Source organism: Phyllobates terribilis, unplaced genomic scaffold (assembly GCF_046119375.1).
Source record: "Phyllobates terribilis strain yellow unplaced genomic scaffold, ASM4611937v1 Scaffold_9__5_contigs__length_417890890, whole genome shotgun sequence".
Classification (NCBI taxonomy): Eukaryota; Metazoa; Chordata; class Amphibia; order Anura; family Dendrobatidae; genus Phyllobates; species Phyllobates terribilis.
In genome coordinates this window covers 217,263,114-217,551,471 of record NW_027362769.1, presented here as the reverse complement: position 1 = coordinate 217,551,471, position 288,358 = coordinate 217,263,114, and positions in this window count along the sequence as shown.

The window sequence follows — 288,358 nt, the reverse complement described above, 5'->3', positions numbered from 1 at the left end:
TGGTCCTCCATACAGTATAATGCACCCTCCATGGTCCTCCACACAATATCATGCACTCCCCATGGTCCTCCATACAATATATTGCACCCCCACATGGTCATCCATACAAAATTCTGCACCCTTAATGGTCCTTCATACATTGTAATGCACTCCCAATAGTCCTCCATACAATATAATGCACTCCCCATGGTCTTCCATACAGTATAATGCACCCCCATTGTCATCCTTAAAGTATAATGCACACCCCCATGGTCCTCCATACAATATAATGCAGCCCCTTCGTCCCCCATACAATAAAATGCACTCCCCATGGTCATCCATACATTATAATGCACCCCCATGGCCCTCCACACAATATAATGCATCCCATGGTCCTCTATACAATATAATGTATCTCCCATGGTCCTCCATACAGTATAATGCACCCCCATGGTCCTCCATAAAATATAATGCATTCCCTATGATCCTCCATACAATATAATGCACCCCCATGGTCCTTCATACAATATAATGCACTCCCCATGGTCCTCCATTCAGTATAATGTACCCCCCATGGTCCTGCATACAATATAATGCACTTCCCATGGTCCTCCATACAATATAATGCACTCCACATGGTCATCCATACAATATAATGCACCCCCATGGTCCTTCATACAATATAATGCACCCCCATGGTCCTCCATACAATATAATGCATCCCCATGTTCCTCCATACAGTATAATGCACCCCCCTTAGTCCTCCATACAATATCATGCACTCCCCATGGTCCTCCATACAGTATAATGCACCCTCCATGGTCCTCCACACAATATCATGCACTCCCCATGGTCCTCCATACAATATATTGCACCCCCACATGGTCATCCATACAAAATTCTGCACCCTTAATGGTCCTCCATACATTGTAATGCACTCCTAATAGTCCTCCATACAATATAATGCACTCCCCATGGTCTTCCATACAGTATAATGCACCCCCATTGTCATCCTTAAAGTATAATGCACACCCCCATGGTCCTCCATAAAATATAATGAACCCCTCATGGTCCTCCATACGCTATAATTCACTTCTCGTGGTCTTCCATACAATATAATGCACTCCATGGTCCTCCATACAATATTATGCACCCCTAATGGTCCTCCATAAAGTATAATGCATCTCCTATGGTCCTCCATACAATATAATGCACCCCCATGGTCCCCCATACAATAAAATGCACTCCCCATGGTCATCCATACATTATAATGCACCCCCCATGGCCCTCCATACAATGTAATGCACCCCATGGTCCTCTATACAATATAATGTATCTCCCATGGTCCTCCATACAGTATAATGCACCCCCATGGTCCTCCATAAAATATAATGCATTCCCCATGATCCTCCATACAATATAATGCACCCCCATGGTCCTTCATACAATATAATGCACTCCCCATTGTCCTCCATTCAGTATAATGTACCCCCCATGGTCCTGCATACAATATAATGCACTTCCCATGGTCCTCAATACAATATAATGCACTCCCCATGGTACTTCATACAGTATAATATACCCCCATGATCCTTCATACAATATAATGTGCTCCCCATGGTCTTCCATACAATATAATGCACTGCCCATGGTTCTCCATACAATATAATGCACTCCCCATGGTCCTCCATAAAGTATAATGCACTCCACATGGTCCTCCATACAGTATTATGCACCCCCCATGGTCCTTCAAACAATATAAAGCACTCCACATGGACCTCCATACAGTATAATGCCCTCCCCATGGTCCTCCATACAATATAATGTACTCCCCATGGTCCTTCATACAGTATAATGCACCCCATGGTCCTCCATACAATATAATGCACTCCCCATGGTCCTCCATAAAGTATAATGCACCCCTCATGGTCCTCCATACCATATAATGCACTTCCCATGGTCCACCATACAATATAATGCACTCCCCATGGTCTTTCATACAATATCATGCTCCCCCATGGTCCGCCATACAATATAATGCACTCCCCAGGTCCTCCATACAATATCATGCACTCCCCATGGTCCTCCATACAATAAATTGCACCCCCATATGATCATCCATACATAATTATGCACCCCTAATGGTCCTCCTTACATTATAATCCACCGCTAATGGTCTGCCATACAATATAATGCACTCCCCAGGTCTTCCATACAATATCATGCACTCCCCATGGTCCTCCATACAATAAATTGCACCCCCACATGGTCATCCATACATAATTCTGCACCCCTAATGGTCCTCCTTACATTATAATGCACCCCTAATGGTCCTCCATACAATATAATGCACTCCCCATGGTCTTCCATACAGTATAATGCACCCCCCATGGTCCTCTATAAAATATAATGAACCCCTCATGGTCCTCCATACACTATAATTTACTTCTCATATTCCTCCATACAATATAATGCACCCCCATGGTCCTCCATACAATATAATGCACCCCCATGGTCCTCCATACAATATAATGCATCTCGCATGGTCCTCCATACAATATAATGAATCCCCCATGGTTCTCTATGCAATATAATGCACTCCCCCATGATCCTCCATACAATGTAATGCACGCCAAATGGTCCTCCATGTATTACAATGCACTCACCATGGTCCTTCATACAGTATATGCACCCCTCATGGTTATCCATAAAGTATAATGCACCCCCCATGGTTCTCCATAAAATTTAATGCACCTGCCATGCTCCTCAATACACTATAATTCACTCTCCATGGTCCTCCATACAATATAATGCACCCCCATGGTCCTCCATACAATATAATGCACCCCCATGGTCCTCCATACAACATAGTGCACCCCCCATGGTCTTCCATAAAATGCAATGCATCCCCCACGATCTTCTATACATTATAATACACCCTCATGGTCCTCCATACGCTTTAATGCAGTCCTCATGGTCCTCCATACACTATAATTCACTCTCCATGGTCCTCCATACAATATAATTCACTCTCCATGGTCCTCCATACAATATAATGCACCCCCATGGTCCTCCATACAATATAATGCACCCCCATGGTCCTCCATACAACATAGTACACCCCCATGGTCTTCCATAAAATGCAATGCATCCCCCACGATTTTCTATACATTATAATACACCCTCATGGTCCTCCATACAATATAATGCAACCCAATATCCCCTAATTCAATATAATGCACCCAATGGTCCTCCATACAATATGATTCACCCCCATGATCCTCCATACAATATTATGCACCCTCCATGGTCCTTTATACAATATAATGCATCCTCATGGTCCTCCATACAATATCATGCACTCTCCATGGTCTCCCATACAGTATAATGCACTCCCCATGGTCCTCCATACATTATAATGCACCCCCATAGTCCTCCATACAATATAACGCACCTGTGGCACCCCAGAGGGCCTGGTTTCCAAAGTGGTATTGCTTCCCTCAAAAGAGGTAATACCATGTCTGGAAGCAAGCGGGAGCCCTTTTGGTCAGGTACAGTATACATGCAACACTTTCCTGGCTCCAGGCCAGCAAGGGGAGTTCCTCCCCTTGGCAACTGGTATCTGGGGGCGGGGTTAGTTTAGTCAGTGTCAAGGAGTTGAGATTAGGACATCGAGGAGAGAGGAGCTAGGGACTGGAGCTGAGGAAGCTCGTCCTAGCTGGACTACAAAGAGAACCAGACACCGGAGTCTGAGGCTGTGGGGATTCCAGACCCAGCAGCAGATACCGCAGGGCAGGAGATTGCAGGTCTCCTGGCCCTATCAGACGCCCGGAGGCTCAGCAGCACAGAGGGACCAGTACCGCCAAGGAGGAGCGAGGAATCCACAAGGCCCGAGTTGCCAGCCATACGGATGAGCACAGCACATTACACTCAGGGACATGGGCTACAACACAGCTACAAGCAGAATAGCCAAAGAGTATAGCAAGAACGGCAGGCCTACAACTCCACCTGACCAGGAGGACTCTATGCTTGCTCCCAGACTGACCAGGCTCTTACCACTAGTCAGTACTCCAGTCCAGGCCTGTTAAAACTGTCATCAGTAAAGACCCTGGGACTGCACTGCACGGACTCTGTGGTTATTTCTGCACCGCGACACCCTGCACAACCACCATCATCCACTCACACTGCCCTGAAGCTACACTCTTCCTGTGGGGAGTTATACCACCCTTGCTGCCAAACCATCAGCTTCAGCGGACTGTTCCGCAGCGGCGGCCTCGTTAGCCGTACTCCACAGGTGGCGTAGTCGGACATTATATATAGCCTATACACCTATACTACCCTTGGATTGACCGCCTGGGTCACGGACCGGGTCACTGCCACTGTGACCACAACCCCCAGCATCTACCGGCCCGGCTCCGGGTACCCCACGGCCCAGGGGGCGCGTCAACTTTGGCGTAGTCGGCAGGATTTCGTGCCCGTTGACACCAGGTACTGTGCGCCTTAAAGAACTGTGTCACATACCATGGTGAAGTTTTCGCACCAAATTACCGCTGTTTCCCTCTATTGTCCGCATTTTTGGGTCACCGCGCGGGAAGAAGAGGGGCGGAACCGCTGGAAGCTCGTGAAGCCCAAGCACCGCCTCACGCACTGACACAGCGCCAGGTCCTGGAAGGAGCCCCAGCGAGCGCTGACATCAGACGCATGCGACGCCAGATCCTAAAAGGAGACCATCGCATGCGGAACTGCGGCCTACGGAGACAAAGTGAAAGAAGGTAGGCCATGGTTCACTAGGGGGGGAGGAAGACGTCCGATATGGAGGGAACTTCAGCCTCAGGCACGGCCGCTGCCGCGGTAATGCCATTCTCCATGCCATATATACCGCGGGCGGCGTGGTTGCTCCAGTACTCAGGAGAGTCACACACCCTGAGTGACTTTAAAGAAAGACTGAGCAGCTTGTTTAAAGTGTACCCCCTGTCCGAGGAGCAGAAAGTGAGCATCCTAATAGGCCAGTTAATTGGAGCAGCCCAGAGAGAAGTGAAGTCCTGGTCAGCCAGAGACAAAGGGACTGTGAAAGAGATACTGGCCCGAGAAACAGGTAGACCCCGACAGTGTGCGAGATGAGAACAGACTGTTAACTGAGCAGTTTATTGAGGGTCTACTGTCCAGTGCTCACCGGACACAACTGCGCATAATGGCTCTACAAAACCCTGATCTGGACTTTGCACAATTTAAAGACAGAGCCATCCGGGTGCTGCGAGAACCAACACCATGTGGCGCTATATCTCACCGGCGCCCAGCTATCACCTACCACCAGGAGGTGGCCCCTTTTTCCCCAGAGCCTGTAGGAGCTGATGCACAGACTCTGGACGATGCCCCGTCTACAGACCTGCACCTTCAAGTCCAAGAGCTGACTAAAAGTGTAGCTGCACTAACCAAAACTGTGCAGTCCTTGCAGGTGTCCCCCAAAGGGAAGATCCAGCTGGCTTCCAGTCCGTAGGACATTCCGTGGCGACGACAGAGGATTCCATCAATCAGAGGGAGGAACAGCGACCACTACGACCAGGACAGACAACCCATCTGCCGCCGCTGTCACAAGACAGGACACTATGCAAGATACTGCAATAATTTAAACGAGCAAAACCTGGGGCAGAGGGCCAACCCCCAGGAGTAAGATCACCAGGCCCACAAAGCTGGCGAGATAAGTACGTGGGAGGATGACCGGTCCTACCTATCGTGGTTGAGGCTTTCCGATGAGCGCGTTGCTGGACACTGGATCCCAGGTGACCATTATGCCATATGTTCTTTATAAACGATACTGGACTGATTCGGACATTACGTGCCGTCCAGATGACCGTCTTAGCATCTATGCCAGCAATGGTCAACCCTTACCTCAGGTGGGGTATAAAGAAGTGACCATAAAGATTGGCAAAGTAGAGTTGCCATCACAAGAAATGATAATTGTTGACATTGATCGCCGAGAAAGTCATCCCATGATAACCTTAGGCACTAATGGCATTGAAAATTGTCTTTCAGAAATTATTGTCTTGTTACAGCTGGTTGCGGAGACCGCCAGTTCCAGTCAGCAGTGGGTTCTGCAGAGAGAGATCAGAGACCTGATGAGAAGACAACAGGTAGAACCGTCTGGTGGGAAAATTGGCAGTGTCAGGATGAGTGACCCATTCCCCATTGCCATGCCCCCAAGAAGTGAAATGTTGGTATGCTGTCGGGCAGCAATCGGTCTCAGGGGTAGAGATTACCAGGCCCTGGTAGAGCCCGTATACTCCGACAGTAGGCACCCCCTCTTGACAGCCAGGGGGGTAGTTGATGTCCGCCATGGGAGAGTGCCAGTCTGCATCCTGACTATTGGGGAAAAAGAGGTCTATTTGCCCCGGTATGCTACCCTTGCCAAATTATTCACCGTCAGTAACAACTCTATAAAGACAGTGGAACCCTTACCTCCATCCAAACCGGTGGAGGATAATGGCTCCAAGGGACAGATGGAGGACTGGTGTCAGAAGCTGCATGTGGGCACTGACTCCACCCCTCAACACCAAAAACATGGAGTATACCGGGTGGTCCAGGAGTACGAGCGGGTCTTCAGCAAACACCCACTAGACTTCGGGCAGGTAAAAGGGGTTCAACATCATATCCCCACGGGAGATTATCCACCCATTAAAGAGCGGTACCGGCCTGTACCCCCAGCTCACTACCAATGTGCCAAAGGGATGTTATGGGAGATGAAGGAGGCTGGGGTGATAAGAGATAGTTGTAGCCCCTGGGCAGCTCCATTAGTTCTCGTAAGGAAAAAGGATGGTGCAATGACAATGTGTGTGGACTACAGGCAAATTAACTGCATTACACATAAGGATTCATACCCATTACCCAGGATTGAAGAGTCCCTAGCTGCACTAAAATCTGCTAATTATTTCTCTACTTTGGATCTCACCAGTGGGTATTGGCAGGTTCCTGTAGCAGAGGCGGATAAAGAAAAAAATGCATTTACAACCCCGATGGGCCTCAGCGAGTTCAACTGCATGCCATTCAGCCTCTGCAACGCCCCAGGAACCTTCCAGCGGTTGATGGAGTGCTGTCTAGGATATAAGAACTTCTAGACAGTCCTGCTGTACCTGGATGACATCCAAGTCCTATGAAGATCACCTGAAGCACCTGGCAGAGGTGTTTGAAGCCCTAGCTGGTTTTGGCCTAATGGTGAAGCCGTCAAAATGCCACCTGTTGAAGCCCAAGGTACAGTACCTTGGACATGTAGTAAGCGCTGAAGGTGTAGCACCAGACCCTGACAAGGTCACAGTAATCAAGGACTGGCCAAGACCCTCCACTATCAAGGAAGTGCAGCAGTTCCTCGGGTTGGTGGGCTACTACCGAAGATTTATCCAAGGCTTCACCAAGATGGCGGTACCCATGCAGGACCTCCTAGTAGGCCAATCCAGTAAAGCCAAAAACCCGAAGCCTCCATTTAAATGGGATAAGCTGGAAGACGAATCCTTCAGCAGGCTGAAGATGGCTCTCACGGGAGATGAGATCCTGGCCTACCCTGACTATGGCCAACCCTTCATACTCCATACAGACGCGAGCAATGTGGGGCTGGGAGCGGTGTTGTCCCAGATACAGCAGGGCAGAGAAAGAGTGATTGCCTATGCCAGCAGGAAGCTCCGGCCCACAGAAAGAAACCCTGATAACTACAGCTCCTTCAAGTTGGAGTTCCTCACCGTAGTCTGGGCCATGACAGAGCGCTTCAAGCATTATCTCGCCTCCTCCAAATTCACCGTCTTCACAGACAACAACCCGCTGACGCACCTGGACACTGCAAAACTTGGTGCCCTGGAACAAAGATGGATGGCCCGACTGTCTAATTATGAGTTCACCATCAAGTACCGGGCTGGGCGCAAGAATGCAAACGCTGATATGCTGTCCAGGATGCCTAACTTGCCAGATGGGGGAGAAGACTCGGAGGAACTGGAGGAGATAGAGATCCCCGCTTTCCACCGTCATGGGGTAACCCAGTGCTCTCACTGTGTAAAGAACAGGTGCTCCACCAACAGAGAGGCCAGGTTCAATCCATTTCCCCACCATGGATGGGCAGAAAAGCAAGATGGTGACCCGGCTGTCCGCCTAGTTAAGGAGTTGCTGACACAAGCTGACTCACACCCTGATCCAGATGCTCCAGAGGAGACCAAACAGTTGTGGAAGGAGAAGGGCAAGTTATTCATCTATGAAGGGAAGCAGTGTCGAAGAGCCATCAACTCCCGGACACATGAACTGGTCTGGCACGTGGTAGTCCCGAGGCGAGATGCGTCAATGGTCTTAGAAGCGTACCACGATGGATCAGGACACTTCGGATGGAAGAAGTTGGAAGTCCTGCTACGTGAGCGATTCTACTGGGCTGGCATGAGGAAAGCAATCGAGAGATGGTGTCGAGAATGTGGACCATGCAACCTGAGACGAAAAGACCGTGACAGCCAGAGGGTTCCCCTGCAGCCCATCATCACCAAACAGCCACTCGAACTGGTAGCCTTCGACCACGTGAAGCTAGCCCCAAGCAGGTCAGGCTATGTCTACGCTCTCACCATTGTAGACCACTACTCCCGGTTCCTGGTAGTAGAGCCAGTAAAGGACCAGACGGCTCAGACAGCAGCCAATGCTTTTCAACAGCACTTCTGTCGCCCGCACGGTTACCCTGACCGTGTGCTTACTGACCAAGGTCCAGCCATCGAAGCGAAAGTGTTCCAGGAATTCTGCAACCTGTACGGCTGCAAGAAAATCAAGACAACGCTGTATCACCTCCAAACCAACGGGTTGTGTGAGAAGATGAATCAGGTGGTGATGGACCTGTTGAAGACGTTGCCCCTGGAAGAACGCAGCCTGTGGCCAGAGAAGTTGCCAGATCTGGTGGATCTATATAATCACATCCCGGTGAACTCCACCAACTGCACACTTACTTACCTGATGAGAGAAAGACCTGGACATGGGAGTCCTAACACCCGAGACCGCCTCACCGGATGCAGGCTGGGATACCAAGCGGCAGCACAAATACCGTAAAGTGCAAGAGAGTGTTGAAAGAAGTTTGTCCCAGGCCAGACAAAAGCAAGAGAAAACTTACAATCAACATGCACCTGCTGTTCCCCTGTCACCTGGAGAGCAAGTCCTTAAGAGGAAGAGGCGACTCCACAAATTGGATGACCAGTGGGAGGTAGAGCCGTACACCATCCTACCCTCGAGTCATGATATCACCAATGTGTGCCTCATTAGTAAGGATGGAGGAGAAACATCAGCAACAGTTTCAAGAGACCACTTGAAGAAATGTCCCGAGCAACTGCAGCACCCTAAAGAAGACAAAAATAGCCCTCAACCCACAGAGGAAGTGGAAGAAATGGTCAAGACGGTACTTGGAGAATTTCCCCGGTCGTGGGCACAAGTGAACAATGCAATTGTTGTGCCAGTCCTTACCTTTCTCCAACCAGCCCCTCAGGAAGTCCCGGAAGAGTTGGAAAAACAGTTGGCCCCGGAGGCAGAAGTTTCCCCATCAGCAGACCAGGAGAATCTACCCTCTGCTAGTAGCGAACCTGTCGTACCCACGGTAAGCCAAAGAATCCGTAGGAAGTTGCCCAACCTACCAGTATCACCTCAAAATACTAGTAGTGCAGTTCACACTGAACCCACCACACCAGGGGTAGACATAAGGGACCAGGGTAGAGCACTGACAGATAGTGCATTACGTAGATCTACCAGAGCTGCAAAAGGTGAGCCCCCTGCTCGTTGGAGAATTTAAAAATGTAAAGTTTAAAGTATAAGAGAACTAAATTGTATGCTGTATATAGTTACCTGTAAAGATATAACAGAGATATTGCTGATTTTGAAATGTTTTATATGAGTGCATTTAACCTGTTTATCCAGTTACCCGAAAAGGGTCCAGAGACTTTTAGGTTATGGACAGTGAATAACCAAGAACTTTCCCTTATAAATAGTTGCACTTGTTAAAGTGCCCCTTATTGAAAGACCCTGAACAAAAACTCGTTGGAGGTGGCCGAAGACGTGGTCCAACACTTGGATCATCTTTCCCTGCAGCCATCCCAGGGCCTCCGTGGAGGGTTTTGAAAGGGTCCCTCAAATTACACCTTGCTCAGTGGAATGGACACCTGGTTGCAGATTATACTGTAACCTATCAAGGACTGTAATGTTTGTAAATATTCTAATGTGCCTGTTATTGTTAATGCTATTGTTACGTTTGAAAAATATGTTCAGTCCCGGAGTACTGAAATTAACTAGAGGGGAATGTGGCACCCCAGAGGGCCTGGTTGCCACAGTGGTATTGCTTCCCTCAAAAGAGGTAATACCATGTCTGGAAGCAAGCAGGGGCCCTTTTGGTCAGGTACACTATACATGCAACACTTTCCTGGCTCCAGGCCAGCAAGGGGAGTTCCTCCCCTTGGCAACTGGTATCTGGGGGCGGGATTAGTTTAGTCAGTGTCAAGTAGTTGATATTAGGACATCGAGGAGAGAGGAGCTAGGGACTGGAGCTGAGGAAGCTCGTCCTAGCTGGACTACACAGAGAACCAGACACCAGAGTTCGAGGCTGTGGGGATTCCAGACCCAGCAGCAGATACCGCAGGGCAGGAGATTGCAGGTCTCCTGGCCCCATCAGACGCCCGGAGGCTCAGCAGCACAGAGGGACCAGTACCACCAAGGAGGAGCGAGGCATCCACAAGGCCCGAGTTGCCAGCCATACGGGTGAGCACAGCACATTAGACTCAGGAACGTGGGCTGCAACACAGCTACAAGCAGAATAGCCAAAGAGTATAGCAAGAACGGCAGGCCTACAACTCCACCTGTCCAGGAGGACTCTATGCTTGCTCCCAGACTGACCAGGCTCTTACTCCAGTCCAGGTCTGTTAAAAGTGTCATCAGTAAAGACCCTGGGACTGCACTGCACGGACTCTGTGGTTATTTCTGCACCGCGACACCCTGCACAACCACCATCATCCACTCACACTGCCCTGAAGCTACACTCTTCCTGTGGGGAGTTATACCACCCTTGCTGCCAAGCCATCAGCTTCAGCGGACTGTTCGACAGCGGCAGGCTCGTTAGCCGCACTCCACAGGTGGCGTATTCTGACATTATATATAGCCTATACACCTATTGTATTACCCTTGGATTGACCGCCTGGGTCACGGACCGGGTCACTGCCACTGTGACTACAACCCCCAGCATCTACCAGCCCGGCTCCGAGTACCCCATGGCCCAGGGGGCGCGTCACACCCTCATGATCTTCCATACTCTATTATGGCCACCAGTTACTGATTAATTAAATACAATAATCATCTTTCCTTGTTCCACCCGATGCTCTGGTCTGCTGAGCCTTTGGAGAAAAGAATTGCACATCTCAGAACAGTGAGCGCCCTGTAATGACGTCATCGCGCCTGCCCTCTGACACGTCAGACGCCGAGGAAGAATGATGGGAGCGGAAGCTTCTGCTGATGCTCCCTCCTCCATCATCATTGCTCTCGCTGACAGCTGGAGCCCCCTTCCGGTTGTCAACAAGAGCAATGATGATGGAGGAGGGAGCGTCAGCAGGCAGTGCGGGTGCTGATAGGCGGAGGGAGACCAAGTGTAGGTGCTGAAACCAGGCCCCACCAGCTCACAGGCACCATAGCAGTGGCGTGGCCTGCCGCCATTGGCGTTAAGCCACTGTCTGCAGTTTATGAGCAGTGGCCGGTCTGTTAGGTATAAGTAAAGCTTCAGAGCCTCAGGATCGGGCCAGCTTTTGTCCCCTCCGCACTTCTCCACTGCTGCACAGGTAAAGCTGCCTGATATAGCAGTATTGGAGAGCGCACAGTTCTAGTCAGTGGCTTCACCATGCCACCCACCCAAAATGTCTTCAGAATCGCACTGCCTACTGAAAATAATGAAGCTGCTAGGTAGAGGAGCGGTGTGCTCCTAAAGATTGATCTAGAGAAAAACCCTATAATTGGCTCTAAACTCCTTTCCAAAAATGATCTAATAGTTTAATCTAATAATCACATTCCAAAGAACATAGAACATGTGATGGATCCCCTCTGCCGGATCCAACCTTGTAGATCGCTTGCCATATATGAGAGCAGAGCACCACCTATGCACTTATATGTGAAGGTACTGGTTTATAATGAACAAACAATGGTGTCAGTAATGAAAAGTAATGGTTAGCAGAGGACGGGGTACAGGTTTATCATAAGGGATATAAATCTTTGGACTCTGCTGGAAGTCTTGGGTTATGTTGAGTAGATGAAGAATAAAATGTGAACTGTGATTTGCCAGGTGCTGATCTGTTGTATTTTGTTGCATTTTTGGTGTAACTTTGACACAGTTTACAACAGAAGAAGTGCAACAATCTCACTGCAATACACATCAAAGCAGCCAAGCAAGACTTGCATGATGGCACCCCAGCATTGTACGGCTGCAGTTGTCACAATACTTCCGATGGTCCATGCGGTTCCATGTGATGTCATGCTGCTCTGTGATGTCACATTGGTCCATAGCTCCAGATTTCACTCTTCTAGGTGTTCCATAAAGTTACTTTCTGATGTCATGCAGCCTTGTGACATCACATAACCAGTGACTTATGCACTCAGCCATCTTGATTCCTTCTGTGGACCTTTGCCGTCTGACGTGTGAAGGTGCACTTTTCTTCAGCTCAGTGATTTTTTGATTGTGATAGTAGCACAACATGAGTGATAGAGTCGGAAAAAAGCAGAAAAAGATCTCCAACAGAGAAGAGACCACTAATTCTACCAAGAAGGATGGTCTCTTATGTCAGGATAGAGATGTCCCTCATAACACCAGAGAGGACGTCAATGGGGAGAGGAATTCTCCCACCTCACATTCTCTCCGAAGACCAAGAGAGAAGTCTGGGTCTCGGGACTCGAGGACCAGAGATGAGGCTCCTTATAAAAAAAGGAGATGCCTTGATGCTGGAGAGCATCAGGCCCTAAACAGCCCTCAAAAAACTCAGGTGGACACCGGAGTTTTAAAGAGAAAGAGAGAAGAAGACCATGTGGAAGTGAAACAATCTATCACTGGAGGTGAAGGAACGAGCCGATCCTGTGTTAATGAGGCCAAAAGACCAAAACCAGACACCAACTTTTGCCCAATAGCAGGTAAGATGAAAAATTAATCATTAATGTTCTAAATGTACAATTTAGGTGCTAAACACTTCTGTTACCAAGATACCTGTATTCAAACCCTAGCAGTATGTCTTCTGCTGCAGGATAAAAGAGATTCTAGTTGAGTTAAAACAATGATCTTTATTGATACATTTTAAAAAACAAAGGAACAGGGTGGGACAAAAAAGCTCCAATGGAGAGAGACAATGGAGTAGCTTGGTTACATCAGATCCATTCTAATAATCAAATTGAAAATACAACTAGATCAATATAGGAGTATGGCACGACAGATAATATATTTCCTAGGGTAACAATGACACAATGCCTATATACAATATCGATACATGTGAAGAAACCTGTCTCCTGAAGCAAGAGAACAAGGCAAGATAACATGCAATATAAGATGGAAAATTAGTGTAATCAGGGGCATAATCCCAACTAATAGATGGATGGATGTAAAACAAACTAACGACATCTTTATCGCCAAGCCTATTGGTGTGCAAAAAAAATCAGATCCCATATGGACCATCTGTATTGCCTCCAATTTTCCCAGATAATTTGCAATTATTAGCAGAGGAAACTGAGCTCGGTTTAGTGAATTTTCTTAACTGCCTGTGTATAAAAACGGATGATGCCATATGGATGACAAATTATCTGTTTTTTTCTGGATAAAAATCAGACTTTTTCTTATTTTCTTATGTGTAATTTTGCCGAGTGATGATTTAATATTTTACCCTTTTTGTCTCACCAGGAGAAGGCTCCATCCAGACAGATGACATCTCACCCACTGTGCCAGACACCCTGTCTGTGGAAAGTTTCACCTACCACAAGGTTCTTGGTCAAGGACACTTTGGAAAGGTTTGTGATTTTTATCTTTCTCCAATTTGTACATTTATTTAATGTCTATAAACTGCTAAACACATAGAAAGGTTAGATGGGTCACTTTCTGGTTAGAAGTGATCACCAACATCATTGATCAGAAATGTAGTCAAGGCTGTCTCCTTTGAAAAACAGCACCACACCTGCCTACAGGTTGTGTCTGGTATTGCAGTCAGGCTACATTAAAGTCAAAGACTCTGCATTACAATTCCACATACAACCTGTAGACAACGATATGATGCGGTTTGGGCAGAAAGTAGCTACAGTATACTTTTGTGATCCAGGACAAACTCTTTTTAACTGGTTAGAGGTTATAACAATTTCCTGAATTTGTAGAGAAACTGACATCAAATATTTAATATCACATGTGAAACGCATCATTACATGGTGTTCAGTGAAACTGATGGACTTTGTGTGTAATGCACTGATGTGCCGGATCCTCCAGAGCTAGAAACGCTCTTTATAGCCACTCTCTTCCCCTGGCTAATACAAATGGGCGGTGGTATACTGTGGGTTGCCCGGGGCAAGGCAAGGATTTTGTGCCCCCTAACCCATGGACCATTAGCATTCCCTGAGTCTCTACCACCAGTCCAGATGTGAAGAGGCCATGGCGGGTACATGATGGTTGGCTTTCTGATACAAATCTTCTCTGCTCTTGCAGATTATTGCACCTCGTACCCCAGATATCTTATTTCTGCTCCTCTTTCAGGTGTTGTTGGCCTCGGAGAAAGTCAGCGGACATCAGCTGGCAATTAAGATTTTAAAGAAGAGGCGGCTATTAAAGGAAAGGAGCACGACAGCGGCAATGAAAGAAAAGCTGTTGCTGCAGATTGCAGAGCGGAGCCCCTTCCTTTGCGCCTCGTACGCCACGTTCCAGACATCGGTAAGAGCTCCCGCTTCTATCATTGACTCCTTTTACCCCTTAGCCCGTTGATATATAATCAGCACAATTCTAGTATAGTATTATATGATGTAGTATAATGTGAAGGACATCACCTGCCTGATATCGGCAAAAGGGGCTTATAGACATGGGCCCCAAATGGGGGTGTCTGGGACGTTTTGAGGGTCTTAAAATGAGCAGCAAATTTTGGGGTGAAATAAAAAAAATGAACCAAGACAGGTCACATCTTCGTGTTCAAGGGAGAATACTTTACATATAATCACTGGAAACTGTCAGCAGGTTTGTCTTCAGAGACAACCCCCACAATTCATTCTTTTATGGATCACTATGAATTATATTTTTGATTTAACGTCGTCTTCTCCGTCTCCCCAGCATTATCTCTTCTATGTGATGGATTACATGTCTGGAGGAGACCTCCATCATCTGATTAAGAAAAAAGGCCCATTTGACATTGAGACCACCAGGTAAGATTGGCCGGGGGTCTATATGGAATATAGGGGGGTGTACAAGGGTTATAGAACTACTGTTGTTTGGCCAGGATGATTGATGACATCCAATATGGCGGTCACTGTCATCCACCCGGCACAAGCTCCGGGAGAGAACAGATCTTCAGATGTGCAGCAATGCGTCCTCCATATCAGTGCGGATGAGGAACGGGGTCGATTGACATGTTTTTCTCTCTTTCCTATCAGGTTGTACATGGCTGAACTTACCTGCGGCCTCCAGTTCCTCCATTCCAGAGGCATTATACACCGGTAATGAATTGCATAATATTCTCTTATAATATCGGTCATTATATACATTATTCCTGGGGTACTGCAGGTGGGAGATTTACCCCTTACACCTGGATACACATACAGATATGCACACTATATATCCAGATACACACCTTTATATACTGCTGTACACATACATGTAGATAAATTCACAATATTTCTATCAGTTTATCCACATTCTGTCTTTCTAATAACTATTTTTTCTTCTCTTCCAGAGACCTGAAGCCATTAAACATCTTCATAGACAGTGACGGCCACGTCAGGATCGGGGACTTCGGCCTCGCGAAAATCAATTTACACGAAGATCAGAAAGTTTCTGGATACGCAGGAACCCGAAGATACATGGCTCCTGAAGTAAGGAACACGTCATTCTATTACATAGTGATTACTGGATTTCCTGTTATTAATACCAGATCATCAGGTTAAGAATTCAGTCGTTCCCCCCTGACCACACATTATACAGGGGCATCAGTGGCCCCCATACACTGGACACATACCACACAGATGACCCCATACACTGGACAATTACCACACAGATGCCCCCATACACTGGACACATACCACACAGATGCCCCCATACACTGGACAATTACCACACAGATGCCCCCATACACTGGACACATACCACACAGATGCCCCCATACACTGGACAATTACCACACAGATGCCCCCATACACTGGACAATTACCACACAGATGCCCCCATACACTGGTAGATCCCACCGGGCTGCAACAGACCCCCCGCTCTCATCCAGAACACTGCACCCCTTCTGGTGTGAGTCTCGCCCCCTTCGGACCCTCATACTGTACAGTACATGGAGGTCTGTTGTCCTCACCTGCGTCCTATGCTGCTTGCTGCTAAGCAACGTCTCATTACTGGTTTGTCGTTTGCCGAGCAACGACTCATCCTAAAGATTCCATGATGAATAAGTTACAGAGACCAGAGTCATGGACAGAGATCACCCCCAACTCACTGACTGTTTCCATCTCTTCCTCCTCTATATACTCACAGGTTTTCCGTAGAGAAACGTTTGACGGAGCCGTAGATTGGTTTTCGCTTGGTGTAATTTTGTGCCAAATGTCATCTGGAAAATATCCATTTTACAACGGGAACGACAGGATGAAACTGAAAATGTCCATTTTGCGGGATGACCCGATCTATCCACAAGACCTCAACCCCGAAATAAAGGACATGATTAACAACGTAAGTATAATATATATATGAAGGCAGGAAGCAGTGGTGCAACGTGGGGGAGTCACAGAGGCGTTACCCCAGGGGCCAAATTCTATGGGGAGTAATATTTTGGGATTAGGACTAAGGTTAGGGTTAGGGGTTTTTTAGTATTAGGGCTAGGATTAGATATGGGCCTAGTAATAGAGGTAGGGTTAGGTTGGAAGGGATTAGGGCTAGGATTAGGGTTAGGGTTACAACTAGGGTATTAACACATAAAAAACAGACAACAAAAATAATAAGTAGGAGAAAAGTATTATAAAATATGTACAATGTTATAAAAACAGACAAAAAAATAATAAAAAGTAGAAAAAAAGGATTATAAAATTTGTAAAAAGTTATTTGTTTATTTGATGTCAGATTTCTGCAAAAAAACTGAAATAAAACTAGAGAGCCAAAGGGCAAACCATAATGGCATCAGTATTTTCTTTAGTTGCAGTACATGTGCCCGGGGCATAGGGGGAGCAATTCTGGACAGGTGGAAGGGACTCAGGAAGTGTTAACGCTCCCCAGGTCAAGAGGTGCAATACTTACCTTCCCCCGAGCGCTGGCAACCCATGCTACACCACTGCCAGGGAGAAGAAATAATGAATGATTGTCAGTCACCCAGGATGATGGACTCTTTTTGTATTTATTCCTCAGCTTCTCTGTAAATCCGCTGACAATCGGCGATCATTTGTGAAAGAGAGATTGAGGACACATCCGTTGTTCGAGACAATTGATTGGTTGGCATTAGAATCTGGAAGAATCTCTCCACCAGTCCACGTGGAGCCGGTAAGTACCTAACACCATGGGGGCTTTTTTGGGAGATGTCTGAGAGTAGACAGTGGTCCATTACAGGGACAAGGATTAGATCCCTTTAAGGTGTTGTTTGACACCCCTACCTCTTTATACTCCTCCCCTTGGTGCCCTATAGCAGTTGCCTGTGCTGCCTCTATGGTTGGGGTATATCCGCAGCATTGCACATTTCCATCATCAAATCTAGATATAACTTTATGGGACGGGCCTCCAGGGTTCTAGACGGAAGTTGTAATTTTAATCCGGATATTAGTAAACTCTGACACCAAACTTTCTTCTTACAGACACCAGTGCAGGATGACGTCATTCCCATTGTGACCATGCTGAACACAAGAAAACCGCGAGGGCCTCCAATAACACCTGAGGAACAGCGGCATTTCATCAACTTCAGCCATGTCAGCTGCAGGTGGAAAAATCTCCAACCAGAGAACCTGAGGAGAACAACATCTAACTCCAGCAGTTCTTCTGGACAAGGAGCTCTGATAGATAATGTAAGTCTCTGGAGTAGGGAGGGGCTTTAGTTTCTTTATCTCTGTCTGAGAAGAAGCTTGCTACAGCAGAAACCTTCTTCCAATTTTTACAATCAAGGCCAATCAAGTTAAAGGGGTTGTCAAGGCTGAAATTGAAAGTCTGCAGTTATTTATGTATGTGATCACAGACTGCCGACGATTAACTGTGCAATGCGCACACTGTCATGGTTGCCCTGTATTCCCTGTGTGGGTGGTCACATTGCCAGATGCATTTTGCAAACTTGCGGTCACAATCCGACTAGACTTATCTAACTTCTCTCAACTCTCTTCAATAGAAACATAGAGTGATTGCAGACTTTTCATTTCATCCTTTTATGATCACTCTTTTAGACAAAGCCACTTTGATTAGCTTTTATTCATAGATGTGAATTTAACTCTTTCTTTTTTCATTGTCTCACAGCATTTATTTTCATCCAGCACGTCATCATCATCATCCGGATCATCAATCATAGTTCTTCTGTGATCATCATCACTGTTCACCTCATGCAGAACATTTTTGTGGAGGTGCGGCACAAACAGCGGAAGACCTAAGTTTGCCAAAATGAAGAGTAGTCCTTCCATCACGCTTCGTAGAGTTTTTCCCCACTGGGGTTTTTTCACTCTACGACCTGCAGAAGAATGACTCTTCATAACTTGAAGCAAATTATCATCTAATGTAGATGATTGATCCTTGCATGAGATATTAAATGCAATACAATATCTGAGAATGTTACTTGCTCCTTTGTTTATGCTTTATAATTTCTTATTGGAAGGAACAGGATCTATTGTAGAAACCATTGGGCTTTAGTAGCAATTGTCGCTCATGTTTTTAATTTCTTATTGGAAGAGTTCTATGAATATTCCTTTAATTTCCGAATTCCTTATTGGAAGGAGTTAACTTTACAAATATCTCTTATTAACAGTTGACTACTTCATCATCATCTCCTATTGTGTGCACTTGGAAATTTCTTTGTACATCTGGCTATGTGCACACTCTGCGTTTTTGATGCGTTTTTGCAGCGTTTTTTCCACAAGGAAATGCACCAAAAAATGTTAGGTAACCCGTCTGCCAGCTAATGCAATGACAATCTTGATGTGCTGTGTACACGATCCAGAATTTTCTGCTCAGGATTGTCATTGCGTTAAAATCCACAGCATGTCCATTCTTTGAAGAGTTTCTGCAGTGTTTCCCACCCATTGAGGTCAACTGAACCGCAGCAAACCAGCAGGTATACACTGTGTGCAGAATCATTAGGCAAATGAGTATTTTGAGCACATGACACTTTTTATACATGTTGTCCTACTCCAAGCTGCATAGGCTTGAGAGCCAACTACCTATTCAGTAAATCTGGTGATGTGCATCTCTGTAATGAGGAGGAGTGTTGGCTAATGACATCAACACCCTATATAAGGTGCGCTTAATTATTAGGCAACTCCCTTTCCTTTGGCAAAATGGGTCAGAAGAGAGATTTTACAGGCTCTGAAAAGTCCAAAATTGTGAGATGTCTTGCAGAGGGACGTAGCAGTCTTGAAATTTCCAAACTTTTGAAGCGTAATCACCGAACAATCAAGCGTTTCATGGCAAATAGCCAATAGGGTTGCAAGAAGCGTGTTGGCCAAAAAAGGCGCAAAATAACTGCCCATGAATTGAGGAAAATCAACCGTGAAGCTGCCAAGATGCCATTCGCCACCAGTTTTGCCATATTTCAGAGCTGCAACGTTACTGGAGTATCTAAAAGCACAAGGTGTGCGATATTCAGGGACATGGCTAAGGTAAGGAAGGCTGAAAAACGACCACCTTTGAACAAGAAACTTAAGATAAAATGTCAAGAATGGGCCAAGAAATATCTTAAGACTGATTTTTCAAAGGTTTTATGGACTGATGAAATGAGAGTGACTCTTGATGGGCCAGATGGATGGGCCAGAGGCTGGATCAGTGAAGGGCAGAGAGCTCCACTCCGACTCAAACGCCAGCAAGATGGAGGTGGGGTACTGGTATGGGCTGGTATCATCAAAGATGAACTTGTGGGACCTTTTCGGGTTGAGGATGGAGTGAAGCTCAACTCCCAGACCTACTGCCAGTTTCTGGAAGACAACTTCTTCAAGCAGTGGTACAGAAAGAAGTCGGTATCGTTCAAGAATAACATGATTTTCATGCAGGACAATGCTCCATCACATGCATCCAACTACTCCACAGCGTGGCTGGTCAGTAAAGGTCTAGAAGAAGAAAAAATAATGACATGGCCCCCTTGTTCACCTGATCTGAACCCCATAGATAACCTGTGGTCCATCTTAAAATGTGAGATCTACAGGGAGGGAAAACAGTACACCTCTCGGAACAGTGTCTGGGAGGCTGTGGTGGCTGCTGCACGCTATGTTGATCAAAAACAGATCAAGCAACTGACAGAATCTATGGATGGAAGGCTGGTGAGTGTCATCATAAAGAAAGGTGGCTATATTGATCACTAATTTTTTTGTTTTTTGTTTTTGCATGTCAGAAATGTTTATTTCTAAATTTTGTGCACTGATACTGGTTTACCTGGTGAAAATAAACAAGTGAGATGGGATTATAATTGGTTTTTATTAAGTTGCCTAATAATTCTGCACAGTAATAGTTACCTGCACAAACAGATATCCTCCTAAGATAGCCAAATCTAAGAAAACCCCACTCCAACTTCCAAAAATATTAAGCTTGGATATTTATGAGTCTTTTGGGTTGATTGAGAACATAGTTGTTGATCAATAATAAAAATAATCCTCTAAAATACAACTTGCCTAATAATTCTGCACACAGTGTAAATATATCTGCGGATTTGCTGCAGATGTTTCCTGCGTATTTGACTGACTCAATTCAAGTCAATGAGTCAAATACACTACAAAAGTGCCGCAAAATTGCTAAAAAGAATGGCACCCGGGCCGGAGAAGAAGACTACTCCTCCCATCATCCGACTGCCACTCCCACTGATAACAGTGAGAGCGGCGCGACTGAGGGGAGAAGTTGTCTCCTCAGCCAAGCCGGTGTCTCTGTGCGGTGTTAAAAAATAAATAAATAAATTAAAATCTACATTAAAATAAAAACACCTTTCATTCTCACCTGTCCGGCGTCCTCCTGATGTCCCGGCAACCCAATCACCCGGCGGTACACTGACGGGAGCGCGCACACTCCTGGCAGTGTTCATCTCTGCGCTGCCGGGACTGAGTTGACCTGAGTTCATCCGCTGAAGAACAGCTGACGAGCTCCAGGACCTCACTTTACGGCAAATGTGCTGTGTGGAAATATTCCCACGCAAAACTGATGCAGTAAATGAGGTCACCAGAGCTGATCAGCTGATCTTCAGCTGATGAACTCAGGTGAACTCAGCCTGCAACACAGAGATGTACACTGACAAGAGTAATCACACTCCTATCAGTGTATAGTGCTGTCTTCTACAGCAGTCACATCAGTGATTAATGTGGCTGCTGTAGAAGTGACCCAGATTACGTCATGATGGTGGACAGGTGAGGGATATGGTTGTTTTTATTTTTATTTTTTACAGGAGACTAGGGATTCAGATATTAGGAGAATAATAAATAAATTATTAAAGCCATGTGTAATTTTATTTCAATAAAAGACTTTATTCTGGCCGTGTCTTTATTGAAAAAGTGTCGTAAACTTAAGTACGGGTTTAGCAATGTAGCCTTCTTATAGACACCTCTTAATTACTAACCTGGGCTTTATGTCAGCCGCCAATGCAAGGGTGACTTAATCCCCAACCTTATTACCCCACTCACCAGTGCGAAGGGCGAGGCTAAGCACCAGGTTTGGCGCATCTTATGGATGCGCTGTTTCTGGGACTGCTGAGAGCTGATATTATTAGCCGTGGATGGGACGAAGTTCCATGGCCCCTTCCCTTGCTATTAATATTAGCCGGCAGCTGTTTGTTTTGCCTTTACTGGTTAGATTTTATAGGAGGACCCTACGTAAAAAAATTTCTGGGGTCCCCCTGTAATCTAGCCAGTAAAGGCTAAGCAAACAGTTATGAGCTGTTATTAATAGCCAGGGAACATTTTTGTCTAATGGCTCCTTCCCCGGCTACTAATATCAGCTCCCAGCGGTCAGCTTTCCCTCTGCTGGTTAAAAAAATGACACGGGAGCCCACAATTTTTTTTTAAATTTTAGGCTATGTGCCCACGATCTGGACGTAGCAGCGCTTTGGATGCAGCATATTTTTGATGCGTCCAAAACGCTGTGTTCTATTGAATTTCCACATTTAATACATTCTAGTGGTCAAATTTCTGTTGCAGAGACTAGCGACTCTGCAAGAGAATTTGAAATGCTGTGGTCCCTTTAGACGCATCGCATGTCAGTGTCCACGGGTGATCCACAGCCTCAGATGCACGCATAGTGGACATGGACTTTCTAGAAATCCCATCCACTATGTTGTAACATCTTAACGCTGCTGGTTTGATTCTGTATAAATGACTCACCCCCTGGGCCGTGGGGCATTCGAAACCGGGCTTCAGTGTGATGATGGGGGTAGTAGTGGCAACCCGGTCCGTGGCTCAGGGTGGTCAGACCAGTGGCAGACTTCTATATGTTTTGCAATGTCCGACTACGCCACCCGTGGATTGCGGTCAGGACTAACTGCCGCTGCAGTGCAGACCGCTGGGGCAGATGTAAATGTGCAGCACTGAATAGTACAACTCCCCACGGGAGGAGTATGGCCCCAGGGCAGTATATAATGGATGATGGAGGGGATGATTCCGACAGCAATAGCCAGGAAACGGAGGCCTCTTAAACAGTTCAGGGTCTTTATTAGAACAGGTGAAACGACCCAAAAACAGGCCCGGCTAGGAGGGGGCCTGGATGTCTGAGAGCAAGTGGGAAGCTGGCCCTGATCAGGGTGAGGGTGTAGGCCTACCGTGCTCTCTGCGCTCTCTCTGGCTATTTCCCTCCTCGTGGTGTAATAGCCCACGTTCCTGAGATCACCGTGTCTTCTCGCCCGTATGGCTGGCGACTTGGGTCCCTTTTTACTCTTGGCCTGTTGTGGCTTCACCGGTCCCTTCTGCTGTGGCGGAACCTTCGGGCTTCTTAGGCCAAAGGACATACAGTCCCCTGCGGACTGGTTATTTGCTGTAGAACTTGGAATCCTAACAGCCTCGGACACCAAATTCCGGTGGATTAGCTTCTCTATCTGCCAGGACAGGCTCACTTCGCCTCTTTCCCCTGGCTCGTGGCTCTCCTACTGCCACACGGCCTCTTAGGCTGCAACACAACTGTCTGTCCCTGCTCTGGGACACCTCTCAATCCAGAGACAGGTTGTCCAGTTCTCTTCTAACCCTGCCCCCAGTTCCAGCTTTTATAGGGGCAGCCTGCTCCCCCTACTGGCCTGGGACAGGAGGTGCTGCATGCTAATGGTACCTGACCAGAGAACCTCCCCCTTGCTCTCAGACACAGCTTTATTATACATTTGTGGCATCCAGGCCAGGGTGACACATTTCCCCCTAGGAAAATTTAGTACTCCAGGACTAAACAAGAAACAAGAATAATATGCATGACCATAAAACATTAGTAGACAAACGACGCACAGGTTGAGTTCTTAAGGTCACAGTGTGATCTGTGACCGGGTGTCCATATCACCAACACAATGGGGAGCCTTAGCCAGGTGGGGGTCTGTCCTAGCCCCAAGTCCTTTACAGTCTTAGTTCATTCCTTGGTTAGGCTCCGAACGCAGTCCATACAAAGTCCCGGTTATTAAAAGTTCATAACCTTTGAGTCCGTGCAGCAACTGTAAGAAACTGAAATACACAATTACTAATCATGCATGTAACTTTGCAAACATTTCAACACTTGGCAACAGGATTATTTACAGTTTTAGTGCACCCTATATTTTCCAGTGAGCGGGTATCTGCCCCTTTGTGCTCCTGGTTGACCTGCGTAACCCACTGTCTGGTGGTGGTCTAACCTGGTTTTCTTCACTACCATTTAGGGTACAGTAACTGGCTAGACTTACAGGCAGGGCAGGCAGCTGTCTGCGGGTCCTTTGGCTTACCGCAGGCATGGCAGGCTCACTGTCAGCAGAGGGTTGATTCTCCTGGGCTGCTGGTACAGGCTCTTCTGCCTCTGGAACTGCTTGTTCGTCTTCACTTTCCCGCTCTGGTGTAGGTTGCTGCTGAGTTGGTTGCAGGAAATGCAGGACGGGTACCACTATGGCACCGTTTATTCGAGTCCAGGACTGAGGGAACTCTCCGAGAACGGTGCTGATCATTTCTTCCTTGTCCTCTGCGGGTTCAAGGTCTCTTTGATCCTCTTCTGCATTCCGGAGTTGCTCGGGGCACCTTTTTAGGTGGTCTCTGGAGACGGAACTAGTGGTTTCTCCTCCATCCTTAGTGACCACGCATACCTTCGGGTTGTCGTGATCAGACTGCAGTACTGTGTAGGGTTCCCTTTCCCACTGGTCGTCCAGCTTGTGTAGCCTTCTCTTTCGCTTCAGGACCTGCTCACCAGGTTCTAGGGGACCAGCAGGGGCGTGTTGGTTGAAGAGTCTCTCTTGCCTTTCTCTTACTTGGGCCAGGCTCTTCTCCACACTCTCCTGTACCTTCTTGTACTGCAGTCGCCTTTCCGTATCCCAGTCCGCATCTGGGGAGGTGTCCTCGGGTGTTAGGACTCCCATCTTCAGGTCTATGGGCAGCTTACCTGGTCTGGCTCGCATCAGGTAAGCCGGGGTGCAGTTTGTAGCATTCACCGGGATATGGTTGTATAAGTCTGTCAGGTTCGGTAGTTTTTCTGGCCACAGGCTGCGATCCTCCAGGGGCAACGTCTTCAGGAGATCAATGACGATATTGTTCATTTTCTCACACATCCCGTTGGTTTGTGGGTGGTAAGGCGTTGTCCGAATCTTCTTACAGCCATAGAGGTTGCAGAACTCTTGGAAGATTTCGGCCTCAAACGCTGGACCCTGGTCTGTCAGGACTTTTTCCGGACACCCGTGTGGGCGGCAGAAGTATTGCTGGAAGGCTCTGGCCGCCGTTTGAGCTGTCAAGTCTTTACAGGGACCACCACTAGAAATCGGGAATAGTGGTCCACGATTGTCAGGGCATAAACGTATCCCGACCGGCTTGGAGCCAATTTGACGTGGTCCAGAGCTACCAGCTCAAGAGGCTGCGTGGTGACGATGGGTCTCAAGGGTGTCTTCTGGCTGGTGCGGTCCTTCCTCCTTAGGTTACAAGGGCCACAGTCTCTGCACCACTTCTCTATAGCCCCTCTCATGCCGACACAAAAGAAGCGTCCTCTTAGCAGGAACTCCAGTTTCTTCCAGCCGAAGTGCCCCGCTCTGTCATGGTAAGCCCCCAGGACCATAGCTGCATCCCACCTTGGGACCACGACTTGCCGGGTCAGCTCATGTGTCCAGTGGTTGACAAGTCTTCTGCACAGCTTTCCTTCATAGAGGAACAGCTTGCTCTTCTCTTTCCATAGCTGCTTGGCTTCCTCTGGAGCATCCGGATCTAAGCGGGCGTCTTCCTGGGTCAGTAGGTCTTTCACCATGCGGATTGCAGGGTCACTATCTTGGGTCTCGGCCCAGCTGTGGTGAGGTAGGGGATTGATAATAACGGTTGTTAAATCTTCCTCCTTCACGCGGTGGGAGTATTGAGCGGCTCCATACCGGTGAAACGCGGGGAGTTCTACCTCCTCCAGCTCTTCTGGGTCTTCGTCACCTTCAGGTACGTGAGGCATTCTCGATAGGGTGTCAGCATTGGCATTGGTTTTGCCGGCCCGGTACTTGATCACGAAGTCATAATTCGAGAGTCGCGCCATCCACCGCTGTTCTAGGGCACCTAGTCTTGCATTGTCCAGGTGTGTCAATGGGTTGTTGTCCGTGTACACGGTGAACTTTGCGGAGGCCAGGTAATGCTTAAACCGTTCTGTGATGGCCCACACCACTGGATTCTAGCTTGAAGGAGCTGTAATTCTCCGGGTTCCTTTCAGTGGGCCTCAGCTTCCGGCTGGCATACGAGATCACCCTTTCTTTGACCTGTTGGTTTTGCGACAGTACGGCTTCCAGCCCCACATTACTGGCGTCTGTGTGGAGAATAAAAGGCTGGCCATAATCGGAGTAGGCCAGGATCTCATCCCCTGTGAGGGCCATCTTCAACTGGCAGAAGGACTCCTCTTCCGGCTTGTCCCACTTGAAGGGTGGCTTTTGGCTTCTGGACTTAGACTGTCCTATCAGGAGGTCCTGCATAGGGGCTGCCATCTTAGTGAACCCGGGGATGAACCTTCGGTAGTAGCCTACCAACCCGAGAAACTGCCTCACTTCTTTGATGTTTGAGGGGCTTGGCCAGCTCTTGATTACTGTGACTTTGTCAGGGTCGGGGGCTACTCCTTCTGCACTTACCACGTGCCCTAGGTACTGGACCTTCGGTTTCAACAAGTGACACTTTGATGGTTTCACCTTCAGGCCATAGCCTGCCAGGGCTTCGAACACCTCTGCCAGGTGTTTTAGATGGTCCTCGTAGGTCTTCGAATAGACGATCACGTCGTCCAGGTAAAGTAGGACCGTCTCGAAGTTTCGGTGCCCTAGACAGCATTCCATCAGCCTCTGGAAGGTCCCTGGTGCGTTGCAGAGCCTGAAGGGCATACAGTTGAACTCGCTCAGTCCCATCGGGGTGGTGAAGGCGGTCTTCTCCTTGTCAGCCTCTGCCACAGGAACCTGCCAGTACCCATAGTAAGGTCCAAAGTAGAAAAGAAGTTAGCTGATTTTAGTGCGGCTAAAGACTCCTCTATTCTAGGCAGCGGATATGCGTGTTTATGGGTGATACGGTTGATTTGTCTATAGTCCACGCACATTCTCATGGTGCCGTCTTTCTTTTTTACCAGAACCAAGGGGGCTGCCCAGGGGCTACAGCTATCTCTAATGACCCCAGCTTCTTTCATTTCTCTTAGCATGCCCTTTGCGTTCTGATAATGTGCAGGGGGTACAGGTCTGTGCCTCTCTTTTATTGGTGGGTGGCTCCCCGTGGGGATGTGGTGTTCTACTCCCTTTACTCGGTCGAAGTCTAGCGGGTGCTTACTAAAGATTCTTTCGTACTCCTGAACCACCCGGTAGACTCCATGTTTTTGGTGCAGGGGAGTGGAGTCAGCACCCACATGGAGTTTCTGGCACCAGTCCTCCTTTTGCTTCTGGGAGCCATTACCCTCCGCCTGTGGAGATGGAGGCAAAGGGTCCACGGTCCTGATAGCTTTGTGTTCGACAGCAAACAGTTTGGCAAGGGTAGCGTACCTAGGTAAGTGTACCTCCCTCTCCCCAATGTTGAGAATGCGGACGGGCACCCTCCCATGACGGATATCAACCACTCCCCGGCCTGTCAAAATGGTGGGCCTGCTGTCTGAGTACACGGGATCTACCATGGCTTGGTAGTCTCTACCTCTCAACCCGATTGCAGTCCGACACCAGATCATCATTTCACTTTTGGGGGCATGGAAATGGGGAATGGGTCACTCATTCTTACGCTACCGATCTCACCACCATACAGTTCTACCTGCTGCCGTCTCATCAGGGCTTTTATCTCTTTGTTGAGGACTCTCTGTTGGCTGGAACTAGCATTCACCACCACCTGTTGTAGAATTACAATTACCTCTGAAAGACAATTTTCAATCACGTTAGTACCCACAGTTATTTTAGGGTGACTTTCACAACGATCAATGTCCACAATAATCACTCCCTGTGCCGGCAGTTCAACTTTACCAATCTTAATGGTCATCTCCTTGAACCCCATCTGCGGCACGGGCAAGCCACTACTGGCGATGATGCTCAAGTTACTGTCTGGATACCGTGTGATATCAGCATCAGTCCAATACTGCTTAAAAAGTACATAAGGGATATTAGTTACTTGCGACCCGGTATCCAGCAAGGCGCTCATGGGGATACCGTCCAGCACCACGGGTAAAACCGGGCGCCCCCCAACGTACTTATTACGCCAATTGTAAGGGCCTGGTGATCTTATGCCTGGGGGTTGGCCCTCTGCCCCAGGTTGGACCCGTTTAAATTACAGTACCTGGAAATGTGTCTGGACTGGTTGCATCGACGGCAAATGGGCTGTCCATCTTCTACGTAGCGGTCTGTGGGCCTCCCTCGGAACGACGGGGTCCTCCTCTGTCGACGCCACGGGACATCCTCCGGACTTGAAGCCAACTCGATGGGTCTTGACGGGTCCACTTGTAACGCCTGGACGGTCCTGGTCAACGCCGCGACGCTCCTGGTCAGCTCCTGGACTTGGTGGTGTAGATCTTTCAACGGGGCTTGGTTCAGGGCCTGTGCATTGGCCCCCACAGAGTCCATAGAGGAGGGCGCTGCCTCCTGGTGATAGGTGAGAGCTGGGGGTTTATAGTGCCACTTGTTGCGGGTTAACGGAGCACCCTTATGGCTCTGTCCTTGAATTGGGCAAAGGTCAGATCAGGGTTCTGAAAGAACATGAGGCGCAGCTGGGTCCTGTGGGCGCTAGACAGCAGACCTTCTATGAACTGTTCTGTTAGTAGCTTATCCGTATCCTGCACGCTGCCAGGGTCAGCTTGTTTGATGGCTCTCAAGGCTTCATGCAAATTTAGGGCATAGTCTCTGATGCTGTTCTGTGCCCGCTGCTTACATCCGTAGAACCGCATTTTAATTTCAGCGGAGGTACGTGTATCAAAGGTACCCCGCAGCCGGGCCAGAATGTCCTTTACAGTTCTTTTCTCCTCAGCGGGCCATGACTTTACCTCCCGCTGGGCTGCGCCAGTTAACTGCCCTGTCAGTATGCTGATCTTCTGTTCCTCTGTCAGGAGGTAAACTTGGAATAAACTGTACAGCCTTTCCTTAAAGTCAGTTAGTGCATGGGGCTCCCCTGAATACTTGGGCAGCCAGGCCGCTCCAGGGATGTAAGGCAGGGAGAATGGCATCACCGCTGCAGCAGCTGCGCTGGTGGAAGTGGGCGCCTCCGTGTCCGACATCTTCCTCCCCCCTAGTTAAGCGTGGCCTACCTTCCAACGATCCTCTTCTGTAGGCCGCGGCTCTGCTGGTGCTGCTCCGGACCAGAACCTTGCGTCGCGTCCTGGTGACGTCAGTGTCGCTCTCTCTCCCTTCCAGGACCTTGCGCAGCGTCAGTGCGTAGGGCGGAGCTTCGGGTCTCGCGCGGTTTGGACGTCCACGCCCCTCTTCTTCCCACGCGGCGCCCTGCAGATGGCGTCCGGTGGCGGGAAAATGGCTGAAGTTGGCGGGAAGCTGCTGAAGATGGCGGGAAACGGCTGAAAATGGCGGGAAACGGCTCCGGATGGCGGGAAACCTCTTTTAAAGGTACGTGTACAGTCTTTTTCAGGCGCGCAATACCCGTTTGTGGGGGGTTGGTCACAATCCTGCCGACTGCACCAAAGCTGACTCACCCCCTGGGCTGTGGGGCACTCGGAATCGGGTTTCAGTGTGAAGATGGGGGTAGTAGTGGCAACCCGGTCTGTGGCTTAGGGTGGTCAGACCAGTGGCAGACTTCTATATGTTTTGCAATGTCAGACTACGCCACCCGTGGATTGCGGTCAGGACTAACCGCCGCTGCAGTGCAGACCGCTGGGGCAGATGTAAATGTGCAGCACTGAATAGTACAACTCCCCACGGGAGGAGTATGGCCCCAGGGCAGTATATAATGGATGATGGAGGGGATGATTCCGACAGCAATAGCCAGGAAACGGAGACCTCTTAAACAGTTCAGGGTCTTTATTAGAACAGGTGAAATGACCCAAAAACAGGCCCGGCTAGGAGGGGGCCTGGATGTCTGAGAACAAGTGGGAAGCTGGCCCTGATCAGGGTGAGGGTGTAGGCCTACCGTGCTCTCTGCGCTCTCTCTGGCTATTTCCCTCCTCGTGGTGTAATAGTCCACATTCCTGAGCTCACCGTGTCTTCTCGCCCGTATGGCTGGCGACTTGGGTCCCTTTTTACTCTTGGCCTGGTGTGGCTTCACCGGTCCCTTCTACTGTGGCGGAACCTCCGGGCTTCTTAGGCCAAAGGACATACAGTCCCCTGCGTTCTGGTTATTGGCTGTAGGAATTGGAATCCTAACAGCCTCGGACACCAAAGTCCGGTGGATTAGCTTCTCTATCTGCCAGGACAGGCTCGCTTCGCCTCTTGCCCCTGGCTCGTGGCTCTCCTACTGCCACATGGCCTCTTAGGCTGCAACACAACTGTCTGTCCCTGCTCTGGGACACCTCTCAATCCAGAGACAGGTTGTCCAGTTCTCTTCTAACCCTGCCCCCAGTTCCAGCTTTTATAGGGGCAACCTGCTCCCCCTACTGGCCTGGGACAGGAGGTGCTGCATGCTAATGGTCCCTGACCAGAGAACCTCCCCCTTGCTCTCAGACACAGCTTTATTATACATTTGTGGTATCCAGGCCAGGGTGACACATAAACATGCGGTTTCAAACCCACAGTGGCTCCTGATCGTGGGCACGTACCCAAACTCACCCGCAGCATGTCAATTTCTGTAGTGGAGACGCCAGTCTCCGCTGCAGACTTTGACCGATGAAAGTGTTATTACATGCTGTGGGTCTGTATGTATTGACAACAAAAGTGCGGCATTAGAACACAGCGTTTTGGACGCAGCTAAAATACTCTGCATCCAAAGCGCTGCTGAGTGCTGATCGTGGGGACGTAGCAGTTAAACAAACAGCTGTGAGCTGTTATTTAAAACCAGGAAACATGTTTGCCTAATGGCACATTCCTAGGCTAAAAATAGCAGCTCTCAGATGCCCCAGAAATTACATGAATGGGAATACTAATGAGATTGTTTTAGCTGACACCTAGTCCTTTTTTTTAGTGATGCCAATGTGTTAATCAGACCCTTTCCTTACTAAACATAATTAAAGTAAAGAGTTAAATAAACACACACAGAGGAAAACACTTTATTTGAAATACAACAGACACATTCTTTAATCATTTAAATTAACCAATATACTCATCCAAAGTCTGACGGTAATCAAAGGGTTAAAGCGATGTCATAGGTTACTTTTTTCAAATATCTTTATTTAGCTTCAAAAGGCATTCATTGATGTACAAATACGCATTAAAAATGCATGAAAAAAACACATCAAAAACACATCAAAATCATGGCAAAACACATTTTTTTTTAGCGTTTTACCTGCCAAGAGATGGAGAAACATTGCAGAAAGATCTGCAATCAAATCCTGAAAGTGCGCACATAGCCTTACTGGAACGTGTGGATTTGATCCAAAATGTTCCATCAATTGTGTATCAAGTACACTAACTACATCTTTGTCTATATATTTCAATGCTGATTTATAGGTTATTTACTTCAGATATTATTCTGCTCTATAATTGATCCACCAGTTTGACCCCATAGATCGGACAATATAATGCACTAAGTGCACAGTTTTTTAAATAAATAAATATTTTGCTCAATAAATTTTTAATACATAATAGATAAATATCTGAACACTTATTAAAGATTAGCCCTATATCAAGTACAGACTGATAATACTATGATCGCTTCTTTATTACCATTCAGGATTTCCCAGCTTCCATATACTATAGGAACAGCTCTCCTTTTCTTCTTAATATAGTGAATGAATAAACATCTAAAATGTTCTTCTATATCTTTATGGGATTCCTCTTCCCAAATGGTAGAATAAAGGAGGGACATACCATAGATATGTAAAGCAGTGATATACCACTTATAATCTAGAAAGCCAGCGTAAGTTGGGAGGGTCTGATGCCAAACGACATTGCCTCCTGCTCCTTTACCTGGTGTCTCAATTTCAACAGTATCTGCAGTCTCAAGATTCAGATACAGTTGAATACAATGGAGGAGCAGAGAGGATACAAATCCCTGCTCCACAATTCACCCTGTGAATGCTGTGAATGTTGTGTTCATATTGTGTTGGGGGGCACTGTGAGGACATCATACTGTGTGGGTGGACACTGCAGACTTCATTCTCTGATAAGGGGCACTGTGTAGGGCATGATACTGAGTTGGGTGCACTGCTGAAAAATTAGACTATAATAGAAGAGAACTGTGGAGGCAGCTTAATATGTTGAGGGGCACTATGGGCACATCATACCGTGTTGAGACCACTGTAGGGGAATCATACTGTGTTGAGACCACTGTAGGGGAATCATACTGTGTTGAGGGTACTAATAGTTAATCATACTGTGTTGGGGCACTGTGGGGGCTTCAGACTATGTTGGGGGCATTGTGAGTGCTTCATAACATTTTGGGGTACTGAGAGGGCATCATACTGGTTTGGGGCATAGTGGTGCCTCATACTGTGCTGGGGACACAGTGCACCATAATGTGTGCATGGGTTGTTCGGTGGGGGCAAATTGTGTGGAGGAACTCACTGTGGACTCATCCTTCTGTGTATAGGAGGGATGACAGGGGTATCTTAATGGGTGAGAAAACTAAAGGGCTTCAGTACGTGCAAAAATAACTAAAATAATTTAAAAAAAACGTTACAAGTTTGATGTACCATGAACAAACGAAAAAAAAAATAATAAAAATAAAATACTTCTAATGATGAGCAAGCACTAAAATGCTCGGGTACTCGTTGCTCGGGTCGAGCAAATTGGAATACCCGGGTGCTCGACCCGAGCAACGAGCCCAATGTAAGTCTATGGGAAACTCGAGCATTTTTCAGGCGGCTCCCCTCGGCGGTCTGCAGAGGGCCTAAAAATTGCCCAAATCGATGGGAACAGTGCTCAAATGACATGGGAACAGCATGGGGAAGACCCCTGGAAGCATTTCTGACCCCCAGGTCACTGCTGTCAACAACGTTGTCAGACTATTACGCCACTTTTACGGACTCACAATAAAACATACAAAAACAAATCCAAAAAGGATTTTCCTGGGAAATATATTAAGAAACATCCTTTCCAGGGTAATGACTTGTATATAAGGCAAAATAAATAACCAAAACCAAAAATACTCCTCCACACCTTGGGCTATGTTCACACGTAGCGTTTTTGATGCATTTTTGCACTTTTGCATTGCTTTCAACAATGACTAAAGCATTCACTGGTAAATGTCATTTTAACTATCTGGCCATGTGGTGTGTGACACATCATCAGACACATGCATACAGTGCTGAAAAGACATGAGAACAGCATGGGGAAGACCTCTGGAAGCATTTCTGACTTCCAGGTCACTGCCTAAAAGTGTACCCATCATAAGTGATCCTTGGCGCATGCGAAGATGCCTGCCACCATGCACCTGTCATTGCAAATTTGCAACAATCACTGTCCACGTCCTTGTCCTACTGCAGCGTTCAGTTGTCCCTACCCCCATTCCTTGGAGTGCTAACGCAAGTATGCAGCCAGCCACCCACCCACCCACAAGCTGCAATACTATACTGACAAATTTTTGACAGCTGCTTGCACTTGAAATGTGGCCTTTTAGGCTCGTGGAGGCGGAAGCTTTCATAACCTCATACCCGCGGCGGCCGGGTGTCCATACTCGGTCCTCAGCCGCCACTGTTTCTCCCGGTGTCGTCTCCGCCTTCCACAAGCACGGGTCCCACAACATTACCTTTGCCCTCCTCAGTGCACTTACTGGGAAGGACTGCCTAACCACAAACACGTGGACAGGTGAATGTGGCCAGGGACGGTATGGAACCAGTACACAGCTTTTTTTGCTGAGAGTTGTATTTAGCTCGGTGAAAGGACTGGCATAGAGGGAAACCGTATCTACCCTGGGTGTCATTTTTCCCAGGAAGTCCTCTAATGCAGCTTGTTGCAGAAGCAATGGCAGCCCGTCCAACATCAACTCGCACTTGTCGGTGGTGCTTTGACACACACACATCTTTCTTTGCGCATTTAATTTCATGAATGCAGAGTTGGACAATGGCCTGATCTGCATTGCGGTTTAAGAAATAACATGCATAAGCATGTCCAATCCACATTAAAAAAACATCCATAGAGTGTCCAGGAACCTTCCCCCACACTTTTCATACCCAGGGCTGCTTCTTGGCAGGATTGGACGGGCCCACCAGAGAACCGGAGATTCCTCCGGTGGGCCCTGGCTTCTCCTTCAGGAGAGTTCATAGTGCCGAGATGGGGCCATGATGATGATAGAGGCCACCATCTGCTTAGTTTTCTGTTACTTGGAATGCAAGCGCAAGTATGCAGCCAGCCACCCACCCACAGGCCGCAACACTAAACTGCCAAATTTCTGGGCAGCTGCTTGCACTTGAAATGTGGCCTTTTAGGCTCATGGAGGAGGAAGCTTTTCCTAACCTCATGCCGGTGGCGGCCGGGTGTCCATACTCGGTCCCCAGCCGCCACTATTTCTCCCGGTTTTGTCTCCGCCTTCCACAAGCATGGGTCCCACAACATAACCCGTGCCCGCCACAGTGCACTTACTGGGAAGGACTGCCTAACCACAAACACGTGGACAGGTGAATGTGGCCAGGGACAGTACAGAGCCAGTCCACAGCTTTTTTTGCTGAGAGCTGTATTTAAGTCGGTGAAAGGACTGGCGTAAAGGAAAAGCGTATCTACCCTGGTTGTCATTTCTCCTAGGAAGTCCTCTAATGCAGCTTTTTGTAGAAGCAATGGCAGCCCATCCAACATCAACTCGCACTTGTCGGTGGTGCTTTGACACACAAACATCTTTCTTTGAGCATTTAATTTCATGAATACAGAGTTGGACAATGGCCTGATCTGCAATGTGGTTTAAGAAATAACATGCATAAGCATGTCCGATCCACATTAAAAAAGCAGCCATAGAGTGTCTGGGAACCTTCCCCCACACTTTTCTTAGCCAGGGCTGCTTCTTGTCAGGGTTAGCGGGCCCAACAGACAACAGGAGACTCCTCCGGAGGGCCCTAGCTTCTCCGCCTACCCACAAATACGTGGACAGGTGAATGTGGCCAGGGACGGTACAGAGCCAGTCCTCAGCATTTTTTTGCTGAGAGTTGTATTTAGTTCTGTGAAAGGACTGGCATAGAGGGAAACCGTATCTACTCCCGCTGTCATTTCTCCGTCACCAGGTTCCGACCATTGTCACACACGACCATGCCTGGCTGTATGTTCAGGGTGAGAGCCACAGATCAGGCTGCTGTGTTACAGCTTTCAACAACTCTGCAGCGCTGGGCGATTTGTCAATTAAGCATTAAGCATGTTATCTTCAGCACAGCCTGTTGCCGCTTGGCCAAGGCAGTGCGGCAGTGCTGTCAGTTTGTGACTGATGTGATCATTTCGGAGATGGAGGAGGAGGTGCAGGAGCTGAACAATGTGATTACATTGAGATTAAATTGGTGACGCTGTTTTTATACTTAAAAAAGATCCTATTGTTTTGTTTTTTTACGTTATTGTTTAAGACAAATGCATTCACCAGGAAATGTAATTTTAACATTTTACAACCTTATCTGGCAATGTGGTGTGTGACACATCATCAGACACATCCTGTTTTATTTATGATGGAGGGACTCTGAAAGTCATAAAGCCTATTTTTATAGGGACATCAGACAGCTCTTACTATTCTTAAAAGGCCAGCAGTTAGAGAGACATCAGTCGGCTATGCTTTGTTGTTCCCATTATTAACAAGTGGGTCTCCTATACTGTTACTGCGTATCCAGTGACTGCAAGGGCTGCCAAAAATTTGGGCACAGCCCAATACCCCTTTGAAGAAACATAAAGGAGGGTCACAGTAAAAAAAATGTGCCCATTATAAAGGAGTGGGTCTCCTCTAGTGGTAATGCCCATGCTGTGACTGCAAGAGCTGTCAAAATTTGGGAAAAACCCCACTAAGAATTTAAAGACACAGAACAGGGCACAGTAACGAGTACGACATGTTCCCATTAGAAAAGAGAGGGCCTGCTATACAGTTATAGGGTACGCAGTGAGTCCAACGTCTGACCAATTTTAGGAAAAACCCCAGCAAGAATTTAAAGACACATAGAGCAGGGCCACAGTAAAAGGTACGACATGTTCCCATTAGAAAGGAGAGGGTCTGCTATACAGTTATAGGGTATGCAGTGAGTCCAATGGCTAACCAATTTTAGGAAAACCCCCACTAAGAAATTAAAGACACATAGAGCAGGGCCACAGAACGACAAATTCCCATTAGAAAGGAAAGACTCTGCTATACAGTTATAGGGTATGCAGTGAGTCCAACGGTTGACCAATTTTAGGAAAAACACCAGTAAGAAATTAAAAACACATAGAGCAGGGCCACAGTAACAGCAAATTCCCATTAGAATGGAGAGAGTCTGCTATACAGTTATAGGGTATGCAGTGAGTCCAACGGTTGACCAAATTTAGGAATAACCCCACTAAGAATTTAAAGACACACAGAGCAGAGCCACAGTAACAAGTACGACATGTTTCCATTAGAAAGGAGAGGGTCAGCTATACAGTTATTGGGTATGCAGTCAGTCCAACGGCTGACCAATTTTTTTTTAAAAAATCCCACTAAGAATTTAAAGACACACAGAGCAGGGCCACAGTAATAAGTACGACATGTTCCCATTAGAAAGGAGAGGGTCTGCTATACAGTTATAGGGTATGCAGTGAGTCCAACGGCTGACCAATTTTAGGAAAAACCCCACTAAAAATTTAAAGACACACAGAGCAGGGCCACAGTAACAAGGTATGACATGTTCCCATTAGAAAGGAGATGGTCTGCTATACAGTTATAGGGTATGCAGTGAGTCCAACGGCTGACCAATTTTAGGAAAAACCCCAGTAAAAAATTAAAGACGCTTAGAGCAGGGCCACAGTAACAGCAAATTCCAATTAGAATGGAGAGAGTCTGCTATACAGTTATAGGGTATGCAGTGAGTCCAACGGCTGACCAAATTTAGGAAAAACCCCACTAAGAAATTAAAGACACATAGAGCAGGGCCACAGTAACGACAAATTCCATTTAGAAAGGAGAGAGTCAGGTATACAGTTATAGGGTATGCAGTGAGTTCAACGGCTGACCAATTTTAGGAAAAACCCCACTAAGAATTTAATGACACATAGAGCAGGGCCACAGTAACAAGGTACGACATGTTGCCATTAGAAAGGAGAGAGTCTGCTATACAGTTGTAGGGTATGCAGTGAGTCCAACGGCTGACCAATTTTAGGAAAAACCCCACTATCAATTTAAAGAGACATAGAGCAGGGCCGCAGTAATGACAAATTCCCATTAGAAAGGAGAGAGTCTCCCATAGTGTTGGCCTATGCAGTGAATGCAAGGGCTGCCAAAAATTTGGAGGCACTTCAATGCCCCTTGGAAGAGACGTGGAGGAGGGCCTCATAAAATAATGTTCCCATTAGAAAGGAGCGGGCCTCCTATACTTGTAATGCCCATGCACTAAGTGTATGTGATGCGCCCCCAGGGCCGTGGGGTACTCGGCAGCCGGGCCTCTGGTTGCTGGGGGATATCACGGTGACTGGCCCGGTCCGTGACCCAGGGCGGTCAGTGCAAAACGGGGGTACTTTTATATGGGGTTTTTGGGATTGTTCGTGACGCCACCAGTGGAATGCGGCTAAGGGTATGCCGCCGCTGCGGAGCAGTCATCTGGAGCTGGAGCTACGGCAGCAGGGATGGTGTGGCTCTCCACAGGTAGAGCTAGCTCCAGGGCAGTGTAGGAAGATGGTGGTTGCGCTGGGCGTTGTACTGCAGAGAGGGAATGATGGCACAGATAAAGAATGGACAGAGGCAGTGCGGTGCAGTCATCCGAGTCTTTACTCACAGTTTTTTTTATGATAGTTCCACTGGTGCACTGTACGGGTGCCAGCCTCCCACGTCGCGCTGCATTCACCAGATAGGGGTTCAGCACTTCCTCAGGTTGATTAGGAGTACCGGACAGAACCCCACTTTCTCGTGTTCCTAACTAGACCGTCTTCATGTTGGGTCTTTCTCCCTCCTGCCCTGCGCTGCCCACTCTCAATCCCGCTCGGGTGCTCTGAAGTCCCTCCTGTGTGTCGGAGTTCCCGGACCTGCTTGACCCTATAGGGGATTAGAATGCGGCTTCGGCAACTAATTATATGTAGCACCCCGAGGGTTCGGCCGCTACAGGGGTATTGCACCTTTGCCAGAGGTGTGATATTCCACTCCCGGGTAAGGATGGAGTATGGACCAGGGCTCAGTTAGCTGCATGCATCACACACACCCCATTTCCGGGGGATAGCTCAACGGTGCTCCCATTTATACAGTAATGCAGGCACGACAGACCATGTTCCTGGCTGGAGTTGGGAGGGGGGAGGAAAACCCAGTGATGTAGGAGCAGAAGGGTACGGTTTCTGAGCATAGGTAGGAGCTCATTGGGTGCTGGTCACCTGAGCTCACACTCAGAGGGGAGGCATAAAAGGTGGGCACCATCTTAGGTCAGAGAGAGAAGTCAGTTCAGAGTGAGAGGAGAAGACAGGGAGCTCAAAGGCAGGCCTAGGGTGAAGGCCGGAGCCTGGGAGGAGAAGGAGAAGTAGACCTGGAGAAGAGGCCGAGGGAAGGAGGAGAAGAAGGAACAGGAAAGGAGGAGGAGTGACAGAGAAACAGAAGGGCTCAGAAACAAGAAGGCAGAAGGGACCCTAAGGACCCAGGGAATTACGGATGACGGGTCAGGCAAGAAAAGGGTACCGGATCCCAAATTGGTGGAGGAAAATTATCCCTCAGCCAAGAACCGGAGGTCGTGATCACAGAAAACTGTTTTAAAAAGCTGGATTTCTAGCGCTGTAATATGGAAAGGACCTGGCTGTATTCTGCAGTGCCAACAAGCAAATGGCGCAGAAAAACTGTGTTCTCTGGATTGTTTTCTAAGCAAATAATGAGGATTAAGATCCAAAAAAAAGTATTCCTGGCCCCTGAGACCTGGGCCTTTGTATAGAAATATCTAACAGCAGCAGAAGGCAGTATTGGAATGGAGCCTCTTGTGCTATATGCACTGCAGTCTGCTATATACACTGCCTGCCTATATACACTGCCTGCCTGATATCTCTGCAGATGGATTAGTTAGTCCTCAAAAGGACTGTTTGTTAAGATGGATATGTGTAATGTACGGTTTTTCTCCCTACACTACATAATACACAAGCAAATCTCTCGATGACGCAGCAGCACCTCTCCCTACATTGTCTGATTCCGGAGTGACTGTGACGAGCACAGAGGCGCCAGGTCTGATATAGACCTGATGACGCTGGACGGCCAGCCAATCACTGTAATGCCACAACCAACATGGCTATGGCATTACAGTGAGTGGCTGGCAATCCCTGCATGTTGATTGGCACTCTAAAGAGCGCCAAACATACAGGGAGGGGACCCGAGCTCCCACCGAGCAACCCCGGAAATACTCGGTGAAGCCGAGCATCTCGAGCAGTGAGATGCTCGGGAGAGCACCAAGCAGTAGCGAGCATGCTCGCTCATCACTAAATACGTCATTATTTGTTTTGTTCTTTTTAGATTGTATCCCCTTAAGAAATAGTGTCGCTATGCTAAAGATTCGGGCAGTGCACATGCCCCAGACTTCTGGCCGGTTCCTCGGATCTCCATGTGGGCGCCATTTGAACTGATCATCAATATGACACTGATAGAGTTGGTTACTGTGGTAGATCCAGGAGCCACCACTCTCTATTCTTTATGCCGCATGCTGCTCTGATCCTAAGGTCTACAAGATGGCAGCGTCCCGGCACAGGCATCTCATGACATCACTGCACTGTGCCGCCGGTACTGGCTGCTCTGTGTGCAGGAAAAAAAACTTTCTCATATTAGGTGAGTATAAACTATTATTAGACCGTTTACCAGAGTCGGCTCTCCAGGAAACAGTGAATCTGTGAACAAAGAAAACAGCACACTCCAAACTGGCCAGATTTGAAATTAATTGAGATCTATCAATCTGGAAAAGGTTATAAAGCCATTTCTAAAGCTTTTGGACTCCAGCGAACCACAGTGAGAGCCATTATCCACAAATGGTGAAAACATGGTACAGTGGTGAACCTTCTTAGGAGTGGTCGACCAACTAAAATGACCCCAAAAGCGCAGCGACGACTCATCCAAGAGGTCACAAAAGACCCGATAGGCTGCAGTTTCTCTCAGGCACACGATAGATTCAATTGCTGACCAGACACATCTGACAAGAGTCTTTTCAATAGTTTAACAGTGGAATTTAATCTGAAGCATGGCCAGTGCAATTCAGGGATATTACAGCAACAATCTTCATTGCAGTACAGTCTGAGTTTCTTGAGAAACCGGCTCCAGTAACAATACAGTAGTTTATTCACAAGGCACAGTATTACAGTGTCTTCTGTAGCATAATTCAGCATAGATTATATCTCTTAGCAGCACACTTCTATGCATACACAACCACAGGCTTTTCCTTCACAAGGACACAATAGTGCACAACATTCTTTATCCTGTATGGCGATGGAGGGGGGGAGGGTTTGATGAGGGAGATGGTCCCTGTGACACAATTCCTTGCATTCCTTATCTTCCTGCCCAATAATACTCTGCACTGTTAGTTCAGGGAGTTTATCTGACCTGCGTTTAGCTTCTCTCCTGATTTGAATCCTGTTCGGTTGCCTTCTGTCAGATCCAGATGACACACCACCTTTTTCTTCGGCTTCAGCCAGACTACAATAACAAGTTTCCCATAATCCCCCTGGGGCTCTACTAAAAGCCCCTCTAGTTGCTGGATGCTTCTGAAGCACAAAACTTCCTGACTCCTGTGCTTGTGTTATTTGTAACAGTTGCTGGATGCTTTTCAAGCATTGACCCCATATAATGCTCCATACAGAATAATAGGCCTTACATAATGTTCCATATAGAATAATGGGCCTTATATAATGTAACATACAGAAAAATGGACCCCATATAATGCTCCATACAGAATAATGGACCCCATATATTGCTCCATACAGAACAATGAGCCTCATATAATGTTCCATACAGAATAATGGGCCCCATATAATGCTCCATACAGAAGAATGGGCTTCATATAATGCTTCATACAGAATAATAAACCCCATGTATTGCTCCATACAGAATAATGGGCCTCATATAATGTTCCATACAGAATAATGGGCCTCATATAATGCTCCATACAGAATAATGGACCCCATATAATGCTCCATACTGTGTAATGGACCCCATATAATACTCCATACAGGATAATGGACCCCATATAATGCTTCATACAGAATAATGGGCCTCATATAATGCTCTATACAGAATAATGGACCCCATATAATGATTCATACAGAATAATGAACCCCATATAATGCTCCAGACAGAATAATGGACCCCATATAATGCTTCATACAGAAAAATGGACCCCATATTGTTATGATCTGCAACATGTACTAAGGAAATATAAGGGAAAACTGTCCCTACAGTAAAGCTAAGCTGAATCCCTACGATGTTGCGGGCTGCCTGTTCCTAGTGAACAGACCCACCTTAGTCCTCGGCTAGTCTGAACGAAGACCTATAGCATAAGGGGAGGGGTCCCTAAAAGAACTAAGGACTGGGACAAAAATGGGACACCTCCTAAACAGAGAAGTTGTTGCAGAACACAAAAAGACAAACAGACAAAAAAAGTACTAGAGGTCCCAGAAGGACCAAACAAACTGACAGAGAAAGGCACAGAAGAACCTGGCTAGAGAAACAGTCAAATACTGAAGTCCAGCACAGCCAAAAGGGCGGAGCTGGAATATAAAGGCAGATGGTCACGTGACCGCAAAACACAAGATGGAAAAAACAAACAGGAGGGTTCTAACAGTACCCCCTCATTTTATGAGGATCCTCCGGATCCTAAAGGCCCAGGCCTATCCGGAAAACTCTTGTGGAAAGCTTTAACAAGCCTAGGAGCAGAGACATCATCCGTCCTTACCCAGGAGTTGTCTTCGGGACCGAAACCCTTCCAGGAGACAAGATACTGTAATCTCCCTCTATACCATCTAGAATTCAAGATACGAGAAATTTCATATTCGCCGTCTTCCACCACAGGAGGAACTGAGACAGTGGCATCCCTATCTGATGCATCAGCCTTTTTCAACAAGGAAACATGAAACACAGGATTAATCTTCCAGGAAGTAGGGACATCCAACCTAACAGCAGACGGGTTAACAACCTGAAGCACTTTAAATGGACCCACAAACTTAGGACCCAGTTTTTTAGAGGGAATCCTCAACCGCAGGTACTTTGAGGACAACCAAACCATGTCACCCACAGTTTCCTGTCAAAATACTTCTTGGACTTCTTGTTAGCCTCTTGAAGGCTGCAACGTACATTAGTCCAAATTCTCTCCACTTCAAATCACGAGAAAAAAATCTCCTCCTCCGGCACGGCCAACCCCAATTTGGAGACCGAACTAAAATACGGATGTCTCCCAGTACAACAAAAAAAAGGAGAACACCCAGCAGAGGTGGATGTATGATTGTTAAGAGCAAATTCTGCGAGAGGCAAAAACTCAGACCACACCTCTTGATTGTCCGCCACAAAACAACGCAAAAACTGTTCAACATCCTGGTTCTTTCTTTCAGTCTGCCCATTAGACTCAGGATGATACTCACACGAAAATAACGAATGGACTCCCAACCTGTCACAAAAAGCACACCAAAAGCAAGCCACAAACTGAGGTCCTCTATCAGAAACAATATCCGTGGGAACGCCATGGAGCTTGACAATCTCCTTAACCTTCGTCAGGCTGCATAATTTTACAATGTTAACAGGCTGCAGAGATACAATTGTACCTTCATATATACCTCTACTGTGGGAAGACTTTCTCCTTTACTTGGTTTCAGAAACTAAAGTTCATTCAGCTACAAATGTTATGCTGATATCTATTGGCCAGTGTTGTTACTGCTCACTTATGTTGCTGTCAAATAAGTTGATTCAAACTGGGAGTGGCTTCTACTTCTCTTCCTGCCTCCCTCCTCTCAGCACACACATTTCTAGGCTTTTGAAGTCTTCAATTTCTTGGATACGAAGGTAGGAAAGTCTCACAGCATCTAACAGCCAGTTATACCTTCATTCGCCTTATGTGGTGACAGAACAGTCAGAAATTGTCTTTGAGCCTGGACTTGGCTTACATATATTTTGTATGAAACTTATCACTATAGGTATGATTTTTATACGAAAAATGGATAATAATTAGTTTCTACATATTGTTTTACGATGTTTTACTTATATTCAGCACAAAATAAAGATGGTGGCTCTGTTACAATTTTCCTATTGGTCGAAAAAACAGTCGAAGATGGAATGAAAATTCTGAAACCGTATACGGTTTACATAATATATAAATGACATTTATAAATAATTATCACTAGAAATAATTTACTTTTTTATCTGCACTTTAGAATCGAGTTTCATTCTACTTGCCACGTGTTACTGAACTAAATTATGAAGCCAAAATTCATCTACCAAGTCATCATGAGTGATAGTGATGCTGGATCTAGTTTCCGCCATAATCCAAGAAAACGTGTTTGCAGGTTAGTATAATTTTGTGAAAAGTCAATAATGTAGTATTGTGTAGTATTTCGAAAAATTATTTATTTTTCATTTTTTCATATTTACAGATTTACGTCTGGCGAAATAATGCGAATGCTAGAAGAATCTGATTCTGAGCATGAGGAAGAACCATATGTTGCATCTGATGATGAAAACTATGTACCACAAGTGGATGTTACTGAAGAAGATTCAGACATTGAACAAGAAATGGTTATAGAGCAGGAAAAAGAATACGACTCAGACGAAAGTGTTGAGGATGAGTCTGTGCCTCAAAGTGCAGGCGAAATTTGGACTGCTAAGGATAAAACTCAATGGTGTAGTGATCCACTGCCAAATGCACAAACAAAATCTCGTAATGTCCTACGACAAAGAGGTGGCCCTGCAGCAATCAGCAACCTGTATACAGCAAAAGAGCTATTCAAGTCAATCATGACTCCCGAGATGTGTGACATCATATTACGAGAAACGAATCGAAAGGCCAAGAGAGTTTGTGATGCTTACAACAACGAACTGGTACAACGTTTTCCTGATTCTTCTGAACGGCCACCACAAAAAACATTCAAGCAATTTATTGAAACTGAACTCCATGCATTTTTGGGCATACTGATTGCTGCTGGTGTGCACAGAGACAACAAAGAGAATCTGGAGGAAATGTGGAATGTTGCTGCTCTGCCTCTTATACGTGCAGCCATGTCTCGTGACCGTTTCAAGATGATACTCAGATTTATCAGATTTGACAACGAAAATACATGTGCAGAACGTGTGCAAACAGATAAAGCTGCACCAATACGGGACATCTGGACAATGCTGAACAGAAATCTGGAGAGAGCCTACAAGCCATATAATTGTATCACCGTCGACGAGCAATTATTTCCATTTAGAGGCCATACTAAATTTACCAGTATATACCTTCAAAACCAGCTAAATATGGCATAAAGATTTTCTGGGCTTGTGACTCGTCAAACGCCTACCCATTACAAGGTCAGCTCTACACTGCGAAACCAACTGATGGTCCTCGGCAAGTAAACATTGGTGAACGAACAGTATTGGACCTAGTGAGCTCGTATAAAGGCTCTGGAAGAAATGTCACCACTAGTGTTGAGCGATACCTTCCGATATCAGGAAATATCGTATCGGATTGGATCGGGCCGATACCCAAAAAGTATCGGATATCGCCGATTCCGATACCGGAAACCAATGCAAGTCAATGGGACACAAATATCGGAATGAAAATAAACCCTTTCTTTCCTTGTAGGTTAATTCTACATGAAGTAAAACAACTAAGAATAATGTAGAATGACATGAAAAGCCGGCAATTCATCAGCAGCATTCACCGGTACCCGACAATTTACAACAGAAAGAATAGAGCTTCACACATAGATTAGATAGATAGAACCATGTCAGTCACATATATATGAAGTACAGTGACAGTGTTGCTTACTGTACTTGTCATTTAGTGTAAAGGATTTATTTAAAAAAATATTAGTGTTTTCGTGCACCGTCTCTTTAAAAAAGCCGGCTGGCAATTCAGCATCTGTACCCGACAATTTAGAATAGAAAGAATAGAGAATCATACATAGATTAGATAGATAGAAACATGTCAGTCACATATATATGAAGTACAGTGACAGTGTTGCTTACTGTACTTGTCATTTAGTGTAAAGGATTTATTTAAAAAAATATTAGTGTTTTCGTGCACCGTCTCTTTAAAAAAGCCGGCCGGCAATTCAGCAGCGGTACCCGACAATTTATAACAGACAGAATAGAGCTTCACACATAGATTAGATAGATAGAAACATGTCAGTCACATATCTATGAAGTACAGTGACAGTGTTGCTTACTGTACTTGTCATTTAGTGTAAAGGATTTATTTTAAAAAATATTAGTGTTTTAATGCACCGTCTCTTTAAAAAAGCCGGCCGGCAATTCAGCATCTGTACCCGACAATTTAGAATAGAAAGAATAGAGAATCATACATAGATTAGATAGATAGAAACATGTCAGTCACATATATATGAAGTACAGTGACAGTGTTGATTACTGTACTTGTCATTTAGTGTTAAAATAAAGGATTTATTTAAAAAAAAATTGGCGTGGGGTTCCCCTTAATTTTAGGCTCTAGCGGAGGTTAAGCAGACAGCTGGGGCAAATGTTTGAAGCCTGGGAAGGGGGTAATACCCACGGAGCTTCCCAGGCTACTAATATCAGCCCCCAGCTGAATACCTAGCCTTTACTAGCTATTAAAATGGGGGAACCCCCCCCAAAAAATAACATGGGGTCCCCCCTAATTTAATAGCTAGCAAAGGCTAGGCAGACAGCTGGGGGCTGATTTTAATAGCCCAGGAAGGGAGCCATGAATATTGGCCCCCTCCCAGGCTAGAAACACCAGCCGTCAGCCGCCCCAGAAATGGCGCATCCATAGGATGCGCCAATTATGGCACTTAGCCTCGCTCTTCCCACTGCCCTGTAGCGGTGGCAGTGGGGTAATAGGGCTGGGGTTGATGTCAGCTTATAATGCCAGCTGACATCAAGCCCAGGTTAGTAATGGAGAGGCGTCTATAAGACACCCCCATTACTAACCCCATAGTCAAAGTTAAAAAAAAAAACACAAACACCCAGAATAAAGTCCTTTAATTGAAATAAAGACACAATTCTTTATTGTTCTAAATTAAACCATACTTACCATCACGCCCATTCCAGCTGAAGCCAACGATCCCCTGCAATAAAAGAAAAATAATAAAGCAACATCATCCTTACCTTTCGATGGTTCCCAGGACAGCTCCAGCTCTGCTACATCGAGATGACAGGCTGGACCGCAGCAGAACGCTGCCATCCAGCCTGTCATCCCGCAGACACTGAGAAGTGCAGGCATGCTTGCGCTCCTCAGTGTCTCTCTGTGACGTCATCCAGATGAGCCGAGTTCATGTCCAATGAACTCAGCTCACCTCATGCACGTCACTGACAGCGTGGGAAAATTCTCACGCTGAAGTGCTGAGTGCAGGAGAATTTTCCCACGCTGTCAGTGACATGCATGAGGTGAGCTGAGTTCATTGGACATGACCTCGGCTCATCTGGATGCCGTCACAGCGAGACACTGAGGAGCACAAGCATGCCTGCGCTTCTCAGTGTCTGCGGGATGACAGGCTGGATGGCAGCGTTCTCCTGCGGTCCAGCCTGTCATCTCGATGTAGCAGAGCTGAAGCTGTCGTGGGTGCCATGGAAAGGTAAGGATGAGGTTGCTTTATTATTTTACTTTTATTGCAGGAGATCGTTGGCTTCAGCTGGAATGGGCGTGATGGTAAGTATGGTTTAATTTAGAACAATAAAGAATTGTGTGTTTATTTCAATTAAAGGACTTTATTCTGGGTGTTTGTGTTTTTTTAAATACTTTAATAGAAATTCATGGTGGTCATGTCTAATATTGGCGTGACCCCATGAATTTCGGGCTTAGGGCCAGCTGATAATGCCAAGCTGGCCTTAACCCCTTTATTACCCAGTGAGCCACCGCACCAGGGCCCTGGATGAGTTGGGTACAGCGCCAGAAGATGGCGCTTCTATGAACGCGCCATTTTCTGGGGCGGCTGCGGACTGCAATTTGCAGCGGGGGTGGCCCAGAAAGCTTGGGTCTCCCTGCGCTGCGGATTCCAGCCCCCAGCTGCCTAGTTGTACCTGGCTGGACACAAAAATAGGGCGAAGCCCCCCGCATTTTTTTTTTAAATTATTTCATGAAATTCATGGAATAATTAAGAAAAAAAGGGCTTCCCTATATTGTTGTGTCCAACCAGGTACAAAGAGGCAGCTGGTGGTTGGGGGCAGCCCATTCCTGCCTGCTGTACCTGGCTGGACACAAATATAGTGCGAAGCCCCACGTCAATTTTTTTTAAATTATTTCATGAAATATTTTTTTTAAAAAAGGGCTTCCCTATATTGTTGTGTCTGGCCAGGTACAAATAGGCAGCTGGTGGTTGGGGGCAGCCTGTTCCTGCCTGCTGTACCTGGCTGGACACAAATATAGGGCGAAGCCCCACATCAATTTTTTTTTAAATAAATCCTTTATTTTAACACTAAATGACATTTGAGGAGTTAATAAAGATGCAGTCCCTAAATTATTATTTATTTTTTAATTAATTTTTCCCAAAACTTTTGACGTGGGCTTCGCCATATTTTTGTATGCCAGCCAGGTACAGCATCCAGCTTCTATGAACGCGCCATTTTCCGGGGTGGCTGCGGACTGCAATTTGCAGCGGGTGGGGCCCAGAAAGCTTGGGCCTCCCTACGCTGCAGATTCCAGCCCCCAGCTGCCTAGTTGTACCTGGCTGGACACAAAAATAGAGAGAAGCTTCACGTATTTTTTTTTTTAAATTATTTCATGAAATTCATGAAATAATTAAGAAAAAAAGGGCTTCCCTATATTGTTGTGTCCAACCAGGTACAAATGGGCAGCTGGTGGTTGGGGGCAGCCCGTTCCTGCCTGCTGTACCTGACTGGACACAAATATAGTGCGAAGCCCCACGTCAATTTTTTTTTAACTATTTCATGAAATAATTTAAAAAAAAAGGGCTTCCCTATATTGTTGTGTCCGGCCAGGTACAAATAGGCAGCTGGTGGTTGGGGGCAGCCCGTTCCTGCCTGCTGTACCTGACTGGACACAAATATAGGGCGAAGCCCCACATAATTTTTTTTTAATTATTTCATGAATTTCCTGAAATAATTAAAAAAAAATTGACGTGGGGCTTCACACTATATTTGTGTCCAGCCAGGTACAGCAGGCAGGAACGGGCTGCCCCCAACCACCAGCTGCCTATTTGTACCTGGCCAGACACAACAATATAGGGAAGCCCTTTTTTTCTTAATTATTCCATGAATTTCATGAAATAATTAAAAAAAAAAAAACGTGGAGCTTCTCCCTATTTTTGTGTCCAGCCAGGTACAACTAGGCAGCTGGGGGATGGAATCTGCAGCGCAGGGAGGCCCAAGCTTTCTGCCCCCCCCCCCGCTGAAAATTGCAGTCCGCGGCCGCCCCGGAAAATGGCGCGTTCATAGAAGCTGGATGCTGTACCTGGCTGGCATACAAAAATATGGCGAAGCCCACGTCAAAAGTTTTGGGAAAAATTAATTAAAAAATAAATAATAATTTAGGGACTGCATCTTTATTAACTCCTCAAATGTCATTTAGTGTTAAAATAAAGGATTTAATTAAAAAAAAAATGGCGTGGGATCCCCCATAATTTTAGTCTCTAGCGGAGGTTAAGCAGATGGCTGGGGCAGATGTTTGAAGCCTGGGAAGGGGGTAAAACCCACGGAGCTTCCCAGACTACTAATATCAGCCCCCAGCTGAATACCTAGCCTTTACTAGCTATTAAAATGGGGGACCACCCCCAAAAAAAATGGCGTGGGATCCCCCATAATTTTAGTCTCTAGCGGAGGTTAAGCAGACGGCTGGGGCAGATGTTTGAAGCCTGGGAAGGGGGTAAAACCCACGGAGCTTCCCAGACTACTAATATCAGCCCCCAGCTGAATACCTAGCCTTTACTAGCTATTAAAATGGGGGACCCCCCCAAAAAAAATGACGTGGGGTCCCCCCTATTTTAATAGCTAGCAAAGGCTAGGCAGACAGCTGGGGGCTGATATTAATAGCTCAGGAAGGGTGCCATGAATATTGGCCCCCTCCCAGGCTAGAAACACCAGCCGTCAGCCGCCCCAGAAATGGCACATCCATAGGATGCGCCAATTCTGGCACTTAGCCTCGCTCTTCCACGCTGCCCTGGTGCGGTGGCAGGGGGTAATAGTGGTGGGGTTCATGTCAGCGCCAGCTGCCATGAAGCCCAGGTTAGTAATGATGGCCGTCTATATGACACCCCCATTACTAACCTACAAAGTGTTAAAAAGAAAAAACACACTACACCCAGAAAAAAATAATTTATTTGAAATAAAACACACCATTTTATTTAATTCTTAGTTTACTAAAAAAAAATAGTTACCTGTCCACGTTCCTGCGCTGATCTCCCATGCACAGCTGTCACATCTGGAGAAGGTGACAGCTGTGCATGGCTGCTGTAAGCTCACGCTGCCGGGAACACGTCCGCTCCCGGCAGCGGGAGCCACTGACTGAGGTCACCGGAGTGCATTCAGGCAGCGCAGCTCCGGAGACCTCCTTTACGGCAGTGCTGTACCTTGGGAATTTCTCACGATACAGCAGTGCCGTAAAGGAGCTAACCGGAGCAGCGCTGCCTGAACTCCGGTGAACCCTTACGGCCCCGTCATTCTAGCGGCAGCAGCGGTTCAGAGCGGTCACATTCTATGTGGCTGCTCTAAACTGGAGATCATCGTGGGACACTCGTGGACTACTACGGAGGGGTAAGGATAAGGTTGTGGTTTATTATTTTATATTTTATTACAGGAGATCGATGGCTTCGGGGAATTAGGTGTCTAGGTGAGTATAGGTGTAGTTTTTTATTTTTTACTTTATTTTAGGTGGCGATCGGCGGGGACAGGTAATGTATGAACTAATTTCTTTTAGGTAACCACTGGCCACCAATGACATGTATCTAACATTTATTGGGGACACAGTAGGGCAATTTATATAGCAGGATCAGGCTGATGGGAACTACTGCTCCCATCGAGCTGATCCTGCTGGCACGAGTGGACGGGGGACAGACATAGGCTGATGGGAGTAGTAGTGTCACATCGGCCTATGTCTGCCTGCACGCACACACACCCCGCACACACACCTCGCACACACACCCCGCACACACACCCCGCACACACACTAATCATGACGGGTCTGGGAGGTGAGGCTGACCTGTGCGGCCGTGGGAAAGTTCATGTGAGTTCATGCAGTCAAGCATGAACTCACATGAACCCTCTGAGGGCACCGCGGCTACTTCAAATGAACAGCTGATCAGCATCACCTGATACCTCAGCTGATCATTTGAAATAACCGGCGGGAAAGCGCAGCACAGAACGGGAAAGCCGGCGGTGAAGTCTTTTCACTGCCGGCTTCCCCGCCCGGGTCCTTCGCTCCTTGGTGCTGCGCTCCCCGCCCGGTCCTAATTTACGATTGGGATTGGAGGTGGCGAGGGGAGCGGAGGATCGGGGTGGGAGGCTGCGGGGAAGCAGTATGGGGCTGTGCGATTGTTTAAAAGCCAGCGGCTTTTTACCGCCCGCCGGCTTTTAAACAATCAGGAGAATTCTCCCACGCTTGGATGGCATTCTGATGACAGGCTGGATCTCAGCTGAGCGCTGCCACCCAGCTTGTCATCCTTCACAGACACTGCAGAGCGCAGGCATTATGGGAACTTCCGATTCCGGTATTCGATATTATAAAAGTATCGGAATTAAGTATCGGAATTCCGATACAGTGAATATCGGCCGATACCCGATATTTCAGTATCGGAATGCTCAACACTAGTCACCACTGATAACTTCTTTACAACCATGGAACTAACTAAGGTATTGAACTCCTGGAACATGACACTAGTTGGTACAGTGAGAAAAAACAAAAGGTTCCTACCTAGCAACATGCAGCCTGCCAAAGAAAGGCCTGTAAACTCGACAAATTTTGCCTGCAATCATGATGCAACAGTCTGTTCATATGTACCAAAGAAGAACAAATCAGTCGTGCTTCTATCATCTATGCACATGACGGGAGAAGTTGAAGAGACACTAGCAGCCAAGCCAGAGATAATAAAATACTACAACAAAACAAAAGACGGAGTTGATGTTATGGATAAAATGTTGGGAGAGTACACTGTGAAACGACGAACATTACGTTGGCCTCTGGCATTTTTCTACAATATAATTGACGTCACTGGGTTAGCATCCTACATCATCTACAGAGAACACAATTCAAGCTTCAGGACAAAGGATCAGCGAAGAAAGTTCCTGAAAGATCTCGCAAATCAGATGTGTATGCCTGCAATTGAAGATCGTAGTACAAACCGAATGATGATGAGAAACCATTTTCTTCGAGGTGCAGTAGAAATGGTGCTTGGACGATGCATTCTGGTAGCATCTCAAGCAGCAGCTGGCCCTCAAATACCTCATGGTAGTCGTGGACCCTCCCCTGTTGTTGGTAGTTGCTATGTCTGCCGAGACCTAAGGCGAAGACAACGTAAGACTAGAAAGTCTTGTGTGGTTTGTGTGAAACCCATTTGCGATGAACACTCGGTAGCAAAGACAACATGCATTACTTGCGAAGAAAATCAATAAAAAAAGTTTCTTACATTTTCTTTTATAATGTAAATGAACAGTTTTTTTACTTGTTTATAATAATAAAATAGCATTATTATTAAAAAAAATATTATTCTTTTTTCCTTGCATTATCTTCATTCAAAATATATGAGGGTACATTTGTACCTATGCAGCTTGTTATGGATGCAAAAATATCTCGACCCCTTATCTCGGATGGGGGTGGAGATATTTTATTGAAATTTGGCCAATATATTCTGGACCAAAACTGCAGAGATGTCACGAAATTTCAGCCCTCTACGGCTTTTCGAAAAAAAAGTTATTGCAATTTTAAAACGGAATAGTTACAATTGTACCTACTCAGCCAGACGAAGGTTAACAAACGCCTTAGCGAGTGTCTTGGCGAAGGGCAACTTAATGAATGGAACCAAATACACAGCTTACTAAAACAGTCCACGACGACCCAGATGACAGTAAAACCCTCGGACACAGGAAGATCAGTAATAAAATCCATTGTGAGATGCATCCGAGGCGCACTAGGAACCTCCAGAGGTCAAAGCAACCCCGCAGCAGGAGTATGTGAAGCCTTTGATCTAGCACACACAGTACATTGACGCACCCACTTGATGACTTCCTTCTGCCATCCAGGCCACCAAAAACTGCTACTGATAAGTCTCTTAGTCTCCGAAATTCCTGGATGACCTGCCAACCGAGACTCATGACACACCACAAACAAATCTCTCCTAAAGGCTCTAGGCATGAACAACCTCCCATGGGGAGTGTTAGATGGAGCATCATCTTGAGCTTCCAGAATCCCATTCTCCAAAACGGAGTCCAATGCCGCCACCACAACTCCTTTCTTGGTACCAGGGATATAGGTAACAGAAAAATTAAACCGAGAAAAAAAAAGAGCCCACCTAGCTTGACGGCCATTCAAGCGCTTGGCAGCATCCAGATAGATCAAATTCTTATGATCTGTGAAAACCTGAATAGGAAATCTAGCGCCTTGCAAAAAATGACGCCAATGTTCAAACGCGTGTTTAATAGCCAGCAACTCCCGATTTCCAACATCATAATTCAGTTCGGTTTCCGAAATTTTTTTCGAAAAGAAGGCACTTGGATGTACTCCATCCTTGTTCTCCTGAGACAAAACTGCTCCGACCCCCACCGATGAAGCATCGACCTCGACCAAAAAAGGCTTGGTCTCATCAGGCTGCATAAGGATAGGGGCAGAACTGAACCTCTCTTTGAGATACTCAAACGCTTCAATGGCCTCAGTAGTCCACTGGACCGTATTCGCGCCTTTCATAGTGAGATCGGTCAGAGGCTTAACAAATACAGAAAAATTCTTAATGAATTTCCTTTAATAATTGGCAAAACCCAAAAATCTTTGTATATATTTCAAACCAATAGGTCTAGGCCATTCCTGCACAGCCTGAATCTTCACGGGGTCCATCTCAAAGGCCACGCTGGAGACAATGTAGCCCAAAAAACGAATTTTCTGCACAGCGAACTCACATTTCTCCAGCTTAGCAAAGAGTGAATTATCACTCAATAACTGCAAAACTTCACGTACACTCTGCCAATGGGACTCTAGATCTGGTGAATAAATCAAAATGTCATCCAAATACACAACCACATTCTTACCAATCAAAGGTCTCAGGATGTCATTAATAAGGTTCTGAAAAAATGCAGGTGCATTGGTAAGACCAAAAAGCATCACCAGATTCTCAAAATGACCTACTGGAGTATTAAAAGCAGTTTTCCATTCATCACCCTCCTTCACTCGTAACAAATTGTATGCCCCCCGGAGATCAATTTTAGAGAACCACTTGGCCACCACCAACTGGTTAAACAAGTCAGGAATTAACGGCAATGGGTAGGAATTGCGTACGGTAATCTTATTAATTTCACGAAAATCCAGACATAGACGTAAACCCCCGTCCTTTCTTTTAACAAAGAAAAATCCAACTGCCACAGGCGACTTACAAGTCCAAAATTTCTTGGTGAACTCCATTGATAGTGAGGGGAAATGCAGCAACCTTGTGAGTAATACATTTCAAGGGAGTGTTATCAATTGCAATCACAGAAATAGGTGATGACAAAGGTTTGGATTTCAATTTAAGGTTTTCCAAAAACCTTTTATCAATCACATTAAGTGATGAACCACAATCCCCAAATACCTGAAATTCAATCAAATTTTCCTGCAAAGTAGTCCTCCCAGAAAGAAATACTCCTGCAGAGCGTAAACAAGCTATACGAGTGTAACTGACCTTTTTTTTCTTCTTTATTTAAACAAAGCTCACAATACTTAATCAATACTTAATCAAATGGTCAGCTTTACCACAATAAAGACACAATCCCTTAGCAAACCTCTGGTCTCTTTCCTGAGAGGGGAGCGACTTCGCCCCAACCTCCATCGGTTCTCCAACGTCAGAGCAGATTTTCTGTGGCCTAGGACCTGGCATTACAGGAGTGTTTACCTCATTCTGCCTGAACCTCAGTCTCCTGTCCACACAAACAGCTAATTGCATGGCATCCTGCAGAGTCTTAGGTGCAGGGAAAGCAATTAGCAGATCCTTAACCCTGTCACTCAGACCAGCGAGAAATAGACATTTCAGAGCAGGATCATTCCATTTAACTTCTGAGGCCCATCTTCTGAAGTGTGTGCAATAAATTTTCAACATCACCTGACCCCTGATTCAAACGCCTGAGTTCTGCCTCAGCAGATGAGATTCGATCAGGATCATCATATAATAGCCCCATTGCAGAAATAAGTTCTTCTACAGACCTTAAACATGGATAATTATGTTGGAGATAAAGGCCCACCCCTGTGGTTCTTTGCGCAAAAGTGACATAATAAAATCAATGCACTGTGATTCATTCCCAAAGGACCTTGGTCTCAAACGAAAATATAACAAACAAGCATTTTTAATAGTGTTGAGCGAGCATGCTCGACACTGCTCGGTACTCGCCCGAGCATCTCACTACTCGGGATGTTCGGCAAGCATCAAGCATTTTTGGGTTACTCGGGCAGGAGCTCTGGTCTCCGCCCTGCATGTTTGGCGCTCTTTACAGAGCCAATGAACATGCAGGGATTGCCTGCCAGTCATTGTAATGCCGCAGCCATGTTGGTTGTGGGCATTACAGTGATTGGCTGGCCGCACAGCGTCACCTCGAGTATTTAAAACCGGGAGCCGCCATCTTGGACACAGTCGCTCCGGATCAGACAGTGTAGGGAGAGTGCTGCTGAGCTAGGGAGAGATTTATACTGTGAAATAGGTAGTGTAGGGTCTCTAAAGCCTGCAAAATCAAACAAACAGTCCTTCTCAGGACTAAAATCCATCCCAGATATCAGGCAGGCAGGCTGTATAGGAGACACAGTGGTCATACCAACAAACACTGCATTACAGTCCTGTATGCTGCTGCTGCTCAAATTGCTAGACTTAGCCCCAGGTCTCAGGGACCAGGAAAAATCCTTTTTTTTCATCTAAATCCTCTTTTTTTTTCCTCAGTCAGACTGTACAAATACCCGTCTTATTGACCTTTTGGTATCCCCCCCCCAAAAAAAAAAAAAAAATTGAGTGTGTCTGTTAGTGTTCAGACACAAATATATCTGTTTAAAAGATTCTGGTGTAGGCCAGAGAAATAGAACTGTGGTTTTCCTCTTCCACGGTTCAAATCTGTGTGTTATCCACCTTTTTGCCTTTTTTACATATAAAAAAACAGTTTGAGTGTCTCGCTGACTGTTCAGACACAAATATATCTGTTTAAAAGATTCTGGTGTAGGCCAGAGAAATAGAACTGTGGTTTTCCTCTTCCATGGTTCAAATCTGGGTGTAATCCACCTTTTTGCCTTTTTACATAAAAAAAAACAGTTTGAGTGTCTCGCTGACTGTTCAGACACAAATATATCTGTTTAAAAGATTCTGGTGTAGGCCAGGGAACTAGAACTGTGGTTTTCCTCTTCCACAGTTCAAATCTGGGTGTAATCCACCTTTTTGCCTTTTTTACATAAAAAAAACAGTTTGAGTGTCTCGCTGACTGTTCAGACACAAATATATCTGTTTAAAAGATTCTGGTGTAGGCCAGAGAACTAGAACTGTGGTTTTCCTCTTCCATGGTTCAAATCTGGGTGTAATACACATTTTTGCCTTTTTTACATAAAAAAAAAACAGTTTGAGTGTCTCGCTGACTGTTCAGACACAAATATATCTGTTTAAAAGATTCTGGTGTAGGCCAGAGAACTAGAACTGTGGTTTTCCTCTTCCACGGTTCTAATCTCCTTTTTATTACCCTTTTGCCATTGATAGTGCAAGTATAAGCTATTTTACTTCATTTACAATGGGCAAGGCGCGTGGCAAGGGACGTGGAACTGGATGTTGTGGTCATGGTGCGTGCAGAGGATGGGGCCGTGGCCAAGGTGAAAATGTGCCCCAACCAACAGCCACATCTTCTCGCTCCCAGTTCTTGACCTAATTACTAGGGAAGCACACAACAACACCACTATTGCGAACTGATCAGTGTGAACAGGTTATTAATTGTATAGCAGATAATACTTCCAGTCACCTGGACACCACCACCTCCGGTTTGTCTTCCACACGGTCAAGTTTTAGTAGCCGTGAGTCTCGATCGCATACTCCTCCTCACCCTGATGCTCCTTCCTCCCACCATGCCAAGTGTAGTCAGACAGCAACTGATCCCACGGTTGGACACTCTGAAGAGCTGTTCACTGGTCCATTTCCATATTTGGGCCGCTCGCCTGCTCCGCTTGAAGTGGTGGAAGAGGAGATCCCATGTAGCAATGGCCAAAGATTTGAACAGCCACGGCCACAGGAAGCGACCCCGGCTATTTGCCACAAGAGGTGGATGATGATGAGACACATTTGCCACGAAGTGAGGAGGAGGACTGTGGTGCGGAAGTGGAAGAGGTGGTGGATGATCTAGTAACTGACCCAATGTGGCAGGAGGACACACAGTGCGAGGCCAGCAGCACACAAGGGGAGGGAGGCAGAGTACCCCAACAGGCAGGAGGAAGCAGTGTGGTGGCCGCAGACAGAAGGTGGGCAACCATTCCCCGTAACACCAACACGAGGGACGTTGCGAGTACAACCGGTAGGTCTTCCAGAGTCTGGAATTTTTTTAAAGACTCTGCTGATAACCCCAAAAAGGCCATTTGTACCACCTGCCAGGCCAGCAACAGCAGGGGTGACAAAACTACAAGCCTGACCACCACCAGCATGATCAGGCACATGTCAGCAAAGCACACTGTTAGAACTCTCCTGTTAGGTTTTCTTTAGTTTGTTGGTCACATGACCATTTTTGCCTATTTAATCCGGCTCCGCCCTCCTGGCCTTGCTGGACTTCATTGTATTTACTACTCTTGAGCTAGCTTGGTGCTCTGTTGCCGTTCTCTGTTAGTGTTGCTAGGTCTTCTGACCTCTATGCTTTTTGTTGTGTGTTTGTCTTTGACTGCTACTATTTCTGTTAGGAGGTGTCCAACTTATCCCAGTCCCTAGTTCTTGTAGGGATCCCTCCCTCACATCTATAGGTCTTCGTACAGACTAGCCGAGGACTTTAGCGGGTCTGATCGCAGGATCAGGTTCCCCGTTACATCGTAGGGATCTAGTTTAGTTCTATTGTAGGGACAGATCTCCTTTCTTTCCTTAGTCCCTGTAGCAGATCATAACAGTAAGTCCAGCCCTAAAAGAAAAAAAAAAAATTTTCTCTAAGGAAAGACCTCCAGTTTTCCATCATGGTCTCGGTTCAAGATTTGGCTCAACGCTTGCAGGGACTCTCTCTGGAGGTGGCCAAGCTCCAACAACACGTGGGTAGCTGTTCTGGAGCACATTTTGTGGAACCAAAGGTACGTCTGCCTGATTTATTTTTTGGCGAACAACAAGATTTTTTTTCTTTTAAAAATGCTTGCTTATTGTATTTTCGTTTGAGACCCGGATCCTCTGGTGATGAATCACAGCGCATAGGGTTCATAATGTCACTATTGCGCAAAGATCCTCAGGGATGGGCCTTCTCTCTCCAACCTAGTGATCCGTGCTTTAGATCAGTGGATAGTTTTTTTTCTGCTTTGGGTTTGTTATTCGATGATCCTGATCGTGTCTCATCTGCTGAGTCTGAATTGAGACATCTGAGGCAGGGATCAGGTAATGTGGAAAAATATTGTTCTCACTTCCGTCGGTGGTCTGCCCAGGTGGGGTGGAACGATTCAGCTTTGAAAAGCTTGTTTCTTGCAGGGCTAGGTGAAAGGGTTAAGGATTTACTGATTGCCTATCCCACACCTGGAAACTTGCAGGAGGCAATGCAATTAGCTATACGGGTGGACAGGAGACTGCGTGCAAGGGTTAATGAGAGCAAATCCTCTGCTATGTCAGCTCCGAGTCCTGAGAGGGTCTGTGCTGACAATGGAGAGCCGATGGAGATTGGGGCGATGGCACCCCGCTCTCAGGAAAAAGACCGCAGGCTTTCTGAAGGCTTGTGCTTCTATTGCGGAAATTCTGGTCATTTTATTAAGAACTGTGTGCTTCGTATGAAGAAAGAAAAAAAAAATGGTCAGTCATGCACGTATAGCCTGTTTAAATTCTAAGGGAGTATTCCTATCTGCCACTACTGCTGCTCAGGATGAATTAATTGAATTTCGGGTATTTGTGGATTGTGGTTCTACTCTGAATGTGATTGATGGGGGATTCTTGGAAAAACTTAGATTAGAACCTAAAACTTTGTCATCCCCTATTGCTGTGGTTTCTGTTGATGGCTCTCCCTTGAAGAGTGTTACTCATAAGGTCTGTGAATTTCCCCTCACTATTAATGGTATTCATCAAGAGAATTTGGATTTGGTGGTATTGGATAATTTGCCTTCTCCAGTAATATTGGGGTTACCCTGGTTAAAATTGCACAATCCTGTACTGGATTGGTCTACCAATGAAATTAAGTCCTGGAGCCCTAAGTGTTATGACAAGTGTTGTAACGGGCGCATTGCTGCTGTGGATAAAGGGGAATTACCTGTACCTATTCAGGATTTTTGGAGAGTTTTTTCTGAGGAGGAGTCACAAATTTTGCCTCCCCATAGAGACTATGATTGTACCATTGAATTTGTCCCTGGAGCGACTCTTCCTAAAAGTCATTTATTTAATCTTACTATTCCTGAGAGAAAGGCTTTGGAGGAATACATACAGATAAGCTTGGCCGTGGGTCACATTAGGCCTTCCAAGTCTCCTGTGGCTGTTGGATTTTTTTTTGTAAAAAAAAAGATGGCGGTTTACATCCTTGTCTGGACTTTCGTGAGATTAATAAAATTACTGTACGCAATCCTTACCCACTGCCATTGATTCCTGATTTATTTAACCAGTTAGTGGGGATCAAGTGGTTCTCTAAAATTGATCTCCGGGGGGCATACAATTTGTTGCGCATGAAGGAGGGTGATGAATGGAAGACTGCTTTTAACACTCCTGTGGGTCATTTTGAGAATCTGGTGATGCCTTTTGGTCTTACCAATGCTCCAGCATTTTTTCAGAATCTTATTAATGACATCCTTAGACCTTTAATCGGCAAAAATGTGGTTGTGTATTTGGATGACATTCTGATTTATTCGCCTGATCTGGAGTCTCATTGGCGGAGCGTACGTGAGGTATTACAGTTATTAATGGACAATTCGCTTTTTGCTAAGCTGGAGAAATGTGAGTTCGCTGTACAGAGAATTAGTTTTTTGGGCTACATTATCTCCAGTGAAGGTTTTGAGATGGACCCGGTTAAAGTTCAAGCTGTGCAGGAATGGCCTAGGCCTATTGGTTTGAAATCGATACAGAGGTTTTTGGGTTTCGCCAATTATTACAGAAAATTCATAAAAAAATTTTCTATTATTGTCAAACCGCTGACCAATCTCACCAGGAAAGGTGCTAATGCGGTTCAGTGGACTTCTGAGGCCATTGAAGCTTTTGTGTTTCTGAAGGAGAGGTTCACCTCTGCTCCCATCCTTATGCAGCCTGATGTGACTAAGCCGTTTTTGGTTGAGGTTGATGCTTCTTCGGTGGGGGTCGGTGCGGTGTTGTCTCAGGAAAACAAGGATGGAGTACATCCCTGTGCCTTTTTTTCATGAAAATTTTCTGAGACTGAACTTAATTACGATATTGGTAATCGGGAATTGCTGGCGATTAAACTCGCATTTGAACACTGGCGTCACCTCTTGGAAGGTGCTGAATTTCCCATTCAGGTTTTCACTGATCATAAAAATCTGATCTATCTCAATGCTGCCAAGCGCTTGAATGCCCGTCAGGCTAGGTGGGCACTTTTTTTCTCGCGGTTTAATTTTTCCGTTACTTACATCCCGGGTACCCAGAATGTTAAAGCGGATGCTTTGTCTCGCAGCTTTTCTCCCATGGTCGGTGTTGAGGAGGAAGAGGAGAGCATTTTACAAGAAGGTGTTGTGATTGCTGCTTTGGACTCCGTTTTGGAGGATGAGATTCTTAAAGCTCAGGAGAATGCCCCATCTAACACTCCCCATGGGAGGTTGTTTGTGCCTAGGACCTTTAGGAGAGATTTGTTTGTTGAGTGTCATGAGTCTCGGTTGGCAGGTCATCCAGGAATTTCTGAGACCAAGAGACTTGTGGGTCGCAGTTTTTGGTGGCCTGGATGGCAGAAGGAAGTTATTAAGTGGGTGCGCAAATGTACTGTGTGTGCTAGATCCAAGTCTTCGCATGCTCCTGCGGCGGGGTTGCTTTGCCCTCTGGAGGTTCCTAGTGCACCTTGGACACATCTGGCTATGGACTTTATTACTGACCTTCCCCCCTCTGAAGGTTTCACGGTCATCTGGGTGGTCGTGGACCGTTTTAGCAAGATGTGTCACTTGGTTCCCTTCATCAAACTGCCTTGCGCTAAGACACTCGCTAAGGCCTTTGTCAAGGAAATTGTCAGACTACATGGTGTTCCTACTGACATTGTTTCTGATAGGGGACCTCAGTTCGTGGCTCGTTTTTGGCGTGCCTTTTGTGACAGGTTGGGAGTTCATTTGTCGTTTTCATCCGGATATCATCCTGAGTCTAATGGCCAGACAGAAAGGAAGAACCAGGATGTTGAGCAGTTCTTGCGTTGTTTTGTGGCAGACAATCAAGAGGGGTGGTCTGAGTTTCTGCCACTTGCTGAATTTGCTCTTAACAACCACACATCCTCTTCTGCTGGGTGTTCGCCTTTTTTTTGTTGTTCTGGGAGACATCCGTCTTTTGGGTCATTCTCCAAATTGGTTTCGGCTGTGCCTGAGGAGGAGAGTTTTTCCGGTGATTTGGAGAGAGTTTGGACGGATGTGCGTGGTAATCTTCAGGAGGCTAACAAAAAATCTAAGAGGTACTTTGATAGGAAACGGCAAGAGGTTTTGTTTGCTGTTGGTGACATGGTTTGGTTGTCCTCTAAGAATCTGCGATTGAGGATTCCTTCTAAAAAATTGGGTCCCAAGTTCATAGGGCCCTTTAAGGTGCTTCAGATAGTTAACCAATCTGCTGTTAGGTTGGAGGTTCCTACGTCCTGGAAGATTAACCCGGTGTTTCATGTTTCTCTGTTGAAAAAAGCTGTGGTGTCGGATGGTGACGCCTCTGCCACTGTTCCTCCGGTGGTGGAGGACGGGGAATATGAAATTTCCCGCATCCTAAATTCTAGACGTTATAGAGGGAGTTTGCAGTATCTCGTCGCTTGGAAGGGTTTCGGACCTGAGGATAACTCATGGGTGAGGGCGGATGATGTTTCTGCTTCCAGACTTGTCAGAGCGTTTCACAGGAGGTTTCCTGGTAAGCCTGAGCCTAGGGGATCCGGAGGATCCTCTTAGAAGAGGGGGTACTGTTAGAACTTTCCTGTTAGTTTTTTTTTTAGTTTGCTGGTCACATGACCATTTTTGCCTATTTAATCCGGCTCCGCCCTCCTGGCCTTGCTGGACTTCATTGTATTTACTACTCTTGAGCTAGCTTGGTGCTCTGTTGCCGTTCTCTGTTAGTGTTGCTAGGTCTTCTGACCGCTATGCTTTTTGTTGTGTGTTTGTCTTTGACTGCTACTATTTCTGTTAGGAGGTGTCCAACTTATCCCAGTCCCTAGTTCTTGTAGGGATCCCTCCCTCACATCTATAGGTCTTCGTACAGACTAGCCGAGGACTTTAGCAGGTCTGATCGCAGGATCAGGTTCCCCGTTACATCGTAGGGATCTAGTTTAGTTCTATTGTAGGGACAGATCTCCTTTCTTTCCTTAGTCCCTGTAGCAGATCATAACACACACGACTTTGTGGGGTGAACCCCAGGGTCCGTGACCAGTGTCAGCGGGTGTCACCACTGCTTCTTCCGCTGTTGTGCGTGTAAGAGAATCCCCTGTTGTGCGTGCAAGGCAATTCCCTGGCCATACTGCATGCAAAGATGCCCCCTCCTCTCAGTCTTCACTTGTTATGGCAGTTTCTAAAGAAACAGCATCAACGTCCATGTCCACGTCCCACCGTAGCGTTCAATTGTTCATATCTCAGACCTTTCAACGAAAGCGCAAATTTGCAGCCAACGCCCCACAGGCCACAGTCCTAAATTCGCACATTTCATGACTGCTTGCGTTGGAAATGCTGCCTTTTAGGCTGGTGGAGACGGAATCCTTCCGCAACCTTATGGCAGTGGCCATCCATCGGTACTCGGTCCCCAGCCGACACTATTTTGCCTGGTGTGCCATCCCCGCACTACACAAACATGTGTCCCAAAACATCTGCCGTACCCTCAACAACGCAATTACTGGGAGAGTCCACCTGAAAACGGACATGTGGACAAGTGCTTGTGGCCAGGGACGGTACATCTCCCTGACGGCACACTGGGTAAACATAGAGGAAGCCGGGACCCAGTCGGACCTTGGGACGGAACACATCCTCCCCACACCGAGGATTGCGGGCCCTATGTAATTCAGAGTTTCCCCCACAGTGTACAGCTCCTGCGCATCATCCTCCTCCTCCTCATGTTCAGCATCCATCTCAGATAACACCACATCAGTTACAAGCTGGAAGCACTGCAGTACTGCCTCAGCCAAGCGGCAACAGGCTGTGCTGAAACTCATAAGCTTAGGTGATAAACCTCACACTGCTTGTGAGTTGTGGACAGCTGTGAAAGAGCAGGCAGATCTGTGGCTGAGACCGCTGAACCTACATCCAGGCATGGTCATGTGTGACAATGGCCGTAACCTGGTGGCAGCTCTGAGGCGAGGCGAGGTCACACACGTACCATGCCTGGCTCATGCGCTTAACCTTGTGGTTAAGCGGTTTCTTAAATCATACCCCGAGTTGCCAGATCTGCTCGTCAAAGTACGCCGCCTGTCAGCTCATTTTCAGAAGTCGGCTACAGTCCTTGCTGTGTTGCAGCAGCATTTGCAGCTTCCTGCACACTGACAGGTGTGTGATGTCCCAACACGTTGGAGCTCTACCCTCCACATGTTGCAAAGGATTTGTGAGCAGAAGAGAGCAGTTGTGGAGACTCCACACATAAGACCTCAGAAGTGGACCTGGATTTCTGACATATGTACTTTGAAGAGTCCACCAAGATGGTGAGTGGCGATGACTCCATGTCTCTTCCAAGGGGCATTAAAATCATCTTGCTAAGCTACTGTGACCTCCACATCTCTTCCAAGGGTCATTGATATTGTCTTTTTATTCCACTGGGACCTCCACCACTCTTCCAAGGGGCATTGATATTGTCTTTTTATTCCACTGGGACCTCCACCACTCTTCCAAGGGGCATTGATGTTGTATTTTTATTCCACTGCGACCTCCACCACTCTTCCAAGGGGCATTGATATTGTCATTTTATTCCACTGTAACCTCCACCACTCTTCCAAGGGGCATTGATATTGTCTTTTTATTTGACTGCTGCACCAATAGAGATAAGGCAAACAAACAACCACACAGCCCAGGTTGAAAATTGCCAAAGCTTTAATAATAACACACAAAAGCAAATATACACAGCAATAATAAAATCAAAGACACACCTCAGATGGAAAAAGTGGAGTGCCTGGACTAAAGAGTAAAAAGGAAGACATTATAATCTAACATAGAGCTCCCACAGGTAATATGTAAGTATAATATAAAACCAAGGGCATAAAATACAAAAGGCAGCAAAAAATAATAATCACATGGAAAATAATAAAGGTACCCAACAGATATTTCATATATATATATAGCTATATTAATATCACAAATGACAGTACACTTATTGTTAATAAGATCAGAATATAAATATATGCAGTGACTCTGCCTCAAAGATACATACACAGATATATAAATATATATGAACCACTAGATAGCCTCAACAAATACCTTATCCTAATATAGCTGCATATATAAATGACTAGTGTCAATAAAAGTAGCCCAAAAATGGTTTACAAGATAGTCATAATTACTCAAATAGCATAGATCAACAGTCCAGGCACCCACCACGCACCCGACGCGTGTTTCGCGTAGGAAATGCTTCGTCCAGGGGTGATGATATGCTGGAGTGAATAAGTATATAAAGGATCCTGGCCAATATTATGCAAATTGATAATTATCCACAGCTGTGCATGAGCACTTAGCCTGACCTCTACAGGGGAGAATATAAAAAAGACAGGCACCCAAAAGGATTACCACCAAGAAATAGAGAAAAAAGAAAATGGAAGAAAGAAAAAAGAAAAGTGTACCAATGAACCAACAATGTGCAAGTGAAAAATATAGAAAAAGATAAAGTGAAAAAAGACCAGAGACAAAAGCAAATATATTTAAATTTTTAATAGAAAACGAACACATTGCATACCATGTAAAAGAAAAGATACACCACGTGTGTGAATAGAATAGTGCAAAAATATATTGTTTAAACACAATAAGGTGATAAAATGTGTAAGATTATATGAGAAAATATATATCAACAAAATATATATATATACAATATATATTAATGATAAAGTGTGATGTGCATAGTATAAAAAATATCTCATAATAATGTATATCAAATACTGTATATGGTGACATGTGCATAAACTACATACGTGATATATGTATGCGAGTAACACTAAGTGTAAAAACTTCATCAAAGGATATGATGAAAAAGTATCATGTGCATAGAATAAAAAATAAAATAAAAAAGAAGAAAAATAAGTATCAGAAAATATGTATATACCAGATATATCTATACCAAATATGTATATACGGGATATATATCTGCCATAATAAAGTGACGAGTGCACCGACAAAAAAAAAAAAAAAAAGGAATCCTCGCAGAAGACCAAGACCAATCCAGGACCAACTCAACAAAAATATAATCAGTAGCACATATAAACAAACCAACAAGACAGTTAAAAAACACAATATATTATATTAAAACCAGCACGATTAGGACTCAGATCAAAAGGCGGACAAGAAGTAGAATCCAAAAAATGTAACAAACACATATATATGTGTATGTATACCCACATATGTATAGATACTTGCAGATATGGAGGGCGACAGGATAATTTAGAGAAAGGGCACAAAGCTATTGTGGTCATTTAGTCCAAGGGGTGATATGGTCTTTAACTTATAAATCCACTTTGTTTCTTTTTGAGCCAATAATTTATTCCAGTTACCCCCTCTCGAACTCAAGAAAACCCAGTCAATACCCCTAAAGACCAGCCCAGTAGAGTCACAATTATGGGTCACTTTGAAATGACGTGGGATTGGTTTCAACAAAGATAAATCATCCACTTGACCAGCCCCTTCAATATACAAAACATGTTCACGAATTCGCCTCCTGAATTCACGTGTCGTCATGCCTATATATATAAGACCGCACGGACATGTGGCATGATAGATAACTGCCTTAGTAGTGCAATTGATATTATAGGTGATTCTGTATCTAGCGCCCTTAGAATCAAGGAAATATTCCGCTGTGTCCACATTCTTGCAGGCAACACATTTGTTACATGGTGAACATCCCCATTTTGGACCTTTTGAGCCAAAGATAAATTCTGTTCCAGGTCCCTTATGATAGCTATGGACCAAATGGTCACGTAAATTCTTAGCTCTTCTGTATGTAATAGATGGCTTTGTGTTGATACATTGGGAGATGGTTTTGTCCAATGATAGGACACCCCAATGTTTCTGCATGATTGCATATACATCATCGCTGTGGGAGTTATAATCAAAGACACAGCGTACCCTTGAGTCCGAAGGAACAGAACGTGGTTTATTCTTTAAAAGATCAATTCTCTCACTGTGGCGAGCTCTTGTATAGGCTTTGAAAATGGACTTCTTTCCATATCCCCGGTCTTTAAACCGACTGTGTAGATCCTCTGCCTGTTTTTCAAAAAGAGGAATGCTAGAACATATCCTTCTGGCTCTAAGGAATTGTCCAACCGGTATGTTATTGATCAAATGTTTCGGATGCTGTGATGAAGCATGGAGGAGAGTGTTGGCAGAAGTACTCTTCCGGAACAGGTCAGTCTCGATATATTCATGACAGTCCACCTGTATGAGAATATCAAGAAATTCAATACACTCTCTACTGCTTTTATAAGTCAACTTGACATTCAAATTGTTGTTGTTAAGATCTCTAAAGAATGAACATAATTCATCTTGTGAACCCTGCCAGATAAAGAGTACATCGTCGATGTAACGCCACCATGAGATCACTCGATCCGCAAAAACCGAGGGACAAGACTGAAAAATGTTGCGCTCCCACAGCCCCAGGAACAGATTAGCATATGAGGGCGCACAAGACGCCCCCATTGCTATGCCCTGGAGCTGCAGGTAAAACACATCCCGGAACATAAAATAATTGTGTGTTAACACAAACTTCAATGAAGCAAGAAGGAACATGCACATACAGTATCACTGTCAAGCCCACTGGAACTCAAGAAAAACCGCACGGCATCAATGCCAACACTGTGTCGAATCGATGTGTACAGTGACTCAACGTCACATGTAACCAACCACATGTTGGACTCAAGTTCTTGGCCTTCTGCGAGGATTCCTTTTTTTTTTTTTTTGTCGGTGCACTCGTCACTTTATTATGGCAGATATATATCCCGTATATACATATTTGGTATAGATATATCTGGTATATACATATTTTCTGATACTTATTTTTCTTCTTTTTTATTTTATTTTTTATTCTATGCACATGATACTTTTTCATCATATCCTTTGATGAAGTTTTTACACTTAGTGTTACTCGCATACATATATCACGTATGTAGTTTATGCACATGTCACCATATATTTGATATACATTATTATGAGATATTTTTTACACTATGTACATCACACTTTATCATTAATATATATTGTATATATATATATATTTTGTTGATATATATTTTCTCATATAATCTTACACATTTTATCACCTTATTGTGTTTAAACAATATATTTTGCACTATTCTATTCACACACGTGGTGTATCTTTTCTTTTACATGGTATGCAATGTGTTTGTTTTCTAATAAAAATGTAAATATATTTGCTTTTTTCTCTGGTCTTTTTTTACTTTATCTTTTTCTATATTTTTCACTTGCACATTGTTGGTTCATTGGTACACTTTTCTTTTTTCTTTCTTCCATTTTCTTTTTTCTCTATTTCTTGGTGGTAATCCTTTTGGGTGCCTGTCTTTTTTATATTCTCCCCTGTATGCTCCGGAGATTTGGCTTCAGTTTGAATGGCAGCCATCGCGCATGCGCTCTGCAGTTATACTAAATCACGTGATTTGGTTCCGATCATGTGACCGCTCGCGATCACGTGACGGGAAGTACTTTCTCTTCATTATGTCCTTCCGGCAAATCCACAACATGATAGATGGCGCGGCGGTGGCGTCTCCATGCAGGAGTAAGATAACACACAGGTACCCATGGTAACACCCAGCAGAGGTCAGGCTAAGTGCTCATGCACATCTGTGGATAATTATCAATTTGCATAATATTGGCCAGGATCCTTTATATACTTATTCACTCCAGCATATCATCACCCCTGGACGAAGCATTTCCTACGCGAAACACGCGTCGGGTGCGTGGTGGGTGCCTGGACTGTTGATCTATGCTATTTGGGTAATTATGACTATCTTGTAAATCATTTTTGGGCTACTTTTATTGACACTAGTCATTTATATATGCAGCTATATTAGGATAAGGTATTTGTTGAGGCTATCTAGTGGTTCATATATATTTATATATCTGTGTATGTATCTTTGAGGCAGAGTCACTGCATATATTTATATTCTGATCTTATTAACAATATGTGTACTGTCATTTGTGATATTAATATATCTATATATATATGAAATATCTGTTGGGTACCTTTATTATTTTCCATGTGATTATTATTTTTTGCTGCCTTTTGTATTTTATGCCCTTGGTTTTATATTATACTTACATATTACATGTGGGAGCTCTACGTTAGATTATAATGTCTTCCTTTTTACTATTTAGTCCAGGCACTCCACTTTTTCCATCTGAGGTGTGTCTTTGATTTTATTATTGTTGTGTGTATTTGCTTGTATGGGTTATTATTAAAGCTTTGGCAATTTTCAACCTGGGCTGTGTGGTTGTTTGTTTGCCTTATCTCTATTGGTGCAGCTTACTGATTTTTAGTCTATATGACTTATTGGTGTTTATTTTTTTATTTGACTGGGAACTCCACCACTCTTCCAAGGGGCATTGGTATTGTCTTTTTATTCCACTGGAACCTCCACGTCTCTTCCAAGGGGCATTAAAACCGTCTTGTTAAGCTACTGTGACCTTCACGTCTTTTCCAAGGGGCATTAAAACGGTCTTGTTAAACCACTCTGAACTCCACGTCTCTTCCAAGGGGCATAAAAATCGTCTTGTTAAGCTGCTGTGACCTCCACGTCTCTTCCAAGGGTCATTGATATTGTCTTTTTATTCCACTGTAACCTCCACCACTCTTCCAAGGGGCATTGATATTGTCTTTTTATTCGACTGGGACCTCCACCACTCTTCCAAGGGGCATTGATATCGTCTTTTTATTCCACTGGGACCTCCATGTCTCTTCCAAGGGGCATTAAAACCATCTTGGTAAACCACTCTGAACTTCACGTCTCCTCCAAGGAGCATTAAAACCGTCTTTTTAAGCTACTGTGACCTCCACGTCTCCTCCAAGAGGCATCAAAGCCATCTTGTTAAGCTGCTGTGACCTCCACGTCTCTTCCAAGGGGCATTAAAACCATCTTGTTAAACCACTCTGAACTCCACAGCTCTTCCAAGGGGCATTGAAATGTTGTTTTTAGTTACCTCTAACCTCCACGACCTTTCCAACGGGCATTGCATTTCCTCCTAATTTTAGTCAGCTTTTGCTTTTCAATGCATAGGCGAACATTAAGGGAGTCCCACTCCCCAATAATGGGTAGAGGGTTTTTAGTACGCTGTAATCCACGTCTGTTTCAAGGGGCATTTCAAGGGGCATCCTACAGTAAAACTAAGCTGAATCCCCACGATGTAGCAGGCTGCCTGTTCCTAGCGCACAGACCCGCCTTAGTCCTCGTCTAGTCTGAACGAAGACCTATAACATAAGGGGAGGGGTCCCTAAAAGAACTAAGGACTGGGACAAAAATGGGACACCTCCTAATCAGAGAAGTTGTTGCAGAATACAAAAAGACAAACAGACAAAAAAAGTACTAGAGGTCCCAGAAGGACCAAACTAACTGACAGAGAAAGGCACAGAAGCACCTGGCTAGAGAAACAGTCAAACACTGAAGTCCAGCACAGCCAAAAGGGCAGAGCTGGAATATAAAGGCAGATGGTTGCGTGACCGCAAAACACAAGATGGAAAAAACAAACAGGAGAGTTCTGACACATATATTGCTCCATACAGTATAATGGATCCCATATAGTGCTCCATACAGAATAATGGACCCCATATAATAATCCATACAGAATAATAGACCCCATATAATGCTCCATACAGAACAATGGGCCTCATATAATGTTCAATACAGAATAATGGGCCCCATATAATGCTCCATACAGAATAATGGGCCTCACATAATGCTCCATACAGAATAATGGGCCTCATATAATGCTACATATAGAATAATGAACCCCATATAATGCTCGATACTCTATAATGAGGCCCATATAATGCTCCATACAGAATAATGAACCGCATATAATGCTCCATACAGAATAATGGACCCCATATAATGCTTCATACAGAATAATGGACCCCATATAATGCTCCATAAAGAAAAATGGACCCCATATAATGCTCCATACAGCATAATGGACCCCATATAATGCTGCAGACAGAATAATTTGTCTCATATAATGCTCCATACAGAATAATGGACCCCATATAATGCTTCACACAGAATAATGTACCCGATATAATGCTTCATACGGAAAAATGGACGCCATGTACTTCTCCATACAGTATAATGGACCCCATATAATGCCCCATACAAAATAATGGACCCCAAATAATGCTCCATACAGAATAATTGGCCCCATATAATGCTCCATACAGAATAATAGACCCTATATAATGCTTCATACAGAATAATGGGCCCCATATAATGCTCCATACAAAATAATGGACCCCATATAATGCTCCATGCAGAATAATTGGCCCCATATAATGCTTCATAGAGAATAATGGAACCCATATAATGCTCCGTACAGAATAATGGCCCCATATAATGCTCCAAACAGAATAATGGGCCCCAAATAATGCTCCATACAGAATAATGGGCCTCATATAATTATAATACTACATACAGAATAATGGACCCCATATAATGCTCCATACATAATAATGGGACCAGGGCTCAGGGCCCAGACACTTGCCTGGGTGTCCTGGGTGCTGATGACGGCCCTGCCCCCCATGGTCCTATATACAATATAATACACTTGCCATGGTCCTCCATATAGTATAATGCATCCCATGGTACTCCAAAAAGTATAATGCACCCCTAAAGTCCTCCATACAATATAATGCACCCCATCATCCTCCATACAATGTAAAGCACCCCTAATATTCCTCTATACAATATAATGCATCCTGCATGGTCCTCCATACATTATAATGCATCCCCCATGGTTCTATATACAATATAATGCACTTCCTATGGTCCTTCATACAATATATTGCAACCCCCATTGTCATCCATACAATATAATGCACCACTAATGGTCCTCCATAAAATATAATGCACCCTTAATGGTCCTAATCGTCCTCCATATAATATAATGCACTTCCTTTGGTCCTTCATATAGTATAATGCAACCCCCATGGTCTTCCATGAAGTATAATGCACCCCCATTGTCCTCCAAAAAATATAATGTACCCCCATGGTCCTAAATACACTATAATTCACTCCCCATGGTCTTCCATACAATAAAATGCACCCCATGGTCCTCAAAACAATATAATGCACTCTCATGGTCCTCCATACACTTTAATACACTCGTCATGGTCCTCCACACAATATAATGCATCTCTAATGGTTCTCCATGCAATATAATGCACTCCCCATGGACCTTCATAAAGTATAATGCACCCCCCATAGTAATCAATAAAGTATAATGCACCCCCATGGTCCTCCATAAAATATAATGCACCCTCCATGGTCCTTCATAAACTATAATTCACTCTCCATGGTTATCTATACAATATAATGAACCCCTAATGGTCCTCCATACAATATAATGCATCCCCCACGGTTCTCCATACAATATCATGCACCCCTAATGGTCCTCCATACAATATAATGCACCCCTAATGGTGCTAATGGTCCTCCATACAATATAATGCACTCCCCATGGTACTCCACACAGTATAATGTACCCCCCATGGTCATCCATAAAGTATAATGCACCCCCCATGGTCCTCCATAAAATACAAGGAACCCCCCATGGTCCTCCATACAATATAATGCATTCTCATGGTCCTCCATACAATATAATGCGCCCCCATGGTCCTCCATACAGTATAATGCACCCCCATGGTCTTCCATACAATATAATGCACTCCCCATGGTCGTACATACAGTATAATGCACCCCCCATAGTCCTCCATACAATATAATGCACTCCCCATGGTCCTCCATATAGTATAATGCCCTCCCCATGGTCCTCCATACAATATAAGGCAACCCCATGGTCCTCCATACAGTATAATGCACCCCCATGGTCCTCCATACAATATAATTCACTTCCCATGGTCCTCTATACAATATAATGCACTCCCAATGGTCCTCCATACAGTATAATGTACTCCCCACGGTCCTTCATAGAATATAATGCACACCCATGGTCCTCCATACAATATAATGCACTACCCATGGTCCTACATACAGTATAATACACCCCCCATAGTCCTCCATACAATATAATGCACTCCCCATGGTCCTCCGTACAATATAATACACACCGCATGTTCCTCCATACAGTATAATGCACTCCCCATCATCCTCCATACCGTATAATGCACCCTCCGTGGTCCTCCATACAATATCATGCACTCCACATCGTCCTCCATACAATATATTGCACCCCCACATGGTCATCCATACAATATAATGCACCTCTAATAGTCCTCCATGGAATATAATGCACTCTCCATTGTCCTCCATACAGTATAATGCACCCCCATGGCTCTCCATTCAATATAATGCACTTTCCAAGGTCCTCAATACAATATAATGCACTCCCCATGGCCTTCATACAGAATAAAGTGGTCCTTCATACAATATAATGCACTCCCCATGGTCCTCCATAAAATATAATGCACTCCCCATGGTCCTCGATACAATATAATGCACACCCCATGGTCCTCCATACAGTATAATGCACTTCACATGGTCCTCCATGCAGTAAATTGCACCCATCATGGTCCTCAATACAATATAAAGCACTCACCATGGTCTTCCATACAGTATAATGCCCTCCCCAGGGTCCTCCATACAATATAATGTACTCCCGATAGTCCTCCATACAGTATCATGCACCCCCATGGTCCTTCATACTATATAATGCAATCCCCATGGTCCTCCATACAGCTTAATGCACCCCCCATAGTCCTCCATACAATGTAATGCACTTCCCATAGTCCCCCATACAGTATAATGCACTCCCCATGATCCTTCATATAGTTTAATGCACCCCCCATGGTCCTCCATACAATATAATGCACCCCCATGGCCCCCCATACAATAAAATGCGCTCCCCAGGTCCCCCATACAATATCATGCACTCCCCATGGTCCTCCATACAATATATTGCACCCCCACATGGTCATCCATTCAAAATTCTGCACCCCTAATGGTCTTCCTTACATTACAATGCACTCCTAATAGTCCGCCATACAATATAATGCACCCCCATGGTCATCCATACAGTATAATGCACCCCCAATGGCCATCCATACAATATAATGCACCCCATGGTCCTCCATACAGTGTAATGCTCCCCCCATGGTCCTCCATACAATATTTTGCAACCACATATGGTCATCCATACAATATTCTGAACCCCTAATGGTCCTCTGTACATTATAATACACCCCCATGGTCCTCCATACAATATAATGCACCCCTAATGGTCCTCCATACAGTATAATGCATCTCCCATGGTCCTCCATAAAATATAATGCATCGCCCATGGTCCTCTATACAATATAATGCACCCCATGGTCCTCCATAAATTAAAATGCACCCCTATGGTCCTCCATATAATATAATGCACCCCCATGGTCCCCCATACGATAAAATTCACTTCCCATGGTCATACATACAGTACAATGCACCCCCCATGACCCTCCATACAATATAATGCAACCCATGGTCCTTCATACAATATAATGTATCTCCCATGGTCCTCCTTACAATATAATGCTTCCCGATAGTCATTCATACAGTATAATTCACCCCCATGGTCCTCCATAAAATATAATGCATTCTCCATGATCCTCCATACAATATAATGAACTCCCCTTGGTCCTCCTTACAGTATAATGTAACCCCCATGGTCCTCCATACAATATAATGCACTTCCCATGGTCCCCAAAACAATATAGTGCACTACCCATGGTCCTTCATACATTATAATGTACCCCCATGGTCCATCATGCAATATAATGCACCCCCATGGTCCCCCATACAATATAATGCACTCCCCTTGGTCCTCCATACAGTATAATGCACCCCACCATGGTCCTCCTTACAATATAATGCGCTCCCCATGGTCCTCCATACAATATAATGCACTCCCCAAGGTCCTCCATACAATATAATGCACTCCCCATGGTACTCCATACAGTATAATGCACCAGCATGGTCCTCCAAACAATATAATGCACTCCCCATGGTCCTCCATACAGTATAATGCCCTCCCCTTGATCCTCCATACAATGTAATGTACTCCCAATGGTCCTCCTTAGAGTATAATGCACTCATCATGGTCCTCCAGACAATATAATGCACCCATAATGGTCATCCATACAATATAATGCACCCCCATGGTCCTACATACAGTATAATGCATCCCTAATGGTCCTCCATACAATATAATGCATCCCGCATGGTAATCCATACATTATAATGAATCCCTCATGATTCTCTATACAATATAATGCACCCCTAATTGTCATTCATGCAATATAATGCATTCCCCATGGTCTTCCATGCAATATAATGCACTCCTCATGGTCCTCCATACCGTATAGTGCACTCCCCATGGTCCTCCATACAGTATAGTGCACTCCACATGGTCCTCCATTGAGTATAATGCACCCCCCATGGTCCTCCATACAATATAATGCACTCCCCATGGTCCTCCATACAGTATAATGCACTCCCCATGGTCGTCCATACAGTATAATGCACTCCCCATTGTCCTCCATACAATTTAATGCACCCCTAATGGTCCTCAATACAATATAATGCATCTCGCATGGTCCTCCATGCAATATAATGAATCCCCTATGGTTCTCTTTTCAATATAATGCACTCCACCATGGGACTCCATACAATATAATGCATGCCAAATGGTCCTCCGTGTAATATAATGCATTCACCATGGTCCTTCATACAGTATATGCACCCCTCATGGTCATCCATAAAGTACAATGCACCCCCCATGGTTCTCCATAAAATGTAATGCACCCCCCATGGTCCTCCATGCACTATAATTCACTCCCCATGGCCTTCCATACACTATAATTCTCTACCCATGGTCCTCCATACAATATAATGCACCCCATGGTCCTCCATACAACATAGTGCACCCCCCATGGTCTTCCATAAAATGCAATGCATCCACCATGATCTTCTATACATTGTAATACACCCTCATGGTCCTCCATACGTTTTAATGCACTCCCCATGGTCCTCCATACAATATAATGCAACCCAATATCCCCTAATACAATATAATGCACCCCATGGTCCTCCATACAATATGATACACCCCATGATCCTCCATACAATATTATGCACCCTCCTTGGTCCTTTATACAATATAATGCACCCCCATGGTCCTCCATACAATATCTTGCACTCTCTATGGTCCCCCATACAGTATAATGCACTCCCCATGGTCCTCCATACATTATAATGCACCCCCATGGTCCTCCATACAATATAACGCACCCCCATGATCTTCTATACTCTATTATGGCCACCAGTTACTGATTTAAAAAATTAAATACAATAATCATCTCTCCTTGTTCCACCCGATGCTCCGGTCTGCTGAGCCTTTGGTGGAAAGAACTGCACATCTCAGAACAGGGGCGCCTTGAAATGACGTCATCGCGCCTGCGCTCTGACACGTCCGACGCCGAGGAAGAATGATGGGAGCGGAAGCTTCTGCTGACGCTACCTCCTCCATCATCATTGCTCGCGCTGACAGCTGGAGCCCCCCTCCGGTTGTCAGCAAGAGCAATGATGATGGAGGAGGGAGCGTCAGCAGGTAGTGCGGGTGCTGACAGGCGGAGGGAGGCCCAGTGTAGGTGCTGAAACCAGGCCCCACCAGCTCACGGGCACCATAGTAGTGGCATGGCCTGCCACCATTTGCGTTAAGCCACTGTCTGCAGTTTATGAGCAGTGGCCGGTCTGTTAGGATCGGGCCAGCTTTTGTCCCCTCCGCACTTCTCCACTGCTGCAGTGGTAAAGCTGCCTGATATAGCAGTATTGGAGAGCGCACAGTTCTGGTCAGTGGCTTGACCATGCCACCCACTCAAAATGTCTTCAGAATCGCACTGCCCACTGAAAATAATGAAGCTGCTAGGTAGAGGAGCAGTGTGCTTGTGAGACGCTCGAAAGCCCTACCCTGGGAGATGGGGGACTCGGAGCCGGGTCCTATGTTGTCGATGGGGTGCAGCCGTGGCCCGGACCCGTTCCATGCCCAGGGCCGTCACATTAAAAAGGGATGGTACGGGCTTATCCGGGTTGAGTGGCTGATCTCAACTACGCCACCTGTGGCACCTGGTGAAGGCCACCAGCGCTGCTGCAGTCCGCTGAGGCAGGATGTTATGGCAGCCGTCGTTGTTACTACTCCCCACAGGCGGAGCAGGGCCTCAGGGCAGAGAGGCAGGATGGAAGGGGTTGTAGTATAGGAGTTCTGGTGCTGCGTAGTGCGGTGCAATGCAAAATAAAGAGTCCGGAGGCCATAGGGGTTAACTTCCAGGGTTTTTACTCACGGTGGAGATTGCAGTTGAAAGGCTTCTCCCTGCTCCTCGCGGAGTTCTGCGGTTACCAGAGACGGGGGGGGGGGGGTCCGACAAACTCCGATTAAGTCCAGTGTTCAATCAGGAGCCCCGCACCAGAGTGTTCCTAGACTTCAGATCGGGTACTTTCCTGTCTGTGTGTGTGTAGATAGGCCGGGTCTCCCTCTGAACTTCACTCAGAAAAAGGGTACGGGTGGCAGCTACACTCCTGAGCTCCGGGCCTTCTTGGTCATGGTCCTTGACCGGGCTGAGACATACATCATCTGCAACCTGCCCCTCGACCCACGGCCAGGGTACGAGGGCCGTGTCTCCCTCCGCTGCAGGTCCACACAGGATCCACGTTCAGCATGGGAGATCACAATACAAGAGACCCAGAACCAAAATGGCTTTGTATTAAATATGAAATTTAAAGTGTCACTAAAATGTGAGTCCTCCACCCTCACCCACTAGTTGGTTCCCCTATCTCTTGGCTCCCCAGTCTCCCAATTTCCAGTAGGGGCAGCACCTAGTGCCTATTAGCCCCCTCTGGTGGGAGAAGTGTGGTGTTGGATGTGAAGGAAGGGTCCTGACCATCGCACTGTTCTTACCTCAGAGGATGAACACAACACCCCATTAAAGAGGTGCAGCATCCCTGTGGCGGTCAAACCCTCAGGGACGCCACATTCCCCCCTGGTGAAACACAGCACGTCCGCGGGCTGCAAAAGAGCAATACCTGGTACAGTTTTTTTTTTTTTTCAAACAACAGTAAACAATTTTCACTTTATGGGAGGCACTTCTTCTTTAACGTTACAAACAGCATATAATATAAAAGTACAAAAATATAAAAATATAAAAGTACAATAATCATCCAGAGACATTCATGCACAGACAGACGGGTTAAAGTCCAAGGACTAAAAGGCAGTTCAGAAGCACGAGGGACCTGTCCCACACCCCCAACGTAGGCCCTGGGGTGGCTGCAGGGCATGAAGATCCCGAGTTGGACCTCCAGGAGAGCCACTCCAGACATGTTTTTCTTCTGAGGTCTGAGGTATAAGTAGCCGCGGTTTTACATAAAACCAATAAGGAGCACCTAAAGAGATGCAAACTATTTACAGGGTTGGAGTCTGTCTGCTGTAAGTCCGCAGGGACAAATGTCTCTAGAAACCGGGGAGAGCAAATTAAACATAAACATAAACATTTTAACTTTAAACAAGTTTCAACCGCCGGGGCTGCTTAATTCTCGGGCCTCCTCCGGGGAAAAGGCTCATTCCTCCCGACGGAGGCTGACCGATCCTCCAAGGGTGAGCGCGAGGGGGCATCGCTCTCGGACACCTTGAGGACGTCCAGGGCGTACCACCCCCGCAACCCGTGGTGGTGGGTGTATGTGACTATGTCACCCAGGAAGTGGTTCCGGCCAGTGTGTCCCTTTTTCAGCCACGGCTCGACGTCCCGCCGACTGACGAAGACGTCGTGCTCATGCTGGGAACTCCGAATGAATCCCCACCCCGCCTCATGGTGGAAGTGGACAACTTGCCCTTCCACACGGGGGCTTGGACAGGTCGCCTCGTCCTGGCGGGCTCGGGACTTTGCAGCCTTGGCGCGCACCTCGAGGCGCTCGCAGCGGACCTCCCTCTGGCGTTGCTCCCGGCCGAGTTGGAGGATCTGCTGGCGGCACAGCTCGCTCCTCCTGTGCGCTTCAGCCCGGGTCTCCCGGGGGAAGCCCATCAGGTTCCCCCCCTGGTTGTCCCAGACCCACTCCTCAGCCGCCGGCCAGGTGACTGTCGGTGCGGGTAGCGGTGTCATCAGGGGCCGCTGCGGGTCCTCTGCAAGTGCGGACCAGTCCGGGTTGGGGTCGGTGGATTCTGTTTGTTGCGCTCCAGCAGCGTCCATGTCCGCTCCTGAAGGTCGCCAAACTCCAACTGCTCTGGCCGCTCCTTGTTGTTTTTCTTTTTCCTCCTCTTTCGGGGCGGCTCCAGGGCGGTATGCTGACAGGCACGCCTTCGTTCAGCCCATCCATTTTGACCGGCATTACCCCGCGGACAGTCTCTGATGGAAGGGGCGGTCCACACTTTTGGCGCCATGTGGGAACCTGGCCCATGATAGGAGGTGTTAGAAGACCGTCTTTCTGATACACTATGGCGTCTGTTCTTCTTGGGCGGGCGCCATTTTAAGTGTAAACGACAGTCCAAGGTGTAAGGCACACAGTACCCAGCAGCAATGGGTAATTCCTTCCTTTGCTGTGGGCACGGGATCCTGCCGACTACGCCAGTTGTGTGACGCTCTAAAGCCCTACCCTGGGAGATGGGGGACTCTGAGCCAGGTCCTATGTTGTCGATGGGGTGCAGCCATGGCCCAGACCCTCTCCGTGCCCAGGGCCGAAGGGGTTGTAGTATAGGAGTTCTGGTGCTGCGTAGTGCAGTGCAATGCAGAATAAAGAGTCCGGAGGCCATAGGGGTTAACTTCCAGAGTTTTTACTCACGATGGAGATTGCAGTTGAAAGGCTTCTCCCTGCTCCTCGTGGAGTTCTGCGGTCACCAGAGACGGGGGGGTCCGACAACCTCCGATTAAGTCCAGTGTTCAATCAGGACCCCGCACCAGAGTGTTCCTAGACTTCAGACCGGGTACTTTCCTGTCTGTGTGTGTGTAGATAGGCCGGGTCTCCCTCTGAACTTCACTCAGAAAAAGGGTATGGGTGGCAGCTCTGCTCCTTCCGTTACCCAGTGGGATCCTCAGGGCCTACCGGGCTTCCCGGACCAGGACGTAGAGTAGCAAGGTCAGGTGTCAGGGGCCGGTACCCCTCTTGCAGCCGGAATCCCTCTGAATAGATCAGCATAGCGAGGACAGGTGGCGTATACCGCTCCGTCTGCATCACCCTAGGATCCATTTGCGGTGGAGCTACACTCCTGAGCTCCGGGCCTTCTTGGTCATGGTCCTTGACCGGGCTGAGACATACATCATCTGCAACCTGCCCCTCGACCCAAGGCCAGGGTACGAGGACCGTGTCTCCCTCCGCTGCAGGTCTACACAGGATCCACGTTCAGCGTGGGAGATCACAATGCAAGAGACCCAGAACCAAAATGGCTTTGTATTAAATATGAAATTTAAAGTGTCACTAAAATGTGAGTCCTCCACCCTCACCCACTAATTGGTTCCCCTATCTCTTGGTTCCCCAGTCTCCCAATTTCCAGTAGGGGCAGCACCTAGTGCCTATTAGCCCCCTCTGGTGGGTGAAGTGTGGTGTTGAATGTTGAGGAAGGGTCCTGACCATCGCACTGTTCTTACCTCAGAGGAGGAATACCCCCCCCCTATTAAAGAGGTGCAGCATCACTGTGGCGTTCGAACCCTCAGGGGCGCCACATGCTCCTAAAGATTGATCTAGAGAAAAACCCTATAATTGGATCTAAATTCCTTTCCAAAAATGATCTAATAGTTTAATCTAATAATCACATTCCAAATAACATAGAACATGTGATGGATCCCCTCTGCCAGATCCAACCTTGTAGATCGCTTGCCATCTATGAGAGCAGAGCACCACCTATGCACTTATATGTGAAGGTACTGGTTTATAATGAACAAACAATGGTGTCAGTAATGAAAAGTAATGGTTGGCAGAGGACAGGGTACAGGTTTATCATAAGGGATATAAATCTTTGGACTCTGCTGGAAGTCTTGGGTTATGTTGAGTAGATGAAGAATAAAATGTGAACTGTGATTTGCCAGGTGCTGATCTGTTGTATTTTGTTGCATTTTTGGTGTAGCTTTGACACAGTTTACAACAGAAGAAGTGCAACAATCTCACTGCAATACACATCAAAGCAGCCAAGCAAGACTTGCATGATGGCACCCCAGCATTGTACGGCTGCAGTTGTCACAATACTTCCGATGGTCCATGTGGTTCCATGTGATGTCATGCTGCTCTGTGATGTCACGTTGGCCTATGGCTCCAGATTTCACTCTTCTAAGTGTTCCATGAAGTTACTTTCTGATGTCATGCCGCCTTGTGACATCACATAACCTGTGACTTATGCACTCAGCCATCTTGATTCCTTCTGTGGACCTTTGCCGTCTGACGTGTGAAGGTGCACTTTTCTTGAGCTCAGTGAACTTTTGATTGTGATAGTAGCACAACATGAGTGATAGAGTCAGAAAAAAATGGAAAAATATCTCCAACAAAGAGACCACTAATTCTACCAAGAAGGATGGTCTCTTATGTCAGGATAGAGATGTCCCTCATAACACCAGAGAGGACGTCAATGGGGAGAGGAATTCTCCCAACTCACATTCTCTCCGAAGACCAAGAGAGAAGTCTGGGTCTCGGGACTCGAGGACCAGAGATGAGGCTCTTTATAAAAAAAGGAGATGCCTTGATGCTGGAGAGCGTCAGGCCCTAAACAGCCCTCAAAAAACTCAGGTGGACACCGGAGTTTTAAAGAGAAAGAGAGAAGAAGACCATGTGGAAGTGAAACAATCTATCACTGGAGGTGAAGGAACGAGCCAATCCTGTATTAATGAGGCCAAAAGACCAAAACCAGACACAAACTTTTGCCCAATAGCAGGTGAGATGGAAAATTAATCATTAATGTCCCAAATGTACAAATTAGGTGCTAAACATTTCAGTTACCAAGATACCTGTATTCAAACCCTAGCAGTATGTCTTCTGCTGCAGGATAAATGAGATTCTAGTTGAGTTAAAACAATGATCTTTATTGATACATTTTAAAAACAAATCAACAGGGTGGGACAAAAAAACTCCAATGGAGAGAGACAATGGAGTAGCTTGGTTACATCAGATCCATTCTAATAATCAAATTGAAAATACAACTAGATCAATATAGGAGTATGGCATGACAGATAATATATTTCCTAGGGTAACAATGACACAATGCCTATATACAATATCGATACACGTGAAGAAACCTGTCTCCTGAAGCAAGAGAACAAGGCAAGATAACATGCAATATAAGATGGAAGATTAGTGTAATCAGGGGCATAATCCCAACTAATAGATGGATATATGTAAAACAAACTAACGACATCTTTATCGCCAAGCCTATTGGTGTGCAAAAAAATCAGATCCCATATGGACCATCTGTATTGCCTCCAATTTTCCCAGATACTTTGCAATTATTAGCAGAGGAAACTGAGCTCGGTTTAGTGAATTTTCTTAACTGCCTGTGTATATAAACGGATGATGCCATATGGATGACAAATCATCTATTTTTTTCTGGATAAAAATCAGACTTTTTCTTATTGTCTAATGTGTAATTTTGCCGAGTGATGATTTAATATTTTACCCTTTTTGTCTCACCAGGAGAAGGCTCCATCCAGACAGATGACATCTCACCCACTGTGCCAGATACCCTGTCTGTGGAAAGTTTCACCTACCACAAGGTTCTTGGTCAAGGACACTTTGGAAAGGTTTGTGATTTTTATCTTTCTCCAATTTGTACATTTATTTAATGTCTATAAACTGCTAAACACATAGAAAGGTTAGATGGGTCACTTTCTGGTTAGAAGTGATCACCAACATCATTGATCAGAAATATAGTCAAGGCTGTCTCCTTTGAAAAACAGCACCACACCTGCCTACAGGTTGTGTCTGGTATTGCAGTCAGGCTACATTAAAGTCAAAGACTCTGCATTACAATTCCACATACAACCTGTAGACAATGATATGATGCGGTTTGGGAAGAAAGTAGCTACAGTATACTTTTGTGAAACAGGACAAACTCTTTCTAGCTAGTTAGAGGGTATTTTAATGCTTAGACTCTCAACAATTTCCTGAATTTGTAGGGAAACCGACATCAAATATTTAATATCACATGTGAAACGCATCATTACATGGTGTTCAGTGAAACTGATGGACTTTGTGTGTAATGCACGGATGTGCCGGATCCTCCAGAGCTAAAACCGCTCTTTATAGCCACTCTCTTCCCCTGGCTAATACAAATGGGCAGTAGTATACTGTGGGTTGCCCGGGGCAAGGCAAGGATTTTGTGCCCCCTAACCCTTGGACCATTAGCATTCCCTGCGTCCCTTCCACCAGTTCAGATGTGAAGAGGCCATGGCGGGTACATGATGGTTGGCTTTCTGATACAAATCTTCTCTGCTCTTGCAGATTATTGCACCTCGTAACCCAGATATCTTATTTCTGCTCCTCTTTCAGGTGTTGTTGGCCTCGGAGAAAGTCAGCGGACATCAGCTGGCAATTAAGATTTTAAAGAAGAGGCGGCTATTAAAGGAAAGGAGCACGACAGCGGCAATGAAAGAAAAGCTGTTGCTGCAGATTGCAGAGCGGAGCCCCTTCCTTTGCGCCTCGTACGCCACGTTCCAGACATCGGTAAGAGCTCCCGCTTCTATCATTGACTCCTTTTACCCCTTAGCCCGTTGATATATAATCAGCAAAATTCTAGTATAGTATTATATGATGTAGTATAAAGTGAAGGAAATCACCTGCCCGATATCGGCAAAAGGGGCTTATAGACATGGGTCCCAAATGGGGGTTTATGGGACTTTTTGAAGGTCTTAAAATGAGCAGCAAATTTTTGGGTGAAATAAAAAAAAATTAACCATGACAGGTCACATCTTCATGTTCAAGGGTGACTACTTTACATATAATCACTGGAAACTGTCAGCAGGTTTGTCTTCAGAGACAACCCCCACAATTCATTATTTTATGGATCACTATGAATTATATTTTTGATTTAACGTCGTCTTCTCCGTCTCCCCAGGATTATCTCTTCTATGTGATGGATTACATGTCTGGAGGAGACCTCCATCATCTGATTAAGAAAAAAGCCCCATTTGACATTGAGACCACCAGGTAAGATTGGCCGGGGGTCTATAGGGAGAATATAGGGGGGTGTACAAGGGTTATAGAACTACTGTTTTTTGGCCAGGATGATTGATGACATCCAATATGGCGGTCACTGTCATCCACCCGGCACAAGCTCCGGGAGAGAACAGATCTGCAGATGTGCAGCAATGCGTCCTCCATATCAGTGCGGATGAGGAACGGGGTCGATTGACATGTTTTTCTCTCTTTCCTATCAGGTTGTACATGGCTGAACTTACCTGCGGCCTCCAGTTCCTCCATTCCAGAGGCATTATACACCGGTAATGAATTGTATAATATTCTCTTATAATATCGGTCATTATATAGATTATTCCTGGGGTACTGCAGGTGGGAGATTTACCCCTTACATCTGGATACACATACAGATATACACACTATATATCCAGATACACACCTTTATATACTGCTGTACACATACATGTAGATAAATTCACAATATTTCTATCAGTTTATCCACATTCTGTCTTTCTAATAACTATTTTTTCTTCTCTTCCAGAGACCTGAAGCCATTAAACATCTTCATAGACAGTGACGGCCACGTCAGGATCGGGGACTTCGGCCTCGCGAAAATCAATTTACACGAAGATCAGAAAGTTTCTGGATACGCAGGAACCCGGAGATACATGGCTCCTGAAGTAAGGAACACGTCATTCTATTACATAGTGATTACTGGATTTCCTGTTATTAATACCAGATCATCAGGTTAAGAATTCAGTCGTTCCCCCCTGACCACACATTATACAGGGGCATCAGTGGCTCCCATACACTGGACACATACCACACAGATGCCCCCATACACTGGACAATTACCACACAGATGCCCCCATACACTGGACACATACCACACAGATGCCCCCATACACTGGACAATTACCACACAGATGCCCCCATACTCTGGACAATTACCACACAGATGCCCCCATACACTGGACACATACCACACAGATGCCCCCATACACTGGACACATACCACACAGATGCCCCCATACACTGGACACATACCACACAGATGCCCCCATACACTGGTAGCTCCCACCGGGCTGCAACAGACCCCCCGCTCTCATCCAGAACACTGCACCCCTTCTGGTGTGAGTCTCTTCCCCTTCGGACCCCCATACTGTACAATACATGGAGGTCTGTTGTCCTCACCTGCGTCCTGTGCTGCCTCTTGCTAAGCAACGTCTCATTACTGGTTTGTCGTTTGCCGAGCAACGACTCATCCTAAAGATTCCATGATGAATAAGTTACAGAGACCAGAGTCATGGACAGAGATCACCCCCAACTCACTGACTGTTTCCATCTCTTCCTCATCTATATACTCACAGGTTTTCCATAGAGAAAAGTTTGACGGAGCCGCAGATTGGTTTTCGCTTGGTGTAATTTTGTGTCAAATGTCATCTGGAAAATATCCATTTTACAACGGGAACGACAGGATGAGACTGAAAATGTCCATTTTGTGGGATGACCCGATCTATCCACAAGACCTCAACCCCGAAATAAAGGACATGATTAACAACGTAAGTATAATATATATCGGAAGGCAGGAAGCAGTGGTGCAACGTGGGGGAGTCACAGAGGCGTTACCCCAGGGGCCAAATTCTATGGGGAGTAATGTTTTGGGATTAGGACTAAGGTTAGGGTTAGGGGTTTTTAGTAATAGGGCTAGGATTAGATATGGGCCTAGGAATAGAGGTAGGGTTAGGTTGGAAGGGATTAGGGCTAGGATTAGGGTTAGGGTTACAACTAGGGTATTAACACTTAAAAAACAGACAAAAAAAATAATAAGTAGGAGAAAAGTATTATAAAATATGTACAATGTTATAAAAACAGACAAAAAAATAATAAAAAGTAGGAAAAAAGTATTATAAAATTTGTGAAAAGTTATGTGCTTATTTGATGTCAGATTTCCGCAAAAAACTGAAGTAAAACTAGAGAGCCAAAGGGCAAACCATCAGTATTTTCTTTAGTTGCAGTACATGTGGCCGGCGGATAGGGGGAGCAATTCTGGACAGGTGGAAGGGACTCAGGAAGTGTTAACGCTCCCCAGGTCAAGAGGTGCAATACTTACCTTCCCCCGAGCGCTGGCAACCCATGCTACACCACTGCCAGGGAGAAGAAATAATGAATGATTGTCAGTCACCCAGGATGATGGACTCTTTTTGTATTTATTCCTCAGCTTCTCTGTAAATCCGCTGACAATCGGCGATCATTTGTGAAAGAGAGATTGAGGACACATCCGTTGTTCGAGACAATTGATTGGTTGGCATTAGAATCTGGAAGAATCTCTCCACCAGTCCACGTGGAGCCGGTAAGTACCTAACACCATGGGGGCTTTTTTGGGAGATGTCTGAGAGTAGACAGTGGTCCATTACAGGGACAAGGATTAGATCCCTTTAAGGTGTTGTTTGACACCCCTACCACTTTATACTCCTCCCCATGGTGCCCTATAGCAGTTGCCTGTGCTGCCTCTATGGTTGGGGTATATCCGCAGCATTGCACATTTGCATCATCAAATCTAGATATAACTTTCTGGGACGGTCCTCCAGGGTTCTAGACGGAAGTTGCAATTTTACTCCGGATATTAGTAAACTCTGACACCAAACTTTCTTCTTACAGACACCAGTGCAGGATGACGTCATTCCCGTTGTGACCATGCTGAACACAAGAAAACCGCGAGGGCCTCCAATAACACCTGAGGAACAGCGGCATTTCATCAACTTCAGCCATGTCAGCTGCAGGTGGAAAAATCTCCAACCAGAGAACCTGAGGAGAACAACATCTAACTCCAGCAGTTCTTCTGGACAAGGAGCTCTGATAGATAATGTAAGTCTCTGGAGTAGGGAGAGGCTTTAGTTTCTTTATCTCTGTCTGAGAAGAAGCTTGCTACAGCAGAAACCTTCTTCCAATTTTTACAATCAAGGCAAATCAAGTTAAAGGGGTTGTCAAGGCTGAAATTAAAAGTCTGCAGCTAATTATGTATGTGATCACAGACTGCCGACGCATAACTGTGCAATGCGCACACTGTCATGGTTGCCCTGTATTCCCTGTGTGGGTGGTCACGTTGCCAGATGCATTTTGCAAACTTGCGGGGTCACATGCCGACTAGACTTATCTAACTTCTCTCAACTCTCTTCAATAGAAACAGAGTGATTGCAGACTTTTCATTTCATCCTTTTATGATCACTCTTTTAGACAAAGCCTCTTTGATTAGCTTTTATTCATAGATGTGAATTTAACTCTTTCTTTTTTCATTGTCTCACAGCATTTATTTTCATCCAGCACGTCATCATCATCATCCGGACCATCAATCATAGTTCTTCTGTGATCATCATCACTGTTCACCTCATGCAGAACATTTTTGTGGAGGTGCGGCACAAACAGCGGGAGACCTAAGTTTGCCAAAATGAAGAGTAGTCCTTCCATCACGCTTCGTAGAGTTTTTCCCCACTGGGGTTTTTTCACTCTACGACCTGCAGAAGAATGACTCTTCATAACTTGAAGCAAATTATCATCTAATGTAGATGATTGATCCTTGCATGAGACATTAAATGCAATACAATATCTGAGAATGTTACTTGCTCCTTTGTTTATGCTTTCTAATTTCTTATTGAAGGGAACAGGATCTATTGTAGCCACCATTGGGCTTTAGTAGCAATTGTTGGAAGGGTTGCATGAATATTCCTTTAATTTCCGAATTCCTTATTGGAAGGAGTTAACTTTACAAATATCTCTTATTAACAGTTGACTACTTCATCATTATCTCCTATTGTGTGCACTTGGAAATTTCTTTGTACCTCTGGCTATGTGCACACTCTGCGTTTTTTATGCGTTTTTGCAGCGTTTTTTCCACGTGGAAATGCACCAAACATGTTAGGTAACCCATCTGCCAGCTAATGCAATGACAATCTTGATGTGCTGTGGACACGATCCGGAATTTTCTGCTCAGGATTGTCATTGCATTAAAATCCGCAGCATGTCCATTCTTTGAAGAGTTTCTGCAGTGTTTCCCGCCCATTGAGGTCAACTGAACCGCAGCAAACCAGCAGGTATAAATATATCTGCGGATTTGCTGCAGATGTTTCCTGCGTATTTGACTGACTCAATTCAAGTAAATGAGTCAAATACACTACAAAAACGCCGCAAAAACACTAAAAAGAATGGTACCCAGGGCCGGAGAAGAAGACTACTCCTCCCATCATCCGACTGCAGCTCCCACTGGTAACAGTGAGAGCGGCGCGACTGAGGGAAGAAATTGTCTCCTCAGCTGAGCCGGAGTCTGTGTGCGGTGTTAAAAAATAAATAAATAAAAATCTACATTAAAATAAAAACACCTTTCATTCTCACCTGTCCGGCGTACTCCCGATATCCCCGGCAACCCAATCACCCGGCGGCCGGCGGTACACTGACGAGAGCGCGCTCACTCCTAGCAGTGTTCATCTCTGCGCAGCCGGGACTGAGTTCACCTGAGTTCATCCACTGAAGATCAGCTGACGAGCTCCAGGACCTCACTTTACGGCAAATGTGCTGTGTGGAAATATTCCCACGCAAAACTGATGCAGTAAATGAGGTCACCAGAGCTGATCAGCTGATCTTCAGCTGATGAACTCAGGTGAACTCAGCCTGCAACACAGAGATGTACACTGACAAGAGTAATTACACTCCTGTCAGTGTATAGTGCTGTCTTCTACAGCAGTCACATCAGTGATTAATGTGGCTGCTGTAGAAGTGACCCAGATTACGTCATGATGGTGGACAGGTGAGGGATATGGTTGTTTTTTATTTTTATTTTTTACAGGAAACTAGGGACTCAGATATTAGGAGAATAATAAATAAATTATTAAAACCATGTGTAATTTTATTTCAATAAAAGACTTTATTCTGGCCGTGTGTTTATTAAAAAATTGTCGTAAACCTTAGTACGGGTTTAGCAGCGGTGCTGGTCTGAGAGATACAAAAGTATCGTTTTTTTTTAACCATATGCAGAACTTTGGGGCTGTTGATAAGTAGTGGACAACCCCTTTAAGAGATGAAAAGTGTTATCCCAGAATGAAGGACAGAGTTGCGTTTAACTCCAATCCTGATCATTTAACCCTTTATGCGCTGCATGACATCTACGGTACAAGCAAAGGAGGGGGAGCACTTTGTTATGCAATCTGACACGATCACAAGTAGCTGATGCCATCATCACATCACGGATTGCTATGTAGCTATCAAATGCTCTGTATAGAGTCCTGCCTGATAGGTGCACACTGTCATAGTGTGGAGGAAGGAACGGTGGCACTTGGGTCAAAATTGTGAAAAAAACAACATTTCAAAGGAAAAAAAAAATAATAAAAAGAAAATACTTCTAGTGATGAGCGAGCACTAAAATGCTTGGGTACTCGTTGCTCGGGTCGAGCAAATTGGAATACTCGGGTGCTCGACCCGAGCAACGAGCCCAATGTAAGTCTATGGGAAACTCGAGCATTTTTCAGGCGGCTCCCCCCGGCGGTCTGCAGAGGGCCTAAAAATTGCCCAAATCGATGGGAACAGTGCTCAAATGACATGGGAACAGCATCAGAAAGACCCCTGGAAGCATTTTTGACCCCCAGGTCACTGCTGTCAACAACGTTGTCAGAGTATTACGCTACTTTTACGGACTCACAATAAAACATACAAAAACAAATCCAAAAAGGATTTTCCTGGGTAATATATTAAGGAACATCCTTTCCAGGGTAATGACTTGTATATAAGGCAAAATAAATACCCAAAACCAAAAATACTACTCCACACCTTGGGCTATGTTCACATGTAACGTTTTTGATTTGTTTATACACTTTTACATTGCTTTCTAGAAAGACAAATGCATTCACTGGGAAATCTCATTTTAACATTTTACAACCTTATCTGGTCATGTGGTGTGTGATACACCATCAGACACATGTATACAGTGCTGAAAAGACATGGGAACAGCATGGGGAAGACCTCTGGAAGCATTTCTGACTCCCAGGTCACTGCCTAAGAGTGTGCCCATTATAAGTGATCCTTGGCGCATGCGAAAATGCCTCCCGCCATGCACCTGTCGTTGCAGACTTGCAACAATCACCATCCACGTCCTTGTCCCAGTGCAGCGTTCAGTTGTCCCTACCCCATTCCTTGGAATGCAAGCGCAAGTATGCAGCCAGACACCCACCCATCCACAGGCTGCAATACTATACTGCCAAATTTTTGACAGCTGCTTGCTCTTGAAATATGGCCTTTTAGGCTCGTGGAGGCGGAAGCTTTTCATAACCTCATGCCACCGGCGGCCGGGTGTCCATACTCGGTCCCCAGCCGCCACTGTTTCTCCCGGTGTCGTCTCCGCCTTCTACAAGCACGGGTCCCACAACATTACCCGTGCCCTCCCCAGTGCACTTACTGGGAAGGACCGCCTAACCACAAACACGTGGACAGGTGAATGTGCCAGGGACGGTACGGAGCCAGTCCACAGCTTTTTTTGCTGAGAGTTGTATTTAGCTCGGTGAAAGGACTGGCTTAGAGGGAAACCGTATCTACCCTGGGTGTCATTTCTCCCAGGAAGTCCTCTAATGCAGCTTGTTGCAGAAGCAATGGCAGCCTATCCAACATCAAATCACACTTGTCGGTGGCGCTTTGTCACACAAACATCTTTCTTTGCGCATTTAATTTCATGAATACAGAGTTGGACAATGGCCTGATCTGCAATGCGGTTTAAGAAATAACATGCATAAGCATGTCTGATCCACATTAAAAAAGCAGCCATAGAGTGTCCGGGAACCTTCCCCCACGCTTTTCTTATCCAGGGCTGCTTCTCGGCAGGGTTGGCGGGCCCACCAGAAAACAGGAGACTCCTCCGGTGGGCCCTGGCTTCTCCTTCAGGAGAGTTCATAGTGCCAAGGTGAGGCCATGATGATGATAGAGGCCACCATTTGCTTAGTTTTCTGTTACTTGGAATGCAAGCACAAGTATGCAGCCAGCCAGCCACCCACCCATCCACAGGCCGCAACATTAAACTGTCAGATTTCTGGGCAGCTGCTTGCACTTGAAATTTGGCCTTTTAGGCTTGTGGAGGCGGAAGCTTTCCACAATCTTATGGCTAAGTAGATAAACTGGCGTGCACTCTGTCATTAGGCGAGGTGCAGATGCAATGGACTGGTGAGCCCAAGACAATGTACTAGCGTTAATTCATCGCACTCTCTTAGTTGTGATAAAGTGTAATTTATTGATACAGGATAAATCAGATTAATCAGACCAGTGATGTGTGGCGACAATATATTGTCAATATATGGCATCCAAGCCATGCTTTGGTACCTCCACTCAGCATACCCCTGTGCTGACACACCATCCCACCCTTTACTTCATGGTCCGGCCTTCCCTGCTAGCATCCTGCATATTACACGCACGGCGCAGGCGCTGCAGCACACATTTTTTTTCCTTCCCCCTAAGCTGAAGTCCTGGCCCCGCCCCTTCCGGCCAGCGGCAGTGGCCCCGCCCCTTCCGGTTCAATCACTCTGCGGGCTTTAAGAAGGGCGCCTGTCACAGTCCCTGAGCACGGTCTCCCATAAGCAAGGCGCAGCCTGCGCCGCTACTCACCACTACCAGCTCAGCCCTGCCGTCGGCCAGTCACTGACTTCTACTAGTAAGTACACCTTTTTGAAGGATTTACTATACTTCATCTGCACAGTGCAATTTGAGTGACACCTAATGCCACCATCCCCTTCCTCTCTAGAACTACTGAAACAAGCATTACCTGGATCACTAAGAGGTACCCTCTGTCCATTACCTAACCTACAGCAGCAGATCCAGCTCCTACTATACCATAACACCTATATTCTTTCAGTCTATCCCTACAGAGATCTCACTCCTGGTCTTAAGAATAGCCTAAATCCTCGACCCCTACATCAGCCAGCAGCAAGTAAGGTTTTCTGGTGTATCTCTATGTACTCTGTACCATGACTACTTTATATTTTCTTACCTTCAACTTGTATGAGTTTGTTTCTTCCCATTCTCCTCCCCTTTTCCAGTTCCTGGTGCTCTATACGTCCACCTAACAAACTTGGATTTTTTTTCTATGATTTTGTATGATTTACTTAATTATTGTTTAATGTGTTATTTTCCTATGTAATTTCACGATTAATTGTTTATCATTTTCACGTTGTACTCATACAATTATCCTCTCTTTGCAGTAGCGACTGGATTGAATAAGGCCAATTTAGGCCGAAACGTCCCAATATATTGTCGCCACCCATCACTGGTCTGATTAATCTGATTTATGCTGTAACAATAAATTGCACTTTATCACAACTAAGAGAGTGCGATGAATTAACGCTAGTACACAATCTTATGGCAGCGACGACCGGGTATCCATACTCGGTCCCCAGCCGCCATTATTTTTCCCGGTATCGTCTCCGCCTTCCACAAGCACGGGTCCCACAACATTACCCGTGCCCTCCCCAGTGCACTTGTGACGCCTCATGCTCGTAAAAGCCCTTTTAGTTTACCCTGGGTGATGGGGGACTCTGAGTCGGGTCCTGTGATGAAGAGATGGGGTGCAGCTGTGGCCCGGACCCGACCCGTGCTCAGGGCTGTCACATTAAAAGAGATGGTGTGGGCTCATCCGGGTTGAGTGGCTGATTAACGACTACGCCACCTGTGGCACCTGGTGAAGGCCACCTGCTTCGCTGCAGTCCGCTGAGGCATGGTGTTATGGCGGGCAGAGTTCTTACTACTCCCCACAGGCGGAGCAAGGCCTCAGGGCAGAGGGACAGGATGGATGGGGGTAGTAGTAGAGGAGAACGGGCGCCGCGGTGTAGCGTAGAATAAACAGTCCGGAGGCCATAGGGGTGAACTTCCAAGGCTTTACTCACTTTAGAGATGGCAGAAGGAAGGCGACTCCCTGCTCCTCACGGAGTCCTGCGGTCCCCAGGGACGGGGGTCCGACAACCTCCGAGTAAGTCCAGCATTCAGTCGGGACCCTACACCAGAGTGTTCCTGAACTACAGACCGAATCCTTTCCTGTCCGTGTGTGTGCGAATAGGCCGGGTCTCCCTCTGAGCTCCTCTCAGAGCAAGGGCACGGGTAGCAACTCCGCTCCATTCGATACTCGGTGGGATCCTCTGGACCAGGACATAGAGTAGCAAAGTCGTGTGTCGGGGGCCGGTACCCCTTTTGCAGCCGGACTCCCTCTGAATATATAAGCATGGCGAGGACAGATGGCGTACACCGCTCCGTCTGCATCCTGCCTGGGATCCATTTGCTGTGGAGCCACACTCTTAAGCTCCGGGCCTTCTTGATCCTGGTCCTTGGCAGGGTTGAGACATTCCCCGTCTACATCCTGCCTCTCGTCCCAAGGCCGGGGTACGAGGGCTGTGTCTCACGACCCTGCAGGCCCACACAGGATCTGCGCTCCGGGAGGGAGGTCACAGTAGCACACAGTATTTAACAGCACAAAAGACCAAGATCAAAGATGGCTTTTTATTAAATATGAAATTTAAAGTGTAACTAACTTGTAAGTCCTCCACCCTCATCCACCAACTGGTTCCCCTAACTCTTGGTTCCCCAGTCTCCCTGTAACCAGGGGAGCAGCACCTAGTGCATACTAGCCCTCGACTATCACACTGGTCTTACCTCAGAGGAGGAACACTACACTCCATTAGAGAAGTGCAGCATCCCTGTGGCGGTCGAACCCTCAGGGGTGCCACATTCTTACTGGGAAGGACCGCCTACCCACAAACACGTGGACAGGTGAATGTGGCCAGGGACGGTACGGAGCCAGTCCACAGCTTTTTTTTGCTGAGAGTTGTATTTAGCTCGGTGAAAGGACTGGCATAGAGGGAAACCGTATCTACTCCCGCTGTCATTTCTCCGTCACCAGGTTCCGCCCATTGTCACACACGACCATGCCTGGCTGTATGTTCAGCGGTGAGAGCCACAGATCAGGCTGCTGTGTTACAGCTTTCAACAACTCTGCAGCGCTGGGCGATTTGTCAATTAAGCATTAAGCATGTTATCTTCAGCACAAACTGATGCCGCTTGGCCAAGGCAGTGCTGCAGTGCTGTCAACTTGTGACTGATGTGGTCATTTCGGAGATGGAGGAGGAGGTGCAGGAGCTGAACAATGTGATTACACTGAGGTTAAATTGGTTACGCTGTTTTTATACTAAAGAAAGATCCTATTGTTTTGTTTTTTTGCATTATTTTTTAAGACAAATGCATTCACCGGGAAATGTCATTTTAACATTTTACAACCTTATCTGGCAATGTTGTGTGTGACACATCATCAGACACATCCTGTTTTATTTATGATGGAGGGACTCTGAAAGTCATAAAGCCTATTTTTATAGGGACATCAGACGACTCTTACTTTTCTTAAAAGGCCAGCAGTCGGCCCTTGCTATTGTTAGAGAGCCATCAGCCGGATATGATTTCCTGTTCCCATTATTAACAAGTGGGTCTCCTATACTTTTATTGCGTATCCAGTGACTGCAAGGGCTGCCAAAAATTTGGATGCAACCCAATACCCCTTTGAAGAAACAAAGAGGAGGGTCACAGTAAAAAAAAATGTTCCCATTATAAAGAAGTGGGTCTCCTGTAGTGGTAATGCCCATGCTGTGACTGCAAGAGCTGCCAAAATTTTGAAAAAAAACCCACTAAGACTTTAAAGACACATAGAGCAGGGCCACAGTAACCAGGTACGACATGTTCCCATTAGAAAGGAGAGAGTCTGCTATACAGTTATAGGGTATGCAGTGAGTCCAACGGCTGACCAATTTTAGGAAAAACCCCACTATCAATTTAAAGAGACATAGAGCAGGGCCACAGTAACGACAAATTCCCATTAGAAAGGAGAGGGTCTCCCATAGTGTTGGCCTATGCAGTGAATGCAAGGGCTGCCAAAAATTTGGAGGCACTTCAATGCCCCTTGGAAGAGACGTGGAGGAGGGCCTCATAAAAAAATGTTCCCATTAGAAAGGAGCGGGCCTCCTATACTTGTAATGCCCATGCACTAAGTGTCTGGGCTGACAAACATTTACCCCTGGGGGGGTATACATGAGCATACAGTATAAAATTTTTTTTTTACGGGCATCGTTAACACCCTTTAAAAAAATTATGTGGGTGTTGCATCACAGACCACGGTCACCCTGGTGATATGGTGGTGGAGGATGAGGAGAAGGAGGAGGACAAGTGCAAATAGATAAAATCAGGAAGCATATACCCATGTGTGGGTGTGAAAAGGTGCATGGGAGTACACCTCCCAAGAAAAGACACTGGATTTGAGTTTATGTTACGCTGCTATCATTCGGTGGTGTTGAGAAGTCTGGCCCAATCCAGCCCTTGTTCATTTTTATAAGAGTCAGCCTGTCAGCATTTTCAGTTGACAGGCGGATGAGCTTATCAGTTATAATTCCACCAGCATCATTAAAAACCCGCTCTGATAAAACGCTGGCAGCAGGGCAGGCCAGGACCTCCAAGGCATAGAGAGCCAGTTCATTCCACGTATACAGCTTGGATACCCAATAATTATAAGTCACAGCGGAATCACGGAGGACGTTGGTACGGTCGGCAAGGTACTCCCTCAGCATCTTCCCAAACCTTGCACTCCTTGTGAGAGTACCTCGCGCCTCAGGGCCTGTGCGATGGGAGGGTCTGAGAAAACTCTCCCAGAACTTTGACAGTGTTCCCCTGCCTCTGCTGGATTGAAGTTGTGTCTCTCTCGCCTGAACTCCTTGGTTGTCCAACAAAGTGTGCCCTCTGCCGCCAGCGTTTTCAGATTGGAATTTTTTAATAGTTCCGCAACAAGGGCCTTCTGGTACAGCCCCATTTTTGTAGACCTGTCCGCCTCAGGAATAAGAGATATAAAGTTCTCCTTGTAGCGTGGGTCTAGAAGTGTCAACAACCAGTAATGACTGTCACCCAAAATTTTGAGAACGGGAGGGTCATGGGAAAGGCAGCGTAACATAAACTCAGCCATGCGTGCCAGACTACTAACAGGCAAGACTTCCGTGTCCTCACCAAGAGGATGACTGACCATGCTCTCCTCCCCCTCCTCCTCTCTGTCCTCTGGCCATCCACACTGAACAGACGGTGTGATAGCTGTGCAGGTAGTACCGTCTATAGTGCATGAAACTAGCTCCTGTCCTTCCTCCTCCTCTTCCTCATTGTCACCCAATCCACATTGGGATGAGATGAGGCTTGGCTGTGTGTAATCACCCTGTATGGTTCCTTGCTCCATCTCATCGTGCTCCGCCTGCAATGCATCCTCTTTGATTGTGAGCAGAGAGCGTTTCAGAAGACAGAGAAGCGGGATGGTGACGCTAATTATGGCGTCATCGCTGCTCACCATCTTGGTGGAGTCCTCAAAGTTTTGGAGGATGGTACATATGTCTGACTTCCGGCCATTGTCACACACGACCATGCCTGGCTGTAGGTTCAGCGGTGTGAGCCACAGATCTGCCTGCTCTTTCAGACCTGTCCACAACTCTTCAGCATTGTGTGGTTTGTCACCTAAGCATATTAGCTTCAGCACAGCCTGTTGCTGCTTGGCCGAGGCAGTGCTGCAGTGCTTCCAGCTTGTGACTGATGTGGTCATTTCGGAGATGAAGGCTGAAGAGGAGGAGGAAGCTGAGGAGGATGAGTTGCAGGAGCTGTAGACCGCGGGGGCAACCCTGATTGACCTAGGGCCCGCAATCCTTGGCGTCGGGAGGACGTGTTCCGTCCTAAGGTCCGACTGGGTCCCGGCTTCCACTATGTTAACCCAGTGTGCCATCAGCAAGATGTACCGTCCCTGCCCACGAGCACTTGTCCACGTGTCCGTGGTTAGGAGGACTTTCCCGGTAACTGCGTTGTTGAGGGCACGGCTAATATTTTGGGACAAGTGCTTGTGTAATGCGGGGATGGCACACCCGGAGAAATAGTGGCGGCTCGGGACCGACTACCAAGGGACGGCCGCCATCAGGTTGCGGAATGCTTCCGTCTCCACGAGCCTAAAAGGCAACATTTCGAGTGCAAGCAGTAGTGAAATGTGAGAATTTAGGACTGTGGCCTGTGGGGCGTATGGACAACTGAACGCTGCGCTGGGACAAGGACATAGACGTGCTTTCTGATGCTGCTACTTGAAAGTGCGCAACGACAGGTGCAGGGCAGGAGGCATTTTCGGATGCACCATGGACAGGGGATTGGCTTGCATGCACAACAGCGGAAGAAGCAATGGTGCCACCTGCAGACACTGTTCCTGGACCCTGGGGTTCGGCCCAGAAAGTCGGGTGCTTTTCTGCCATGTGCCTGATCATGCTGGTGGTGGTTAGGCTGGTCATTTTGCCACCCCTGCTGATGCTGGCCTGGCAGGTGGTGCAAATGGCCTTTTTGGAGTTATCGGCAGAGTCTTTAAAAAACAACCAGACTCGGGAAGACCTAACAGTTGTACTGGCAACTTCCTTCGTGTTGGTGTTACGGGGAATGGTTGCCTGCCTTCTATCTGTGGCCACCACACTGCTTGTTCCTGCCTGTTGGGGTGCTCTGCCTCCCTCCCCCTGTGTGCTGCTGTCCTTGCTCTGCATGTCCTCCTGCCAGGTTGAGTCAGTGACTAAATCATTCACCACCTCGTCTTCCACTCCCGCACCCTGGTCCTCCTCCTGACTTTCTGGCAATTGTGTCTCATCATCTTCCACCTCTTGTGACACTTTGCCACCGTCGCCTTTGTGTTACCGTGGCTGCTGAAATATTTGGGCATCGCTACACGCGATCTCCTCTTGCCCCGCTTCAAGTGGACCGGGCGAGAGGCCCGAATCTATAAATGGAAAAGTGGACAGCTCTTCAGAGTGTCCAAGTGTTGGATCATTTGTCTCCAGGCACTCGGCATGGTGGGAGGAAGGAGGTTCAGGGTGAGGAATATGCGTTCCAGACTCACGGCTACTGAGACTTGACCGTGTGGAAGATAGGGTGGTGGTGGTGGCTAAGTGACTGGAAGCATTATCTGCTATCCAACCAACAACTTTTGACACTGCTCTGGGTTCAATAGTGGTGTGCTGCGGTCCCCTAGGAATTGGGACAGGAAGCTCAGGCGAGAAGATGTGGGTGTTTGCTGTGGCACAATTTCAGCTTGCCCACGGCCTTGTCCTCGGCCTCTGCATGCACCATCACCATCACGTCCAGTTCCCCAATCCCTTGCCACGTGCCTTGCCCATTTTAAATGGAGGACAGTATCTTCCACGCTCACTATAAATGACTGAGTTTGGAGCGAACTTATATGTGATCCGTGTGATGGAGAAAACAGAGTTTTAAATACCTGCCCTATAGGTAAGTAGATGAACAGCAATCTGGTGAGAATTGCTTCACTGACACACAGTAAGAAATTTATAATGGAGGCCAGAAATGGCAGTATTTTCTGACAACGTATAAGTGATCCGTGTGACGGAGAAAACAGAGTTTTAAATACCTGGCCTGAAGGTAAGTAGTTTGAACAGCAAACTGGTGTGAATTGCTTCACTGACACACTAAAAGAAATATTTAATGGAGGCCAGAAATGGCAGTATTTTCTGACAACGTATATGTGATCCATTTGACGGAGAAAACACAGTTTTAAATAGCTGGATTTCTAGCGCTGTTATATGGAAAGGACCTGGCTGTATTCTGCAGTGCCAACAAGCAAATGGCGCAGAAAAACTGTGTTCTCTGGATTGTTTTTTAAGCAAATAATGAGGATTAAGATCCAAAAAAAGTATTCCTGGCCCCTGTGACCTGGGCCTTTGTTTAGAAATATCTAAAAGCAGCAGAAGGCAGAATTGGAATGGAGCCTCTTGTGCTATATGCACTGCAGTCTGCTATATACACTGCCTGCCTGACTATATTCACTGCCTGCCTGATATCTCTGCAGATGGATTAGTTAGTCCTCAAAAGGACTGTTTGTTATGATGGATATGTGTAATGTATGGTTTTTCTCCCTACACTACCTAATACACAAGCAAATCTCTCGATGACGCAGCAGCACCTCTCTCTACACTGTCTGATTCTGGAGTGACTGTGACGAGCACAGCGGCGCCAGGTCTGATATAGACCTGATGACGCTGTGCAGCCAGCCAATCACTGTAATGCCACAACCAACATGGCTATGGCATTACAGTGAGTGGCAGGCAATCCCTGCATGTTGATTGGCGCTCCAAAGAGTGCCAAACATGCAGGGAGGGGACCCGAGCTCCTGCCAAGAAACCCCGTAAATACTCGGCGAGTGCCGAGCATCTCGAGCAGTGAGATGCTCGGGCGAGCACCGAGCAGTAGCGAGCATGCTCGCTCATCACTAAATACTTCATTATTTGTTTTGTTCTTTTTAGATTGTATCCCCATAAAAAATAGTGTCGCTGTGCTGAAGATTCGGGCAGTGCACATGCCCCAGACTTCTGGCCGGTTCCTCTGATCTCCATGCGTGCGCCATTTGAACTGATCATCAATATGACACTGATAGAGTTGGTTACTGTGGTAGATCCAGGAGCCACCACTCTCCATTCTTTATGCCGCATGCTTCTGTGATCCTATGGTCTACAAGATGGCAGCGTCCCGGCACAGTCATCTCAATGACATCACTGCACTGTGCCGCCTGTACTGGCTGCTCGGTGTGCAGGAAAAAAAAAAACTTTCTCATATTAGGTGAGTATAAACTATTATTAGACCGTGTACTAGAGGCGGCTCCCCAGGATACAGCGAATCTGTGAACAAAGAAAACAGCACACTCCAAACTGGCCAGATTTGAAATTAATTGAGATCTATCAATCTGGAAAAGGTTATAAAGCCATTTCTAAAGCTTTTGGTCTCCAGCGAACCACAGTGAAAGCCATTATCCACAAATGGTGAAAACATGGTACAGTGGAGAACCTTCATAGGACTGGTCGACCAACCAAAATTACCCCAAAAGCGCAGCGACGACTCATCCAAGAGATCACAAAAGACCCCATAGGCTGCAGCTTCTCTCAGGCACACAATAGATTCAATTGCTGACCAGACACATCTGACGAGTCTTTTTCAACAGTTTAACAGTGGAATTTAATCTGAAGCACGGCCAGTGCAATTCAGGGATATTACAGCAACAATCTTCATTGCAGTACTGTCTGAGTTTCTTGAGCAACCGGCTCCAGTAACAATACAGTAGTTTCTTCACAAGGCAGAGTATTACAGTGTCTTCTGTAGCGTAATTCAACATAGATTAGTTCTCTTAGCAGCACACTTCTATGCATACACAACCACAGGCTTTTTCTTCACAAGGACACAATAGTGCATGTAATGCACACGTCCGGGCTGAGTGGCGTGTGCGTGTATATGTAGTGATTCCACTGGACCGTGCCAGAGAGTGAATGCCTGGAGGGGCGTAACTAAGTATCTACCCGATCCGACCAGGGTCGCACGACGGCATACGACGCCAGTGCACCAAGGAGGAAACGAGCAGAGGGACCAGGTACTACTCCAGGACAGACCCCGGACACGGCTGTTGACCCACACAGGGGAATACAGGAACAGGCAGGTTAGGCTGGCACACAGACTGCTGGGTATAGGCAGACACGGCTGGTATGCAGACTGGCGGATGCTGGTAAGCACGACTGGTATGCAGGCAGGGAGGTACTGGCAGGTACGACAGGTTGGAGCACCGAGTGGATAGGACCCAGTACAGACTGGGACTCAGGAACAGAACCGCAGATGCGGTGGACAAACACAGCAGAGTGAGGCCGCCCAGAGCGGCGAGCGAGAGAAGAGCAGGACAAGGCCGCCTGGAGCGGGGAGTGCGAGCAAAGGGTCAGAGCAGAGCGAGACTGCCAGAGCAGCGAGCAAAGGGTCAGAGCAGAGCGAGACTGCCGGAGCAGCGAGCAAAGGGTCAAATCAGAGCGAGACTGCCGGAGCAGTGAGCAAGGCAGAGCAGAGCGGAAACTACAGGAGCGGTGAGCAAGGCAGAGCAGAGCGGAAACCTCAGGAGCGGTGAGCAAGGCAGAGCAGGCAAGAACCGCCGGAGCGGTGAGCAAGGCAGAGCAGAGGGGACAGGGCTCTGTTCACACGGAACAGACTGGAAGGGAGAGGCAGAACCAGGTACACACAAGATACTTGCAATGAAGTAGCGAGTGGACTCTAAACTCACAACCGGGAGTACAGGGACAACGAGTAGGAGTAAGGTACGGGATCAGATTCTGCAGGAAAAGGGAAGGTACGGACATAGAGAAAAACAGGTAACAGGCTAGGAGAGTATTCAGACAAGAACAGACACAGCAGCAAGATACAGGAGCGGTTCTAGGTATTCGGCCCCTAGAAGGCGGAACGAACAGGCTAGGAGCGTGTTCAGACAGGAACAGGCAAGATACAGGAACGGGTCTAGGTATGCGGCCCCTAGAAGGCAGAAAGAACAGGCTAGGAGCGTGTTCACACTGGCCTGGAAATACAGCCTCCAGGACAGGCAGAAGACAACAGGCTAGAAGATAGTTCAGACAGGACACAGTTCAGACATGGGAACTGATACCGCAAGGCAGGAAACATAGACAGGACCTGGCACATCAGTGACTAGAAGCCAACTGACAGAAAGCTAGGAGGGATAGCTAATACTAGAGAAGAGAGAGAGAGGATTCAAAAAGACCTAAATAAACTGGAGCAGTGGGCAGCAACCAACAGAATGGTTTTTAACAGGGAAAAATGCAAAGTACTACATCTGGGCAATAAAAATGAAAAAAGCATATACAGAATGGGAGGAATAGAGCTAAGCAACAGTACATGTGAAAAAGACTTAGGTATACTAATAGTTCATAGACTGAACATGAGTCAACAGTGTGATGCAGCAGCAAAAAAGGCAAATACAATTCTGGGATGTATTAACAGAAGCATACAGTCTAGATCACGTGAAGTCATTATCGGTCTTTACTCCTCTTTGGTCAGACCTCATCTGGAATACTGTGTACAGTTTTGGGCACCACATTTTAAAAAAGACATAGACAAACTGGAGCAAGTTCAGAGAAGAGCGACCAGAATGGTGACTGGTCTGCAAACCATGTCCTATGAGGAACGGTTGCAGGATTTGGGAATGTTTAGCTTGCAAAAAAGAAGACTGAGAGGAGACTTAATAGCTGTCTACAAATATGTCAAGGGCTGTCACATTGTAGAAGGATCATCTTTATTCTCATTTGCACAAGGAAAGACTAGAAGCAATGGGATGAAACTAAATGGGAGGAGACACAGATTAGATATTAGAAAACACTTTTTGACAGTTAGGGTGAATAATGAGTGGAACAGGCTGCCACGAGAGGTGGTGAGTTCCCCTTCAATGGACGTCTTCAAACAGAGGCTGGACAGACATCTGTCTGAGATGATCTAGTGAATCCTGCTTTGAGCAGGGGGTTGGACCAGATGACCCAGGAGGTCCCTTCCAACTCTACCATTCTATGATTCTATGATTCTATGAGAACACAATGCTCAGGCAAGGATTCCAGGAAAGAGCTGGGTTAAATACCAGGTGACAGACAGCAATAGGCTGAGGACACACAAGGGGTGTGCCCGCAGCAGCTACAAGAAGCAGGAAGTGATCAGGCACCGCCCTTAAGCAGAAGAAACAGAGGCAAGCAGACAGCATGGAGGAAAGCCAGAGTGATAGTCTGGACTGGAAATCAAGTGCGCGCTCTTGCACAGTGGGAGATGGACCACTATGCAAGGATGCCGCCAGGTATGTTACAGTGCACAACATTCTTTATCCTGTATGGCGATGGAGGGGGGGAGGGTTTGAAGAGGGAGATGATCCCTGTGACACAATTCATTCCATTCCTTATCTTCCTGCCCGATAATACTCTACACTGTTAGTTCTGGGAGTTTATCTGACCTGTGTTTAGTTTCTCTCCTGATTTGAATCCTGTTTGGTTGCCTTTTGTCAGATCCAGATGAAACACCACCATTTTCTACAGCTTCAGCCAGACTACAATAACAAGTTTATCATAACCCCCCTGGGGCTCTGCTAAAACACTCACTGTTTCCTGTGACTGTGTTAATCCCTCTAGTTGCTGGATGCTTCTGAAGCACAACACTTCCTGTCTCCTGTGCTTGTGTTATTTGTAACAGTTGCTGGATGCTTTTGAAGCAACAGCACTACTTCTGCATGTCACACTTCCACATAGTATAATGCGCCCCCCATAATCCTCTTTATAGTATAATGCACTACCCATGGTCCTCCATCCTTCATATAATATAACACACTCCTCGTGGGCCTCCAAAGAAAATAGTGCACTCCTCATGCTCCTCCATAGATTATAATGCACTCCCTATGATCCACCATAGAATATAATGCACTCCCCATGGTCCTCTATAAAAATAATGGACTCCCCATGGTCTTCCATATAACAAAATGCACTCGCAATAGTCCTTTATATAATATAATGCACCCAGCATGGTCCTCCATATAGTACAAGGCATCCCACAAAAACCGCCACACCATGGTCAGATCACATATTACCACCCCATAGTAACCGAATAATACCACATACAAGGGAGAAATACTGCCATACCATGACCAAACCACATATTACCACCACATAATTATCGAATAATACCACATACCAGGAACAAATACTGCCACACCATCATCAGACCACATATTACCACCATATAGTCATCGAATAATACCATATATAAGGGACAAATACTGCCACACCATGAGCAGATCACATATTACCACCACATAGCAACTAAATAATACCACATACAAGGAACAAACCCCTTATAATGCTCCATAGAGAATAAAGGACCCCATATAATGCTCCAAACAGAATAATGGGAACCATATGTTGCTCCATACAGAACAATGGGCCTCATATAATGTTCCATTCAGAATAAAGGGCCTCATATAATGCTACATACAGAATAATGGACCCCATATAATGCTTCATACAGAATAATAGGCCTTATATAATGCATCATATAGAATAATGGGCCTCATATAATGCTACATACAGAATAATGGACCCCATATAATGCTCCATACAGAATAATGGACCCCATATATTGCTCCATACAGAACAATGGGCCTCATATAATGTTCCATACAGAATAATGGGCCCCATATAATGCTCCATACAGAACAATGGGCCTCATATAATGCTTCATACAGAATAATGGACCCCATGTATTGCTCCATACAGAACAATGGTCCTCATATAATGTTCCATACAGAATAATGGACCTCATATAATGCTCCATACAGAATAATGGGACTCATATGATGCTCCATACAGAATAATGGGCCTCATATAATGCTGCATACAGAATAATGGACCCCATAAAATGCTCCATGCAGAATAATGGGCCTCATATAATGCTCCATACAGAATAATGGACCCCATATAATGCTCCATACTGTATAATGGACCCCATATAATAATCCATACAGAATAATGGACCCCATATAATGCTTCATACAGAATAATGGGTCTCATATAATGCTACATACTGAATAATGGACCCCATATACTGCTTTATACAAAAAAATGGAGCCCATATTGTTATGATCTGCAACATGTACTAAGGAAAGATAAGGCAAAACTGTCCCTACAGTAAAACTAAGCTGAATCCCTACGATGTAGCAGGCTGCCTGTTCCTAGCGCACAGACCCGCCTTAGTCCTCGGCTAGTCTGAAGGAAGACCTATAGCATAAGGGGAGGGGTCCCTAAAAGAACTAAGGACTGGGAAAAAAATGGGACACCTCCTAAACAGAGAAGTTGTTGCAGAACACAAAAAGACAAACAGACAAAAAAAGTACTAGAGAAGACCAAATGAACTGACAGAGAAAGGCACAGAAGCACCTGGCTAGAGAAACAGTCAAATACTGAAGTCCAGCACAGCCAAAAGGGCGGATCTGGAATATAAAGGCAGATGGTCACGTGATCGCAAAACACAAGATGGAAAAAACAAACAGGAGGGTTCTAACAGTACCCCCACTTTTATGAGGATCCTCCGGATCCTCCAGATCCTCCAGGGCCAGGTATATCTGGAAACCTCTTGTGGAAAGCTTTAACAAGCCTAGGAGCAGAGACATCATCCGTCCTTACCCAGGATTTGTCTTCGGGACCGAAACCCTTCCAGGAGACAAGATACTGTAATCTCCCTCTATGCCATCTAGAATTCAAGATACAAGAAATTTCATATTCGCAGTCTTCCACCACAAGAGGAACTGAGACAGTGGCATCCCTATCTGATACATCATCATTTTTCAACAAGGAAACATGAAACACAGGATTAATATTCGAGGAAGTAGGGACATCCAACCTAACAGCAGACGGGTTAACAACCTGAAGCACTTTAAATGGACCCACAAACTTAGGACACAGTTTTTTAGAATGAATCCTCAACCGCAGGTTCTTTGAGGACAACCAAACCATGTAACCGACAGTTTCCTGTCAAAATACTTCTTGGACTTCTTGATAGCCTCTTGAAGGCTGCAACGTACATTAGTCCAAACTCTCTACAAATCACCGGAAAAATTCTCCTCCTCCGGCACTGCCGACCCCAATTTGGAGAACGACCCAAAAGACGGATGTGTCCCAGTACAACCAAAAAAAAGGTGAACACCAAGCAGAGGAGGATGTATGATTGTTAAGAGCAAATTCTGCGAGAGGCAGAAACTCAGACCACACCTCTTGATTGTCCGCCACAAAGCAACGCAAAAACTGTTCAACTTCCTGGTTCTTTCTTTCAGTCTGTCCATTAGACTCAGGATGATACCCAGACGAAAATGACAAATGGACTCCCAACCTGTCACAAAAAGCACGCCAAAAGCGAGCCACAAACTGAGGTCCTCTATCAGAAACAATATCCGTGGGAACGCCATGGAGCATGACAATCTTCTTAACAAACGCCTTAGCGAGTGTCTTGGCGAAGGGCAACTTAATGAATGCAACCAAATGACACATCTTACTAAAACGGTCCACGACCACCCAGATGACAGTAAAACCCTTGGACACAGGAAGATCAGTAATAAAATCCATAGTGAGATGCGTCCAAGGCACACTAGGAACCTCCAGAGGGCAAAGCAACCCCACAGCAGGAGTATGTGAAGCCTTTGACCTAGCACACACAGTACATTGACACACCCACTAGATGACTTCCTTCTACCATCCAGGCCACCAAAAACTGCGACTGATAAGTCTCTTAGTCTCCGAAATTCCTGGATGACCTGCCAACCGAGACTCATGACACTCCACAAACAAATCTCTCCTAAAGTCTCTAGGCATGAACAACCTCCCATGGGGAGTGTTAGAAGGAGCATCATCTTGAGCTTTCAGAATCCCATTCTCCAAAATGGAGTCCAATGCTGCCACCACAGCTCCTTTCTGTAAAATGCTCTCCTCCTCCTCGGCACCGACTGTAAGAGAGCAGCTGCGAGATAAAGCATCGGCTTTAACATTCTTAGTACCAGGGATATAGGTAACAGAAAAATAAAGCTGAGAAAAATAAAGTGCCCACCTAACTTGACGGGCATTGAAACTCTTGGCAGCATCCAGATAGATCAAATTCTTATGATCTGTGAAAACCCGAACAGGAAATCTAGCGCCTTCCAAAAAATGACCTAATGTTCAAACGCGAGTTTAATAGCCAGCAACCCCCGATTTCCAACATCATAATTCAGTTCGGTTTCCGAAAAATTTTTCGAAAAGAAGGCACAAGGATGTACTCCATCCTTGTTCTCCTGAGACAAAACTGCTCCGACCCCCACCGATGAAGCATCGACCTCGACTAAAAAAGGCTTGGTCTCAAGGATAGGGGCAGAACTGAACCTCTGTTTGAGATACTCAAACGCTTCAATGGCCTCAGTAGTCCACTGGACCGTATTCGCACCTTTCTTGGTGAGGTCGGTCAGAGGCATAACAATTACAGAAAAATTCTTGATGAATTTCCTGTAATAATTGACAAAACTCAAAAATCTCTGTATACATTTCAAACCAAAAGGCCTAGGCCATTCCTGCACAGCCTGAACCTTCACCGGGTCCATGTCAAAGCCCTTGCTGGAGAAAATGTAGCCCAAAAAACTAATTTTCAGCACAGCGAACTCACATTTCTCCAGCTTAGAAAAGAGTGAATTATCACTCAATAACTGCAAAACTTCACGTACACTCTGCCAATGGGACTCTAGATCTGGTGAATAAATCAAAATGTCATCCAAATACACAACCTCATTCTTACCAATCAAAGGTCTCAGGATGTCATTAATAAGGTTCTGAAAAAATGCAGGTGCATTGGTAAGACCAAAAGGCATCACCAGATTCTCAAAATGACCTACCGGAGTGTTAAAAGCAGTTTTCCCTTCATCACCCTCCTTCACTCGTAACAAATTGTATGCCCCCCGGAGAGCAATTTTAGAGAACCATTTGGCCCCCACCAACTGGTTAAACAAGTCAGGAATTAACGGCAATGGGTAGGAATTGCGTACGGTAATCTTATTAATTTCACGCAAGTCCAGAAATAGACGTAAACCCCTGTCCTTTTTTTTAACAAAGAAAAATCCAACTGCCACAGGCGACTTACAAGTCCAAAATTTCTTGGTGAACTCCATTGATAGTGAGGGGAAATGCAGCAACCTTGTGAGTAATACATTTCAAGGGAGTGTTATCAATTGCAAACACAGAAATAGGTGATGACAAAGGTTTGGATTTCAATTTAAGGTTTTCCAAAAACCCTTTATCAATCACATTAAGTGTTGAACCACAATCCACAAATACCTGAAATTCAATCAAATTTTCCTGAAAAGTAGTACTCCCAGAAAGAAATTCTCCTGCAGAGCGTAAACAAGCTATACTGGCGTAACTGACCTTTCTTTTTCTTTATTTAAACAATGCTCACATTACTTAATCAAATGGTCAGCTTTACCACAATAAAGACACAATCCCTCAGCGAACCTCCGGTCTCTTTCCTGAGAGGGGAGTGACTTCGCCCCAACCTCCATCTGTTTTCCAACATCAGAGCAGAATTTCTGGGGCCTAGGACCTGGCATTACAGGAGTCTTTACCTCATTCTGCCTGAACCTCAGCCTCCTGTCCACACAAACAGCTAATTGCATGGCATCCTGCAGAGTCTCAGGTGCAGGGAATGCAATTAGCAGATACTTAACCCTGTCACTCAGACCAGCAAGAAATAGACATTTCAGAGCTGGATCATTCCATTTAACTTCTGAGGCCCATCTTCTGAAGTGTGTGCAACAATTTTCAACATCACCTGACCCCTGATTCAAACGCCTGAGTTCTGTCTCAGCAGATGAGATTCGATCACGATCATCATATAATAGCCCCATAGCAGAAAAAAAAATATTTCTACAGACCTTAAACATGGATCATTAGGTTGAAGAGAAAAGGCTCACCCCTGTGGCTCTTTGCGCATAAGTGACATAATAAAACCAATGCGCTGTGATTCATTCACAGAGGACCTTGGTCTCAAATGAAAATATAACAAACAAGCATTTTTAAATGAAAAAAAATCTTGCTGTTTACCATAAAAAACATCAGGCAGTCCTACCTTGGGTTCCACAAAATGCGCTTCAGAACAGCTACTCAAGTGTTGCTGGATTTCGGCCACCTCCAGAGACAATCCCTGCAGGCGTTGAGCCACAGCCTGGACGGAAACCATACTGATCCCCAAATTTCTTTCCATTTAGTTTTTTTTTTGGGCTGGACTTACTGTTATGATCTGCAACATGTACTAAGGAAAGATAAGGGAAAACTGTCCCTACAGTAAAATTAAGCTGAATCCCTACGATGTAGCGGGCTGCCTGTTCCTAGCAAACAGACCCGCCTTAGTCCTCGGCTAGTCTGAACGAAGACCTATAGCATAAGGGGAGGGGTCCCTAAAAGAACTAAGGACTGGGACACAAATGGGACACCTCCTAAACAGAGAAGTTGTTGCACAGCACAAAAAGACAAACAGACAAAAAAAGTACTAGAGGTCCCAGAAGGACCAAATGAACTGACAGAGAAAGGCACAGAAGCAACTGGCTAGAAAAAACAGTCAAACACTAAAGTCCAGCACAGCCAAAAGGGTGGATCTGGAATATAAAGGCAGATGGTCACGTGACCGCAAAACACAAGATGGAAAAACAAACAGTAGGGTTGTAACACATATATATGCTCCATGCAGTATAATGGATCCCATATAATGCTCCATACAGAATAATGGACTCCATATAATGCTCCATACAGAATAACTGGCCCCATATAATGCTCTATAAGGAATAATGGGCCCCATAAAATGCTCCATACAGAACAATGGGCCTCATATAATGTTCCATACAAAATAATTGGCCTCATATAATGCTCCAGAAAGAACAATGGGCCTCACATAATGCTCCATACAGAATAATGGGCCTCATATAATGCTACATATAGAATAATGAACCCCATATAATGCTCGATACACTATAATGAGGCCCATATAATGCTCCATACAGAATAATGGACCCCTTGTAATGCTACATACAGATTAATGGACCCCATATAATGCTTCATACAGAATAATGGACAGCATATAATGCTCCCTACAGTATAATGGATCCCATATAATGCTCCATACAAAATAATGGACACCATATAATGCTTCATACAGAATAATGGACCCCATATAATGCTCCATGCAGAAAAATAGACCACATATAATGCTCCATACAGTATAATAAATCAAATATAATGCTGCAGACAGAATAAATAGCCTCATATAATGCTCCATAAAGAATAATGGACCCCATATAATGCTTGACACAGAATAATGGACCCCATATAATGCTTCATACAGAAAAATGGAACCCATATAATGCTCCATACAATAAAATGGACCCCATATAATGCCCCATACAAAATAATGGACCCCAAATAATGCTCCATACAGAATAATTGGCCCTATATAATGCTCCATTCAGAATAATAGACCCTATATAATGCTTCATACAGAATAATATACCCCATATAATGCTCCATAAAGAATAATGGACCACATATAATGCTCCATACAAAATAATGGACCCCATATAATGCTCCATGCAGAATAATTGGCCCCATATAATGCTTAATAGAGAATAATGGGCCCCATATAATGCTCCATACAGAATAATGGGCCCCATATAATGCTCCATACAGAATAATGGGCCCCATATAATGCTCCATACAGAATAATGGGCCTCATATAATTATAATACTCCATACGGAATAATGGACCCCATATAATGCTCCATACATAATAATGGGCCCAGGGCTCAGGGCCCCGACACTTGCCCGGGTGCCCTGGGTGCTGATGCCGGCCCTGCCCCCCATGGTCCTCCATACAATATAATACACTTGCCATGGTCCTCCATACAGTATAATGCATCCCATGGTCCTTCAAACATTATAATGCACCCCTAAAGTCCTCCATAAATATAATGCTCCCCCATCATCCTCCATACAATGTAAAGCACCCCTAATGGTCCTCCATACAATATAATGCATCCCGCATGGTACTCCATACATTATATTGCATCCCCCATGGTTCTCTATACAATATAATGCACTCCCTATGGTCCTCCGTACAATATATTGCACCCCCCATGGTCATCCATACAATATAATGCACCACTAATGGTCCTCCATACAATATAATGCACCCCTAATGGTCCTAATCATCCTCCATACAATATAATGCACTCCCTATGGTCCTTCATGCAGTATAATACAACCCCCATGGTCATCCATAAAGTATAATGCACCCCCCATTGTCCTCCAAAAAATATAATGTAAGCGCCATGGTCCTCCATACACTATAATTCACTCCCCATGGTCCTCCATACAAAATAATGCACCCCACATGTTCCTCAAAACAATATAATGCACCCCCATGGTCCTCCATACTCTTTAATGCACTCCCCATGGTTCTCCATACAATATAATGCATCTGTAATGGTTCTCCATGCAATATAATGCACTCCCCATGGTCCTTCATACAGTATAATGCATCCCCCAAAGACATCAATAAAGTATAATGCACCCCCATGGTCCTCCATAAAATAAAATGCACCTCCCATGGTCCTTCATACATTATAATTCACTCCCCATGGTCCTCCGTACACTATAATTCACTCCCCATGGTCCTCCATACAATGTAGTGCATCCCGCATGGTTCTCTATACAATATAATGCACCCCTATTGGTCCTCCATACAATATAATGCATCCCCCATGGTTCTCTATACAATATAATGCACTCCCCATGGTCCTCCATACAGTATAATGCAACCCCATGGTCACCAATGAAGCATAATGTACCCCCCATGGTCCTCCATAAAATATAAGGAACCCCCTATGGTCCTCCATACAATATAACACATCCCCATGGTCCTCCATACAGTGTAATGCACCCCATGGTCCTCCATACAATATAATGCACTCCACATGGTCCTCCATACAATATAATGCACCCCTAATTGTCCTCCATACAATATAATGCACCCCTAATGGTCCTCCATACACTATAATGCACTCCCCATGGTCCTTCATACAGTATAATGCACCCCACATGGTCATCCATAAAGTATAAAGCACCCCCCACGGTCATCCATAAAATATAATGAACCCCACATGGTCCTCCATACACTAAAGTTCACTTCTCATGGTCATCCATACAGTATAATGCACCCCCATGGTCCGCCATACAATGTGATGCATCCCCATGGTCCTCCATAGAACATAATGCACCCCCATGGTCTTCTATACAATATAATGCACTCCTAATTGTCATCCATACAGTATAATTCACCCCCTATGGCCTTCCATAAAATATAATGCATCCGCATGGTCCTCCATACAGTATACTGCACTCCCATGGTCCTCCATAAAATATAATGCACTCCCATGGTCCTCCAAACAATATAATGCACCCCATGGTCCTTCATACAATATAATGCACTCCCATGGCCCTCCATACATTATAATGCACTCTCCGTGGTCCTTTATACAGTATAATGCACCCCCCATGGTACTCCATACAATATAATGCACTTCCCATGGTCCTCCATACAATATAATGCACTCCCCATGGTCCTCCATACAGTATAATGTACTCCCCATGGTCCTCCATACAACATAATGCACTCCCCATGGTCCTCCATACAGTATAATGCACCCCCCCCATAGTCCTCCATACAATATAATGCACTCCCCATTGTCCTCCATACAATATAATACACTCCCTATGGTCCTCCATACAGTATAATGCATTCCCCATGGTCCTCTATACAGTATAATGCACTCCACATAATCCTCCATACAAAAGTGAAAAACACAAGAGAAAACTGAGTGTACAGCATATAGAAAAGGGCTTTATTAATAGAAGTATAAGTATAAATACATTATATTACATATATAAAAAATAGATACAGATAGGGAGACGATACAGAACCGCGGAAGTACATAGCAGTTATCCGCAGCTAACCATTGTAGCAGGATAATGTGGAGAAAAGGGGGGAGGGGAAGGGAAAGAGCGACCCTAAATAGTATGTACTAAAACATATCAGATGGCAAGATGGGGGAGGTATATGCACAAGGATACCAATACTTCAAGTAGTGATGGATACATGTCCCTTATTATCCCCCTAATGGGGTCAGAGTAGATGTAGTCCCTAATGTCAGATACACTCACCAGTGAAGTAGCCAAGGGACGCTCAAAGAGGGGGCCAGGGGACAAGGCAGGAGCAGACCGAGATGGGACCTGCGAGCCTCGACGCGCGTTTCGCAAATCCGCTTTATCAAGAGGCGTCACAGTGAGGGCGCCGGCATCTTTTTAAATATCCCCCCAAACAAGGTCACATGTACGCGTGTGTGACCGGAAGAAAATGGCCGCCAACCGGAAGGCGTGAACGGCGCATGCGCGGGGATCGTCAAGCCGTCCCGCCCCCAGAACGCCCGTCATGACGTCGGCGCAAACTCGGAAGTGCTGTGAAGCAGAATCCGGGGTAGCGCCGACACCACGGAGACAGGCGCCTGGGTAGGCAAGGAGGGCGAGTAGCCCCGCGCATGCGCACTGCCAAAGTGGGAGGCCAGATATATATACCACAATACTCATGTACACAAATGTATAATATCCCCCGAATAACATGCGATAAGTATCACATACAACATACATAGGTGCAAGCAACTACGTAAATTGAAATACATCGAAGCAAAAAATGCAAATGTGGAAAGGGGGAGGTAGCTGTGTCCATGATATGACGGCAATCTAGGGGCAGTATCCAGAGATGTCAGTGATCAATCCATTTCCTTATCTCCGGTCGAATCAGCGGTGGGGAGGGTAGCACTGGAAGCCGGCGTAACGATAGATATAAGGTCCACAGAGGAAAGTACTATATATACACATAAAAAGAAAAAAGTTAAGAATGGACAAATAAACAAACACACAGAAAAATAAATAAAAAATAAAAAGTGAAAGGTCAAAAATAATAGTTCAAAACTAATAAAATTTAAAAATAAGCTGAGCCAATAAAGCTCACTGCCATGAGAGAATCAGAACAGGAGGGGCCACAGGAGAGCATGTAAAAAAGGAACATAAGCTGCATAACATCCCAAAAGGGATAATCATATAGGCATGTTGACAGAAATAACTCCTCCATAGCACCAAAAAGGTGGACCATGGTGGCTGTCATTCAAATAGAGGCGCAGGACTAAAACGCACAGAAATGTGTCATAAGAAGGGTGAGAAGCCCAGATTTTCCCTATCTGTATCTATTTTTTATATATGTAATATAATGTATTTATACTTATACTTCTATTAATAAAGCCCTTTTCTATATGCTGTACACTCAGTTTTCTCTTGTGTTTTTCATATTTATCGTGAGTTAGCAATCTTTTGTGTGAATATGGGGTGTGAGTTGTGGCTCTTCCGCGCTCCATCCTCGTGATTCTCATTATGCTGGCCGAAGTGTCTATCATTACTTATCTCTGTGTTCTCACAGTTTTTCATAGGCCAAAGATGGACTTTCGAGCACGGGACGATACCTGGGTCGCCCAACTCAATGATATATCGGGTGACGGTGCAGACCAAGCAGATGGGGGCCTGGGGACACAGCAGGGGCTACAGGACAGCATTGCTAAATTTAAATCACTTCTGAGGCGCAGGACACGCACATGGTGGAACAGGGCCTTCCTAGCCAAATACATTGAGAAGGCCCTGATTCCACGTGGTCTGCGGGTGCAGATCTTTCCCTCTTTTCCCATTGAGGATGCGGTTTTTAAAGATAAATGGGAGGACCTAGCTAATACTTGCGCTTTTGGCTTCCTTAGTCTCTTGAGGGATCTGAATGACTCATCTCTTGACATAATGGAAAAGGAAATTGAGTCGATCCAAACGCAAATTAAAAAAGAACTGGACCCAACTAAATTGAAGCAGCTGAATGATGAGATGGACCTGGAGTGCCAGAGATGGGCGAAGGATATTCACGCCAATAAACTTAAAAAACTACAACGTGATATTCACGATAAACAATCAAAAAGTGTATATAGGTGGCGGATTCCCTTAGATAGATCACGAGTTAGGTCTCATAACGACCGTCTCTCGCGCTCCAGGTCCTCCTCACTAGCCTCGACAGCTTCTACTAGTGAACAGCCGTCCTCTGACAACTTCACCACCCGACGGGTTTCTGAGGCTCAGCAGATTTCGAGGATTAAGACGAGACCCTTTAATAGGAGGAAACCTACCACTCCCTATCAGGTGAGTGGGTCCAGGGGAGGGCTCCGTGTTATCAATTTATCGTCACATATTCTTACCCGGGCACAGATGGAGGTCTTGAGCCTAGGCCTTTCCTTTTCACCTACCAATTCCTTTGATTATTTTACTGCCCTCAAGGACCTCCACTTGTTTTCCCGGAAATTAATCTTACATAAATTACATTCTAGAGCACCCGGTGAGGGATGTTCCCTGACTGTGACAGAGAGGGAGGCCTTACGCAACCTTGAAGATCTTCTATTGGAGCAGGAGGAACCACCTAGTACAGGTACACAATTGCAATCTCGATACCCCAGATCAACGAAGTTCCCTCCTTTGTCCCTAAGTCCGGCAGTTGAGATCTTTGTTCGCTTAGTGGCTGAAGAGTTGAGGTGCCTCCCTACACGGAGACGCTGGGACAACCTCACGTTCCACCAGCGCACTGCACTTCATCAATTACGATCCCTGCCGGACATAGTCATTAAACCGGCAGACAAGGGAGGGAACATCGTTTTATGGCCCTGCTCTTTGTATGAGAAGGAGGCTTTGCGCCAATTAAGAGATACCCATACTTATACCAAGCTGCCATACAATCCCACGGCCTCCTTCTCTGCCACACTTCAGGGTATCCTTGGGCGGGCTTGCAACATGGGTATCATCGACCAACGTACTGTTGAGGCATTAACGGTTCGCTTTCCTAGGACGGCGACCTTTTACCTCTTGCCCAAAATTCACAAGGACGCCCTCAACCCACCGGGACATCCGATCGTGTCAGCAATTGAGGGGCTTTGTGGCCCCATTTGTCAATATATAGACTGCCATCTTCGCCCTCTTGTAAGCACTCTTCCTTCTTACGTCAAAGACACGACGGACGTCCTCACACGGGTTGACGGCGCCCTTGTGACAGATGGTACCCTTATGGTCACGGCCGACGTCGAGAGTCTGTACACATGCATCAGTCATGATCTGGGCCTGTCTGCGGTGCGCCTCTTCCTGGGAGGCTCGGACTTGGACGGATCTTCCAGGGAATTTATCCTTGAGCTCCTCCATTTCGTCCTCAACCACAACTATTTTCTTTTCAATGACACGGTATATCTCCAGAGACGTGGCACGGCCATGGGTGCGGCCTGTGCTCCCTCGTATGCCAATCTCTTCCTGGGCGCATGGGAGAGAGAGATCTTTGGCGACGAGGGAGTGCAGGGCGCGGACCGGGTCGTGTCATGGATTCGATATATAGACGACATTCTGTTTTTCTGGCTGGGGACGGTGGAGGAGCTCGACGATTTTATGTTAAGACTAAATTCTGACACCCATGCAATTAGACTTACCTATACCCATCATTCCACGAGGATTGACTTCCTGGATATCACCCTTGAGGTGGATCCGGATGGTCACATCCAGACAGATGTGTATAGGAAGCCTACTGCAGTAAATTCCCTGATACATGCCTCTTCGTCTCATGACTATTCTACCATCAGAGCCGTTCCAGTTGGACAGTTCCTCAGGATGAGGCGTATTTGTTCAACCAATTCTAGTTTTGAGAAACAGGCGACAGATCTTGCTGACCGCTTTAAACAACGTGGCTACAGCAACCGATGTATTGGCCGTGGCTATAAGAGAGCTCGCAGTACGCCCAGGGACCATCTCATCTATCCCCCCCTGGTGCCTAGACATGGGACTCCTGAGAGGATCCGCTACATATCCACATTCAACCATGAGTGGGGATCGATGCGGCGGATCCTCTCTCGACATTGGAGTATTCTTCACATGGAGCCCTCCCTTCGTGACTGCCTAGGTGATTATCCTCACATGATGCCACGACGATCGAGGACGCTAGGGGACGTTCTGGTTTCCAGCCACTACGTCCCCTCGCGCCCCAACTTCTTTGGATCCCGCGGCCCCACGGTGGGCTCATTCCCTTGTGGCCACTGCGTTGCATGCGCCAATGTCCTACGTTGTACGTCGTTCCCCAACTCTGATGGCTCCCGCCAATTTGACATTCGTCATTACATATCATGTGGCACTACACATGTGGTCTATTTTGTCACATGTGAGTGCCATTTAATCTATATAGGATTAACTAGCAGGGAGCTTAGAATCAGAGTTCGGGAGCACGTCCGGGACATTGGCGCTGCTCGCACCGCCACGGACCCCCGGGAGCTGAAGACATTACCACGGCATTTCAAGGCCGTCCATAACTGTGACCCCCACTCACTAAGAGTACGGGGGATTGATAAGGTATGTCTTGGCTCCCGGGGGGGAATGCCAAACGCCTCCTGGCCCAGAAGGAGGCGAGATGGATCATCACCCTCAACACCTTGGCGCCGCGGGGTCTGAATGAAAATCTGGGCTTCTCACCCTTCTTATGACACATTTCTGCACATTTTAGTCCTGCGCCTCTATTTGAATGACAGCCACCATGGTCCACCTTTTTGGTGCTATGGAGGAGTTATTTCTGTCAACATGCCTATATGATTATCCCTTTTGGGATGTTATGCAGCTTATGTTCCTTTTTTGCATGCTCTCCTGTGGCCCCTCCTGTTCTGATTCTCTCATGGCAGTGAGCTTTATTGGCTCAGCTTATTTTTAAATTTTATTAGTTTTGAACTATTATTTTTGACCTTTCACTTTTTATTTTTTATTTATTTTTCTGTGTGTTTGTTTATTTGTCCATTCTTAACTTTTTTCTTTTTATGTGTATATATAGTACTTTCCTCTGTGGACCTTATATCTATCGTTACGCCGGCTTCCAGTGCTACCCTCCCCACCGCTGATTCGACCGGAGATAAGGAAATGGATTGATCACTGACATCTCTGGATACTGCCCCTAGATTGCCGTCATATCATGGACACAGCTACCTCCCCCTTTCCACATTTGCATTTTTTGCTTCGATGTATTTCAATTTACGTAGTTGCTTGCACCTATGTATGTTGTATGTGATACTTATCGCATGTTATTCGGGGGATATTATACATTTGTGTACATGAGTATTGTGGTATATATATCTGGCCTCCCACTTTGGCAGTGCGCATGCGCGGGGCTACTCGCCCTCCTTGCCTACCCAGGCGCCTGTCTCCGTGGTGTCGGCGCTACCCCGGATTCTGCTTCACAGCACTTCCGGGTTTGCGCCGACGTCATGACGGGCGTTCTGGGGGCGGGACGGCTTGACGATCCCCGCGCATGCGCCGTTCACGCCTTCCAGTTGGCGGCCATTTTCTTCCGGTCACACACACGTACATGTGACCTTGTTTGGGGGGATATTTAAAAAGATGCCGGTGCCCTCACTGTGACGCCTCTTGATAAAGCGGATTTGCGAAACGCGCGTCGAGGCTCGCAGGTCCCATCTCGGTCTGCTCCTGCCTTGTCCCCTGGCCCCCTCTTTGAGCGTCCCTTGGCTACTTCACTGGTGAGTGTATCTGACATTAGGGACTACATCTACTCTGACCCCATTAGGGGGATAATAAGGGACATGTATCCATCACTACTTGAAGTATTGGTATCCTTGTGCATATACCTCCCCCATCTTGCCATCTGATATGTTTTAGTACATACTATTTAGGGTCGCTCTTTCCCTTCCCCTCCCCCCTTTTCTCCACATTATCCTGCTACAATGGTTAGCTGCGGATAACTGCTATGTACTTCCGCGGTTCTGTATCGTCTCCCTATCTGTATCTATTTTTTATATATGTAATATAATGCATTTATACTTATACTTCTATTAATAAAGCCCTTTTCTATATGCTGTACACTCAGTTTTCTCTTGTGTTTTTCATATTTATCGTGAGTTAGCAATCTTTTGTGTGAATATGGGATGTGAGTTGTGGCTCTTCCGCACTCCATCCTCGTGATTCTCATTATGCTGGCCGAAGTGTTTATCATAATCCTCCATACAGTGTAAGGCACCCCCATGGTCCTTCATACAATATAATGCACTCCCCATGGTCCTCTATACAGTATAATGCACTCCCCATTGTCCTCCACACAATATAATGTACTCCCCATGGTCCTCCATACAGTATAATGCACTCCCCATGGTCCTCCATACAATATAATGCACCCCTAATGGTCCTCCATACAATATAATGCACCCGCATGGTACTCCATACAATATAATGCACCACTAATCGTCATCCATACAGTATAATTTACCCCCTATGGCCTTCCACACAATATAATGCATCTAATGGTCCTCCATACAATATAGTGTATCTCCCATGGTCCTCCATACAATATAATGCATCCCCATGGTCTTCCATAATATAATGCACTCCACATGGTCCTCCATACAATATAATGCACCCCTAATGGTCCTACATACAATATAATGCACTCCCATGGCACTCCATAAAATTAAATGCACCCCTAATGGTCCTCCATGTAATATAATGCACTCCCCGTGCTCCTTCATACAGTATATGCACCCCTCATGGTCATCCATAAAGTATAACGCACTCCCCATGGTCCTCCATAAAATTAAATGCACGCCCCATGGTCCTCCATACACTATAATTCACTCCCCATGGTCCTCCATACACTATAATTCACTACCCAGGGTCCTCCATAAAATATAATGCACCCCATGGTCCTCCATACGATATAGTGCACCCCCATGGTCCTCCATAAAATACAATGCATCCCTCATGATCTTCTATACAGTTTACTGCACCCTCATGGACCTCCATACGCTTTAATGCACTCCCCATGGTCCTACATACAATATAATGCACCCCAATGGCACCCCATACAATATAATGCACCCCATGGTCCTCTATACAATATAACGCACCTTCATGGACCTCCATACGATATAATGCACACTCCATGGTCCCTTATACAATATAATGCACCCCTACTGGTCCTCTATTCAATATAATGTATCTCTCATGGTCCTCCATACAGTATAATGCACTCCACATGGTCCTCCAAACAATATATTGCACCCCCATGGTCCTTCATACAGTATAATGAATCCCCATGGTCCTCCATACAATATAATGCTCCCTCCATGATCCTCCATATAATATCATGCACTCCACATGGTCCTCCATACAGTATAATGCGCCTTCCATGATCCTCCATACAATATCATGCTCTCCCCATGGTCCTCCATACAATGTATTGCACCCACATATGGTCATCCATACAAAATTCTGCACCCCTAATGGTCCTCCGTACATTATAATGCAACCCTAATGGTTCTCCATACAATATAATGCATTCCCCAAGGTCTTCCATACAGTATAATGCACCCCCATGGTCATCCATCAAGTATAATGCACCCCCCATGGTCCTCCATAAAATATAATTAACCCCTCATGGTCCTCCATACACTATAATTCACTTCCCATGGTCCTCCATACAATACAATGCACCCCCATGGTCCAACATACAATATAATGCACCCTCATGGTCCTCCATACAATATAATGCAATCTCCATGGTCCTCCATACAGTAATGCACTCCCCATTATCCTCCATGCAATATCATGCACTCCCCTTGGTCCTCCATATAGTATAATGCACCCTCCATGGTCCCCCATACAATATCATGCCCTTCACATGGTCCTCCATACAATATATTGCACCCCCACATGGTCATCCACACAAAATTCTGCACCCCTAATGGTCCGCCATACAATATAATGCACTCCCCATGGTCTTCCATACAGTATAATGCACCCCCATGGTCATCCATAAAGTATAATGCACCCCCCATGGTCCTTCATAAAACATAATGAACCCCTCATGGTCCTCCATACACTATAATTCACTTCTCATGGTCCTCCATACAATATAATGCACCCCCATGGTCCTCCATACAATATAATGCACCCCTGTGGTCCTTCATACAATATAATGCACCCCTAATGGTCCTCCATACAGTATAATGCATCTCCCATGGTCCTCCATACAATATAATGCATCCTCATGGTCCTCTATACAATATAATGTAATCCCCATGGTCCTCCATACAATATAATGCACTCCCCATGGTGCTCCATACAGTATAATGCACTCCCCATGGTCCTCCATAAAATATAATGCATCCCTAATGGTCCTCCTTACAATATAATGCTTCTCGCTTGGTCCTCCATACAATATAATGAATGCCACATGGTTCTCTATACAATATAATGCACTCCTCCATGGTCCTCCATACAATATAATGCAACCCTCATGGTCCTCCATGTAATATAATGGACTCCCCATGGTCCTTCATACAGTATATGCACCCCTCATGGTCATCCATACAGTAAAATGCACCCCCCATGGTCCTCCATAAAATTTAATGAACCCCCCATGGTCCTCCATACACTATAATTCACTCCCCATGGTCCTTCATACACTATAATTCACTCCCCATGGTCCTCCATACAATATAATGCACCCCCATGGTCCTCCATACAATATAGTGCACCCCCCATGGTCCTCCATACAATGCAATGCATCCCCCATGATCATCTATACAGTATAATGCACCATCATGGTCCTCCATACGCTTTAATGCACTCCCCATGGTCCTGCATACAATATAATGTAACCCAATATCCCCTAATACAAAATAATGCACCCCATGGTCCTCCATACAATATGATGCACCCCCATGTTCCTCCATGCAATATTATGCACCCTCCATGATCCTCCATACAATATAAAGCACTCCACATGGTCCTCTATACAGTATAATGCACCCCCATGGTCCTCCATACAATATAATGCACTCCCTATGGTCCTCCATGTAATATAATACACCCCCATGGTCCTCCATACATTATAATGCACCCCCATGGTCCTCCATACAATATAAGGCACCCCCATGATCTTCCATACTCTATTATGACCACCAGTTACTGATTTAAAATAATCAATACAATAATCATCTCTCCTTGTTTCACCCGATGCTCAGGTCAGCTGAGCTTTTGGTGGAAAGAACTGCACATCTCAGAACAGTGGGCGCCCTGTAATGACATCATCGCACCTGCGCTCTGATACGTCAGACGCCGAGGAAGAATGATGGGAGCAGAAGCTTCTGCTGACGCTCCCTCCTCCATCATCATTGCTCGCGCTGACAGCTGGAGCCCCCCTCCGGTTGTCAGCAAGAGCAATGATGATGGAGGATGGAGCGTCAGCAGGCAGTGCGGGTGCTGACAGGCGGAGGGAGACCAAGTGTAGGCGCTGAAACCAGGCCCCACCAGCTCACGGACAGCATAGCAGTTGCATGGCCTGCCGCCATTGGCGTTAAGCCACTGTCTGCAGTTTATGAGTAGTGGCCGGTCTGTTAGGCATAAGTTAAGATTCAGTGCCTCAGGATCGGGCCAGCTGTTGTCCCCTCCGCACTTTTCCACTGCTGCAGAGGTAAAGCTGCCTGATATAGTAGAATTGGAGAGCGCATAGTTCGGGTCAGTGGCTTTACCATGCCACCCACCCAAAATGTCTTCAGAATCGCACTGGCCACTGAAAATAATGAAGCTGCTAGGTAGAGGAGCCGTGTGCTCCTAAAGATTGATTTAGAGAAAAACCCTATAATTGGCAATAAACTCCTTTCCAAAAATGATCTAATAGTTTAATCTAATAATCACATTCCAAAGAACATAGAACAGGTGTTGGATCCCCTCTGCCGGATCCAACCTTGTAGATTGCTTGCCATATATGAGAGCAGAGCTCCACCTATGCACTTATATGTGAAGGTACTGGTTTATAATGAGCAAACAATGGTGTCAGTAATGTACACCATAAGTTAAAGTGAAAAGTAATGGTTGGCAGAGGACGGGGTACAGGTTTATCATAAGGGATATAAATCTTTGGACTCTGCTGGAAGTCTTGGGTTATGTTGAGTAGATGAAGAATAAAATGTGAACTGTGATTTGCCAGGTGCTGATCTTTTGTATTTTGTTACATTTTTGGTGTAGCTTTGACACAATTTACAACAGAAGAAGTGCAACAATCTCACTGCAATACACATCAAAGCAGCCAAGCAAGACTTGCATGATGCCACCCCAGCATTGTACGGCTGCAGTTGTCACAATACTTCCGATGGTCCATGCGGTTCCATGTGATGTCAGGCTGCTCTGTGATGTCACGTTGGTCCATGTCTCCAGATTTCACTCTTCTAAGTGTTCCATGAAGTTACTTTCTGATGTCATGCCGCCTTGTGACATCACATAACCAGTGACTTATGCACTCAGCGATCTTGATTCCTTCTGTGGACCTTTGCCGTCTGACGTGTGAAGGTGCACTTTTCTTGAGCTCATTGAACTTTTGATTGTGATAGTAGCACAACATGAGTGATAGAGTCGGAAAAAAGCAGAAAAAGATCTCCAACAGAGAAGAGACCACTAATTCTACCAAGAAGGATGGTCTCTTATGTCAGGATAGAGATGTCCCTCATAACACCAGAGAGGACGTCAATGAGGAGAGGAATTCTCCCACCTCACATTCTCTCCGAAGACCAAGAGAGAAGTCTGGGTCTCGGGACTCGAGGACCAGAGATGAGGCTCCTTATAAAAAAAGGAGATGCCTTGATGCTGGAGAGCGTCAGGCCCTAAACAGCCCTCAAAAAACTCAAGTGGACACCGGAGTTTTAAAGAGAAAGAGAGAAGACCATGTGGAAGTGAAACAATCTATCACTGGAGGTGAAAGAACGAGCCGATCCTGTGTTAATGAGGCCAAAAGACCAAAACCAGACACCAACTTTTGCCCAATAGCAGGTAAGATGGAAAATTAATCATTAATGTCCTAAATGTACAAATTAGGTGCTATACACTTCTGTTACCAAGATACCTGTATTCAAACCCTAGCAGTATGTCTTCTGCTGCAGGATAAAAGAGATTCTAGTTAAGTTAAAACAATGATCTTTATTGATACATTTTAAAAAACAAAAAAACAAAGGAACAGGGTGGGACAAAAAACCTCCAATGGAGAGAGACAATGGAGTAGCTTGGTTACATCAGATCCATTCTAATAATCAAATTGAAAATACAACTAGATCAATATAGGAGTATGGCACGACAGATAATATATTTCCTAGGGTAACAATGACACAATGCCTATATACAATATCGATACACGTGAAGAAACCTGTCTCCTGAAGCAAGAGAACAAGGCAAGATAACATGCATTATAAGATGGAAAATTAGTGTAATCAGGGGCATAATCCCAACTAATAGATGGATGTAAAACAAACTAACGACATCTTTATCGCCAAGCCTATTGGTGTGCAAAAAAATCAGATCCCATATGGACCATCTGTATTGCCTCCAATTTTCCCAGATACTTTGCAATTATTAGCAGAGGAAACTGAGCTCGGTTTAGTGAATTTTCTTAACTGCCAGTGTATAAAAACGGATGATGCCATATGGATGACAAATCATCTATTTTTTTCTGGATAAAAATCAGACTTTTTCTTATTGTCTTATGTGTAATTTTGCCGAGTGATGATTTAATATTTTACCCTTTTTGTCTCACCAGGAGAAGGCTCCATCCAGACAGATGACATCTCACCCACTGTGCCAGACACCCTGTCTGTGGAAAGTTTCACCTACCACAAGGTTCTTGGTCAAGGACACTTTGGAAAGGTTTGCGATTTTTATCTTTCTTCAATTTGTACATTTATTTAATGTCTATAAACTGCTAAACACATAGAAAGGTTAGATGGGTCACTTTCTGGTTAGAAGTGATCACCAATATCATTGATCAGAAATATAGTCAAGGCTGTCTCCTTTGAAAAACAGCACCACACCTGCCTACAGGTTGTGTCTGGTATTGCAGTCAGGCTACATTAAAGTTAAAGAGGCTGCACTGCAATTCCACATACAACCTGTAGACAACGATATGATGCGGTTTGGGAAGAAAGTAGCTACAGTATAGTTTTGTGATCCATGACAAACTCTTTTTAGCTGGTTAGAGGGTATTTTAATGCTTAGACTCTCAACAATTTCCTGAATTTGTAGGGAAACCGACATCAAATATTTAATATCACATGTGAAACGCAACATTACATGGTGTTCAGTGAAACTGATGGACTTTGTGTGTAATGCACGGATGTGCCGGGTCCTCCAGAGCTAAAACCGCTCTTTTTTGCCATTCTCTTCCCCTGGCTAATACAAATGGGCAGTGGTATACTGTGGGTTGCCCGGGGCAAGGCAAGGATTTTGTGCCCCCTAACCCTTGGACCATTAGCATTCCCTGCGTCCCTTCCACCAGTTCAGATGTGAAGAGGCCATGGCGGGTACATGATGGTTGGCTTTCTGATACAAATCTTCTCTGCTCTTGCAGATTATTGCACCTCGTACCCCAGATATCTTATTTCTGCTCCTCTTTCAGGTGTTGTTGGCCTCGGAGAAAGTCAGCGGACATCAGCTGGCAATTAAGATTTTAAAGAAGAGGCGGCTATTAAAGGAAAGGAGCACGACAGCGGCAATGAAAGAAAAGCTGTTGCTGCAGATTGCAGAGCGGAGCCCCTTCCTTTGCGCCTCGTACGCCACGTTCCAGACATCGGTAAGAGCTCCCGCTTCTATCATTGACTCCTTTTACCCCTTAGCCCGTTGATATATAATCAGCACAATTCTAGTATAGTATTATATGATGTAGTATAATGTGAAGGACATCACCTGCCTGATATCGGCAAAAGGGGCTTATAGACATGGGCCCCAAATGGGGTTTCTGGGATGTTTTGCAGGGTCTTAAAATGAGCAGCAAATTTTGGGGTGAAATAAAAAAAAATGAACCATGACAGGTCACAGCTTCATGTTCAAGGGTGAATACTTTACATATAATCACTGGAAACTGTCAGCAGGTTTGTCTTCAGAGACAACCCCCACAATTCATTCTTTTATTGATCACTATGAATTAGATTTTTGATTTAACGTCGTCTTCTCTGTCTCCCCAGGATTATCTCTTCTATGTGATGGATTACATGTCTGGAGGAGACCTCCATCATCTGATTAAGAAAAAAGCCCCATTTGACATTGAGACCACCAGGTAAGATTGGCCGGGGGTCTATAGGGAGAATATAGGGGGGTGTACAAGGGTTATAGAACTACTGTTGTTTGGCCAGGATGATTGATGACATCCAATATGGCGGTCACTGTCATCCACCCGGCACAAGCTCCGGGAGAGAACAGATCTTCAGATGTGCAGCAATGCGTCCTCCATATCAGTGCGGATGAGGAACGGGGTCGATTGACATGTTTTTCTCTCTTTCCTATCAGGTTGTACATGGCTGAACTTACCTGCGGCCTCCAGTTCCTCCATTCCAGAGGCATTATACACCGGTAATGAATTGTATAATATTCTCTTATAATATCGGTCATTATATAGATTATTCCTGGGGTACTGCAGGTGGGAGATTTACCCCTTACATCTGGATACACATACAGATATACACACTATATATCCAGATACACACCTTTATATACTGCTGTACACATACATGTAGATAAATTCACAATATTTCTATCAGTTTATCCACATTCTGTCTTTCTAAAAACTATTTTTTCTTCTCTTCCAGAGACCTGAAGCCATTAAACATCTTCATAGACAGTGACGGCCACGTCAGGATCGGGGACTTCGGCCTTGCGAAAATCAATTTACACGAAGATCAGAAAGTTTCTGGATACGCAGGAACCCGGAGATACATGGCTCCTGAAGTAAGGAACACGTCATTCTATTACATAGTGATTACTGGATTTCCTGTTATTAATACCAGATCATCAGGTGAAGAATTCAGACGTTCCCCCCGACCACACATTATACAGGGGCATCAGTGGCCCCCATACACTGGACACATACCACACAGATGACCCCAAACACTGGACAATTACCACACAGATGCCCCCATACACTGGACACATACCACACAGATGCCCCCATACACTGGGCAATTACCACACAGATGCCCCCATACACTGGACAATTACCACACAGATGCCCCCATACACTGGACACATACCACACAGATGCCCCCATACACTGGACAATTACCACACAGATGCCCCCATACACTGGTAGATCTTAACGGGCCGCAACAGACCCCCCGCTCTCATCCAGAACACTGCACCCCTTCTGGTGTGAGTCTCGCCCCCTTCGGACCCCCATACTGTACAGTACATGGAGGTCTGTTGTCCTCACCTGCGTCCTATGCTGCTTGCTGTTAAGCAACGTCCCATTACTGGTTTGTCGTTTGCCGAGCAACGACTCATCCTAAAGATTCCATGATGAATAAGTTACAGAGACCAGAGTCATGGACAGAGATCACCCCCAACTCACTGACTGTTTCCATCTCTTCCTCCTCTATATACTCACAGGTTTTCCGTAGAGAAAAGTTTGACGGAGCCGTAGATTGGTTTTCGCTTGGTGTAATTTTGTGCCAAATGTCATCTGGAAAATATCCATTTTACAACGGGAACGACAGGATGAGACTGAAAATGTCCATTTTGTGGGATGACCCGATCTATCCACAAGACCTCAACCCCGAAATAAAGGACATGATTAACAACGTAAGTATAATATATATATGAAGGCAGGAAGCAGTGGTGTAACGTGGGGGAGTCACAGAGGCGTTACCCCAGGGGCCAAATTCTATGGGGAGTAATATTTCTGGATTAGGACTAAGGTTAGGGTTAGGGTTTGTTAGTATTAGGGCTAGGATTAGATATGGGCCTAGGAATAGAGGTAGGGTTAGGTTGGAAGGGATTAGGGCTAGGATTAGGGTTAGGGTTACAACTAGGGTATTAACACATAAAAAACAGACAAAAAAAATAATAAGTAGGAGAAAAGTATTATAAAATATGTACAATGTTATAAAAACAGACAAAAAAATAATAAAAAGTAGGAAAAAAGTATAAAATTTGCAAAAAGTTATTTGCCTATTTGATGTCAGATTTCCGCAAAAAACTGATATAAAACTAGAGAGCCAAAGCGCAAACCATACTGGCATCAGTATTTTCTTTCGTTGCAGTACATGTGTCCGGGGCATAGGGGGAGCAATTCTGGACAGGTGGAAGGGACTCAGGAAGTCTTAACGCTTCCCAGGTCAAGAGGTGCAATACTTACCTTCCCCCGAGCGCCGGCAACCCATGCTACACCACTGCCAGGGAGAAGAAATAATGAATGATTGTCAGTCACCCAGGATGATGGACTCTTTTTGTATTTATTCCTCAGCTTCTCTGTAAATCCGCTGACAATCGGCGATCATTTGTGAAAGAGAGATTGAGGACACATCCGTTGTTCGAGACAATTGATTGGTTGGCATTAGAATCTGGAAGAATCTCTCCACCAGTCCACGTGGAGCCGGTAAGTACCTAACACCACGGGGGCTTTTTTGGGAGATGTCTGAGAGTAGACAGTGGTCCATTACAGGGACAAGGATTAGATCCCTTTAAGGTGTTGTTTGACACCCCTACCTCTTTATACTCCTCCCCATGGCGCCCTATAGCAGTTGCCTGTGCTGCCTCTATGGTTGGGGTATATCCGCAGCATTGCACATTTGCATCATCAAATCTAGATATAACTTTCTGGGACGGGCCTCCAGGCTTCTAGACGGAAGTTGCAATTTTACTACAGATATTAGTAAACTCTGACACCAAACTTTCTTCTTACAGACACCAGTGCAGGATGACGTCATTCCCGTTGTGACCATGCTGAACACAAGAAAACCGCGAGGGCCTCCAATAACACCTGAGGAACAGCGGCATTTCATCAACTTCAGCCATGTCAGCTGCAGGTGGAAAAATCTCCAACCAGAGAACCTGAGGAGAACAACATCTAACTCCAGCAGTTCTTCTGGACAAGGAGCTCTGATAGATAATGTAAGTCTCTGGAGTAGGGAGAGGCTTTAGTTTCTTTATCTCTGTCTGAGAAGAAGCTTGCTACAGCAGAAACCTTCTTCCAATGTTTACAATCAAGGCAAATCAAGTTAAAGGGGTTGTCAAGGCTGAAATTAAAAGTCTGCAGCTATTTATGTATGTGATCACAGACTGCCGACGCATAACTGTGCAATGCGCACACTGTCATGGTTGCCCTGTATTCCCTGTGTGGGTGGTCACGTTGACAGATGCATTTTGCAAACTTGCGGGGTCACATGCCGACTAGACTTATCTAACTTCTCTCAATTCTCTTTAATAGAAACATAGAGTGATTGCAGACTTTTCATTTCATCCTTTTATGATCACTCTTTTAGACAAAGCCACTTTGATTAGCTTTTATTCATAGATGTGAATTTAACTCTTTCTTTTTTCATCGTCTCACAGCATTTATTTTCATCCAGCACGTCATCATCATCATCCGGACCATCAATCATAGTTCTTCTGTGATCATCATCACTGTTCACCTCATGCACAACATTTTTGTGGAGGTGCGGCACAAACAGCGGAAGACCTAAGTTTGCCAAAATGAAGAGCAGTCCTTCCATCACGCTTCGTAGAGTTTTTCCCCACTGGGGTTTTTTCACTCTACGACCTGCAGAAGAATGACTCTTCATAACTTGAAGCAAATTATCATCTAATGTAGATGATTGATCCTTGCATGAGACGTTAAATGCAATACAATATCTGAGAATGTTACTTGCTCCTTTGTTTATGCTTTATAATTTCTTATTGGAAGGAACAGGATCTATTGTAGCCACCATTGGGCTTTAGTAGCAATTGTCGCTCATGTTTTTAATTTCTTATTGGAAGGGTTCTATGAATATTCCTTTAATTTCCGAATTCCTTATTGGAAGGAGTTAACTTTACAAATATCTCTTATTAACAGTTGACTACTTCATCATTATCTCCTATTGTGTGCACTTGGAAATTTCTTTGTACATCTGGCTATGTGCACACTCTGCGTTTTTGATGCGTTTCCACATGGAAATGCACCAAACATGTTAGGTAACCCATCTGCCAGCTAATGCAATGACAATCTTGATGTGCTGTGGACATGATCCGGAATTTTCTGCTCAGGATTGTTATTGCGTTAAAATCCGCAGCATGTCCATTCTTTGAAGAGTTTCTGCAGTGTTTCCCGCCCATTGAGGTCAACTGAACCACAGCAAACCAGCAGGTATAAATATATCGGCGGATTTGCTGCAGATGTTTCCTGCGTATTTGACTGACTCAATTCAAGTCAATGAGTCAAATACACTACAAAAACGCCGCAAAAACACTAAAAAGAATGGTACCCGGACCGGAGAAGAAGACTACTCCTTCCATCATCCGACTGCAGCTCCCACTGGTAACCGTGAGAGCGGCGCGACTGAGGGGAGAAGTTGTCTCCTCAGCTGAGCCGGTGTCTGTGTGCGGTGTTAAAAAATAAATAAATAAATTAAAATATGCATTAAAATTAAAACACTTTTCATTCTCACCTGTCCGGCGTCCTCCCGATGTCCCCGGCAACCCAATCACCTGTGTGGAAATATTCCCACGCAAAACTGATGCAGTAAATGAGGTCACCAGAGCTGATCAGCTAATCTTCAGCTGATGAACTCCGGTGAACTCAGCCTGCAGCACAGCGATGTACACTGACAAGAGTAATTACACTCCTATCAGTGTATAGTGCTGTCTTCTACAGCAGTCACATCAGTGATTAATGTGACTGCTGTAGAAGTGACCCAGATTACATCATGATGGTGGACAGGTGAGGGATATGGTTTTTTTTTTATTTTTATTTTTTACAGGAGACTAGGGATTCAGATATTAGGAGAATAATAAATAAATTATTAAAACCATGTGTCATTTTATTTCAATAAAAGACTTTATTCTTGCCGTGTCTTTATTGAAAAAGTGTCGTAAACCTTAGTATTGGTTTAGTAATGTAGTCTTCTTATAGACACCTCTTAATTACTAACCTGGGCTTCATGTCAGCTGCCAATACAAGGGTGACATAAACCCCAACCTTATTACCCCACTCGCCAGTGGGAAGAGCGAGGTTAAGCACCAGATTTTTTTGACAAACAAGGAAAGGGAGAAGGGGAGGAAAAAAAAAAAATCAGCTCACCCGATCGTTAACAGCTGGAGGCTCTGTGTGAGTTGATCCGATAACGGAATAGCCTTGGTTCCAGGCACTCTTTTAGAACAGGAAAAAGAAATGTAGTCTTCCAGCGGATCTTCGATAAAATTAAGCTTTTATTAGGAACATATAAAAGCAGCCATGTCACAAGGACAATACACGGGATACAAGGACTCAAGACATGATAGTCCCAACGCGTTTCAGCTAAGTATTAGCCTTAATCATGGGATAAAGTCACTGTGGGACATAATGATATATATAGCTATGCATACAAACATGGCTCCACCTAGACACAGATGGTAAATAGTTAGTTAATTACTAGGTAGGAGTTAAATTAAAAGTGACAGACCAGTAGAACAAGATGCAAAATAAAAACACTTTATTTCACTGACACTGCAAAAGAAAAACAGTTCTACAGAGTATATATATATATGAATCATGGAACAGTACAATCTGAAAAAAGTACGAGAGTTACCTTAAATTAATAGAATTGTTTAAGAAATCTGGTATTGATTTTCTACTACAACATTATCGATTCTGATTGAGAATTAGTATGGATAACCTCTCTTTGAAAATAAGATATTTCATAAATTTAGCTATGGGCATATAAATTTCTTTGTTATAATAGTGTCTCATCATCATATTAAATTCTCCCCCAGAGATATTTGGAATTGCGGGATAAAACCCGCTAATAAGAAAAAAAATAAAATAAAAAAATTAAAAATATAAAAAAAAAAACTTTTTTCTTTTTCCTTCTCCAATTTATGTATATTGTAATATTAAGTCTTGTCTGATGTTCAGAACTTGCTTTATTCTAGTAGCTAATCTAAAGATCCAAAAGGATTCTCTATTGAGAATTTTTCTCTTGTATTCTCCTCCTCTAAAAGGTTTATAAACTTTTTCTATGGCTCTAAATTTAAAACCAGACACTTCTCCACCATGTGTATGCTGAAAATGTCTTGATAAAGACGAGCAATTAAAGATTTTTGGGTTGCTAGCATCAGATAGATGCCTCCTAATGCGTTTTTTCAATGGCCCAGTAGTGCAACCAACATACTGTAATTTGCAAAGAAAACATTGTGCAAGGTAGATAACATTATCAGTGTTACAATTCATAAAAGAATTAATATTATAGGTCTGATTAGTAATGTAAGATTGAAAAGATGTGGTTTTCTGGTCATAGCCACAAGAAATGCAACGTGTGTGACCACAGCCATAGAAATCTTTTAGTGTTAGTCAAGTATCGGAGAGAGGATTTTTTTCTGACCAAAAAAAGACTGGGAGACAAAATAATGCCTAAAGTGGCTGCTTTTCGAGATACAAATTGAATATTCGAAGTCTCCAAGATTTTACAGAGTGTCTGATCTTGATTTAAGACTGGTAGATACTTTCTCACAATATTAATAATATCCTGATATTGCGGGCTATATTGGGTGCAGAAAACGATTTTATTATCTGAAGTCTGATTTTTTGCCCTGGTTTTTCTAGTGGGATTTTTTAAAAGATCTGATCTATTAATATCTGCTACAATATTGTCCGCTCTGGATAAGAATTTATTGGGGTAACCTCTCCTTAAAAGTCGTTTTTTGGTAGATTGAACTGCAGTTGTATAAATCTCTTGATTTGAGGAATGTCTCTTCATCCTGATAAATTCTCCCACTGGGATGTTTTTTATTATATGTTTAGGGTGGCAAGATGAAGCTTCTAAAATAGTATTTCCAGCTGTTGCTTTTCTAAAAGGAAGTATTGTGATTTATTTGGTATTGTCATCACCAGATAAAACAATGTCTAAATAATTAATAGTATGTTTTTGAAGGCAAAAAGTAAATTTCAAATTGTCGTCATTCCAATTGAGATAATCCACAAACGATGGAACTTTGGTCTCAGATCTTCTTACGATCTGAGACCCAGAACCTTCACCAGGTCGGCTTCAAAAAACGACGACGCAGAGGGGTAGGAAGCGCAAAAAATCCAAAGAAACCTCCCTACAAACAACGATAAAGGACGGGACATTAAAATGTGAAATCTGGAACTTGTCCAGTTATATTTTGACTCAGAACCAAATGTCTATTTTATCTAAAGGTTTGAGCTTCTCACCTTCTCGGAAATTTGATTTTTTTAAAACAATATTGGATGTCAATAAGTTTGCTCGTAACCTTACTGTTAAAAGTCATTTTTTCTCCATATCTAATAAAGAGGAACATGAACCTGACACCCCCACCTGCTTGGAGGATTGTCAGGACTCATCTTCATCTTTATTTAACAATACAGGTACTAACAATGAATGTGATTTATTTACTGAGTGTTATAATGTCTTACCTCTCAAAGAATTGCAACATTCTATCATTCTCAGGGATCTGGAGAGTGAATCTGTTTTTCCTGATATTTCTCTGAACTCTACTTTTCATCTAAAAAATCCTTTCTTCTATCCTATACAATCTAGACCACAGGTATTAGATTTATTCCAAGATCTAATTGAAAAAGACCTGGCTAAACTAGATCGAGCACCTAATATACAAACCTCTAATATAACTTTTGAGGAAAGAGAGGCTCTTCAGGAATTAGATAAAAATAAAGATCTTTTAGTACGCCAAGCCGATAAAGGCGGCAATATAGTTATTATGAATGCTGGTCTTTATAAAAAACTAAATATTGAGATGTTAAACAATCAGGATATATACAGAAAAGTAGCATATAATCCCACATCTCAGGTACAAAAAGACTTGTTGTCCCTTTTGAATGAAGGTTTACATACGGGTGCTATTACTAAAAAAATATTTGAACATTTATATATAGAGCACCCAGTAGTACCTATTTTCCACTCATTACCGAAAGTGCATAAAAATGTTTTTCCACCTCCTCTTCGACCGATTATTGCGGGCATAGGCTCCTTAGGTGAAAAACTTGGAGCATGGGTGGATCATTACCTTCAGCTGCTCATTCCTAATATCCAAGGTTATATAAGTGATACTAGCACTGTGGTCAATACCTTTGATACGTACACTTGGCTTCCCTCATATAACTGGCTATCATGTGGTGTTGTCGGTCTGTATCCCGCCATACCTCATGAAATAGCGCTGAACTGTCTTAAATATTTTTTGCATAAATATAGTGGATATACTACTTGTATTCAAGACTTTATACTACTCTCTACAGAATTCTTATTAAAAAACAATTTTTTTTCTTTTGATAGGGATTTTTATTTTCAGAAACAAGGAGTTAGTATGGGGGGAAAATTCTCCCCTTCTCTGGCAAATATTGTCATATCGGTATGGGAAGAAAGTTATATTTTCTCTAAGTATAATCCCTTTATAAACGATATAGAATGGTATGCTAGGTACATAGATGATTTACTACTTATCTGGAAGGAGCCCATTTCCAAAGTTCCATCGTTTGTGGATTATCTCAATGGGAATGACGACAATTTGAAATTTACTTTTTGCCTTCAAAAACATACTATTAATTATTTAGACATTGTTTTATCTGGTGATGACAATACCAACAAAATCACAATACTTCCTTTTAGAAAAGCAACAGCTGGAAATACTATTTTGCAAGCTTCATCTTGCCACCCTAAACATATAATAAAAAACATCCCAGTGGGAGAATTTATCAGGATGAAGAGACATTCCTCAAATCAAGAGATTTATACAACTGCAGTTCAATCTACCAAAAAACGACTTTTAAGGAGAGGTTACCCCAATAAATTCTTATCCAGAGCGGACAATATTGTAGCAGATATTAATAGATCAGATCTTTTAAAAAATCCCACTAGAAAAACCAGGGCAAAAAATCAGACTTCAGATAATAAAATCGTTTTCTGCACCCAATATAGCCCGCAATATCAGGATATTATAATATTGTGAGAAAATATCTACCAGTCTTAAATCAAGATCAGACACTCTGTAAAATCTTGGAGACTTCGAATATTCAATTTGTATCTCGAAAAGCAGCCACTTTAGGCACTATTTTGTCTCCCAGTTTTTTTTGTCAGAAAAAAATCCTCTCTCCGATACTTGGCTAACACTAAAAGGTTTCTATGGCTGTGGTCACACACATTGCATTTCTTGTGGCTATGCCCAGAAAAGCACATCTTTTCAATCTTACATTACTAATCAGACCTATAATATTAATTCTTTTATGAATTGTAACACTGATAATGTTATCTACCTTGCAGAATGTTTTCTTTGCAAATTACAGTATGTTGGTTGCACTACTGGGCCATTGAAAAAACGCATTAGGAGGCATCTATCTGATCCTAGCAACCCAAAAATCTTTAATTGCTCGTCTTTATCAAGACATTTTCAGCATACACATGGTGGAGATGTGTCTGGTTTTAAATTTAGAGCCATAGAAAAAGTTTATAAACCTTTTAGAGGAGGAGAATACAAGAGAAAAATTCTCAATAGAGAATCCTTTTGGATCTTTAGATTAGCTACTAGAATAAAGCAAGGTCTGAACATACATCAGACAAGACTTAATATTACAATATACATAAATTGGAGAAGGGAAAAGAAAAAAAAAAAAAAAGAAGGAAAAAAAAAGTTTTTTTTTTATATTTTTAATTTTTTTATTTTATTTTTTTTCTTATTAGCGGGTTTTCTCCCGCAATTCCAAATATCTTTGGGGGAGAATTTAATATGATGATGAAACACTATTATAACAAAGAAATTTATATGCCCATAGCTAAATTTATGAAATATCTTATTTTCAAAGAGAGGTTATCCATACTAATTCTCAATCAGAATTGATAATGTTGTAGTAGAAAATCAATACCAGATTTCTTAAACAATTCTATTCATTTAAGGTAACTCTCGTACATTTTTCAGATTGTACTGTTCCATGATTCATATATATATATATACTCTGTATAACTGTTTTTCTTTTGTAGTGTCAGTGAAATATAGTGGTTTTATTTTGCATCTTGTTCTACTGGCCTGTCACTTTTAATTTAACTCCTATCTAGTAATTAACTAATTATTTACCATCTGTGTCTAGGTGGAGCCATGTTTGTATGCATAGCTATATATATCATTATGTCCCACAGTGACTTTATCCCATGATTAAGGCTAATACTTAGCTGAAACGCGTTGGGACTATCATGTCTTGTGTCCTTGTATCCCGTGTATTGTCCTTGTGACATGGCTGCTTTTATATGTTCCTAATAAAAGCTTAATTTTATCGAAGATCCGCTGGAAGACTACATTTCTTTTTCCTAAGCACCAGATTTGGCGCATCTTATGGATGCGCTGTTTCTGGGACTGCTGAGAGCTGATATTATTAGCCGTGGATGGGACCAGGTTCCATGGCCCCTTCCCTTGCTATTAATATCAGCCCGCAGCTGTTTGTTTTGCCTTTACTGGTTAGATTTTATAGAAGGACCCTACGTAAAAAAAATTTCTGGGGTCCCCCTGTAATCTAGCCAGTAAAGGCTAAGCAAACAGTTATGGGCTGATATTAATAGCCATTGAACATTTTTGTCTAATGGCTCCTTCCCCGGCTACTAATATCAGCTCCCAGCGGTCGGCTTTCCCTCTGCTGGTTATAAAAATGACACGGGAGCCCACAATTTTTTTTTAAATTTTAGGCTATGTGCCCACGATCTGGACATAGCAGCGCTTTGGATGCAGCAAATTTTTGCTGCGTCCAAAACACTGTGTTCTATTGAAGTTCCACATTTAATACATTCTAGTGGTCAAATTTCTGTTGCAGAGACTAGCGACTCTGCAAGAGAATTTGAAATGCTGCGGTCCCTTTAGACGCATCGCATGTCAGTGTCCACGGGTGATCCACAGCCTCAGATGCACGTATAGTGGACATGGACTTTCTAGAAATCCCATCCACTATGTTGCAACATCTTAACGCTGCTGGTTTGATTCTGTATAAACATGCAGTTCAAACCCACAGCGGCTCCTGATCGTGGGCACGTACCCAAACTCACCCGCAGCATGTCAATTTCTGTAGTGGAGACGCCAGTCTCCACTGCAGATTTTGACTGATGAAAGTGTTATTACATGCTGTGGGTCTGTATGTATTGACAACAAAACTGCAGCATTAGAACACAGCGTTTTGGACGCAGCTAAAATACTCTGTATCCAAAGCGCTGCTGAGTGCTGATCGTGGGGACGAAGCAGTTAAACAAACAGCTGTGAGCTTTTATTTAAAACCAGGAAACATGTTTGCCTAATGGCACATTCCTAGGCTAAAAATAGCAGCTCTCAGCTGCCCCAGAAATTACATGAATGGGAATACTAATGAGATTGTTTTAGCTGACACCTAGCCCTTTTGTTTAGTGATGCCAATGTGTCAATCAGACCCTTTCATTACTAAACATAATTAAAGTAAAGAGTTAAATAAACACACACAGAGGAAAACACTTTCTTTGAAATAGAACAGACACATTCTTTAATCATTTAAATTAACCAATATACTCACCCAAAGTCTGAAGGTAATCAAAGGGTTAAAGCGATGTCATATGTTTCTTTTTTAAAATATCTTTATTTAGCTTCAAAAGGCATTCATTGATGTACAAAAAGGCATTAAAAATGCATAAAAAAAACATCAAAAACACATCAAAATCACGGCAAAACACTTTTTTTTTGTAGCGTTTTACCTGCCAAGAGATGCAGAAACACTGCAGAAATATCTGCAATCAAATCCTGAAAGTGCGCACATAGCCTTACTGGAATGTGTGGATTTGATCCAAAATGTTCCATCAATTGTGTATCAAGTACACTAACATCTTTGTCTATATATTTCAATGCTGATTTATAGGTTATTTACTTCAGATATTATTCTGCTCTATAATTGATCCACCAGTTTGACCCCATAGATCGGACAATATAATGCACTAAGTGCACAGTTTTTTTAAATAAATAAATACTTTGCTCAATAAATTTTAAATACATAATCAATAAATATATGAACACTTATTAAAGATTAGCCCTATATCAAGTACAGACCGATAATATTATGATCGCTTCCTTATTACCATTCAGGATTTCCCAGCTTCCATATACTGTAGGAACAGCTCTCCTTTTCTTCTTAATATAGTGAATGAATAAACATCTAAAATGTTCTTCTATATCTTTATGGGATTCCTCTTCCCAAATGGTAGAATAAAGGAGGGACATACCATAGATATGTAAAGCAGTGATATACCACTTATAATCTAGAAAGCCAGTGTAAGTTGGGAGGGTCTGATGCCAAACAACATTGCCTCCTGCCCCTTTACCTGGTGTCTCAATTTCAACAGTATCTGCAGTCTCAAGATTCAGATACAGTTGAATACAATGGAGGAGCAGAGAGGATACAAATCCCTGCTCCACAATTCACCCTGTGAATGCTGTGAATGTTGTGTTCATATTGTGTTGGGGGGCACTGTGAGGACATCATACTGTGTTGGAGGACACTGCAGACTTCATTCTCTGTTAAGGGGCACGGTGTAGGGCATCATATTGAGTTGGGTGCACTGCTGAAAAATTAGACTATAGTAGAAGAGAACTGTGGAGGCAGCTTAATATGTTGAGGGGCACTATGGGCACATCATACTGTGTTGGGACCACTGTAGGGGAATCATACTGTGTTGAGGGTACTAATAGTTAATTATACTGTGTTGGGGCACTGTGGGGGCTTCAGACTATGTTGGGGGCATTGTGAGTGCTTCATAACATTTTGGGGTACTGATAGGGCATCATACTGGTTTGGGGCATAGTGGTGCCTCATACTGTGTTGGGGACACTGTTAGTGCGCCATAATGTGTGCATGGGTTGTTCGGTGGGGGCAAATTGTGTGGAGGAACTCACTGTGGACTCATCCTTCTGTGTATAGGAGGGATGACAGGGGTATCTTAATGGGTGAGAAAACTAAAGGGCTTCAGTAGTGCAAAAATAACTAAAATAATTAAAAAAAAACGTTACAAGTTTGGTGTACCATGAACACCGTGAAATCAAAACTCAAAAATCAATGGCGGAATTGTATTTTTTTCTTTATTTCATCTCACATAGATTTTTTTTCCTGTTTTTCAGTACATTTTATAATAAAATGAATGGTTTATTTCAAAGCAGCAAAATAAATTACCTGTTCTTCCGCTAGAACAAATGCGTTAATGCTGTTGCCAACCATCGATCATGGGACATTTTATATTTAAGGAGACGTTGGGGACACAGATCTGAGAGCGGCGCAGCAGTGCTGGTCTGAGTGATACAAAAGTACAGTTTTTTTTAACCATATGTAGAACTTTGGGGCTGTTGATAAGTAGTGGACAACCCCTTTAAGAGATGAAAAATGTTATCCCAGAATGAAGGACAGAGTTGCGTTTAACTCCGATCCTGGTCATTTAACCCTTTAGGCGCTGCATGACATCTACAGTACAAACAAAGGAGGGGGAGCACTTTGTTATGCAATCTGACACGATCACAAGTAGCTGATGCCATCATCACAGCACGGATTGCTATGTAGCTATCAAATGCTCTGTATAGAGTCCTGCCTGATAGGTGCACACTGTCATAGTGTGGAGGAAGGAACGGTGGCCCCTGGGTCAAAATTGTGAAAAAAAGAACATTTCAAATGAAAAAAAAAATAATAAAATGAAAATACTTCTAGTGATGAGCGAGCACTAAAATGCTCGGGTACTCGTTGCTCGGGTCAAGCAAATTGGAATACTCGGGTGCTCGACCTGAGCAATGAGCCCAATGTAAGTCTATGGGAAACTTGAGCATTTTTCAGGCTGCTCCCCCCGGCGGTCTGCAGAGGGCCTAAAAATTGCCTAAATCGATGGGAATGTGGCACCCCAGGGGTCTGGTTACCACAGTAATATAAATATTACGTCTGAGAGCAAGTGGGAGGTTTCCTGGTCAGAAGCCCTTAAGCAAGCAACACCTCCTGCCCAGTCCTGGGAGGGGAGGAATCTGCCCTTATAAACTGGGTCTGGGGCGTGGTTAGACAATCAGAGCCTGGAGTTAGTTCCAGACACAGGGAAAGTAACAGCAAAGAGCTCTGTAGGAGCAGGAGCTGAAGACCAGGGGCTGGAGCTAAGCAGAGTTCGCCCTGGCAGAAGAATCTAAGAACAGGACAACGGAGTCCGAGGCTGCAAGGATCTTTAAGTCCAGCAGCAGAAACCAGCCGGCAGGGGATTCCAGGTCCTCTGGCCATAGAAGCCCGGAGGCTCAGTCACGAGCAAGGGACCAGCACCGCCATCGAGGAGCGGAGGCTATCAGAAGGCCCCAAGTCACCAGCCATACGGGTGAGCACTACACGGTACACTCAGGGACGTGGGCTACTTCCACTCGCTTACAGTAAGGTAGCCAGGAAGAGTGCAGACAGACGGGGAGGCCTACAACTCCACCTGGCCAGGGGAACTCCTGTTTGCTCACAGACTGACAAGGCCTCTTATGCTAGCCAGTACTCCCAGGAGGGTCTGCCTCATTATCATCAGTAAAGACCCTGAACTGCACTGCAAAGACTCTGAGTCGTTCCTGCTGCGCTCGTGCACCATCACTCCAATCCTCCACATTCACTGCCCTGAGGCTATACTCCTCCCGTGGGGAGTCATCCCATTCTCTGCTGCGCATACAACACCAGCCTCAGCGGTCTGCCTCGCAGCGGCGGTACACCCTGACCGCCATCCACGGGTGGCGTAGTGGGACAATTAACCTAAAACCTATAAAAGACTGCCACTGGTTTGAGCACCCTGAGCCACGGGACCGGGTCGCCGCCACGGAGACTACAACCCCCAGAGACCCGGTTCCGGGTATCCCACACACGTGCACACAGGGCCCAGGGGGCGCGTCAGGAACAGTGCTCAAATGACATAGGAACAGCATGCGGAAGACCCCTGGAAGCATCTCTGACCCCCAGGTCACTGCTGTCAACAACATTGTCAGAGTATTACGCCACCTTTACGGACTCACAATAAAACGTACAAAAACAAAACTAAAATGAATTTTCCTGGGAAATATATTAAGGAACATCCTTTCCAGGGTAATGACTTGTATATAAGGCAAAATAAATAACCAAAACCAAAAATACTCCTCCACACGTTGGGCTATGTTCACACCTAGCGTTTTTGATGCGTTTTTGCACTTTTGCATTGCTTTCAACAAAGACAAATGCATTCACTGGGAAAGGTCATTTTAACATTTTACAACCTTATCTGGCCATGTGGTGTGTGACGCATCATCAGACACATGCATACAGTGCTGAAAAGACATGAGAACAGCATGGGGAAGACCTCTGGAAGCATTTCTGACTCCCAGGTCATTGCCTAAAAGTGTGCCCATCATAAGTGATCCTTGGCGCATGCGAAGATGCCAGCCGCCATGCACCTGTCGTTGCAAACTTGCAACCATCACCGTCCACGTCCTTGTCCCACTGCAGTGTTCAGTTGTCCCTACACCATTCCTTGGAGTGCAAACGCAAGTATGCAGCCAGCCACCCACCCACATGTTGCAATACTATACTGCCTAATTTTTGACAGCTGCTTCCACTTGAAATGTGGCCTTTTAGGCTCGTGGAGGCAGAAGCTTTTCATAACCTCATACCGGCGGCGGCCGGGTGTCCATACTCGGTCCCCAGCCGCCACTGTTTCTCTCGGTCTCGTCTCCGCCTTCTACAAGCACGGGTCCCACAACATTACCTTTGCCCTCCTCAGTGCACTTACTGGGAAGGACTGCCTAACCACAAACACGTGGACAGGTGAATTTGGCCAGGAACGGTACGGAACCAGTCCACAGCTTTTTTTGCAGAGAGTTGTATTTAGCTCGGTGAAAGGACTGGCATAGAGGGAAACCGTATCTACCCTGGGTGTCATTTCTCCCAGGAAGTCCTCTAATGCAGCTTGTTGCAGAAGCAATGGCAGCCCGTCCAACATCAACTCGCACTTGTCGGTGGTGCTTTGACAGACACACATCTTTCTTTGTGCATTTAATTTCATGAATACAGAGGTGGACAATGGCCTGATCTGCATTGCGGTTTAAGAAATAACATGCATAAGCATGTCCAATCCATATTAAAAAAGCAGCCATAGAGTGTCCGAGAACCTTCCCCCACACTTTTCATAGCCAGGGCTACTTCTCGGCAGGGTTGGACGGGCCCACCAGAGAACCGGAAACTCCTCCGGTGGGCCCTGGCTTCCCCTTCAGGAGAGTTCATAGTGCCGAGGAGAGACCATGATGATGATAGAGGCCACCATCTGCTTAGTTTTCTGTTACTTGGAATGCAAGTGCAAGTATGCAGCCAGCCACCCACCCACCCACAGGCCACAACACTAAACAGCCAAATTTCTGAGCAGCTGCTTGCACTTGAAATATGGCCTTTTAGGCTTATGAAGGAGGAAGCTTTTCACAACCTCATGCCGGCGGCGGCCGGGTGTCCATACTCTGTCCCCAGCCGCCACTATTTCTCCCGGTATCGTCTCCGCCTTCCACAAGCATGGGTCCCACAACATAACCCGTGTCTTCCACAGTGCACTTACTGGGAAGGACCGCCTAACCACAAACACGTGAACAGGTGAATGTGGCCAGGGACGGTACAGAGCCAGTCCACAGCTTTTTTGCTGAGAATTGTATTTAGCTCGGTGAAAGGACTGGCATAGAGGAAAACCGTATCTACCCTGGGTGTCATTTCTCCTAGGAAGTCCTCTAATGCAGCTTGTTGTAGAAGCAATGGCAGCCCATCCAACATCAACTCGCACTTGTCGGTGGCGCTTTGACACACACACATCTTTCTTTGCGCATTTAATTTCATTAATACAGAGTTGGACAATGGCCTGATCTGCAATGCGGTTTAAGAAATAACATGCATAAGCATGTCCAATCCACATTAAAAAAGCAGCCATAGAGTGTTTGGGAACTTTCCCCCACACTGCTGCTTCTCGGCAAGGTTGGTGGGCCCAACAGACAACAGGAGACTGCTCCGGTGGGCCCTAGCTTCTCCGTCTACCCACAAATACATGGACAGGTGAATGTGGCCAGGGATGGTACGGAGCCAGTCCACAGCTTTTTTTTGCTGAGAGTTGTATTTCGCTCAGTGAAAGGACTGGCATAGAGGGAAACCGTATCTACTCCCGCTGTCATTTCTCCGTCACCAGGTTCCGCCCATTGTCACACACGACCATGCCTGGCTGTATGTTCAGCGGGGAGAGCCACAGATCAGGCTGCGGTGTTACTGCTTTCAACAACTCTGCAGCGCTGGGCGATTTGTCAATTAAGCATTAAGCATGTTATCTTCAGTACAGCCTGCTGCCGCTTGGCCAAGGCAGTGCTGCAGTGCTGTCAGCTTGTGACTGATGTGGTCATTTCGGAGATGGAGGAGGAAGTGCAGGAGCTGAACAATGTGATTACATTGAGATTAAATTGGTGACGCTGTTTTTTATACTAAAGAAAGATCCTATTGTTTTGTTTTTTTACGTTATTTTTTAAGACAAAGGCATTCACCGGGAAATGTAATTTTAACATTTTACAACCTTATCTGGCAATGTGGTGTGTGACACATCATCAGACACATCCTGTTTTATTTATGATGGAGGGACTCTGAAAGTCATAAAGCCTATTTTTATAGGGACATCAGACAGCTCTTACTATTTATTCTTAAAAGGCCAGCAGTCGGCCCTCGCTATTGTTAGAGGGACATCAGTCGGCTATGCTTTGTTGTTCCAATTCCTATATTGTTATTGCGTATTCAGTGACTGCAAGGGCTGCCAAAAATTTGGACGCAACCCAATACCCCTTTGAAGAAACATAGAGGAGGGTCACAGTAAAAAAAATGTTCCCATTATAAAGTAGTGGGTCTCCTCTATTGGTAATGCCCATGCTGTGACTGCAAGAGCTGTCAAAATTTGGGAAAAACCCCAAGAATTTAAAGACACACAGAGCAGGGCCACAGTAACGAGTACGACATGTTCCCATAAGAAAGGAGAGGGTCTGCTATACAGTTATAGGGTATGCAGTGAGTCCAACCTCTGACCAATTTTAGGAAAAGCCCCAGTAAGAATTTAAAGACACATAGAGCAGGGCCACAGTAACAAGGTACGACACATTCCCATTAGAAAGGAGAGGGTCTGTTATACAGTTATAGGGTATGCAGTGAGTCCAACGCCTGACCAATTTTAGGAAAAGCCCCAGTAAGAATTTAAAGACACATAGAGCAGGGCCACAGTAACAAGGTACGACACATTCCCATTAGAAAGGAGAGGGTCTGCTATACAGTTATAAGGTATATAGTGAGTCCAACGGCTGACCAAATTTAGGAAAAACCCCACTAAGAAATTAAAGACACATAGAGCAGGGCCACAGTAACGACAAATTCCATTTAGAAAGGAGAGAGTCTGCTATACATTTATGGGGTATGCAGTGAGTCCAACGGCTGACTAATTTTAGGAAAAACCCCACTAAGAATTTAATGACACATAGAGCAGGGCCACAGTAACAAGGTACGACATGTTGCCATTAGAAAGGAGAGAGTCTGCTATACAGTTGTAGGGTATGCAGTGAGTCCAACGGCTGAACAATTTTAGGAAAAACCCCACTATCAATTTAAAGAGACACAGAGCAGGGTCACAGTAACAACATATTCCCATTAGAAAGAAGAGAGTCTCCCATAGTGTTGGCCTATGCAGTGAATGCAAGGGTGCCAAAAATTTGGAGGCACTTCAATGCCCCTTGGAAGAGACGTGGAGGAGGGCCTCATAACAAAATGTTCCCATTAGAAAGGAGCGGGCCTCCTATACTTGTAATTCCCATGCACTAAGTGTATGGGCTGACAAACATTTACCCCTGGGGGGTATACATGAACATACTGTATAAAAAAAATTTTTTTTTACGGGCATCATAAAAACCCATTAAAAAAATTATGTGGGTGTTGCATCACGGACCACAGTTACCCTGGTGATATGGTGGTGGAGAATGAGGAGAAGGAGGAGGACAAGTGCAAATAGCCCAAATCAGGAAGCGTATACCCATGTGTGGGTGTGAAAAGGTGCATGGGAATACACCTCCCAAGAAAAGACACTGGATTTGAGTTTATGTTACGCTGCTATCATTCGGTGGTGTTGAGAAGTCTGGCTCAATCCAGCCCATGTTCATTTTTATAAGAGTCAGCCTGTCAGCATTTTCAGTCGACGGGCGGATGCGCTTATCAGTTATAATTCCACCAGCGGCATTAAAAACGCGCTCTGATAAAACGCTGGCAGCAGGGCAGGCCAGGACCTCCAAGGCATAGCGAGCCAGTTCATTCCACGTATCCAGCCTGGATACCCAATAATTATAAGGCACAGCGGAATCACGGAGGACGTTGGTACGGTGGGCAATGTACTCCCTCAGCATCTTCCTAAACTTTGCACTCCTTGTGAGAGTACCCCGCGCCTCAGGGCCTGTGCGATGGGAGGGTCGGAGAAAACTCTCCCAGAACTTTGACAGCGTTCCCCTGCCTCTGCTGGATTGAAGTTGTGTCTCTCTCGCCTGTACTCCTTGGTTGTCCAACTAAGTGTGCCCTCTGCCGCCAGCGTTTTCAGATTGTAATTTTTTTAATAGTTCCGCAACAAGGGCCTTCTGGTACAGCACCATTTTTATAGACCTGTCCGCCTCAGGAATAAGAGATATAAAGTTCTCCTTGTAGCGTGGGTCTAGAAGTGTCACCAACAAGTAATGACTGTCACCCAAAATTTTGAGAACGCGAGGATCATGGGAAAGGCAGCGTAACATAAACTCAGCCATGCTTGCCAGACTACTAACAGGCAAGACTTCCGTGTCCTCACCAAGAGGATGACTGACCATGCTCTCCTTCTCCTCCTCCTCTCTGTCCTCTGCCCATCCACGCTGAACAGACGGTATGACAGCTGTGCAGGTAGTACCGTCTATAGTGCATGAAACTAGCTCCTGTCCTTCCTCCTCCTCTTCCTCATTGTCACCCAATCCACGTTGGGATGAGATGAGGCTTGGCTGTGTGTAATCACCCTGTATGGTTCCTTGCTCCATCTCATCATGCTCCGCCTGCAATGCATCCTCTTTGATTGTGAACAGAGAGCGTTTCAGAAGACAGAGAAGTGGGATGGTGATGCTAATTATGGCGTCATCGCTGTTCACCATCTTGGTGGAGTCCTCAAAGTTTTGGAAGATGGTACATATGTCTGACTTCCATGTCCACTCCTGAGGTTTTATGTGTGGAGTCTGAACTGAATTTCGACGGCCTTGTTGATGCTGGTACTCAACACCTGCCCTCTTCTGCTCACAAATCCTTCCCAACATCTGCAGTGTAGAGATCCAACGCGTGGTGACATCACACACCAGTCTGTGAGCCGGAAGCTGCAAATGCTGCTGAAACACGGCAAGGGCGGCGGAAGTTGTAGCTGACTTTCTAAAATGGGCACACAAGTGGCGTATTTTAACAAGCAGATCCGGCAGCACCGGGTAGGATTTGAGAAACCGCTGAACCACGAGGTTAAGCACATGGGCCAGGCATGGTACGTACGTGAGCTCACCTCGCCTCAGAGCCGCCACAAGGTTCCGGCCATTGTCACACACGACCATGTCTGGCTGTAGGTTCAGCGGTGTGAACCACAGATCTGCCTGCTCTTTCAGACCTGTCCACAACTCTTCAGCATTGTGTGGTTTGTCACCTAAGTATATTAGCTTCAGCACAGCGTGTTGGCACTTGGCCGAGGCAGTGCTGCAGTGCTTCCAGCTTGTCACTGATGTGGTCATTTCGGAGATGAAGACTGAAGAGGAGGAGGAAGCTGAGGAGGAGGAGGCTGAGAAGGATGAGGTGCAGGAACTGTAGACCGCGGGGTCAACCCTGATTGACCTAGGGCCCGCAATCCTTGGCGTCGGGAGGACGTGTTCCGTCCTAAGGTCCGACTGGGTCCTGGCTTCCACTATGTTAACCCAGTGTGCCGTCAGCGAGATGTACCGTCCCTGCCCACAAGCACTTGTCCACGTGTCCGTGGCTAGGAGGACTTTACCCGTAACTGCGTTGTTGAGGGCACGGTTAATGTTTTGGGACACGGGCTTGTGTAATGCAGGGACGGCACACCGGGAGAAATAGTGGCGGCTCGGGACCGAGTACAGAGGGATGGCCGCCGCCATCGGGTTGCGGAATGCTTCCGTCTCCACGAACGTAAAAGGCAGAATTTCAAGCGCAAGCAGTCGTGAAATGTAAAAAATTTAGTAGTGTGGCCTGTGAGGCGTTGGCTGCATATTTGCGCTTGCGTTCCAAGGACTGGGGTATGGACAACTGAACGCTGCGCTGGGACAAGGATGTGGACGTGCTTCCTGATGCTGCTACTTGAGAGTGCGCAACGACAGGTGCAGGGCAGGAGGCATCTTCGCATGCACCATTGACAGGGGATTGGCTTGCATGCACAACAGCTGAAGAAGCAATGGTGCCACCTGCAGACACTGTTCCTGAACCCTGGGTTCGGCCCACAAAGTCGGGTACTTTTCTGCCATGTGCCTGATCATGCTGGTGGTGATCAGGCTGGTCGTTTTGCCACCCCTGCTGATGCTGGCCTGGCAGGTGGACCAAATGGCCATTTTGGGGTTATCGGCAGAGTCTTTAAAAAGCAACCAGACTCGGGAAGACCTAACAGTTGTACTGGCAACTTCCTTCGTGTTGGTGTTACGGGGAACGGTTGCCTGCCTTCTGTCTTCGGCCACCACACTGCTTCTTCCTGCCTGTTGGGGTGCTCTGCCTCCCTCCCCCTATGTGCTGCTGTCCTCGCTCTGCATGTCCTCCTGCCAGGTTGAGTGAGTGACTATATCATCCACCACCTCGTCTTCCACTTCCGCACCCTGGTCCTCCTCCTGACTTTCTGGCAATTGTGTCTCATCATCGTCAAGCTCTTGTGATACTTTGCCACCGTCGCCTTCGTGTGACCGTGGCTGCTCAAATATTTTGGCACTACTACACGCGATCTCCTCATGCCCCGCTTTAAGTGGACTGGGCGAGAGGCCCGAATCTATAAATGGAAAAGTGAACAGCTCTCCAGAGTGTCCAAGTATGGGATCATTTGTCTCCGGGCACTCGGCATGGTGGGAGGAAGAAGGATCAGGGTGAGGAATATGCGGTCCAGACTCACGGCTACTTAGACATGACCGTGTGGAAGACAGGGTGGTGGTGGTGGTGGCTAAGTGACTGGAAGCATTATCCGCTATCCAACCAACAACCTTTTGACACTGCTCTGGGTTCCATAGTGGTGTGCTGCGGTCCCCTAGGAATTGGGACAGGAAGGTCAGGAGAGAAGATGTGGGTGTTTGTTGTGGCACAATTTCAGCTTGCCCATGGCCTTGTCCTCGGCCTCTGCATGCACCATCACCATCACGTCCAGTTCCCCAATCCCTTGCCACGTGCCTTGCCCATTTTAAATGGAGGACAGTATCTTCCACGCTCATTACAAATGACTGAGTTTGGAGCGAACTTATAAGTGATCCATGTGATGGAGAAAACAGAGTTTTAAATACCTGCCCTGTAGGTAAGTAGTTTGAACAGCAAACTGCTGTGAATTGCTTCACTGACACACTGAAAGAAATCTTTAATGGAGCCCAGAAATGGCAGTATTTTCTGACAACGTATATGTGATCTGTGTGACGGAGAAAACAGAGTTTTAAATACCTGGCCTGAAGGTAAGTAGTTTGAACAGCAAACTGCTGTGAATTGCTTCACTGAAACACTGAAAGAAATCCATAATGGAGGCCAGAAATGGCAGTATTTTCTGACAACGTATATGTGATCTGTGTGCCGGAGAAAACAGAGTTTTAAATACCTGGCCTGAAGGTAAGTAGTTTGAACAGCAAACTGGTGTGAATTGCTTCATTGACACACTAAAGGAAATTTTTAATGGAGACCAGAAATGGCAGTATTTTCTGACAACGTATATGTGATCCGTTTGACGGAGAAAACACAGTTTTAAAAAGTTAGATTTCTAGCGCTGTAATATGGAAAGGACCTGGCTGTATTCTGCAGTGCCAACAAGCAAATGGTGCAGAAAAACTGTGTTCTCTGGATTGTTTTCAAAGCAAATAATGAGGATTAAGATCCAAAAAAAGTATTCCTGGCCCCTGTGACCTGGGCCTTTGCTTAGAAATATCTAAAAGCAGCAGAAGGCAGAATTGGAATGGAGCCTCTTGTGCTATATGCACTGCAGTCTGCTATATACACTGCCTGCCTGACTATATACACTGTGTGCCTGATATCTCTGCAGATGGATTAGTTAGTCCTCAAAAGGACTGTTTGTTAAGATGGATATGTGTAATGTACGGTTTTTCTCCCTACACTACCTAATACACAAGCAAATCTCTCGATGACGCAGCAGCACCTCTCCCTACACTGTCTGATTCCGGAGCGACTGTGACGAGCACTGAGGCGCCAGGTCTGATATAGACCTGATGAAGCTGGACGGCCAGCCAATAACTGTAATGCCACAACCAACATGGCTATGGCATTACAGTGAGTGGCAGGCAATCCCTGCATGTTGATTGGCGCTCTAAAGAGCGTCAAACATGCAGGGAGGGGACCCGAGCTCCCACCGAGCAACCCCGGAAATACTCAGCGAAAGCCGAGCATCTCGAGCAGTGAGATGCTCGGGCGAGCACCGAGCAGTAGCAATCATGCTCGCTCATCACTAAAATACTTCATTATTTGTTTTGTTCTTTTTAGATTGTATCCCCTTAAGAAATAGTGTCGCTATGCTGAAGATTCGGGCAGTGCACATGCCCCAGACTTATGGCCGGTTCCTCGGATCTCCATGCGGGCGCCATTTGAGCTGATCATCAATATGACACTGATAGAGTTGGTTACTGTGGTAGATCCAGGAGCCACCACTCTCTATTCTTTATGCCGCATGCTTCTGTGATCCTATGGTCTACAAGATGGCAGCGTCCCGGCACAGGCATCTCAATGACATCACTGCACTGTGCCGCCTGTACTGGCTGCTCGGTGTGCAGGAAAAAAAAAATTTCTCATATTAGGTGAGTATAAACTATTATTAGACCGTGTACCAGAGCCGGCTCCCCAGGATACAGTGAATCTGTGAACAAAGAAAACAGCACACTCCAAACTGGCCAGATTTGAAATTAATTGAGACCTATCAATCTGGAAAAGGTTATAAAGCCATTTCTAAAGCTTTTGTACTCCAGCAAACCACAGTGAGAGCCATTATCCACAAATGGTGAAAACATGGCACAGTGGTGAACCTTCTTAGGAGTGGTCGACCAACCAAAATTACCCCAAAAGCGCAGCAACGACTCATCAAAGAGGTCACAAAAGACCCCATAGGCTGCAGCTTCTCTCAGGCACACGATAGATTCAATTGCTGAACAGGCACATCTGACAAGTGTCTTTTTCAACAGTTTTACAGTGGAATATAATCTGAAGCACGGCCAGTGCAATTCAGGGATATTACAGCAACAATCTTCATTACAGTACAGTCTGAGTTTCTTGAGAAACCGGCTCCAGTAACAATACAGTAGTTTCTTCACAAGGCACAGTATTACAGTCTCTTCTGTAGCATAATTCAACATAGATTAGTTCTCTTAGCAGCACACTTCTATGCATACACAACCACAGACTTTTCCTTCACAAGGACACAATAGTGCACAACATTCTTTATCGTGTACGGCGATGGGGGGGGAGGGTTTGATGAGGGAGATGATCCCTGTGACACAATTCCTTCCATTCCTTATCTTTCTGCCCAATAATTCTCTACACTGTTAGTTCAGGGAGTTTATCTGACCTGTGCTTAGCTTCTCTCCTTATTTGAATCCTGTTCGGTTGCCTTCTGTCAGATCCAGATGACACACCACCTTTTTCTTCGGCTTCAGCCAGACTACAATACCATGTTTCCCATAATCCCCCTGGGGCTCTGTTAAAACACTGCCTGTCTCCTGTGACTGTGTTAACCCCTCTAGTTGCTGGATGCTTCTGAAGCACAACACTTCCTGTCTCCTGTGCTTGTGTTATTTGTAACAGTTGCTGGATGCTTTTGAAGCGTGGACCCCATATAATGCTCCATAAAGAATAATAGGCCTCACATAATGCTCCATATAGAATAATGGGCCTCATATAATGTAACATTCAGAATAATAGACCCCATATAATGCTCCATACAGAATAATGGACCCCATATATTGCTCCATACAGAACAATGGGCCTCATATAATGTTCCATACAGAATAATGGGTCCCATATAATGCTCCATACAGAACAATGGGCCTCATATAATGCTTCATACAGAATAATGGACCCCATATATTGCTCCATACAGAATAATGGGCCTCATATAATGTTCCATACAGAATAATGGGCCTCATATAATGCTCCTTACAGAATAATGGACCCCATATAATGATTTATACAGAATAATGAACCCCACATAATGCTCCATACAGAATAATGGGCCCCATATAATGCTTCATACAGAAAAATGGACCCCATATTGTTATGCTCTGCAACATGTACTAAGGAAAGATAAGGGAAAACTGTCCCTTCAGTAAAACTAAGCTGAATCCCTACGATGCCTGTTCCTAGTGAACAGATCTGCCTTAGTCCTCGGCTAGTCTGATTGAAGACCTATAGCATAAGGGGAGGGGTCCCTTAAAGAACTAAGGACTGGGACAAAAATGGGACACCTCCTAAACAGAGAAGTTGTTGCAGAACACAAAAAGACAAACAGACAAAAAAAGTACTAGAGGTCCCAGAAGGACCAAATGAACTGACAGAGAAAGGCACAGAAGCACCTGGCTAGAGAAACTGTCAAACACTGAAGTCCAGCACAGCCAAAAGGGCGGAGCTGGAATATAAAGAAAGATGGTCACGTGACCGCAAAACACAAGATGGAAAAAACAAACAGGAGGGTTCTTACTGTACCCCCTCTTTTATGAGGATCCTCCAGATCCTGAAGGCCCAGGCCTATCCAGAAACCTGTTGCGGAAAGCTTTAACAAGGCTAGGAGCAGAGACATCATCCGTCCTTACCCAGGAGTTGTCTTTGGGACCGAAACCCTTCCAAGAGACAATATACTGTAATCTCCATCTATACCATCTAGATTTCAAGATACGAGAAATTTCATATTCGCCGTCTTCCACCACAGGAGAAACTGAGACAGTGGCATCCCTTTCTGATACATCAGCCTTTTTCAACAAGGAAACATGAAACACAGGATTAATCTTCCAGGAAGTAGGGACATCCAACCTAACAGCAGATGGGTTAACAACCTGAAGCACTTTAAATGGACCCACAAACTTAGGACCCAGTTTTTTAGAGGGAATCCTCAACCGCAGGTTCTTTGAGGACAACCAAACCATGTCACCCACAGTTTCCTGTCAAAAAACTTCTTGGACTTCTTGTTAGCCTCTTGAAGGTTGCAATGTACATTAGTCCAAACTCTCTCCAAATCACCGGAAGAATTCTCCTCCGGCACCGCCGACCCCAATTTGGAGAGCGAACCAAAAGACGGACGTCTCCCAGTACAACAAAAAAAAGGAGAATACCCACCAGAGGAGGATGTATGATTGTTAAGAGCAAATTCTGCGAGAGGCAGAAACTCAGACCACACCTCTTGATTGTCCGCCACAAAACAACGCAAAAACTGTTCAACATCCTGGTTTTTTCTTTCAGTCTGTCCATTAGACTCAGAAAGATACCCAGACGAAAATGACAAATGGACTCCCAACCTGTCACAAAAAGCACGCCAGAAGCGAGCCACAAACTGAGGTCCTCTATTAGAAACAATATCCGTGGGAACGCCATGGAGCTTGACAATCTCCTTAACAAACGCCTTAGCGATTGTCTTGGCGAAGGGCAACTTAATGAATGGAACCAAATGCACAGCTTACTAAAACGGTCCACGACGACCCAGATGACAGTAAAACCCTCGGACACAGGAAGATCAGTAATAAAATCCATTGTGAGATGTGTCCAAGGCGCACTAGGAACTTCCAGAGGGCAAAGCAACCCCGCAGCAGGAGTATGTGAAGCCTTTGACCTAGCACACACAGTATATTGACACACACACTTGATGACTTCCTTCTGCCATCCAGGCCACCAGAAACTGCGACTGATAAGTCTTTTAGTCTCCGAAATTCCTGGATGACCTGCCAACTGAGACTCATGACACGCCACAAACAAATCTCTTCTAAAGGCTCTAGGCATGAACAACCTCCCATGGGGAGTGTTAGATGAAGCATCATCTTGAGCTTTCAGAATCCCATTCTCCAAAACGGAGTCCAATGCCGCCACCACAACTCCTTTCTGTAAAATGCTCTCCTCCTCCTCGGCACCGACCATAGGAGAGCAACTGCGAGATAAAGCATCGGCTTTAACATTCTTGGTACCAGAAAAATGAAACCGAGAAAAAAAAAGTACCCACCTAGCTTGATGGCCATTCAACCGCTTGCCAGCATCCAGATAGATCAAATTCTTATGATCTGTGAAAACCTGAATAGGAAATCTAGCACCTTCCAAAAAATGACGCCAATGTTCAAGCGCGTGTTTAATAGCCAGCAACTTCCGATTTCCAACATCATAATTCAGTTTGGTTTCTGAAAATTTTTTCGAAAAGAAGGCACATGGATGTACTCCATTCTTGTTCTCCTGAGACAAAACTGCTCCGACCCCCACCGATGAAGCATTGACCTCGACCAAAAAAGGCTCGGTCTCATCAGGCTGCATAAGGATAGGGACAGAACTGAACTTCTCTTTGAGATACTCAAACGCTTCAATGGCTTCAGTAGTCCACTGGAACGAATTCGCACCTTTCATGGTGAGATCGGTCAGAGGCTTATTAATTACAGAAAAATTCTTAATGAATTTTGTGACTTGTTTTTCAGTGACTTTGGATTCAGGGAGTTTGGAAGGGAGGACTTAGGACTGAATTGCTGACTGTATTTCATTCTTTCTTTACTTTACTTTTTACTTAATTAATCCACCTGACCTACTTATCTGATTCCCCCGTCCATACTTGATACTTAACTGATCCCCCGCCGATATCTAATTTATACACTTGTACATCCCTAATTGATCCCCGTCCATACACCTATATATAAATAATTGTGTTTTGTACTTGTATATATATACTGACTGTATCCCCATATTTAGAATGACGTCCATTTTGGCCGGAGCCGTGCAGTGTACATCTTGCGCAATGTATGCATTCCGTGAGCAACCGCTCGAGGATCCATACTGCTGCGAGAGATGTGAGCATATCGTGCACTTGGAAGCCCAAATTCTGGATCTAAGTGCTCAGATAGCGGTACTGAGGAGCATCGACAACATGGAATGGAGTTTGCTGCTCACCGAGCAGACACTCAATGGGTCAATACTGGGGGTGGAGCATAGAGGGGAAGTGCAGGCTGAACAGGCAGGGAGCTGGATAACAGTTAGGAGGCACAGAGGGAAGAAGTATAGGAAGGCTGGTTCAGAACCAGCATTATTGGAGCACGACAGATCCTCTGACCGCCGGGGGAGTGTATGCTCCAGTAATGAGGGGGAGGGGGGAAGTGTAGGGCAGGCAAGACAGGTTCTGGTAGTGGGTGACTCTATTATTAGGGGGACAGACAGGGCAATCTGTCACAAAGACCGGGATCGCTGAACGGTGTGCTGCCTCCCTGGCGCTCGAGTCCGGCACATCGCGGATCGGGTTGACAGGTTACTGGGTGGGGCTGGCGAAGACCCAGCGGTCATGGTCCACATCGGCACCAATGACAAAGTGAGTGGTAGATGGAGGGTCCTTAAAAATGATTTCAGGGACCTAGGTAGGAAGCTTAGGGCAAGGACCTCCAAGGTAGTTTTCTCAGAAAAACTACCAATCCCGCGAGCCACACAGGAGCGCCAACGGGAAGTTAGGGAGGTGAATAAGTGGCTAAAGAGTTGGTGCAAGGCAGAAGGGTTTGGGTTCATGGAGAACTGGGCCGACTTCGCGGTCGGCTACAGGCTCTACCGTAGGGACGGGCTGCACCTCAATGGGGAGGGTGCAGCGGTGCTGGGGAAGAAGATGGCTAATAGGTTGAAGGAGTTTTTAAACTAGAGACGGGGGGGGGGAACCAAGGAAATAGGTGGGATGTGAGGCAAGCAAGGGGGAAGGGGAGAAGTGAATATAATGAGGGTGGAGAGGGGGGTGGGGATAGTACAGTTAGATCGTTAGAGAAGAATAGGATGCTAAATAACCCCAAAGTTTTATCTTGCATGCTGACCAACGCAAGAAGCCTGACCAATAAGGCAGATGAGCTGCAGGCGCTTATATCGGAGGAGAGGTATGACATCGTAGGTATAACAGAGACTTGGCTAGACGATAGCTACGACTGGGCGATAAATTTATTAGATTATAGTTTATTTAGAAGGGACCGGAAACAGGGGAAAGGCGGAGGAGTCTGCTTATATGTAAAGTCATGTCTAAAACCCAGACTAAGGGAAGATATAGGAGAGGGAGAAGAGGGGGTCGAGTCCATGTGGGTAGAGATAGAGGGGGCGAAAAATAATAATAAAATATTACTGGGGGTCTGCTATAAGCCACCAAATATAACAGAGGAGAATGAGAATCTGCTATTAGGACAAATAGACAAAGTAGCAAAACATAATGAAGTGATTGTAATGGGGGATTTCAACTACCCGGATATTGACTGGGAAACAGAAACCTGTAGATCTCAGAAAGGAAAAAGGTTCTTGACAAATATTAAGGATAATTATCTCTCCCAACTAGTGCAGGAACCAACGAGAGGGAAGGCCGTGTTGGACTTAATATTGACTAATAGGCCTGATAGAATAACTGAGGTACAGATAGGGGGACACCTAGGTAATAGCGACCATAATATTATCGACTTCAAAATGCCCTTCAGTAGGGTTATCAATAAGGGAACAACAAAAACATTAAACTTTAGGAGGGCGAAGTTTGATCAGCTGAAAGAAAGCCTTCAATTTATTGACTGGGACAAAGTTCTTAATCAAAGGAATACGAATAGTAAATGGGAAACCTTCAAAAGAATTCTGAATACTCAGTGCGAGAGGTATATACCGTATGGGAATAAAAGGGCCAGAAATAAGAGGAAACCAATATAGTTGAACAAGAACGTAAAAGGGGCGTTAAATAGCAAAAAAGAGGCATTCAAGAGATTAAAACAGGAAAACAGTAAGGAGGCACTAATGTGTTACAAGGAAAAAACGAGAACCTGTAAAAAACAAATAAAAATAGCGAAGGAGGAAACAGAGAGACGTATTGCTAGGGAAAGTAGATCAAATCCCAAACTGTTCTTTACGTATATAAATAGTAAAAGGATTAAATCGGATAATATTGGACCGATAAAAAGTGAGGAAGGCAAAATCATAGAGAAAGATGAGGATAAAGCTAATCTATTAAATAATTTTTTTTCGACAACTTTCACAAAGGAAATCGAACTAACAGGAGAAATGAGAAGTGACAAACTTAATCCTCCACTAAGTATGACAAATCTAACCCAAGCTGGGGTACAGAAACGCCTCAGTAACATTAAAATAAACAAATCACCAGGACCTGATGGCATACACCCACGGGTACTAAGGGAACTAAGTAATGTGATAGACAAACCGTTATATCTTATATTTAAGGACTCTGTTGAGACTGGGTCTGTGCCACTTGACTGGCGACAGGCGAATGTAGTGCCAATATTCAAAAAAGGAACGAAAAGTGACGCCGGAAACTATCAGCCGGTGAGTCTGACGTCCGTTGTGGGCAAAATTTTTGAAAGCTTCATTAAAGAGGCAATTACGGAGCATCTTGATGCTAATAATCTTTTAATCCCGAACCAACATGGATTCATGAGGAATCGCTCCTGCCAAACAAACCTGATTGACTTCTACGAGGAGGTTAGCTCTCGAGTAGATCAGGGGGAACCAGTGGATGTCGTGTATCTCGACTTCTCAAAAGCGTTCGATAGCGTGCCACATAATAGGTTGGTATACAAAATGAGAATGATGGGGCTGGGGGAAAATGTCTGCAAGTGGGTAGCTAACTGGCTAAAGGATAGAAGGCAGAGGGTGGTTATAAATGGAATATACTCAGATTGGGTAAGCGTCCCTAGTGGGGTACCACAGGGGTCTGTACTAGGCCCAATGTTATTTAATATCTTTATTAACGACATAGTCAACGGGATAAATAGTAAAATATCAATATTTGCAGATGACACAAAGTTATGCAAAACAATTAATACAAAAGAGGACAGTGCAGACCTACACAGGGATTTGGATAAGCTGGGTAGGTGGAGCATTAAATGGCAAATGAGGTTTAACGAGGAGAAATGTAAGGTCATACATATGGGAAGGAAAAATGGAAGTCACCAGTACTCACTGAATGGGAAATCATTGGGGAATTCAGAGATGGAGAAGGACTTGGGCATCTTGATTGATAGCAAACTAAATTGGAGTGCCAAAAGTCAGGCCGCTGCTGTAAGGGCAAACAGGGTAATGGGATGTATCAGAAGAGGTATAGCTGCAAAGGATGAGAACATTGTTCTTCCACTGTACAAAGCACTGGTCAGACCACACTTGGAATACTGTGCTCAGTTATGGGCCCCAATATATAGAAAGGATATAAATGAGCTTGAAAAGGTACAAAGGAGGGCAACAAAATTAATAAAGGGAATGGAGGGACTGCAATACCCAGAGAGGTTGGCAAAACTAGAACTATTCAGCCTGGAAAAGAGAAGGTTGAGGGGGGACATAATAAATGTGTGCAAATATGTTAGGGGACAGTATAGAGATCTTGCCCGGGATTTGTTCAAAAGGAGGGATATTACGGTAACAAGAGGGCACTCACTAAGACTGGAAGAGAAAAGGTTTCAGCACCAGCATAGGAAGGGGTTCTTTACGGTAAGAGCAGTGAGAATATGGAATTCACTGAGTGAGGAGACGGTAATGTCGGATTCACTACAACAGTTCAAGCGGGGACTGGATGCATTTCTAGATACCAGGCAGATTTCAGCATATACTTAAAAATAAAATAAAATAGTAGGTTGATACAGGGATTTATTCTGACTGCTGGTTTCAGAGTCGGGAGGGAATTTTTCCTCAGGTGAAGATTGGCCAAATCATTTGGGGTTTTTGCCCTCCTCTGGATCAACTTTAGCAATTACAGAACTAACAGGTCGAACTTGATGGACGCAAGTCTTTATTCGGCTTTACAAACTATGTTACTATGTTACTATGTTACTTTAATAATTGGCAAAACCCAAAAATCTCTGTATATATTTCAAACCAATAGGCCTAGGCCATTCCTGCACAGCCTGAACCTTCACCGGGTCCATCTCAAAGCCCTCGCTGGAGACAATGTAGCCCAAAAACTAATTTTCTGCACAGCGAACTCACTTTTCTCCAGCTTAGCAAAGAGTGAATTATCACTCAATAACTGCAAAACTTAACGTACACTCTGCCAATGGGACTCTAGATCTGGTGAATAAATCAAAATGTCATCCAAATACACAACCACATTCTTACCAATCAAAGGTCTCAGGATGTCATTAATAAGGTTCTGAAAAAATGCAGGTGCATTGTTAAGACCTAAAGGCATCACCAGATTCTCAAAATGACCTACTGGAGTGTTAAAAGCAGATTTCCATTCATCACCCTCCTTTCACTCGTAACAAATTGTATGCCCCCCGGAGATCAATTTTAGAGAACCACTTGGCCCCAACCAACTAGTTAAACAAGTCAGGAATTAACGGCAATGGGTAGGAATTGCGTACGGTAATCTTATTAATTTCACGAAAATCCAGACATAGACGTAAACCCCCGTCCTTTTTTTTAACAAAGAAAAATCCAACTGCCACAGGCGACTTACAAGTCCAAAATTTCTTGGTGAACTCCATTGATAGTGAGGGGAAATGCAGCAACCTTGTGAGTAATACATTTCAAGGGAGTGTTATCAATTGCAATCACAGAAATAGGTGATGACAAAGGTTTGGATTTCAATTTAAGGTTTTCCAAAAACCTTTTATCAATCACATTAAGTGTTGAACCACAATCCACAAATACCTGAAATTCAATCAAATTTTCCTGCAAAGTAGTACTCCCAGAAAGAAATACTCCTGCAGAGCGTAAACAAGCTATACTGGCGTAACTGACCTTTTTTTCTTCTTTATTTAAACGAAGCTCACAATACTTAATCAAATGGTCAGCTTTACCACAATAAAGACACAATCCCTCAGCGAACCCCTGGTCTCTTTCCTGAGAGGGGAGCGACTTCGCCCCAACCTCCATCCGTTCTCCAACGTCAGAGCTGATTTTCTGTGGCCTAGGACCTGGCATTACAGGAGTCTTTACCTCATTCTGCCTGAACCTCAGCCTCCTGTCCACACAAACAGCTAATTGCATGGCATCCTGCAGAGTCTCAGGTGCAGGGAATGCAATTAGCAGATCCTTAACCCTGTCAATCAGACCAGCGAGAAATAGGCATTTCAGAGCTGGATCATTTAACTTCTGAAGCCCATCTTCTGAAGTGTGTGCAATAAATTTTCAACATCACCTGACCCCTGATTCAAACGCCTGAGTTGTGCCTCAGCAGATGAGATTCGATCAAGATCGTCATATAATATCCCCATAGCAGAAATAAATTCGTCTACAGACCTTAAACATGGATCATTAGGTTGGAGAGAAAAGGCCCACCCCTGTGGTTCTTTGCGCAAAAGTGACATAATAAAACCAATGCACTGTGATTCATTCCCAAAGGATCTTTTTCTCAAACGAAAATATAACAAACAAGCTTTTTTAAAGGAAAAAAAATCTTGCTGTTTACCATAAAAAACATCAGGCAGTACTACCTTGGGTTCGACAAAATGCGCTCCAGAACAGCTACTCACGTGTTGCTAAAGCTCGGCCACCTCCACAGACAATCCCTGCAGGCGTTGAGCCAACTCCTGGACGGAAACCATACTGATCCCCGAATTTCTTTTCTTTAGTCTCAAACGAAAATATAACAAACAAGCATTTTTAATAGTGTTGAGTGAGCATGCTCGACACTGCTCGATACTCACCCGAGCATCTCACTACTCGGGATGTTCGGCGAGCACCGAGCATTTTTGGGCTACTCGGGCGGGAGCTTAGGTCTCCGCCCGGCATATTTGGCGCTCTTTACAGAGCCAATGAACATGCAGGGATTGCCAGCCAGTCATTGTAATGCCGCAGCCAAGTTGGTTGTGGGCATTACAGTGTTTGGCTGGCCGCACAGCGTCACCTCGAGTATTTAAAACTGGGCGCCGCCATCTTGGACACAGTCGCTCCCGATCAGACAGTGTAGGGAGAGTGCTGCTGAGCTAGGGAGAGATTTATACTGCGAAATAGGTAGTGTAGGGTCTCTAAAGCCTGCAAAATCAAACAAATAGTCCTTCTCAGGACTAATATCCATCCCAGATATCAGGCAGGCAGGCAGGCTGTATAGGAGACGCAGTGGTTATACCAACAAACACTGCATTACAGTCCTGTGTGTTGCTGCTGTTGTTAGGCTTAGCCCCAGGTCTCAGGGGCCAGGAAAAATCCTTTTTTTTAATCTGAATCCACTTTTTTTTTTCCTCAGTCAGACTGCAGAAATACCTTTTGGTATTTCCCCCCCACAAAAAAATTTAGTGTGTCTGTGAGTGTTCAGACACAAATATATCTGTTTAAAAGATTCTGGTGTAGGCCAGAGAAATAGAACTGTGGTTTTCCACTTCCACGGATCAAATCTGGGTGTAATCCACCTTTTTGCCTTTTTTACATATAAAAAAAACAGTTTCAGTGTCTCGCTGACTGTTCAGACACAAATATATCTGTTTAAAAGATTCTGGTGTAGGCCAGAAAACTAGAACTGTGGTTTTCCTCTTCCACGGTTCAAATCTGGGTGTAATCCACCTTTTTGCCTTTTTTACATAAAAAAAATCAGTTTGAGTGTCTCGCTGACTGTTCAGACACAAATATATCTATTTAAAAGATTCTGATGTAGGCCAGATAACTAGAACTGTGGTTTTCCTCTTCCACGGTACAAATCTGGGTGTAATCCACCTTTTTGCCTTTTTTTTATATAAAAAAAACAGTTTCAGTGTCTTGCAGACTGTTCAGACACAAATATATCTGTTTAAAAGATTCTGGTGTAGGCCAGAGAACTAGAACTGTGGTTCTCCTCTTTCACAGTTCAAATCTGGGTGTAATCCACCTTTTTGCCTTTTTACATAAAAAAAAACTGTTTCAGTGTCGTGGAACTGGACGTTCTGGTGATGGTGCGTGCAGAGGACGGGGCCGTGGCCAAGGTGAAAATGTGCCCCAACCAACAGCCACATCTTCTCGCTCCCAGTTCTTGACCGAATTACTAGGGAAGCACACAACAACACCACTATTGCAAACTGATCAGTGTGAACAGGTTATTAATTGTATAGCAGATAATACTTCTAGTCACCTGGGCACCCCCACCTCCGGTCTGTCTTCCACACGGTCAAGTCTTAGTAGCCGTGAGTCTCGACCGCATACTCCTCCTCACCCTGATGCTCCTTCCTCTCACCATGTCAAGTGTCGTCAGACAGCAACTGATCCCACAGTTGGACACTCTGAAGAGCTGTTCACTGGTCCATTTCCATATTTGGGCCCCTCGCCTGCTCCGCTTGAAGTGGTGGAAGAGGAGATCCCATGTAGCAATGGCAAAATATTTGAACAGCCACAGCCACTGGAAGGCGACGCTGGCAATTTGCCACAAGAGGTGGACGATGACGAGACACAATTGCCACGAAGTGAGGAGGAGGACCGTGGTGCAGAAGTGGAAGAGGAGGAGGTGGTGGATGATCTAGTAACTGACCCAACATGGCAGGAGGACACACAGAGCGAGGCCAGCAGCACACAGGGGGAGGGAGGCAGAGTACCCCAACAGGCAGGAAGAAGCAGTGTGGTGGCCGCAGACAGAAGGCGGGCAACCATTCCTCGTAACACCAACATGAGGGACGGTGCCAGTACAACCAGTAGGTCTTCCAGAGTCTGGAATTTTTTTAAAAACTCTGCTGATAACCCCAAAAAGGCCATTTGTACCACCTGACTGGTCAGCATCAGCAGGGTGACAAAACTACCAGCCTGACCACCACAAGCATGATCAGGCACATGGCAGCAAAGCACACGACTTTGTGGGGCGAACCCCAGGATCCATGACCAGTGTTAGCGGGTCTCACCACTGCTTCTTCCGCTGTTGTGCGTGTAAGAGAATCCCCTGTTGTGCGTGCAAGGCAATTCCCTGTCCATACTGCATGCAAAGATGCCCCTCCTCTCAGCCTTCACTTGTTATGGCAGTTTCTCAAGAAGCAGTATCAGTGTCCACATCCACGTCCCACCGCAGCGTTCAATTGTCCATATCCCAGACCTTTGAACGAAAGCTCAAATTCGCAGCCAATGCCCCACAGGCCACAGTCCTAAATTCGCACATTTCACAACTGCTTGTGTTGGAAATGCTACCTTTTAGGCTGCTGGAGATGGAATCCTTCCGCAACCTTATGGCGGTGGCCGTCCCTCGGTACTCGGTCCCCAGCCGACACTATTTTGCCCGGTGTGCCATCCCCGCACTACACAAGCACGTGTCCCAAAACATTTGCCGTGCCCTCAACAACGCAGTTACTGGGAGAGTCCACCTGAGATTGACACGTGGACAAGTGCTTGTGGCCAGGGACGGTACATCTCCATGTCGGCACACTGGGTAAACATAGTGGAAGCCGGGATCCAGTCGGACCTTGGGACGGAACACATCCTCCCCACACCGAGGATTGCGGGCCCTATGTCAGTCAGAGTTGCCCCCACAGTGTACAGCTCCTGCGCACCTCCTCCTCATGTTCAGCCTCCATCTCAGATATCACCACATCAGTTACAAGCTGGAAGCACTGCAGTACTGCCTCAGCCAAGCGGAAACTCATAAACTTAGGTGATAAACCTCACACTGCTTGTGAGTTGTGGACAGCTGTGAAAGTGCAGGCAGATCTGCGGCTGAGACCGCTGAACCTACATCCAGGCATGGTCGTGTGTGACAATGGCCGTAACCTGGTGGCGGTTCTGAGGCGAGGCGAGGTCACACACGTACCATGCCTGGCTCATGTGCTTAACCTTGTGGTTCAGCGGTTTCTTAAATCGTACCCTAAGTTGCCAGATCTGCTCGTCAAAGTACGCCGCCTGTCAGCTCATTTTCGGAAGTCGGCTACAGCCTTTGCTGTGTTGCAGCAGCGTTTGCAGCTTCCGGCACACTGACTGGTACGTTGGAACGCTACCCTCCACATGTTGCAAAGGATTTGTGAGCAGAAGAGAGCAATTGTGGAGTACCAGCTGCAACAAGGCCGTCAATATTCAGGTCAGACTCCACACATAAGACCTCAGGAGTAGACCTGGATGTCTGACATATGTACCATCCTGACAAACTTTGACGAGTCCACCAAGATGGTAAGTGGCGATGACTCCTCGTCTCTTCCAAGGGGCATTAAAATCGTCTTGTTAAGCTACTGTGACCTCCACATCTCTTCCAAGGGTCATTAATATTGTCTTTTTATTCCACTGGGACCTCCACCACTCTTCCAAGGGGCATTGATATTGTCTTTTTATTCCACTGTAACCTCCACCACTCTTCCAAGGGGCATTGATATTGTCTTTTTATTCCTCTGGGACCTCTACCACTCTTCCAAGGGTCATTGATATTGTCTTTTTATTCCACTGGGACCTCCACCACTCTTCCAAGGGGCATTGATATTGTCTTTTTATTCCACTGCGACCTCCACCACTCTTCCATGGGGCATTGATATTGTCTTTTTATTCCACTGTAACCTCCACCACTCTTCCAAGGGGCATTGATATTGTCTTTGTATTCCACTGTAACCTCCAGCACTCTTCCAAGGGGCATTGATATTGTCTTTTTATTCCACTGGGAACTCCACCACTCTTCCAAGGGGCATTGATATTATATTTTTATTCCACTGGGACCTCCACGTCTCTTCCAAGGGGCATTAAAACCGTCTTGTTAAGCTACTGTGACCTCCACGTCTCTTCCAAGGGGCATTAAAACGGTCTTGTTAAACCACTCTGAACTGCACGTCTCTTCCAAAGGGCATAAAAATCGTCTTGTTAAGCTACTGTGACCTCCACGTCTCTTCCAAGGGTCATTGATATTGTCTTTTTATTCCACTGTAACCTCCACCACTCTTCCAAGGGGCATTGATATTGTCTTTTTATTCCACTGGGACCTCCATGTCTCTTCCAAGGGGCATTAAAACCGTCTTGTTAAACCACCCGAACTTCATGTCTCCTCCAAGGGGCATTAAAACCTTCTTGTTAAGCTACTGTGACCTCCACGTCTCTTCCAAGGGGCATTAAAACCATCTTGTTAAACCACTCTGAACTCCACAGCTCTTCCAAGGGGCATTGAAATGCTGTTTTTAATTACCTCCATTGCATTTCCTCCTAATTTTAGTCAGCTTTTGCTTTTCAATGCATAGGCGAACACTAAGGGAGACCCACTCCCCAATAATGGGTAGAGGGTTTTTAGTATGCTGTAATCCACGTCTGTTTCAAGGGGCATTGCAGTTCCTCATAATTTTTAGAAAGCCTTCCATTCACTGCTTAGGCCAACAATGTACAGGAGACCCAGTTGCTATAAATGGAAAAAACGGTTTAGTTAGGGCCCTCAGACCTCCATGTCACTTCCAAGAGGCATTGGAGTGCCTCGAAATTTTTGGTAGGCATTGCACTCACTATATGCCCTATAACTGTGTAGCCAAACCGCTCCTTTTGGTACAGAAACATATCCTACAAGACATGTGTGGTTGACTGGCCTGATATTGATGTGAATGGTCCCTGTTCCTCCTGCTCTTTCTCCTTTTCCACCACCTCATCCATTATTCATCACCTGAAGCTTTGTTTTAACGGGAGTCATAGAACTGGAATAGTAGCAGAAAACATCCAGCAATCCTCGGAGAAGGTAGGATATGCGCCAAAACGCTGACCACCTCAGACCTAGCCGCTACTACATACATGCGCTTGCATTCCAAGGAACAGAGAGCTAAGGAGATGGATGGCCTCATGATCATGAATAATTTACTTGTTGTGTAGGAGGCCGACCACTGCTGCTGTCTACCTTCTGAACTTTGTGTTGAAGCCTGATTGACCCAGGACCCGCAATCCTCTATGTCTGGAGGACGTATTGCATCCCAGTGTCCAACTGTGTCCCAGCTTCCACAATATTAATCCAGTGTGAAGGCGTCAGTGAGATGGACCATCCCTGGCCACATTCACTTGTCCACGTGTTTGTGGTTAGGCTGTCCTTCCCACTAAATACACTGCTGAGGGCACAGGTAATGTTTTGGTATGCGTGCTTGTGTATAAGGCACACTGGGACAAATAGGGGCGGCTGGGTACCGTTTATGGACACCCAGCCACCCCCAGGCTGCTGGGGACCATGTGTGGGCACCCGGCCGCGGGGCAGCTGGGGACCGAGTATGGATACCAGGCCGCCAATGCAGCCATGACGTGGTGGCCAGATTCCGCCTCCACATGCCTAAAAGGCCCAATTTACAGTGCAAGCAAGCATTGCAGCCTGGGAGTGGGTGGGTGGCAGGCTGCATACTTCCGCTTGCATTGCAAGGAATGGGGAAGGTACAATTGAACACTGCCCTGGGACAAGGACTTGAACGGGGATAGTTGCAAGTCTGCAACGACAGGTGCAGGGCGGGAGGCATCTTCGCATGTGCCATGAACAGTGGGTTGGTGTGCACACACTACAGCGGAATAGGCTGTCCTTCCCACTAAATGCACTGGGGAGGGCACAGGTAATGTTTTGGTATGCACGCTTGAGTATAAGGCGCACCGGGACAAATAGGGGCGGCTGGGGACCGAGTATGGACACCGGGCCGCCCCCTGGAGGCTGGGGACTGAGTGTGGACACCCGGCCGCCGGGTGGCTGGGGAATGAGTATGGATACCAGGCCGCCGACGCAGCCATGACATGGTGGCCGGCGTCTGCCTCCACAAGCCTAAAAGGCCCCATTTCAAGTGCAAGCTAGCAGTATAGTATTGCAGCCTGCGGGTGGGTGGGTGGTTGGCTGCATATTTGCGCTTGCATTGCAAGGAATGGGGGAGGTACAATTGAACACTGCCCTGGGACAAGGACTTGCACGGGGATAGTTGCAAGTCTGCATCTTCTGATGCGGCAAGGATCACTTCTGATGGGCACACTTTTAGGCAGTGACCTGGGTGTCAGAGATGCTTCCAGGGGTCTTCCCCATGCTGTTCTCATATCTTTTCAGCACTGTATGCATGTGTCCCACAGCACATGGCCAGATAAGGTTGTAAAATGTTAAAATGACATTTCCCGGTGAATGCATTTGTCACGGTTGAAAGCAATACAAAAGTGCAAAAACGCATAAAAAATGCTACTTGTGAACATAGCCCAAGGTGTGGAGGAGTATTTTTGTTTTTGGATATTTATTTTACCTTATACACAAGTCTTTACCCTGGAAGGGATGTTCCTTAACATATTTCACAGGAAAACAGTTTCAGTTTCGTTTTTGAACAATTTATTGTGAGCCCGTAAAAATGGCTTAATACCTCTGACCACGTTGTTGGCCCCATATAATGCTCCATACAGAATAATGGACTCCATATAATGCTCCAGTCAGAATAACTGGCCCCATATAATGCTCGATACACTATAATGAGGCCCATATAATGCTCCATACAGAATAATGGGCCCCATATAATGCTCCGTACAGTATAATGGATCCCATATAATGCTCCATACAGAATAATGGGTCCCATATAATGCTCCATACAGAATAATGGGCCTCATATAATACTACATATAGAATAATGAACCCCATATAATGCTCGATACACTGTAATGAGGCCCATATAATGCTCCATACAGAATAATGGACCCCATATAATGCACCATACAGAAAAATGGACCCATATAATGCTTCATACAGAATAATGGACCACATATAATGCTCCGTACAGTATAATGGATCCCATATAATGCTCCATACAGAATAATGGACCCAATATAATGTTCCATACAGAAAAATGGACGCCATATAATGCTCCATACAGTATAATGGACCCCATATAATGCCCCATGCAAAATAATGGACCCCAAATAATGCTCCATACAGAATAATTGGCCCCATATAATGCTCCATACAGAATAATAGACCCTATATAATGCTTCATACAGAATAATGGGCCCCATATAATGCTCCATAACGAATAATGGACCACATGTAATGCTCCATACAAAATAATGGACCCCATATAATGCTCCATGCAGAATAATTGGCCCCATATAATGCTTCATAGAGAATAATGGTCCCCATGTAATACTCCATACAGAATAATGGGCCCCATATAATGCTCCATACAGAATAATGGGCCTCATATAATTATAAGACTACATACAGAATAATGGACCCCATAAAATGCTCCATACATAATAATGGGCCCAGGGGTCAGGGTTCCGACACTTGCCCGGGTGCCCTGGGTGCTGATGATGGTCCTGCCCCCCATGGTCCTCCATACAATATAATACACTTGCCATGGTCCTCCATCCAGTATAATGCTTCCCATGGTCCTCCAAACAGTATAATGCACCCCTAAAGTCCTCCATACAATATAATGCACCCCCATCATCCTCCATACAATATAAAGCACCCCTAATGGTCCTCCATACAATATAATGCATCCCGTATGGTCCTCTATACATTATAATGTATCCCCATGGTTCTATATACAATATAATGCACTCCCTATGGTCCTCCATACAATATATTGCACCCCCCATGGTCATCCATACAGTATAATGCACCAATAATGGTCCTCCATACAATATAATTCACCCCTAATGGTCCTAATCATCCTCCATACAATATAATGCACTCCCTATGGTCCTTCATATAGTATAATGCAACCCTCATGGTCATCCATAAAGTATAATGCACCCACATTGTCCTCCAAAAAATATAATGTACCCCCATGGTCCTAAATACACTATAATTCACACCCATGGTCCTTCATACAATATAATGCACCCCATGGTCCTCAAATCAATATAATGCACCCACATGGTCCTCCATACACTTTAATGCACTCCCCAAGGTCCACCATACAATATAATGCATCTCTAATGGTTCTCCATGCAATATAATGCACTCCCCATGGTCCTTCATACAGTATAATGCACCCCCATAGTCATCAAAAAAGTATAATGCACCCCCATGGTCCTCCATAAAATAAAATGCACCCTCCATGGTCCTTCATACAGTATAATTCACTCCCCATGGTCCTCCATACAATATAATGCATCTCGCATGGTTCTCTACACAATACAATGCACCCCTAATGGTCCTCCATACAATATAATGCATCCCCCATGGTTCTCCATACAATATAATGCACCCCTAATGGTCCTCCATACAATATAATGCATCCCTAATGATGCTAATGGTCCTCCATACAATACAATGCACTCCCCATGGTCCTCCATACAGTATAATGCACCCCCCATGCTCATCCATAAAGTATAATGCACCCCTCATGGTCCTCCATAAAATATAAGGAACCCCCCATGGTCCTTCATACAATATAATGCATCCTCATGGTCCTCCATACAATATAATGCACCCCATGGTCCTCCATACAATACAATGCACTCCCCATGGTCCTTCATACAGTATAATGCACCCCCCATAGTCATCAAAAAAGTATAATGCACCCCCATGGTCCTCCATAAAATAAAATGCACCCTCCATGGTCCTTCATACAGTATAATTCACTCCCCATGGTCCTCCATACAATATAATGCATCTCGCATGGTTCTCTACACAATACAATGCACCCCTAATTGTCCTCCATACAATATAATGCATCCCCCATGGTTCTCCATACAATATAATGCACCCCTAATGGTCCTCCATACAATATAATGCATCCCTAATGATGCTAATGGTCCTCCATACAATACAATGCACTCCCCATGGTCCTCCATACAGTATAATGCACCCCCCATGCTCATCCATAAAGTATAATGCACCCCTCATGGTCCTCCATAAAATATAAGGAACCCCCCATGGTCCTTCATACAATATAATGCATCCTCATGGTCCTCCATACAATATAATGCACCCCATGGTCCTGCATGCAATATAATGCACTCCACATGGTCCTCCATACAATATAATGCACCCATAATGGTCCTCCATACAATATAATGCACCCCTAATGGTTCTAATGGTCCTCCATACAATATATTGCACTCCCCATGGTCCTCCATACAGTATAATGCAACCCCCATGGTCATCCATAAAGTATAATGCACCCACATTGTCCTCCAAAAAATATAATGTACCCCCCATGGTCCTAAATACACTATAATTCACACCCATGGTCCTTCATACAATATAATGCACCCCATGGTCCTCAAATCAATATAATGCACCCACATGGTCCTCCATACACTTTAATGCACTCCCCAAGGTCCACCATACAATATAATGCATCTCTAATGGTTCTCCATGCAATATAATGCACTCCCCATGGTCCTTCATACAGTATAATGCACCCCCCATAGTCATCAAAAAAGTATAATGCACCCCCTTGGTCCTCCATAAAATAAAATGCACCCTCTATGGTCCTTCATACAGTATAATTCACTCCCCATGGTCCTCCATACAATATAATGCATCTCGCATGGTTCTCTACACAATACAATGCACCCCTAATGGTCCTCCATACAATATAATGCATCCCCCATGGTTCTCCATACAATATAATGCACCCCTAATGGTCCTCCATACAATATAATGCATCCCTAATGATGCTAATGGTCCTCCATACAATATAATGCACTCCCCAAGGTCCTCCATACAGTATAATGCACCCCCATGCTCATCCATAAAGTATAATGCAACCCTCATGGTCCTCCATAAAATATAAGGAACCCCCCATGGTCATTCATACAATATAATGCATCCTCATGGTCCTCCATACAATATAATGCACCCCATGGTCCTCCATGCAATATAATGCACTCCACATGGTCCTCCATACAATATAATGCACCCCTAATGGTCCTCCATACAATATAATGCACCCCTAATGGTTCTAATGGTCCTCCATACAATATATTGCACTCCCCATGGTCCTCCATACAGTATAATGCACACCCCATGGTCATCCATAAAGTATAATGCACCCCCATGGAGCGCAATACAATACAATGCACCCCCATAGTCCTCGATACAATATAATGTACCCCCATGGTCTTCTATACAATACAATGCTGCCCTAATGGTCATCCATGCAGTATAATTCACCCCCTATGGCCTCATACAATATAATGCATCCAACGGTCCTCCATACAATATAATGTATCTCCCATGGTCCTTCATACAATATAATGCATCCCCATGGTTCTCCATACAGTACAATGCACCCCCATGGTCCTCCATACAATATAATGCACTCCTATGGTCCTCCATACAATGTAATGCATCCCATGGTCGTCCATACATTATAATGCACTCCCCATGGTCCTTTATACAGTATAATGCACCCCCCATGGTCCTCCATACAATATAATTCACTTTCCATGGTCCTCTTTACAATGTAATGTACTCCCCATGGTCCTCCATACAGTATAATGTACTCCCCATGGTCCTTCATACAATATATTGCTCCCCCATGGTCCTCCAAACAACATAATGCACTTCCCATGGTCCTACATACAGTATAATGCACCCCCCATAGTCCTCCATACAGTATAATGCACTCCCCATGGTCCTCCATACAGCACAATGCACCCCCCATGGTCCTCCATACAATATAATGCACTCCCCATGGTTCTCCATACAGTATAATGCACTCTCCATGGTCCTATATACAATATAATGCACCCCTAATGGTTCTCCATACAATATAAAGCACCCCCATGATCAGCCATACAATATAATGCACCCCTAATGGTCCTCCATGTAATATAATGCACTCCCCATGGTCCTTCATACACTATATGCACCCCTCATAGTCATCCATAAAGTATAATGCACCCCCCATTTTCTTCCATTAAATTTAATGCACCCCCCAATCTCCTCCATACACTATAATTCACTCCCCATGGTCCTCCATACACTTAAATTCACTCCCCAAGTTCCTTGATAAAATATAATGCACCCCATGGTCCTCCATACAATATAGTGAAGCCCCCATGGTCCTCCATACAATACATGTGCATCCACCATGATCTTCTATACAGTGTTTTGCACCCTCATGGTCCTACATACAATATAATGCAACCCAATGGCACCCCATAAATTAAAATGCACCCCATGGTCCTCCATACAATATGATGCACCCCCATGGTCCTCCATACAATATAATATACCCCCCTTGTTCCATTATACAAAATAATGCACCACTAATGGTCCTATATACAATATAATGTATTTCCCATGGTCCTTCATACAATATTATGCATCCCCATGGTCCTCTATACAGTAAAATGCATCCCCATGGTCCTCCGTACAGTATAATGCACTTCCCATGGTCCTCCATACAATACATTGCACCCCCATGGTCCTTCATACAATATAATGAGCCCTCATGGTCCTCCATACAATATAATGCTGCCCTCATGGTCCTTCATACAGTATAATGCACTCCCCATGGTGCTCCATACAGTTTAATGCTGCCCTCATTGTCCTTCATACAGTATAATGCTCCCCCCATGGTCCTCCATACAATATATTGCACCCACACATGGTCATCCATACAAAATTCTGAACCCCCAATGGTCCTCCATACACTATAATTCACTTCCAATGGTCCTTCATACAATATAAAGGACCCCCATGGTACTCCATACAATATATTACACCACCATGGTCAACCATACAATATAATGCACTCCCCATGGTCCTCCACACAATATAATCCACCCCCATGGTCCTTCATACAATGTAATGAACCCCAATGGTCCTCCACACAATATAATGCACTCCCCATTGTCCTCCATACAGTATAATGCACCCCCATGGTCCTCCATACAATATCATGCACTCCCCATGGTCCTCCATACAATATAATGCACCCCCATGGTCCTCCATACAATATCATGCACTCCCCATGGTCCTCCATACAGTATAATGCACCCTCCATGGCCCTCCATACAAAATCATGCACTCCCCATCGTCCTCCATACAATATATTGCACCCCTACATGGTCATCCATACAAAATTCTGCACCCCAAATGGTCCGCCATACAATATAATGCAGCCCAAATAGTCCTCCATACAATATAATTCACTTCTCATGGTCTTCCATACAATATAATGCACTCCATGGTCCTCTATACAATATAATGCACCGCTAATGGTCCTCCATACAATATAATGCAACCCCATTGTCCTCCATACAATATAATGCACTCCTTATGGTCCTCCATACAGTTTAATGCATCTCCAATGGTTCTCCATACAATATAATGCATCCCCATGGTCATATATACATTAAAATGCACCCCTATGTTCTTCCATACAATATAATGCACACTCATGGTCCCCCATACAATATAATGCACTCTCCATGGTCATCCATATAGTATAATGCACCCTCATGGCCCTACATACAATATAATGCACCCCATGGTCCTTCATACAATATAATGTATCTCCCTTGGCCCTCCTTACAATATAATGCATCCCCATGGTCCTAGATACATTATAATGTACCCCTATGGTCCTCCATAAAATCTAGTGCATTCCCCATGATCCTCCATACAATATAATGCACCCCAATGGTCCTTCATACAATATAATGCACCCCCATGGTCCTCCAAACAATATAATGCACTCCCCATGGTCCTCCATACTGTATAATGTACCCTCATGGCTCTACATACAATATAATGCACTTTCCAAGGTCCTCAATACGATATAATGCACTCCCCATGGCCTTCATACAGAATAAAGTATCCCCATGGACCTTTATACAATATAATGCACTCCCCATGGTCCTTCATGCAATATAATGCACTACCCATGGTACTCCATACAATATAATGCACACCCCATGGTCCTCCATACAGTATAATGCACCCTCATGGATCTACATACAATATAATGCACTTTCGAAGGATCTCAATACCATATAATGCACTCCCTATGGCCTTCATACAGAATAAAGTATCCTCCATGGTCCTTCATACAATATAATGCACTCCCCATAGTCCTCCATACAATATAATGCACTCCCCATGGTCCTCCATACAGTATAATGCATGCCACATGGTCCTTCATACAGTACAATGCACCACCCATGGTCTCTAATACAATATAAAGCACCCCCATGGTCCTCCACACAGTATAATGCCCTCCCCAGGGTCCTCCATACAATATAATGTACTCCCCATGGTCATCCATACAGTATAATGCACCCCCATAGTCTTCCATACAATATAAAGCAATCCCCATGGTCCTCCATACAGTATAATGCACCCCCCATGGTCCTCCATACAATATAATGCACTTCTCATGGCCCTCCATACAATAGAATACACTCCCCATGGTCCTCCATACAGTATAATGCACCCCCATGGTACTTCATACAATATAATGCACCCCCATGGCCCCCCATACAATAAAATTCACTCCCCAGGTCCTCCATACAATATCATGCACTCCCCATGGTCCTCCATACAATATATTGCACCCCCACATGGTCATCCATTCAAAATTCTGCACCCCTAATGGTCCTCCTTACATTACAATGCACCCCTAATGGTCCTCCATACAATATAATGCACTCTCCATGGTCTTCCATACAGTATAATGCACCCCCCATGGTCCTCCATAAAATATATTGAGCCCCTCATGGTCCTCCATACACTATAATTCACTTCTCATGGTTCTCCATACAATATAACGCACCCCATGGTCCTCCATACAATATAATGCACCCCCATGTTCTTCCATACAATATAATGCACCCCCCATGGTCCTCCATAAAATATATTGAGCCCCTCATGGTCCTCCATACACTATAATTCACTTCTCATGGTTCTCCATACAATATAACGCACCCCATGGTCCTCCATACAATATAATGCACCCCCATGTTCCTCTATACAATATAATGCACCCAATGGTCCTCTATACAATATAATGCACCCCTAATGGTCCTCCATACTGTATAATGCATCTCCCATGGCCCTCCATACAATATAATGCATCCCCATGGTCCTCCATACAATATAATGCACCCCCATGGTCCTCCATACAATTTAATGCACCCCAGTGGTCCTCTATGCAATATAATGCACCCCTAATTGTTCTCCATACAGTATAATGCATCTCCCATTGTCCTCCATACAATATAATGCATTCCCATGGTCCTCTATACCATATAATGCACCCCATGGTCTTCCATACTTTAAAATGCACCCCTATGGTCAACCATATACTATAATGCACCCCCATGGTCCTCCATACAATATACTGCACTCCACATGGTCATCCATACAGTATAATACACCCCCAAGGCCCTCCATACAATTTAATGCACCCCATGGTCCTCCATACAATATAATGTATCTCCCATGGTCTTCCATATAATATAATGCATCCCCATGGTCCTCCATACATTATAATGCACCCCCATGGTCCTCCATAAAATATAATGCATTCCCCATTATCTTCCATACAATACAATGCACCCCCATGGTCCTTCATACAATATCATGCACTCCCTATGGTCCTCCATACAATATATTGTACCCCCACATGGTCATCGATACAAAATTATGCACCCCTAATGGTCCTCCTTACATGACAATGCACCCCTAATTGTCCGCCATACAATATAATGCATCCCCATGGTCCTCTATACAATATAATGCACCCCATGGTCCTCCAAACATTAAAATGCACCCCTATGGTCCTCCATACAATACAATGCACCCCCATGGTATCCCATACAATAATATGCACTCCCCATGGTCATCCATACAGTATAATGCACCCCCCATGGCCATCCATACAATATAATGCACCACATGGTCCTCCATACAGTACAATGCTCCCCCCATGGTCCTCCATACAATATAATGAGCCCTCATGGTCCCCCATACAATATAATGCACTCCCCATGGTCTACCATACAGTATAATGCACTCCATGGTCATCCATAAAGTATAATGTACCCTCTATGGTCCTCCATAAAATATAATGAACCCCTCATGGTCCTCCATACACTATAATTCACTCCCCATGGTCATCCATACAATATAATGCACCCCCATGGTCCTTCATATTTTGCAACCACACATTGTCATCCATACAAAATTATGAACCCCTAATGGTCCTCCATACATTATAATGCACCCCTAATGGTCCTCCATACAATATAATGCACTCCCCATGGTCTACCATACAGTATAATGCACCCCCATGGTCATCCATAAAGTATAATGCACCCCCTACGGTCCTCCATAAAATATAATGAACCGCTCATGGTCCTCCATACGCTATAATTCACTTCCCATGGTGTTCCATACAATATAATGCACCCCCATGGTCCTCCATACATTATCATGCACCCCCATGGTCCTCCATACAATATAATGCACTCCACATGGTCATCCATACAATATAATGCACCCCCATGGTCCTTCATACAATATAATGCACCCCCATGGTCCTCCATACAATATAATGCATCCCCATGTTCCTCCATACAGTATAATGCACCCCCCTTAGTCCTCCATACAACATCATGCACTCCCCATGGTCCTCCATACAGCATAATGCACCCTCCATGGTCCTCCACACAATATCATGCACTCCCCATGGTCCTCCATACAATATATTGCACCCCCACATGGTCATCCATACAAAATTCTGCACCCTTAATGGTCCTTCATACATTGTAATGCACTCCCAATAGTCCTCCATACAATATAATGCACTCCCCATGGTCTTCCATACAGTATAATGCACCCCCATTGTCATCCTTAAAGTATAATGCACACCCCCATGGTCCTCCATACAATATAATGCAGCCCCTTGGTCCCCCATACAATAAAATGCACTCCCCATGGTCATCCATACATTATAATGCACCCCCATGGCCCTCCACACAATATAATGCATCCCATGGTCCTCTATACAATATAATGTATCTCCCATGGTCCTCCATACAGTATAATGCACCCCCATGGTCCTCCATAAAATATAATGCATTCCCTATGATCCTCCATACAATATAATGCACCCCCATGGTCCTTCATACAATATAATGCACTCCCCATGGTCCTCCATTCAGTATAATGTACCCCCCATGGTCCTGCATACAATATAATGCACTTCCCATGGTCCTCCATACAATATAATGCACTCCACATGGTCATCCATACAATATAATGCACCCCCATGGTCCTTCATACAATATAATGCACCCCCATGGTCCTCCATACAATATAATGCATCCCCATGTTCCTCCATACAGTATAATACACCCCCCTTAGTCCTCCATACAATATCATGCACTCCCCATGGTCCTCCATACAGTATAATGCACCCTCCATGGTCCTCCACACAATATCATGCACTCCCCATGGTCCTCCATACAATATATTGCACCCCCACATGGTCATCCATACAAAATTCTGCACCCTTAATGGTCCTCCATACATTGTAATGCACTCCTAATAGTCCTCCATACAATATAATGCACTCCCCATGGTCTTCCATACAGTATAATGCACCCCCATTGTCATCCTTAAAGTATAATGCACACCCCCATGGTCCTCCATAAAATATAATGAACCCCTCATGGTCCTCCATACGCTATAATTCACTTCTCGTGGTCTTCCATACAATATAATGCACCCCATGGTCCTCCATACAATATTATGCACCCCTAATGGTCCTCCATAAAGTATAATGCATCTCCTATGGTCCTCCATACAATATAATGCACCCCCATGGTCCCCCATACAATAAAATGCACTCCCCATGGTCATCCATACATTATAATGCACCCCCCATGGCCCTCCATACAATGTAATGCACCCCATGGTCCTCTATACAATATAATGTATCTCCCATGGTCCTCCATACAGTATAATGCACCCCCATGGTCCTCCATAAAATATAATGCATTCCCCATGATCCTCCATACAATATAATGCACCCCCATGGTCCTTCATACAATATAATGCACTCCCCATTGTCCTCCATTCAGTATAATGTACCCCCCATGGTCCTGCATACAATATAATGCACTTCCCATGGTCCTCAATACAATATAATGCACTCCCCATGGTACTTCATACAGTATAATATACCCCCATGATCCTTCATACAATATAATGTGCTCCCCATGGTCTTCCATACAATATAATGCACTGCCCATGGTTCTCCATACAATATAATGCACTCCCCATGGTCCTCCATAAAGTATAATGCACTCCACATGGTCCTCCATACAGTATTATGCACCCCCCATGGTCCTTCAAACAATATAAAGCACTCCACATGGACCTCCATACAGTATAATGCCCTCCCCATGGTCCTCCATACAATATAATGTACTCCCCATGGTCCTTCATACAGTATAATGCACCCCATGGTCCTCCATACAATATAATGCACTCCCCATGGTCCTCCATAAAGTATAATGCACCCCTCATGGTCCTCCATACCATATAATGCACTTCCCATGGTCCACCATACAATATAATGCACTCCCCATGGTCTTTCATACAATATCATGCTCCCCCATGGTCCGCCATACAATATAATGCACTCCCCAGGTCCTCCATACAATATCATGCACTCCCCATGGTCCTCCATACAATAAATTGCACCCCCATATGATCATCCATACATAATTATGCACCCCTAATGGTCCTCCTTACATTATAATCCACCCCTAATGGTCTGCCATACAATATAATGCACTCCCCAGGTCTTCCATACAATATCATGCACTCCCCATGGTCCTCCATACAATAAATTGCACCCCCACATGGTCATCCATACATAATTCTGTACCCCTAATGGTCCTCCTTACATTATAATGCACCCCTAATGGTCCTCCATACAATATAATGCACTCCCCATGGTCTTCCATACAGTATAATGCACCCCCCATGGTCCTCTATAAAATATAATGAACCCCTCATGGTCCTCCATACACTATAATTTACTTCTCATATTCCTCCATACAATATAATGCACCCCCATGGTCCTCCATACAATATAATGCACCCCCATGGTCCTCCATACAATATAATGCATCTCGCATGGTCCTCCATACAATATAATGAATCCCCCATGGTTCTCTATGCAATATAATGCACTCCCCCATGATCCTCCATACAATGTAATGCACGCCAAATGGTCCTCCATGTATTACAATGCACTCACCATGGTCCTTCATACAGTATATGCACCCCTCATGGTTATCCATAAAGTATAATGCACCCCCCATGGTTCTCCATAAAATTTAATGCACCTGCCATGCTCCTCAATACACTATAATTCACTCTCCATGGTCCTCCATACAATATAATGCACCCCCATGGTCCTCCATACAATATAATGCACCCCCATGGTCCTCCATACAACATAGTGCACCCCCCATGGTCTTCCATAAAATGCAATGCATCCCCCACGATCTTCTATACATTATAATACACCCTCATGGTCCTCCATACGCTTTAATGCAGTCCTCATGGTCCTCCATACAATATAATTCACTCTCCATGGTCCTCCATACAATATAATTCACTCTCCATGGTCCTCCATACAATATAATGCACCCCCATGGTCCTCCATACAATATAATGCACCCCCATGGTCCTCCATACAACATAGTACACCCCCATGGTCTTCCATAAAATGCAATGCATCCCCCACGATTTTCTATACATTATAATACACCCTCATGGTCCTCCATACAATATAATGCAACCCAATATCCCCTAATTCAATATAATGCACCCAATGGTCCTCCATACAATATGATTCACCCCCATGATCCTCCATACAATATTATGCACCCTCCATGGTCCTTTATACAATATAATGCATCCTCATGGTCCTCCATACAATATCATGCACTCTCCATGGTCTCCCATACAGTATAATGCACTCCCCATGGTCCTCCATACATTATAATGCACCCCCATAGTCCTCCATACAATATAACGCACCTGTGGCACCCCAGAGGGCCTGGTTGCCAAAGTGGTATTGCTTCCCTCAAAAGAGGTAATACCATGTCTGGAAGCAAGCGGGAGCCCTTTTGGTCAGGTACAGTATACATGCAACACTTTCCTGGCTCCAGGCCAGCAAGGGGAGTTCCTCCCCTTGGCAACTGGTATCTGGGGGCGGGGTTAGTTTAGTCAGTGTCAAGGAGTTGAGATTAGGACATCGAGGAGAGAGGAGCTAGGGACTGGAGCTGAGGAAGCTCGTCCTAGCTGGACTACAAAGAGAACCAGACACCGGAGTCTGAGGCTGTGGGGATTCCAGACCCAGCAGCAGATACCGCAGGGCAGGAGATTGCAGGTCTCCTGGCCCCATCAGACGCCCGGAGGCTCAGCAGCACAGAGGGACCAGTACCGCCAAGGAGGAGCGAGGAATCCACAAGGCCCGAGTTGCCAGCCATACGGATGAGCACAGCACATTACACTCAGGGACATGGGCTACAACACAGCTACAAGCAGAATAGCCAAAGAGTATTGCAAGAACGGCAGGCCTACAACTCCACCTGACCAGGAGGACTCTATGCTTGCTCCCAGACTGACCAGGCTCTTACCACTAGTCAGTACTCCAGTCCAGGCCTGTTAAAACTGTCATCAGTAAAGACCCTGGGACTGCACTGCACGGACTCTGTGGTTATTTCTGCACCGCGACACCCTGCACAACCACCATCATCCACTCACACTGCCCTGAAGCTACACTCTTCCTGTGGGGAGTTATACCACCCTTGCTGCCAAACCATCAGCTTCAGCGGACTGTTCCGCAGCGGCGGCCTCGTTAGCCGTACTCCACAGGTGGCGTAGTCGGACATTATATATAGCCTATACACCTATACTACCCTTGGATTGACCGCCTGGGTCACGGACAGGGTCACTGCCACTGTGACCACAACCCCCAGCATCTACCGGCCCGGCTCCGGGTACCCCACGGCCCAGGGGGCGCGTCAACTTTGGCGTAGTCGGCAGGATTTCGTGCCCGTTGACACCAGGTACTGTGCGCCTTAAAGAACTGTGTCACATACCATGGTGAAGTTTTCGCACCAAATTACCGCTGTTTCCCTCTATTGTCCGCATTTTTGGGTCACCGCGCGGGAAGAAGAGGGGCGGAACCGCTGGAAGCTCGTGAAGCCAAGCACCGCCTCACGCACTGACGCAACGCCAGGTCCTGGAAGGAACCCCAGCGAGCGCTGACATCAGACGCATGCGACGCCAGATCCTAAAAGGAGACCATCGCATGCGGAACTGCGGCCTACGGAGACAAAGTGAAAGAAGGTAGGCCATGGTTCACTAGGGGGGGAGGAAGACGTCCGATATGGAGGGAACTTCAGCCTCAGGCACGGCCGCTGCCGCGGTAATGCCATTCTCCATGCCATATATACCGCGGGCGGCGTGGTTGCTCCAGTACTCAGGAGAGTCACACACCCTGAGTGACTTTAAAGAAAGACTGAGCAGCTTGTTTAAAGTGTACCCCCTGTCCGAGGAGCAGAAAGTGAGCATCCTAATAGGCCAGTTAATTGGAACAGCCCAGAGAGAAGTGAAGTCCTGGTCAGCCAGAGACAAAGGGACTGTGAAAGAGATACTCTCCCGAGAAACAGGTAGACCCCGACAGTGTGCGAGATGAGAACAGACTGTTAACTGAGCAGTTTATTGAGGGTCTACTGTCCAGTGCTCACCGGACACAACTGCGCATAATGGCTCTACAAAACCCTGATCTGGACTTTGCACAATTTAAAGACAGAGCCATCCGGGTGCTGCGAGAACCAACACCATGTGGCGCTATATCTCACCGGCGCCCAGCTATCACCTACCACCAGGAGGTGGCCCCTTTTTCCCCAGAGCCTGTAGGAGCTGATGCACAGACTCTGGACGATGCCCCGTCTACAGACCTGCACCTTCAAGTCCAAGAGCTGACTAAAAGTGTAGCTGCACTAACCAAAACTGTGCAGTCCTTGCAGGTGTCCCCCAAAGGGAAGATCCAGCTGGCTTCCAGTCCGTAGGACATTCCGTGGCGACGACAGAGGATTCCATCAATCAGAGGGAGGAACAGCGACCACTACGACCAGGACAGACAACCCATCTGCCGCCGCTGTCACAAGACAGGACACTATGCAAGATACTGCAATAATTTAAACGAGCAAAACCTGGGGCAGAGGGCCAACCCCCAGGAGTAAGATCACCAGGCCCACAAAGCTGGCGAGATAAGTACGTGGGAGGATGACCGGTCCTACCTATCGTGGTTGACGGCTTTCCGATGAGCGCGTTGCTGGACACTGGATCCCAGGTGACCATTATGCCATATGTTCTTTATAAACGATACTGGACTGATTCGGACATTACGTGCCGTCCAGATGACCGTCTTAGCATCTATGCCAGCAATGGTCAACCCTTACCTCAGGTGGGGTATAAAGAAGTGACCATAAAGATTGGCAAAGTAGAGTTGCCATCACAAGAAATGATAATTGTTGACATTGATCGCCGAGAAAGTCATCCCATGATAACCTTAGGCACTAATGGCATTGAAAATTGTCTTTCAGAAATTATTGTCTTGTTACAGCTGGTTGCGGAGACCGCCAGTTCCAGTCAGCAGTGGGTTCTGCAGAGAGAGATCAGAGACCTGATGAGAAGACAACAGGTAGAACCGTCTGGTGGGAAAATTGGCAGTGTCAGGATGAGTGACCCATTCCCCATTGCCATGCCCCCAAGAAGTGAAATGTTGGTATGCTGTCGGGCAGCAATCGGTCTCAGGGGTAGAGATTACCAGGCCCTGGTAGAGCCCGTATACTCCGACAGTAGGCACCCCCTCTTGACAGCCAGGGGGGTAGTTGATGTCCGCCATGGGAGAGTGCCAGTCTGCATCCTGACTATTGGGGAAAAAGAGGTCTATTTGCCCCGGTATGCTACCCTTGCCAAATTATTCACCGTCAGTAACAACTCTATAAAGACAGTGGAACCCTTACCTCCATCCAAACCGGTGGAGGATAATGGCTCCAAGGGACAGATGGAGGACTGGTGTCAGAAGCTGCATGTGGGCACTGACTCCACCCCTCAACACCAAAAACATGGAGTATACCGGGTGGTCCAGGAGTACGAGCGGGTCTTCAGCAAACACCCACTAGACTTCGGGCAGGTAAAAGGGGTTCAACATCATATCCCCACGGGAGATTATCCACCCATTAAAGAGCGGTACCGGCCTGTACCCCCAGCTCACTACCAATGTGCCAAAGGGATGTTATGGGAGATGAAGGAGGCTGGGGTGATAAGAGATAGTTGTAGCCCCTGGGCAGCTCCATTAGTTCTCGTAAGGAAAAAGGATGGTACAATGACAATGTGTGTGGACTACAGGCAAATTAACTGCATTACACATAAGGATTCATACCCATTACCCAGGATTGAAGAGTCCCTAGCTGCACTAAAATCTGCTAATTATTTCTCTACTTTGGATCTCACCAGTGGGTATTGGCAGGTTCCTGTAGCAGAGGCGGATAAAGAAAAAAATGCATTTACAACCCCGATGGGCCTCAGCGAGTTCAACTGCATGCCATTCAGCCTCTGCAACGCCCCAGGAACCTTCCAGCGGTTGATGGAGTGCTGTCTAGGATATAAGAACTTCTAGACAGTCCTGCTGTACCTGGATGACATCCAAGTCCTATGAAGATCACCTGAAGCACCTGGCAGAGGTGTTTGAAGCCCTAGCTGGTTTTGGCCTAATGGTGAAGCCGTCAAAATGCCACCTGTTGAAGCCCAAGGTACAGTACCTTGGACATGTAGTAAGCGCTGAAGGTGTAGCACCAGACCCTGACAAGGTCACAGTAATCAAGGACTGGCCAAGACCCTCCACTATCAAGGAAGTGCAGCAGTTCCTCGGGTTGGTGGGCTACTACCGAAGATTTATCCAAGGCTTCACCAAGATGGCGGTACCCATGCAGGACCTCCTAGTAGGCCAATCCAGTAAGGCCAAAAACCCGAAGCCTCCATTTAAATGGGATAAGCTGGAAGACGAATCCTTCAGCAGGCTGAAGATGGCTCTCACGGGAGATGAGATCCTGGCCTACCCTGACTATGGCCAACCCTTCATACTCCATACAGACGCGAGCAATGTGGGGCTGGGAGCGGTGTTGTCCCAGATACAGCAGGGCAGAGAAAGAGTGATTGCCTATGCCAGCAGGAAGCTCCGGCCCACAGAAAGAAACCCTGATAACTACAGCTCCTTCAAGTTGGAGTTCCTCACCGTAGTCTGGGCCATGACAGAGCGCTTCAAGCATTATCTCGCCTCCTCCAAATTCACCGTCTTCACAGACAACAACCCGCTGACGCACCTGGACACTGCAAAACTTGGTGCCCTGGAACAAAGATGGATGGCCCGACTGTCTAATTATGAGTTCACCATCAAGTACCGGGCTGGGCGCAAGAATGCAAACGCTGATATGCTGTCCAGGATGCCTAACTTGCCAGATGGGGGAGAAGACTCGGAGGAACTGGAGGAGATAGAGATCCCCGCTTTCCACCGTCATGGGGTAACCCAGTGCTCCCACTGTGTAAAGAACAGGTGCTCCACCAACAGAGAGGCCAGGTTCAATCCATTTCCCCACCATGGATGGGCAGAAAAGCAAGATGGTGACCCGGCTGTCCGCCTAGTTAAGGAGTTGCTGACACAAGCTGACTCACACCCTGATCCAGATGCTCCAGAGGAGACCAAACAGTTGTGGAAGGAGAAGGGCAAGTTATTCATCTATGAAGGGAAGCAGTGTCGAAGAGCCATCAACTCCCGGACACATGAACTGGTCTGGCACGTGGTAGTCCCGAGGCGAGATGCGTCAATGGTCTTAGAAGCGTACCACGATGGATCAGGACACTTCGGATGGAAGAAGTTGGAAGTCCTGCTACGTGAGCGATTCTACTGGGCTGGCATGAGGAAAGCAATCGAGAGATGGTGTCGAGAATGTGGACCATGCAACCTGAGACGAAAAGACCGTGACAGCCAGAGGGTTCCCCTGCAGCCCATCATCACCAAACAGCCACTCGAACTGGTAGCCTTCGACCACGTGAAGCTAGCCCCAAGCAGGTCAGGCTATGTCTACGCTCTCACCATTGTAGACCACTACTCCCGGTTCCTGGTAGTAGAGCCAGTAAAGGACCAGACGGCTCAGACAGCAGCCAATGCTTTTCAACAGCACTTCTGTCGCCCGCACGGTTACCCTGACCGTGTGCTTACTGACCAAGGTCCAGCCATCGAAGCGAAAGTGTTCCAGGAATTCTGCAACCTGTACGGCTGCAAGAAAATCAAGACAACGCTGTATCACCTCCAAACCAACGGGTTGTGTGAGAAGATGAATCAGGTGGTGATGGACCTGTTGAAGACGTTGCCCCTGGAAGAACGCAGCCTGTGGCCAGAGAAGTTGCCAGATCTGGTGGATCTATATAATCACATCCCGGTGAACTCCACCAACTGCACACTTACTTACCTGATGAGAGAAAGACCTGGACATGGGAGTCCTAACACCCGAGACCGCCTCACCGGATGCAGGCTGGGATACCGAGCGGCAGCACAAATACCGTAAAGTGCAAGAGAGTGTTGAAAGAAGTTTGTCCCAGGCCAGACAAAAGCAAGAGAAAACTTACAATCAACATGCACCTGCTGTTCCCCTGTCACCTGGAGAGCAAGTCCTTAAGAGGAAGAGGCGACTCCACAAATTGGATGACCAGTGGGAGGTAGAGCCGTACACCATCCTACCCTCGAGTCATGATATCACCAATGTGTGCCTCATTAGTAAGGATGGAGGAGAAACATCAGCAACAGTTTCAAGAGACCACTTGAAGAAATGTCCCGAGCAACTGCAGCACCCTAAAGAAGACAAAAATAGCCCTCAACCCACAGAGGAAGTGGAAGAAATGGTCAAGACGGTACTTGGAGAATTTCCCCGGTCGTGGGCACAAGTGAACAATGCAATTGTTGTGCCAGTCCTTACCTTTCTCCAACCAGCCCCTCAGGAAGTCGCGGAAGAGTTGGAAAAACAGTTGGCCCCGGAGGCAGAAGTTTCCCCATCAGCAGACCAGGAGAATCTACCCTCTGCTAGTAGCGAACCTGTCGTACCCACGGTAAGCCAAAGAATCCGTAAGAAGTTGCCCAACCTACCAGTATCACCTCAAAATACTAGTAGTGCAGTTCACACTGAACCCACCACACCAGGGGTAGACATAAGGCACCAGGGTAGAGCACTGACAGATAGTGCATTACGTAGATCTACCAGAGCTGCAAAAGGTGAGCCCCCTGCTCGTTGGAGAATTTAAAAATGTAAAGTTTAAAGTATAAGAGAACTAAATTGTATGCTGTATATAGTTACCTGTAAAGATATAACAGAGATATTGCTGATTTTGAAATGTTTTATATGAGTGCATTTAACCTGTTTATCCAGTTACCCGAAAAGGGTCCAGAGACTTTTAGGTTATGGACAGTGAATAACCAAGAACTTTCCCTTATAAATAGTTGCACTTGTTAAAGTGCCCCTTATTGAAAGACCCTGAACAAAAACTCGTTGGAGGTGGCCGAAGACGTGGTCCAACACTTGGATCATCTTTCCCTGCAGCCATCCCAGGGCCTCCGTGGAGGGTTTTGAAAGGGTCCCTCAAATTACACCTTGCTCAGTGGAATGGACACCTGGTTGCAGATTATACTGTAACCTATCAAGGACTGTAATGTTTGTAAATATTCTAATGTGCCTGTTATTGTTAATGCTATTGTTACGTTTGAAAAATATGTTCAGTCCCGGAGTACTGAAATTAACTAGAGGGGAATGTGGCACCCCAGAGGGCCTGGTTGCCACAGTGGTATTGCTTCCCTCAAAAGAGGTAATACCATGTCTGGAAGCAAGCAGGGGCCCTTTTGGTCAGGTACACTATACATGCAACACTTTCCTGGCTCCAGGCCAGCAAGGGGAGTTCCTCCCCTTGGCAACTGGTATCTGGGGGCGGGATTAGTTTAGTCAGTGTCAAGTAGTTGATATTAGGACATCGAGGAGAGAGGAGCTAGGGACTGGAGCTGAGGAAGCTCGTCCTAGCTGGACTACACAGAGAACCAGACACCAGAGTTCGAGGCTGTGGGGATTCCAGACCCAGCAGCAGATACCGCAGGGCAGGAGATTGCAGGTCTCCTGGCCCCATCAGACGCCCGGAGGCTCAGCAGCACAGAGGGACCAGTACCACCAAGGAGGAGCGAGGCATCCACAAGGCCCGAGTTGCCAGCCATACGGGTGAGCACAGCACATTAGACTCAGGAACGTGGGCTGCAACACAGCTACAAGCAGAATAGCCAAAGAGTATAGCAAGAACGGCAGGCCTACAACTCCACCTGTCCAGGAGGACTCTATGCTTGCTCCCAGACTGACCAGGCTCTTACTCCAGTCCAGGTCTGTTAAAAGTGTCATCAGTAAAGACCCTGGGACTGCACTGCACGGACTCTGTGGTTATTTCTGCACCGCGACACCCTGCACAACCACCATCATCCACTCACACTGCCCTGAAGCTACACTCTTCCTGTGGGGAGTTATACCACCCTTGCTGCCAAGCCATCAGCTTCAGCGGACTGTTCGACAGCGGCAGGCTCGTTAGCCGCACTCCACAGGTGGCGTATTCTGACATTATATATAGCCTATACACCTATTGTATTACCCTTGGATTGACCGCCTGGGTCACGGACCGGGTCACTGCCACTGTGACTACAACCCCCAGCGTCTACCAGCCCGGCTCCGAGTACCCCATGGCCCAGGGGGCGCGTCACACCCTCATGATCTTCCATACTCTATTATGGCCACCAGTTACTGATTAATTAAATACAATAATCATCTTTCCTTGTTCCACCCGATGCTCCGGTCTGCTGAGCCTTTGGAGAAAAGAATTGCACATCTCAGAACAGTGAGCGCCCTGTAATGACGTCATCGCGCCTGCCCTCTGACACGTCAGACGCCGAGGAAGAATGATGGGAGCGGAAGCTTCTGCTGATGCTCCCTCCTCCATCATCATTGCTCTCGCTGACAGCTGGAGCCCCCTTCCGGTTGTCAACAAGAGCAATGATGATGGAGGAGGGAGCGTCAGCAGGCAGTGCGGGTGCTGATAGGCGGAGGGAGACCAAGTGTAGGTGCTGAAACCAGGCCCCACCAGCTCACAGGCACCATAGCAGTGGCGTGGCCTGCCGCCATTGGCGTTAAGCCACTGTCTGCAGTTTATCAGCAGTGGCCGGTCTGTTAGGTATAAGTAAAGCTTCAGAGCCTCAGGATCGGGCCAGCTTTTGTCCCCTCCGCACTTCTCCACTGCTGCACAGGTAAAGCTGCCTGATATAGCAGTATTGGAGAGCGCACAGTTCTAGTCAGTGGCTTCACCATGCCACCCACCCAAAATGTCTTCAGAATCGCACTGCCTACTGAAAATAATGAAGCTGCTAGGTAGAGGAGCGGTGTGCTCCTAAAGATTGATCTAGAGAAAAACCCTATAATTGGCTCTAAACTCCTTTCCAAAAATGATCTAATAGTTTAATCTAATAATCACATTCCAAAGAACATAGAACATGTGATGGATCCCCTCTGCCGGATCCAACCTTGTAGATCGCTTGCCATATATGAGAGCAGAGCACCACCTATGCACTTATATGTGAAGGTACTGGTTTATAATGAACAAACAATGGTGTCAGTAATGAAAAGTAATGGTTAGCAGAGGACGGGGTACAGGTTTATCATAAGGGATATAAATCTTTGGACTCTGCTGGAAGTCTTGGGTTATGTTGAGTAGATGAAGAATAAAATGTGAACTGTGATTTGCCAGGTGCTGATCTGTTGTATTTTGTTGCATTTTTGGTGTAACTTTGACACAGTTTACAACAGAAGAAGTGCAACAATCTCACTGCAATACACATCAAAGCAGCCAAGCAAGACTTGCATGATGGCACCCCAGCATTGTACGGCTGCAGTTGTCACAATACTTCCGATGGTCCATGCGGTTCCATGTGATGTCATGCTGCTCTGTGATGTCACATTGGTCCATAGCTCCAGATTTCACTCTTCTAGGTGTTCCATAAAGTTACATTCTGATGTCATGCAGCCTTGTGACATCACATAACCAGTGACTTATGCACTCAGCCATCTTGATTCCTTCTGTGGACCTTTGCCGTCTGACGTGTGAAGGTGCACTTTTCTTCAGCTCAGTGATTTTTTGATTGTGATAGTAGCACAACATGAGTGATAGAGTCGGAAAAAAATGGAAAAAGATCTCCAACAGAGAAGAGACCACTAATTCTACCAAGAAGGATGGTCTCTTATGTCAGGATAGAGATGTCCCTCATAACACCAGAGAGGACGTCAATGGGGAGAGGAATTCTCCCACCTCACATTCTCTCCGAAGACCAAGAGAGAAGTCTGGGTCTCGGGACTCGAGGACCAGAGATGAGGCTCCTTATAAAAAAAGGAGATGCCTTGATGCTGGAGAGCATCAGGCCCTAAACAGCCCTCAAAAAACTCAGGTGGACACCGGAGTTTTAAAGAGAAAGAGAGAAGAAGACCATGTGGAAGTGAAACAATCTATCACTGGAGGTGAAGGAACGAGCCGATCCTGTGTTAATGAGGCCAAAAGACCAAAACCAGACACCAACTTTTGCCCAATAGCAGGTAAGATGAAAAATTAATCATTAATGTTCTAAATGTACAATTTAGGTGCTAAACACTTCTGTTACCAAGATACCTGTATTCAAACCCTAGCAGTATGTCTTCTGCTGCAGGATAAAAGAGATTCTAGTTGAGTTAAAACAATGATCTTTATTGATACATTTTAAAAAACAAAGGAACAGGGTGGGACAAAAAAACTCCAATGGAGAGAGACAATGGAGTAGCTTGGTTACATCAGATCCATTCTAATAATCAAATTGAAAATACAACTAGATCAATATAGGAGTATGGCACGACAGATAATATATTTCCTAGGGTAACAATGACACAATGCCTATATACAATATCGATACATGTGAAGAAACCTGTCTCCTGAAGCAAGAGAACAACGCAAGATAACATGCAATATAAGATGGAAAATTAGTGTAATCAGGGGCATAATCCCAACTAATAGATGGATGGATGTAAAACAAACTAACGACATCTTTATCGCCAAGCCTATTGGTGTGCAAAAAAAATCAGATCCCATATGGACCATCTGTATTGCCTCCAATTTTCCCAGATAATTTGCAATTATTAGCAGAGGAAACTGAGCTCGGTTTAGTGAATTTTCCTAACTGCCTGTGTATAAAAACGGATGATGCCATATGGATGACAAATTATCTGTTTTTTTCTGGATAAAAATCAGACTTTTTCTTATTTTCTTATGTGTAATTTTGCCGAGTGATGATTTAATATTTTACCCTTTTTGTCTCACCAGGAGAAGGCTCCATCCAGACAGATGACATCTCACCCACTGTGCCAGACACCCTGTCTGTGGAAAGTTTCACCTACCACAAGGTTCTTGGTCAAGGACACTTTGGAAAGGTTTGTGATTTTTATCTTTCTCCAATTTGTACATTTATTTAATGTCTATAAACTGCTAAACACATAGAAAGGTTAGATGGGTCACTTTCTGGTTAGAAGTGATCACCAACATCATTGATCAGAAATGTAGTCAAGGCTGTCTCCTTTGAAAAACAGCACCACACCTGCCTACAGGTTGTGTCTGGTATTGCAGTCAGGCTACATTAAAGTCAAAGACTCTGCATTACAATTCCACATACAACCTGTAGACAACGATATGATGCGGTTTGGGCAGAAAGTAGCTACAGTATACTTTTGTGATCCAGGACAAACTCTTTTTAACTGGTTAGAGGTTATAACAATTTCCTGAATTTGTAGGGAAACTGACATCAAATATTTAATATCACATGTGAAACGCATCATTACATGGTGTTCAGTGAAACTGATGGACTTTGTGTGTAATGCACTGATGTGCCGGATCCTCCAGAGCTAGAAACGCTCTTTATAGCCACTCTCTTCCCCTGGCTAATACAAATGGGCGGTGGTATACTGTGGGTTGCCCGGGGCAAGGCAAGGATTTTGTGCCCCCTAACCCATGGACCATTAGCATTCCCTGAGTCTCTACCACCAGTCCAGATGTGAAGAGGCCATGGCGGGTACATGATGGTTGGCTTTCTGATACAAATCTTCTCTGCTCTTGCAGATTATTGCACCTCGTACCCCAGATATCTTATTTCTGCTCCTCTTTCAGGTGTTGTTGGCCTCGGAGAAAGTCAGCGGACATCAGCTGGCAATTAAGATTTTAAAGAAGAGGCGGCTATTAAAGGAAAGGAGCACGACAGCGGCAATGAAAGAAAAGCTGTTGCTGCAGATTGCAGAGCGGAGCCCCTTCCTTTGCGCCTCGTACGCCACGTTCCAGACATCGGTAAGAGCTCCCGCTTCTATCATTGACTCCTTTTACCCCTTAGCCCGTTGATATATAATCAGCACAATTCTAGTATAGTATTATATGATGTAGTATAATGTGAAGGACATCACCTGCCTGATATCGGCAAAAGGGGCTTATAGACATGGGCCCCAAATGGGGGTGTCTGGGACGTTTTGAGGGTCTTAAAATGAGCAGCAAATTTTGGGGTGAAATAAAAAAAATGAACCAAGACAGGTCACATCTTCGTGTTCAAGGGAGAATACTTTACATATAATCACTGGAAACTGTCAGCAGGTTTGTCTTCAGAGACAACCCCCACAATTCATTCTTTTATGGATCACTATGAATTATATTTTTGATTTAACGTCGTCTTATCCGTCTCCCCAGGATTATCTCTTCTATGTGATGGATTACATGTCTGGAGGAGACCTCCATCATCTGATTAAGAAAAAAGGCCCATTTGACATTGAGACCACCAGGTAAGATTGGCCGGGGGTCTATATGGGAATATAGGGGGGTGTACAAGGGTTATAGAACTACTGTTGTTTGGCCAGGATGATTGATGACATCCAATATGGCGGTCACTGTCATCCACCCGGCACAAGCTCCGGGAGAGAACAGATCTGCAGATGTGCAGCAATGCGTCCTCCATATCAGTGCGGATGAGGAACGGGGTCGATTGACATGTTTTTCTCTCTTTCCTATCAGGTTGTACATGGCTGAACTTACCTGCGGCCTCCAGTTCCTCCATTCCAGAGGCATTATACACCGGTAATGAATTGCATAATATTCTCTTATAATATCGGTCATTATATACATTATTCCTGGGGTACTGCAGGTGGGAGATTTACCCCTTACATCTGGATACACATACAGATATACACACTATATATCCAGATACACACCTTTATATACTGCTGTACACATACATGTAGATAAATTCACAATATTTCTATCAGTTTATCCACATTCTGTCTTTCTAATAACTATTTTTTCTTCTCTTCCAGAGACCTGAAGCCATTAAACATCTTCATAGACAGTGACGGCCACGTCAGGATCGGGGACTTCGGCCTCGCGAAAATCAATTTACACGAAGATCAGAAAGTTTCTGGATATGCAGGAACCCGGAGATACATGGCTCCTGAAGTAAGGAACACGTCATTCTATTACATAGTGATTACTGGATTTCCTGTTATTAATACCAGATCATCAGGTTAAGAATTCAGTCGTTCCCCCCTGACCACACATTATACAGGGGCATCAGTGGCCCCCATACACTGGACACATACCACACAGATGACCCCATACACTGGACAATTACCACACAGATGCCCCCATACACTGGACAATTACCACACAGATGCCCCCATACACTGGACAATTACCACACAGATGCCCCCATACACTGGACAATTACCACACAGATGCCCCCATACACTGGTAGATCCCACCGGGCTGCAACAGACCCCCCGCTCTCATCCAGAACACTGCACCCCTTCTGGTGTGAGTCTCGCCCCCTTCGGACCCCCATACTGTACAGTACATGGAGGTCTGTTGTCCTCACCTGCGTCCTATGCTGCTTGCTGTTAAGCAACGTCTCATTACTGGTTTGTCGTTTGCCGAGCAACGACTCATCCTAAAGATTCCATGATGAATAAGTTACAGAGACCAGAGTCATGGACAGAGATCACCCCCAACTCTCTGACTGTTTCCATCTCTTCCTCCTCTATATACTCACAGGTTTTCCGTAGAGAAACGTTTGACAGAGCCGTAGATTGGTTTTCGCTTGGTGTAATTTTGTGCCAAATGTCATCTGGAAAATATCCATTTTACAACGGGAACGACAGGATGAGACTGAAAATGTCCATTTTGTGGGATGACCCGATCTATCCACAAGACCTCAACCCCGAAATAAAGGACATGATTAACAACGTAAGTATAATATATATCGGAAGGCAGGAAGCAGTGGTGCAACGTGGGGGAGTCACAGAGGCGTTACCCCAGGGGCCAAATTCTATGGGGAGTAATATTTTGTGATTAGGACTAAGGTTAGAGTTAGGGTTTTTTAGTATTAGGGCTAGGATTAGATATGGGCCTAGTAATAGAGGTAGGGTTAGGTTGGAAGGGATTAGGGCTAGGATTAGGGTTAGGGTTACAACTAGGGTATTAACACATAAAAAACAGACAACAAAAATAATAAGTAGGAGAAAAGTATTATAAAATATGTACAATGTTATAAAAACAGACAAAAAAATAATAAAAAGTAGAAAAAAAGGATTATAAAATTTGTAAAAAGTTATTTGTTTATTTGATGTCAGATTTCTGCAAAAAAACTGAAATAAAACTAGAGAGCCAAAGGGCAAACCATAATGGCATCAGTATTTTCTTTAGTTGCAGTACATGTGCCCGGGGCATAGGGGGAGCAATTCTGGACAGGTGGAAGGGACTCAGGAAGTGTTAACGCTCCCCAGGTCAAGAGGTGCAATACTTACCTTCCCCCGAGCGCTGGCAACCCATGCTACACCACTGCCAGGGAGAAGAAATAATGAATGATTGTCAGTCACCCAGGATGATGGACTCTTTTTGTATTTATTCCTCAGCTTCTCTGTAAATCCGCTGACAATCGGCGATCATTTGTGAAAGAGAGATTGAGGACACATCCGTTGTTCGAGACAATTGATTGGTTGGCATTAGAATCTGGAAGAATCTCTCCACCAGTCCACGTGGAGCCGGTAAGTACCTAACACCATGGGGGCTTTTTTGGGAGATGTCTGAGAGTAGACAGTGGTCCATTACAGGGACAAGGATTAGATCCCTTTAAGGTGTTGTTTGACACCCCTACCTCTTTATACTCCTCCCCATGGCCCCTATAGCAGTTGCCTGTGCTGCCTCTATGGTTGGGGTATATCCGCAGCATTGCACATTTCCATCATCAAATCTAGATATAACTTTATGGGACGGGCCTCCAGGGTTCTAGACGGAAGTTGTAATTTTAATCCGGATATTAGTAAACTCTGACACCAAACTTTCTTCTTACAGACACCAGTGCAGGATGACGTCATTCCCATTGTGACCATGCTGAACACAAGAAAACCGCGAGGGCCTCCAATAACGCCTGAGGAACAGCGGCATTTCATCAACTTCAGCCATGTCAGCTGCAGGTGGAAAAATCTCCAACCAGAGAACCTGAGGAGAACAACATCTAACTCCAGCAGTTCTTCTGGACAAGGAGCTCTGATAGATAATGTAAGTCTCTGGAGTAGGGAGAGGCTTTAGTTTCTTTATCTCTGTCTGAGAAGAAGCTTGCTACAGCAGAAACCTTCTTCCAATTTTTACAATCAAGGCCAATCAAGTTAAAGGGGTTGTCAAGGCTGAAATTGAAAGTCTGCAGCTATTTATGTATGTGATCACAGACTGCCGACGATTAACTGTGCAATGCGCACACTGTCATGGTTGCCCTGTATTCCCTGTGTGGGTGGTCACATTGCCAGATGCATTTTGCAAACTTGCGGTCACATGCCGACTAGACTTATCTAACTTCTCTCAACTCTCTTCAATAGAAACATAGAGTGATTGCAGACTTTTCATTTCATCCTTTTATGATCACTCTTTTAGACAAAGCCACTTTGATTAGCTTTTATTCATAGATGTGAATTTAACTCTTTCTTTTTTCATTGTCTCACAGCATTTATTTTCATCCAGCACGTCATCATCATCATCCGGACCATCAATCATAGTTCTTCTGTGATCATCATCACTGTTCACCTCATGCAGAACATTTTTGTGGAGGTGCGGCACAAACAGCGGAAGACCTAAGTTTGCCAAAATGAAGAGTAGTCCTTCCATCACGCTTCGTAGAGTTTTTCCCCACTGGGGTTTTTTCACTCTACGACCTGCAGAAGAATGACTCTTCATAACTTGAAGCAAATTATCATCTAATGTAGATGATTGATCCTTGCATGAGATATTAAATGCAATACAATATCTGAGAATGTTACTTGCTCCTTTGTTTATGCTTTATAATTTCTTATTGGAAGGAACAGGATCTATTGTAGAAACCATTGGGCTTTAGTAGCAATTGTCGCTCATGTTTTTAATTTCTTATTGGAAGAGTTCTATGAATATTCCTTTAATTTCCGAATTCCTTATTGGAAGGAGTTAACTTTACAAATATCTCTTATTAACAGTTGACTACTTCATCATCATCTCCTATTGTGTGCACTTGGAAATTTCTTTGTACATCTGGCTATGTGCACACTCTGCGTTTTTGATGCGTTTTTGCAGCGTTTTTTCCACAAGGAAATGCACCAAAAAATGTTAGGTAACCCGTCTGCCAGCTAATGCAATGACAATCTTGATGTGCTGTGTACACGATCCAGAATTTTCTGCTCAGGATTGTCATTGCGTTAAAATCCACAGCATGTCCATTCTTTGAAGAGTTTCTGCAGTGTTTCCCACCCATTGAGGTCAACTGAACCGCAGCAAACCAGCAGGTATACACTGTGTGCAGAATCATTAGGCAAATGAGTATTTTGAGCACATGACACTTTTTATACATGTTGTCCTACTCCAAGCTGCATAGGCTTGAGAGCCAACTACCTATTCAGTAAATCTGGTGATGTGCATCTCTGTAATGAGGAGGGGTGTTGGCTAATGACATCAACACCCTATATAAGGTGCGCTTAATTATTAGGCAACTCCCTTTCCTTTGGCAAAATGGGTCAGAAGAGAGATTTTACAGGCTGTGAAAAGTCCAAAATTGTGAGATGTCTTGCAGAGGGACGTAGCAGTCTTGAAATTTCCAAACTTTTGAAGCGTAATCACCGAACAATCAAGCGTTTCATGGCAAATAGCCAATAGGGTTGCAAGAAGCGTGTTGGCCAAAAAAGGCGCAAAATAACTGCCCATGAATTGAGGAAAATCAACCGTGAAGCTGCCAAGATGCCATTCGCCACCAGTTTTGCCATATTTCAGAGCTGCAACGTTACTGGAGTATCTAAAAGCACAAGGTGTGCGATATTCAGGGACATGGCTAAGGTAAGGAAGGCTGAAAAACGACCACCTTTGAACAAGAAACTTAAGATAAAATGTCAAGAATGGGCCAAGAAATATCTTAAGACTGATTTTTCAAAGGTTTTATGGACTGATGAAATGAGAGTGACTCTTGATGGGCCAGATGGATGGGCCAGAGGCTGGATCAGTGAAGGGCAGAGAGCTCCACTCCGACTCAAACGCCAGCAAGATGGAGGTGGGGTACTGGTATGGGCTGGTATCATCAAAGATGAACTTGTGGGACCTTTTCGGGTTGAGGATGGAGTGAAGCTCAACTCCCAGACCTACTGCCAGTTTCTGGAAGACAACTTCTTCAAGCAGTGGTACAGAAAGAAGTCGGTATCGTTCAAGAATAACATGATTTTCATGCAGGACAATGCTCCATCACATGCATCCAACTACTCCACAGCGTGGCTGGTCAGTAAAGGTCTAGAAGAAGAAAAAATAATGACATGGCCCCCTTGTTCACCTGATCTGAACCCCATAGATAACCTGTGGTCCATCTTAAAATGTGAGATCTACAGGGAGGGAAAACAGTACACCTCTCGGAACAGTGTCTGGGAGGCTGTGGTGGCTGCTGCACGCTATGTTGATCAAAAACAGATCAAGCAACTGACAGAATCTATGGATGGAAGGCTGGTGAGTGTCATCATAAAGAAAGGTGGCTATATTGATCACTAATTTTTTTGTTTTTTGTTTTTGCATGTCAGAAATGTTTATTTCTAAATTTTGTGCACTGATACTGGTTTACCTGGTGAAAATAAACAAGTGAGATGGGATTATAATTGGTTTTTATTAAGTTGCCTAATAATTCTGCACAGTAATAGTTACCTGCACAAACAGATATCCTCCTAAGATAGCCAAATCTAAGAAAACCCCACTCCAACTTCCAAAAATATTAAGCTTGGATATTTATGAGTCTTTTGGGTTGATTGAGAACATAGTTGTTGATCAATAATAAAAATAATCCTCTAAAATACAACTTGCCTAATAATTCTGCACACAGTGTAAATATATCTGCGGATTTGCTGCAGATGTTTCCTGCGTATTTGACTGACTCAATTCAAGTCAATGAGTCAAATACACTACAAAAGCGCCGCAAAATTGCTAAAAAGAATGGCACCCGGGCCGGAGAAGAAGACTACTCCTCCCATCATCCGACTGCCACTCCCACTGATAACAGTGAGAGCGGCGCGACTGAGGGGAGAAGTTGTCTCCTCAGCCAAGCCGGTGTCTCTGTGCGGTGTTAAAAAATAAATAAATAAATTAAAATCTACATTAAAATAAAAACACCTTTCATTCTCACCTGTCCGGCGTCCTCCTGATGTCCCGGCAACCCAATCACCCGGCGGTACACTGACGGGAGCGCGCACACTCCTGGCAGTGTTCATCTCTGCGCTGCCGGGACTGAGTTGACCTGAGTTCATCCGCTGAAGAACAGCTGACGAGCTCCAGGACCTCACTTTACGGCAAATGTGCTGTGTGGAAATATTCCCACGCAAAACTGATGCAGTAAATGAGGTCACCAGAGCTGATCAGCTGATCTTCAGCTGATGAACTCAGGTGAACTCAGCCTGCAACACAGAGATGTACACTGACAAGAGTAATCACACTCCTATCAGTGTATAGTGCTGTCTTCTACAGCAGTCACATCAGTGATTAATGTGGCTGCTGTAGAAGTGACCCAGATTACGTCATGATGGTGGACAGGTGAGGGATATGGTTGTTTTTATTTTTATTTTTTACAGGAGACTAGGGATTCAGATTTTAGGAGAATAATAAATAAATTATTAAAGCCATGTGTAATTTTATTTCAATAAAAGACTTTATTCTGGCCGTGTCTTTATTGAAAAAGTGTCGTAAACTTAAGTACGGGTTTAGCAATGTAGCCTTCTTATAGACACCTCTTAATTACTAACCTGGGCTTTATGTCAGCCGCCAATGCAAGGGTGACTTAATCCCCAACCTTATTACCCCACTCACCAGTGCGAAGGGCGAGGCTAAGCACCAGGTTTGGCGCATCTTATGGATGCGCTGTTTCTGGGACTGCTGAGAGCTGATATTATTAGCCGTGGATGGGACGAAGTTCCATGGCCCCTTCCCTTGCTATTAATATTAGCCGGCAGCTGTTTGTTTTGCCTTTACTGGTTAGATTTTATAGGAGGACCCTACGTAAAAAATTTTCTGGGGTCCCCCTGTAATCTAGCCAGTAAAGGCTAAGCAAACAGTCATGAGCTGTTATTAATAGCCAGGGAACATTTTTGTCTAATGGCTCCTTCCCCGGCTACTAATATCAGCTCCCAGCGGTCAGCTTTCCCTCTGCTGGTTAAAAAAATGACACGGGAGCCCACAAATTTTTTTTAAATTTTAGGCTATGTGCCCACGATCTGGACGTAGCAGCGCTTTGGATGCAGCATATTTTTGATGCGTCCAAAACGCTGTGTTCTATTGAATTTCCACATTTAATACATTCTAGTGGTCAAATTTCTGTTGCAGAGACTAGCGACTCTGCAAGAGAATTTGAAATGCTGTGGTCCCTTTAGACGCATCGCATGTCAGTGTCCACGGGTGATCCACAGCCTCAGATGCACGCATAGTGGACATGGACTTTCTAGAAATCCCATCCACTATGTTGTAACATCTTAACGCTGCTGGTTTGATTCTGTATAAATGACTCACCCCCTGGGCCGTGGGGCATTCGGAACCGGGCTTCAGTGTGATGATGGGGGTAGTAGTGGCAACCCGGTCCGTGGCTCAGGGTGGTCAGACCAGTGGCAGACTTCTATATGTTTTGCAATGTCCGACTACGCCACCCGTGGATTGCGGTCAGGACTAACTGCCGCTGCAGTGCAGACCGCTGGGGCAGATGTAAATGTGCAGCACTGAATAGTACAACTCCCCACGGGAGGAGTATGGCCCCAGGGCAGTATATAATGGATGATGGAGGGGATGATTCCGACAGCAATAGCCAGGAAACGGAGGCCTCTTAAACAGTTCAGGGTCTTTATTAGAACAGGTGAAACGACCCAAAAACAGGCCCGGCTAGGAGGGGGCCTGGATGTCTGAGAACTAGCGGGAAGCTGGCCCTGATCAGGGTGAGGGTGTAGGCCTACCGTGCTCTCTGCGCTCTCTCTGGCTATTTCCCTCCTCGTGGTGTAATAGCCCACGTTCCTGAGATCACCGTGTCTTCTCGCCCGTATGGCTGGCGACTTGGGTCCCTTTTTACTCTTGGCCTGTTGTGGCTTCACCGGTCCCTTCTGCTGTGGCGGAACCTTCGGGCTTCTTAGGCCAAAGGACATACAGTCCCCTGCGGACTGGTTATTTGCTGTAGAACTTGGAATCCTAACAGCCTCGGACACCAAATTCCCGTGGATTAGCTTCTCTATCTGCCAGGACAGGCTCACTTCGCCTCTTTCCCCTGGCTCGTGGCTCTCCTACTGCCACACGGCCTCTTAGGCTGCAACACAACTGTCTGTCCCTGCTCTGGGACACCTCTCAATCCAGAGACAGGTTGTCCAGTTCTCTTCTAACCCTGCCCCCAGTTCCAGCTTTTATAGGGGCAGCCTGCTCCCCCTACTGGCCTGGGACAGGAGGTGCTGCATGCTAATGGTACCTGACCAGAGAACCTCCCCCTTGCTCTCAGACACAGCTTTATTATACATTTGTGGCATCCAGGCCAGGGTGACACATTTCCCCCTAGGAAAATTTAGTACTCCAGGACTAAACAAGAAACAAGAATAATATGCATGACCATAAAACATTAGTAGACAAACGACGCACAGGTTGAGTTCTTAAGGTCACAGTGTGGTCTGTGACCGGGTGTCCATATCACCAACACAACGGGGAGCCTTAGCCAGGTGGGGGTCTGTCCTAGCCCCAAGTCCTTTACAGTCTTAGTTCATTCCTTGGTTAGGCTCCGAACGCAGTCCATACAAATTCCCGGTTATTAAAAGTTCATAACCTTTGAGTCCGTGCAGCAACTGTAAGAAACTGAAATACACAATTACTAATCATGCATGTAACTTTGCAAACATTTCAACACTTGGCAACAGGATTATTTACAGTTTTAGTGCACCCTATATTTTCCAGTGAGCGGGTATCTGCCCCTTTGTGCTCCTGGTTGACCTGCGTAACCCACTGTCTGGTGGTGGTCTAACCTGGTTTTCTTCACTACCATTTAGGGTACAGTAACTGGCTAGACTTACAGGCAGGGCAGGCAGCTGTCTGCGGGTCCTTTGGCTTACCGCAGGCATGGCAGGCTCACTGTCAGCAGAGGGTTGATTCTCCTGGGCTGCTGGTACAGGCTCTTCTGCCTCTGGAACTGCTTGTTCGTCTTCACTTTCCCGCTCTGGTGTAGGTTGCTGCTGAGTTGGTTGCAGGAAATGCAGGACGGGTACCACTATGGCACCGTTTATTCGAGTCCAGGACTGAGGGAACTCTCCGAGAACGGTGCTGATCATTTCTTCCTTGTCCTCTGCGGGTTCAAGGTCTCTTTGATCCTCTTCTGCATTCCGGAGTTGCTCGGGGCACCTTTTTAGGTGGTCTCTGGAGACGGAACTAGTGGTTTCTCCTCCATCCTTAGTGACCACGCATACCTTCGGGTTGTCGTGATCAGACTGCAGTACTGTGTAGGGTTCCCTTTCCCACTGGTCGTCCAGCTTGTGTAGCCTTCTCTTTCGCTTCAGGACCTGCTCACCAGGTTCTAGGGGACCAGCAGGGGCGTGTTGGTTGAAGAGTCTCTCTTGCCTTTCTCTTACTTGGGCCAGGCTCTTCTCCACACTCTCCTGTACCTTCTTGTACTGCAGTCGCCTTTCCGTATCCCAGTCCGCATCTGGGGAGGTGTCCTCGGGTGTTAGGACTCCCATCTCCAGGTCTATGGGCAGCTTACCTGGTCTGGCTCGCATCAGGTAAGCCGGGGTGCAGTTTGTAGCATTCACCGGGATATGGTTGTATAAGTCTGTCAGGTTTGGTAGTTTTTCTGGCCACAGGCTGCGATCCTCCAGGGGCAACGTCTTCAGGAGATCAATGACGATATTGTTCATTTTCTCACACATCCCGTTGGTTTGTGGGTGGTAAGGCGTTGTCCGAATCTTCTTACAGCCATAGAGGTTGCAGAACTCTTGGAAGATTTCGGCCTCAAACGCTGGACCCTGGTCTGTCAGGACTTTTTCCGGACACCCGTGTGGGCGGCAGAAGTATTGCTGGAAGGCTCTGGCCGCCGTTTGAGCTGTCAAGTCTTTACAGGGACCACCACTAGAAATCGGGAATAGTGGTCCACGATTGTCAGGGCATAAACGTATCCCGACCGGCTTGGAGCCAATTTGACGTGGTCCAGAGCTACCAGCTCAAGAGGCTGCGTGGTGACGATGGGTCTCAAGGGTGTCTTCTGGCTGGTGCGGTCCTTCCTCCTTAGGTTACAAGGGCCACAGTCTCTGCACCACTTCTCTATAGCCCCTCTCATGCCGACACAAAAGAAGCGTCCTCTTAGCAGGAACTCCAGTTTCTTCCAGCCGAAGTGCCCCGCTCTGTCATGGTAAGCCCCCAGGACCATAGCTGCATCCCACCTTGGGACCACGACTTGCCGGGTCAGCTCATGTGTCCAGTGGTTGACAAGTCTTCTGCACAGCTTTCCTTCATAGAGGAACAGCTTGCTCTTCTCTTTCCATAGCTGCTTGGCTTCCTCTGGAGCATCCGGATCTAAGCGGGCGTCTTCCTGGGTCAGTAGGTCTTTCACCATGCGGATTGCAGGGTCACTATCTTGGGTCTCGGCCCAGCTGTGGTGAGGTAGGGGATTGATAATAACGGTTGTTAAATCTTCCTCCTTCACGCGGTGGGAGTATTGAGCGGCTCCATACCGGTGAAACGCGGGGAGTTCTACCTCCTCCAGCTCTTCTGGGTCTTCGTCACCTTCAGGTACGTGAGGCATTCTCGATAGGGTGTCAGCATTGGCATTGGTTTTGCCGGCCCGGTACTTGATCACGAAGTCATAATTCGAGAGTCGCGCCATCCACCGCTGTTCTAGGGCACCTAGTCTTGCATTGTCCAGGTGTGTCAATGGGTTGTTGTCCGTGTACACGGTGAACTTTGCGGAGGCCAGGTAATGCTTAAACCGTTCTGTGATGGCCCACACCACTGGATTCTAGCTTGAAGGAGCTGTAATTCTCCGGGTTCCTTTCAGTGGGCCTCAGCTTCCGGCTGGCATACGAGATCACCCTTTCTTTGACCTGTTGGTTTTGCGACAGTACGGCTTCCAGCCCCACATTACTGGCGTCTGTGTGGAGAATAAAAGGCTGGCCATAATCGGAGTAGGCCAGGATCTCATCCCCTGTGAGGGCCATCTTCAACTGGCAGAAGGACTCCTCTTCCGGCTTGTCCCACTTGAAGGGTGGCTTTTGGCTTCTGGACTTAGACTGTCCTATCAGGAGGTCCTGCATAGGGGCTGCCATCTTAGTGAACCCGGGGATGAACCTTCGGTAGTAGCCTACCAACCCGAGAAACTGCCTCACTTCTTTGATGTTTGAGGGGCTTGGCCAGCTCTTGATTACTGTGACTTTGTCAGGGTCGGGGGCTACTCCTTCTGCACTTACCACGTGCCCTAGGTACTGGACCTTCGGTTTCAACAAGTGACACTTTGATGGTTTCACCTTCAGGCCATAGCCTGCCAGGGCTTCGAACACCTCTGCCAGGTGTTTTAGATGGTCCTCGTAGGTCTTCGAATAGACGATCACGTCGTCCAGGTAAAGTAGGACCGTCTCGAAGTTTCGGTGCCCTAGACAGCATTCCATCAGCCTCTGGAAGGTCCCTGGTGCGTTGCAGAGCCTGAAGGGCATACAGTTGAACTCGCTCAGTCCCATCGGGGTGGTGAAGGCGGTCTTCTCCTTGTCAGCCTCTGCCACAGGAACCTGCCAGTACCCATAGTAAGGTCCAAAGTAGAAAAGAAGTTAGCTGATTTTAGTGCGGCTAAAGACTCCTCTATTCTAGGCAGCGGATATGCGTGTTTATGGGTGATACGGTTGATTTGTCTATAGTCCACGCACATTCTCATGGTGCCGTCTTTCTTTTTTACCAGAACCAAGGGGGCTGCCCAGGGGCTACAGCTATCTCTAATGACCCCAGCTTCTTTCATTTCTCTTAGCATGCCCTTTGCGTTCTGATAATGTGCAGGGGGTACAGGTCTGTGCCTCTCTTTTATTGGTGGGTGGCTCCCCGTGGGGATGTGGTGTTCTACTCCCTTTAATCGGTCGAAGTCTAGCGGGTGCTTACTAAAGATTCTTTCGTACTCCTGAACCACCCGGTAGACTCCATGTTTTTGGTGCAGGGGAGTGGAGTCAGCACCCACATGGAGTTTCTGGCACCAGTCCTCCTTTTGCTTCTGGGAGCCATTACCCTCCGCCTGTGGAGATGGAGGCAAAGGCTCCACGGTCCTGATAGCTTTGTGTTCGACAGCAAACAGTTTGGCAAGGGTAGCGTACCTAGGTAAGTGTACCTCCCTCTCCCCAATGTTGAGAATGCGGACGGGCACCCTCCCATGACGGATATCAACCACTCCCCGGCCTGTCAAAATGGTGGGCCTGCTGTCTGAGTACACGGGATCTACCATGGCTTGGTAGTCTCTACCTCTCAACCCGATTGCAGTCCGACACCAGATCATCATTTCACTTTTGGGGGCATGGAAATGGGGAATGGGTCACTCATTCTTACGCTACCGATCTCACCACCATACAGTTCTACCTGCTGCCGTCTCATCAGGGCTTTTATCTCTTTGTTGAGGACTCTCTGTTGGCTGGAACTAGCATTCACCACCACCTGTTGTAGAATTACAATTACCTCTGAAAGACAATTTTCAATCACGTTAGTACCCACAGTTATTTTAGGGTGACTTTCACAACGATCAATGTCCACAATAATCACTCCCTGTGCCGGCAGTTCAACTTTACCAATCTTAATGGTCATCTCCTTGAACCCCATCTGCGGCACGGGCAAGCCACTACTGGCGATGATGCTCAAGTTACTGTCTGGATACCGTGTGATATCAGCATCAGTCCAATACTGCTTAAAAAGTACATAAGGGATATTAGTTACTTGCGACCCGGTATCCAGCAAGGCGCTCATGGGGATACCGTCCAGCACCACGGGTAAAACCGGGCGCCCCCCAACGTACTTATTACGCCAATTGTAAGGGCCTGGTGATCTTATGCCTGGGGGTTGGCCCTCTGCCCCAGGTTGGACCCGTTTAAATTACAGTACCTGGAAATGTGTCTGGACTGGTTGCATCGACGGCAAATGGGCTGTCCATCTTCTACGTAGCGGTCTGTGGGCCTCCCTCGGAACGACGGGGTCCTCCTCTGTCGACGCCACGGGACATCCTCCGGACTTGAAGCCAACTCGATGGGTCTTGACGGGTCCACTTGTAACGCCTGGACGGTCCTGGTCAACGCCGCGACGCTCCTGGTCAGCTCCTGGACTTGGTGGTGTAGATCTTTCAACGGGGCTTGGTTCAGGGCCTGTGCATTGGCCCCCACAGAGTCCATAGAGGAGGGCGCTGCCTCCTGGTGATAGGTGAGAGCTGGGGGTTTATAGTGCCACTTGTTGCGGGTTAACGGAGCACCCTTATGGCTCTGTCCTTGAATTGGGCAAAGGTCAGATCAGGGTTCTGAAAGAACATGAGGCGCAGCTGGGTCCTGTGGGCGCTAGACAGCAGACCTTCTATGAACTGTTCTGTTAGTAGCTTATCCGTATCCTGCACGCTGCCAGGGTCAGCTTGTTTGATGGCTCTCAAGGCTTCATGCAAATTTAGGGCATAGTCTCTGATGCTGTTCTGTGCCCGCTGCTTACATCCGTAGAACCGCATTTTAATTTCAGCGGAGGTACGTGTATCAAAGGTACCCCGCAGCCGGGCCAGAATGTCCTTTACAGTTCTTTTCTCCTCAGCGGGCCATGACTTTACCTCCCGCTGGGCTGCGCCAGTTAACTGCCCTATCAGTATGCTGATCTTCTGTTCCTCTGTCAGGGGGTAAACTTGGAATAAACTGTACAGCCTTTCCTTAAAGTCAGTTAGTGCATGGGGCTCCCCTGAATACTTGGGCAGCCAGGCCGCTCCAGGGATGTAAGGCAGGGAGAATGGCATCACCGCTGCAGCAGCTGCGCTGGTGGAAGTGGGCGCCTCGGTGTCCGACATCTTCCTCCCCCCTAGTTAAGCGTGGCCTACCTTCCAACGATCCTCTTCTGTAGGCCGCGGCTCTGCTGGTGCTGCTCCGGACCAGAACCTTGCGTCGCGTCCTGGTGACGTCAGTGTCGCTCTCTCTCCCTTCCAGGACCTTGCGCAGCGTCAGTGCGTAGGGCGGAGCTTCGGGTCTCGCGCGGTTTGGACGTCCACGCCCCTCTTCTTCCCACGCGGCGCCCTGCAGATGGCGTCCGATGGTGGGAAAATGGCTGAAGTTGGCGGGAAGCTGCTGAAGATGGCGGGAAACGGCTGAAAATGGCGGGAAACGGCTCCGGATGGCGGGAAACCTCTTTTAAAGGTACGTGTACAGTCTTTTTCAGGCGCGCAATACCCGTTTGTGGGGGGTTGGTCACAATCCTGCCGACTGCACCAAAGCTGACTCACCCCCTGGGCTGTGGGGCACTCGGAATCGGGTTTCAGTGTGATGATGGGGGTAGTAGTGGCAACCCGGTCTGTGGCTTAGGGTGGTCAGACCAGTGGCAGACTTCTATATGTTTTGCAATGTCAGACTACGCCACCCGTGGATTGCGGTCAGGACTAACCGCCGCTGCAGTGCAGACCGCTGGGGCAGATGTAAATGTGCAGCACTGAATAGTACAACTCCCCACGGGAGGAGTATGGCCCCAGGGCAGTATATAATGGATGATGGAGGGTATGATTCCGACAGCAATAGCCAGGAAACGGAGACCTCTTAAACAGTTCAGGGTCTTTATTAGAACAGGTGAAACGACCCAAAAACAGGCCCGGCTAGGAGGGGGCCTGGATGTCTGAGAACAAGTGGGAAGCTGGCCCTGATCAGGGTGAGGGTGTAGGCCTACCGTGCTCTCTGCGCTCTCTCTGTCTATTTCCCTCCTCGTGGTGTAATAGTCCACATTCCTGAGCTCACCGTGTCTTCTCGCCCGTATGGCTGGCGACTTGGGTCCCTTTTTACTCTTGGCCTGGTGTGGCTTCACCGGTCCCTTCTACTGTGGCGGAACCTCCGGGCTTCTTAGGCCAAAGGACATACAGTCCCCTGCATTCTGGTTATTGGCTGTAGGAATTGGAATCCTAACAGCCTCGGACACCAAAGTCCGGTGGATTAGCTTCTCTATCTGCCAGGACAGGCTCGCTTCGCCTCTTGCCCCTGGCTCGTGGCTCTCCTACTGCCACATGGCCTCTTAGGCTGCAACACAACTGTCTGTCCCTGCTCTGGGACACCTCTCAATCCAGAGACAGGTTGTCCAGTTCTCTTCTAACCCTGCCCCCAGTTCCAGCTTTTATAGGGGCAACCTGCTCCCCCTACTGGCCTGGGACAGGAGGTGCTGCATGCTAATGGTCCCTGACCAGAGAACCTCCCCCTTGCTCTCAGACACAGCTTTATTATACATTTGTGGTATCCAGGCCAGGGTGACACATAAACATGCGGTTTCAAACCCACAGTGGCTCCTGATCGTGGGCACGTACCCAAACTCACCCGCAGCATGTCAATTTCTGTAGTGGAGACGCCAGTCTCCGCTGCAGACTTTGACCGATGAAAGTGTTATTACATGCTGTGGGTCTGTATGTATTGACAACAAAAGTGCGGCATTAGAACACAGCGTTTTGGACGCAGCTAAAATACTCTGCATCCAAAGCGCTGCTGAGTGCTGATCGTGGGGACGTAGCAGTTAAACAAACAGCTGTGAGCTGTTATTTAAAACCAGGAAACATGTTTGCCTAATGGTACATTCCTAGGCTAAAAATAGCAGCTCTCAGATGCCCCAGAAATTACATGAATGGGAATACTAATGAGATTGTTTTAGCTGACACCTAGTCCTTTTTTTTAGTGATGCCAATGTGTTAATCAGACCCTTTCCTTACTAAACATAATTAAAGTAAAGAGTTAAATAAACACACACAGAGGAAAACACTTTATTTGAAATACAACAGACACATTCTTTAATCATTTAAATTAACCAAAATACTCACCCAAAGTCTGACGGTAATCAAAGGGTTAAAGCGATGTCATAGGTTACTTTTTTCAAATATCTTTATTTAGCTTCAAAAGGCATTCATTGATGTACAAATACGCATTAAAAATGCATGAAAAAAACACATCAAAAACACATCAAAATCATGGCAAAACACATTTTTTTTTAGCGTTTTACCTGCCAAGAGATGGAGAAACATTGCAGAAAGATCTGCAATCAAATCCTGAAAGTGCGCACATAGCCTTACTGGAACGTGTGGATTTGATCCAAAATGTTCCATCAATTGTGTATCAAGTACACTAACTACATCTTTGTCTATATATTTCAATGCTGATTTATAGGTTATTTACTTCAGATATTATTCTGCTCTATAATTGATCCACCAGTTTGACCCCATAGATAGGACAATATAATGCACTAAGTGCACAGTTTTTTAAATAAATAAATATTTTGCTCAATAAATTTTTAATACATAATAGATAAATATCTGAACACTTATTAAAGATTAGCCCTATATCAAGTACAGACTGATAATACTATGATCGCTTCTTTATTACCATTCAGGATTTCCCAGCTTCCATATACTATAGGAACAGCTCTCCTTTTCTTCTTAATATAGTGAATGAATAAACATCTAAAATGTTCTTCTATATCTTTATGGGATTCCTCTTCCCAAATGGTAGAATAAAGGAGGGACATACCATAGATATGTAAAGCAGTGATATACCACTTATAATCTAGAAAGCCAGCGTAAGTTGGGAGGGTCTGATGCCAAACGACATTGCCTCCTGCTCCTTTACCTGGTGTCTCAATTTCAACAGTATCTGCAGTCTCAAGATTCAGATACAGTTGAATACAATGGAGGAGCAGAGAGGACACAAATCCCTGCTCCACAATTCACCCTGTGAATGCTGTGAATGTTGTGTTCATATTGTGTTGGGGGGCACTGTGAGGACATCATACTGTGTGGGTGGACACTGCAGACTTCATTCTCTGATAAGGGGCACTGTGTAGGGCATGATACTGAGTTGGGTGCACTGCTGAAAAATTAGACTATAATAGAAGAGAACTGTGGAGGCAGCTTAATATGTTGAGGGGCACTATGGGCACATCATACCGTGTTGAGACCACTGTAGGGGAATCATACTGTGTTGAGACCACTGTAGGGGAATCATACTGTGTTGAGGGTACTAATAGTTAATCATACTGTGTTGGGGCACTGTGGGGGCTTCAGACTATGTTGGGGGCATTGTGAGTGCTTCATAACATTTTGGGGTACTGAGAGGGCATCATACTGGTTTGGGGCATAGTGGTGCCTCATACTGTGCTGGGGACACAGTGCACCATAATGTGTGCATGGGTTGTTCGGTGGGGGCAAATTGTGTGGAGGAACTCACTGTGGACTCATCCTTCTGTGTATAGGAGGGATGACAGGGGTATCTTAATGGGTGAGAAAACTAAAGGGCTTCAGTACGTGCAAAAATAACTAAAATAATTTAAAAAAAACGTTACAAGTTTGATGTACCATGAACAAACGAAAAAAAAAATAATAAAAATAAAATACTTCTAATGATGAGCAAGCACTAAAATGCTCGGGTACTCGTTGCTCGGGTCGAGCAAATTGGAATACCCGGGTGCTCGACCCGAGCAACGAGCCCAATGTAAGTCTATGGGAAACTCGAGCATTTTTCAGGCGGCTCCCCTCGGCGGTCTGCAGAGGGCCTAAAAATTGCCCAAATCGATGGGAACAGTGCTCAAATGACATGGGAACAGCATGGGGAAGACCCCTGGAAGCATTTCTGACCCCCAGGTCACTGCTGTCAACAACGTTGTCAGAGTATTACGCCACTTTTACGGACTCACAATAAAACATACAAAAACAAATCCAAAAAGGATTTTCCTGGGAAATATATTAAGAAACATCCTTTCCAGGGTAATGACTTGTATATAAGGCAAAATAAATAACCAAAACCAAAAATACTCCTCCACACCTTGGGCTATGTTCACACGTAGCGTTTTTGATGCATTTTTGCACTTTTGCATTGCTTTCAACAATGACTAAAGCATTCACTGGTAAATGTCATTTTAACTATCTGGCCATGTGGTGTGTGACACATCATCAGACACATGCATACAGTGCTGAAAAGACATGAGAACAGCATGGGGAAGACCTCTGGAAGCATTTCTGACTTCCAGGTCACTGCCTAAAAGTGTACCCATCATAAGTGATCCTTGGCGCATGCGAAGATGCCTGCCACCATGCACCTGTCATTGCAAATTTGCAACAATCACTGTCCACGTCCTTGTCCTACTGCAGCGTTCAGTTGTCCCTACCCCCATTCCTTGGAGTGCTAACGCAAGTATGCAGCCAGCCACCCACCCACCCACAAGCTGCAATACTATACTGACAAATTTTTGACAGCTGCTTGCACTTGAAATGTGGCCTTTTAGGCTCGTGGAGGCGGAAGCTTTCATAACCTCATACCCGCGGCGGCCGGGTGTCCATACTCGGTCCTCAGCCGCCACTGTTTCTCCCGGTGTCGTCTCCGCCTTCCACAAGCACGGGTCCCACAACATTACCTTTGCCCTCCTCAGTGCACTTACTGGGAAGGACTGCCTAACCACAAACACGTGGACAGGTGAATGTGGCCAGGGACGGTATGGAACCAGTACACAGCTTTTTTTGCTGAGAGTTGTATTTAGCTCGGTGAAAGGACTGGCATAGAGGGAAACCGTATCTACCCTGGGTGTCATTTTTCCCAGGAAGTCCTCTAATGCAGCTTGTTGCAGAAGCAATGGCAGCCCGTCCAACATCAACTTGCACTTGTCGGTGGTGCTTTGACACACACACATCTTTCTTTGCGCATTTAATTTCATGAATGCAGAGTTGGACAATGGCCTGATCTGCATTGCGGTTTAAGAAATAACATGCATAAGCATGTCCAATCCACATTAAAAAAACATCCATAGAGTGTCCAGGAACCTTCCCCCACACTTTTCATACCCAGGGCTGCTTCTCGGCAGGATTGGACGGGCCCACCAGAGAACCGGAGATTCCTCCGGTGGGCCCTGGCTTCTCCTTCAGGAGAGTTCATAGTGCCGAGATGGGGCCATGATGATGATAGAGGCCACCATCTGCTTAGTTTTCTGTTACTTGGAATGCAAGCGCAAGTATGCAGCCAGCCACCCACCCACAGGCCGCAACACTAAACTGCCAAATTTCTGGGCAGCTGCTTGCACTTGAAATGTGGCCTTTTAGGCTCATGGAGGAGGAAGCTTTTCCTAACCTCATGCCGGTGGCGGCCGGGTGTCCATACTCGGTCCCCAGCCGCCACTATTTCTCCCGGTTTTGTCTCCGCCTTCCACAAGCATGGGTCCCACAACATAACCCGTGCCCGCCACAGTGCACTTACTGGGAAGGACTGCCTAACCACAAACACGTGGACAGGTGAATGTGGCCAGGGACAGTACAGAGCCAGGCCACAGCTTTTTTTGCTGAGAGCTGTATTTAAGTCGGTGAAAGGACTGGCGTAAAGGAAAAGCGTATCTACCCTGGTTGTCATTTCTCCTAGGAAGTCCTCTAATGCAGCTTTTTGTAGAAGCAATGGCAGCCCATCCAACATCAACTCGCACTTGTCGGTGGTGCTTTGACACACAAACATCTTTCTTTGAGCATTTAATTTCATGAATACAGAGTTGGACAATGGCCTGATCTGCAATGTGGTTTAAGAAATAACATGCATAAGCATGTCCGATCCACATTAAAAAAGCAGCCATAGAGTGTCTGGGAAGCTTCCCCCACACTTTTCTTAGCCAGGGCTGCTTCTTGTCAGGGTTAGCGGGCCCAACAGACAACAGGAGACTCCTCCGGAGGGCCCTAGCTTCTCCGCCTACCCACAAATACGTGGACAGGTGAATGTGGCCAGGGACGGTACAGAGCCAGTCCTCAGCATTTTTTTGCTGAGAGTTGTATTTAGTTCTGTGAAAGGACTGGCATAGAGGGAAACCGTATCTACTCCCGCTGTCATTTCTCCGTCACCAGGTTCCGACCATTGTCACACACGACCATGCCTGGCTGTATGTTCAGGGTGAGAGCCACAGATCAGGCTGCTGTGTTACAGCTTTCAACAACTCTGCAGCGCTGGGCGATTTGTCAATTAAGCATTAAGCATGTTATCTTCAGCACAGCCTGTTGCCGCTTGGCCAAGGCAGTGCGGCAGTGCTGTCAGTTTGTGACTGATGTGATCATTTCGGAGATGGAGGAGGAGGTGCAGGAGCTGAACAATGTGATTACATTGAGATTAAATTGGTGACGCTGTTTTTATACTTAAAAAAGATCCTATTGTTTTGTTTTTTTACGTTATTGTTTAAGACAAATGCATTCACCAGGAAATGTCATTTTAACATTTTACAACCTTATCTGGCAATGTGGTGTGTGACACATCATCAGACACATCCTGTTTTATTTATGATGGAGGGACTCTGAAAGTCATAAAGCCTATTTTTATAGGGACATCAGACAGCTCTTACTATTCTTAAAAGGCCAGCAGTTAGAGAGACATCAGTCGGCTATGCTTTGTTGTTCCCATTATTAACAAGTGGGTCTCCTATACTGTTACTGCGTATCCAGTGACTGCAAGGGCTGCCAAAAATTTGGGCACAGCCCAATACCCCTTTGAAGAAACATAAAGGAGGGTCACAGTAAAAAAAATGTGCCCATTATAAAGGAGTGGGTCTCCTCTAGTGGTAATGCCCATGCTGTGACTGCAAGAGCTGTCAAAATTTGGGAAAAACCCCACTAAGAATTTAAAGACACAGAACAGGGCACAGTAACGAGTACGACATGTTCCCATTAGAAAAGAGAGGGCCTGCTATACAGTTATAGGGTACGCAGTGAGTCCAACGTCTGACCAATTTTAGGAAAAACCCCAGCAAGAATTTAAAGACACATAGAGCAGGGCCACAGTAAAAGGTACGACATGTTCCCATTAGAAAGGAGAGGGTCTGCTATACAGTTATAGGGTATGCAGTGAGTCCAATGGCTAACCAATTTTAGGAAAACCCCCACTAAGAAATTAAAGACACATAGAGCAGGGCCACAGAACGAAAAATTCCCATTAGAAAGGAAAGACTCTGCTATACAGTTATAGGGTATGCAGTGAGTCCAACGGCTGACCAATTTTAGGAAAAACACCAGTAAGAAATTAAAAACACATAGAGCAGGGCCACAGTAACAGCAAATTCCCATTAGAATGGAGAGAGTCTGCTATACAGTTATAGGGTATGCAGTGAGTCCAACGGTTGACCAAATTTAGGAATAACCCCACTAAGAATTTAAAGACACACAGAGCAGAGCCACAGTAACAAGTACGACATGTTTCCATTAGAAAGGAGAGGGTCAGCTATACAGTTATTGGGTATGCAGTCAGTCCAACGGCTGACCAATTTTTTTTTAAAAAATCCCACTAAGAATTTAAAGACACACAGAGCAGGGCCACAGTAATAAGTACGACATGTTCCCATTAGAAAGGAGAGGGTCTGCTATACAGTTATAGGGTATGCAGTGAGTCCAACGGCTGACCAATTTTAGGAAAAACCCCACTAAAAATTTAAAGACACACAGAGCAGGGCCACAGTAACAAGGTATGACATGTTCCCATTAGAAAGGAGATGGTCTGCTATACAGTTGTAGGGTATGCAGTGAGTCCAACGGCTGACCAATTTTAGGAAAAACCCCAGTAAAAAATTAAAGACGCTTAGAGCAGGGCCACAGTAACAGCAAATTCCAATTAGAATGGAGAGAGTCTGCTATACAGTTATAGGGTATGCAGTGAGTCCAACGGCTGACCAAATTTAGGAAAAACCCCACTAAGAAATTAAAGACACATAGAGCAGGGCCACAGTAACGACAAATTCCATTTAGAAAGGAGAGAGTCAGGTATACAGTTATAGGGTATGCAGTGAGTTCAACGGCTGACCAATTTTAGGAAAAACCCCACTAAGAATTTAATGACACATAGAGCAGGGCCACAGTAACAAGGTACGACATGTTGCCATTAGAAAGGAGAGAGTCTGCTATACAGTTGTAGGGTATGCAGTGAGTCCAACGGCTGACCAATTTTAGGAAAAACCCCACTATCAATTTAAAGAGACATAGAGCAGGGCCGCAGTAATGACAAATTCCCATTAGAAAGGAGAGAGTCTCCCATAGTGTTGGCCTATGCAGTGAATGCAAGGGCTGCCAAAAATTTGGAGGCACTTCAATGCCCCTTGGAAGAGACGTGGAGGAGGGCCTCATAAAATAATGTTCCCATTAGAAAGGAGCGGGCCTCCTATACTTGTAATGCCCATGCACTAAGTGTATGTGATGCGCCCCCAGGGCCGTGGGGTACTCGGCAGCCGGGCCTCTGGTTGCTGGGGGATATCACGGTGACTGGCCCGGTCCGTGACCCAGGGCGGTCAGTGCAAAATGGGGGTACTTTTATATGGGGTTTTTGGGATTGTTCGTGACGCCACCAGTGGAATGCGGCTAAGGGTATGCCGCCGCTGCGGAGCAGTCATCTGGAGCTGGAGCTACGGCAGCAGGGATGGTGTGGCTCTCCACAGGTAGAGCTAGCTCCAGGGCAGTGTAGGAAGATGGTGGTTGCGCTGGGCGTTGTACTGCAGAGAGGGAATGATGGCACAGATAAAGAATGGACAGAGGCAGTGCGGTGCAGTCATCCGAGTCTTTACTCACAGTTTTTTTTATGATAGTTCCACTGGTGCACTGTACGGGTGCCAGCCTCCCACGTCGCGCTGCATTCACCAGATAGGGGTTCAGCACTTCCTCAGGTTGATTAGGAGTACCGGACAGAACCCCACTTTCTCATGTTCCTAACTAGACCGTCTTCATGTTGGGTCTTTCTCCCTCCTGCCCTGCGCTGCCCACTCTCAATCCCGCTCGGGTGCTCTGAAGTCCCTCCTGTGTGTCGGAGTTCCCGGACCTGCTTGACCCTATAGGGGATTAGAATGCGGCTTCGGCAACTAATTATATGTAGCACCCCGAGGGTTCGGCCGCTACAGGGGTATTGCACCTTTGCCAGAGGTGTGATATTCCACTCCCGGGTAAGGATGGAGTATGGACCAGGGCTCAGTTAGCTGCATGCATCACACACACCCCATTTCCGGGGGATAGCTCAACGGTGCTCCCATTTATACAGTAATGCAGGCACGACAGACCATGTTCCTGGCTGGAGTTGGGAGGGGGGAGGAAAACCCAGTGATGTAGGAGCAGAAGGGTACGGTTTCTCAGCATAGGTAGGAGCTCATTGGGTGCTGGTCACCTGAGCTCACACTCAGAGGGGAGGCATAAAAGGTGGGCACCATCTTAGGTCAGAGAGAGAAGTCAGTTCAGAGTGAGAGGAGAAGACAGGGAGCTCAAAGGCAGGCCTAGGGTGAAGGCCGGAGCCTGGGAGGAGAAGGAGAAGTAGACCTGGAGAAGAGGCCGAGGGAAGGAGGAGAAGAAGGAACAGGAAAGGAGGAGGAGTGACAGAGAAACAGAAGGGCTCAGAAACAAGAAGGCAGAAGGGACCCTAAGGACCCAGGGAATTACGGATGACGGGTCAGGCAAGAAAAGGGTACCGGATCCCAAATTGGTGGAGGAAAATTATCCCTCAGCCAAGAACCGGAGGTCGTGATCACAGAAAACTGTTTTAAAAAGCTGGATTTCTAGCGCTGTAATATGGAAAGGACCTGGCTGTATTCTGCAGTGCCAACAAGCAAATGGCGCAGAAAAACTGTGTTCTCTGGATTGTTTTCTAAGCAAATAATGAGGATTAAGATCCAAAAAAAAGTATTCCTGGCCCCTGAGACCTGGGCCTTTGTATAGAAATATCTAACAGCAGCAGAAGGCAGTATTGGAATGGAGCCTCTTGTGCTATATGCACTGCAGTCTGCTATATACACTGCCTGCCTATATACACTGCCTGCCTGATATCTCTGCAGATGGATTAGTTAGTCCTCAAAAGGACTGTTTGTTAAGATGGATATGTGTAATGTACGGTTTTTCTTCCTACACTACATAATACACAAGCAAATCTCTCGATGACGCAGCAGCACCTCTCCCTACATTGTCTGATTCCGGAGTGACTGTGACGAGCACAGAGGCGCCAGGTCTGATATAGACCTGATGACGCTGGACGGCCAGCCAATCACTGTAATGCCACAACCAACATGGCTATGGCATTACAGTGAGTGGCAGGCAATCCCTGCATGTTGATTGGCACTCTAAAGAGCGCCAAACATACAGGGAGGGGACCCGAGCTCCCACCGAGCAACCCCGGAAATACTCGGTGAAGCCGAGCATCTCGAGCAGTGAGATGCTCGGGAGAGCACCAAGCAGTAGCGAGCATGCTCGCTCATCACTAAATACGTCATTATTTGTTTTGTTCTTTTTAGATTGTATCCCCTTAAGAAATAGTGTCGCTATGCTAAAGATTCGGGCAGTGCACATGCCCCAGACTTCTGGCCGGTTCCTCGGATCTCCATGTGGGCGCCATTTGAACTGATCATCAATATGACACTGATAGAGTTGGTTACTGTGGTAGATCCAGGAGCCACCACTCTCTATTCTTTATGCCGCATGCTGCTCTGATCCTAAGGTCTACAAGATGGCAGCGTCCCGGCACAGGCATCTCAATGACATCACTGCACTGTGCCGCCGGTACTGGCTGCTCTGTGTGCAGGAAAAAAAACTTTCTCATATTAGGTGAGTATAAACTATTATTAGACCGTTTACCAGAGTCGGCTCTCCAGGAAACAGTGAATCTGTGAACAAAGAAAACAGCACACTCCAAACTGGCCAGATTTGAAATTAATTGAGATCTATCAATCTGGAAAAGGTTATAAAGCCATTTCTAAAGCTTTTGGACTCCAGCGAACCACAGTGAGAGCCATTATCCACAAATGGTGAAAACATGGTACAGTGGTGAACCTTCTTAGGAGTGGTCGACCAACTAAAATGACCCCAAAAGCGCAGCGACGACTCATCCAAGAGGTCACAAAAGACCCGATAGGCTGCAGTTTCTCTCAGGCACACGATAGATTCAATTGCTGACCAGACACATCTGACAAGAGTCTTTTCAATAGTTTAACAGTGGAATTTAATCTGAAGCATGGCCAGTGCAATTCAGGGATATTACAGCAACAATCTTCATTGCAGTACAGTCTGAGTTTCTTGAGAAACCGGCTCCAATAACAATACAGTAGTTTATTCACAAGGCACAGTATTACAGTGTCTTCTGTAGCATAATTCAGCATAGATTATATCTCTTAGCAGCACACTTCTATGCATACACAACCACAGGCTTTTCCTTCACAAGGACACAATAGTGCACAACATTCTTTATCCTGTATGGCGATGGAGGGGGGGAGGGTTTGATGAGGGAGATGGTCCCTGTGACACAATTCCTTGCATTCCTTATCTTCCTGCCCAATAATACTCTGCACTGTTAGTTCAGGGAGTTTATCTGACCTGCGTTTAGCTTCTCTCCTGATTTGAATCCTGTTCGGTTGCCTTCTGTCAGATCCAGATGACACACCACCTTTTTCTTCGGCTTCAGCCAGACTACAATAACAAGTTTCCCATAATCCCCCTGGGGCTCTACTAAAAGCCCCTCTAGTTGCTGGATGCTTCTGAAGCACAACACTTCCTGACTCCTGTGCTTGTGTTATTTGTAACAGTTGCTGGATGCTTTTCAAGCATTGACCCCATATAATGCTCCATACAGAATAATAGGCCTTACATAATGTTCCATATAGAATAATGGGCCTTATATAATGTAACATACAGAAAAATGGACCCCATATAATGCTCCATACAGAATAATGGACCCCATATATTGCTCCATACAGAACAATGAGCCTCATATAATGTTCCATACAGAATAATGGGCCCCATATAATGCTCCATACAGAAGAATGGGCTTCATATAATGCTTCATACAGAATAATAAACCCCATGTATTGCTCCATACAGAATAATGGGCCTCATATAATGTTCCATACAGAATAATGGGCCTCATATAATGCTCCATACAGAATAATGGACCCCATATAATGCTCCATACTGTGTAATGGACCCCATATAATACTCCATACAGGATAATGGACCCCATATAATGCTTCATACAGAATAATGGGCCTCATATAATGCTCTATACAGAATAATGGACCCCATATAATGATTCATACAGAATAATGAACCCCATATAATGCTCCAGACAGAATAATGGACCCCATATAATGCTTCATACAGAAAAATGGACCCCATATTGTTATGATCTGCAACATGTACTAAGGAAATATAAGGGAAAACTGTCCCTACAGTAAAGCTAAGCTGAATCCCTACGATGTTGCGGGCTGCCTGTTCCTAGTGAACAGACCCACCTTAGTCCTCGGCTAGTCTGAACGAAGACCTATAGCATAAGGGGAGGGGTCCCTAAAAGAACTAAGGACTGGGACAAAAATGGGACACCTCCTAAACAGAGAAGTTGTTGCAGAACACAAAAAGACAAACAGACAAAAAAAGTACTAGAGGTCCCAGAAGGACCAAACAAACTGACAGAGAAAGGCACAGAAGAACCTGGCTAGAGAAACAGTCAAATACTGAAGTCCAGCACAGCCAAAAGGGCGGAGCTGGAATATAAAGGCAGATGGTCACGTGACCGCAAAACACAAGATGGAAAAAACAAACAGGAGGGTTCTAACAGTACCCCCTCATTTTATGAGGATCCTCCGGATCCTAAAGGCCCAGGCCTATCCGGAAAACTCTTGTGGAAAGCTTTAACAAGCCTAGGAGCAGAGACATCATCCGTCCTTACCCAGGAGTTGTCTTCGGGACCGAAACCCTTCCAGGAGACAAGATACTGTAATCTCCCTCTATACCATCTAGAATTCAAGATACGAGAAATTTCATATTCGCCGTCTTCCACCACAGGAGGAACTGAGACAGTGGCATCCCTATCTGATGCATCAGCCTTTTTCAACAAGGAAACATGAAACACAGGATTAATCTTCCAGGAAGTAGGGACATCCAACCTAACAGCAGACGGGTTAACAACCTGAAGCACTTTAAATGGACCCACAAACTTAGGACCCAGTTTTTTAGAGGGAATCCTCAACCGCAGGTACTTTGAGGACAACCAAACCATGTCACCCACAGTTTCCTGTCAAAATACTTCTTGGACTTCTTGTTAGCCTCTTGAAGGCTGCAACGTACATTAGTCCAAATTCTCTCCACTTCAAATCACGAGAAAAAAATCTCCTCCTCCGGCACGGCCAACCCCAATTTGGAGACCGAACTAAAATACGGATGTCTCCCAGTACAACAAAAAAAAGGAGAACACCCAGCAGAGGAGGATGTATGATTGTTAAGAGCAAATTCTGCGAGAGGCAAAAACTCAGACCACACCTCTTGATTGTCCGCCACAAAACAACGCAAAAACTGTTCAACATCCTGGTTCTTTCTTTCAGTCTGCCCATTAGACTCAGGATGATACTCACACGAAAATGACGAATGGACTCCCAACCTGTCACAAAAAGCACACCAAAAGCAAGCCACAAACTGAGGTCCTCTATCAGAAACAATATCCGTGGGAACGCCATGGAGCTTGACAATCTCCTTAACCTTCGTCAGGCTGCATAATTTTACAATGTTAACAGGCTGCAGAGATACAATTGTACCTTCATATATACCTCTACTGTGGGAAGACTTTCTCCTTTACTTGGTTTCAGAAACTAAAGTTCATTCAGCTACAAATGTTATGCTGATATCTATTGGCCAGTGTTGTTACTGCTCACTTATGTTGCTGTCAAATAAGTTGATTCAAACTGGGAGTGGCTTCTACTTCTCTTCCTGCCTCCCTCCTCTCAGCACACACATTTCTAGGCTTTTGAAGTCTTCAATTTCTTGGATACGAAGGTAGGAAAGTCTCACAGCATCTAACAGCCAGTTATACCTTCATTCGCCTTATGTGGTGACAGAACAGTCAGAAATTGTCTTTGAGCCTGGACTTGGCTTACATATATTTTGTATGAAACTTATCACTATAGGTATGATTTTTATACGAAAAATGGATAATAATTAGTTTCTACATATTGTTTTACGATGTTTTACTTATATTCAGCACAAAATAAAGATGGTGGCTCTGTTACAATTTTCCTATTGGTCGAAAAAACAGTCGAAGATGGAATGAAAATTCTGAAACCGTATACGGTTTACATAATATATAAATGACATTTATAAATAATTATCACTAGAAATAATTTACTTTTTTATCTGCACTTTAGAATCGAGTTTCATTCTACTTGCCACGTGTTACTGAACTAAATTATGAAGCCAAAATTCATCTACCAAGTCATCATGAGTGATAGTGATGCTGGATCTAGTTTCCGCCATAATCCAAGAAAACGTGTTTGCAGGTTAGTATAATTTTGTGAAAAGTCAATAATGTAGTATTGTGTAGTATTTCGGAAAATTATTTATTTTTCATTTTTTCATATTTACAGATTTACGTCTGGCGAAATAATGCGAATGCTAGAAGAATCTGATTCTGAGCATGAGGAAGAACCATATGTTGCATCTGATGATGAAAACTATGTACCACAAGTGGATGTTACTGAAGAAGATTCAGACATTGAACAAGAAATGGTTATAGAGCAGGAAAAAGAATACGACTCAGACGAAAGTGTTGAGGATGAGTCTGTGCCTCAAAGTGCAGGCGAAATTTGGACTGCTAAGGATAAAACTCAATGGTGTAGTGATCCACTGCCAAATGCACAAACAAAATCTCGTAATGTCCTACGACAAAGAGGTGGCCCTGCAGCAATCAGCAACCTGTATACAGCAAAAGAGCTATTCAAGTCAATCATGACTCCCGAGATGTGTGACATCATATTACGAGAAACGAATCGAAAGGCCAAGAGAGTTTGTGATGCTTACAACAACGAACTGGTACAACGTTTTCCTGATTCTTCTGAACGGCCACCACAAAAAACATTCAAGCAATTTATTGAAACTGAACTCCATGCATTTTTGGGCATACTGATTGCTGCTGGTGTGCACAGAGACAACAAAGAGAATCTGGAGGAAATGTGGAATGTTGCTGCTCTGCCTCTTATACGTGCAGCCATGTCTCATGACCGTTTCAAGATGATACTCAGATTTATCAGATTTGACAACGAAAATACATGTGCAGAACGTGTGCAAACAGATAAAGCTGCACCAATACGGGACATCTGGACAATGCTGAACAGAAATCTGGAGAGAGCCTACAAGCCATATAATTGTATCACCGTCGACGAGCAATTATTTCCATTTAGAGGCCATACTAAATTTACCCAGTATATACCTTCAAAACCAGCTAAATATGGCATAAAGATTTTCTGGGCTTGTGACTCGTCAAACGCCTACCCATTACAAGGTCAGCTCTACACTGGGAAACCAACTGATGGTCCTCGGCAAGTAAACATTGGTGAACGAACAGTATTGGACCTAGTGAGCTCGTATAAAGGCTCTGGAAGAAATGTCACCACTAGTGTTGAGCGATACCTTCCGATATCAGGAAATATCGTATCGGATTGGATCGGGCCGATACCCAAAAAGTATCGGATATCGCCGATTCCGATACCGGAAACCAATGCAAGTCAATGGGACACAAATATCGGAATGAAAATAAACCCTTTCTTTCCTTGTAGGTTAATTCTACATGAAGTAAAACAACTAAGAATAATGTAGAATGACATGAAAAGCCGGCAATTCATCAGCAGCATTCACCGGTACCCGACAATTTACAACAGAAAGAATAGAGCTTCACACATAGATTAGATAGATAGAACCATGTCAGTCACATATATATGAAGTACAGTGACAGTGTTGCTTACTGTACTTGTCATTTAGTGTAAAGGATTTATTTAAAAAAATATTAGTGTTTTCGTGCACCGTCTCTTTAAAAAAGCCGGCCGGCAATTCAGCATCTGTACCCGACAATTTAGAATAGAAAGAATAGAGAATCATACATAGATTAGATAGATAGAAACATGTCAGTCACATATATATGAAGTACAGTGACAGTGTTGCTTACTGTACTTGTCATTTAGTGTAAAGGATTTATTTAAAAAAATATTAGTGTTTTCGTGCACCGTCTCTTTAAAAAAGCCGGCCGGCAATTCAGCAGCGGTACCCGACAATTTATAACAGACAGAATAGAGCTTCACACATAGATTAGATAGATAGAAACATGTCAGTCACATATCTATGAAGTACAGTGACAGTGTTGCTTACTGTACTTGTCATTTAGTGTAAAGGATTTATTTTAAAAAATATTAGTGTTTTAATGCACCGTCTCTTTAAAAAAGCCGGCCGGCAATTCAGCATCTGTACCCGACAATTTAGAATAGAAAGAATAGAGAATCATACATAGATTAGATAGATAGAAACATGTCAGTCACATATATATGAAGTACAGTGACAGTGTTGATTACTGTACTTGTCATTTAGTGTTAAAATAAAGGATTTATTTAAAAAAAAATTGGCGTGGGGTTCCCCTTAATTTTAGGCTCTAGCGGAGGTTAAGCAGACAGCTGGGGCAAATGTTTGAAGCCTGGGAAGGGGGTAATACCCACGGAGCTTCCCAGGCTACTAATATCAGCCCCCAGCTGAATACCTAGCCTTTACTAGCTATTAAAATGGGGGAACCCCCCCCAAAAAATAACATGGGGTCCCCCCTAATTTAATAGCTAGCAAAGGCTAGGCAGACAGCTGGGGGCTGATTTTAATAGCCCAGGAAGGGAGCCATGAATATTGGCCCCCTCCCAGGCTAGAAACACCAGCCGTCAGCCGCCCCAGAAATGGCGCATCCATAGGATGCGCCAATTATGGCACTTAGCCTCGCTCTTCCCACTGCCCTGTAGCGGTGGCAGTGGGGTAATAGGGCTGGGGTTGATGTCAGCTTATAATGCCAGCTGACATCAAGCCCAGGTTAGTAATGGAGAGGCGTCTATAAGACACCCCCATTACTAAAGCCATAGTCAAAGTTAAAAAAAAAAACACAAACACCCAGAATAAAGTCCTTTAATTGAAATAAAGACACAATTCTTTATTGTTCTAAATTAAACCATACTTACCATCACGCCCATTCCAGCTGAAGCCAACGATCCCCTGCAATAAAAGAAAAATAATAAAGCAACATCATCCTTACCTTTCGATGGTTCCCAGGACAGCTCCAGCTCTGCTACATCGAGATGACAGGCTGGACCGCAGCAGAACGCTGCCATCCAGCCTGTCATCCCGCAGACACTGAGAAGTGCAGGCATGCTTGCGCTCCTCAGTGTCTCTCTGTGACGTCATCCAGATGAGCCGAGTTCATGTCCAATGAACTCAGCTCACCTCATGCACGTCACTGACAGCGTGGGAAAATTCTCACGCTGAAGTGCTGAGTGCAGGAGAATTTTCCCACGCTGTCAGTGACGTGCATGAGGTGAGCTGAGTTCATTGGACATGACCTCGGCTCATCTGGATGCCGTCACAGCGAGACACTGAGGAGCACAAGCATGCCTGCGCTTCTCAGTGTCTGCGGGATGACAGGCTGGATGGCAGCGTTCTCCTGCGGTCCAGCCTGTCATCTCGATGTAGCAGAGCTGAAGCTGTCGTGGGAGCCATGGAAAGGTAAGGATGAGGTTGCTTTATTATTTTACTTTTATTGCAGGAGATCGTTGGCTTCAGCTGGAATGGGCGTGATGGTAAGTATGGTTTAAGTTAGAACAATAAAGAATTGTGTGTTTATTTCAATTAAAGGACTTTATTCTGGGTGTTTGTGTTTTTTTAAATACTTTAATAGAAATTCATGGTGGTCATGTCTAATATTGGCGTGACCCCATGAATTTCGGGCTTAGGGCCAGCTGATAATGCCAAGCTGGCCTTAACCCCTTTATTACCCAGTGAGCCACCGCACCAGGGCCCTGGATGAGTTGGGTACAGCGCCAGAAGATGGCGCTTCTATGAACGCGCCATTTTCTGGGGCGGCTGCGGACTGCAATTTGCAGCGGGGGTGGCCCAGAAAGCTTGGGTCTCCCTGCGCTGCGGATTCCAGCCCCCAGCTGCCTAGTTGTACCTGGCTGGACACAAAAATAGGGCGAAGCCAGCCGCATTTTTTTTTTAAATTATTTCATGAAATTCATGGAATAATTAAGAAAAAAAGGGCTTCCCTATATTGTTGTGTCCAACCAGGTACAAAGAGGCAGCTGGTGGTTGGGGGCAGCCCATTCCTGCCTGCTGTACCTGGCTGGACACAAATATAGTGCGAAGCCCCACGTCAATTTTTTTTTAATTATTTCATGAAATATTTTTTTTAAAAAAGGGCTTCCCTATATTGTTGTGTCTGGCCAGGTACAAATAGGCAGCTGGTGGTTGGGGGCAGCCTGTTCCTGCCTGCTGTACCTGGCTGGACACAAATATAGGGCGAAGCCCCACATCAATTTTTTTTAAAATAAATCCTTTATTTTAACACTAAATGACATTTGAGGAGTTAATAAAGATGCAGTCCCTAAATTATTATTTATTTTTTAATTAATTTTTCCCAAAACTTTTGACGTGGGCTTCGCCATATTTTTGTATGCCAGCCAGGTACAGCATCCAGCTTCTATGAACGCGTCATTTTCCGGGGCGGCTGCGGACTGCAATTTGCAGCGGGTGGGGCCCAGAAAGCTTGGGCCTCCCTACGCTGCAGATTCCAGCCCCCAGCTGCCTAGTTGTACCTGGCTGGACACAAAAATAGAGAGAAGCTTCACGTATTTTTTTTTTTAAATTATTTCATGAAATTCATGAAATAATTAAGAAAAAAAGGGCTTCCCTATATTGTTGTGTCCAACCAGGTACAAATAGGCAGCTGGTGGTTGAGGGCAGCCCGTTCCTGCCTGCTGCACCTGGCTGGACACAAATATAGTGCGAAGCCCCACGTCAATTTTTTTTTAACTATTTCATGAAATAATTTAAAAAAAAGGGCTTCCCTATATTGTTGTGTCCGGCCAGGTACAAATAGGCAGCTGGTGGTTGGGGGCAGCCCGTTCCTGCCTGCTGTACCTGACTGGACACAAATATAGGGCGAAGCCCCACATAATTTTTTTTTAATTATTTCATGAATTTCCTGAAATAATTAAAAAAAAATTGACGTGGGGCTTCACACTATATTTGTGTCCAGCCAGGTACAGCAGGCAGGAACGGGCTGCCCCCAACCACCAGCTGCCTATTTGTACCTGGCCAGACACAACAATATAGGGAAGCCCTTTTTTTCTTAATTATTCCATGAATTTCATGAAATAATTAAAAAAAAAAAAACGTGGAGCTTCTCCCTATTTTTGTGTCCAGCCAGGTACAACTAGGCAGCTGGGGGATGGAATCTGCAGCGCAGGGAGGCCCAAGCTTTCTGCCCCCCCCCCCGCTGAAAATTGCAGTCCGCGGCCGCCCCGGAAAATGGCGCGTTCATAGAAGCTGGATGCTGTACCTGGCTGGCATACAAAAATATGGCGAAGCCCACGTCAAAAGTTTTGGGAAAAATTAATTAAAAAATAAATAATAATTTAGGGACTGCATCTTTATTAACTCCTCAAATGTCATTTAGTGTTAAAATAAAGGATTTAATTAAAAAAAAAATGGCGTGGGATCCCCCATAATTTTAGTCTCTAGCGGAGGTTAAGCAGATGGCTGGGGCAGATGTTTGAAGCCTGGGAAGGGGGTAAAACCCACGGAGCTTCCCAGACTACTAATATCAGCCCCCAGCTGAATACCTAGCCTTTACTAGCTATTAAAATGGGGGACCACCCCCAAAAAAAATGGCGTGGGATCCCCCATAATTTTAGTCTCTAGCGGAGGTTAAGCAGACGGCTGGGGCAGATGTTTGAAGCCTGGGAAGGGGGTAAAACCCACGGAGCTTCCCAGACTACTAATATCAGCCCCCAGCTGAATACCTAGCCTTTACTAGCTATTAAAATGGGGGACCCCCCCAAAAAAAATGACGTGGGGTCCCCCCTATTTTAATAGCTAGCAAAGGCTAGGCAGACAGCTGGGGGCTGATATTAATAGCTCAGGAAGGGTGCCATGAATATTGGCCCCCTCCCAGGCTAGAAACACCAGCCGTCAGCCGCCCCAGAAATGGCGCATCCATAGGATGCGCCAATTCTGCCACTTAGCCTCGCTCTTCCACGCTGCCCTGGTGCGGTGGCAGGGGGTAATAGTGGTGGGGTTCATGTCAGCGCCAGCTGCCATGAAGCCCAGGTTAGTAATGATGGCCGTCTATATGACACCCCCATTACTAACCTACAAAGTGTTAAAAAGAAAAAACACACTACACCCAGAAAAAAATAATTTATTTGAAATAAAACACACCATTTTATTTAATTCTTAGTTTACTAAAAAAAAATAGTTACCTGTCCACGTTCCTGCGCTGATCTCCCATGCACAGCTGTCACATCTGGAGAAGGTGACAGCTGTGCATGGCTGCTGTAAGCTCACGCTGCCGGGAACACGTCCGCTCCCGGCAGCGGGAGCCACTGACTGAGGTCACCGGAGTGCATTCAGGCAGCGCAGCTCCGGAGACCTCCTTTACGGCAGTGCTGTACCTTGGGAATTTCTCACGATACAGCAGTGCCGTAAAGGAGCTAACCGGAGCAGCGCTGCCTGAACTCCGGTGAACCCTTACGGCCCCGTCATTCTAGCGGCGGCAGCGGTTCAGAGCGGTCACATTCTATGTGGCTGCTCTAAACTGGAGATCATCGTGGGACACTCGTGGACTACTACGGAGGGGTAAGGATAAGGTTGTGGTTTATTATTTTATATTTTATTACAGGAGATCGATGGCTTCGGGGAATTAGGTGTCTAGGTGAGTATAGGTGTAGTTTTTTATTTTTTACTTTATTTTAGGTGGCGATCGGCGGGGACAGGTAATGTATGAACTAATTTCTTTTAGGTAACCACTGGCCACCAATGACATGTATCTAACATTTATTGGGGACACAGTAGGGCAATTTATATAGCAGGATCAGGCTGATGGGAACTACTGCTCCCATCGAGCTGATCCTGCTGGCACGAGTGGACGGGGGACAGACATAGGCTGATGGGAGTAGTAGTGTCACATCGGCCTATGTCTGCCTGCACGCACACACACCCCGCACACACACCTCGCACACACACCCCGCACACACACCCCGCACACACACTAATCATGACGGGTCTGGGAGGTGAGGCTGACCTGTGCGGCCGTGGGAAAGTTCATGTGAGTTCATGCAGTCAAGCATGAACTCACATGAACCCTCTGAGGGCACCGCGGCTACTTCAAATGAACAGCTGATCAGCATCACCTGATACCTCAGCTGATCATTTGAAATAACCGGCGGGAAAGCGCAGCACAGAACGGGAAAGCCGGCGGTGAAGTCTTTTCACTGCCGGCTTCCCCGCCCGGGTCCTTCGCTCCTTGGTGCTGCGCTCCCCGCCCGGTCCTAATTTACGATTGGGATTGGAGGTGGCGAGGGGAGCGGAGGATCGGGGTGGGAGGCTGCGGGGAAGCAGTATGGGGCTGTGCGATTGTTTAAAAGCCAGCGGCTTTTTACCGCCCGCCGGCTTTTAAACAATCAGGAGAATTCTCCCACGCTTGGATGGCATTCTGATGACAGGCTGGATCTCAGCTGAGCGCTGCCACCCAGCTTGTCATCCTTCACAGACACTGCAGAGCGCAGGCATTATGGGAACTTCCGATTCCGGTATTCGATATTATAAAAGTATCGGAATTAAGTATCGGAATTCCGATACAGTGAATATCGGCCGATACCCGATATTTCAGTATCGGAATGCTCAACACTAGTCACCACTGATAACTTCTTTACAACCATGGAACTAACTAAGGTATTGAACTCCTGGAACATGACACTAGTTGGTACAGTGAGAAAAAACAAAAGGTTCCTACCTAGCAACATGCAGCCTGCCAAAGAAAGGCCTGTAAACTCGACAAATTTTGCCTGCAATCATGATGCAACAGTCTGTTCATATGTACCAAAGAAGAACAAATCAGTCGTGCTTCTATCATCTATGCACATGACGGGAGAAGTTGAAGAGACACTAGCAGCCAAGCCAGAGATAATAAAATACTACAACAAAACAAAAGACGGAGTTGATGTTATGGATAAAATGTTGGGAGAGTACACTGTGAAACGACGAACATTACGTTGGCCTCTGGCATTTTTCTACAATATAATTGACGTCACTGGGTTAGCATCCTACATCATCTACAGAGAACACAATTCAAGCTTCAGGACAAAGGATCAACGAAGAAAGTTCCTGAAAGATCTCGCAAATCAGATGTGTATGCCTGCAATTGAAGATCGTAGTACAAACCGAATGATGATGAGAAACCATTTTCTTCGAGGTGCAGTAGAAATGGTGCTTGGACGATGCATTCTGGTAGCATCTCAAGCAGCAGCTGGCCCTCAAATACCTCATGGTAGTCGTGGACCCTCCCCTGTTGTTGGTAGTTGCTATGTCTGCCGAGACCTAAGGCGAAGACAGCGTAAGACTAGAAAGTCTTGTGTGGTTTGTGTGAAACCCATTTGCGATGAACACTCGGTAGCAAAGACAACATGCATTACTTGCGAAGAAAATCAATAAAAAAAGTTTCTTACATTTTCTTTTATAATGTAAATGAACAGTTTTTTTACTTGTTTATAATAATAAAATAGCATTATTATTAAAAAAAATATTATTCTTTTTTCCTTGCATTATCTTCATTCAAAATATATGAGGGTACATTTGTACCTATGCAGCTTGTTATGGATGCAAAAATATCTCGACCCCTTATCTCGGATGGGGGTGGAGATATTTTATTGAAATTTGGCCAATATATTCTGGACCAAAACTGCAGAGATGTCACGAAATTTCAGCCCTCTACGGCTTTTCGAAAAAAAAGTTATTGCAATTTTAAAACGGAATAGTTACAATTGTACCTACTCAGCCAGACGAAGGTTAACAAACGCCTTAGCGAGTGTCTTGGCGAAGGGCAACTTAATGAATGGAACCAAATACACAGCTTACTAAAACAGTCCACGACGACCCAGATGACAGTAAAACCCTCGGACACAGGAAGATCAGTAATAAAATCCATTGTGAGATGCATCCGAGGCGCACTAGGAACCTCCAGAGGTCAAAGCAACCCCGCAGCAGGAGTATGTGAAGCCTTTGATCTAGCACACACAGTACATTGACGCACCCACTTGATGACTTCCTTCTGCCATCCAGGCCACCAAAAACTGCTACTGATAAGTCTCTTAGTCTCCGAAATTCCTGGATGACCTGCCAACCGAGACTCATGACACACCACAAACAAATCTCTCCTAAAGGCTCTAGGCATGTGTAGCACCCTGAGGATTCGGCTGCTACAGGGGTATTGCACCTCAACCCAGAGGTGTGATATTCCACTCCCGGGTAAGGATGGAGTGTGGAACTGAGCTCGGTAGGCTGCATGCACTACACACATCCCATTTCCGGGGAACAGGCCGACGGTACTCCCACTTAGAAATGTGCAGGTACGACCGAGTCTGTTCCTGGCTGGAGTGGGAGGGGGGTGGTACATCCCATGTAGTGTAGGGGCAGATAGGGGGAGCAGCCTGGGTAAAGATAGGAGCTCATTGGGTGCTGGTCACCTGAGCTCACACATAGAGGGTGTATATAAGGTGGGCACCAACTAAGATCAGGGTCAGATGCAGAGGATCAGATGCAGAGAGTCAGTCAGCTGCAGAGAACAAGTCAGGAGCAGAGGAGAGAAGAAAGACAAAGACCCAGAGTGAGAGAGGAGAAAAGAGAGAGACCCAGAGCACAGAAGAGAAGGACTCTGAGATCCCAACTCAAAGCACCGGGTGAAGAGTCGGCATCAGGGTACCGGAACCCAAGCTGGTGGGGGTAAAAACATTCCCCAGCCAGAGACCGGAGACCGTGGGCAGCGTCTGCCACGGTCACCCATCACATCCACCCCGAAGGCACACCACATGAAGGGTCAGGGAACCCAGGGCCAAGGGTGTCCCAACAGAAGGCCCGATGGAGCTGGACCTAGGTGGATTACTGGTGGGGACGGCCAGAGAACGGGACAGAAAGAGAGCTCAGGGCCACGCTCCGGACTTGTTTGGGGGTTGGCTGGATCCAGGACCTGGTGGACGCAGCACGGCTCGGGTGGTCACTAGCAGCTGGAGTGACCAGTACAACATCTGCAGTAAGTAAACACCCTTAACTGCACAACCCGACTCTGTCTTCACTGCCGTCTGCACTACACCACCACAACCCCCATCCTCTGCGCCTGTCCCCTCTGAGGCTATACCCCTCCCGTTGGGGGTTATCCCACCAAGCTGCGCACCCACCATCAGCCTCAGCGGACCCTGCTGCAGCGGCGGCCACAGTGACCGCATCACAACGGGTGGCGTAGTCGACACAAAAGAACTCTTAATAACATCTGTAGGACTGCCACATAACACTGAGCTTGACGCCCTGGGCACGGGCCGGGTCACAGCCGCTCGGAGACTACAAACCCCCCCATCTGATCCGGTGCCGGGTATTCCCCTCAAAAAGGAATATGTCCCAGGGGGCGCGTCAACTTTGGCGTAGTCGGCAGGATTACGTGCCCGCAACACCCGGGTACTGCGTGCCTGAAGAAAAGTGCAAGTTTACCTCAGAAAGAAGTCTCCCGCCGGTTCCGGAGGGTCCACACCATCGGACCCCATCACAGGTTGTGTCCCGCCGATTGTCCGCCATTTCCAGCTTGTTCCCGCCATCTGCAGAGTTTCCCGCCACTGGGCGACGCTTCCCGCCAAATCCGAAGATTTCCCGCCTTGGAAGAGCAGCGGACGCCATTATGGGCGTGCCAAAGGAGGGCAAGAGGCTGCCTCCCATCGTGGGCCGGGACAGAAAATGGCGCCAAAAGTGGAAACCGCCCCCACCAACAGAGACTGTGATGCTGGAGGTGTCTGTCAGCGTGAAAGAACTACCCCTGGAGCTGACAGTCACCGAGTTGCCCCGGGACCGCCCTCGAAGTGGGAGGAGACGAAAGGAGAGAGCAAAGATAGGTGTCGCCTGGAGCAGTCTGGAGCGAGCGCACCCGGAGACAAGAAGTCTGGAGAGGAGTAGCAGAGAAGCTCACCCGGAGATGTCCAGAGAGCAGAGCAGCACCGGCCCGCTGGCCAGGAGCCTGCTGGAAGAAGAGCAGAGCAGCACCGACCCGTTGGTCAGGAGCCTGCTGGACACCACGACCCCACTAGGCCTAGTGGAGGTCCTTGCACAGCTCCCCCGAGACCGGGAGTGTGCGCAGACTGCCCTGGAGGGCCTCGCACGGAGGATGGCCCGGGTACAGCGCGAGATATTGGCGGAATGGAGCCGGGAGATGGCCCAGCAAGCTGAAACCAAGACGCAAGCTGAAACCAAGACCCGGAGCACGCCAGCCGAGATGAGGAAGGAGACCGCCTCTGAGGATGGCGCGGGAGGACCCAAGGCCGGAGACGGCGCCGAGGAGGGAGCCGAACGCATGGAGGCAGGTAAAGGGGACGCCTATACCCCAAGCCGTGACACCGCTTACCTGCCCCAGCTCCCCGTCGCAGAGCCCGAAAGTCCCCCTGCTGTGCCCGAAAACGCCATGTCACCGACGCAGACTAGGCCCCAACCGGAAGCCGCCGCCGCGACCCCTGTGACGTCACACGCCTCGACCCCGAGCGTGACCAAGCAGGAAGTACCACCAGCCTGGTCGCAGGGCCTAGAATTCCCGGGCGCCGCAACACCAACAGCGCCCCCTACCTCTGCGGAGCGTCCGGCCTGGTCGCAAGGCCAGGTAGCCCAGGGCGCCGCCGTATTAACGGTGCCCTTCACCTTCCAGGTGCCCCAGGCCTGGCCGCAAGGCCTGGGCAACCCGGGCGCCACCACCACCGCGCCCGCACCCGTAAAACCAAGGGTGCCGCGTCTGGGAGAGGACTTGTTTGCCCAGCACACGTGGCCGGACGGGCAGCCTTTCATCTGGCCCCAGAAGTATTACGAACTGGAGCACCAGAGGAGGGTTGGGGCCATGTGTGCACCCCTGATTCCGGCTCCGAAGCCCGTAATAAGGATCTCGCCCCCGCTAGCGGAAGCACAGTTTGAGTGGGACCCCACCGGAGAAGACCTAATGGGGTTCACTCAAGAAACCAGGGCAGCTGCAGCGGAGCGTGCTGAGTGCTGCCGACAGCAGCTCGAGGAGTTTGCGAGGGAGCGGAGAGAGAGGCGGGTCCGGGAACAACAGGCCCAAATAAGGAGCGCCGAGCAGAAGAGCCGAACCAGGAGGGACCCCCGTGCAGCGCACAGTCCCCGTACCACCGGGACTGTAATCAAGTTTAACCAGCAGCACGGGTGGGGCTTCATTCGAGACAACAACACCCCCGGCGACGTCTTTGTCACGCGCAGAGACGTGGAGTCCCATCTGCCGGAGGGGCACAGAGGTCGTGACCTCTACATCGGAGATGAGGTCACCTTTACCCGGCACAAGTGTGCCAAAGGTCCCTACGCCCTCCATGTGCATCGCCTGACGGAGGAAGAGCTGCGGTGCGAGGAGGAGGAGCAAGAGGACCCGGACGGGTCTGAAGTTACCACCAGCTATAAGCAAAGAGCAGGAGGAAGACGCCGTTGAGTGCGGCAGAGCAGGTGCTGTAAATAAGTTACCCAATCGGGGTATAAAGAAACTGATACTGTTGCTAAATATAGTCCCCGTTGGGACCAGCAAGTGTGAACTGTTACCCGTTTAACCCCTAAATCCCACTGACCGAGGACTGAGAGCGGTCATTCCTCCCCAATACCTGGCCGAGGACTGAGAGCGGCCAACTTCCCCTGTATATAGTTGCGCTTCCTAAAGCGTCCCCTACCGGTTTTATAGGGAAAACCAGTTTTCCAGAGAGACTGTCGCACTTTACCCGGTCACACGTTGCACAGTGACCGGAGGAGGAGCCTGAGGCGACGAGAATGTTTTATCTGCTAAGATATGTTGTTTAATATGTTTTATATGTTTATGAAAAAAAAATGTATGTTTTGGTGTTGTTTTTATGTCTTACAGCCCGAGGACGTGCTGTGATTTACCAGGGGGGAATGTAGCACCCTGAGGATTCGGCTGCTACAGGGGTATTGCACCTCAACCCAGAGGTGTGATATTCCACTCCCGGGTAAGGATGGAGTGTGGAACTGAACTCGGTAGGCTGCATGCACTACACACATCCCATTTCCGGGGAACAGGCCGACGGTACTCCCACTTAGAAATGTGCAGGTACGACCGAGTCTGTTCCTGGCTGGAGTGGGAGGGGGGTGGTACATCCCATGTAGTGTAGGGGCAGATAGGGGGAGCAGCCTGGGTAAAGATAGGAGCTCATTGGGTGCTGGTCACCTGAGCTCACACATAGAGGGTGTATATAAGGTGGGCACCAACTAAGATCAGGGTCAGATGCAGAGGATCAGATGCAGAGAGTCAGTCAGCTGCAGAGAACAAGTCAGGAGCAGAGGAGAGAAGAAAGACAAAGACCCAGAGTGAGAGAGGAGAAAAGAGAGAGACCCAGAGCACAGAAGAGAAGGACTCTGAGATCCCAACTCAAAGCACCGGGTGAAGAGTCGGCATCAGGGTACCGGAACCCAAGCTGGTGGGGGTAAAAACATTCCCCAGCCAGAGACCGGAGACCGTGGGCAGCGTCTGCCACGGTCACCCATCACATCCACCCCGAAGGCACACCACATGAAGGGTCAGGGAACCCAGGGCCAAGGGTGTCCCAACAGAAGGCCCGAGGGAGCTGGACCTAGGTGGATTACTGGTGGGGACGGCCAGAGAACGGGACAGAAAGAGAGCTCAGGGCCACGCTCCGGACTTGTTTGGGGGTTGGCTGGATCCAGGACCTGGTGGACGCAGCACGGCTCGGGTGGTCACTAGCAGCTGGAGTGACCAGTACAACATCTGCAGTAAGTAAACACCCTTAACTGCACAACCCGACTCTGTCTTCACTGCCGTCTGCACTACACCACCACAACCCCCATCCTCTGCGCCTGTCCCCTCTGAGGCTATACCCCTCCCGTTGGGGGTTATCCCACCAAGCTGCGCACCCACCATCAGCCTCAGCGGACCCTGCTGCAGCGGCGGCCACAGTGACCGCATCACAACGGGTGGCGTAGTCGACACAAAAGAACTCTTAATAACATCTGTAGGACTGCCACATAACACTGAGCTTGACGCCCTGGGCACGGGCCGGGTCACAGCCGCTCGGAGACTACAAACCCCCCCATCTGATCCGGTGCCGGGTATTCCCCTCAAAAAGGAATATGTCCCAGGGGGCGCGTCACATGAACAACCTCCCATGGGGAGTGTTAGATGGAGCATCATCTTGAGCTTCCAGAATCCCATTCTCCAAAACGGAGTCCAATGCCGCCACCACAACTCCTTTCTTGGTACCAGGGATATAGGTAACAGAAAAATTAAACCGAGAAAAAAAAAGAGCCCACCTAGCTTGACGGCCATTCAAGCGCTTGGCAGCATCCAGATAGATCAAATTCTTATGATCTGTGAAAACCTGAATAGGAAATCTAGCGCCTTGCAAAAAATGACGCCAATGTTCAAACGCGTGTTTAATAGCCAGCAACTCCCGATTTCCAACATCATAATTCAGTTCGGTTTCCGAAATTTTTTTCGAAAAGAAGGCACTTGGATGTACTCCATCCTTGTTCTCCTGAGACAAAACTGCTCCGACCCCCACCGATGAAGCATCGACCTCGACCAAAAAAGGCTTGGTCTCATCAGGCTGCATAAGGATAGGGGCAGAACTGAACCTCTCTTTGAGATACTCAAACGCTTCAATGGCCTCAGTAGTCCACTGGACCGTATTCGCGCCTTTCATAGTGAGATCGGTCAGAGGCTTAACAAATACAGAAAAATTCTTAATGAATTTCCTTTAATAATTGGCAAAACCCAAAAATCTTTGTATATATTTCAAACCAATAGGTCTAGGCCATTCCTGCACAGCCTGAATCTTCACGGGGTCCATCTCAAAGGCCACGCTGGAGACAATGTAGCCCAAAAAACGAATTTTCTGCACAGCGAACTCACATTTCTCCAGCTTAGCAAAGAGTGAATTATCACTCAATAACTGCAAAACTTCACGTACACTCTGCCAATGGGACTCTAGATCTGGTGAATAAATCAAAATGTCATCCAAATACACAACCACATTCTTACCAATCAAAGGTCTCAGGATGTCATTAATAAGGTTCTGAAAAAATGCAGGTGCATTGGTAAGACCAAAAAGCATCACCAGATTCTCAAAATGACCTACTGGAGTATTAAAAGCAGTTTTCCATTCATCACCCTCCTTCACTCGTAACAAATTGTATGCCCCCCGGAGATCAATTTTAGAGAACCACTTGGCCCCCACCAACTGGTTAAACAAGTCAGGAATTAACGGCAATGGGTAGGAATTGCGTACGGTAATCTTATTAATTTCACGAAAATCCAGACATAGACGTAAACCCCCGTCCTTTCTTTTAACAAAGAAAAATCCAACTGCCACAGGCGACTTACAAGTCCAAAATTTCTTGGTGAACTCCATTGATAGTGAGGGGAAATGCAGCAACCTTGTGAGTAATACATTTCAAGGGAGTGTTATCAATTGCAATCACAGAAATAGGTGATGACAAAGGTTTGGATTTCAATTTAAGGTTTTCCAAAAACCTTTTATCAATCACATTAAGTGATGAACCACAATCCCCAAATACCTGAAATTCAATCAAATTTTCCTGCAAAGTAGTCCTCCCAGAAAGAAATACTCCTGCAGAGCGTAAACAAGCTATACGAGTGTAACTGACCTTTTTTTTCTTCTTTATTTAAACAAAGCTCACAATACTTAATCAATACTTAATCAAATGGTCAGCTTTACCACAATAAAGACACAATCCCTTAGCAAACCTCTGGTCTCTTTCCTGAGAGGGGAGCGACTTCGCCCCAACCTCCATCGGTTCTCCAACGTCAGAGCAGATTTTCTGTGGCCTAGGACCTGGCATTACAGGAGTGTTTACCTCATTCTGCCTGAACCTCAGTCTCCTGTCCACACAAACAGCTAATTGCATGGCATCCTGCAGAGTCTTAGGTGCAGGGAAAGCAATTAGCAGATCCTTAACCCTGTCACTCAGACCAGCGAGAAATAGACATTTCAGAGCAGGATCATTCCATTTAACTTCTGAGGCCCATCTTCTGAAGTGTGTGCAATAAATTTTCAACATCACCTGACCCCTGATTCAAACGCCTGAGTTCTGCCTCAGCAGATGAGATTCGATCAGGATCATCATATAATAGCCCCATTGCAGAAATAAGTTCTTCTACAGACCTTAAACATGGATAATTATGTTGGAGAGAAAAGGCCCACCCCTGTGGTTCTTTGCGCAAAAGTGACATAATAAAACCAATGCACTGTGATTCATTCCCAAAGGACCTTGGTCTCAAACGAAAATATAACAAACAAGCATTTTTAATAGTGTTGAGCGAGCATGCTCGACACTGCTCGGTACTCGCCCGAGCATCTCACTACTCGGGATGTTCGGCAAGCATCAAGCATTTTTGGGTTACTCGGGCAGGAGCTCTGGTCTCCGCCCTGCATGTTTGGCGCTCTTTACAGAGCCAATGAACATGCAGGGATTGCCTGCCAGTCATTGTAATGCCGCAGCCATGTTGGTTGTGGGCATTACAGTGATTGGCTGGCCGCACAGCGTCACCTCGAGTATTTAAAACCGGGAGCCGCCATCTTGGACACAGTCGCTCCGGATCAGACAGTGTAGGGAGAGTGCTGCTGAGCTAGGGAGAGATTTATACTGTGAAATAGGTAGTGTAGGGTCTCTAAAGCCTGCAAAATCAAACAAACAGTCCTTCTCAGGACTAAAATCCATCCCAGATATCAGGCAGGCAGGCTGTATAGGAGACACAGTGGTCATACCAACAAACACTGCATTACAGTCCTGTATGCTGCTGCTGCTCAAATTGCTAGACTTAGCCCCAGGTCTCAGGGACCAGGAAAAATCCTTTTTTTTCATCTAAATCCTCTTTTTTTTTCCTCAGTCAGACTGTACAAATATCCGTCTTATTGACCTTTTGGTATCCCCCCCCCAAAAAAAAAAAAAAAATTGAGTGTGTCTGTTAGTGTTCAGACACAAATATATCTGTTTAAAAGATTCTGGTGTAGGCCAGAGAAATAGAACTGTGGTTTTCCTCTTCCACGGTTCAAATCTGTGTGTTATCCACCTTTTTGCCTTTTTTACATATAAAAAAACAGTTTGAGTGTCTCGCTGACTGTTCAGACACAAATATATCTGTTTAAAAGATTCTGGTGTAGGCCAGAGAAATAGAACTGTGGTTTTCCTCTTCCATGGTTCAAATCTGGGTGTAATCCACCTTTTTGCCTTTTTACATAAAAAAAAACAGTTTGAGTGTCTCGCTGACTGTTCAGACACAAATATATCTGTTTAAAAGATTCTGGTGTAGGCCAGGGAACTAGAACTGTGGTTTTCCTCTTCCACAGTTCAAATCTGGGTGTAATCCACCTTTTTGCCTTTTTTACATAAAAAAAACAGTTTGAGTGTCTCGCTGACTGTTCAGACACAAATATATCTGTTTAAAAGATTCTGGTGTAGGCCAGAGAACTAGAACTGTGGTTTTCCTCTTCCATGGTTCAAATCTGGGTGTAATACACATTTTTGCCTTTTTTACATAAAAAAAAAACAGTTTGAGTGTCTCGCTGACTGTTCAGACACAAATATATCTGTTTAAAAGATTCTGGTGTAGGCCAGAGAACTAGAACTGTGGTTTTCCTCTTCCACGGTTCTAATCTCCTTTTTATTACCCTTTTGCCATTGATAGTGCAAGTATAAGCTATTTTACTTCATTTACAATGGGCAAGGCGCGTGGCAAGGGACGTGGAACTGGATGTTGTGGTCATGGTGCGTGCAGAGGATGGGGCCGTGGCCAAGGTGAAAATGTGCCCCAACCAACAGCCACATCTTCTCGCTCCCAGTTCTTGACCTAATTACTAGGGAAGCACACAATAACACCACTATTGCGAACTGATCAGTGTGAACAGGTTATTAATTGTATAGCAGATAATACTTCCAGTCACCTGGACACCACCACCTCCGGTTTGTCTTCCACACGGTCAAGTTTTAGTAGCCGTGAGTCTCGATCGCATACTCCTCCTCACCCTGATGCTCCTTCCTCCCACCATGCCAAGTGTAGTCAGACAGCAACTGATCCCACGGTTGGACACTCTGAAGAGCTGTTCACTGGTCCATTTCCATATTTGGGCCGCTCGCCTGCTCCGCTTGAAGTGGTGGAAGAGGAGATCCCATGTAGCAATGGCCAAAGATTTGAACAGCCACGGCCACAGGAAGCGACCCCGGCTATTTGCCACAAGAGGTGGATGATGATGAGACACATTTGCCACGAAGTGAGGAGGAGGACTGTGGTGCGGAAGTGGAAGAGGTGGTGGATGATCTAGTAACTGACCCAATGTGGCAGGAGGACACACAGTGCGAGGCCAGCAGCACACAAGGGGAGGGAGGCAGAGTACCCCAACAGGCAGGAGGAAGCAGTGTGGTGGCCGCAGACAGAAGGTGGGCAACCATTCCCCGTAACACCAACACGAGGGACGTTGCGAGTACAACCGGTAGGTCTTCCAGAGTCTGGAATTTTTTTAAAGACTCTGCTGATAACCCCAAAAAGGCCATTTGTACCACCTGCCAGGCCAGCAACAGCAGGGGTGACAAAACTACAAGCCTGACCACCACCAGCATGATCAGGCACATGTCAGCAAAGCACACTGTTAGAACTCTCCTGTTAGGTTTTCTTTAGTTTGTTGGTCACATGACCATTTTTGCCTATTTAATCCGGCTCCGCCCTCCTGGCCTTGCTGGACTTCATTGTATTTACTACTCTTGAGCTAGCTTGGTGCTCTGTTGCCGTTCTCTGTTAGTGTTGCTAGGTCTTCTGACCTCTATGCTTTTTGTTGTGTGTTTGTCTTTGACTGCTACTATTTCTGTTAGGAGGTGTCCAACTTATCCCAGTCCCTAGTTCTTGTAGGGATCCCTCCCTCACATCTATAGGTCTTCGTACAGACTAGCCGAGGACTTTAGCGGGTCTGATCGCAGGATCAGGTTCCCCGTTACATCGTAGGGATCTAGTTTAGTTCTATTGTAGGGACAGATCTCCTTTCTTTCCTTAGTCCCTGTAGCAGATCATAACAGTAAGTCCAGCCCTAAAAGAAAAAAAAAAAATTTTCTCTAAGGAAAGACCTCCAGTTTTCCATCATGGTCTCGGTTCAAGATTTGGCTCAACGCTTGCAGGGACTCTCTCTGGAGGTGGCCAAGCTCCAACAACACGTGGGTAGCTGTTCTGGAGCACATTTTGTGGAACCAAAGGTACGTCTGCCTGATTTATTTTTTGGCGAACAACAAGATTTTTTTTCTTTTAAAAATGCTTGCTTATTGTATTTTCGTTTGAGACCCGGATCCTCTGGTGATGAATCACAGCGCATAGGGTTCATAATGTCACTATTGCGCAAAGATCCTCAGGGATGGGCCTTCTCTCTCCAACCTAGTGATCCGTGCTTTAGATCAGTGGATAGTTTTTTTTCTGCTTTGGGTTTGTTATTCGATGATCCTGATCGTGTCTCATCTGCTGAGTCTGAATTGAGACATCTGAGGCAGGGATCAGGTAATGTGGAAAAATATTGTTCTCACTTCCGTCGGTGGTCTGCCCAGGTGGGGTGGAACGATTCAGCTTTGAAAAGCTTGTTTCTTGCAGGGCTAGGTGAAAGGGTTAAGGATTTACTGATTGCCTATCCCACACCTGGAAACTTGCAGGAGGCAATGCAATTAGCTATACGGGTGGACAGGAGACTGCGTGCAAGGGTTAATGAGAGCAAATCCTCTGCTATGTCAGCTCCGAGTCCTGAGAGGGTCTGTGCTGACAATGGAGAGCCGATGGAGATTGGGGCGATGGCACCCCGCTCTCAGGAAAAAGACCGCAGGCTTTCTGAAGGCTTGTGCTTCTATTGCGGAAATTCTGGTCATTTTATTAAGAACTGTGTGCTTCGTATGAAGAAAGAAAAAAAAAATGGTCAGTAATGCACGTATAGCCTGTTTAAATTCTAAGGGAGTATTCCTATCTGCCACTACTGCTGCTCAGGATGAATTAATTGAATTTCGGGTATTTGTGGATTGTGGTTCTACTCTGAATGTGATTGATGGGGGATTCTTGGAAAAACTTAGATTAGAACCTAAAACTTTGTCATCCCCTATTGCTGTGGTTTCTGTTGATGGCTCTCCCTTGAAGAGTGTTACTCATAAGGTCTGTGAATTTCCCCTCACTATTAATGGTATTCATCAAGAGAATTTAGATTTGGTGGTATTGGATAATTTGCCTTCTCCAGTAATATTGGGGTTACCCTGGTTAAAATTGCACAATCCTGTACTGGATTGGTCTACCAATGAAATTAAGTCCTGGAGCCCTAAGTGTTATGACAAGTGTTGTAACGGGCGCATTGCTGCTGTGGATAAAGGGGAATTACCTGTACCTATTCAGGATTTTTGGAGAGTTTTTTCTGAGGAGGAGTCACAAATTTTGCCTCCCCATAGAGACTATGATTGTACCATTGAATTTGTCCCTGGAGCGACTCTTCCTAAAAGTCGTTTATTTAATCTTACTATTCCTGAGAGAAAGGCTTTGGAGGAATACATACAGATAAGCTTGGCCGTGGGTCACATTAGGCCTTCCAAGTCTCCTGTGGCTGTTGGATTTTTTTTTGTAAAAAAAAAAGATGGCGGTTTACATCCTTGTCTGGACTTTCGTGAGATTAATAAAATTACTGTACGCAATCCTTACCCACTGCCATTGATTCCTGATTTATTTAACCAGTTAGTGGGGATCAAGTGGTTCTCTAAAATTGATCTCCGGGGGGCATACAATTTGTTGCGCATGAAGGAGGGTGATGAATGGAAGACTGCTTTTAACACTCCTGTGGGTCATTTTGAGAATCTGGTGATGCCTTTTGGTCTTACCAATGCTCCAGCATTTTTTCAGAATCTTATTAATGACATCCTTAGACCTTTAATCGGCAAAAATGTGGTTGTGTATTTGGATGACATTCTGATTTATTCGCCTGATCTGGAGTCTCATTGGCGGAGCGTACGTGAGGTATTACAGTTATTAATGGACAATTCGCTTTTTGCTAAGCTGGAGAAATGTGAGTTCGCTGTACAGAGAATTAGTTTTTTGGGCTACATTATCTCCAGTGAAGGTTTTGAGATGGACCCGGTTAAAGTTCAAGCTGTGCAGGAATGGCCTAGGCCTATTGGTTTGAAATCGATACAGAGGTTTTTGGGTTTCGCCAATTATTACAGAAAATTCATAAAAAAATTTTCTATTATTGTCAAACCGCTGACCAATCTCACCAGGAAAGGTGCTAATGCGGTTCAGTGGACTTCTGAGGCCATTGAAGCTTTTGTGTTTCTGAAGGAGAGGTTCACCTCTGCTCCCATCCTTATGCAGCCTGATGTGACTAAGCCGTTTTTGGTTGAGGTTGATGCTTCTTCGGTGGGGGTCGGTGCGGTGTTGTCTCAGGAAAACAAGGATGGAGTACATCCCTGTGCCTTTTTTTCATGAAAATTTTCTGAGACTGAACTTAATTACGATATTGGTAATCGGGAATTGCTGGCGATTAAACTCGCATTTGAACACTGGCGTCACCTCTTGGAAGGTGCTGAATTTCCCATTCAGGTTTTCACTGATCATAAAAATCTGATCTATCTCAATGCTGCCAAGCGCTTGAATGCCCGTCAGGCTAGGTGGGCACTTTTTTTCTCGCGGTTTAATTTTTCCGTTACTTACATCCCGGGTACCCAGAATGTTAAAGCGGATGCTTTGTCTCGCAGCTTTTCTCCCATGGTCGGTGTTGAGGAGGAAGAGGAGAGCATTTTACAAGAAGGTGTTGTGATTGCTGCTTTGGACTCCGTTTTGGAGGATGAGATTCTTAAAGCTCAGGAGAATGCCCCATCTAACACTCCCCATGGGAGGTTGTTTGTGCCTAGGACCTTTAGGAGAGATTTGTTTGTTGAGTGTCATGAGTCTCGGTTGGCAGGTCATCCAGGAATTTCTGAGACCAAGAGACTTGTGGGTCGCAGTTTTTGGTGGCCTGGATGGCAGAAGGAAGTTATTAAGTGGGTGCGCAAATGTACTGTGTGTGCTAGATCCAAGTCTTCGCATGCTCCTGCGGCGGGGTTGCTTTGCCCTCTGGAGGTTCCTAGTGCACCTTGGACACATCTGGCTATGGACTTTATTACTGACCTTCCCCCCTCTGAAGGTTTCACGGTCATCTGGGTGGTCGTGGACCGTTTTAGCAAGATGTGTCACTTGGTTCCCTTCATCAAACTGCCTTGCGCTAAGACACTCGCTAAGGCCTTTGTCAAGGAAATTGTCAGACTACATGGTGTTCCTACTGACATTGTTTCTGATAGGGGACCTCAGTTCGTGGCTCGTTTTTGGCGTGCCTTTTGTGACAGGTTGGGAGTTCATTTGTCGTTTTCATCCGGATATCATCCTGAGTCTAATGGCCAGACAGAAAGGAAGAACCAGGATGTTGAGCAGTTCTTGCGTTGTTTTGTGGCAGACAATCAAGAGGGGTGGTCTGAGTTTCTGCCACTTGCTGAATTTGCTCTTAACAACCACACATCCTCTTCTGCTGGGTGTTCGCCTTTTTTTTGTTGTTCTGGGAGACATCCGTCTTTTGGGTCATTCTCCAAATTGGTTTCGGCTGTGCCTGAGGAGGAGAGTTTTTCCGGTGATTTGGAGAGAGTTTGGACGGATGTGCGTGGTAATCTTCAGGAGGCTAACAAAAAATCTAAGAGGTACTTTGATAGGAAACGGCAAGAGGTTTTGTTTGCTGTTGGTGACATGGTTTGGTTGTCCTCTAAGAATCTGCGATTGAGGATTCCTTCTAAAAAATTGGGTCCCAAGTTCATAGGGCCCTTTAAGGTGCTTCAGATAGTTAACCAATCTGCTGTTAGGTTGGAGGTTCCTACGTCCTGGAAGATTAACCCGGTGTTTCATGTTTCTCTGTTGAAAAAAGCTGTGGTGTCGGATGGTGACGCCTCTGCCACTGTTCCTCCGGTGGTGGAGGACGGGGAATATGAAATTTCCCGCATCCTAAATTCTAGACGTTATAGAGGGAGTTTGCAGTATCTCGTCGCTTGGAAGGGTTTCGGACCTGAGGATAACTCATGGGTGAGGGCGGATGATGTTTCTGCTTCCAGACTTGTCAGAGCGTTTCACAGGAGGTTTCCTGGTAAGCCTGAGCCTAGGGGATCCGGAGGATCCTCTTAGAAGAGGGGGTACTGTTAGAACTTTCCTGTTAGTTTTTTTTTTAGTTTGCTGGTCACATGACCATTTTTGCCTATTTAATCCGGCTCCGCCCTCCTGGCCTTGCTGGACTTCATTGTATTTACTACTCTTGAGCTAGCTTGGTGCTCTGTTGCCGTTCTCTGTTAGTGTTGCTAGGTCTTCTGACCGCTATGCTTTTTGTTGTGTGTTTGTCTTTGACTGCTACTATTTCTGTTAGGAGGTGTCCAACTTATCCCAGTCCCTAGTTCTTGTAGGGATCCCTCCCTCACATCTATAGGTCTTCGTACAGACTAGCCGAGGACTTTAGCAGGTCTGATCGCAGGATCAGGTTCCCCGTTACATCGTAGGGATCTAGTTTAGTTCTATTGTAGGGACAGATCTCCTTTCTTTCCTTAGTCCCTGTAGCAGATCATAACACACACGACTTTGTGGGGCGAACCCCAGGGTCCGTGACCAGTGTCAGCGGGTGTCACCACTGCTTCTTCCGCTGTTGTGCGTGTAAGAGAATCCCCTGTTGTGCGTGCAAGGCAATTCCCTGGCCATACCGCATGCAAAGATGCCCCCTCCTCTCAGTCTTCACTTGTTATGGCAGTTTCTAAAGAAACAGCATCAACGTCCATGTCCACGTCCCACCGTAGCGTTCAATTGTTCATATCTCAGACCTTTCAACGAAAGCGCAAATTTGCAGCCAACGCCCCACAGGCCACAGTCCTAAATTCGCACATTTCATGACTGCTTGCATTGGAAATGCTGCCTTTTAGGCTGGTGGAGACGGAATCCTTCCGCAACCTTATGGCAGTGGCCATCCATCGGTACTCGGTCCCCAGCCGACACTATTTTGCCTGGTGTGCCATCCCCGCACTACACAAACATGTGTCCCAAAACATCTGCCGTACCCTCAACAACGCAATTACTGGGAGAGTCCACCTGAAAACGGACATGTGGACAAGTGCTTGTGGCCAGGGACGGTACATCTCCCTGACGGCACACTGGGTAAACATAGAGGAAGCCGGGACCCAGTCGGACCTTGGGACGGAACACATCCTCCCCACACCGAGGATTGCGGGCCCTATGTAATTCAGAGTTTCCCCCACAGTGTACAGCTCCTGCGCATCATCCTCCTCCTCCTCATGTTCAGCATCCATCTCAGATAACACCACATCAGTTACAAGCTGGAAGCACTGCAGTACTGCCTCAGCCAAGCGGCAACAGGCTGTGCTGAAACTCATAAGCTTAGGTGATAAACCTCACACTGCTTGTGAGTTGTGGACAGCTGTGAAAGAGCAGGCAGATCTGTGGCTGAGACCGCTGAACCTACATCCAGGCATGGTCATGTGTGACAATGGCCGTAACCTGGTGGCAGCTCTGAGGCGAGGCGAGGTCACACACGTACCATGCCTGGCTCATGCGCTTAACCTTGTGGTTAAGCGGTTTCTTAAATCATACCCCGAGTTGCCAGATCTGCTCGTCAAAGTACGCCGCCTGTCAGCTCATTTTCAGAAGTCGGCTACAGTCCTTGCTGTGTTGCAGCAGCATTTGCAGCTTCCTGCACACTGACTGGTGTGTGATGTCCCAACACGTTGGAGCTCTACCCTCCACATGTTGCAAAGGATTTGTGAGCAGAAGAGAGCAGTTGTGGAGACTCCACACATAAGACCTCAGAAGTGGACCTGGATTTCTGACATATGTACTTTGAAGAGTCCACCAAGATGGTGAGTGGCGATGACTCCATGTCTCTTCCAAGGGGCATTAAAATCATCTTGCTAAGCTACTGTGACCTCCACATCTCTTCCAAGGGTCATTGATATTGTCTTTTTATTCCACTGGGACCTCCACCACTCTTCCAAGGGGCATTGATATTGTCTTTTTATTCCACTGGGACCTCCACCACTCTTCCAAGGGGCATTGATGTTGTATTTTTATTCCACTGCGACCTCCACCACTCTTCCAAGGGGCATTGATATTGTCATTTTATTCCACTGTAACCTCCACCACTCTTCCAAGGGGCATTGATATTGTCTTTTTATTTGACTGCTGCACCAATAGAGATAAGGCAAACAAACAACCACACAGCCCAGGTTGAAAATTGCCAAAGCTTTAATAATAACACATAAAAGCAAATATACACAGCAATAATAAAATCAAAGACACACCTCAGATGGAAAAAGTGGAGTGCCTGGACTAAAGAGTAAAAAGGAAGACATTATAATCTAACATAGAGCTCCCACAGGTAATATGTAAGTATAATATAAAACCAAGGGCATAAAATACAAAAGGCAGCAAAAAATAATCACATGGAAAATAATAAAGGTACCCAACAGATATTTCATATATATATATAGCTATATTAATATCACAAATGACAGTACACTTATTGTTAATAAGATCAGAATATAAATATATGCAGTGACTCTGCCTCAAAGATACATACACAGATATATAAATATATATGAACCACTAGATAGCCTCAACAAATACCTTATCCTAATATAGCTGCATATATAAATGACTAGTGTCAATAAAAGTAGCCCAAAAATGGTTTACAAGATAGTCATAATTACTCAAATAGCATAGATCAACAGTCCAGGCACCCACCACGCACCCGACGCGTGTTTCGCGTAGGAAATGCTTCGTCCAGGGGTGATGATATGCTGGAGTGAATAAGTATATAAAGGATCCTGGCCAATATTATGCAAATTGATAATTATCCACAACTGTGCATGAGCACTTAGCCTGACCTCTACAGGGGAGAATATAAAAAAGACAGGCACCCAAAAGGATTACCACCAAGAAATAGAGAAAAAAGAAAATGGAAGAAAGAAAAAAGAAAAGTGTACCAATGAACCAACAATGTGCAAGTGAAAAATATAGAAAAAGATAAAGTGAAAAAAGACCAGAGACAAAAGCAAATATATTTAAATTTTTAATAGAAAACGAACACATTGCATACCATGTAAAAGAAAAGATACACCACGTGTGTGAATAGAATAGTGCAAAAATATATTGTTTAAACACAATAAGGTGATAAAATGTGTAAGATTATATGAGAAAATATATATCAACAAAATATATATATATACAATATATATTAATGATAAAGTGTGATGTGCATAGTATAAAAAATATCTCATAATAATGTATATCAAATACTGTATATGGTGACATGTGCATAAACTACATACGTGATATATGTATGCGAGTAACACTAAGTGTAAAAACTTCATCAAAGGATATGATGAAAAAGTATCATGTGCATAGAATAAAAAATAAAATAAAAAAGAAGAAAAATAAGTATCAGAAAATATGTATATACCAGATATATATCTATACCAAATATGTATATACGGGATATATATCTGCCATAATAAAGTGACGAGTGCACTGACAAAAAAAAAAAAAAAAAAAAAAGGAATCCTCGCAGAAGACCAAGACCAATCCAGGACCAACTCAACAAAAATATAATCCGTAGCACATATAAACAAACCAACAAGACAGTTAAAAAACACAATATATTATATTAAAACTAGCACGATTAGGACTCAGATCAAAAGGCGGACAAGAAGTAGAATCCAAAAAATGTAACAAACACATATATATGTGTATGTATACCCACATATGTATAGATACTTGCAGATATGGAGGGCGACAGGATAATTTAGAGAAAGGGCACAAAGCTATTGTGGTCATTTAGTCCAAGGGGTGATATGGTCTTTAACTTATAAATCCACTTTGTTTCTTTTTGAGCCAATAATTTCTTCCAGTTACCCCCTCTCGAACTCAAGAAAACCCGGTCAATACCCCTAAAGACCAGCCCAGTAGAGTCACAATTATGGGTCACTTTGAAATGATGTGGGATTGGTTTCAACAAAGATAAATCATCCACTTGACCAGCCCCTTCAATATCCAAAACATGTTCACGAATTCGCCTCCTGAATTCACGTGTCGTCATGCCTATATATATAAGACCGCACGGACATGTGGCATGATAGATAACTGCCTTAGTAGTGCAATTGATATTATAGGTGATTCTGTATCTAGCGCCCTTAGAATCAAGGAAATATTCCGCTGTGTCCACATTCTTGCAGGCAACACATTTGTTACATGGTGAACATCCCCATTTTGGACCTTTTGAGCCAAAGATAAATTCTGTTCCAGGTCCCTTATGATAGCTATGGACCAAATGGTCACGTAAATTCTTAGCTCTTCTGTATGTAATAGATGGCTTTGTGTTGATACATTGGGAGATGGTTTTGTCCAGTGATAGGACACCCCAATGTTTCTGCATGATTGCATATACATCATCGCTGTGGGAGTTATAATCAAAGACACAGCGTACCCTTGAGTCCGAAGGAACAGAACGTGGTTTATTCTTTAAAAGATCAATTCTCTCACTGTGGCGAGCTCTTGTATAGGCTTTGAAAATGGACTTCTTTCCATATCCCTGGTCTTTAAACCGACTGTGTAGATCCTCTGCCTGTTTTTCAAAAAGAGGAATGCTAGAACATATCCTTCTGGCTCTAAGGAATTGTCCAACCGGTATGTTATTGATCAAATGTTTCGGATGCTGTGATGAAGCATGGAGGAGAGTGTTGGCAGAAGTACTCTTCCGGAACAGGTCAGTCTCGATATATTCATGACAGTCCACCTGTATGAGAATATCAAGAAATTCAATACACTCTCTACTGCTTTTATAAGTCAACTTGACATTCAAATTGTTGTTGTTAAGATCTCTAAAGAATGAACATAATTCATCTTGTGAACCCTGCCAGATAAAGAGTACATCGTCGATGTAACGCCACCATGAGATCACTCGATCCGCAAAAACCGAGGGACAAGACTGAAAAATGTTGCGCTCCCACAGCCCCAGGAACAGATTAGCATATGAGGGCGCACAAGACGCCCCCATTGCTATGCCCTGGAGCTGCAGGTAAAACACATCCCGGAACATAAAAAAATTGTGTGTTAACACAAACTTCAATGAAGCAAGAAGGAACATGCACATACAGTATCACTGTCAAGCCCACTGGAACTCAAGAAAAACCGCACGGCATCAATGCCAACACTGTGTCGAATCGATGTGTACAGTGACTCAACGTCACATGTAACCAACCACATGTTGGACTCAAGTTCTTGGCCTTCTGCGAGGATTCCTTTTTTTTTTTTTTTTTTTTTTGTCGGTGCACTCGTCACTTTATTATGGCAGATATATATCCCGTATATACATATTTGGTATAGATATATCTGGCATATACATATTTTCTGATACTTATTTTTCTTCTTTTTTATTTTATTTTTTATTCTATGCACATGATACTTTTTCATCATATCCTTTGATGAAGTTTTTACACTTAGTGTTACTCGCATACATATATCACGTATGTAGTTTATGCACATGTCACCATATATTTGATATACATTATTATGAGATATTTTTTACACTATGTACATCACACTTTATCATTAATATATATTGTATATATATATATATTTTGTTGATATATATTTTCTCATATAATCTTACACATTTTATCACCTTATTGTGTTTAAACAATATATTTTGCACTATTCTATTCACACACGTGGTGTATCTTTTCTTTTACATGGTATGCAATGTGTTTGTTTTCTAATAAAAATGTAAATATATTTGCTTTTTTCTCTGGTCTTTTTTCACTTTATCTTTTTCTATATTTTTCACTTGCACATTGTTGGTTCATTGGTACACTTTTCTTTTTTCTTTCTTCCATTTTCTTTTTTCTCTATTTCTTGGTGGTAATCCTTTTGGGTGCCTGTCTTTTTTATATTCTCCCCTGTATGCTCCGGAGATTTGGCTTCAGTTTGAATGGCAGCCATCGCGCATGCGCTCTGCAGTTATACTAAATCACGTGATTTGGTTCCGATCATGTGACCGCTCGCGATCACGTGACGTGAAGTACTTTCTCTTCATTATGTCCTTCCGGCAACTCCACAACATGATAGATGGCGCGGCGGTGGCGTCTCCATGCAGGGGCAAGATAACACACAGGTACCCATGGTAACACCCAGCAGAGGTCAGGCTAAGTGCTCATGCACATCTGTGGATAATTATCAATTTGCATAATATTGGCCAGGATCCTTTATATACTTATTCACTCCAGCATATCATCACCCCTGGACGAAGCATTTCCTACGCGAAACGCGCGTCGGGTGCGTGGTGGGTGCCTGGACTGTTGATCTATGCTATTTGGGTAATTATGACTATCTTGTAAATCATTTTTGGGCTACTTTTATTGACACTAGTCATTTATATATGCAGCTATATTAGGATAAGGTATTTGTTGAGGCTATCTAGTGGTTCATATATATTTATATATCTGTGTATGTATCTTTGAGGCAGAGTCACTGCATATATTTATATTCTGATCTTATTAACAATATGTGTACTGTCATTTGTGATATTAATATATCTATATATATATGAAATATCTGTTGGGTACCTTTATTATTTTCCATGTGATTATTATTTTTTGCTGCCTTTTGTATTTTATGCCCTTGGTTTTATATTATACTTACATATTACCTGTGGGAGCTCTACGTTAGATTATAATGTCTTCCTTTTTACTATTTAGTCCAGGCACTCCACTTTTTCCATCTGAGGTGTGTCTTTGATTTTATTATTGTTGTGTGTATTTGCTTGTATGGGTTATTATTAAAGCTTTGGCAATTTTCAACCTGGGCTGTGTGGTTGTTTGTTTGCCTTATCTCTATTGGTGCAGCTTACTGATTTTTAGTCTATATGACTTATTGGTGTTTATTTTTTTATTTGACTGGGAACTCCACCACTCTTCCAAGGGGCATTGGTATTGTCTTTTTATTCCACTGGAACCTCCACGTCTCTTCCAAGGGGCATTAAAACCGTCTTGTTAAGCTACTGTGACCTTCACGTCTTTTCCAAGGGGCATTAAAACGGTCTTGTTAAACCACTCTGAACTCCACGTCTCTTCCAAGGGGCATAAAAATCGTCTTGTTAAGCTGCTGTGACCTCCACGTCTCTTCCAAGGGTCATTGATATTGTCTTTTTATTCCACTGTAACCTCCACCACTCTTCCAAGGGGCATTGATATTGTCTTTTTATTCGACTGGGACCTCCACCACTCTTCCAAGGGGCATTGATATTGTCTTTTTATTCCACTGGGACCTCCATGTCTCTTCCAAGGGGCATTAAAACCATCTTGGTAAACCACTCTGAACTTCACGTCTCCTCCAAGGAGCATTAAAACCGTCTTTTTAAGCTACTGTGACCTCCACGTCTCCTCCAAGAGGCATCAAAGCCATCTTGTTAAGCTGCTGTGACCTCCACGTCTCTTCCAAGGGGCATTAAAACCATCTTGTTAAACCACTCTGAACTCCACAGCTCTTCCAAGGGGCATTGAAATGTTGTTTTTAGTTACCTCTAACCTCCACGACCTTTCCAACGGGCATTGCATTTCCTCCTAATTTTAGTCAGCTTTTGCTTTTCAATGCATAGGCGAACATTAAGGGAGTCCCACTCCCCAATAATGGGTAGAGGGTTTTTAGTACGCTGTAATCCACGTCTGTTTCAAGGGGCATTTCAAGGGGCATCCTACAGTAAAACTAAGCTGAATCCCCACGATGTAGCAGGCTGCCTGTTCCTAGCGCACAGACCCGCCTTAGTCCTCGTCTAGTCTGAACGAAGACCTATAACATAAGGGGAGGGGTCCCTAAAAGAACTAAGGACTGGGACAAAAATGGGACACCTCCTAAACAGAGAAGTTGTTGCAGAATACAAAAAGACAAACAGACAAAAAAAGTACTAGAGGTCCCAGAAGGACCAAACTAACTGACAGAGAAAGGCACAGAAGCACCTGGCTAGAGAAACAGTCAAACACTGAAGTCCAGCACAGCCAAAAGGGCAGAGCTGGAATATAAAGGCAGATGGTTGCGTGACCGCAAAACACAAGATGGAAAAAACAAACAGGAGAGTTCTGACACATATATTGCTCCATACAGTATAATGGATCCCATATAGTGCTCCATACAGAATAATGGACCCCATATAATAATCCATACAGAATAATAGACCCCATATAATGCTCCATACAGAACAATGGGCCTCATATAATGTTCAATACAGAATAATGGGCCCCATATAATGCTCCATACAGAATAATGGGCCTCACATAATGCTCCATACAGAATAATGGGCCTCATATAATGCTACATATAGAATAATGAACCCCATATAATGCTCGATACTCTATAATGAGGCCCATATAATGCTCCATACAGAATAATGAACCGCATATAATGCTCCATACAGAATAATGGACCCCATATAATGCTTCATACAGAATAATGGACCCCATATAATGCTCCATAAAGAAAAATGGACCCCATATAATGCTCCATACAGCATAATGGACCCCATATAATGCTGCAGACAGAATAATTTGCCTCATATAATGCTCCATACAGAATAATGGACCCCATATAATGCTTCACACAGAATAATGTACCCGATATAATGCTTCATACGGAAAAATGGACGCCATGTACTTCTCCATACAGTATAATGGACCCCATATAATGCCCCATACAAAATAATGGACCCCAAATAATGCTCCATACAGAATAATTGGCCCCATATAATGCTCCATACAGAATAATAGACCCTATATAATGCTTCATACAGAATAATGGGCCCCATATAATGCTCCATAAAGAATAATGGACCACATATAATGCTCCATACAAAATAATGGACCCCATATAATGCTCCATGCAGAATAATTGGCCCCATATAATGCTTCATAGAGAATAATGGAACCCATATAATGCTCCGTACAGAATAATGGCCCCATATAATGCTCCAAACAGAATAATGGGCCCCAAATAATGCTCCATACAGAATAATGGGCCTCATATAATTATAATACTACATACAGAATAATGGACCCCATATAATGCTCCATACATAATAATGGGACCAGGGCTCAGGGCCCAGACACTTGCCTGGGTGTCCTGGGTGCTGATGACGGCCCTGCCCCCCATGGTCCTATATACAATATAATACACTTGCCATGGTCCTCCATATAGTATAATGCATCCCATGGTACTCCAAAAAGTATAATGCACCCCTAAAGTCCTCCATACAATATAATGCACCCCATCATCCTCCATACAATGTAAAGCACCCCTAATATTCCTCTATACAATATAATGCATCCTGCATGGTCCTCCATACATTATAATGCATCCCCCATGGTTCTATATACAATATAATGCACTTCCTATGGTCCTTCATACAATATATTGCAACCCCCATTGTCATCCATACAATATAATGCACCACTAATGGTCCTCCATAAAATATAATGCACCCTTAATGGTCCTAATCGTCCTCCATATAATATAATGCACTTCCTTTGGTCCTTCATATAGTATAATGCAACCCCCATGGTCTTCCATGAAGTATAATGCACCCCCATTGTCCTCCAAAAAATATAATGTACCCCCATGGTCCTAAATACACTATAATTCACTCCCCATGGTCTTCCATACAATAAAATGCACCCCATGGTCCTCAAAACAATATAATGCACTCTCATGGTCCTCCATACACTTTAATACACTCGTCATGGTCCTCCACACAATATAATGCATCTCTAATGGTTCTCCATGCAATATAATGCACTCCCCATGGACCTTCATAAAGTATAATGCACCCCCCATAGTAATCAATAAAGTATAATGCACCCCCATGGTCCTCCATAAAATATAATGCACCCTCCATGGTCCTTCATAAACTATAATTCACTCTCCATGGTTATCTATACAATATAATGAACCCCTAATGGTCCTCCATACAATATAATGCATCCCCCACGGTTCTCCATACAATATCATGCACCCCTAATGGTCCTCCATACAATATAATGCACCCCTAATGGTGCTAATGGTCCTCCATACAATATAATGCACTCCCCATGGTACTCCACACAGTATAATGTACCCCCCATGGTCATCCATAAAGTATAATGCACCCCCCATGGTCCTCCATAAAATACAAGGAACCCCCCATGGTCCTCCATACAATATAATGCATTCTCATGGTCCTCCATACAATATAATGTGCCCCCATGGTCCTCCATACAGTATAATGCACCCCCATGGTCTTCCATACAATATAATGCACTCCCCATGGTCGTACATACAGTATAATGCACCCCCCATAGTCCTCCATACAATATAATGCACTCCCCATGGTCCTCCATATAGTATAATGCCCTCCCCATGGTCCTCCATACAATATAAGGCATCCCCATGGTCCTCCATACAGTATAATGCACCCCCATGGTCCTCCATACAATATAATTCACTTCCCATGGTCCTCTATACAATATAATGCACTCCCAATGGTCCTCCATACAGTATAATGTACTCCCCACGGTCCTTCATACAATATAATGCACACCCATGGTCCTCCATACAATATAATGCACTACCCATGGTCCTACATACAGTATAATACACCCCCCATAGTCCTCCATACAATATAATGCACTCCCCATGGTCCTCCGTACAATATAATACACACCGCATGTTCCTCCATACAGTATAATGCACTCCCCATCATCCTCCATACCGTATAATGCACCCTCCGTGGTCCTCCATACAATATCATGCACTCCACATCGTCCTCCATACAATATATTGCACCACCACATGGTCATCCATACAATATAATGCACCTCTAATAGTCCTCCATGGAATATAATGCACTCTCCATTGTCTTCCATACAGTATAATGCACCCCCATGGCTCTCCATTCAATATAATGCACTTTCCAAGGTCCTCAATACAATATAATGCACTCCCCATGGCCTTCATACAGAATAAAGTGGTCCTTCATACAATATAATGCACTCCCCATGGTCCTCCATAAAATATAATGCACTCCCCATGGTCCTCGATACAATATAATGCACACCCCATGGTCCTCCATACAGTATAATGCACTTCACATGGTCCTCCATGCAGTAAATTGCACCCATCATGGTCCTCAATACAATATAAAGCACTCACCATGGTCTTCCATACAGTATAATGCCCTCCCCAGGGTCCTCCATACAATATAATGTACTCCCGATAGTCCTCCATACAGTATCATGCACCCCCATGGTCCTTCATACTATATAATGCAATCCCCATGGTCCTCCATACAGCTTAATGCACCCCCCATAGTCCTCCATACAATATAATGCACTTCCCATAGTCCCCCATACAGTATAATGCACTCCCCATGATCCTTCATATAGTTTAATGCACCCCCCATGGTCCTCCATACAATATAATGCACCCCCATGGCCCCCCATACAATAAAATGCGCTCCCCAGGTCCCCCATACAATATCATGCACTCCCCATGGTCCTCCATACAATATATTGCACCCCCACATGGTCATCCATTCAAAATTCTGCACCCCTAATGGTCTTCCTTACATTACAATGCACTCCTAATAGTCCGCCATACAATATAATGCACCCCCATGGTCATCCATACAGTATAATGCACCCCCAATGGCCATCCATACAATATAATGCACCCCATGGTCCTCCATACAGTGTAATGCTCCCCCCATGGTCCTCCATACAATATTTTGCAACCACATATGGTCATCCATACAATATTCTGAACCCCTAATGGTCCTCTGTACATTATAATACACCCCCATGGTCCTCCATACAATATAATGCACCCCTAATGGTCCTCCATACAGTATAATGCATCTCCCATGGTCCTCCATAAAATATAATGCATCGCCCATGGTCCTCTATACAATATAATGCACCCCATGGTCCTCCATAAATTAAAATGCACCCCTATGGTCCTCCATATAATATAATGCACCCCCATGGTCCCCCATACGATAAAATTCACTTCCCATGGTCATACATACAGTACAATGCACCCCCCATGACCCTCCATACAATATAATGCAACCCATGGTCCTTCATACAATATAATGTATCTCCCATGGTCCTCCTTACAATATAATGCTTCCCGATAGTCATTCATACAGTATAATTCACCCCCATGGTCCTCCATAAAATATAATGCATTCTCCATGATCCTCCATACAATATAATGAACTCCCCTTGGTCCTCCTTACAGTATAATGTAACCCCCATGGTCCTCCATACAATATAATGCACTTCCCATGGTCCCCAAAACAATATAGTGCACTACCCATGGTCCTTCATACATTATAATGTACCCCCATGGTCCATCATGCAATATAATGCACCCCCATGGTCCCCCATACAATATAATGCACTCCCCTTGGTCCTCCATACAGTATAATGCACCCCACCATGGTCCTCCTTACAATATAATGCGCTCCCCATGGTCCTCCATACAATATAATGCACTCCCCAAGGTCCTCCATACAATATAATGCACTCCCCATGGTACTCCATACAGTATAATGCACCAGCATGGTCCTCCAAACAATATAATGCACTCCCCATGGTCCTCCATACAGTATAATGCCCTCCCCTTGATCCTCCATACAATGTAATGTACTCCCAATGGTCCTCCTTAGAGTATGATGCACTCATCATGGTCCTCCAGACAATATAATGCACCCATAATGGTCATCCATACAATATAATGCACCCCCATGGTCCTACATACAGTATAATGCATCCCTAATGGTCCTCCATACAATATAATGCATCCCGCATGGTAATCCATACATTATAATGAATCCCTCATGATTCTCTATACAATATAATGCACCCCTAATTGTCATTCATGCAATATAATGCATTCCCCATGGTCTTCCATGCAATATAATGCACTCCTCATGGTCCTCCATACCGTATAGTGCACTCCCCATGGTCCTCCATACAGTATAGTGCACTCCACATGGTCCTCCATTGAGTATAATGCACCCCCCATGGTCCTCCATACAATATAATGCACTCCCCATGGTCCTCCATACAGTATAATGCACTCCCCATGGTCGTCCATACAGTATAATGCACTCCCCATTGTCCTCCATACAATTTAATGCACCCCTAATGGTCCTCAATACAATATAATGCATCTCGCATGGTCCTCCATGCAATATAATGAATCCCCTATGGTTCTCTTTTCAATATAATGCACTCCCCCATGGGACTCCATACAATATAATGCATGCCAAATGGTCCTCCGTGTAATATAATGCATTCACCATGGTCCTTCATACAGTATATGCACCCCTCATGGTCATCCATAAAGTACAATGCACCCCCCATGGTTCTCCATAAAATGTAATGCACCCCCCATGGTCCTCCATGCACTATAATTCACTCCCCATGGCCTTCCATACACTATAATTCTCTACCCATGGTCCTCCATACAATATAATGCACCCCATGGTCCTCCATACAACATAGTGCACCCCCCATGGTCTTCCATAAAATGCAATGCATCCACCATGATCTTCTATACATTGTAATACACCCTCATGGTCCTCCATACGTTTTAATGCACTCCCCATGGTCCTCCATACAATATAATGCAACCCAATATCCCCTAATACAATATAATGCACCCCATGGTCCTCCATACAATATGATACACCCCATGATCCTCCATACAATATTATGCACCCTCCATGGTCCTTTATACAATATAATGCACCCCCATGGTCCTCCATACAATATCATGCACTCTCTATGGTCCCCCATACAGTATAATGCACTCCCCATGGTCCTCCATACATTATAATGCACCCCCATGGTCCTCCATACAATATAACGCACCCCCATGATCTTCTATACTCTATTATGGCCACCAGTTACTGATTTAAAAAATTAAATACAATAATCATCTCTCCTTGTTCCACCCGATGCTCCGGTCTGCTGAGCCTTTGGTGGAAAGAACTGCACATCTCAGAACAGGGGCGCCTTGAAATGACGTCATCGCGCCTGCGCTCTGACACGTCCGACGCCGAGGAAGAATGATGGGAGCGGAAGCTTCTGCTGACGCTACCTCCTCCATCATCATTGCTCGCGCTGACAGCTGGAGCCCCCCTCCGGTTGTCAGCAAGAGCAATGATGATGGAGGAGGGAGCGTCAGCAGGTAGTGCGGGTGCTGACAGGCGGAGGGAGGCCCAGTGTAGGTGCTGAAACCAGGCCCCACCAGCTCATGGGCACCATAGTAGTGGCATGGCCTGCCGCCATTTGCGTTAAGCCACTGTCTGCAGTTTATGAGCAGTGGCCGGTCTGTTAGGATCGGGCCAGCTTTTGTCCCCTCCGCACTTCTCCACTGCTGCAGTGGTAAAGCTGCCTGATATAGCAGTATTGGAGAGCGCACAGTTCTGGTCAGTGGCTTGACCATGCCACCCACTCAAAATGTCTTCAGAATCGCACTGCCCACTGAAAATAATGAAGCTGCTAGGTAGAGGAGCAGTGTGCTTGTGAGACGCTCGAAAGCCCTACCCTGGGAGATGGGGGACTCGGAGCCGGGTCCTATATTGTCGATGGGGTGCAGCCGTGGCCCGGACCCGTTCCATGCCCAGGGCCGTCACATTAAAAAGGGATGGTACGGGCTTATCCAGGTTGAGTGGCTGATCTCAACTACGCCACCTGTGGCACCTGGTGAAGGCCACCAGCGCTGCTGCAGTCCGCTGAGGCAGGATGTTATGGCAGCCGTCGTTGTTACTACTCCCCACAGGCGGAGCAGGGCCTCAGGGCAGAGAGGCAGGATGGAAGGGGTTGTAGTATAGGAGTTCTGGTGCTGCGTAGTGCGGTGCAATGCAAAATAAAGAGTCCGGAGGCCATAGGGGTTAACTTCCAGGGTTTTTACTCACGGTGGAGATTGCAGTTGAAAGGCTTCTCCCTGCTCCTCGCGGAGTTCTGCGGTTACCAGAGACGGGGGGGGGGGGGTCCGACAAACTCCGATTAAGTCCAGTGTTCAATCAGGAGCCCCGCACCAGAGTGTTCCTAGACTTCAGATCGGGTACTTTCCTGTCTGTGTGTGTGTAGATAGGCCGGGTCTCCCTCTGAACTTCACTCAGAAAAAGGGTACGGGTGGCAGCTACACTCCTGAGCTCCGGGCCTTCTTGGTCATGGTCCTTGACCGGGCTGAGACATACATCATCTGCAACCTGCCCCTCGACCCACGGCCAGGGTACGAGGGCCGTGTCTCCCTCCGCTGCAGGTCCACACAGGATCCACGTTCAGCATGGGAGATCACAATACAAGAGACCCAGAACCAAAATGGCTTTGTATTAAATATGAAATTTAAAGTGTCACTAAAATGTGAGTCCTCCACCCTCACCCACTAGTTGGTTCCCCTATCTCTTGGCTCCCCAGTCTCCCAATTTCCAGTAGGGGCAGCACCTAGTGCCTATTAGCCCCCTCTGGTGGGAGAAGTGTGGTGTTGGATGTGAAGGAAGGGTCCTGACCATCGCACTGTTCTTACCTCAGAGGATGAACACAACACCCCATTAAAGAGGTGCAGCATCCCTGTGGCGGTCAAACCCTCAGGGACGCCACATTCCCCCCTGGTGAAACACAGCACGTCCGCGGGCTGCAAAAGAGCAATACCTGGTACAGTTTTTTTTTTTTTTCAAACAACAGTAAACAATCTTCACTTTATGGGAGGCACTTCTTCTTTAACGTTACAAACAGCATATAATATAAAAGTACAAAAATATAAAAATATAAAAGTACAATAATCATCCAGAGACATTCATGCACAGACAGACGGGTTAAAGTGCAAGGACTAAAAGGCAGTTCAGAAGCACGAGGGACCTGTCCCACACCCCCAACGTAGGCCCTGGGGTGGCTGCAGGGCATGAAGATCCCGAGTTGGACCTCCAGGAGAGCCACTCCAGACATGTTTTTCTTCTGAGGTCTGAGGTATAAGTAGCCGCGGTTTTACATAAAACCAATAAGGAGCACCTAAAGAGATGCAAACTATTTACAGGGTTGGAGTCTGTCTGCTGTAAGTCCGCAGGGACAAATGTCTCTAGAAACCGGGGAGAGCAAATTAAACATAAACATAAACATTTTAACTTTAAACAAGTTTCAACCGCCGGGGCTGCTTAATTCTCGGGCCTCCTCCGGGGAAAAGGCTCATTCCTCCCGACGGAGGCTGACCGATCCTCCAAGGGTGAGCGCGAGGGGGCATCGCTCTCGGACACCTTGAGGACGTCCAGGGCGTACCACCCCCGCAACCCGTGGTGGTGGGTGTATGTGACTATGTCACCCAGGAAGTGGTTCCGGCCAGTGTGTCCCTTTTTCAGCCACGGCTCGACGTCCCGCCGACTGACGAAGACGTCGTGCTCATGCTGGGAACTCCGAATGAATCCCCACCCCGCCTCATGGTGGAAGTGGACAACTTGCCCTTCCACACGGGGGCTTGGACAGGTCGCCTCGTCCTGGCGGGCTCGGGACTTTGCAGCCTTGGCGCGCACCTCGAGGCGCTCTCAGCGGACCTCCCTCTGGCGTTGCTCCCGGCCGAGTTGGAGGATCTGCTGGCGGCACAGCTCGCTCCTCCTGTGCGCTTCAGCCCGGGTCTCCCAGGGGAAGCCCATCAGGTTCCCCCCCTGGTTGTCCCAGACCCACTCCTCAGCCGCCGGCCAGGTGACTGTCGGTGCGGGTAGCGGTGTCATCAGGGGCCGCTGCGGGTCCTCTGCAAGTGCGGACCAGTCCGGGTTGGGGTCGGTGGATTCTGTTTGTTGCGCTCCAGCAGCGTCCATGTCCGCTCCTGAAGGTCGCCAAACTCCAACTGCTCTGGCCGCTCCTTGTTGTTTTTCTTTTTCCTCCTCTTTCGGGGCGGCTCCAGGGCGGTATGCTGACAGGCACGCCTTCGTTCAGCCCATCCATTTTGACCGGCATTACCCCGCGGACAGTCTCTGATGGAAGGGGCGGTCCACACTTTTGGCGCCATGTGGGAACCTGGCCCATGATAGGAGGTGTTAGAAGACCGTCTTTCTGATACACTATGGCGTCTGTTCTTCTTGGGCGGGCGCCATTTTAAGTGTAAACGACAGTCCAAGGTGTAAGGCACACAGTACCCAGCAGCAATGGGTAATTCCTTCCTTTGCTGTGGGCACGGGATCCTGCCGACTACGCCAGTTGTGTGACGCTCTAAAGCCCTACCCTGGGAGATGGGGGACTCTGAGCCAGGTCCTATGTTGTCGATGGGGTGCAGCCATGGCCCAGACCCTCTCCGTGCCCAGGGCCGAAGGGGTTGTAGTATAGGAGTTCTGGTGCTGCGTAGTGCAGTGCAATGCAGAATAAAGAGTCCGGAGGCCATAGGGGTTAACTTCCAGGGTTTTTACTCACGATGGAGATTGCAGTTGAAAGGCTTCTCCCTGATCCTCGTGGAGTTCTGCGGTCACCAGAGACGGGGGGGTCCGACAACCTCCGATTAAGTCCAGTGTTCAATCAGGACCCCGCACCAGAGTGTTCCTAGACTTCAGACCGGGTACTTTCCTGTCTGTGTGTGTGTAGATAGGCCGGGTCTCCCTCTGAACTTCACTCAGAAAAAGGGTATGGGTGGCAGCTCTGCTCCTTCCGTTACCCAGTGGGATCCTCAGGGCCTACCGGGCTTCCCGGACCAGGACGTAGAGTAGCAAGGTCAGGTGTCAGGGGCCGGTACCCCTCTTGCAGCCGGAATCCCTCTGAATAGATCAGCATAGCGAGGACAGGTGGCGTATACCGCTCCGTCTGCATCACCCTAGGATCCATTTGCGGTGGAGCTACACTCCTGAGCTCCGGGCCTTCTTGGTCATGGTCCTTGACCGGGCTGAGACATACATCATCTGCAACCTGCCCCTCGACCCAAGGCCAGGGTACGAGGACCGTGTCTCCCTCCGCTGCAGGTCTACACAGGATCCACGTTCAGCGTGGGAGATCACAATGCAAGAGACCCAGAACCAAAATGGCTTTGTATTAAATATGAAATTTAAAGTGTCACTAAAATGTGAGTCCTCCACCCTCACCCACTAATTGGTTCCCCTATCTCTTGGTTCCCCAGTCTCCCAATTTCCAGTAGGGGCAGCACCTAGTGCCTATTAGCCCCCTCTGGTGGGTGAAGTGTGGTGTTGAATGTTGAGGAAGGGTCCTGACCATCGCACTGTTCTTACCTCAGAGGAGGAATACCCCCCCCCTATTAAAGAGGTGCAGCATCACTGTGGCGTTCGAACCCTCAGGGGCGCCACATGCTCCTAAAGATTGATCTAGAGAAAAACCCTATAATTGGATCTAAATTCCTTTCCAAAAATGATCTAATAGTTTAATCTAATAATCACATTCCAAATAACATAGAACATGTGATGGATCCCCTCTGCCAGATCCAACCTTGTAGATCGCTTGCCATCTATGAGAGCAGAGCACCACCTATGCACTTATATGTGAAGGTACTGGTTTATAATGAACAAACAATGGTGTCAGTAATGAAAAGTAATGGTTGGCAGAGGACAGGGTACAGGTTTATCATAAGGGATATAAATCTTTGGACTCTGCTGGAAGTCTTGGGTTATGTTGAGTAGATGAAGAATAAAATGTGAACTGTGATTTGCCAGGTGCTGATCTGTTGTATTTTGTTGCATTTTTGGTGTAGCTTTGACACAGTTTACAACAGAAGAAGTGCAACAATCTCACTGCAATACACATCAAAGCAGCCAAGCAAGACTTGCATGATGGCACCCCAGCATTGTACGGCTGCAGTTGTCACAATACTTCCGATGGTCCATGTGGTTCCATGTGATGTCATGCTGCTCTGTGATGTCACGTTGGCCTATGGCTCCAGATTTCACTCTTCTAAGTGTTCCATGAAGTTACTTTCTGATGTCATGCCGCCTTGTGACATCACATAACCAGTGACTTATGCACTCAGCCATCTTGATTCCTTCTGTGGACCTTTGCCGTCTGACGTGTGAAGGTGCACTTTTCTTGAGCTCAGTGAACTTTTGATTGTGATAGTAGCACAACATGAGTGATAGAGTCAGAAAAAAATGGAAAAATATCTCCAACAAAGAGACCACTAATTCTACCAAGAAGGATGGTCTCTTATGTCAGGATAGAGATGTCCCTCATAACACCAGAGAGGACGTCAATGGGGAGAGGAATTCTCCCAACTCACATTCTCTCCGAAGACCAAGAGAGAAGTCTGGGTCTCGGGACTCGAGGACCAGAGATGAGGCTCTTTATAAAAAAAGGAGATGCCTTGATGCTGGAGAGCGTCAGGCCCTAAACAGCCCTCAAAAAACTCAGGTGGACACCGGAGTTTTAAAGAGAAAGAGAGAAGAAGACCATGTGGAAGTGAAACAATCTATCACTGGAGGTGAAGGAACGAGCCAATCCTGTATTAATGAGGCCAAAAGACCAAAACCAGACACAAACTTTTGCCCAATAGCAGGTGAGATGGAAAATTAATCATTAATGTCCCAAATGTACAAATTAGGTGCTAAACATTTCAGTTACCAAGATACCTGTATTCAAACCCTAGCAGTATGTCTTCTGCTGCAGGATAAAAGAGATTCTAGTTGAGTTAAAACAATGATCTTTATTGATACATTTTAAAAACAAATCAACAGGGTGAGACAAAAAAACTCCAATGGAGAGAGACAATGGAGTAGCTTGGTTACATCAGATCCATTCTAATAATCAAATTGAAAATACAACTAGATCAATATAGGAGTATGGCACGACAGATAATATATTTCCTAGGGTAACAATGACACAATGCCTATATACAATATCGATACACGTGAAGAAACCTGTCTCCTGAAGCAAGAGAACAAGGCAAGATAACATGCAATATAAGATGGAAAATTAGTGTAATCAGGGGCATAATCCCAACTAATAGATGGATATATGTAAAACAAACTAACGATTTCTTTATCGCCAAGCCTATTGGTGTGCAAAAAAATCAGATCCCATATGGACCATCTGTATTGCCTCCAATTTTCCCAGATACTTTGCAATTATTAGCAGAGGAAACTGAGCTCGGTTTAGTGAATTTTCTTAACTGCCAGTGTATATAAACGGATGATGCCATATGGATGACAAATCATCTATTTTTTTCTGGATAAAAATCAGACTTTTTCTTATTGTCTAATGTGTAATTTTGCCGAGTGATGATTTAATATTTTACCCTTTTTGTCTCAGCAGGAGAAGGCTCCATCCAGACAGATGACATCTCACCCACTGTGCCAGACACCCTGTCTGTGGAAAGTTTCACCTACCACAAGGTTCTTGGTCAAGGACACTTTGGAAAGGTTTGTGATTTTTATCTTTCTCCAATTTGTACATTTATTTAATGTCTATAAACTGCTAAACACAAAGAAAGGTTAGATGGGTCACTTTCTGGTTAGAAGTGATCACCAACATCATTGATCAGAAATATAGTCAAGGCTGTCTCCTTTGAAAAACAGCACCACACCTGCCTACAGGTTGTGTCTGGTATTGCAGTCAGGCTACATTAAAGTCAAAGACTCTGCATTACAATTCCACATACAACCTGTAGACAACGATACGATGCGGTTTGGGAAGAAAGTAGCTACAGTATACTTTTGTGAAACAGGACAAACTCTTTCTAGCTAGTTAGAGGGTATTTTAATGCTTAGACTCTCAACAATTTCCTGAATTTGTAGGGAAACCGACATCAAATATTTAATATCACATGTGAAACGCATCATTACATGGTGTTCAGTGAAACTGATGGACTTTGTGTGTAATGCACGGATGTGCCGGATCCTCCAGAGCTAAAACCGCTCTTTATAGCCACTCTCTTCCCCTGGCTAATACAAATGGGCAGTGGTATACTGTGGGTTGCCCGGGGCAAGGCAAGGATTTTGTGCCCCCTAACCCTTGGACCATTAGCATTCCCTGCGTCCCTTCCACCAGTTCAGATGTGAAGAGGCCATGGCGGGTACATGATGGTTGGCTTTCTGATACAAATCTTCTCTGCTCTTGCAGATTATTGCACCTCGTAACCCAGATATCTTATTTCTGCTCCTCTTTCAGGTGTTGTTGGCCTCGGAGAAAGTCAGCGGACATCAGCTGGCAATTAAGATTTTAAAGAAGAGGCGGCTATTAAAGGAAAGGAGCACGACAGCGGCAATGAAAGAAAAGCTGTTGCTGCAGATTGCAGAGCGGAGCCCCTTCCTTTGCGCCTCGTACGCCACGTTCCAGACATCGGTAAGAGCTCCCGCTTCTATCATTGACTCCTTTTACCCCTTAGCCCGTTGATATATAATCAGCAAAATTCTAGTATAGTATTATATGATGTAGTATAAAGTGAAGGAAATCACCTGCCCGATATCGGCAAAAGGGGCTTATAGACATGGGTCCCAAATGGGGGTTTATGGGACTTTTTGAAGGTCTTAAAATGAGCAGCAAATTTTTGGGTGAAATAAAAAAAAATTAACCATGACAGGTCACATCTTCATGTTCAAGGGTGACTACTTTACATATAATCACTGGAAACTGTCAGCAGGTTTGTCTTCAGAGACAACCCCCACAATTCATTATTTTATGGATCACTATGAATTATATTTTTGATTTAACGTCGTCTTCTCCGTCTCCCCAGGATTATCTCTTCTATGTGATGGATTACATGTCTGGAGGAGACCTCCATCATCTGATTAAGAAAAAAGCCCCATTTGACATTGAGACCACCAGGTAAGATTGGCCGGGGGTCTATAGGGAGAATATAGGGGGGTGTACAAGGGTTATAGAACTACTGTTTTTTGGCCAGGATGATTGATGACATCCAATATGGCGGTCACTGTCATCCACCCGGCACAAGCTCCGGGAGAGAACAGATCTGCAGATGTGCAGCAATGCGTCCTCCATATCAGTGCGGATGAGGAACGGGGTCGATTGACATGTTTTTCTCTCTTTCCTATCAGGTTGTACATGGCTGAACTTACCTGCGGCCTCCAGTTCCTCCATTCCAGAGGCATTATACACCGGTAATGAATTGTATAATATTCTCTTATAATATCGGTCATTATATAGATTATTCCTGGGGTACTGCAGGTGGGAGATTTACCCCTTACATCTGGATACACATACAGATATACACACTATATATCCAGATACACACCTTTATATACTGCTGTACACATACATGTAGATAAATTCACAATATTTCTATCAGTTTATCCACATTCTGTCTTTCTAATAACTATTTTTTCTTCTCTTCCAGAGACCTGAAGCCATTAAACATCTTCATAGACAGTGACGGCCACGTCAGGATCGGGGACTTCGGCCTCGCGAAAATCAATTTACACGAAGATCAGAAAGTTTCTGGATACGCAGGAACCTGGAGATACATGGCTCCTGAAGTAAGGAACACGTCATTCTATTACATAGTGATTACTGGATTTCCTGTTATTAATACCAGATCATCAGGTTAAGAATTCAGTCGTTCCCCCCTGACCACACATTATACAGGGGCATCAGTGGCCCCCATACACTGGACACATACCACACAGATGCCCCCATACACTGGACAATTACCACACAGATGCCCCCATACACTGGACACATACCACACAGATGCCCCCATACACTGGACAATTACCACACAGATGCCCCCATACTCTGGACAATTACCACACAGATGCCCCCATACACTGGACACATACCACACAGATGCCCCCATACACTGGACACATACCACACAGATGCCCCCATACACTGGACACATACCACACAGATGCCCCCATACACTGGTAGCTCCCACCGGGCTGCAACAGACCCACCGCTCTCATCCAGAACACTGCACCCCTTCTGGTGTGAGTCTCTTCCCCTTCGGACCCCCATACTGTACAATACATGGAGGTCTGTTGTCCTCACCTGCGTCCTGTGCTGCCTCTTGCTAAGCAACGTCCCATTACTGGTTTGTCGTTTGCCGAGCAACGACTCATCCTAAAGATTCCATGATGAATAAGTTACAGAGACCAGAGTCATGGACAGAGATCACCCCCAACTCACTGACTGTTTCCATCTCTTCCTCCTCTATATACTCACAGGTTTTCCATAGAGAAAAGTTTGACGGAGCCGTAGATTGGTTTTCGTTTGGTGTCATTTTGTGCCAAATGTCATCTGGAAAATATCCATTTTACAACGGGAACGACAGGATGAGACTGAAAATGTCCATTTTGTGGGATGACCCGATCTATCCACAAGACCTCAACCCCGAAATAAAGGACATGATTAACAACGTAAGTATAATATATATCGGAAGGCAGGAAGCAGTGGTGCAACGTGGGGGAGTCACAGAGGCGTTACCCCAGGGGCCAAATTCTATGGGGAGTAATGTTTTGGGATTAGGACTAAGGTTAGGGTTAGGGTTTTTTAGTAATAGGGCTAGGATTAGATATGGGCCTAGTAATAGAGGTAGGGTTAGGTTGGAAGGGATTAGGGCTAGGATTAGGGTTAGGGTTACAACTAGGGTATTAACACTTAAAAAACAGACAAAAAAAATAATAAGTAGGAGAAAAGTATTATAAAATATGTACAATGTTATAAAAACAGACAAAAAAATAATAAAAAGTAGGAAAAAAGTATTATAAAATTTGTGAAAAGTTATGTGCTTATTTGATGTCAGATTTCCGCAAAAAACTGAAGTAAAACTAGAGAGCCAAAGGGCAAACCATCAGTATTTTCTTTAGTTGCAGTACATGTGGCCGGCGGATAGGGGGAGCAATTCTGGACAGGTGGAAGGGACTCAGGAAGTGTTAACGCTCCCCAGGTCAAGAGGTGCAATACTTACCTTCCCCCGAGCGCTGGCAACCCATGCTACACCACTGCCAGGGAGAAGAAATAATGAATGATTGTCAGTCACCCAGGATGATGGACTCTTTTTGTATTTATTCCTCAGCTTCTCTGTAAATCCGCTGACAATCGGCGATCATTTGTGAAAGAGAGATTGAGGACACATCCGTTGTTCGAGACAATTGATTGGTTGGCATTAGAATCTGGAAGAATCTCTCCACCAGTCCACGTGGAGCCGGTAAGTACCTAACACCATGGGGGCTTTTTTGGGAGATGTCTGAGAGTAGACAGTGGTCCATTACAGGGACAAGGATTAGATCCCTTTAAGGTGTTGTTTGACACCCCTACCACTTTATACTCCTCCCCATGGTGCCCTATAGCAGTTGCCTGTGCTGCCTCTATGGTTGGGGTATATCCGCAGCATTGCACATTTGCATCATCAAATCTAGATATAACTTTATGGGACGGGCCTCCAGGGTTCTAGACGGAAGTTGCAATTTTACTCCAGATATTAGTAAACTCTGACACCAAACTTTCTTCTTACAGACACCAGTGCAGGATGACGTCATTCCCATTGTGACCATGCTGAACACAAGAAAACCGCGAGGGCCTCCAATAACACCTGAGGAACAGCGGCATTTCATCAACTTCAGCCATGTCAGCTGCAGGTGGAAAAATCTCCAACCAGAGAACCTGAGGAGAACAACATCTAACTCCAGCAGTTCTTCTGGACAAGGAGCTCTGATAGATAATGTAAGTCTCTGGAGTAGGGAGAGGCTTTAGTTTCTTTATCTCTGTCTGAGAAGAAGCTTGCTACAGCAGAAACCTTCTTCCAATTTTTACAATCAAGGCAAATCAAGTTAAAGGGGTTGTCAAGGCTGAAATTAAAAGTCTGCAGCTATTTATGTATGTGATCACAGACTGCCGACGCATAACTGTGCAATGCGCACACTGTCATGGTTGCCCTGTATTCCCTGTGTGGGTGGTCACGTTGCCAGATGCATTTTGCAAACTTGCGGGGTCACATGCCGACTAGACTTATCTAACTTCTCTCAACTCTCTTCAATAGAAACATAGAGTGATTGCAGACTTTTCATTTCATCCTTTTATGATCACTCTTTTAGACAAAGCCTCTTTGATTAGCTTTTATTCATAGATGTGAATTTAACTCTTTCTTTTTTCATTGTCTCACAGCATTTATTTTCATCCAGCACGTCATCATCATCATCCGGACCATCAATCATAGTTCTTCTGTGATCATCATCACTGTTCACCTCATGCAGAACATTTTTGTGGAGGTGCGGCACAAACAGCGGGAGACCTAAGTTTGCCAAAATGAAGAGTAGTCCTTCCATCACGCTTCGTAGAGTTTTTCCCCACTGGGGTTTTTTCACTCTACGACCTGCAGAAGAATGACTCTTCATAACTTGAAGCAAATTATCATCTAATGTAGATGATTGATCCTTGCATGAGACATTAAATGCAATACAATATCTGAGAATGTTACTTGCTCCTTTGTTTATGCTTTCTAATTTCTTATTGGAGGGAACAGGATCTATTGTAGCCACCATTGGGCTTTAGTAGCAATTGTTGGAAGGGTTGCATGAATATTCCTTTAATTTCCGAATTCCTTATTGGAAGGAGTTAACTTTACAAATATCTCTTATTAACAGTTGACTACTTCATCATTATCTCCTATTGTGTGCACTTGGAAATTTCTTTGTACCTCTGGCTATGTGCACACTCTGCGTTTTTTATGCGTTTTTGCAGCGTTTTTTCCACGTGGAAATGCACCAAACATGTTAGGTAACCCATCTGCCAGCTAATGCAATGACAATCTTGATGTGCTGTGGACACGATCCGGAATTTTCTGCTCAGGATTGTCATTGCATTAAAATCCGCAGCATGTCCATTCTTTGAAGAGTTTCTGCAGTGTTTCCCGCCCATTGAGGTCAACTGAACCGCAGCAAACCAGCAGGTATAAATATATCTGCGGATTTGCTGCAGATGTTTCCTGCGTATTTGACTGACTCAATTCAAGTAAATGAGTCAAATACACTACAAAAACGCCGCAAAAACACTAAAAAGAATGGTACCCAGGGCCGGAGAAGAAGACTACTCCTCCCATCATCCGACTGCAGCTCCCACTGGTAACAGTGAGAGCGGCGCGACTGAGGGAAGAAATTGTCTCCTCAGCTGAGCCGGAGTCTGTGTGCGGTGTTAAAAAATAAATAAATAAAAATCTACATTAAAATAAAAACACCTTTCATTCTCACCTGTCCGGCGTACTCCCGATATCCCCGGCAACCCAATCACCCGGCGGCCGGCGGTACACTGACGAGAGCGCGCTCACTCCTAGCAGTGTTCATCTCTGCGCAGCCGGGACTGAGTTCACCTGAGTTCATCCACTGAAGATCAGCTGACGAGCTCCAGGACCTCACTTTACGGCAAATGTGCTGTGTGGAAATATTCCCACGCAAAACTGATGCAGTAAATGAGGTCACCAGAGCTGATCAGCTGATCTTCAGCTGATGAACTCAGGTGAACTCAGCCTGCAACACAGAGATGTACACTGACAAGAGTAATTACACTCCTGTCAGTGTATAGTGCTGTCTTCTACAGCAGTCACATCAGTGATTAATGTGGCTGCTGTAGAAGTGACCCAGATTATGTCATGATGGTGGACAGGTGAGGGATATGGTTGTTTTTTATTTTTATTTTTTACAGGAAACTAGGGACTCAGATATTAGGAGAATAATAAATAAATTATTAAAACCATGTGTAATTTTATTTCAATAAAAGACTTTATTCTGGCCGTGTGTTTATTGAAAAATTGTCGTAAACCTTAGTACGGGTTTAGCAGCGGTGCTGGTCTGAGAGATACAAAAGTATCGTTTTTTTTTAACCATATGCAGAACTTTGGGGCTGTTGATAAGTAGTGGACAACCCCTTTAAGAGATGAAAAGTGTTATCCCAGAATGAAGGACAGAGTTGCGTTTAACTCCAATCCTGATCATTTAACCCTTTATGCGCTGCATGACATCTACGGTACAAGCAAAGGAGGGGGAGCACTTTGTTATGCAATCTGACACGATCACAAGTAGCTGATGCCATCATCACATCACGGATTGCTATGTAGCTATCAAATGCTCTGTATAGAGTCCTGCCTGATAGGTGCACACTGTCATAGTGTGGAGGAAGGAACGGTGGCACTTGGGTCAAAATTGTGAAAAAAACAACATTTCAAAGGAAAAAAAAAATAATAAAAAGAAAATACTTCTAGTGATGAGCGAGCACTAAAATCCTTGGGTACTCGTTGCTCGGGTCGAGCAAATTGGAATACTCGGGTGCTCGACCCGAGCAACGAGCCCAATGTAAGTCTATGGGAAACTCGAGCATTTTTCAGGCGGCTCCCCCCGGCGGTCTGCAGAGGGCCTAAAAATTGCCCAAATCGATGGGAACAGTGCTCAAATGATATGGGAACAGCATCAGAAAGACCCCTGGAAGCATTTCTGACCCCCAGGTCACTGCTGTCAACAACGTTGTCAGAGTATTACGCTACTTTTACGGACTCACAATAAAACATACAAAAACAAATCCAAAAAGGATTTTCCTGGGTAATATATTAAGGAACATCCTTTCCAGGGTAATGACTTGTATATAAGGCAAAATAAATACCCAAAACCAAAAATACTACTCCACACCTTGGGCTATGTTCACATGTAACGTTTTTGATTTGTTTATACACTTTTACATTGCTTTCTAGAAAGACAAATGCATTCACTGGGAAATCTCATTTTAACATTTTACAACCTTATCTGGTCATGTGGTGTGTGATACACCATCAGACACATTTATACAGTGCTGAAAAGACATGGGAACAGCATGGGGAAGACCTCTGGAAGCATTTCTGACTCCCAGGTCACTGCCTAAGAGTGTGCCCATTATAAGTGATCCTTGGCGCATGCGAAAATGCCTCCCGCCATGCACCTGTCGTTGCAGACTTGCAACAATCACCATCCACGTCCTTGTCCCAGTGCAGCGTTCAGTTGTCCCTACCCCATTCCTTGGAATGCAAGCGCAAGTATGCAGCCAGACACCCACCCATCCACAGGCTGCAATACTATACTGCCAAATTTTTGACAGCTGCTTGCTCTTGAAATATGGCCTTTTAGGCTCGTGGAGGCGGAAGCTTTTCATAACCTCATGCCACCGGCGGCCGGGTGTCCATACTCGGTCCCCAGCCGCCACTGTTTCTCCCGGTGTCGTCTCCGCCTTCTACAAGCACGGGTCCCACAACATTACCCGTGCCCTCCCCAGTGCACTTACTGGGAAGGACCGCCTAACCACAAACACGTGGACAGGTGAATGTGCCAGGGACGGTACGGAGCCAGTCCACAGCTTTTTTTGCTGAGAGTTGTATTTAGCTCGGTGAAAGGACTGGCTTAGAGGGAAACCGTATCTACCCTGGGTGTCATTTCTCCCAGGAAGTCCTCTAATGCAGCTTGTTGCAGAAGCAATGGCAGCCTATCCAACATCAAATCACACTTGTCGGTGGCGCTTTGTCACACAAACATCTTTCTTTGCGCATTTAATTTCATGAATACAGAGTTGGACAATGGCCTGATCTGCAATGCGGTTTAAGAAATAACATGCATAAGCATGTCTGATCCACATTAAAAAAGCAGCCATAGAGTGTCCGGGAACCTTCCCCCACGCTTTTCTTATCCAGGGCTGCTTCTCGGCAGGGTTGGCGGGCCCACCAGAAAACAGGAGACTCCTCCGGTGGGCCCTGGCTTCTCCTTCAGGAGAGTTCATAGTGCCAAGGTGAGGCCATGATGATGATAGAGGCCACCATTTGCTTAGTTTTCTGTTACTTGGAATGCAAGCACAAGTATGCAGCCAGCCAGCCACCCACCCATCCACAGGCCGCAACATTAAACTGTCAGATTTCTGGGCAGCTGCTTGCACTTGAAATTTGGCCTTTTAGGCTTGTGGAGGCGGAAGCTTTCCACAATCTTATGGCTAAGTAGATAAACTGGCGTGCACTCTGTCATTAGGCGAGGTGCAGATGCAATGGACTGGTGAGCCCAAGACAATGTACTAGCGTTAATTCATCGCACTCTCTTAGTTGTGATAAAGTGTAATTTATTGATACAGGATAAATCAGATTAATCAGACCAGTGATGTGTGGCGACAATATATTGTCAATATATGGCATCCAAGCCATGCTTTGGTACCTCCACTCAGCATACCCCTGTGCTGACACACCATCCCACCCTTTACTTCATGGTCCGGCCTTCCCTGCTAGCATCCTGCATATTACACGCACGGCGCAGGCGCTGCAGCACACATTTTTTTTCCTTCCCCCTAAGCTGAAGTCCTGGCCCCGCCCCTTCCGGCCAGCGGCAGTGGCCCCGCCCCTTCCGGTTCAATCACTCTGCGGGCTTTAAGAAGGGCGCCTGTCACAGTCCCTGAGCACGGTCTCCCATAAGCAAGGCGCAGCCTGCGCCGCTACTCACCACTACCAGCTCAGCCCTGCCGTCGGCCAGTCACTGACTTCTACTAGTAAGTACACCTTTTTGAAGGATTTACTATACTTCATCTGCACAGTGCAATTTGAGTGACACCTAATGCCACCATCCCCTTCCTCTCTAGAACTACTGAAACAAGCATTACCTGGATCACTAAGAGGTACCCTCTGTCCATTACCTAACCTACAGCAGCAGATCCAGCTCCTACTATACCATAACACCTATATTCTTTCAGTCTATCCCTACAGAGATCTCACTCCTGGTCTTAAGAATAGCCTAAATCCTCGACCCCTACATCAGCCAGCAGCAAGTAAGGTTTTCTGGTGTATCTCTATGTACTCTGTACCATGACTACTTTATATTTTCTTACCTTCAACTTGTATGAGTTTGTTTCTTCCCATTCTCCTCCCCTTTTCCAGTTCCTGGTGCTCTATACGTCCACCTAACAAACTTGGATTTTTTTTCTATGATTTTGTATGATTTACTTAATTATTGTTTAATGTGTTATTTTCCTATGTAATTTCACGATTAATTGTTTATCATTTTCACGTTGTACTCATACAATTATCCTCTCTTTGCAGTAGCGACTGGATTGAATAAGGCCAATTTAGGCCGAAACGTCCCAATATATTGTCGCCACCCATCACTGGTCTGATTAATCTGATTTATGCTGTAACAATAAATTGCACTTTATCACAACTAAGAGAGTGCGATGAATTAACGCTAGTACACAATCTTATGGCAGCGACGACCGGGTATCCATACTCGGTCCCCAGCCGCCATTATTTTTCCCGGTATCGTCTCCGCCTTCCACAAGCACGGGTCCCACAACATTACCCGTGCCCTCCCCAGTGCACTTGTGACGCCTCATGCTCGTAAAAGCCCTTTTAGTTTACCCTGGGTGATGGGGGACTCTGAGTCGGGTCCTGTGATGAAGAGATGGGGTGCAGCTGTGGCCCGGACCCGACCCGTGCTCAGGGCTGTCACATTAAAAGAGATGGTGTGGGCTCATCCGGGTTGAGTGGCTGATTAACGACTACGCCACCTGTGGCACCTGGTGAAGGCCACCTGCTTCGCTGCAGTCCGCTGAGGCATGGTGTTATGGCGGGCAGAGTTCTTACTACTCCCCACAGGCGGAGCAAGGCCTCAGGGCAGAGGGACAGGATGGATGGGGGTAGTAGTAGAGGAGAACGGGCGCCGCGGTGTAGCGTAGAATAAACAGTCCGGAGGCCATAGGGGTGAACTTCCAAGGCTTTACTCACTTTAGAGATGGCAGAAGGAAGGCGACTCCCTGCTCCTCACGGAGTCCTGCGGTCCCCAGGGACGGGGGTCCGACAACCTCCGAGTAAGTCCAGCATTCAGTCGGGACCCTACACCAGAGTGTTCCTGAACTACAGACCGAATCCTTTCCTGTCCGTGTGTGTGCGAATAGGCCGGGTCTCCCTCTGAGCTCCTCTCAGAGCAAGGGCACGGGTAGCAACTCCGCTCCATTCGATACTCGGTGGGATCCTCTGGACCAGGACATAGAGTAGCAAAGTCGTGTGTCGGGGGCCGGTACCCCTTTTGCAGCCGGACTCCCTCTGAATATATAAGCATGGCGAGGACAGATGGCGTACACCGCTCCGTCTGCATCCTGCCTGGGATCCATTTGCTGTGGAGCCACACTCTTAAGCTCCGGGCCTTCTTGATCCTGGTCCTTGGCAGGGTTGAGACATTCCCCGTCTACATCCTGCCTCTCGTCCCAAGGCCGGGGTACGAGGGCTGTGTCTCACGACCCTGCAGGCCCACACAGGATCTGCGCTCCGGGAGGGAGGTCACAGTAGCACACAGTATTTAACAGCACAAAAGACCAAGATCAAAGATGGCTTTTTATTAAATATGAAATTTAAAGTGTAACTAACTTGTAAGTCCTCCACCCTCATCCACCAACTGGTTCCCCTAACTCTTGGTTCCCCAGTCTCCCTGTAACCAGGGGAGCAGCACCTAGTGCATACTAGCCCTCGACTATCACACTGGTCTTACCTCAGAGGAGGAACACTACACTCCATTAGAGAAGTGCAGCATCCCTGTGGCGGTCGAACCCTCAGGGGTGCCACATTCTTACTGGGAAGGACCGCCTACCCACAAACACGTGGACAGGTGAATGTGGCCAGGGACGGTACGGAGCCAGTCCACAGCTTTTTTTTGCTGAGAGTTGTATTTAGCTCGGTGAAAGGACTGGCATAGAGGGAAACCGTATCTACTCCCGCTGTCATTTCTCCGTCACCAGGTTCCGCCCATTGTCACACACGACCATGCCTGGCTGTATGTTCAGCGGTGAGAGCCACAGATCAGGCTGCTGTGTTACAGCTTTCAACAACTCTGCAGCGCTGGGCGATTTGTCAATTAAGCATTAAGCATGTTATCTTCAGCACAAACTGATGCCGCTTGGCCAAGGCAGTGCTGCAGTGCTGTCAACTTGTGACTGATGTGGTCATTTCGGAGATGGAGGAGGAGGTGCAGGAGCTGAACAATGTGATTACACTGAGGTTAAATTGGTTACGCTGTTTTTATACTAAAGAAAGATCCTATTGTTTTGTTTTTTTGCATTATTTTTTAAGACAAATGCATTCACCGGGAAATGTCATTTTAACATTTTACAACCTTATCTGGCAATGTTGTGTGTGACACATCATCAGACACATCCTGTTTTATTTATGATGGAGGGACTCTGAAAGTCATAAAGCCTATTTTTATAGGGACATCAGACGACTCTTACTTTTCTTAAAAGGCCAGCAGTCGGCCCTTGCTATTGTTAGAGAGCCATCAGCCGGATATGATTTCCTGTTCCCATTATTAACAAGTGGGTCTCCTATACTTTTATTGCGTATCCAGTGACTGCAAGGGCTGCCAAAAATTTGGATGCAACCCAATACCCCTTTGAAGAAACAAAGAGGAGGGTCACAGTAAAAAAAAATGTTCCCATTATAAAGAAGTGGGTCTCCTGTAGTGGTAATGCCCATGCTGTGACTGCAAGAGCTGCCAAAATTTTGAAAAAAAACCCACTAAGACTTTAAAGACACATAGAGCAGGGCCACAGTAACCAGGTACGACATGTTCCCATTAGAAAGGAGAGAGTCTGCTATACAGTTATAGGGTATGCAGTGAGTCCAACGGCTGACCAATTTTAGGAAAAACCCCACTATCAATTTAAAGAGACATAGAGCAGGGCCACAGTAACGACAAATTCCCATTAGAAAGGAGAGGGTCTCCCATAGTGTTGGCCTATGCAGTGAATGCAAGGGCTGCCAAAAATTTGGAGGCACTTCAATGCCCCTTGGAAGAGACGTGGAGGAGGGCCTCATAAAAAAATGTTCCCATTAGAAAGGAGCGGGCCTCCTATACTTGTAATGCCCATGCACTAAGTGTCTGGGCTGACAAACATTTACCCCTGGGGGGGTATACATGAACATACAGTATAAAATTTTTTTTTTACGGGCATCGTTAACACCCTTTAAAAAAATTATGTGGGTGTTGCATCACAGACCACGGTCACCCTGGTGATATGGTGGTGGAGGATGAGGAGAAGGAGGAGGACAAGTGCAAATAGCCAAAATCAGGAAGCATATACCCATGTGTGGGTGTGAAAAGGTGCATGGGAGTACACCTCCCAAGAAAAGACACTGGATTTGAGTTTATGTTACGCTGCTATCATTCGGTGGTGTTGAGAAGTCTGGCCCAATCCAGCCCTTGTTCATTTTTATAAGAGTCAGCCTGTCAGCATTTTCAGTTGACAGGCGGATGAGCTTATCAGTTATAATTCCACCAGCATCATTAAAAACCCGCTCTGATAAAACGCTGGCAGCAGGGCAGGCCAGGACCTCCAAGGCATAGAGAGCCAGTTCATTCCACGTATACAGCTTGGATACCCAATAATTATAAGTCACAGCGGAATCACGGAGGACGTTGGTACGGTCGGCAAGGTACTCCCTCAGCATCTTCCCAAACCTTGCACTCCTTGTGAGAGTACCTCGCGCCTCAGGGCCTGTGCGATGGGAGGGTCTGAGAAAACTCTCCCAGAACTTTGACAGTGTTCCCCTGCCTCTGCTGGATTGAAGTTGTGTCTCTCTCGCCTGAACTCCTTGGTTGTCCAACAAAGTGTGCCCTCTGCCGCCAGCGTTTTCAGATTGGAATTTTTTAATAGTTCCGCAACAAGGGCCTTCTGGTACAGCCCCATTTTTGTAGACCTGTCCGCCTCAGGAATAAGAGATATAAAGTTCTCCTTGTAGCGTGGGTCTAGAAGTGTCAACAACCAGTAATGACTGTCACCCAAAATTTTGAGAACGGGAGGGTCATGGGAAAGGCAGCGTAACATAAACTCAGCCATGCGTGCCAGACTACTAACAGGCAAGACTTCCGTGTCCTCACCAAGAGGATGACTGACCATGCTCTCCTCCCCCTCCTCCTCTCTGTCCTCTGGCCATCCACGCTGAACAGACGGTGTGATAGCTGTGCAGGTAGTACCGTCTATAGTGCATGAAACTAGCTCCTGTCCTTCCTCCTCCTCTTCCTCATTGTCACCCAATCCACATTGGGATGAGATGAGGCTTGGCTGTGTGTAATCACCCTGTACGGTTCCTTGCTCCATCTCATCGTGCTCCGCCTGCAATGCATCCTCTTTGATTGTGAGCAGAGAGCGTTTCAGAAGACAGAGAAGCGGGATGGTGACGCTAATTATGGCGTCATCGCTGCTCACCATCTTGGTGGAGTCCTCAAAGTTTTGGAGGATGGTACATATGTCTGACTTCCGGCCATTGTCACACACGACCATGCCTGGCTGTAGGTTCAGCGGTGTGAGCCACAGATCTGCCTGCTCTTTCAGACCTGTCCACAACTCTTCAGCATTGTGTGGTTTGTCACCTAAGCATATTAGCTTCAGCACAGCCTGTTGCTGCTTGGCCGAGGCAGTGCTGCAGTGCTTCCAGCTTGTGACTGATGTGGTCATTTCGGAGATGAAGGCTGAAGAGGAGGAGGAAGCTGAGGAGGATGAGTTGCAGGAGCTGTAGACCGCGGGGGCAACCCTGATTGACCTAGGGCCCGCAATCCTTGGCGTCGGGAGGACGTGTTCCGTCCTAAGGTCCGACTGGGTCCCGGCTTCCACTATGTTAACCCAGTGTGCCATCAGCAAGATGTACCGTCCCTGCCCACGAGCACTTGTCCACGTGTCCGTGGTTAGGAGGACTTTCCCGGTAACTGCGTTGTTGAGGGCACGGCTAATATTTTGGGACAAGTGCTTGTGTAATGCGGGGATGGCACACCCGGAGAAATAGTGGCGGCTCGGGACCGACTACCAAGGGACGGCCGCCATCAGGTTGCGGAATGCTTCCGTCTCCACGAGCCTAAAAGGCAACATTTCGAGTGCAAGCAGTAGTGAAATGTGAGAATTTAGGACTGTGGCCTGTGGGGCGTATGGACAACTGAACGCTGCGCTGGGACAAGGACATAGACGTGCTTTCTGATGCTGCTACTTGAAAGTGCGCAACGACAGGTGCAGGGCAGGAGGCATTTTCGGATGCACCATGGACAGGGGATTGGCTTGCATGCACAACAGCGGAAGAAGCAATGGTGCCACCTGCAGACACTGTTCCTGGACCCTGGGGTTCGGCCCAGAAAGTCGGGTGCTTTTCTGCCATGTGCCTGATCATGCTGGTGGTGGTTAGGCTGGTCATTTTGCCACCCCTGCTGATGCTGGCCTGGCAGGTGGTGCAAATGGCCTTTTTGGAGTTATCGGCAGAGTCTTTAAAAAACAACCAGACTCGGGAAGACCTAACAGTTGTACTGGCAACTTCCTTCGTGTTGGTGTTACGGGGAATGGTTGCCTGCCTTCTATCTGTGGCCACCACACTGCTTGTTCCTGCCTGTTGGGGTGCTCTGCCTCCCTCCCCCTGTGTGCTGCTGTCCTGGCTCTGCATGTCCTCCTGCCAGGTTGAGTCAGTGACTAAATCATTCACCACCTCGTCTTCCACTCCCGCACCCTGGTCCTCCTCCTGACTTTCTGGCAATTGTGTCTCATCATCTTCCACCTCTTGTGACACTTTGCCACCGTCGCCTTTGTGTTACCGTGGCTGCTGAAATATTTGGGCATCGCTACACGCGATCTCCTCTTGCCCCGCTTCAAGTGGACCGGGCGAGAGGCCCGAATCTATAAATGGAAAAGTGGACAGCTCTTCAGAGTGTCCAAGTGTTGGATCATTTGTCTCCAGGCACTCGGCATGGAGGGAGGAAGGAGGTTCAGGGTGAGGAATATGCGTTCCAGACTCACGGCTACTGAGACTTGACCGTGTGGAAGATAGGGTGGTGGTGGTGGCTAAGTGACTGGAAGCATTATCTGCTATCCAACCAACAACTTTTGACACTGCTCTGGGTTCAATAGTGGTGTGCTGCGGTCCCCTAGGAATTGGGACAGGAAGCTCAGGCGAGAAGATGTGGGTGTTTGCTGTGGCACAATTTCAGCTTGCCCACGGCCTTGTCCTCGGCCTCTGCATGCACCATCACCATCACGTCCAGTTCCCCAATCCCTTGCCACGTGCCTTGCCCATTTTAAATGGAGGACAGTATCTTCCACGCTCACTATAAATGACTGAGTTTGGAGCGAACTTATATGTGATCCGTGTGATGGAGAAAACAGAGTTTTAAATACCTGCCCTGTAGGTAAGTAGATGAACAGCAATCTGGTGAGAATTGCTTCACTGACACACAGTAAGAAATTTATAATGGAGGCCAGAAATGGCAGTATTTTCTGACAACGTATAAGTGATCCGTGTGACGGAGAAAACAGAGTTTTAAATACCTGGCCTGAAGGTAAGTAGTTTGAACAGCAAACTGGTGTGAATTGCTTCACTGACACACTAAAAGAAATATTTAATGGAGGCCAGAAATGGCAGTATTTTCTGACAACGTATATGTGATCCATTTGACGGAGAAAACACAGTTTTAAATAGCTGGATTTCTAGCGCTGTTATATGGAAAGGACCTGGCTGTATTCTGCAGTGCCAACAAGCAAATGGCGCAGAAAAACTGTGTTCTCTGGATTGTTTTTTAAGCAAATAATGAGGATTAAGATCCAAAAAAAGTATTCCTGGCCCCTGTGACCTGGGCCTTTGTTTAGAAATATCTAAAAGCAGCAGAAGGCAGAATTGGAATGGAGCCTCTTGTGCTATATGCACTGCAGTCTGCTATATACACTGCCTGCCTGACTATATTCACTGCCTGCCTGATATCTCTGCAGATGGATTAGTTAGTCCTCAAAAGGACTGTTTGTTATGATGGATATGTGTAATGTATGGTTTTTCTCCCTACACTACCTAATACACAAGCAAATCTCTCGATGACGCAGCAGCACCTCTCTCTACACTGTCTGATTCTGGAGTGACTGTGACGAGCACAGCGGCGCCAGGTCTGATATAGACCTGATGACGCTGTGCAGCCAGCCAATCACTGTAATGCCACAACCAACATGGCTATGGCATTACAGTGAGTGGCAGGCAATCCCTGCATGTTGATTGGCGCTCCAAAGAGTGCCAAACATGCAGGGAGGGGACCCGAGCTCCTGCCAAGAAACCCCGTAAATACTCGGCGAGTGCCGAGCATCTCGAGCAGTGAGATGCTCGGGCGAGCACCGAGCAGTAGCGAGCATGCTCGCTCATCACTAAATACTTCATTATTTGTTTTGTTCTTTTTAGATTGTATCCCCATAAAAAATAGTGTCGCTGTGCTGAAGATTCGGGCAGTGCACATGCCCCAGACTTCTGGCCGGTTCCTCTGATCTCCATGCGTGCGCCATTTGAACTGATCATCAATATGACACTGATAGAGTTGGTTACTGTGGTAGATCCAGGAGCCACCACTCTCCATTCTTTATGCCGCATGCTTCTGTGATCCTATGGTCTACAAGATGGCAGCGTCCCGGCACAGTCATCTCAATGACATCACTGCACTGTGCCGCCTGTACTGGCTGCTCGGTGTGCAGGAAAAAAAAAAACTTTCTCATATTAGGTGAGTATAAACTATTATTAGACCGTGTACTAGAGGCGGCTCCCCAGGATACAGCGAATCTGTGAACAAAGAAAAAAGCACACTCCAAACTGGCCAGATTTGAAATTAATTGAGATCTATCAATCTGGAAAAGGTTATAAAGCCATTTCTAAAGCTTTTGGTCTCCAGCGAACCACAGTGAAAGCCATTATCCACAAATGGTGAAAACATGGTACAGTGGAGAACCTTCATAGGACTGGTCGACCAACCAAAATTACCCCAAAAGCGCAGCGACGACTCATCCAAGAGATCACAAAAGACCCCATAGGCTGCAGCTTCTCTCAGGCACACAATAGATTCAATTGCTGACCAGACACATCTGACGAGTCTTTTTCAACAGTTTAACAGTGGAATTTAATCTGAAGCACGGCCAGTGCAATTCAGGGATATTACAGCAACAATCTTCATTGCAGTACTGTCTGAGTTTCTTGAGCAACCGGCTCCAGTAACAATACAGTAGTTTCTTCACAAGGCAGAGTATTACAGTGTCTTCTGTAGCGTAATTCAACATAGATTAGTTCTCTTAGCAGCACACTTCTATGCATACACAACCACAGGCTTTTTCTTCACAAGGACACAATAGTGCATGTAATGCACACGTCCGGGCTGAGTGGCGTGTGCGTGTATATGTAGTGATTCCACTGGACCGTGCCAGAGAGTGAATGCCTGGAGGGGCGTAACTAAGTATCTACCCGATCCGACCAGGGTCGCACGACGGCATACGACGCCAGTGCACCAAGGAGGAAACGAGCAGAGGGACCAGGTACTACTCCAGGACAGACCCCGGACACGGCTGTTGACCCACACAGGGGAATACAGGAACAGGCAGGTTAGGCTGGCACACAGACTGCTGGGTATAGGCAGACACGGCTGGTATGCAGACTGGCGGATGCTGGTAAGCACGACTGGTATGCAGGCAGGGAGGTACTGGCAGGTACGACAGGTTGGAGCACCGAGTGGATAGGACCCAGTACAGACTGGGACTCAGGAACAGAACCGCAGATGCGGTGGACAAACACAGCAGAGTGAGGCCGCCCAGAGCGGCGAGCGAGAGAAGAGCAGGACAAGGCCGCCTGGAGCGGGGAGTGCGAGCAAAGGGTCAGAGCAGAGCGAGACTGCCAGAGCAGCGAGCAAAGGGTCAGAGCAGAGCGAGACTGCCGGAGCAGCGAGCAAAGGGTCAAATCAGAGCGAGACTGCCGGAGCAGTGAGCAAGGCAGAGCAGAGCGGAAACTACAGGAGCGGTGAGCAAGGCAGAGCAGAGCGGAAACCTCAGGAGCGGTGAGCAAGGCAGAGCAGGCAAGAACCGCCGGAGCGGTGAGCAAGGCAGAGCAGAGGGGACAGGGCTCTGTTCACACGGAACAGACTGGAAGGGAGAGGCAGAACCAGGTACACACAAGATACTTGCAATGAAGTAGCGAGTGGACTCTAAACTCACAACCGGGAGTACAGGGACAACGAGTAGGAGTAAGGTACGGGATCAGATTCTGCAGGAAAAGGGAAGGTACGGACATAGAGAAAAACAGGTAACAGGCTAGGAGAGTATTCAGACAAGAACAGACACAGCAGCAAGATACAGGAGCGGTTCTAGGTATTCGGCCCCTAGAAGGCGGAACGAACAGGCTAGGAGCGTGTTCAGACAGGAACAGGCAAGATACAGGAACGGGTCTAGGTATGCGGCCCCTAGAAGGCAGAAAGAACAGGCTAGGAGCGTGTTCACACTGGCCTGGAAATACAGCCTCCAGGACAGGCAGAAGACAACAGGCTAGAAGATAGTTCAGACAGGACACAGTTCAGACATGGGAACTGATACCGCAAGGCAGGAAACATAGACAGGACCTGGCACATCAGTGACTAGAAGCCAACTGACAGAAAGCTAGGAGGGATAGCTAATACTAGAGAAGAGAGAGAGAGGATTCAAAAAGACCTAAATAAACTGGAGCAGTGGGCAGCAACCAACAGAATGGTTTTTAACAGGGAAAAATGCAAAGTACTACATCTGGGCAATAAAAATGAAAAAAGCATATACAGAATGGGAGGAATAGAGCTAAGCAACAGTACATGTGAAAAAGACTTAGGTATACTAATAGTTCATAGACTGAACATGAGTCAACAGTGTGATGCAGCAGCAAAAAAGGCAAATACAATTCTGGGATGTATTAACAGAAGCATACAGTCTAGATCACGTGAAGTCATTATCGGTCTTTACTCCTCTTTGGTCAGACCTCATCTGGAATACTGTGTACAGTTTTGGGCACCACATTTTAAAAAAGACATAGACAAACTGGAGCAAGTTCAGAGAAGAGCGACCAGAATGGTGACTGGTCTGCAAACCATGTCCTATGAGGAACGGTTGCAGGATTTGGGAATGTTTAGCTTGCAAAAAAGAAGACTGAGAGGAGACTTAATAGCTGTCTACAAATATGTCAAGGGCTGTCACATTGTAGAAGGATCATCTATATTCTCATTTGCACAAGGAAAGACTAGAAGCAATGGGATGAAACTAAATGGGAGGAGACACAGATTAGATATTAGAAAACACTTTTTGACAGTTAGGGTGATTAATGAGTGGAACAGGCTGCCACGAGAGGTGGTGAGTTCCCCTTCAATGGACGTCTTCAAACAGAGGCTGGACAGACATCTGTCTGAGATGATCTAGTGAATCCTGCTTTGAGCAGGGGGTTGGACCAGATGACCCAGGAGGTCCCTTCCAACTCTACCATTCTATGATTCTATGATTCTATGAGAACACAATGCTCAGGCAAGGATTCCAGGAAAGAGCTGGGTTAAATACCAGGTGACAGACAGCAATAGGCTGAGGACACACAAGGGGTGTGCCCGCAGCAGCTACAAGAAGCAGGAAGTGATCAGGCGCCGCCCTTAAGCAGAAGAAACAGAGGCAAGCAGACAGCATGGAGGAAAGCCAGAGTGATAGTCTGGACTGGAAATCAAGTGCGCGCTCTTGCACAGTGGGAGATGGACCACTATGCAAGGATGCCGCCAGGTATGTTACAGTGCACAACATTCTTTATCCTGTATGGCGATGGAGGGGGGGAGGGTTTGAAGAGGGAGATGATCCCTGTGACACAATTCATTCCATTCCTTATCTTCCTGCCCGATAATACTCTACACTGTTAGTTCTGGGAGTTTATCTGACCTGTGTTTAGTTTCTCTCCTGATTTGAATCCTGTTTGGTTGCCTTTTGTCAGATCCAGATGAAACACCACCATTTTCTACAGCTTCAGCCAGACTACAATAACAAGTTTATCATAATCCCCCTGGGGCTCTGCTAAAACACTCACTGTTTCCTGTGACTGTGTTAATCCCTCTAGTTGCTGGATGCTTCTGAAGCACAACACTTCCTGTCTCCTGTGCTTGTGTTATTTGTAACAGTTGCTGGATGCTTTTGAAGCAACAGCACTACTTCTGCATGTCACACTTCCACATAGTATAATGCGCCCCCCATAATCCTCTTTATAGTATAATGCACTACCCATGGTCCTCCATCCTTCATATAATATAACGCACTCCTCGTGGGCCTCCAAAGAAAATAGTGCACTCCTCATGCTCCTCCATAGATTATAATGCACTCCCTATGATCCACCATAGAATATAATGCACTCCCCATGGTCCTCTATAAAAATAATGGACTCCCCATGGTCTTCCATATAACAAAATGCACTCGCAATAGTCCTTTATATAATATAATGCACCCAGCATGGTCCTCCATATAGTACAAGGCATCCCACAAAAACCGCCACACCATGGTCAGATCACATATTACCACCCCATAGTAACCGAATAATACCACATACAAGGGAGAAATACTGCCATACCATGACCAAACCACATATTACCACCACATAATTATCGAATAATACCACATACCAGGAACAAATACTGCCACACCATCATCAGACCACATATTACCACCATATAGTCATCGAATAATACCATATATAAGGGACAAATACTGCCACACCATGAGCAGATCACATATTACCACCACATAGCAACTAAATAATACCACATACAAGGAACAAACCCCTTATAATGCTCCATAGAGAATAAAGGACCCCATATAATGCTCCAAACAGAATAATGGGAACCATATGTTGCTCCATACAGAACAATGGGCCTCATATAATGTTCCATTCAGAATAAAGGGCCTCATATAATGCTACATACAGAATAATGGACCCCATATAATGCTTCATACAGAATAATAGGCCTTATATAATGCATCATATAGAATAATGGGCCTCATATAATGCTACATACAGAATAATGGACCCCATATAATGCTCCATACAGAATAATGGACCCCATATATTGCTCCATACAGAACAATGGGCCTCATATAATGTTCCATACAGAATAATGGGCCCCATATAATGCTCCATACAGAACAATGGGCCTCATATAATGCTTCATACAGAATAATGGACCCCATGTATTGCTCCATACAGAACAATGGTCCTCATATAATGTTCCATACAGAATAATGGACCTCATATAATGCTCCATACAGAATAATGGGACTCATATGATGCTCCATACAGAATAATGGGCCTCATATAATGCTGCATACAGAATAATGGACCCCATAAAATGCTCCATGCAGAATAATGGGCCTCATATAATGCTCCATACAGAATAATGGACCCCATATAATGCTCCATACTGTATAATGGACCCCATATAATAATCCATACAGAATAATGGACCCCATATAATGCTTCATACAGAATAATGGGTCTCATATAATGCTACATACTGAATAATGGACCCCATATACTGCTTTATACAAAAAAATGGAGCCCATATTGTTATGATCTGCAACATGTACTAAGGAAAGATAAGGCAAAACTGTCCCTACAGTAAAACTAAGCTGAATCCCTACGATGTAGCAGGCTGCCTGTTCCTAGCGCACAGACCCGCCTTAGTCCTCGGCTAGTCTGAAGGAAGACCTATAGCATAAGGGGAGGGGTCCCTAAAAGAACTAAGGACTGGGAAAAAAATGGGACACCTCCTAAACAGAGAAGTTGTTGCAGAACACAAAAAGACAAACAGACAAAAAAAGTACTAGAGGTCCCAGAAGACCAAATGAACTGACAGAGAAAGGCACAGAAGCACCTGGCTAGAGAAACAGTCAAATACTGAAGTCCAGCACAGCCAAAAGGGCGGATCTGGAATATAAAGGCAGATGGTCACGTGATCGCAAAACACAAGATGGAAAAAACAAACAGGAGGGTTCTAACAGTACCCCCACTTTTATGAGGATCCTCCGGATCCTCCAGATCCTCCAGGGCCAGTTATATCTGGAAACCTCTTGTGGAAAGCTTTAACAAGCCTAGGAGCAGAGACATCATCCATCCTTACCCAGGATTTGTCTTCGGGACCGAAACCCTTCCAGGAGACAAGATACTGTAATCTCCCTCTATGCCATCTAGAATTCAAGATACAAGAAATTTCATATTCGCAGTCTTCCACCACAAGAGGAACTGAGACAGTGGCATCCCTATCTGATACATCATCATTTTTCAACAAGGAAACATGAAACACAGGATTAATATTCGAGGAAGTAGGGACATCCAACCTAACAGCAGACGGGTTAACAACCTGAAGCACTTTAAATGGACCCACAAACTTAGGACACAGTTTTTTAGAATGAATCCTCAACCGCAGGTTCTTTGAGGACAACCAAACCATGTAACCCACAGTTTCCTGTCAAAATACTTCTTGGACTTCTTGATAGCCTCTTGAAGGCTGCAACGTACATTAGTCCAAACTCTCTACAAATCACCGGAAAAATTCTCCTCCTCCGGCACTGCCGACCCCAATTTGGAGAACGACCCAAAAGACGGATGTGTCCCAGTACAACCAAAAAAAAGGTGAACACCAAGCAGAGGAGGATGTATGATTGTTAAGAGCAAATTCTGCGAGAGGCAGAAACTCAGACCACACCTCTTGATTGTCCGCCACAAAGCAACGCAAAAACTGTTCAACTTCCTGGTTCTTTCTTTCAGTCTGTCCATTAGACTCAGGATGATACCCAGACGAAAATGACAAATGGACTCCCAACCTGTCACAAAAAGCACGCCAAAAGCGAGCCACAAACTGAGGTCCTCTATCAGAAACAATATTCGTGGGAACGCCATGGAGCATGACAATCTTCTTAACAAACGCCTTAGCGAGTGTCTTGGCGAAGGGCAACTTAATGAATGCAACCAAATGACACATCTTACTAAAACGGTCCACGACCACCCAGATGACAGTAAAACCCTTGGACACAGGAAGATCAGTAATAAAATCCATAGTGAGATGCGTCCAAGGCACACTAGGAACCTCCAGAGGGCAAAGCAACCCCACAGCAGGAGTATGTGAAGCCTTTGACCTAGCACACACAGTACATTGACACACCCACTAGATGACTTCCTTCTACCATCCAGGCCACCAAAAACTGCGACTGATAAGTCTCTTAGTCTCCGAAATTCCTGGATGACCTGCCAACCGAGACTCATGACACTCCACAAACAAATCTCTCCTAAAGTCTCTAGGCATGAACAACCTCCCATGGGGAGTGTTAGAAGGAGCATCATCTTGAGCTTTCAGAATCCCATTCTCCAAAATGGAGTCCAATGCCGCCACCACAGCTCCTTTCTGTAAAATGCTCTCCTCCTCCTCGGCACCGACTGTAAGAGAGCAGCTGCGAGATAAAGCATCGGCTTTAACATTCTTAGTACCAGGGATATACGTAACAGAAAAATAAAGCTGAGAAAAATAAAGTGCCCACCTAACTTGACGGGCATTGAAACTCTTGGCAGCATCCAGATAGATCAAATTCTTATGATCTGTGAAAACCCGAACAGGAAATCTAGCGCCTTCCAAAAAATGACCTAATGTTCAAACGCGAGTTTAATAGCCAGCAACCCCCGATTTCCAACATCATAATTCAGTTCGGTTTCCGAAAAATTTTTCGAAAAGAAGGCACAAGGATGTACTCCATCCTTGTTCTCCTGAGACAAAACTGCTCCGACCCCCACCGATGAAGCATCGACCTCGACTAAAAAAGGCTTGGTCTCAAGGATAGGGGCAGAACTGAACCTCTGTTTGAGATACTCAAACGCTTCAATGGCCTCAGTAGTCCACTGGACCGTATTCGCACCTTTCTTGGTGAGGTCGGTCAGAGGCATAACAATTACAGAAAAATTCTTGATGAATTTCCTGTAATAATTGACAAAACTCAAAAATCTCTGTATACATTTCAAACCAAAAGGCCTAGGCCATTCCTGCACAGCCTGAACCTTCACCGGGTCCATGTCAAAGCCCTTGCTGGAGAAAATGTAGCCCAAAAAACTAATTTTCAGCACAGCGAACTCACATTTCTCCAGCTTAGAAAAGAGTGAATTATCACTCAATAACTGCAAAACTTCACGTACACTCTGCCAATGGGACTCTAGATCTGGTGAATAAATCAAAATGTCATCCAAATACACAACCTCATTCTTACCAATCAAAGGTCTCAGGATGTCATTAATAAGGTTCTGAAAAAATGCAGGTGCATTGGTAAGACCAAAAGGCATCACCAGATTCTCAAAATGACCTACCGGAGTGTTAAAAGCAGTTTTCCCTTCATCACCCTCCTTCACTCGTAACAAATTGTATGCCCCCCGGAGAGCAATTTTAGAGAACCATTTGGCCCCCACCAACTGGTTAAACAAGTCAGGAATTAACGGCAATGGGTAGGAATTGCGTACGGTAATCTTATTAATTTCACGCAAGTCCAGAAATAGACGTAAACCCCTGTCCTTTTTTTTAACAAAGAAAAATCCAACTGCCACAGGCGACTTACAAGTCCAAAATTTCTTGGTGAACTCCATTGATAGTGAGGGGAAATGCAGCAACCTTGTGAGTAATACATTTCAAGGGAGTGTTATCAATTGCAAACACAGAAATAGGTGATGACAAAGGTTTGGATTTCAATTTAAGGTTTTCCAAAAACCCTTTATCAATCACATTAAGTGTTGAATCACAATCCACAAATACCTGAAATTCAATCAAATTTTCCTGCAAAGTAGTACTCCCAGAAAGAAATTCTCCTGCAGAGCGTAAACAAGCTATACTGGCGTAACTGACCTTTCTTTTTCTTTATTTAAACAATGCTCACATTACTTAATCAAATGGTCAGCTTTACCACAATAAAGACACAATCCCTCAGCGAACCTCCGGTCTCTTTCCTGAGAGGGGAGTGACTGCGCCCCAACCTCCATCTGTTTTCCAACATCAGAGCAGAATTTCTGGGGCCTAGGACCTGGCATTACAGGAGTCTTTACCTCATTCTGCCTGACCCTCAGCCTCCTGTCCACACAAACAGCTAATTGCATGGCATCCTGCAGAGTCTCAGGTGCAGGGAATGCAATTAGCAGATACTTAACCCTGTCACTCAGACCAGCAAGAAATAGACATTTCAGAGCTGGATCATTCCATTTAACTTCTGAGGCCCATCTTCTGAAGTGTGTGCAACAATTTTCAACATCACCTGACCCCTGATTCAAACGCCTGAGTTCTGTCTCAGCAGATGAGATTCGATCACGATCATCATATAATAGCCCCATAGCAGAAAAAAAAATATTTCTACAGACCTTAAACATGGATCATTAGGTTGAAGAGAAAAGGCTCACCCCTGTGGCTCTTTGCGCATAAGTGACATAATAAAACCAATGCGCTGTGATTCATTCACAGAGGACCTTGGTCTCAAATGAAAATATAACAAACAAGCATTTTTAAATGAAAAAAAATCTTGCTGTTTACCATAAAAAACATCAGGCAGTCCTACCTTGGGTTCCACAAAATGCGCTTCAGAACAGCTACTCAAGTGTTGCTGGATTTCGGCCACCTCCAGAGACAATCCCTGCAGGCGTTGAGCCACAGCCTGGACGGAAACCATACTGATCCCCAAATTTCTTTCCATTTAGTTTTTTTTTTGGGCTGGACTTACTGTTATGATCTGCAACATGTACTAAGGAAAGATAAGGGAAAACTGTCCCTACAGTAAAATTAAGCTGAATCCCTACGATGTAGCGGGCTGCCTGTTCCTAGCAAACAGACCCGCCTTAGTCCTCGGCTAGTCTGAACGAAGACCTATAGCATAAGGGGAGGGGTCCCTAAAAGAACTAAGGACTGGGACACAAATGGGACACCTCCTAAACAGAGAAGTTGTTGCACAGCACAAAAAGACAAACAGACAAAAAAAGTACTAGAGGTCCCAGAAGGACCAAATGAACTGACAGAGAAAGGCACAGAAGCAACTGGCTAGAAAAAACAGTCAAACACTAAAGTCCAGCACAGCCAAAAGGGTGGATCTGGAATATAAAGGCAGATGGTCACGTGACCGCAAAACACAAGATGGAAAAACAAACAGTAGGGTTGTAACACATATATATGCTCCATGCAGTATAATGGATCCCATATAATGCTCCATACAGAATAATGGACTCCATATAATGCTCCATACAG